Raw genomic sequence first — 216880 nt, forward strand, 5'->3', positions numbered from 1 at the left:
TTGGCGGGACGGTGACACTGTTGTCAGTTTGGGACAATAGCGCCGCTTGTCGCCGGCAGCTCTCACCAAAACAACCAATCAACTGGAAACCGTCAACACCGCCAATGATTAACAGCAATCGCCATCCGTGGATTTGGCTGCGCAGTCAAAATCGTTCAGCGGAAATCTTTACATTTTATTTCTAAAGGGAATAACCCGAGGGAACAACTTTTAGTTCACTGTCTTGAAAATAAGTCGTCGAGTGGAGAGAGCGGTTACCGCACGAATGCTTATTTAATAAGTTTTTCAATTTGCAATAGTTTTAAGTGGGAATTTAATGAAGAGTGTGTTTGTAAGAAAAGTCGCAGCCTGCTCTCAAAGGGCGCACTGTGCTAAAATATGAAGTGAATTCCTCTTCCTGGGCAGACTGACAGAGCCTTAAACCTCACTTATTATTAGCCCTGACTGTTAATGTATGTATGTTCTCCGATGTTTTTTTGGTGGGAACATTGCATTAAACGGTCATGCTGTTAAACATAGGAGCCCAGTTACATCCTGGGTAAATAAAAAAAAGCCTGACAGCCCACACACTGTGACAGGGTATCCTGAGTTAATCATCGCAGCCACACAACCCCGCCCGTTGTCAGTGTGTGGAACCAGTTCAGAATAAACAGGCTGGGGGGGGGGGTGGAAACAGTCACTGAAGAAACCACGTTTCAGCTCATAAAACACGCCTGTGTTCGTTAGTATATCTGTCTCTGGCTATCTCTGAAGACCTTCCTTTCTTGAGCTTGCCCATTACTTCCCCCAAAAGCAATCTCCTTTCACTTGATGTTACTTAGCTGGAGACGAGAATTGCATTAAAATCAGGTATCGCACCATATTTCCCGCCAGTAGTTTCTGGCAATTTGAAACTTTGTCCGTTAGTTTCCCGATTATTCCTGGGTCTGACAGGCGTGCGTAACTATTTTATGACGTGGTGGCTATTTCCTCCTGGTGGGAAAAGAGTTTTCCTCCTTAATGGACCAAAATCAGCACCAGCCAGAGCAACAAGCGGACATTCAGCAGTAACACAAGAGGCCAGCAAGGTGAGCTCATCCCAGTCTGTACCTCACTCAATTAGGAAGCAGAGACTGACACAGACAAGGTCGGAGCGACACAGAAAGTTTAGCTGCAACTTGGAAAAGTGTTCTTTTAGAGAGAAACAAATACTTTTTGACAGGATTGAAACTCCGCGATAGCCGTCACGTAAGTGTGATCAATGTGTTATGAGAAGTGTGAGCGGTTTGCAACAGAACAGGTCTGAAGGGAAAAAGAGGGATGATATTCTGTTGACAGGGGGGGAGAGGTGATATTGCCTGGCTCTTGAGTTACAGAGTGCACTAGGGCACTGAAATGCCAACTTGTGGTTCATCCAGATGACTGCGAACGCCTCACTGTCTCCCCTCTCCCTTCAGATAATAATTCAAGAGAGTTGATTGAGACTTGTAAAGCAATTTTTATTTGCAAGAGTGGCTCATCTCCTGCATTGAAAAGCTAACTCCTCGCGCGTTCTGCACCGAGGTGACTGGAAAAAGATCAGTTTTCGCCCAGTGGACCAACTCCAAACTTTCAGAGCTCTTGGCTCCGAATCTGAGGCGACAGATGAAAATGATTCGGCTGTGCTTGACGGCTTGTCACATCGATAACGCCAGCAAACTTGCACTTAGTATCCTTCCCAGCGTTCTTGTGGGAAGTACAGATTCTATAACATTAACGATCTACATGCAAAATACGTCAGCCAAAAAAAAAATTGAAATTGACGTTCAGCGCTTGTGTTTGTGTCTTCTGCTGTCCGCTCGGCTTTGTTTTTTTTACTGTTCCCATTCTGTTCAGGTCGTACTTCAGAACGGGATCGGCCGTGCGCATTAACTTTAGACACAGGCGGGCAGATTTCAGGCTATCAGCAACTAGGAAACGTTTGTAGGGAAGCTATAGTTTAATGGTGTGATTGGCTGCAATAGCAGAATGTTTGCGCCATGTGGATTTTGTTATTGGATTCCTCGCTTTAAAGCAGCCCCATCCGTATTTTTGCGGGCTTCCCAAAATTAGAAATTAGCCCATCTTTTTTTGACTGACGTATTTTGCATGTAGAGCGTTACTGGTTCAGAATCCGCACTTCATTGGGTAGGACACTGGGTGCAAGATGTGATATGCCATGAGGCTTGTCAAGCAGAGCTGATTCATTTTCATCTGTCGCCTCAGATTCCGAGCCAAGAGCTCTGAAAGCTTGGAGTTGGTCCATTGGGCGAAAACTGATCATTTTCCAGATCTCTCTTCTCAGTCAAACGCCTCTAGAAAACACTGCGCTTTCACAGTTAACGGAGGCGTGGTCGCTAATGTTAACTGTTCTAACACATCAGTGACACTCCCGATTCTCTCCTGACCAAACAATAAAAAACCTTAAACATTTAACGAAATGCTCTTAAGCAAGTGCGATCGATCTGCGTTCAAATATCTTCTCACTTATGGTTATCCTTGCAAACCTGAAAAGACAAAACTGCTAATTTGGTGAAGTTATTGGTACAGTACAATTTTAAGAGTAGGGGGACGCAGCTGCTAAACGAACTATTGTGCATAAAGTGTGAGGAAATCCAGTAAATTAATAATGCGCTCCTTTGTTAGAATGAATGGGAGGTTGTGTGTGTATACATGACGGTGTGAGAAGACTTTCCATGGTAGCTCTGCGCCACCTACTGGTCATTGAAACAAAGTTTATAAAACCGGCTGATCGTCATTGGTGAATGTTGTTCCCCCAAATGTTAACCGATACGTTATACAGTCGTATCCTGATGCAGCCTCGATTTAAAAATGTATTGGGGTATGGTTTGAACTATCATTCTCGTTCTTTCAAATTGTGCTGTGTAAAACGTTAATGGAGACAATGCATTTGAAAAAAGTCATTCCAATATATCCATGGACAATTACACCGGGACTCTCCCAAAACTGCCAGTCATCGAAGGTGTCACGGGTTGCTCCTCTGCTGCATGCAGTTGACTGCAGTAAATATATGGACGTTCAGAACCCAAATTTCGAGTGTATCCAATCATGCCCCAGTAGCATCCAGAATCTGTGTTCCAGACATAACACTTGAGTGTAAAATATGGATCCAAGCATAACATGTGCTCTCATGTTGAATAATATCATGCCAACACGTGCAGTCACCTTTGGCATACACAACCTCTAGAAGAACATATTTTTAAATAATAGAATATTTGTAATTTGAACTAAGTAGCTGGAACATAAATATACTCTTTGCCAAACTCAAGTCTTTAATGTGATTCAGCTGGATTCCAGTATCTGGACAATCTGGTCAGTAGCTCTGGTAAATGTCCTTAAAAGCGGCCCTGCAAAGTGTTGTAGGGTGCCTTGCTCTCTGATTCCACCCAGGGTATTGTATAAAGGTAGTATACTATAAGATGGAGTAATAAATTCTTACAGAACAGAAGAAGCCCATTTGACCCATCATATCTGTGTCAGCTCTTTGAAAGAGCTCACCAATTAGTCCAACTCCCTTGCTCTCACCCTATAGACTTGCATTGCTTTTCTTTCCTTTTTCATGTACATATACAATTCCCTTTTGGAAGCCAAGACATTCTATGCCATGATTTGGATTCGAATGAAAGTCACTGTGATCCCAGCACAGAGCACTAACTACTGTCCGAACAGAACACCATACATCAGCATCAAATAATGTAGAGCAAACTGGTGAGCCAAGAATGATGTTAATTCCTGTACAGCTACCATACTAGGGCCTGGAGTTTAAGTTAGGTTGCACTATTGCTTTCGATGCAATCTGTCCTAAACCAACTAAACCAGCAAAAAGGATCATGAAATTTCAAGCACAAATTACATCCAGCATGAATCACGTTTCTGCAAAATGTTGCACAGCAAGTTAGCATGGTACATAAAACTGGTCCCACTTCCACATTAAATTAATCACAGCAAAGAGAGTTCACTGATTGCTTCATTTGCAGGTCATTGAGAAAACTCTAAAAATTCTGGGGTTCTTTTCGTGGAGCACTAATAAGCACCTTTTTAAAAAATTGTTTATTTTTAACTTAGAGCGATGATTCTATACAGCTTTTTTTGAAGTCATTCAAATTATTTAAAATAGGCTGCTCAAAGGTGGTGAACTAGATACTGGAATTAAAACTGCTTATTTTTTTGTGATAAACCCATTTTCAACTGTATTAATCAAAATGCACCAAGCTGCCATGCTTAAATATAATCAAAGAATATTTTTGAAACAATTTTTGAAAAAAATCACATTCTAAAACTCTACCCCATTGAATTAAAAGCAGAAAATTTTGAACAATTATAATTTGAAATCATGATATTAAAATCAGAAGGATGACAGAGTACTTTCTATTTCTGTGACTACCTTTACATTGATATGGTAATTTCATTTTCAGATGGCAAGGTTTCCATGTTACAAGAAGGCTTTCCTTATTATCGCATTGTCAGCTGCTTCTGCATTAACCCATGTTTTTTTTAAAGCTTTTATCTTTTGGTTTTATAAGAACATATTCTGTAAAAAGCTCAGGTGCTACTCAGTGGTTCTTGAAGAGCTGCCGCTTCTCTAATAGCTGGTGACATTGGGATTACGGTGAAGTCAGTGCGGAAACAGCACCTCCTGCTGAAATGGTCCCACATATTTCTTCCCTGCACACTCCCAGCTGTCCTCATGCATAGATCCCGACCCATAGGAGGAGGAAAAGTACTCCAAATCCCATAAAAAGAGAAGCTACTCGGGAAATCTGCAGTTCTTTGTATGTATCCCATATGTATTTGGTAGATGTTGCCTCATATACAAAAACCATGCGGTAAAGAACATGCCAATTGCAGGAAGAACCACTTGATGCATTACATGAATTGCTCCTGAAGAGGACCAGCACAGCCACAATGGGTTGAATGGCTTCCTTCTGTTCTATAACCATTCTATGATTTTATTCCAATGTATTGTACTGTTCCGTATTAGACCTACAACTGGAAATGTTACAAAATGTTTCAAAATGACAGAACAATCAATTTAGGTTGAACTTCTTGTTGATCTTAAATTAATTTTTTTAAATACCTTACACGTCGCCAGTATTTGAGTTCACAGCTAAAGTGCAACACAAACATGAAACAACTTTTATTTCTGACATTTAGCTGCTGTAGATATAAATGCTAATTTACCACGTGCTGAAAAAGATTTTGAACCTAATCTATCTTTCCTGCAAGGTTCTTGCAATATTTCGAGATGGTATGGTCATATCTTGTTTTACATCTTTGACTTGTTTTAAAAGCAGAGGTAACAGTTTAATATTGTCCAAATTTCTATTTGCGCCATTGCACCAACCCTGGCAGCACATTAAATACATAAGTGTATTGTTAGGAACCAGAGATAGTTTAACTAAGTTATATTTGTATTTATGGGTGTTAGGAATGAGTTTTAGCTTTAAGTTTAAGTTTAATTTGTGTTTCTGTATTTGTGTGTTAAGAAAGGGTGGAACTTGATCTTTAATTTCACTTTAAAAGATGCCTGCATGTTAATGAGGTTTTATGACTCTTGAAGGGAAGCTAAAACAAATACAAGGTGGAAAAAAACTGTGCTGTTGCCGATCAACAGGAGTCCAGGATAGGGACCCACAGACACAGAGAAACCAAAGCAGTTTCAGTTCAGTTGGTGATTATGCTATAAGGTGGAGGAAGCAGTTTGAGTCTCTCCAGCTGGACATACTAGCAGGTTGCTGAGGAAAATAGGTCTAAGAATCTTAGGGCAGAATTTCACCCATGTTGGGTGGGCTCAGCGGGGGCGATTGGGATGCCGACCACTGCCTGCGATTGGGGCCGGAAGACAATTTCACACTGGCAAGCCAATTGAGGCCAGCTCAGCGTGAAATGCAAGTGGCCGTGCTCAGCGCTGCCTGTGTGGGCAGGGGGGGAATGCGAGCGGGCTAAGCCCAAACTTCGGGCATGCATGCGAGTGCCATCTGCAAATCTTCAAGGCACAGAGCTGCCTCAGGGAGATGAACAGATTTTTTAAAAAAACAATAAAGATTTTATAAATGTTATAAAACATGCCCCCTCATGTGACTCTGTCACATGAGCAGGGACATGTTATTAATGAAAAAATAACATTTTTATTTTGTTTCTATTTGCTTTTGGAAGCCTCATCCCACCCGTGGATGAGGTTTCCAAAAACATTTGCCTGCCCGCCAAACATAAGTTTGGACAGGCAGCAAAAAATTTCTTTTAATTAACTTTTTAGCGGCCTTTATAGGCCTTTTAATAGCCGGCGGGCACGCTGCCGACTCTGGCAGACGCCCCCTGACCAAAATATCTCGCGAATGCGCAGTGACGTTGGGACGCTTGCCCGACGCCATCACATGTCATTTTACGTTCAGTCGGGTCAGGCGCACGCCTGCCAACTGAACTAAAAATTTTAACCTTAGATGAGTCGCTTGAAAGTTAAAGTAACAGTGAATGTCGAGTGAGTTCTGGATCTCGAGGGAGATACCAAGTTGTCAGCAGTCGCCTGGGAGAGGAAACTTCAGGAAGTATGTCGTAAAGGGAACAGAGGAAGACCCCAAGAAGCCCTTTAAGTTAAGCCAAAGGACAAGGACAGGAATTTGGAACAAGATCCTGTTCAGTGGAAGTAAAATCAAGGAGCAGAGGGGAAGGCTCCAAGTTTAGAGAGAGAAGCTACAGGAAGCAGACTCAAGGTAAAATAGGCTTGTGAGAAGCCAGAAGATCCAAGGAGACAGCCAAAGTTGGTGGCTTCTTACTATAGGTATGTGAAGCAGTGGTGTTCTTTTGGCACAGGTGAGTGTCTGACAGAGAATTTTTGGAAGGCAAAGCTTGAATGCATGTGGTGATCCATGGGAGAGGAACATTGGAAGGAGAGTTCAAAACCCTGGAAATGGAATCTTGTAGAAGGCGTCCAAGAGAAAGTGTCATTTGGGAGAAGATTCCAAAGTGGGTTCTTCAAAATTGGAGATTGGAAACCCTGTTATGAAAGACCTGTTGGTTCACAGTGTGACAAGCATCTGGGGGGAGTTGATGAGGGATCCATAGCATCTTCTTGGGGTGGCATCTGTCATTTGATTTCAGAGCTTGGTGTGCCTGACTACAGGTCGCCTTTTGTTTTACAGGGACCGTGTACTTATTGTGAACACAAGCATAGAAGATAGCTTTTGTAACTTGTGTTATCCTTACAAATCTGTATATGTATCTGTAAATGTACAGTTGTGGGAGAAGGAATATTGTAATATAGCTCATCTTTTCTTGTTTAATAGGTGTTTTATTCTTTTGTTAAAAGTTCATCAGCTGACTCCTGTGGCCCTGTTCAGTAGCTGCCCTCCAAGTTTCTAAACAAAAAATAAAAGTTAGGATCTATCAAGCTGGGTTCCACCCAGGGATCTGGCTTGTCCAGTGGTAACATCGGCTGGGATCATAACAGTGTTTATGTGTAATATTGTATAACAAGCTTCACTATTTATCTACATGCTCTGTCTGATATTTAAATTATTAATGGTGGTTGTCAAGTAACAATACAAAAGCACAATTACAGGCACTAGTTGCAGAGTAGAACACAGTTTGTGTGATTCATTGAAAAACTGTGCCTGGAATTTTCTAGCCCCATTGGCATTAGGCATCATGGCGGACAGGTGGGGAAAAATATGGTGAGAAGGCAAAAAATCGGTTTCACGCTGGCGTGAAAGTAGAGCAGGATCATCCAGTGGTGTCGGCTATGGCATGATGTGAATCCCCCTGGAGGCCAGTGTGAACCCAATTTGCATCCCGATAATGGGATGCAAAGTAAAGCCCGACTGGAATCAACCCCACGCCTGGTTTACTGTTAGCTGGTGGGAAAACATGCCTGCTCAGACCACGTCTTGACAAGTGTGACATGCAGAAGTCGCTGTTAGGGCCCTGCTCACATCACAGACATCCGAGTAGCAGAAGATGCTGGAGCCCTACAGCTACTGGACCCTGGAGGAACACGTGAATCGCATGCTGGGTGGATTCTCATGGACATGGCTTCGCCATGAAGCAGCTCATGGAAAGTGGGAAGTCTCCGTTTATGTCGTAGGTCTGTTTTGGAACATCACAATCTTGGTCATGGGCTGCTACGGATGATCAGTGAGGAGGGGGGAGAGGAAGGTTCAGCTGTGAGTGGGAAAGGAAGTTGTACCGGGGTGGGGGGGACGGTGCGGTGGGATGCAGTGTTGGAGAGGAAGGTGTGGCTTTCACTGGGAGAGAAAGGTGTATCAGAGGGGGTGAGGTTGTGGCGGGGGGAGGTGTGACGGTATTGAGTGGGTGAGGTTGTGGGGGGTGAAGGTGTTGGTGGGGGTGAGGTCGAGGGGGAATGAAGGTGTTGGAGGGTGAGGTTGGGAGGTGGGAGAAGGGAGTACAGGAGGAGGAGACTGTAATGGGGGAGAATGAAGCAAATGGAGAATTAGGTGTAAGGGGGTAGGAAGATGTAAGGGAGGGAGAAGGAGGGAGGAGGGGCGAAGGTGTCCGGGGGAGAAGGGCGTAAGTCGGGGGGAGGTGTTCAGGTGAACGTGCAAGGGAGGGGTCTGTGGAGTCAATGATTGCCTCCTGGGTAACGAACTGAGGGTGGGCATGGTAAGAGGGAATGGTGAGTGTGAGAGGGGCAGAGGTAGTGGAAGGGTGGGAGGGTGAGGGTGCATCGGTAGTGGTAGAAGGGACAGTGATGGTGGTTGGAGTGGACCTGGAGGCAGATGGGATGGTTAAGGAGGAGGTCGGGAGGTTAATGTGGATGAGGGGGGGTGGGATTCTCAGGAAGCTAGGGAACATGCACGTTCACCTGGACATCCTGGAAAGAAAAGGGTTTGTGTTGGTAGGTGATGGTGGAGAGGTGAAACGTGATGCAGAGTGGCCTTCAGTGATGAGGAAAAGGACATGGATGAGTGGTGGAGGGGAAAGGGCAGGGGGCTGACGATATGCTGGACCATGACCATGCTTGTCAAAATTGAAAGTGAGCGGAGCCTCATGTTGGATAAGTACAGAAGCTGCATGGGAGTGCAATCAGTGAATGGGCTGAGATGCAGGTCAGCTCAGATGGACAACTGAAAGGGAACCCCAGCAGGCAGCATTGAAATGCTTGGCACAGTGAGATTAATGTTATAGATGAGGATCCAAGTGCATGGGAGAGTGTTTGCACGAGGCTCCAAAAGGTCCTGCCGCACACACACTTCTCCCTCCAGAATCACTCACGGTCCAGCTGCATGCAGATGAACTGCTAGTGGGGGGTGGGAGGGGTGCAGGGATGCAGTGGAAGGACTCACGAAATTGTCAATGAAGCTGAAAGGCACCATTACACATTATTCAGTGAAAGTGAATATATTTTCAGATTGTAAAGTGACAAAATGTGTTCAGAAATGCTTGCCTTTTCTAGGCCCACCACATCTTCTAGATGCTGCCCTGACATCTGCAGCAGTGGTGGATACAGTCTATGCAGTAGTTGGTCCTGTTACCCCTGATTCTTGGTGTGGGTCCTCTGGAGAACTGAGGCCTTGAGGGCCCCGGCATGCTTTGGCTGTCCTCCTGTGGGCCAGCTGCTCCCTCTGCAGTGACAGAGGACGAGGCTGACGGGGTCACAGGCAAAAGGGACTCAAAAGAAGCAGACAACCTCTGAGATTCCCGAGTAGATGACCCAGGGCTGTCCAGCTGCCGCTCCTCCTCTCTTTGGGTGCCCCAAGGCCTGGCTTGACCCCTTAAGAGGAAGGAGCACCTGGGGGAAGTCAAGGTGTCCAGTTCCCTCTTGCATTGCCACTGCAGGGACTCACCCATGGCTACCATGATGGAGTACAGGTCTGTGCGCATCTCCGCATTCTGCTGACCAGGGTCTCCATAGCGTCCGCCATCCTTCCCAAGGAGATGCCCATGCATGCACATGTGGGCAGCACTTCATCAGAGAGAGGGCAGACGCAGTCCTCCGACTCATGTCCTACTCTGTTGAGGGCTCCCAACAGCTCTGTGTGATGTTCCCCACCTTCTGCTGGCTCTCCACAATCAGTTGGAAGGCCAAATCCAGAGGCTCGTCATCTGACTCGGACCTCACAGATTCCTGTTCCCTAGCAGTCCTCTGAGTGCTGAGGAGCTCGGCTGAACTTGCCTCCTTCTGCTGCAGACACGTGTCTTTGCGGTGACTGATAGATTGGTACGCCCTAGATCTAGGTCTCACCAAGGTGTGTGTCTCTTCATTGGTGCAGGGTGTGGGTGAGCACTGTGTCGGGTCTTCCAGGCTGCTTATTTCCAGCTCTTCAATGGAGGAGGTATCCTTTTCACTGTAGGTGAGGACGTGGATGGAGCTGAGGGACTATCTGGCTGAGGGTGTCAGTCGCTTGGCAGAGCTCCCTGTGAACCAAAGAGATAATTAGTGCATGGTAGCACAGGCAAAAGCAGGAGAGAGAGGACTCATATTTGCGCTGAGAGGAGGATGATGTGGTGCAGGATCCTCACATGAGTGTTCGCCACCGACCTTACCGTCACTGCAGGCACGGTCCATGGCCTCACAGTCAGTGCGCTCCTCAAAATGAGTGAGGCGTCTAATGTGGGCCAGTCCACCCCCAGTCTGGGACCTCTCCCTGCTATTGTGAGCCAGCTTCTCTTGTATGAAAACAGATGGAGAGAGTGTGATTTTGCTGGACCTCCTTAGGCCAGAGCCGGTGTAGAAGACATTGCAACGGCCTTCCACTGCATCCAGCAGGCGCGCCAAAGGGACATCACTAAATTTGGGGACAGCCGTCTTCTTTGCTATCTGGGCCAGCTGTCGACTGGAACAGTCCTTGTCTGAAGACATGAAGTAAACTACGCTCTGGTGCACTTTAAATATGGTGCCTGGAATGAGGAAGCGCTGAGGTCACGGCGTGGCAGGCAAATAGGAGCCCGCCCATCAGCGATTGGGTGTGTTTCCCGTGAATGCATTGTTAATGAGGGGGGACATGCCGGGAAATGGACAATACCGCATGAAAACCCACCATTGCGGCCAGTGGGTAAAACAACTTTTTTCACACCCACTACCACACTTAGCACAAATTTGAGATGATTCCGCTCTCTATGTCCCAAAGTTATCAATTATTTCCAGACATACTTCATTACTTGAGTTGAATGATTTAATCGTTCATTATTTCTGATTTGTCCTAATTGGAAATTAATTTGAACAGTGGTATAAACACCAGATTAAGTCATCAAAGCCTGAGATTTTGCCATTCATCCCTTAATAATTGTCATCCTAAACCCAAAAAGGGCTCTGGGTCATAAACAGTTAAATAGCTCAAAAATTTGCATGACGTAATTCGTGTAGTATCCATATGGAAAAAAATGTGAAACAAGATGTTAAAATGTGTGATCGTAATAATACATTGATGGCTGCACTTCCAATTTTGGCAAAATACTTGATGTATACATGTAAAGGCTTCATTCTGCAATGGCCGGGATTAGTCTAATAGAGCGCCTTGTGAAATGAACATTCAGAAACCTTCAGGCAGTGAGAATTTTTAAAGGGTTGCAGATGTTTAAATGGAGTTGATGCTGCCATCAAGTGGCATTAGTCAGGACTCCAGAAGGAAGATACATTGAGCCATTACAAGGACTTTAAAAAAAATAAGCAAGTTTTTTTTTTATTTGTTCATGGGGGATATGGATGGGGTTCGTAAGGCCAGTATTTATTGCCTAACTTTAATTGCCCTTGAGAAGGTGATGGTAAGCGGCCTTCTTGAACCGCTGCAGTTTATGTGATGTACGTACACCCACAGTGCTGTTAGGAAGTGAGTTCCAGGATTTGACATGCTGACAATGAAGGAACGGAGATAGAGCTTCAAATCAGGATGGGGTGTGGTGTTCCCATGCCCCTGCTGGCCTTGTTTTTCTAGTTGATAGAGGTTGTGGGTTTGAAAGGTGCTGTCAAAGGAACTTTGGAAAATTGTTGCATTGCAAGTTATAGATGGTACACTCTGCTGCCACTGTGCTCCAGTGGTGGAGGGAGTGAGCGTTTAAGGTGGTGGATGGGGTGCCAATCAAGTGGGCTGCTTTATTCTAAATAGTGCTAAGCTTCTTGAGTATATTTGGAACTGCATTCATCCAGGCAGGTTTTTTTTTATCTTTCTTTCACAGTATGTGGGTGTCCCTGGCCAGGTCAGCATTTATTACCCAACACTAATTGCCCTATAGAAGGTGATGGTGAACCAAGCCAGAATGATGTGTGTCTTGGAGGAGAACTTGCAGTGGAGATTATTCCATCACACTCCTGGCTTGTGCCTTGTAGATAATGGACAGGGTTGGGGTGTCGTGCGGTGAGCTACTTGCTGCAGAGTTCCAAGGCTTTGACCTAGTCTTGTAGCAATAGTATTTATATGGCTGGTCCAGTTAATTTTATGGTCAGTGGTGACCCCAGGATGGTGATGGTGGAGGATTCAGTGATGGTAATGCCATTGAATGTCAAGGGGAGGTGGTTACATTCTCTCTTGTTGAAGATGGCCATTGCCTGGTACTTGTGTGGTCTGAATGTTACATTGTTAAGTCTTTCTGCAAAGCAATCAAAGACGGTTGGCAAAAAGGTAGAATTAAGGCTTATACAGTCTGCAAGTAGAGAGTATTTTTAAAAATGAAGAATTCTGTTTTCTCTTTCAACTATTTCCGCCCCCTCCACCACCCCTCTTCCACCAACACCCCTGCCTACCCCTCTACCACCAACCTCCCCTCCCCCCAACACCCCAAATTTTCTTCTTTATCTCCTGGAAGCCACTTTTGAGGCATCATTGTACAGGCAACAAAATAGCTTTCATTGTGGCATTCTTCATGGTGGAGCCTCATGTTTGAGAATGCTGGCAGATAATTCCAGCTGTTGGAAGCATCACAGCTGGACCCATCACCAGATGCCTACATGTACATTCCAGCAAAGGCTACTGGATAACATGCAGGAATGTAGCTGATTTATTCTCCTCTCCAGATGTTGCCCAAACCCCAAATTTCTATTCCAGAGGCACAGAGACAAATTGTGCCACCCGTAATGTCACTTCATCTGTGATCCTGTAACTTGGCACAGGTTAAGGATTTACTGGTCTGTGTGGTTTGATTGTAACCAAAGCCCTATTGTTTTGAGAGCTGCCTTAAATCTAAGCAGCAGATGAGTCATTTGCTACAATCCTTCCACGAGTCCCACCTACCAATAGAATCATGTTCCAAACCCATTGCAATGACACCGACTTGCAAGTGCCCTCTGAAATGGCTTAGCAAGCTAATCAGTTATACCAAAACATCCACAAAAAAAGTTCAGTAAGAATAAAACCAAGTGGACCACCCAGTACTGACCTAGGCACAGGAAAAAACAAAGGCATGGTCTGCTCAGTCGACCCTCAACGTCTTCCTGACTGGCATCTGGTTCACTAGTTCAATGAGGAGTGTAGGAGAGCATGTCAGGAGTTGAACCAGGGATACCTAAAAATAAGATGCTGTCCTGGTGAAGCTACAACACAAGACTACAAGCATGATAAAAAGCTGAAACAGCATGCTTTAGGTAGAGCTAAGCAGTCCCATAACCAATAGATCTGCTCAAAGCTCTGTACTCTTGCCACATCCAGTTTTGAATGGGAGTGGATAATTGAACAACTAATGAGAGGAGGAGGCTCCAAAACTGTCCCCATCCTCAATGATGTCCTACTGCCCAATCAGTCTACTCTCATCATCAGTAAAATAATGGAAGTGTTGTTGGCAGTGCTATCAAGCGGCACTTAGCAATAGCCTGCTCATTGATGCTCAATTTGTGTTCTGCCAGAGCTACTCAACTTTAGACCTCACTAGAGCCTTGTCCCAAATATGAGCAAGAAACACTGAACTCCAGAGCTGAGGTGAGTGTGACTGCCCTTGACATCAAGGCAGCATGTGCCCGAGTGTAGCACCAAGGAGCACTAGCAAAATTGAAGTCAACGGGAATCAGGGGGAAAACGCTCCAGGGGGAAAACACCTAGCACCAGGAAAGAAGATTGTTGTTGTTGGAGGCCAACCATCCTAGTCCCAAGACATCGCTGTAGGAGTTCCTCAGCGTAGTGTCCTAAGCCCAACCTCTTTAGCTGCTTCATCAATGACCTTTCCTCCAACATAAGGTCAGAAGTTAAGATGTTCACTGATGATTGCGTAATAATCAATATCATTCTCGACTCTTCAGATACTGAAGCAGTCCATGGCCATATACAATAAGACCTGGATAATATTCAGAGTTGGGATGATAAGTGGCATGTAACATGCATATCACACAAGTGCCAAGCAATGACTATGTCCAACAAGATAGAATCTAACCATCTCCCTTTCAATGGCATTACCATTGTTGAATCTGCCGCCATCAACAACCTGGGAGTCACTATTGACCAGAAACTGAACTGGATCAGCCATATAATTACTGTGGCTACAAGAGCAGGTCAGAGGCTGGGAATCCTACACTGAGCAACTCAACCTCCTGACTCCCCAAAGCCTGTCCATTATCTGCAAGATACAAGCCAGAAGCGTGATGGAATGCTCTTCACTAGTCTAGAAGAGTGCCACTTCAACAGCACTAGAAAAGCTCAACACCATTCAAGACAAAGCAGCCCATTTGATCTACACCCCATCCAACCCCTCAAATATACACTCTCTCCCTTCACCACTTGTGCACAGTGGTAGCAGTGTGTACATCCAGAAGATACACTGCAGCAACTCGTCAAGACTCTTCAATAGCAAATCCGTGACCACTACCACCTCGAACGACAAGGGCAGAGCTGGTTGGGAACACCACCACTTTGCTCTTCAGGTCACACACCAACTTGACTTGGTAACTATATTGCCTTTCTTTCACTGCCTTTCTTTTGTCCAAAATCTGGAACTCTGCTCCTAATGCCAGTGTCTGTTTAGTTATGTCACATGGACTGCAGTGGATTCAAGATGGCAGCTCACTTCCACTTTCTCATGGGCAATTAGGAAAGGGCAATAAATGCTGCTTTTGCATTGATACTCACATTCCATGAACGAATAAAAATAATTTTAAAAAACACAGCCCCAATTTTAAAAGGAAAGTACTACGGATGCTGGAAATCTGAAATAAAAACAGAAAATGCTGGAAAACCTTCGCATGTCTGGCAGCATCTGTGGAGAGAGAAACAGAGTTAACATTTCAAGTCCATATGACTTTTCTCCACAGTCTCTCTGAAGAAGAATCCTACAGACTCGAAACATTAACTCTGTTGCTCTCTCCACAGATGCTGGCAGACCTGCTGAGTTTTTCCAGCATTTTTGTTTTGATAGCCCCAATTTTAACCCTGCTGCCTGCAATGAACAGGTTGAGAGAGCAGTTAAAAGGGTGCTCCTGGAGTTGCCCTCTTAAACATCCACAGCCTTAACTTTGTGAGCTACTGTTGAATCTCCAACTTCCCTTTCTTCTCAAGCCTCCCTTATCCATGACCTTTTTTTCTGCAAATCCATGTTTTAACTTCTCCAATAAGATTTTTGCCCCAACCATGGCACTAAAACAGGCCTAACCAAATTTACAAATAGCATTCTCTGAGACTTCTGATCCTGGTCCTCTTTAGCTCTGAAGAAGAGTCATGGACTCGAAATGTTAACTCTTTTTCTCTCTTCGCAGATGCAGCCAGACCGCTGAGATTTTCCAGCATTTTCTGTTTTTATTTCACCCTTCCTCTACTGTCCAGCTTAAAGGGACTGCCCTTACCTGGTTCTGCTCTTGTCTATCCAGTTGTCCAGTTGTAGCCAAAGAATAAGCTGAAGTCACTTATCTTCTCATCCTGGCACCAATACTGCTGGAGTCTTGCTATAGATCAAGATAGCCAGTTAAAAACTAAAGAAAATATAATTTGTATCAGAAATCCCAGAGGTTAAGGAGGGCAAGTGTTAGGGGGATAGATAATAAAATGCCTAAGCTAACAGCTGGTGAATGTTTTTTTTTTCTTTAAGACTTAAGATTATTTTTGTTAACTTAGCTAATGGTTGAATAAAAAGAGGGATGGCAGGGCACCCATGGAATGTACATCCTGTTCCATGTGGAAACTCCTGAGCAACCACATGTGCAGGAAGTAGTGTTAGCTGAGGAACTCAAACTCTAGGTTTCATCACTGTGAGATGTTCATTCTGCAGCTTAAGGGTGTGCAAGCAGTCAAGGAGGGCCAGGAGTATCCTGAATACATCTCACTCTCCAGCCGGTTTTCAGTTCTGAATACTGTTGGGATTGATGGTTCCTCTGGGGTGGGGAGTGGTGGGGGGGTGGGTGCTGCCAGAGCCAAGTCCACAAGGTCACAGTGTGGCCCAGCTGTACAGGGGGCAGGACTAGGACTGGGAAAGCAATAGTGAGGGGCAAATCTATTGTTCAGGGAACAGACAGGCATTTCTGAGGCTGCAGATGTGATTCCAGGATGGTATCTCCTTGGTGCCAGGGACAAAGATGTCAGTGAATGGCTTATAGAGCACTCTGAGGTGAGAGAGTGAACAGTCTGAGGTTGTGGTACATATTGGTGCCAATGACATAGGTAAAAGAGGGATGAGGTCCTGCGGACAGATTTTAGGGAGTTAGAAAGAAGTCTAGCAAGCTGGACCTCAAAGGTAGTAATTCCTGGATACTCCCGTGCCCTGAGTGGGTAAGTATAGATATACAAAAGGGGAGAAGATGAATGTGTGGCTGGAGAGATGGTGCATGAGGAAGGGCTATACATTCCTGGGACATTGGAAGTGGTTCTCGGTTGGTGAGACCTATGTAGTCAGACACGTTGCACCTCAACAGGGCTGGAACTATTGTATTTCTAGGGTGGTTTGCTAATGCTTTTGGGGAGTGTTTGGAATGACTTGCCAATAGGATGGGAGCCAGGATGTAGCATTAGAAGGGAGAAACAAGATCCACAAAGTATTGGGAATAACGGATGGCATAAGAGTAAGAAATAGTAAGATATTAGATAGGGGTCAAAGTAAAAGGTCTAAATATAGTTTAAATTAGGATTACAGTGAACTTACCTAAATGCACAAAGTGTGGAAATAAATTTGATAAACTGCAGGTGTAGATAGCCACATGCAAATATTATGCTTTGGTTAATATTGAGACCTGGCTTAAAGAAATATAGGATTGTGGATTAAATATTCCTGAATACAAGGTGTACAGAAAAGATAGGGAAGGAAAGAATGGAGGTGGGATAGCCGTATTGATTTAAGAAAATATTATAGTGCTGGAGAGAGAGGGTGTCCTAGAGGGGTCAAAGATTGAATCTATTTGGTTACAGTTAAGACACAGGCATGATATCAGATAAAAATTGACACTGAGCCAAAGGTGACTTAAGTACATAATTTTGCTCAAATAGTTAGGTTTTAAGGAATACCTTATGGGAGAAGAAAGAGGTGGAGAGCCAGAGAAATTTGGAGAGGGAATTCCAGGTTTAGGACCTAGAAGGATGAAGGCACTTCCACTAATGGTGGGGCAAAGCAAGAGGGGGATGCACAGCATACCAGAGTTAGAGGCGTTCTCAGAGGGTAAGAAAAGAAATAAAAAGGGGACCTTGCATTGATATCATGCAATTCATGACCACAAGACATCCCAAAGCACTCTACAGCCAGTTAAATACTTTTGAAGTGTAGACACTGTTGTAACGTAAGAATCGTAAGGCTGGAGGGAGTAATAGAGCTAAGGAGGATTCTCAAAATTCTACAGGGGTTATTGAGCATGAATTTTCTTTTAAATAAATATTTAAAGATCGTTTTTAATGTCCAGGATTTGTCTTTTCCAACATTCAGTCACTACTTGTTTTCACATGTCAGGGCTGGCACAAAGGAGGATTTTCATAAGGATAGAGAGAAACGAGGCCATGGTCTTGTGAATCTGCACTGCAAACACTCCAAGACTAACATATTCTTCCCAAGAATCAGAGGTTTTAAGGTCAAATGCAGGTATATGGACTTAGGTTGCAGACTACCCAAGAATTGTACACTGAATGGTATACAAGCTGGAGCAGCTAACTGACCTAATCCTGTTCCCATGTTCCTAATTCTGATTACTGCATGTCAGAAATAATGTATCAGCATTGGAGGGCTTGCAGCACAGATTCACAGCATTATACTAGGGTTTAAAGGGTTAACAATGGAGGTAGTTTGTTTTAATGTGTCTTGTGTTCCATTGAGCATTCGGCATTTAGATCAACAAGTCCCAAAAATCTGCAGAATCTGGTTCACTTGAAGCTTTTCCTTAGGTGAAGATATCAATGGAAATGGAGCTATGCTAGGTAATTTGGGGTTGTGGAACAGATCAGTCAAGATCTAATTGAATGGCAGAACAGGCTCAAGGGGCTGGATAGCCTACTCCTGTTCTGGGGTTCCTATCAATTTACAAAATTAGCAAAAGCTGACTAACAGATTCAAAGAATTGCCACAGACCCCCAAAAGTTGACCGCCCTGATGTATGGTTGTAAGTCATAATTAAACATCAAATAAAGCAAAATCCTGAATGTTCCAAACCATGTTTGCAGATATTTATCTCCAGAAACAATGGTGGGTGATTAATATAATAACGCTTCCATTAAGGCAACTACAGTAGATGCCAGTTTTGTGTGTGGAATTTCCGGTGGCATACTAGAGAGAGGGAGGATGCAATCTTGTAATAGATGGAAATGCATTAGACTTTGGGAGCTTACTGCAAGGGACTTTAGAGGAGTAAATGTTCTTGTGGCGATCATTATATGATTTATGGTATTGTCAATGGTCAAGATTAGGCATTGCCCAGGTTCTAACTGCCACCAAAAGAAGCAAGCTATAGAAAGATCTAAGTCCAGAAGCAACAGACTAAAGCAAAACTAGTCCGATAATATTTAACTGCAATGATGATGGACAAGCAGGCACCTAATGGGAATAGGAAACTATGAACATTCCCATGCTCAACCCTCATGGAACCTAAAAGGTTGAAGTGTCCAAAAGTGCTATGTGGATCATAGAATCAGAGAATGTTTATAACAGAGAAGGAGGGCATTTGGCCCACTGAGTCTGTGCTAGCTCTCTGAAGGAGCAATTCATCTCATGCCAATCCTCTGCCCCTTCCTAGTAGCCCTGCAATTTTTTCCTTTTCTAATAATGATCCAATTTCCTTTTGAAAACCTCAATTGATCCTGCCTCCACCACATCCTCAGGCAGATCATTCTTATCAGCTTCCTCCTGAAGCTCACAGCATCATGAATACCAGTGTCAAGCTAATTTGAGTCAAATCACTGGTGTGATGGAATTATCATAATTTCTGTGAGTGAGTGCAACCACAACAACACTCAAGAATCTCCACACCATCCAGGAAACAACAATTTGCTTGATTGGTGCTTCTAGATTCAATAACCAACTTCCTTCACCATGGTGTCTCTACCTGCATGTATGCTCACCCGAGCCCTTAGCCTTTCAGGAATCAGAGGTTTTACTAAATAAGCACCATTAAGAAGCTTAGTTATGTGATGGGAAAGCAAAAAGCTCATTACTTCTGGTAAAAAAACAGCAAAGACAAAGCAGGATTTTTTCACTCTTCGACACAGATCATTTTCCTTCTGTCAATGTGAGGTTTGTGAGAACTCATAGCCCATCCCTAAGTCAGCAACTATTATTACGGACAGGGGAGAAAATGTGGAATAAGTTACCCCCTTTTCCCACCTCTTAACTGACTGTGACAGGATGCAATTTTGAAAAGGAGTGTTTTAACCCCTTGAATGCTGTGACTTTTAAGAACAAACATGAGAATGGTTTTCTTTTAAGTTTAAATCAGAAGAAAGGATAAATGTTTATTTTCAGAACACCTGAAAAGCAATCACAACAACCACACACTCCTTTCTCTCTCATACACACATACACACACACACACACACACACACACACAAGTCAAGATGAGTTCTAAAGATGGAGCATGCATTTAAATTTCTTGAACTCCCAAGAGTCAATATTACTCTCTTTCTCCAAGAAGCTTATCAGAAGCATTTCAAGCCTGGAAATTCTCTTCCAGTTCATTGAAGGAAAAATGAAGGTATCTGGTAACTCACAATGGTATTCCAAGCAATGACAGGTTTCTTGCTTTTCAGCTGAGGTTACAGTTGAGCCTCTGTAATGAAGAAATATAATCTTGCAGGCAAAATGAATCAGCCCCACCCCTCTGCATACAGTGGATTTTTTCAGGCAGGTTCTCTCTTGTTATGGACAAGATGGCTTCCCTCTGGTCTTTATATCCCAGATTTACTTTTTTGGGCTGTTCTTAGAATAAATTACATATTTGCTTTCTCCAGTCAGTTTCTGTCATGTGATCCCAGTATCAAAGCTTCTATTATCCACAAAAAAGTGTTAATGGTTAAGCAATCTGTTACACAATGGAGGATGCTTGATAGCCCATCAACATTCCAGCCATGAATAGCCTCCAAAACATCTTAATTTGTAAAAGCAAAATACTGCAGATGCTGGAAATCTGAAACAAAAACAAAAATTGCTGGAAAAACTCAGCAGGTCTGACAGCATCTATGGAAAGAAAGACAGAGTTAACGTTTCGAGCCCGTATGACTCTTCTTCAGAACTTAATTTGTAATCCCATCTTTATGGGGCCAGCAAGTCTAACATTCATTGTTACTTTAAATCACTTCAACAGAAATGGAGAGGAGCAGTCATCAACATCTGGGAAGGCCATTTACATTTTAAGTAACCTTCCAGAGATATGCCCAGACATGTCTGACCTTGTGCCTGTACAGAAACTACAAAAGAAGTCACATGACCCTCTGGAGTCCATTTTGTCAAGATATATTGTCCACATTCCATGTCGTTTTTTGAAAGTAAAGTTTCCATCTTCCTAATAGGTTTTATGGGCATATGACTTGACCGTAAGGCTTTAAAGCTTGAAAAAAATTATTTTGATTTAAAATTAACAAGGTGGAAGCTGGTCATAGCAAGACATACTTTGGCAGCTGCTACATTACATAATACAGAACAATATTGTAGCCTTTGCATTCCCATATTAATCAGCTACAGTAACCCCTCAGTAAAGCACTGTAATCAGTGATACAACACATACGACTCCCATACAAACAGGAAAACTATGTAAAATGTCCATTAATGTCACACGCCTTTTTGCAATGAAGAATCTTGCCACATAGAGGATCTCACTAAGCACCAAGCTCTCCTATTGTTGACATGGCTCAGTACCTTAGCAGAACTCTGTGATGAATATTGGAATAGTAACAGTAAGAATTGTAAAGATGAATAAAACAGAAATTAGAGATAATTAAATGTTATCCGGAACATGATTGCTTTTGAGTTGTTGGGAAAAAAAAATCATTTTGCATAGAAGGCAACTAGCCTGGTGTTACCAATGTATGACATGAGATTCGATAAATATTCTGGAGTTTTATTTGGTTACCTTTGGGTCAGGAAGAAAACTTTTTATGAGGAAATGAAATAAATTGGGCAGATTAAATGATAGAGTCAATTTTATGGGGCCTATGGAATGCATTAGCTTCTTAACTCAATATTCTTTGCTTCATCCATGATTTATATGTTTTCATTTTGTTGACCCATCAATCCACCAAATGAAGGGTGAGGACACGATGACATTGTAATAAAAATAAGGGAGGTAGAAGAATAAGGAAAAATAACATGCAAAATATTTTACTTTAGCTTGAAACTATTTCTTCAACGACAAGTACTTGAATTAATGTAATAAAATATCCTAAGGTACTTCACAGGAATGTTAGCAAATAAAACTTGGCACCGAGCCACACGAGATACGAGGGTAATGAAGAAAAGTGTAGTCAAAGCGATAGGTTTTACGGAGTGTCTAAAAAGGAGAAAAAAGCTTAGAGAGGCTTAGAGATTTAGGGAAGGAATTCCAGAGTTTAGAGCCTTGACAGCTGAAGCCATGGCCTCCAAAGGTTGAGCAATTAAAATCAGGGATGCACGTTAGGCCAGAAGTGGAAGAGCACAGATTTCTTGGAAGGGTTTAGGACTTAGGGAGGCTGCAGAGACAGGGAGGTGTGTGGCCTTGGAGGGATTTGAAAACAAGAACCAGGAGCCAATGCAGGTTGCAGTGGGATTGGGGTAAACAAAACTCGGTGTGATTTAGAATACGGACAGCAGAGTTTCAAATGAGCTCAAGTTTACAGAAGGTGCAAGATGAGAGGGTGGTCAAGACTGCACTGGAATAGTTGAGTCTAGAGGTAACAAAAGCATGGTTGAGGGTTTCAGCAGCAGATGTTAACCTGTTCAATTGTAGAATATTGTCTTTTGCACATTTACTTTCCAAATGGCAATGTTGATTTCCCATTAATTTGCAAATAGGTGAACTGTTCTGTTTTTAATACAATGATAAAACATCTACTTTCATTCAAATGGTACACACCATTGCATGATAAGAGAGAAACTGAACTGGATTACCTTAGGCAGTCTTGAGTTCTGAAGTTCTCTGCATGAGATAATAAAGCATACCTATCACACTTCAATGTGAAAACATCTTTTTCAAGTATTCCACTTGTTTGATTTGATTTTAAAACCATTCTGGAAACATACAGGTATGTTTTCAAATGACCTAATTTTGAGATTTGCTTTCTGCCTTGTAAATTTGGCATTACTCATATAATTCTGTAATTTCTGATATAGATTGAAAAGTTCCATAAGCCTTTCACACGCCTAGAGAAAAACAATAAATTAATCTATTTTGGGAGATTTAATTAGCCTGAGACACAGTATGTGACAAATCAGTTTCCATTACTTAATTGTAAAACACTGATGTGCATCACCCTTAATAAAGAAAAAATAAATTCCAATTTAATAAACCCAAATAACCAAACCCCCAATCCCCCACACACAATTTTGGCTTTCAAATGGATAATATAATATATTCAGGCATGTTTCCCTACAAAAGCTATGCTGTAGCAGAGAAGGTTAAGATAGTTGAGCACACTGATACATTTAGCAATGGAGCCACTAAGTGTGAGTTCCAGCTGAATAAAATTAACGAATGCCTTTGAAAGGTTCCAAAAAATATTGGAGAGCATTCCACAAAAAGAAAACAAGCCTGGATAAGTATTTTCAAACTTAGAGAATAGATTGATAGTATAGATCAATGAAAGGTGGCATAAAGAAGTTGATGTCAGGCTAACAAGCTCAGAGTTAAAGTTAAAAGCAAATCATGTCCAACACCTCATCCCCTTCCCACGCCACCTTCCCATGCAATGCAGAAGGTGCAATACCTGCCCTTTTACCTCTTCCCTCTTTAACGTCCAAGGGCCCAAACACTCCTTTCAGGTGGAGCAGCGTTTTACTTGCACCTCCTTTAATTTGGTCTACTGTATTCGCTGCTTTCAATGCGGTCTCCTCTACATTGGGGAAACCAAATGCAGACTGGGTGACTGTTTTGTGGAACACCTTCGGTCTGCCCACAAATATGAACCAGACCTTCCTGTCGCTTGCCATTTCAAACCACCACCCTGCTCTCATGCCACCATGTCCGTCCTTGGCCTGCTGCATTGTTCCAGTGAAGCTCAATGCAAACTGGAGCAACAGCACCTCATCTTCCAATTAGGCACTTTACAGCCTTCCAGACCCAACATTGAGTTCAACAACTTCAGACCATGAACTCTCCCCTCTATCTTCACCCCTTTTTCAATCCCTTTTTAAATTTGTTTTCTTTTTTTATCTACTTTATTTTTATTTTTATTAACTTATTCATTGTTTTATCCCCTTTTTTATTCCATTTTTATCTTTTTTTCTATTCTTTATTCCCAATCACTGCCCCCTCCCCCCATCCCACCCCCAAAACAGCCACCTGTAACTTGTCCCAGATTGTTCTTTCAGAGTGCTGACCCTTGTTCTGCTATTCACACATTCTGCTTTGTTACCTTTATGCCACTATCAACACCTTCTTTAGCCTTTACAACTACCATTAACCATTGTCTCGTGTCCTTGACATCTTTGCCAATCCACCTATCGCTGACCTTCGAACCAGCTTCACCTACTCCACCACCCCCCCCCCCCCCCTTTAACAGTATAAATAACATCACATTTCTACTTCTCTTTAGTGCTGAAGAAGAGTCATACAGACTCAAAATGTTAACTCTGTTTCGCTCTCCACAGATGCTGTCAGACCTGCTGAGTTTTTCCAGCATTTTCTGTTTCTTTTTCAGAGTTAAAGTTATTTGATCAACTTATTAATCACACACTCCTAGAAATGAATCATGCTGAAGGGATGTGCACACCAGATGCAGGGCTATAACATGATCATCCAAACTCTATGACACCCTTTAAGCACAGCTCCCATTGGCAGCATCGAGTCAGTTAACTTACCTTCATTGTTCTTGATTTTTGTCTTCAGTTCCGGTACTGAGAGTTGGGCCATTTCCCGACATCATGTTCCCGACTTCTAAAAGGCAGCACATTTCCACAAAATTTTGATCTCTGGGAGTCAAATGTGGGCTGGAGTTGAGACCACCATCTTCCCAAGGTGGCAACGTAGGTTAGTAGATGGCGAGGTCAGCAGGTTAGAAGCCTGCTTCTGTTTACTGGGACATTGGCCCCTCTCACCAACCCCAAACCATCTGTTTTGCCAGATGGCCTCATTATGAAGATCAAGCTCCAATAACCACTAATGACTTTAGCCCTGTAGGGAGTTGTTTACATAGCTTGTAGGGGACTGCTAGCTTTGTTTAATAGACAGTTTTATGGGCTTGTAATACATTTATCTTTGAGGTTATCTTTAACTGTTTCTTTGTTTATTTGGTTATGGTTAGGAGACATTAACTGGATTAAAGGGTTTTTTCAAAAGGCCTTTCACTGGCTATGTTTTATTGACAATTTTATGAGACTGTAAGGGGGAATTTTTTCTCAAAGGGAATTTTGAATAGTTGATTGTTTTTTTTTTACTTCATGAACATTTAAAAGACTTACCAGTATTATTAGATGGCTCATTGGCTCTGTACCTAGTGGATACTGGAAGAATGCTTCAAAGGCTCAGTAGCTGTCAGGACTTTAAATCAATGTGAAAATCAAACTTCAGTGCCCCCTACACACATTTATGTCTGATTCTCCAGAATGCAGAAGAGGACTTTATCCATAGAAGAAAGTATTCCATTACATCTGAAACCTTACACAGTGCTGGTCAACTTAGTGGTTTCTTACCTTTGAAGGACAGAGCCTTGTGATCATTCAAAATATTAATCACATATTTAACATTTCAAAAAGCATCTGATTATGACAGTTGAAGTTGGCAAGAGCTTTTAAACTCACCTGTGTTCAGCAGGCTTCCCCCAAGATTCAGGAACTGACTTACTTGACATGGTTCACACAGCCTTCAGGGACCCACCTACATCCATGAAAATTGCAACCGAGGAGGAAAATGAATTTGGAGCAGGCATTCTAATAGTGAACTCATTATGCTTTATGTGGGTATCAGGTTGTGACCCACCACATTTCCCAACCCAGTGAAAATGGTGGGTGGCAGGAATCAGAGGGTAAGCATGAAATTGCAGCACCACCCACCTCCTGCTCGGTCCTCCCAATATGGGTTTGCTCAGTGTTGGGAGACTAAAATTCAGCCTACTGTCTCTGCCCAAAAGATAAGTCAGCTAAGGTCTGTGAAAACATTGCAATGAGCTGTCTATTAGTCATGATAGAGTAATATTGAACTGGCTTCAAAGAGAAACTTGTGCAGTTTCAGTGATTCATATTAAAGCAGTAAAATTTTGAATAGTTACACACTTTAAAACACTGATCAAATTCAATGTTTAATGTGTTGTACAAGTATACAGTTTGCACAAAATCTATCAAATCTGTTTACATTTCTACTAGATACCATGAAAAGACATGGTACATTTTAATGCTCGCATGTAGAGTGCATCCTAAGAGATGGATGGATGAATAGAACCCTAATGCTGAATATGATTAGGGTATTGCAAGCTTTCACATCTCAGTCTGACAAAAGAGTTTCATTCTGATCCAATGAATACTTTCTCTGATAAAAGAGCTACATAAAAGAAAGGTCTACAAATGATTCTCAGAAGAATTTCAGCAAGTTTCAGACAATGGACATACTGGTGAACAAACTGAAAAAGGCTATGCTGTGACTGAAGTGGAATTGTTGGATTAATAGAGCATTGCTGCAGGTGATATGCAACGCCTGAATCTGGAGGAGACTCCACCGGATAGCAAATGCAGCACTGGATCCACAAATTATTGTGAATGGCAGAAATATTGTACATTTAGCATGCCAAGAAGATGGTATTCAGTGGGAAGGAGACAAATCTCTATGTGGCTGTGTGTAAGATGACAGCTATTAAGTGGATGCTATTTGCAACTTATATGATGCTGATCTGTTCAGCACATCTGATAACGATTTTCAACTTGAACTGCTCCAAAAATGTAGCATTTAGCATTACTGTTGCATTCCCTGATGTTGTGATACCAGTTTAATTCACGTAGTGGAATTTTCCACCTCCACAGCAGCAGGAATCGTGGCGGGTGGGGGCACTAAATTTGGCATGATGAAAATAGTCAGTTTCCTACCAACAGGAAATTAGTTTGGAATTTTGTTCTCCTGACTTTGATGTTGGGTTAAAGGCAGGTCAAGTTTCCCTGCAGATCCATGTCGGGAATCATATTTGCATTCATTTGCATCTCATGAATTTCATTAAAAGGCCAACTCACCGGAATGATGTGACCTCGCCAAATTAAGTGCCCCGCCAATGGATAATTAGAATAGTCTGTTTCCCAGCTGTAAATAAGTGGTGTACAGCTGATGAGCTTCAGTTCATCAATGACGTCAAGATATTTGGATGCAGCTTTGACCTACCTTTAAGAGCATTGCTGTGAGATTTCAGATGCCTGTATCACAAGCTGTGACAAGGCCTGGCATAGGCAGCAATACTAGCCAGGAGGAGGGAGATGGAGGCTGAACTGGGTGGGGGTGCTGTGGGGTGTGATGTCTATGGAACATGGCAGGGGTCCAGAGGGTAGTAGGGGGAAGACAGACGAAGGCCGAAGTGGGAGTGGTGGGATGTGGACAGTGGGTGAAAATGGGGGAGATGAAGGCACAACTGTGGGGTGTGACATTGTGGAATATGGGAGGTACGGTGGAAGACAGAGGCAGGATTGGAGGGGGATGCTGAGGAACATGGGAGGGGACGGCGGAGATGGAGGAGGGATGAGGGGGGAGTTGTTGTAGTACATGGGAGGGAATGGGGAAGACAGAGGCAGGATTAGGGCTGCTCAAGGAACTGAGTGGAGTAGTGAAAGACTGTCCTGGGGCAAGAGTTATAAAACTGTCGAAGGAAGAGTCAGAGGCTGTCCAGGGGGTGAGGCCATGCTGTCGGGGGGCATATTGTAGAAATGGTCCTGGGGCTGTACAGGCCATGTTGGAGGGCTCTGCATGGCATGCATATCTTGGTCCCCGTCTTGAGCAAGGGAAGGCTGCTCTGTGTCGTGACAGTAGTACACAGTATGGTGTGTAGAGCATGGTCAGTCGTCAAATTAATTTGGTCCTGGGTGTTAGAGTCATGTTATTGTGAGGCAGATGACACAGTAATGGTAAGGCAGGCATCAGTATCCTGTAAGTCGGTAGCTGAGAAGTCATGGGGGGATTGGATGGTCTCAAGTGGGGTGTCCTGGAAAATCAGGGTACATAGGCCTCGAGAAGGGGAGGTGTCAGATCGACAAATAGCATGGGGGCATCAACATTAAAGGGTTCATGGGGAAGAACAGGATTATCTGCATGGATAATGATGGGTGCAAGGGTAACAGGTGGAGGCTGGGTAGTGACAGGAGGAATAGAAATTAGGAGGCCGTGAGGATGGAGGAGGATGGAAGGGACATGGTGGGTGAGAGGGTGAGGTAATAAACTATTCTCCCAGATGAAGGTCAGCAACATCATTTCGAGCTCACCTTACAATGACTTTTGAACAACCAGCAATCTATAGAACACACAGGACTCCTTGTGACATGCATCGGTAATTGGTTGAGAGATAGGTGTCAAGAAGTAGAGATAAAGAGAATATATTCCAATTGGTGGGATGTGAGACGTTGTCTTCCCCAGAAATCTGTAGCAGGGCCTCAGCTTTTCACCATGGAGTTGGTAAATGGAGTTAGCATACAGATCAGCCACAATATGATTGAATAGTGGAACAGGCTTAAGGGACTGAGTGGCCTATTCCTGTTTTGACGGCAATAGCACTTTTCCTACTGAAATGTTTGGTAACTAGATGTCCTATATTTAACTGTGCATCACATTTCTAAAAACCACCCCAAATGTCAAAGCATCCAGACAAAAGAACCTAGCAAACCTGGTTTTCAGTCTATACTGCTGCAAGTGTCCTGCAGTGCATTTTTTCCATTAAATATTTTATCCTCAGTTGTCCTTTTATAATGTCATTAACTTGTTTGAGCAGCTCTTGCCAAATCCCTCTGGTAAAATTATGTTAACCTGCTAGGTACCTTTCTTAGGTTCTGCTTTCCTTGCCTGAGGAAATAACTTGCCGTACCAAAAATAGTGGCCTGCTCTCTTTTGATCTACAGAGGTGCTTCTGGTCAGAATTCCTGGCTAAACATTCACATTTTTCTCAAAATGTTTGTCTCAAATATTCCATTTCCTATTTGTTAAGGTGTCAAATTGTCTTATTTACTGCTTGGACATTAATATCTAAAACTTATGGCCATGGTCTGAAATGTCTTCTTATTCTTAGGCAGTCCTTCGGGATCAAGGATGACTTGCTTCCACTCCAGTTTGGTGGGTTCTGGGATGGCCAATGAATCCAATGCATGATCTGTAGACTCTGCCACATGCGGGGTAGGTGGTGCTTGAAGGGTCGGGTGGTGTTTGGAGGTTTGTTTTCTCCGAGGCTGCGATCTCAGTATGCTCCTGACAATGTCTATCAATGTATTCGGTGCCTTCCCGAATAAACCTTCTACATTTTGGTCAGTCATAAGCCAGGAGCTCCCATGAGTTGGCGGGGATGTTTGATTTCTTAAGGGATGCTTTGAGGACATCCCTAAAGCATATCTGCTGTCCCTCTGGGGGGGTCTCCTATTGCGGCTGAGTTCCAAGTAGAAAAGTTGCTTCGGGAGTCTGGTGTCAGGCATATGAATACAGTTCCTCTGACATGTCCTCCTTCTTCCTTAACCGAGGTTTTCCACCCACGGTCGTTGACAGGGCCCTCAACCGTGTCCGGCCCATCTCCCGCGCATCCGCCCTCACTCCTTCTCCTCCCTCCCAGAAACATGATAGGGTCCCCCTTGTCCTCACTTATCACCCCACCAGCCTCCGCATTCAAAGGATCATCCTCCGCCATTTCCGCCAACTCCAGCATGATGCCACTACCAAACACATCTTCCCTTCACCCCCCTTATCGGCATTCCGTAGGGATCGCTCCCTCCGGGACACCCTGGTCCACTCCTCCATCACCCCCTACTCCTCAACCCCCTCCTATGGCACAACCCCTTGCCCACGCAAAAGATGCAACACCTGCCCCTTCACTTCCTCTCTCCTCACCGTCCAAGGACCCAAACACTCCTTTCAAGTGAAGCAGCATTTCACTTGCATTTCCCCCAACTTAGTCTACTGCATTCGTTGCTCCCAATGTGGTCTCCTCTACATTGGAGAGACCAAACGTAAACTGGGCGACCGCTTTGCAGAACACCTGCGGTCTGTCCGCAAGAATGACCCAAACCTCCCTGTCGCTTGCCATTTTAACACTCCACCCTGCTCTCTTGCCCACATGTCTGTCCTTGGCTTGCTGCATTGTTCCAGTGAAGCCCAACGCAAACTGGAGGAACAACACCTCATCTTCCGACTAGGGACTTTACAGCCTTCCGGACTGAATATTGAATTCAACAACTTTAGGTCGTGAGTCCCCTCCCCCATCCCCACCCCCTTTCTGTTTCCCCCTTCTTTTTTTTCCCAATAAATTATAAAGATTTTCCTTTTCCCACCTATTTCCATTATATAAAATAAAAAAAAAACCCACTAGAAATATACCTTGAGTGCCCTACCATCCATTCTTAATTAGCACATTCGTTTAGATAATATCACCAACTTTAACTTTAACACCTATGTGTTCTATTGTACTATTGTTGTTGACATCTTTTGATGATCTGCTTCTATCACTGCTTGTTTGTCGCTACAACCACACCAACCCCCTCCACCTCTCTGTCTCTCTATCTCTCCGCCCCCCACACACACACCTTAAACCAGCTTATATTTCAGCTCTTTCCTGGACTCGAACTCAAGTTCTGTCGAAGGGTCATGAGGACTCGAAACGTCAACTCTTTTCTTCTCCGCCGATGCTGCCAGACCTGCTGAGTTTTTCCAGGTAATTCTGTTTTTGTTTTGGATTTCCAGCATCCGCAGTTTTTTTGTTTTTATATATGAATGATATGTCCCATCCATTGGAGATGCGTTTGAGTGATCAGTGCCTCAATGCTGGGCATGGTGACTTGGGAGAGGACACTGCTGTTGGACTGCCTTTCTCGCCACTGGATTTGGGGAGGATCTTGCAAAGGCAGCACTGATGATACTTCTCCAGTGCTTTGAGGCGACAATGATGAATTTTGTCATCTATGCCTCCCTTCATTGAGAGGAGAGAGGAGTCTCCCAAGATGCAGAAAATGGTCTACATTTTCCAGAATCTCGCTGTTGACCTTAATCAATGGGGGGAAGGGGAGGTGTTGTGCTGTTGGACCCTTAGTTTTCCAGGTGTTTAGTGAAAGGTCCATTTTATTATACAATTCAGAGAGGGAGCCACCAAAGACCTAGAACCCAGTTTCTGAGTGACTTCACACCCAAGCATCATACTGAAGCTCAATGACTGAGGTTGGTTTAAAATGTTTAAAGTGTTTAAAATGAAGTCTGAAATGTGTACTGTAAAGGAACAGCTAATGTGTGAATTCATGTTATTCATTTTTGCTATTTTTTTCATATGACATTCTTGGATAGCACTCCACTCATATTCCATCAATGTAAATGATTAAAAGCCAAAGGTGACGCAGGCAGAGAAAGAGACTTACAATAGTCCTTCACACAACAGAAACAGGAAGGCCAGGTGAAGGTCTTATGGTATACAGATTATAAAATGGATCCTGGTAAACTGTTTGATTCTATGCCCTGGATACACATATTCAGGCTCAGAAGAAAAATGATGAACAGACAGTTTAGAATTGTGTTAGAATAGCCATGTTCAAATTCAAAGAATGAAAACACTTGTTTTTATATATGTTTTCATGTACATAGTTTTATGATCCCTGTAGAGATCGTTAACTTTTAAAAAGAGATTTCAATTCCTAGGCCAAAATTTTCCAGCCCCTCACACCAGCGGGATCTCTCGGTCCCGCCGATGTGAACAGAGATTTCAGTGGCTCTCCAATGTGAACAGAGATTTCAGTGGCTCGCTGATGTGTACGGAGATTTCAATGGCTCACTGATGTTAACGGAGATTTCAATGGCTTGCTGATGTTAACAGAGATTTCAATGGCTCGCTGATGTTAACGGAGATTTCAATGGCTCGCCGATGTGAACGGAGATTTCAGTGGCTCGCTGATGTTAACGGAGATTTCAGTGACTTGCCGATGTGAATGGAGATTTCAGTGGCTCGCCGATATGAATGGAGATTTCAGTGGCTCTCCAGTATGAACAGAGATTTCAGTGGCTCTCCAATGTGAATGGAGATTTCAGTGACTCACTGATGTGAATAGAGATTTCAATGGCTCGCTGATGTGAACAGAGATTTCAGTGGCTCTCCAATGTAATCGGAGATTTCAGTGGCTCTCCGATGTGAACGGAGATTTCAGTGGCTCGCCGATGTGAACGGAGATTTCAGTGGCTCGCCGATGTGAACGGAGATTTCAGTGGCTCGCCGATGTGAACGGAGATTTCAGTGGCTCGCCGATGTGAACGGAGATTTCAGTGGCTCGCCGATGTGAACGGAGATTTCAGTGGCTCGCCGATGTGAACGGAGATTTCAGTGGCTCGCCGATGTGAACGGAGATTTCAGTGGCTCGCCGATGTGAACGGAGATTTCAGTGGCTCGCCGATGTGAACCGGAGATTTCAGTGGCTCGCTGATTTGAACCGGAGATTTCAGTGGCTCTCCAATATGAACGGAGATTTCAGTGGCTCTCCGATGTGAACCGGAGATTTCAGTGGCTCGCTGATGTGAACCGGAGATTTCAGTGGCTCTCCAATATGAACGGAGATTTCAGTGGCTCTCCGATGTGAATGGAGATTTCAGTGGCTCTCCAATGTGAATGGAGATTTCAGTGGCTCGCCGGCCCTGGCGTGGGAGAGCCCACCACAGGGGCGTTGGAAAATTCCAGCCCTAGTGACCAACTTTAAGGAATTGCATGACAAGATTTCAGGTTTTAAGACTTTTGAATGTCTTTTGAAATTTGCATGTTTGTTAACTGCTAAAAATGATTTTCATGAATTCATTTTTAGCAGTTAACAAATGTGCAAGCTTCAAAAGATATTAGGTACTCAAAACGATTAATCTCCTCTGTTTCATTTCAGTAATATGTGCCAGTAGCAAAAGAAAATCAACCTCGATCAAACACTACTTAGTAAGCAACTAATGCACAAAACTACAGAAAAGGTATCCTTTATTAAATTCTTAAAACTACTGATAACTGCACGCCACATTTATACATTACAGCACACTCTGCAGAATTGCAATCCATGTGAACCACTTTAACCATTTTAAATTTACTCCCAGCTTCCAATGGGCTCACTTCTTCCCATTATGTTGAGTTGTAAGGTCCAATGACCACCTAGAGTCCATTTCCTCAGTCTTGCGAGAAATCCCGAACCCATCTCCAGAAGCACAGCTCAATGAGATTATTCCTTCCCTGGCCACACTAGGACGAAGCTTCTAGAGGCCTTAAACTCCCATGGGTTCTATCTCTTTCAACAAGATAATGTCTTCCTACCTGCGTCCTGTCTGACAGTAAACATCAAAAATAGCTTTTTTTTTCTTCTACAGACCACAGCAGCTGCATTGTCTCTCTCTTTCTGAGACTCTCTCTGTCTTAAGTCTCTGAGGCAGTATGTCAGCAATAGCAAGAACATCTGCCTCCCCTTTTATGTTCAGGCGTTAAACCTGGCCATGGATTTCAAAATCACTTGAGCTGGGCCCCCAGTTTCCATCATAACCTCTGGATTACTAGTCCAGTAACATTACCACTCAACTAACATATTGAGATAGCAGGAGGCCTCATTGCCTGCATTTCCCTTCAATCATCACCTTAAGTTTTGGTGAGATTGTGGTGCAGAATAAAAGTCTTGATATGTTAGGTTTTAAAAGGTGAAGAAGGGAGTAACTAATTCTGCTGTTTGGTGAACCGCTACCTAACAGGCATAAATTTAATATCATTAAAAGAACAAAGGAAAAGGATAGAAGAATTTTTATGCAGAAGGTTGTAGATTGCCCCTACTAGCAACACTAGTGTAAACGGAATCTTTAATGCCTTTTAAAAGAGAAATGGGTAAATATTTGAAAAAAGGAACATGTTGAAAAGATATGGGAAAACAGCAAAGCATGTGACTAATTGGATAGCACCTTCAGAACTTCACCGCCTTTGTAGGGGTAAAGTAGAGAGAACTTCACTCTTCTGTTGGTCTAATCTGGAAGTATTGATGCTGACCCTAGCTACCAAATGGAAGATATTACATTCCTCCTACTAAAATGGAAAAATCTTATGGGAAGAATTTTCCCCTCATCGGGAGAGAAGTGCAGGAATGAGCGCGTGCAGGCGCGCCTCTGATCGGCGCCCCCGATCAGGGGCATGCTGCCATTTTACATGGGTGGGCCAATTAAGGCTTGCCCCGTGTGATATCTGCCAGGAAGCGCTATGCACTCCCTGTGCGGGTAGGGGGTGGTGGGGGGGATTCCCTCAGCCGAGAGTGCGCTCTTTCGCACATGCGGGTGAAAGAGCGCACTTATCTCCCTGAGGCTAAGTGCTGCCTCAGGGAGATCGGCGCCAAATTTAAAAATGGTCAATGTACAAAAATAAAATTCCCCTGACATGTCCCCTCATGTGACACTTTACATGAGTTGGGACATGTCTATCACTTTTAACCAAACTTTTATTAAATTTTTAAAAACCCTCATGAAACCTCATCCTGACCGTGAATGAGGTTTCATGCTTTTTCTGAAGCCTGCCAGGGCTCCCCACCTGCCCGCCAACCTTAAGGTTGGACGGGCAGGTCCAATAATTACTTGAATTAGTTTTTAAATGGCCTCAATAGGCCATTGACAGGTTGGCAGCCGCACAGCTGATTCGACTGCGCCCCCGCCAACCTGAAAATTGAAATGATGCGTGATGACATCAGGAGTTCTGCCCGACGTTATCCCATGTCATTTTACATGCCGGCGAGCAGGCCCCGCCTCCCACTCACTGACCTCAATATCCTGGCCTACATTCCTTTACTTTGATGAGAATAAAAATAAATTAATAATAATCAAACTTATTGTAATGGCAAGGAGTGGAGATCAGGCATCTTCTCTTGAAGAATGAGTTGGAGGGCAAGTAGATTGGATGAGAAGAACTCAATGGAATTCTCAATTGGCCAGCCAATGACAACAACTATCACGGAAGAGGTTTATTGTAGATATTTGTTTTGAAGAAGATAATTCCAGTTGGAAATTGCAGTTATTGTGTTATGTTTCCTGCCCACTCCAATGCTGCACTCCACCTTCTTCCAGCTTCTCCCATCTTCATTGCCACACACTAAACCTGTCATAACATAAGACATACTACTTTGTTGATCTATTCCCCACTCAGCTCCTCTTCACTAAACTGTGTTTCCTATTCCCTATATTAGCTAACTTAATCAATGGTTACCTTTTCCTCAGGCACCACCCCTTCCCCCTTCAAAACACTCTCTTTTCGTCCTGCATAAATATAAATTATCCAAAACTCTGCAACTCATGTTGTGTCTGCCCTAGATCTCACATGTTCATTACTTCTGTTCTCCTTCTGTCTTTCACCGGCTTCCTGTCTTTTAGTGTTAAATCCCTCTGCACCCTCACTCCATCCCATCTCTGCAAGCTCCTCCAATTCTTTTAAACATTCCATTCTTCTTACAGACACCTTCCATATGTCTTCCCTCCTTTTGCCTTACCATTGCCTTTAGTCACATCAGTCCTCCTTTCTGGGCCTCTTCCCTTTTTAAAATTCAAGCTTTCTGCATCTGTCCTAATCTCCCTTCCTGGCTCAGCATCGTTCCCAATAACCAACTGCTATGCACCTTGAGAAATGTTCTACACTAAAGGTGCAATATAAATTCAAGTTGTTGCTTTCTAGGGGATATTTGTGGATAGTTGAAAGTTTTGGAAGATTGTTCCCTGCCTCAATATTGTTATTTTTGGCTGCATTAGAACACTGTGCAATTTAACATTCATACTGGCCAAAAGGACATCAGAACTGACTTACAAGAGAAGCAGCAGTTTACTGCTTTAAGCGTACATTTATCAAGCTAAGAGTGAGGAAAAAGAAAGACCACTGAAAAGAGACTAGTTCAGGAGTCTTGAAGGCAATTTAGAGAGAGAGTAAATAATGTTTGCAGAAAGAAGTCGACATGTAGGCACAGGCCAGGAAAAAAATAGTTGACCTGAAGAAAGTTGCTAATGTAAAGCTAAAATACCAAATACCTGCCCTAAGTTGGAGACCATGAAATATTTCCTGATAACCTGCAAATCATTTTGTGCTGAATGATATTAATGATTAATAGAAGCTTCTCTTGTTCCAGGAGTCAGTGTTGGGACCACAACTTTTCACTTTATATGATCTAGATGAAGGAACTGAGGGCATTCTTGCAGATGATACAAAGATAGTTGGAGGGACAGGTAGTATTGAGGAGGCGGGGAGGTTGCAGAAGAATTTGGACAGGTTAGGAGAATGGACAAAGAAGTCGCAGATGGAATACAACATGGGGAAGTGTGAGATCATGCACTTTGGTAGGAAGAGTAGAGGCATAGACTATTTTCTCAATGGGCAGAGAATTCAGAAATCTGGAGTGCAAAGGGACTTGGGAGTCCTTGTCCAGGATTCTCTTAAGGTTAACTTGCAGGTTGAGTCGGTAGTTAGGAAGGCAAATGTAATGTTGGCATTTATTTCAAGAGGACTAGAATATAAAACTAGGGATATGCTGCTGAGGCTTTATAAGGCTCTGGTCAGACCACATTTAGAATATTGTGAGCAATTTTTGCCCGTATCTCAGGAAGGATGTACTGGCCCTGGAGAGGGTCCAGAGAAGGTTCACAAGAACGATCCCAGGAATGAAAGGCTTAACATACGAGGAAAATTTGAGGACTCTGGGTCTATACTCGATGGAGTTTAGAAGGATGAGGGGGGGATCTGATTGAAACTTACAGAATACTGAAAGGCCTGTATAGAGTGGACGTGGGGAAGATGTTTCCATTAGTAGGAGAGACTAGGAGCCGAGGGCACAGCCTCAGAGTAAAGGGAAGACCTTTCAGAACAGAGATGAGGAGAAACTTCTTTAGCCAGAGAGTGGTGAATCTATGGAATTCATTGCCACAGAAGGCTGTGGAGGCCAGATCATTGAGTGTATTTAAGACTGAGATAGATAGGTTCTTGATTGGTAAGGGGATCAAAGATTATGGGGAGAAGGCGGGAGAATGGGGTTGAGAAACTTATCAGCCATGATTGAATGGCGGAGCAGACTCGATGGGCCAAATGGCCTAATTTCTGCTCCTATATCTTATGGTCTTATGGTCCTGTCAAGAGAAACAACTCACTAACTGAATACTGTGCCTACTTCAGAATGTAAGTAATAAGGCAGAAAATTATAAGTTAAACTGTAACCAGCCTGAAATCTCAACAGGAGTTTGGTATAGGAAATCCCTCTAAGTCTGCCAGTTGGCTGATAAACTATCACTTAATATCTGATAGGATGATCTGCAGCATGGGAAACTCTGTCGCTCTCTGTCAATGCTACCTACATAGCTATTGATTTGTTAGGCAAGTTGATAAAAGTGTGCAGCGTAGAATTGAAGGGGATTCCAAGAAGTAGGAGTCCTTGACTTCATGCTGGGCAACTTGCTGTAGTGAAATTTGTGCTTTGTAAAATATGTTTAGAAAAGATATTTACCTTTAAATTACACAGTTTACAGTTAAGCGTACAGTAGAGCATTTTTGGGGTACAGAACTTGAGTATTGCTTAAAATAGATATTTTTTGTCAAAGCTTTTCATTTTGTACCCATCAGGACAATTCGCAAGAAAATGCCAATGTCAGGGGAAACAACAAATTTATACTATATGAGAAGAGAGTGCTGATTGGTTGGCCAGTGGAATCTGATTGATCGAGGCATTGCCTTGGAGAATGCACCAGTTGATGGTGACTGACAGGTAACTGCGAAGCGTTGTTTGAAATTTAAACCAGGCACCTTGACTCTGATCGGTCAAGACATTGCCCTGGGGAATGAACCAGTGAATGGCTGTCACTTATTTTGTTTAGCTGAAACAGGTGCAATGTGTGTTCATGTTCTCTCTGTCTGCAAAGAACAGGGCACTGTGCACTATTATATGCAAATATGCCACATTGTGAGCCCAACTGACAATCTCAAATTCTTTATCAGCGTAACTTTTAGCACACTACATATTATTTAACAAATATTGTCCAATCGTGGAATCACATCTAATGATGGACACTGTGTTTTGAGCTTTGCAAACATGGACTGGTTGGTTACAGTCTGTACACTGCCCATTGTGACCAGCAGACAGGACATGCTGTTTGATATGATCTGCCAGTCCTTCGGACGTGCAGTAAATTGTGGTAGAGAACCCCCCTGGCAGATTTCACAACTAGTAAATCAAGGAAAGGGAGTTCATTTGACTGCTCCATTTCAAAAATGAATTTGAATGCAGGATGAAGACCATTAAGGCATGCAATGGAAATTATTTCATGCAGCTGCGAAAAACTCCCCTAGCTGATCTAGCGCATGCATACTGTGGGATTCCGAATGACATGACTGATTTTCACATGCAACGCGAGTATCTTACTGCATTGTGAGGCCTTAAGGCAACCTGGACATACACATCAGTAAACAAAAACAAAAATACCTGGAAAAACTCAGCAGGTCTGACAGCATTTGCGGAGAGGAACACAGTTAACGTTTTGAGTCCGTATGACACTTCAACAGTTCTGTTGAAGAGTCATACGGACTGGAAATGTTAACTGTGTTCCTCTCCGCAGATGCTGTCAGACCTGCTGAGTTTTTCCAGGTATTTTTGTTTTTGTTTTGGATTTCCAGCATCTGCAGTTTTTTTGCTTTTGTACACATCAGTAAGCCTGACAAAGAGACGGAATAGTCATCCTTAACAAGCGTGATTATATTAATAAAATGCATGCCATTCTTAATGACGGGTCCAAATACATATTCATTGGACCTGCCGCTCAACATGACCGGACAGCCTTGCTCGAAAGTAAGCTAAAAAATATGCTTGCTAGACTTGTGTTAGAACAATGAGCTACTGTGTGATATATATGATAGGATTCTTCCTCATGGCTCTCTGCGTCCACGTACGTATGGGTTGCCCAAGACACATAACGTGATGTCCCTTTATGCCTTATCTTATCTATGACTAGGTTTTCACTAGATCTGCAAGTTTTCCAGATACACAGTGAAGGATTCCTTCACATTTGCGACGACCATACAGGACTTGCATATCAATAGCAATAGTGCTCATTTGACATTGCTAGCCAATTCACCAATGTTCCATTTAAGGAAGCTATAAATATTTGTGCTACGTCACTATATTACGACAAATTAGACCCACCGTCATCGCATGAATCAGTGTTCATTAAGTTTATGAACTCGGCAACTCGTACAGTTGAGTTCAGTTTTAATGACACCATGTTTGCCCGAATAGGTGATGTTGCCATGGGATCCCCTCCAGGCCCAGTTCGCGCAAACATTTTTGTTGGATTCCACAGAAATGTGTCTTCGATGGAATGACACCTAACCTCCTATTCCTTGTATATTTCCGAAATGTGGATCATACGTTTTCTATATTTAAATCCACAGTTGCATGTAATAATTTCCTTGCATGTCTTAATGGGCTCCATCCTGCGCTTAAATTCACCTTTGTGATGGAAGAATCAAATGAACTTTCTTGACATACTGGTTGAGAAATCCACCATGGGTTTTTCTACCATGGTCTACAGCAAGCCAATCTTCATTGGTCAATACACACATTGGGATTCTTACATTCCCACGTACTATAAGGTTGGTCCTGTTGGCAATATAAGTCATTCAGATGCGTCACAATGTGGCACATTTGCATGTACTGGAAGCTACATATGTTAATACACATGGCCTTGTTCTTTGCAGACAGGGAGAACATGTACACACATTGTGCCTGTTTCAGATAAACAAAATAAGTGAAAGCCATTTGCTGGTTCATTTCCCAGGGCAATGTCCTGACCAATCAGAGACAAGCTGCCTGGTTTAAACTTCAAACAACTGGCAGTTAACTACCAGTCACTATTTACTGGTGCATTCTCCATGGCAACGCCTCTACCAAAGTCCACTTGTCAATCAAACAGCACTCTCTTCTCATACAGTATGAATTTGTCGTTTCTCCAGACATTGGCATTTTCTTGCGAATTGTCCTGATGGGTACAAGATGAAAAGCTTCAACAAAAAACATCTCTTCTCTCAGCAAGACTCATTTTTTGAGACATGAATATCTATTCTATACAAGATTTGTAAAGCTAATAAGTTATTAAACAAATTAAATGTCTTTAAATAATTGGTCTAGAAAATGCAGGTTTCTAAAACTGTATCAAATATTTACAGGTATAATTTCAGCGAAGAAATGGCATTAATGGCTGTCTACACCAAATGCCTATATTGTGTCAATATCCTTTGAGAAAAGAGACAGCTTACAATCAAGGATGAAATGTCATAAGGCAACTTGGTTAACTGTTTGGTAAATTTTAGTCATCATTTATATAAAACTATTCCAGAAAATGTTGAGTCATAGTACACTTCAAACTGCTGGAAAATTTCCCCAATAAAGGCCAAAGAGTAAAGTTCTTCATCAGAACTTGAGTATTGCTGAAAAAAGAGACACGTTGTCAAAGCTTTCCATCTTGCACTCATTAGGACAGACACAATATTGAAATTTGGCATATGTACATCTGTCCTGATGAGTGAAAGCTGAAAATCTTGGTCAATGTGCCTCTTTTTTCAACAACGCTCAAGTTATTGACACTTAGAATCAAGCCTCCAGCTATTTCGAAGAAATTAATTTTTCACCATCACAGTTTGCCTCCCCTTCAGAAATGTTTAACATCACCAACGCAAAAATGACATTTCTATGTAATTCAGTTTTTTTCTTCTCATATGATACAACTAACAGAACATTGGGTGGAGCTACAACTGGAATCATGACAAGTTTAAATCCCATTGCATTCCCATTATAACTAATTATTTTTATATGTCATTCAGAAGACTGGAGTTCTGTTTCTTTCTTAACGAAAAATAAACAGAATTGGACAATATGATTCCAAATGCTAATAAAAATCTTGAAATAAAAGCAGAATTTCATTTGTTTAGTCACAGTGCAGATGTGGCCTTTTTCGAAATCTTTGATTCACAAGTTTGTTTCATTTGTACGTTGCTAAAAATTGTCAACTCTGAAACAGCTTGTCAGCTTTCCTGAATTTTGTAGGTCGCCAGGGATTCAAATTTACAAGATTATCCAACTTCCCTGTATTGGATGATCCCAGTGAGAAAATCTGGAGGCAGAGGTTCACAGATCTCACAGCTGCTCCCACACAGCTCAGTGGGCAGGCTGCGTGAGTAACTAGTAACTGAAAACCTAGAATAAGCATTGATGAAGCTGTTAGATCTCAAGCAATGCCACATCAGGTCCATCCAATAGCCAGTGTCAGCTGTGACTCTGTTGGTAGCACTCTTGCCTCTGAGTCACAATCTTTTGGGTTTAAGTCCACTCTGGGGCTTGGGTACAAAAATCAGGCCAACACTCCAATGCTGTACTGCAGGAGTGCTGCACCATCAGAGGTGTTGTCTTTTGGGTGGGAAGTTTAAACCGAAGCTCCATCTGCCTGCTCATTTGGATATAAAAGATGACATGGCACTATTTTGAGGAAGAGCAATGGACTTTTACCAGGTGTCCTGACCAATATTTCCTCATCAAACAACATCATAAAAGATAGATTATCTGACTGTTATGACATTACCATTTGTGGGAGCTTGCTGAGCATATATTGGCTGCCAGGTTTCCTACATCAGTGACTACACTAAGAACTTGTAAAAATTCTTCATTGGCTGTAAAGTGCTTTTGAGACATCTGGTGGTCCTGAAAAACACTATATAAATTATTTTTCTATGAAAATTATAGTAAGATAGCACCAGGAAATGCACAAGAACAGCCAGCCAAGCAATAGGTAATGTGGCTGAATCAGTTGAAAGGTTATCACATGCAAGAGCCTAAGGAGCTACAGCTGACTGACATTGAAACCCTGCATCCAGCCAGTATACTTGCTTCTTCCACACTTAAACAATGTAGGTGAGGGGTTAGATGTTGTACACAATCTGCCAACATCAAGGGAAAGCACCATGGATAACACACTGAGTGATACTCACATATCACTCAAGGTAGTGAATCAAATTGTTTGTCTTCTCTTTGTATTTTATCCTGAGGTTTTTTTGTGGTTGTGTGGAAACAAGGCATCTGCATGGCAAAGACAGACATTAATGGTAGTTTAGGTAGTACAAAGGAGTGTTCCTGCAAATATTTTGGGCCACTTTGAGATCAACTCAGGCATTTCATTTAATATAATTGTACAAGCACCTAATGCGCCAGCTTCCTGGGGGTTTCAGCAGGTGGATCCTCATTGGTCTCTCACTCCTCATCTTTCTCTCTATGTTTAAGCCTATTTCATATTGAAAAGTTATGGCGCATGCAGTAGGTGGGAATGGGTGGAACTTAATGAGGGCACCAGGGAGGTCTGACATCTACCACCAAAACTGGAGGTACCACCACTGACCAGATCTCTTGGAGCCCTGAAGGAATTGAGCCCTAATTGGCAGCGAGAACCCTGCCACCAGTGCACCTGGCTCCACAGGGCACATGTAATTGCTGCACTTCCCCCAGCAGGGTGGAAATCCCACATTCAAGTGCTGCCGGCCAACTAGAGGCTGGCAGCTTTCTATTACTGGCAGCGCCATCAAGAACAGTGACTATGGCCAGTAGTGCACATGGGCATTCATCAGGGTTCATCGTTAGAACCCTGGAGAAATATAAGTGATGGTGAGATTTGGTCGCGGGGAGGGGGTTGCTGGTGAGGGGTGAGGGGATGTTGGATGAAAGGGCAGGGGTTGGCTCTCAGCAACCCTATCCCCATTCCTGATACCAAGTCCCTCGACATTGAATGCCTTTGAAAGAAGGACCCGCCCCCGCCACCCCAACCCACAATTAGGCTGCAAACAAACCCAATAAAGTTTGCTTGTCGGTCTCCCACATGGTGAATCCCTGGCCCGCTGCTGGTTGAATACCAGAGGCAACAGGATGAGGCCATCCATTGGACATTAATTGCCTACTTAAAGGCCCCTGGGCAGGAAGGCCTTCTATGAGCCTTCCCATCCCAGAATTAACTGGGGGAGGCGATGGGGTCCCCACCCCTCACCATCCTGCCCAACCTCCAAACCTGATCTGGGGGCAAGGTACTAAATTCCACCCAATGATTCTGAAACCCTGGGCTTTGCGCTGTAATGTACTCTTGATCTGTTCACTTTGTTCTGAGTAATGTACTTAGATGCCAACAGTAGTCAATAGGAACAAAATTGGCCTTGTATCTGTGTTCTGCTTCAGTGTGTTGCTGCTGCAAAGGTGCTTCTGGCCTGAAAAGAGTGGTTCAGTCTGACACAAGTAACTTCTTGTCTCCCACAAGCCAATCTCCTTTGGTCTTCAAATAAGTCTGGCACAGATGATTGGCGAAAACAGGATGAGTTCTGGGGGCTGTCTGAAAAATATGCATCAATCTGTGTAGAATGGAGAGCCCGGAGGTGAGGAAGAGAGGTAAATATACACCTCAAATTACATCAGCGCAAGGCAAAGAGCTGTTTGGTTAGTAGTTGGTGAGATTTTTTATTGGCTGAATCAGGGACAAGTCTTAAGTTTATTTCAGATAAGTTTAGCTCGTAGCCTAATAAATAGAGATCTGTGGATTTCACCTCCTGCACCATGTGGGAACCCCAGGGTGCTTCTTGTGTCCAGGACAACCACATGTGCAGGAAATGTTGTCAATTGAAGAAGCTCAAACCCATGTTTTCGAAGCTTGAGCAGCAGCTTGCATCAATGTAGTGCACCCACAAGGCTGAGAGCTACATCAATAGCTCTGTATGTGATCACCCTTCAAGTTAAAAAATGAGCAGGCAGATGGGGAATGGGAATCTGCCAGGCAGACAAGGAGGACCAGGCAGGTTGCACAGGAGTCCCCTGAGTACATCTTACTCTCTATCTGGTATTCACTGCTGAATACTGGTGAGGGTGATGGTTTCACTGGGGAGTACAGCCAGGGTCAAGTCCATGGCAGCAGGGGTGGCTTAGCTCCAGAAGGGAGAGAGGAGGAAAGTCAAACAGCAACAGTGATAGTGGATTCAATTGTCAGGGAAACAGGCATTTCAATGGCCACAGGCGTGAGTCCAGGATGGTATGTTGCCTTTCTGGTGCCAGGGTTGAGGATGTCACTGAGCCACTGCAGAACATTCTGAGGGAGAAGGGTGAACTGCCAGTGGTCATGGTCCAAGTAACTACCAATAACACAGATAGAAGAAAGCTATGTGGTCCTGCAGGTATATTCTAGGAAGCTAGAAAAGAAATTAATAAGCAAGATCTCAAAAGTGGTAGTGGTAATCTCTGGATTACTCCTGGTGCCACATTTTAATGAGTACAGGCATGGGAGGACAGAGTAGATGAATGTGTGGCTGGAAAGATGATGTGGGAGGGAGGGTTTTTTAGATTTCTGTGGCACTGAGGCAAGTTCTTGGGAGATGAGACTTGTATAAGCCAGACGGGGTTGCACTTCAAAAGGGCCAGGACTAATTTGTCATGTTTGCTATTCTTGTTGGGAAGGCTTGAAGCTAGCTTGGCAAGAGGGTGACAGCCTGAGTGTAGATTCAGAAGGTGGAGAATCAAAGTTGAAACTGCAAAGCAGAAACTTAGTAAGCAAGTATAAAAAGCAAAGGAAACAAAGGCTAGAAAATAAGCAACAAAGTAATTTGGCAGTGCTAAATTGTGTATACAAATTGTGTATGCAAGGCATCTAGTGAATAAGACAGATGAGCTAGCCATGAACAAAGATAAACATTTGAGAGTGTGATATTATAGTTATTAATGAAAAATGGTTTAAAGAAGGGCAGGAACAGCAGCTCAACATTTCTGGTTGCTGTCATAATCTTCTAGTTTCATGATTTATATTCATATTTTAGATGTAATTGTTAATGTTAGGAAGGATAAAGTTGCAAGAGTAAAGAAATTAACATGCTGTATGTTAGAAATTGCCAAAAAATATCAAATCATGGCAGTTCAAAAGGTTCCATGTGTACTTACGAGGTCAGGGTTAGGAGGGTGAAAGCCAAAAAAAAGCACGTGGTCTTCATTTAGTTGGGAAACTGCAGACAGTCAGTCTGAGGAGAATTTCCCTGACTTCTTTAGAAATTTAAATTATTCATGCAGACCTCAGGGTCAAAAAGTTTGGTTTTGAAGCTAAAAGTTAATTAATCTAAAAATCTAATTATGGGAGGAGATGGCGTTGTGGTATTGTGAATTCAATAAAAACCAGGAATTAAAAGTCTAATGATGACCATGGAACCATTGTCGATTGTTATAAAAACCCATCTGGTTCGCTAATGTCCTTTAGGGAAGGAAATCTGCCATCCTTACCTGGTCTGGCCTACATGTGACTCTAGACCCACAGTCAGTGTGGTTGACTCTTACATGCCCTCTGAAATGGCCTAGCAAGCCACTTAGTTATAACAAACTGCCACAAAGTCACAACCTACACCACATAGACTGCAGCAGTTCAAGAAGGCAGCTCACCACCACCTTCTCAAGGGCAACTAGGGATAGGCAATAAATGCACATCCCATGAATTAATTTTTTAAAAATCTATAATGATGCCATAGTGATGAGGAATACAGGGTGAAGCCTTGTTTGGAATTCTGGAAAGATGTCTGTGAGGTTTTTCCAGAAAGTCTTTGAGTTGTCAGAAATCAGCGGTGTTTCTGAAGTGGAGGCACTAAGCAAGAATGCAATGAAACTTAAAGTTGAGCTGAGAAGTCCACAGTCATGAGGTTTTGAAGGAAATTTGGAGGATCAATTAACCAAAAGCTAATGGAAAGAACCCCAAGAAATTTCATACCTTGGAGAATAGCCGGAACACTGGGGGGAAATCAAAATGAATTTCGGAGGGCTGTGGCATACCTTTTGGTTGGTCCCAGGAAAAATAAATGAACCTTCAAGAGCCTAGTAAGTAGCCAAAGACTTTCTGACGGGGAAGTCATAAAGAAAAGCAGGAGGTCTACTTGAGATTTTTACTTTAAAGTATATGATTGTTTTATTATGCTTTTCAACGTAAAGTATTCACCTAAGACAGTGGCCTAGATTTTCATCCATGTGTTGGGTGCACAGAGCCAGAAGAATTCCCGGCTTCGCGATCCCGACTTAAAAAAATGGCTGCCTGGATGTCAGCTTTTCAGTCTCGGAGCAGGGTGGGTTATATTAGAAGTCGGGGCTTGGTAACTCCAGAAGTAGAAAAGATGATGCCAGGTGCAGAGACAAACTGGGTGGAAGGCCTGCCTTGGGGCTCCGGCACTATGTCCAAATATTTTCAAAAAAGAATAAAACTAAAGCATCTCTCCAGCCCTTACCCCTCACTCCTCACGCCCCCACACACTACCCATGTCCCAATTATGCCAAGTCATGACACCTCATGCCTTGTATCCAGCCCACATGGCTCCTCATACCCTTTATGCCAACCTACGTTCCTGTACCCACCCCCATGGCCCTTTTTAGCCCATATTCCACCCTGTGTCCCTGTACACACTCCATGGCCCCACATACCAGGCATTTTTTTCAAATATTTAAAGGGCAGGACTTTAAAATGCCTTGACAGCTTTAAAGTTCCCTTTAATGGGTGCTTTTGACAGTTCCTCTTGACACATAGGAACATTATAGCAGGAGTAGGCCATTCAACCCTTCGAGTCTGCTCCATCATTTAACTTAACCATGGCTGATCTTCCACTTCAATGCCACGTTCCTGCACTTTTGACAGGAACTCTGAACAGGTTCTCTTGACAATTTTGACAGTTGACTTTGACAGGTCTTCTTGACACTTTTGACAGGTCCTCTTGACAGGTCCTCTTGACAGATTTGATAGCTGATTTGGACAGGTCTGTTGACAGTTCCAATAAGCTTGATAGTTAATGATTTAATGCACTTTTACATACATTCATACATACTTTTAACAATCTCAAGGGGCACCTGATTTCCCCAAAAGGATACTTAACCTCCCCGATAGGTGTCCTAGGACCAAGGGGTACCCTGGCTATCTAAAGAAATGCACTAAGTTCAGACCTGCTCTTACCAGGTCTACTCTGCACACTTAGAGTTTCACACTCCTTGGCTACCGAAACCTAACTTTAGTGGAATCAGCTGATGATTTAAATGGGCATCTGCCTCCGTGAACCACGAAACATGCAAGAAACATGAAACATCCCCATTCCTGCCCCTGTGAAAATCAGAGACACAGACTGAAATTATGATTGTTGGGTTAGCAGCTGTTTGTCTGTAATGCGCGTCAGTGTAAATAAATATTTATAAAAGTTTGTAAAGGTTGGTTCCAGTTGCACCATTTGCCCATTGGCTTCCTGAAATATAAGAGAGGCCAGGATATTTAGGTCAATGAGCGGGGGACGGGGCCCTCTCGCCGACATGTAAAATGCCGCAGGATTATGCTGGGCGGAACTCCCAACGTCACCCCGCGTCATTTCAATTTTCAGGTCGACAGGGGCACAGCTGAATCAGCTGTGAGCCCACCGACCTGTCAATGGCCTATTGAGGCCATTTAAAAACTAATTCAAGTAATTAATGGACCTGCCTATCCAACCTTAAGGTTGGCAGGCAGACCGGAAGCCTTGGCAGGCATTAGAAAAAGCATCAAGCCTCATCCATGGGCGGGATGAGGTTTCTTGAGGGTTTTTAAAAATTTAATAAAAGTTTGATTAAAAGTGACGGACATGTCCCAAATCATGTGACAGTGTCACATGAGGGGACATGACAGGGAAATTTTATTTTTGTACATTTACCATTTTTAAATTTGGCGCCAATCTCCCTGAGGCAGCACATCTGCAGGAGGGGTGGTGACAGCCTGTGCGTTGGTTGGCCACGTTGCCTCGGCATGCATCCTCTGGGGAGCCGAGGCCTTAAGCAGCCTGGCTTCCTTTGGCTGTCATCCTGTGGGCAGGCTGCTCCCTCTGGAGTGTCAGAGGATGAGATTGAGGGGTTCACAGGCAAAGGGGACTCAGAAGGAGGGGGCAGCCTCTGCGATTCCTTGTGTGGATGACCCAGGGATGTCCAGCTGCTGCACCTCCTCCCTTCGGGTACCCAAAGGCCCCGGCCTGTATCATTGAGGGGATGGAGCACCTGGAGGGACATCGAGGTGCCTCATTTCCCTCTCACATTGCCATTGGAGGAACTCACCCATGGCTAGCTTGGTGGAGTGCAGGTCTATATGCATCTCCATGTTCTGCTGGACCAGGGGCTCCATAGGATCCACCATCATTCCCATGGAGGCCACCATACACACACATGTGGGTACCACTTCATCAGAGAGCAGGTGGATGCATTCTTCTGACTCGCATGCCACTCTGTTGAGGGCTTTCAACAGCTTTGATTTTCCCCCACCTTCTGCTGATTCTCCACAATGATTTGAAAGGCCGAATCCAGAGGCTTATCATCTGACTCGGACCTCACAGATGCTTCTTTCCCAGCATTCCTCTGAGTGCTGGGGAGCTTGGCTGAACTTGCCTACCCCTGCTGCAGACACATGTCCGTGCGGTGACCACAAGATTGTGAGCCCAAGCCAGCTTAGATCTAGGTCCCACCAAGGTGTGTGGCTTTGCACCGGTGCAGGTTGTGGGTAAGTGCTGTGACGGGTTTTCCAGGCTGCTTATTTCCAGCTCTTCAAAGGAGGAGGTGTCCCCTTGGCTGGAGGTGAGGACCTGGCTGGAGCTGAGGGACTGAGTGTCTGTGGGTGTCGGTCACTTCGCAGAGCTCCCCGTGAACCATAGTAGAGATAATTAGTGCATGTCAGCAGAATCAAAAGCAGGAGAGAGAGCACCCATAGTTACGTTGAAAGACGGATGAAGTGGTGCAGGATCCGCACAAAGGTGTTCGCCGTCAACCTCACTGTCGCCGCAGGCATGGTCCATGTCCTCACCAGTCAGCATGATGTCACACTCCTCAAAGTGAGTGAGGGGCCTAATGTGGGCCACTCCACCCCCGGTCTGGGACCTGCCCCTGCTGTTGTGAGTAAGCTTCTCCTGCATGAAAACAGATGGAGAGAGTGTGAGCAGGACATATGGCACTGGGTGGAATGTTTGTGTGGTAAGCGGGGCCATGTGCAGAATGAGGACGTGAGCTCGAGAGGATATGAGCCTAAGGAAGATGTGAGAGTGTGTGTGAGAGTTAGTTGTGTTGCCCCTTGAGGTGTGAGATCCCTGTGGATGTGCGATGGGTTTGTGAGTATGTGAGTTGAGAGTTATGAGGTGGTTGACTTACCCTGGTTAAACGGATGAGAGCATTCATTCTGTTGCGGCACTAGATGGCTGGTGTCCTCAGTGCTCTGGTGGCACTGACTACCACTGCCACCGCCTCCCAGGCCAGATTGGTGACTTTGGTGGACCTCCTGCAGCCAGAGCAGGGGGTAGAGAGCAGCAGCCTTCTACTTCATCCAGCAGGCACCCCAAAGGAGCGTCACGAAATTTGGGGGCTGCCATCTTGTTTGCTTTCAGGGCCATCTGTCACCTGGAGCAGTCCTAGTCTAAAGACATGAAGTTGGCATGCACTCTGGTGTGTTTTAAATATGGTGCCCGGAGCAATGAAGTGCCAAGGTCACAGCGTGATAGGCAAATCCAAGCCCACCCGTCAGCGAGCCAGTGTGTTCCCCGTTAATGCATTATTAATAAGGCAAGACATGCCGGGACTGGGACAATACAGCGCGAAAAGCCGCCATTATGGCTGGCGGATAAAATGTCCTTCTTCCCGCCCGCTACCCCACTTCATGCAAATCTGGGACAATTCGGCCCATAGATTATAAGAGCAGGCAGGTTGTGCTGGAACTGCACAAAACATTAGTTAGACCACAGCTAGAGTACTGTGCACAGTTATGGCCACCACATTACAAAATGTGGGCACACTAGAGAGGTGGAAGAGATTTATGAGGATCTTGCCAGAACTGAAGAGCTTTAGCAAAGAGGAAAATTTGGCTAGACTGTGGTTGTTTTCTTTAAAACAGAGTACGCTGAGGGGAGATTTTTTAGAGATGCCTAAAGTTATCAGTGGTCTAGATAGGCAGATAGGAAGGACTTATTTCCTCGGCAGAGAGGTAAATAACAAGGGGAGCATAGATTTAAAATGATTGGTAGAAGAATTAGAGGGGAGTTGAGGAGAAAGTTTTCACCCAAATGGTGGCGGGTGTGTGGAACTCACTATGGTAGAGGCAGAAAGTCTCAACAAATTTAAAAAGTACTTGGCTATGTACTTGAAATGCCAAAACATATCAAGCTACGGAACAAGATATCGACAACAGGATTAGGCTGGAAAACTCTTTCTTGGCCGTCACAGACATGATGGGCCAAATGGCCTCCTTCTGTACCATAAATTTGTATGAATCTATGGTCAATTCGCATTAAATAATTTAGAAATCCTTCTTGATTACGTATGCCATTGATGATGGCCAGAGGGTAAGATAACCACATTGGGGTCTTCAGTCATCTCCTGTACTTTAGGGAAAACAAGGGAATTGAGCAGACTTGTCATATTGCAGTTTTTGCTCAGTAGAAAAGGTGTGAAGGTAGCAATTGGAAATAGATCGATAGCAGTGCCGTGTTATTGTGCTCATTTGACAATTTTAAAATTTTTTCATGGGACATGGGCAGGACTGACTAGGCCAGCATTTTCATTGCCCATCCCTAAATATCCTTGAGAAGATGGTGGTGAGCTGCCTTCCTGAACCGCTGCAGTCCATGTGGTGTAGGTACACACACACTGCTGTTTGGGAGGGAATTCCAAGATCTTGACCCAGTGACAGTGAAGGGATGGCGATATATTTCCAATTCAGGACGGTGAGTGGCTTGGAGCGAAAATTGCAGATGGTGGTGTTCCCACATGCCTGCTGCCTTTGTCTTACGAGGTGGTCAAGGTCACAGGCTCGGAAGGTGCTGTCAAGGGAATCTCAGTGAGTTCCTGCAGTGCATCTTATAGATGGCACACACTGCTGCTACTGTGTGTTGAGTGGATATTGAAGGTGAGCGACAGGGTGCCAGTCAAGTGGGTTGCTTTGACCTGGATAGTGTGGGGCTCCTTGGGTGTTGTTGGATGTGCACTCATCCAAGCAAGTAGAGAGTATTCCATCACACTCTTGACTTGTGCCATATAGATGGTGGATAGGCTTTGGGGAGTCAGGAGGTGAATTAGTCTCCATAGAATATCCAGATGCTGACCCGCTGTTATAACCACAGTATTTAAATGGCTGGTCCAGTTCAGTTTCTGGCAAATGGTAACCCCAAGGATGTTAATAGTAGGGGTAAAAACAAAAAAACTGCGGATGCTGGAAATCCAAAACAAAAACAGAATTACCTGGAGAAACTCAGCAGGTCTGGCAGCATTGGCGGAGAACAAAAGAGTTGACGTTTCGAGAGCTCATGACCCTTCAACAGAACTAGGTGAATCCAAGGAAGGGGTGAAATATAAGCTGGTTTAAGGTGTGTATGTTTTGGGGGGGGGGGGGGGGTGGTATTGGGTGGGGGGAGAGAAGTGGAGGTGGGGGTGTGGTTGTAGGGACAAGCAAGCAGTAATAGAAGTAGATCATCAAAAGATGTCACAGACAACAGATGTTTAATTGACTGCCACTGCTCTTCAAGAAATGCCTTCCTTGAAGAAGTTCTGTTCATCTCTGCGACAAGATTTCCATATCTCTCTTTTGACTTGCTCACCTTCATTGCTTTCCATTTCTCTCCTGGTGTTTGACAAGGTGTTTACTAAAACCCGCTTTCACAGCCATATCTCCTTTCTCAGTGACTGTCTCCATCTCCGACTTACCCCATGTGGATTTCAAATGAAATTCCACACCTCATGTTTCGAACCCACCCAGGATTACAGGTATCTCCGGGACATAAAACATTTCTCGGACTGCTGTTCCCGTCACATTCTGAGATCCACACTCAGTGCCATGCGCCGCCATATGAACACACTCGATCTCTCCCTCCAGCAGCACCGCCGCACCCTTTTTCAAAGCTGCGCGTGTCCCCAGTTTCATTTTATTCTTCGTCTCATCCGACGCCTCAACAAGAAACTTTTTCTCTTTCTCTCAAGTGCTAAGGAACGCAAGCTCCAACAACTCATCGGCACCAACACCCATCTAGGACCCTCCACCCCTGCCTGTCCCTCCGTCCCCACCCCATCTTCCAATCCCAGCCTCAGCCGTGTGTCCATTATACCCCCTGACCTTCCCCTCTCCGATGCTGAACGTTCAGTGCTCAGCAAAGGACTTAGTTTCATACCCTTACGCCGTCACCTCAATGAATTTCGGGCTCGGCACGATGCTGAACTCTTCTTCCGCCGTCTTCGTCTCCGGGCTCACTTCTTTGGGCAGGAGTCCTCTCCCCATTCAATGGATCCTTTCACCCAGCTCCAATATTCTCCCTCCACCTGGACCCCTCCCTCTGGATTCTTACCTTCTCTTTATCTTTTCATTGAGAACTGTCGACGCGACATTAGTTGTCTCAATTTCTCTGCTCCTCTCACCCATTCTAATATCTCTCTCTCTGAAATTACTGCACTCCATTCTCTCAGGTCCAACCCTGACATTGTCATCAAACCCGCTGACAAGGGTGGTGCTGTTGTTGTCTGGCGCACTGACCTCTACCTCAAGGAGGCTGAGCGTCAACTCGCAGACACTTCCTCCTACCTCTCCCTGGACCATGACCCCACCACTGAACATCAAGCCATTGTTTCCAGGACTGTCAATGACCTCATCTCCTCTGGGGATCTTCCTCCCACAGCTTCCAACCTGATAGTCGCCCAACCTCGGACAGCCCGCTTCTACCTCCTACCCAAAATCCACAAACAGAACTGTCCCGGTAGACCGATCGTGTCAGCTTGCTCCTGCCCCACAGAACTCATTTCTCGTTATCTTGACTCCCTTCTCTCTCCCCTTGTCCAGTCCCTTTCCAACTACATCCGTGATTCCTCTGACACCTTACATCACATCAACAATTTCCAGTTCCCTGGCCCCAACCGCTTCCTCTTCACCATGGACGTCCAATCCCTCTACACCTCCATCCCCCACCAGGATGGTCTGAGGGCCGTTAGCTTCTTCCTCGAACAGAGGCCCGAACAATCCCCATCTACCACTACTCTCCTCCGTCTGGCTGAACTTGTTCTCACACTGAACAATTTCTCCTTCAACTCCTCTCACTTCCTCCAAATAAAAGGTGTGGCTATGGGTACCCGCATGGGCCCCAGCTATGCCTGTCTCTTTATGGGGTATGTGGAACATTCCTTGTTCCAGTCCTACTCCGGCCCCCTTCCACAACTCTTTCTCCGGTACATCGATGATTACTTCGGTGCTGCTTCATGCTCTCGTCGGGACTTGGAAAAATTTATTAATTTTGCTTCCAATCTCCACCCCTCCATCATTTTCACGTGGTCCATCTCTGACACTTCCCTTCCCTTCCTTGACCTTTCTGTCTCAATCTCTGGTGATAGACTGTCCACCAATATCCATTACAAGCCTACCGACTCCCACAGCTACCTTGACTACAGCTCCTCACACCCCGCTTCCTGTAAGGACTCCATCCCATTCTCTCAGTTCCTTCGCCTCCATCGCATCTGTTCAGATGATGCCACCTTCAAAAACAGTTCCTCGGACATGTCTTCCTTCTTCCTTAACTGAGGTTTTCCACCCACGGTCGTTGACAGGGCCCTCAACCGTGTCCGGCCCATCTCCCGCGCATCCGCCCTCTCGCCTTTTCCTCCCTCCCAGAAACATGATAGGGTCCCACTTGTCCTCACTTATCACCCCACCAGCCTCCGCATTCAAAGGATCATCCTCCGCCATTTCCGCCAACTCCAGCATGATGCCACCACCAAACACATCTTCCATTCACCCCCCCCGGTGGCATTCCGTAGGGATCATTCCCTCCGGGACACCCTGGTCCACTCCTCCATCACCCCCTACTCCTCAACCCCCACCTATGGCACCACCCCATGCCCACGCAAAAGATGCAACACCTGCCCCTTCACTTCCTCTCTCCTCACCGTCCAAGGGCCCAAACACTCCTTTCAAGTGAAGCAGCATTTCACTTGCATTTCCCCCAACTTAGTCTATTGTATTCGTCGCTCCCAATGTGGTCTCCGCTACATTGGAGAGACCAAACGTAAACTTGGCGACCACTTTGCAGAACACCTGCGGTCTGTCCGCAAGAATGACCCAAACCTCCCTGTCGCTTGCCATTTTAACACTCCACCCTGCTCTCTTGCCCACATGTCTGTCCTTGGCTTGCTGCATTGTTCCAGTGAGGCCCAACGCAAAGTGGAGGAACAACACCTCATCTTCCGACTAGGCACTTTACAGCCTTCCAGACTGAATATTGAATTCAACAACTTTAGGTCCTGAACTCCCTCCTCCATCCCCACCCCCTTTCTGTTTCTTCCCCCTTCCTTTTGTTTTTTCCAATAAATTATATTGATTTTTCTTTTCCCACCTATTTCCATTATTTTTAAATATTTTTAAATCTTTTATGCTCCCCCCACCCCCACTAGAGCTATACCTTAATTCCCCAACCATCCATTCTTAATAGTAGGGGATTCAGTGAAGGTAATGCCATTGAATGTCAATGGGAAATGGTTAGATTCTCTCTTATTGGAGATGATCATTGCCTGGAACTTGTGTGGAGTAAATGTTACTTGCCACTTGTCAGCCCAAGACAGAATGCTATTCAGGCCTTGCTGTATTTGGGCAGAGACAGCTTCAGTAACTGAGGAGTCATGAATGGTGCTGAATATTGTGCAATAACCAACGAACACCCCCACTTCTGACTTCATGATGGGGGAAAGGTCAATGATGAAGCAGCTGAAGATGGTTGGGCCTGGGCACTACCCTGAGGAACTCTTGCAGTGATGCCCTGGAGCTGAGATGACTGACCTCCAACAGCTGCAACCATCTTCCTTTGTGCTAGGTATGACTCCAACCAGCAGAGAGTTGCCCCCTGATTCCCATTGACTCCAGTTTTGCTAGGGCTCCTTAAAGCCACACTCGGTCAAATGCTGCCTTGATGTCAAGGGCAGTCACTCTCACCTCGCCTTGGGAGTTCAGCTGTTTTGTCCATGTTTGGACCAAAGCTGTAATGAGATCAGGAGCTGCGTGGCCCAAGCAGAACCTAAACTGAGTGTCAGTGAGCAGGTTATTGCTGAGCAAGTGTCACTTGACAGCACTGTCAACGACTCCTTCCATCTCTTTGCTGATGATTGAGAGTTCACTGCTGGGGCGGTAATTGACCAGGTTGGATTTGTGGTGCTTTTTGTGTACAGGACATACCTAGGCAATTTTCCACATTGCGGGTAGATGCCAGTATTGTAGCTGTCCTGGCTAAGGACACAGCTAGTCCTGGAGCACAAGTCTTCAGTACAATTGCTGTAACATTGTCAGGGCCCTTAGCCTTTTCAGTATCCAGTGCCTTCAGCTGTTTCTTGATATCATGTGGAGTAAATCGAATTGTCTGAAGATTGGCATCTATGATGTTGTGGATCTCAGGAGGAGGCCGAGATGGATCATCCACTCGGCACTTCGGGCTGAAGATTGTTGCAATTGCTTCAGCCTTCACTTTTGCACTGATGTGCTGGGCTCCTCAATCATTAGGGATGGGGATATTTGTGGGAGCCATCTCCTCCAGTGAGTTGTTTAATTGTCCACTACCATTCACAACTGGACACGGCAGAACTGCAGAGCTTAGATCTGCTCTGTTTGTTGTGGGATCACTTACATAAGAACATAAGAACTAGGAGCAGGAGTAGGCAATTCAGCCCCTTGAGCCTGCCCCGCCATTCACTACGATCACTTAGCTCTTTGAATTGCATGCAGCTTTCACTGTTCGGCATGTGAGTAGTCCTTTGTTGTAGCTTCACCAGGTTGACGCCTCATTTTTGGGTCTGCCTGATGCTGCTCCTGATATGCTCTCCTGCACTCCAACAAGGGAGAATCTAATCATCGGCCCTTGACATCCAATGGCATTACCATCACTGAATCCCCCACTATCGACTGGGGTTACCATTGACCAGAAACTGAACTGGAATAGAAATATAAATACTGTCGCTACAAAAGCAGGTCAAGGCTGTGAATTCTGCAGTGATTGGCTCACCTCCTGACTCCCCAAAGCCTGCCCACCATCTATAAGACACAAGTCAGGAGTGTGATGGAATACTTTCCACTTGCCTGGATGAATGCAGATCCAACAACACTCAAAAAGTTTGAAACTATCCAGGACAAAGCAGCCTGCTTGATTGGCACCCCATCCACAAATATTCTCTCCCTCCACCACCAATGGGCAGTGGCAGCAGTGTGTACCATCTACAAGATGCACTGCAGAAACTTACCAAGGTTCCTTAGGTAGCACCTTCCCAACCCTTGACCACTACCTTCTGGAAGGACATGGGCAGCAGATACAAGGGAACACCTGGAAGTTCCCCTCCCAGCCAATCACCATTCTAACTTGGAAATATATTACTGTTCCTCCACTGTCGCTGGGTCAAGATTCTGGAACACCCTACCTAACAGCACTGTGGGTGTCTCTACACCACAGGGACTGCAGTGGATCGAGAAGGCAGCTCACCACCATCTTCTCAAGGACAATTACGGATATGCAATAAATGCTGGCTTAGCCAGTGATGCCCACATCCTATGTTTGAATATAAAAAATAATCTTCATGGAACCAGGGTTAATCCCTGGGTTTGGTGGTAATGGTAGAGTGGGGGATATGCCAGGCCATGGGGTTGCAGACTGTGGTTGAATTCAATTCTGCTGGTACTGATGGCCCACAGAGCCTCATGGTTGCCCAGTTCTGAGTTGCTAGATCTGTTTGAAATCTATCCCATTTAACATTATGGTAGTGTCATACAACACAATGGAGGGTATCCTGTATGTGACAGCAGGACCTCGCCTCTGCAAGGACTCTGCAATGGTTACTCCTACCAGTACTGTCTTATTGGTTCCCTGAACACCTGCCACAGACCAAGTCTAGCAGCTGTGTCCTTTAGGACTTGGCCAGCTCGAACAGTAGTTGTACTACTCAGTCACTCTTGGTGGTGGACATTGAAATCCCCTACTCAGAGTATATACTGCGTCCTTGCCACCCTCAGTGCTTCCTCCAAGTGGTATTCAACATGGAGGAGCACTGATTCATCAGCTGAGGGTGGGTGAGGGTGCAATATGTGGTAATCAGCAGGAGGTTTCCTTGCCCATGTTTAACCTGATGCCATGAGACTTCATAGTGTCCAGAACTGATGTTGAAAACTCCCAAGGCAACTCCCTCCCAACTGTATACCACTGTGCTACCATCTCTGCTGGGTCTATCCTATCGGTGGGATGGTAATAGTGGTGTCTGGGACATTGTCTATAGGGTATGTTTCTGTGGGGTGACTCTGTCAGGCAGTTGCTGTGGGACAGCTCTCCCAATTTTGGCACATGCCCCGAGATGCTAGAAAGGAAGACTGCAGGGTCAACAGGCCTGGAATTGCCAATGTCATTTCCGGTGCCTAGGTTGTTGCCAGGTGGTCCATCCAGTTTCCTTCCTCTTTATAGGCTTTGCAGTGGTTTAATACAATTGAGTGGCTTGTTAGCCATTTCAGAGGGCATTTAAGAGTCAAGGACATTGGTGAACCAGGTGGGTTTTTACCAGCTCCACCAGCTGCTGTGGTGGAATTTGAACTCATGTCCCCGAGCATTAGCCCGGGCTTCTGGATTTCAAATCCAGTGACATTTTCTTTTTTTGTCCATTCTCGGGATGTGGGTTTTGCTGGCTGGGCAAGCATTTATTGACCATCCCTAGTTGCCTTTGAGAAAGTGGTAGTGAGCTGCCTTCTTGAACTGCTGCAGTCCATGTGGTGTAGGTACACCCACAGGGCTGTTAGGAAGGGAGTTCCAGGATTTTGATCCAGCAACAGTGAAGGAATGACGATATATTTCCAAGTCAGGATGGTGAGTGACTTGGAGGGGACCTTCCAGGTGGTGGTGTTCCCATCTATCTGCTGCCCTTGTCCTTCTATGTGGTAGTGGTTGTAGGTTTGGAAGGTGCTGTCTAAGGAGCCTTGGTAAATTCCTACAGCACATCTTATAGATGCTGCTACTGTGCGTCAGTGGTGGAGGGAGTGAATGTTTGTGGATATGGTGCCAAGCAAGCGTACTGTTTTATCCTGGACAGTGTCCAGCTTCTTCAGTGTTGTAGGAGCTGCACTCATCCAGGCAAGTGGGGAGTATTCCATCACACCCCCTGTGCCTTGTAGATGGTGGACAGGCTTTGGGGAGTCAGGAGGTGAGTTACTTATTGCACGATTCCCAGCCTCGACCTGCTCTTGTAGCCACAGTATTTATATGGTTAGTCCAGTTCAGTTTCTGGTCAATGGTAAATCCTAGGATGTTGATAGTTGGCGATTCAGTGATGGTAATGCGATTGAACATCAAGAGGCGATGGTTGGATTCTTTCTTGTTGGATATGGTCATTGCCTGACACTTGAGTGGTGCAAATGTTACTTACCACTTGTCAACCCAAGCCTGGATATTGTCCAGGTCTTGCTGCATTTGGACATGGACTGCTTCAGTATCTGAGGAGTCGCGAATGGTGCTGAACATTGTGCAATCATCAGCGAACATCCCCACTTCTGACTTTATGATGGAAGGAAGGCCATTGATGAAGCAGCTGAGATGGTTGGGCCTAGGACACTATCCTGAGGAACTCCTGCAGTGATGCCCTGGAACTGAGATGACTGACCTCCAACAGCCACAACCGTCTTCCTTTGTGCTAGGTATGACTCCAACAAGCGGAGAGTTTTCCCCCGATTCCCATTGAGCCCAGTTTTGCTAGGGCCCCTTGATGCCACACTCCATCAAATGCTGCCTTGATGTCAAGGGCAGTCACTCTCACCTCACCTCACCTCAGGAGTTCAGCTCATTTGTCCATGTTTGAACCAAGGCTGTAACGAGGTCAGGAGCTGAGTGGCCCTGGCGGAACTCAAATTGTACATCAGTGAGTAGGTTATTGTGAAGCATGTGCCGCTAGATAGCACTGTTACTTCCGTTACTTTACTGATGATGGAGAGTAGACAGATGGGGTGGTAATTGGCCGGGTTAGATTTGTCCCGCTTTTTGTGTACAGGACATACCTGGGCAATTTTCCACATAGCCAGCTAGATGCCAGTGTTATAGCTGTACTGGAACAGCTTGGCTTGGGGCATGGAAAGTTCTGCAGCACAAGTCTTCAGCATTATTGCCGGAATGTTGTCAGAGCCCAAAGTCTTTGCAGTTTCCAGTGCCTTCAGCCTTTCTTGATATCACATGGAGTGAATCGAACTGGTTGAAGACTGGCATCTGTGATGCTGGGGATGTCTGGAGGAGGCTGAGATGAATCATCTGCTCGGCACTTCTGGCTGAAGATTGTTGCAAATGCTTCAGCCTTATCTTTTGCATTGCTGTGCTGGGCTCCTCCATCATTGAGGATGGGGATATTTGTGGAGCCTCCTCCTCCAGTGAGTTGTTTAATTGTTCACCACCATTCACGACTGGATTTGGCAGGACTGCAGAGTTTAGATCTGATCTGGTTGTGGGATCACTTAGCTCTGTCTATCACTTGCTGTCTGGTACGCAAGTAGTCCTGTTTTAAAGCTTCACCAGGTTGACACCTCATTTTTAGGTATGCCTGGTGCTGCTCCTGGTATGCCATCCTGCACTCTTCATTGAACCAGGGTTGATCTTCTGGCTTGATGGTAATGGTAGGGTGGGGGATATGCCGGGCCATGAGTTTACAGATTGTGTTCGAGAACAATTCTGCTGCTGCTGATGGCCCAAAGCGCCTCTTGGATGCCCAGTCTTGAGTTGCTAGATCTGTTCAAAATCGATCCTATTTAGCACAGTGGTAGTGCCACACAATACGATGGAGGGTATCCTCAATGTGGACGCGGGACTTCGCCTCCACAATGACTGTGCGGTGGTCACTCCTATCGATACTGTCATGAACAAATGTATCTGCTGCAGGCAGGTTGGTGAGGATGAGGTCAAGTATGTTTTTCCCTCTTGTTGGTTCCCTCACCACCTGCCGCAGACCCGGTCCAGCAGCTATGTCATTTAGGATTCAGCCAGCTCGGTCAATAGTGGTGCTACTGAGCCACTCTAGGTGATGGTCATTGAAGTCCTCCACCCAGAGAATATTCTGCGCCCTTGCCACCCTCAGTGCTTCCTCCAAGTGATGTTCAACATGAAGGAGCACTGAATCATCAGCTGAGGAGATCGGAACATGGTAATCAGCACAAGGTTTCCTTGCCCTTGTTTGACCTGATGCTATGTGACTTCATGGGGTCCAAAGTCGATGGTGAGGATTCCCAGGGCAACTCCCCCCCAACTGTGCCGCTACATCTGCAGGGATGGTGATGGTGGAGTCTGGGACATTATCTATAAAGTATGATTCTGTGAGGATGACTACGTCAGGCTGTTACTTGACTAGTCTGTGAGATTTTGGCACTAGCCCTATGAAGTTAGTAAGGAGGACTTTGCAGGGTCGACAGGGCTGCAATTGCCGTTGAAGTTTCCTAGGTTGAAGCCAGGTGGTCTGTTCCGGTTTCATTTCTTTTTTGTGTCTTTATAGTGATTTATTATAACTTTGTGGCTTGCTAGGCCATTTCAGAGGGCATTTAAGAGTCAACCACATTGTTGTGGGGGTCTGGAGTGACAGGTAAGGATGACAGATTTCCCTCCCTAAAGGACATTCGTGAACCAGCTGGGTTTTTACAACCATCAACAATGGTTTCATGGTTATCATGGGACTTTTAATTCCATATTTTTTTAAAATTGAATTCAAATTCCACCATCTGCCATGATGGGATTTGAACCCAGGTCCCCAGAGCATTACCCTGGGTTTCTGGATTACTAGTCCAGCAACAATACTACTACACCATCACCTCCCCATTACCACCATGCCACTGGCTTCCCTGGAGCCTTTTCACTAATGTGCTGCTCAAGGAAGCTATAGACGTTTGCTCCATGTCTCTATATCATTGCAATCTAGACATGCCACCATTTTCTGAATCTATTCATTGAGTGTATTAACTTTGCAACTCATGCAATTGAGTTCAACTTTAATGACACCATGTATGCCCAACAGATGGTGTTACCATGGGATCCCCTCTAGAGCGAGGTCTCGTAACACTTTCCATGAGAAACGCATTTTCAACTGGATAACCCCTAACCTTCTACCCCTTGCACATTTCTGATACGTAGGTGACACGTTTACTATAATTGAATCTGCAACTGCATATAAGAATTTCCTTACACACCTTAATGTGATCCAACCTACCCTCAAATCCACCTTTGAAATGGAGCAGTCTGAAGAGCTCCCTTTCCTTGGCGTGCTAGTTGAGAAATCCACTAATGTGTTCTCTACTGCTTTATACCACAAGCCCACCTCAATTGGTTAATATATGTGTTGGGATTCCTACTGATCTATGTGCTACAAGATTGGCTTTATCAGCAACCTCACAAATAGGCCGAGCCTTTTACTCACCTTGCAAGCTGGATGCCATAATAGGGCACATTGAAGCTATCCTGCAGGATGATGTCTATGCTGATCAGATCATTGCTCGCTGAGTATTGCACATGTTCACAAATGGGCCTAAGACCACCACTTTCAGACCTGAAAAGCGTCTAGTTACACCACAAATTACCTTGGTGATGTAAAGTATCTCAAAAATTTAAGCAACAGGTGAAGTTAGCCATTTCATGCTGCTACTATGCAGTAACAACACGAGTGGTATTTTTCACTAACAGGATACTGCCATGAGGCCAAAAGACATTCTGTCTACCAAACAAATGAGTAATGTGGTATATGAATTTCTGGTGCAATGCCAGGTACGTAGGCCATAAGTCCCAATGACTGTCTCTTCAGCCGTTACCAATAGGCAGAGTACTGAGCGAACTTAACCAGCCCATGTTTCAAAATTCAGAACAATAATATCTAACATTAGATGTGATTCTGTAATTGGACAGCACTTGCTGAACTATCACAAATATGCCAGGAATTGCACTAACAAACCAATTTAAGATTATCAGTTGGGCTCACGATGTGGCACACTTTTGTTTGCTAGAAGCTACATGTTTTCATATGCATTGTCCTGTACGCTACGAGCATAAGAACATGCCCAGGCATTGTGCATTTTTTGAATTATGCAAAAGCATGGGGGTCAGTAGTTCCCTTCGTCCATTCTCCATGGCAACAGCTCAACCAATCTGAGTTGACATGCCAACCAATCAGCACCTTTATCTCATGCAGTATAAATTGTTGCTCCCTTTGAAATTCAGTATTCTTGCATCTCCTGATCAGTGCAAGATGAAAATCTTCGATAGCCTGTCTCTTTTAACAGAAATAGTTGTTGAATTTCCTGGATAAAGTGGGAGCTGCATATTAGGTTATTCCACAGACTGGCTGAAACTGCAGATGTCTTCTGCATTATTCGATGGAATGGAGGCAGAATGATAACTTTGTTGACCACTGGCAATGCTGTCCCTGTGGCTGAAGTTTTGGATATTAAGGGTGCTATAGTGGTTAGTCTGATCAATAAGGGAGGGATTCTAACCTGAGGAGCACATGGGCTTGGAAAGAGCTGGGGGCTTCATTCCTGGGAAAATGGTAGGCCATCAAAAAGCCAGCTTAGCCTCTCCAACTCCTGCATTTACCCTCAAGAGAGGCAGGTTGCCTATTAACTAATGTTAATCACAGAAATACACTGATGTTTCAACACAGCTTTGACTTTAACGTTGGAACCTCAGGTTTAAGGTTTCCTAACTGACCAGTAAAAGGGAGGCAAGAACACAATGTAACTGAGGGGGCTGAATCAACTTCATCGAAATATTGCAAGAAATAACCAGTACATACAGTTTCTTTCTTACCTGCATATGAGAAAGGGTTGGTGAATGTTTACTTTCTACACTTTGGAGATTTTCTGAATCACAGTAGGGTAGATGGTGCCTTGGCTGCCTGAGCCTGAATCACAGCATCACAGAGAAGCAAACCTGAGTGCCCACTCATTCTAACTGGCATCATTTCAGGCAAAGTTGACATAATTACTGACCCTAGCAAAGAAGCAATCGGTCAGCCATCCTATGCATTTGTGGGCAGCCGGCTGCGAGATCCTAGCTATGTGTTTGGCAAAGCCCTGAGATGATCGAGAAGCTAACAGAGTGAGGATGGTGCTAACTTTGACAGATAATGGTAAAATGTGGTTGCTAGATCCAGCAAGCAGCAGGTTTTCTTCTAACAGGCTTCAGCTGTTTGACACCACCTGAGGTGACAACCTGAGCCTCTTGGAGAACTGCTGCTTGGATGCATCAAAGAATCACAGCCTCAGCCTGAGCACCCTATGTTGCAGGTAATGTCCCCTACAAACTACACACCTGTGCTGATCACCTCTCTGCTGTCCAGCTACAAGTATTGCTGCTGGCACTGCTCCTGGTCATACTGGTCCTTGTCCATGGTTCAGACCTGGACAATATCCAGGCTTGGGCTGACAAGTGGCAACAAACATTCACTCCACACAAGTGCCAGGCTGAATCCTCCACTATCAACGCCCTGGGATTGCCATTGATGAGAAACTGAACTGAACTAGCTATGTAAATATTGTGGCCACAAAATCAGGTCAGAGGCTAGGAATTCTGAGGAAAGTAACTCACCTCCTGACTCCCCAAAGCCTGTCCATAACCTGCAAGGCTCAAGTAAGGAGTGTGATGGAATACTCTCCGCTTGCCTGGATGAGTGCAGCTCCCACAAGAGGCTGAACAGCATCCCGGACAAAGCAGTCCACTTGATTGGCACTCCATCCACAAACATTCACTCCCTCCACCACTGACGCACAGTGGCAGCAGTGTGTACCACCTACAAGATGCACTGCAGAAACTCACCAAGGCTCCTTAGGCAGGACCTTCCAAACTCATGACAGCTGCAAGCCAGAAGGACAGGGGCAGCATTTGCATGGGAACACAATCACTTGGAAGTTCCCCTCCAAACCACTCAACATCCCGACCTGGAAACATATCGCCGTTCCCTCACTGTCGCTGGGCCAAAATCCTGGAACTCCCTCCTTAACAGCACTCTGGGTGTACCTACACAACATGGACTGCAGCTGTTCAAGAAGGCAACTCACCATCATCTTTCCAAGGGCTATCAGGGATGGGCAATAAATGCTGGCCTAGCCAGTGACGCCCACATGCCATGAATGAATATAAAAAAACTTTGTAGTGTTCAACCAAGACTTTTACATATTTGATGGTTAGGTGATGCTGCAGCTCTCACTTTTCTACTTTTATGCTCCTAATGCATTTTGGGTAACTTATGTGAATTTGCTTAGCAGGAACTGGGCTGGGGCAGGGGCAGGGGCAGCAGTTAAGATAGAGCAGGAGACTTACCCACTGGCCTTCTGCCACAGCTCCATTGGCTGCAATTTTAAATTTCAGGCAGCAGGAACATGTACCTAAAGGTCTGAATTTTTATCCTCAAGGTGGGTAGCGGAAGTCAGGAAGATTTCCAGCTCGGCCCACCCGCCTCGGGCAAAAGTGTCCACAAAGGCGGGATCTTCATTGTCGGAGGGCGGCGTGGGCTGGGGTTGGGCCAGCTGACCCATGAAAAAGTTTGGAGGCAGAAGCTGCTGGGTGTGGAGGCGAGCTGTTTAAAAGCCATGCCTTGTTGCAGTGGAACTTCGTCCCAGTTAAAACAAAAGTACAAAGGCCCTTCAGCCCTCAATACTCATTTTCCCTCACCTACACCAGATGGACTGCAGCGGTTCAAGAGGGAAGCTCACACCACCTTCTCAAGCGCAACTAGGAATGGGCAATAAATGCTGGCCCAGTCAGCAAAGCCCACACCCGTGCATGAATTTAAAAAAAACCCTCTACAGACTCCCCATGCCCCATCCATGCCACCTCATGTCCCCCAACCACCCATTTTATCCCCTCATATCCCATGCCAAGCTATGCCCTTCCACCCATGTCCTATGGCCCCTCATGCCCTAATGCCAAACTCTGCCCTTCCATGCAGCCCCATCGCCCTTCATGCTCCCAATATCAAGAAATGGCACTTCCATGCCCATTAGCCCACTATACACTGTATAGAACTAATGAGCCCTATAGTGACAGTAGGTTGTGTAAAAAAGGCTTTCAAAAAGTAATTCATTCATAACTTCCTACTATGGTTAAAAACAAAGTCATTTTGCTTAGAAGACAATAAAAGTGTAAATCATACAGACCTGTTAAAGTAAAAACAAGCACAAACCTTTGATACCATGTAACCTTGTGTAAGTAAACATTGTGAAATCGACTACAGTGATCAGAGAGTCTAAGCTATCAATCAAGTAATGTTTTTTCCTGCTGCATAGCTGTTTCAATAAGAGTAATGGTTGTCTGGGTTCTTAGCCAAGCCTCATTATGTAGGCCTGGCTGAAAGCCCAGGCAACCATTACTCTTGTTGAAACAGCTATGCCCCAGGTAAACCATTGTTTGATTGGCAGCTCAGACTCTCTGATCTCTGCAGTCAATTTCACAATGTTTATTTACACAAGGTTAAGTGGTATCGGGGTTTGTGGTTTTTGTTACTGACACTTTAAAGGGTCTGTATGATTTATACTTTTGTTGCCTTCTAGGTGAAATGACTGTTTTAAAACTTGTTTATGAATATATTACTTTTTTAAAAGCTTTTTTCATACATGCTAGTGTTGCTATAGGTTCATTGGCTCTACACAGAGTATAGTGGGTCAATGGGTATTGAAGAGCCATAGCTTGGCATTGGAGGTATGAGGGGGCCATAGCGGGTGGGTGAAAGGGGATAGCTTGGCATAGAGGGCATGAGGAGCCATAAGGGATTGGTGAAATGGCATAGCTTGACATAGAGGGCATGGGGAAGACCTTTGAACTTATCTTTTAAAAGGTCCCCCCATGCAAAGCAGGGGTCACAACTCCTCTGAGTGGCTGTGAACCATGACTGTTCATGGTCCATTTGGACCATTGGCCTAACTCCAATGAAATTGTGGAGGAGCAGGATATGCCTATCTCTGCAATGGAGTCGGCCAAGTCAGGAGCCGGCGTGGACTTTTGACAGGAACCAGCTCACACCCTTTAAAGGGACTCCCAAAAAACAGTTAGATTTTAAACCAAAATAAAGATAACTACAAGAGTATGAAGGCATAGTAGGCTAAGGTGAACTGGAAAACTAGGTTAAAAGGCAGCACAGTAGAGTTGCAGTGGTAGACTTTTAAGGAAATATTTAATAATGCTCAGAAAGGATTTACCACAGTGAGAAAGAAAGGCTCTTTGTGAAGGATGCATCAACCGTGGCTAAATAAGGAAGTTAAGGATAGTATTAAGTTGAAAGAAAGAGTGTACAAATCTGCAAAGATTAGTTGTAGGTCGGTGGACTGGATATCTTTTAAGAACCAGTTAAGAATGAGTAAAAATGTAATAAAGAGGCAAGCATCCAGATGTCATCAGGCACTCGCGCAATATTTTGGTCAGTGGGCATGCGCGTGAGTCGGCAGCATGTCCGCCAACAATTAAGAGGCCTAGTAAGGTCATTCATTTATTAATTAAAATAAATTTTTCCCTGCCCGTCCGATGTTACGGTTGGCGGTGGGCGAATCGGTTATGCGGCCTTTGCGTTTTTGAGGAAACCTCATCAACCGGGGGAAGGGGGACGTGGAATAAGGCTTCCGATAGAAATTTTTTAAAAAATAAAAATGTTTTGGAAGAATTTTTATACTCTATATATTCTTGTGAGGGAGTCTGATGTGGGGGCATTTTTTTTCAGAATTTCAAACTCTTTACTTTTGTATTTAAAATTCTTCAGCTCCCTGGGGCAGCTCTCTGGCCATTAATTGGCCTGCCAGCGTGAAATCATGGTCGGGGCCGATCGCGGGCAGCGGACTGTTTCGCGGCTGCTCCCAGGCCTGCCCACCGCGCCTGCCTGACAACCCGAAAATTCTGCCCTTGAAAATGCCCTTGATGATGGTGAGGGATGAACTTAATACAATCACCATCGCCAGGGGAAGGGCGCTAGTGATACTATTAGATCTAAAGGCTGGCAAGTCCCCAGGACCAGATGGCCTGCATCCTAGGGTCTTAAAAGAAGTGGTGGCACAGGTAGCAGATGCATTGATTATAATCTTTCAAAATTTGTTAGATTCTGGAAAGGTTCCAGCATATTGGAAAATAGCTAATGTAATGCCTTTATTCAAGAAAACAGGGAGGCAGAAAGCAGAAACTATAGGCCAGTTAGTCTAACATCTGTCATAGGGAAAGTGATAGAATCCATTATTAAGGAGGTTATTGCAGGATAATCATAATCACAATTTGATCAAGCAGAGCCAACATGGCTTTGTGAAAGGGAAATCATATTTAACTGATCTCTTCGAGTTTTTTGATGTAGTAACATTCAAGGTGGATGATAGGGAACCAGTAGATGTGGTGTCCTTAGATTTCCAAAAGGCATTTGATAAGATACCACACCTACACAAGATAAGAGCACGTAGTGTAGGTGGTAACATATTAGCATGGATAAAGGATTGGTTGACTAACAGGAAGCAGAGATAGGGATAAATGGGTTTTTTTCGGATAGACAAGCTGTAATGAATGGAATATCATAGGGATCAGTGCTGGGTCCTTAACTATTTACAATCTATATCAATGACTTGGATGAAGGGAGCCAATGTATGATAGCTAAATTTGCCGATGACACCAAGATAGGTAGGAAGGTCAGGAGGAGGGAGAGAGTCTGCAGAGGAATATGAACAAGTTAAGTGAGTGGGCACAAATTTGGCTAATGGAATATAACATGGGTAAATATGAACTTGTTCACTTTGGCAGGAAGAATAGAAAAGCGGTATACTATTTAAATGGAGAAAGATTGCAGAACTCGGGGGTACAGAGGGATCTAGGCGTCCTGGTATATGAATCACATAAAGTTAATATGCAGGTACAGAAGTGATTAGGAAGAGAAATGGAATGTTGTTGTTTACTGCAAGAGGAATGGAATAAAAAGTACATCTGTACAAGGCCTTAGTGAGACCACATCTGGAATGCTGTGTGCAGTTTTGTTCTTCTTATTTTAAAAAGATATAATTGCTTTAGAAGCAGTTCAGAGAAGATTCACTGGACTCATTCCTGGGATCAAGGGATTGTTTTATGAAGAAAGATTGAAGAGGTTAGGCCTATACCTATTTGAGTTTAAAAGAATGAGAAGTGATCTTATTGAAATGTATAAGATCTTGAGGGGACTTGATAGGGTGGATACCCAGGGGATGTTTCCTCTTGTGGAGGAGACTAAAACTAGCCAGGTCAACCATCATCTTATTGAATAATGATGCAGGCTGGAAGGGCCTGCTTCTATGTTCCTATATTTCCTATGTTCCTGTAGCCTGGGAAAGGGGTCAGGAATCCTGTAATCTGGACTTGCCTGCCATTTTTAAAGGGCTCCTGAGTCAACCTGACTTGGCGAAAATCCATGCCAAAGTTGTCAAGGTCCTTCTTTAAATGACTATGCAGATTGGATCCTGATGATGTCATCAGGAGTCGAAAGCCATTTTGATATTGGGCTGAGTGGATAAGTGGATCTCCCCTTTCCCGCCACACCGAAGCAGGCCATAGATTGACATCTGTTTAAATATTTCCAATTCATCAGCAGGATGCCTTTTTTGGTGTCAGGATATTCATCCCCTATATTTCTATGGAAGAAAGCCAAAATTTATTCTTAAAATTCAAATTATACACCATTATTTTTCTGCTTTCCTATATGCAATAATACAAACTTCCTTGATGATAAGGGAAGTCTCTTTTATGAGGGCACTTTGTCCTTATGATTTTTTTCAAAATTGTCCTTGGTATGTGAGCACCACTGGCAAAGCCAGCAATTACACTCTATCCCTCCCATTGAAAAAGTGGTAGTGAGCCACCTGGTGGAACACCGCCAGTGCTTTTTTTTGTAGTGGCAGTTTGATCCAACTGAGTGGCCAGCTAGGCCATTTCAGAGGGCATATATGACACAAACACATTTCTGTGGATTTGGAGTCACATGTAGGCCAGACTGGGTAAGGATGGCAGATTTCCTTCTCTGAAGAGCATTAAGTGAACCAGATAGGTTTTTACAACAATCCCATGGGCTCATGATCATTACTAATGGAACCCACATTTTATTCCATCTTTACTCATTAATTGAAATTAAATGGCCCCAGCTGGTGGGATTTGAGTTTATGGTCTTCGAAGCATTAATCCAGGCATTTGGATTTCTAACCCAGTAATATTACCATTATGCTCTGCTACCTGTGAATGTGAATGCAGGAAAGAATTATTGATTTTAGTGATGCATTGAATGGGGAATTTCAGTCCCCATATGGACTGCAGCACATATTGGGATGTTTGCAAGTTATTACACATCATTCCATGGTGCAAAATAACAGTGACAATAACCATAACTGATCTTTAAGAGCAGGTATAAATATGTTTGTAATATAGAATTTGCCACACTTTATGCAGTCTAATTAGTTGCAATGCAGCATCCAGAATCTATTTTTCTGTGTCATTATCTATTCCTTATGGCAGTTAGCTCAACTCTTATGACCGTTCTCAGCCTGGCTGTGCCATTCTGCTGCATGCAGCTTTGCTGACTGCGGACACACTACCTGGCACATTGAGTTTGTGCGTCAGCATTCTACGTTAGAAATGAATGAAAAATCAATCTGTGTGACTGCAGTGATAGCACTGTCCACTCTAACCTAGTTTCTACCTTCTCTTCAATATTGCTACTTCAAGTGATGCCTATGTTTGAAATGGTGAGTTGATTTGTGTTCTATTGTCATGTTTCAGTTCTATTTGAATGATAAAACTAAAATGCTGCAAAGTGTTTTCTGCAGTTCTGAGTACATGCCTGAATGCAGTGTCGAAATGTTTTCTGATACTTTTTTATCGTAATCATTCTTCTAACCCTCGCTGTTTCATACCAGAATTAAAACAATATTAACAGAATTAAATTGCAAATATTGTATGACTAATGCTAGAAACAGGACAGTTTTTATTCTTTCTACAGCCTGAATGTCTTTCTTAAATAATGTAGAAACTGTTTTTAAGGGTTGGTCTGGTTTTTGTTCTCAGTAACATATGAGTCAATGTTGCTACAAAATTGCATATGTTACAAGAATTGGATTTTTAAGTACACATTCCAATCTTAATATTTGTATCTGTTCTTTAAATTCCACTGCGGATTAGCATAATTAGCACTGTGTATTTGACTGCAGTGTGCTCAAGACAATTTGCAGCTGCTGAAATCTCTGCTCATTTATTCAATTATCCAAATTCCTTTAGTTTTTCCCACAGTGAAGTGAATTTCTGCAGCCACAATGATGACTCCTCTGCTGTTACTTACTCTGGTGTCTGTCTGCTGGGCTGATTCTGATTTTAGCCAGAACTCCACTGAGTCAAAATACTTCAGGACGGTCTACATTGCAGGTAAGATGATCTATGCAAAGTATTTCTGTCTTTGCTAGGTAGTGTGTATAGGTCTATTATGTTAGCCCACTTATTGAATTCACATATAATTCCATATGAATTAACACATCCTGCTTAAAAGATTGAACACAGAGAAGACATAAATTTAATTTATTCAATAAATGTTGACAATTAATGTATACTTAAGTGTATATTAAATACAATTTCGTATAAGTTATTAGAACTGTTGATTAATGCTTTTTTCAAACTTGCACTCTAATTATTCTCACGTATGCCCAATAATTATTCCATTTATATCTATTTAATATTGCAACCAGCAGATACCAAGCAGAGCTCTCCCATCTGGCATATTCTGTTAAATTAATATAGCACCTCCCTTCTCCACAGCAGTTTCTCAGTTTCTGGCAGTTGCTGATCTCTCTTACCAGCTGTTGTTTCTTTGCCTCCTGTGACTGTCTCATATATAACAGAAACCATGGCCTTGAAGTTACACACTTCATAGGGTCAAAAGATGTGCAGGATTCCCAATGTCTGTTGTTATACAAATTCCTCCTGTGTAAAAAATTCTATTTATATACCACATCTCTAAGAAGCATCCTAAACTGTTTTATATAAAATGAATTACTTTGAATTGCAGTATGTTGTCAAGTAGGCAAACATGGCAACTGATTTGCACAAATCCTGAAATGAAAAATGAGATGAACGACTAATTAACCAGTTTTCTAATGATATTAGTTGTGGGATGACTGTTGGCAGATAATGTAGGAGAACCCATTGGACCTAACATATGAACATACAAACATATGAATTAGGAGCAGGAGTAGGCCATTCAGCCCTTCAAGCCTGCTCCGCCATTCAATAAGATCATGGCTGATCTGCTTGTTACCTCAACTCCACATTCTGCCTATTCCCGACAACCATTCACTCCCTTGTTGTTCAAGAATCTATCTACCTTTTCCTTAAAAATATTCAGTGATGCTGCCTCCACTGCTCTCTGGGGAAGAGTTCCAAAGATTCATGACACTCTGAGAAAAAAGATTTTTTCTCATCTCTGTCTTAAATAGGAGACCCCTTATGTTTAAACTGTGTCCCTAGTTGTAGTCTCTCTCATAAAGGGAAACATCCTTTCAGCATCCACCCTGTCAAGTATCCTCAGAACCTGAAATATTTCAATAAGATCACCTCTCATTCTTCTAAACCCAAATGGATACAGGCCCAGCCTGTGCGACCCTCATGAGATAACCCCCCCCCCCCCCATCACAGGTATCAGTTGAGTGAACCTTCTCTGAACTACTTCTAATGGCTTATATCCTTCCTTAAATAAGGAGACCAACCCACTCACTCAACCTATCTATATCCCATTGCAGACTCCTTGTGTCCTTTTCACAACTTTTTCCTACCTATCTTTATGTTATCAGAAACTTTAGCATCCATGCCTTTGGTCCCTTAATTCAAGGCATTATTGTAAATTGTAAATAGTTGAGGCCCCAGCACTGATCCCTGTGACATTCTACTCATCACATCCTGCCAACCCAAAAAAGACCCATCTATCCTTACTCTCTGCTTCCTGTTAGCTCCTCTATCCATTCTAATATGTTACCTCCTACACCATTACCATAATACCTTTTTGAATAATGTTCCGTGATCATTAACATATACCTGAACCAGTAGAATAGAGAAGCAATCTCTTGGACCCACAAAGCAGCCTTGGGCTCTCATCTTGGATGATGTGGTCAGGATTTTGAAATTACAGCTTAACCTGAATTACTAAACCAAATAATAAGACAGGATCACATGTATTAAAGAAGAAATGTCAGAATTAGCAGCTAAAATTTGTTAATTGCTTGTTAATAAGAATCTGCAAACATTGTGTTGAATTTCATTGGTTAACAATAATAGAAAACTTGCAAGAAACTTTCCTAATAATTCTAGGAAAAGTGGTGTTCACAATCAACTGACAGGCTTTACAAGGCATGTGACATTTTGCTTTTTGCTGATGGTAGCCACTGTTCAGTAAATAGCCAGCACTGATTTTTTCTGTTGTTTTGTTTTTGTTCTCATTTTAATTAGTTTTACAATTTTGCCATTATCACCCTTTCCTTTCGCTCCTATTGAATTAAATTTCCTTATCTTGTGCCAATATTCAATTTTCCGGTCAAAAAGTCACAAGGCATGGATCCTGCATTTATATAGAGCTGAAAAATGCTGAACATACTCAGCATGGCAAGTAATATTTGTGGAGAATAAAACAGAGTTAACGGTTTGGATTTAATGGAAGCAATGAGGGTCTCGCCTGCTGGTTGGAGGACCACTCAAGCATTTAACTGAACAGGAGCAGGCCTTCTCTGTGATGAAAGACCCCAGGGGCAGAAGTCTCGATTGCCGAGCGCTGCTGGCCAATCAGAGGCTGGCAACCCTATTGAACGGCAGCTTCACTGGAGAGCCACCCACCCAAGGCCTAGTATCGTCATTGGATCCCAGGCACAGATGTGTGATGGCAGGAGGGTGATCAAGGGCTGGGGATGGGTGTGGTAGTACGGGGGATGGCCCTCAGTGTTCCCACACCCCCAGGTCCCTCGATCAGGCATTAAGTGCCTTTGAACGGGAGACCCCCTGCAAGGTGGCCTGCAGCCATATTCCAGCATCGAATTGTCACTAACAACTTACACATCATTCCCCTTCCTTTAAGCCCCCCATGGGCAACATCTGCAACATTTGACAGTTAGTTGTGCAATGATGTATTGAAAGGAAGTTACTGAAAGGAATAATTACCTATTCTGTCATAACTAACTAGATCAAGTTCCCTGCAAGAAACAACAGAGTTAAACCAGCTTTTACTATATGTTTGGTTTCTCAACGATGAGTTCTTAATTGCATTCAACACCTCTGCAAGTCCCCATCTGCAGTCCAAGACATTGCACGACCATAAGGATAACACCTTCTCAACAACTAGATAGATTGCAGCCAGCAGCACAAATTAGATATGTCAGTGAAAGATTCACTGGAGCTCACATTTTCACTTTGTGATCTTTCTGTTCTGTAAGTGGGAGGGTGGCTTCTGGTGGAACAAGATTTACACTACACCAGAAGAATGAGTGGTGATCTTATTGAAACATATAAGATCCTGAAGGAACTTGACAGGGTAGATACCAGGAGGATGTTTCCACTTGTGGGGAGACTAGATCTAGAGATGCAGTTTTAAGAATAAGATGTCTCCCTTTTAAGACTGGGATGAGGAGAATTTTTTTCTCTGAGGGTCGTTAGCATGTGGCGTTCTCTTCCCCAGAGAACATCAGAGTCTAGGCCATTGAATTTATTTAAGGCAGAGTTAGAATTTTGATAGACAAGGGAACCAAGGGTAATAGCGGCACATAGGAAACTGGAGTTGAGACCACAACCAGATCAGCCATGATCTTATTGACTGGTAGAGCAGGCCCAAAGGACGGAATGGCCTACTGCTGCTCCACTGTTCCTATGTTCCTACACTATGTGGCTCATATCCTCACTGAGGTGACCCCTCTAATGAGCCAGAGCTAAGTGCAATTAGGAATACATCAAATTTGAAATTATTGTAAGGCAAATTATTGGGGTCCTCAGGTAACACTTTTGCTATTGTGGATCAGTCTTGGGGTACTTTACAATATGCCTAAGAACAGATCAAAAAGCCTGCTGCATGTTACACAACATTACAAGAAAGAGAGATAAGAGAGTCATTCCACTGATGTGACACCGGCCGGGAATAGATGAAGAGGATAATGAAGCTAAGCAAAAGTAGGATCTTAAAGGCGATGATCAGATGTAGGCCTTAATTAACCAATGTTTTTTGTTTACTCATTGAATTACATGTCCTCTATGGTATAACATAATTAAAAAGCAGCAAGCCATAACTTCCTTTCAAAGTAACATGAATAGTCAAGGTTATTGGTTTGCAGTTCTTAAAACAAAATTGATGGAATGTTGGAACATGATCCTCAAAATATTGGTAAAAATCTTAAAACTATATGTATTAAAATGGAATTTGACATATTCAGTCACCGTAGTATTCCTTCTCCATTAAAAAACTTACAACCTGGGTTTGAAAGTTGCTTATAGTAAACATTCCAGGCAGAAAATAATAAAATAATATTTAGTCTCCTCACCATTCTTCCTAAAAGCTGACACTTTCCGGTCCTCACTCAAAACATGCCTGTCTCCATTCCTTCATGCCGAGTTAGAACCCAGACAATGTTCTGTGAATGTAGGAAGATGACTTATTATTTAAATGGAGAGCAAGTTCAGAATGCTTCAGGGCAAAGGGATCTGGGTGTCTTCATGCATGTATTGCTGAAATTTAGTATGCAGGTACAGCAGGTAATAAGGAAAGCAAATGGATTTTTGGCATTTATTGCTAAAGGGATAGAGTATAAAAGTAGGGAAGTGTTGTTGCAATTGTACAAGGAATTGGTGAGACCGCACCTGAAGTACTGTGCACAGTTTTGGTCCCCTTACTTGAAGAATAATGTAGTTGCATTGGAGGCGGTTCAGAGGAGGTTCACTAGATTGATTCCAGAAATGCGGGGCTTGTCTTATGAGGAGAGATTGAGTAGTTTAGGCCTATACTCGCTAGAGTTTAGAAGGATGAGAGGAGATCTAATTGAGGTATATAGGATGCTAATGGGAGTAGACAAAGTAGACGTGGAGCAGATGTTTACCCTTGTGGGGCATTCTAGAATGAGAGGCCGTAGCTTAGGCTAAGGGATGGTAGATTTAAATCAGGAGGAATTACTTTTCTCGAAGGATTGTGAATCTGTAGAATTCACTACCTCAGAGTGCAGTGGATGTCGGGATGCTGAATAAATTTAAGGAGGAGATAGACAGATTTTTAATTAGTAATGGGTTGAAAGGTTATGGGGAGAGGGCGGGAAATTGGAGTTGAGGCCGAAATGAGATCAGCCATGATCGTATTGAATGGCGGGGCAGGCTCGAGGGGCTGAATTTTCTACTTCTGCTCCTAGTTCTTATGTTCTTATGTATGGTTTACTATGCACCTACTACGTCCATGCTGGCACATTTGGGGCTGCATAGTATGGAGCCCTGTATATGAGTTCACACAGAAGAGGAAGTAAAATAATAGTTCACTGATGGGCATCCTATTGTATTTGTGTAATGCACAAGACGTTTAAGGTATTTATCATGGCACCTCACTCTGTTGCCCTGTTATGCCTCATGCAGTAGTGCTGCATGGGCAACCTCATGTCCTACTCCTAAGTGATTACATTATACTGGGAGAGGCAGGTGTTGTTGCTGACTGGGAGTTCTGCTGCAGAGCTTTCTTGGATTGATACTGATGAGAATGATTTATATTCTTCTGCAGCTGGTTCTCGACTGGTTGGTCTGTAATTAGTCAGTGACCTGACATCCACCCAACTCTGACACAAAATAAAAATAGGAAACTAAAAAAAAAGGGTGTGACTTACTCTAGAGCATTTTGTCCACAACAATTTAATAATAAGCTATGTACAGCGAAGGCACAGAATGATTATGTTTCAATTCAGCTTTGCAAGAATATTTTGGCCTTAGCAAATCTCTCAGCGAAACAGCAAAAATAACTGAAAATGATGGGTACAATGGGAAACCAGTAGAATCACTGTGGAATTTCAGTGCCTATATGTTATAACATTAGGGATATGCAATAAATGCTGACCTAGCCAGCGATGCCCACATCCCTTGAATGAACAAATAAATGGAACAGATATGCATCAAGGAAAAGACGTGCATTTGCTGTATCCTCACTTACATGAGAGACGGCTCCATGTCAGTGACCATTTTTCCTTTTAAGTTCTACCACTCATCCTCTAGTGGCAAGCATCCTCTGAAACTAATTTATTTTAGAAATAGAACAAAATGTACTTGAACTTACAGGAACTCTTGCATATGTACTGTCAACATGCAGCATACTTTGTATGACCATATATTTGTACTGTACAGTTTAATGTTGCTGATATATTGTAACCATAGTAGTTTAAACATTGACAGTGATGCTTCATTATATTGTTCTACATGTACACAACTACATGTCTAGGTATCGCAACCTGCCTCACTACATATATATGGAATTCTATAAAATGCACAACAGCTTTAGCCCCTGACCTGGATATTTTTCTTCAGATCCAAAACCTTTTATTATATATATCCCACAGAGATTACTGGATAGAGCTCTCATCTCCTTGGCTCCATTATGCCATTCCTGGCAAATCAAATTCAGCTGAAGGGGAGGTTGGATTTTCTTGTGGTTTGTCCCACTGCACCACCCTAACATTGGTAAGGTTGGGCACAAACCTTATTAACATGCTACTTATATCTTTTCCTTTGTTCTCACTTCTTCCAGAGTCATTGGGTGGAATCTTAACCGCTTCCACCAAGGTGGCTTTGATGGCAAACTGGAGGGTGTTGGTTCGGAGGGTCAAGCCAATCTAACTGGAGGCAGTTGGAAATGGCATGGGCTAACTGCCTGACACCAGCAGGTAGCCAATTTGCATATATGCCCATTTGTGGACAGACTTGGAATGCCACTGGTGTTGGGAGGGGCAACGGACAGGCCACACACAGGGGCCAAAGTCCAGCAGCTGTCTGGCGATGGCCTACGAGCAGGTGGCCGGGGAATCCCCTTTACTTACCCACCCACTGGAGGTGCAGGGATCAGCATGCAATGGCTGTGGCTATTTGGTGCAAATTAAGAAACGGGGAACAGAGTTTTGGATAACCTGCAGGTTCTGATGGGTAGAACATGGGAGCCTGGCCAGGAGTGTGTTAGAATGGTCAAGTTTAGAGATAACAAAGGGGCGAAGTTGGGTGATGTTGAGGAGGTGGAAATGGGCAGTCTTAGTGATGGAACTGAACTTCTCAGAAGAGGATCAAGTTGTGCTTCTAAGGCCTAAAGTGGGAGCCAACCCTGCTCCAGTGAGTGGTGCAACCCTGGAGTTGCTTTTTCTGGTGGCAGCCAATCAACAGACTGCTCCTGAGGCCAATTGAGCATGATAGCCCACCCCTCCACAGCGAACAGCCAAATCAGAAGACCAGCAGCTCATCAGCCACAGCAGCGTTTCCACCAGCACAGGCCATTACTAAAGTTGATTCAAGGAGAAGATCCCACAATGCCCTGGCACCCTCAAAGACGAGTGAGTTTTTTTGACGAAGCTGAGGCCATGCAAGAAGGGCCCTGCAATCAGGAGGGTGGAGTTAATTGCAGTGGCTTTGATTGTAAGGTCCGGCTCCAACCCCCAGTCTGCGGCATGGAGGCCACCTCCATTGGGCTGGTGCCTCTGCACAAGGTAGGTGGCCACAATATCACCCCTAACTGGGGCCTTAACCAGCGTAATTGGCTGCCTAACTCACTGGAATGGCAATCGATTGAGTACCAGCCTGCACCTGGGAAAGTTCCCTGATGACAGGTTTGTACTGGAGAGCTTTCAACTACATTGCTGCCTCATGGGTTGTATTTTCCAAGCCCTATGGAGTTGGGCTGGGAGGGATGTTTGGTAATATGGTGGAGGAGTGCTCCTGGAAGGGAGCCATGGCATAAAGCTAGCAAGAGGATCCTTAGTAGTGGGCAGCCAATTCAGGTAGCCAAATGCCCGATTATGGGCCGCCACCTGCTTCTGTTGGCATTTCACTGGTGGTGGGAGGGGCAACTGCCATGTTGGGAAACCAGTAGGAATATCTTAGTTTACTTCCAGCAGGTTCCCAGGGTGGGCAGCCCCCTTGATGTGTGTTCCATTGACCCACGGAAGGATCCGGACGCTCTACTTCCCATTGATGGGTCCAAGAGCATGGACGGCCACAATCCCGGTCCAGCAGAATAGTTTCCATTCCATCCTGACAGATCTGCTGGTCTAGATTTTGTTCATTTCTTCAATGGTTGCAACCCACAACTCCCAGTGGGGCTGTTGAGGCTTCAGAGTGCCAGCCCTCTGATTGGGCCTGAAGCATCGAGATCCTGCCTGAGGGTGAATTAGGCAGCCGCCTCATGACAGATGGCAAATGCAGACTTGGGACCCCTCTTTGATCCTGATGTTGGGTCCCAAAGCCCATGGAAAAATCCAGCCCCACCGGTATCCAGAAGACACCATTTTAATGTGATTGGCAAAAGAACCAACATGAGGAAAGAGATTTTTTTTATGCATTGAATAGTTAGGATCTAGAGTGCACTGACTGAGTGGTGTAGTGGCTTTCAAAAGGGAATTAATTAAGCACATGAAGAGACAAAAATTGCAGGACTATGGGGAAAGGGCAGAAAAGTGGCACTAGCTGGATTGCTCTTACAGAGAGCCAGCACAGACACAATGGGCCAAATGGCCTCCTTCTGGTGCTGTAATTATTTTGTGATACTATGACGGCATCCGTTATTATTTTTGCACCGCTCTATTGTTAGCTTTGCAAAAACGGCATTCCCCGTCTGCCTCACAATTCACATGCATCAAATGACCCAAAATGGTTGTAATCGGATCTGCTGCAAATATTTAGCACTAGTAATTACAAGCAGAAGAACCATTTTGACCATGTGACGAGTGTTAATAACTGCAAGCAATCTTCTTGTGAATTGTTTTTGGAAATTATAAAAATGTCAGATTTAAATTTTTATAGTTTTTTCTTATTTTTCCTTTTTGACTCTTTTTTTCTCTCTCTTCATCCATGTCTTTCTTTCCCTCTCTCTATCTGTACCTGATTTGACATTGAATTCACCCGATTTAATTCACTTTTTTTTCAGCCCTCCCACAGGTTACTTCCCAATTCTTAAATCTCATTGGATAAGCAGACACCCTGTTCACTCAGGTCACAGGTGCCCCATTTCCCTCATTGTGCCATTATAAACTCGCACCTTCAGCAACTTTGTGAGCAAAAATGTTTTTTGTTGAAAGGTGCAGAGCTAAGTCTAACTAATAGCAAATTCCATTATTTGCCCGGTAACAGCAAAATCTGGCCCCCTGTGATGTGAAGGAAGTTGATAAATGTAGATTGGAATTAACAGTAAAAATTGATCGTGTTGGATGATAGGTGGGGATCATTGATGTAGAAAAGCTGCTGAATGCAAGAGCAAAGAGTGCCTTGGGAATAAGTTAATGGAAGCAGTGAGTGAATGGGCCATTGACCATGGTGTAGATAGAGCAACTTGAGATGGAACCAGATAGCCACAAAAAGGGGTCATAATTTATATCATATTAAATAAAAGTAAATTGTACAGAGTGACCTTTAGGTTGGTATTTACTCTTGACTTCAGGTGATACCCATAAACGACCAGCACTTTGTGGTGACTGCCATAGTCTTAAAATAAATTGTAGTAAATAGTCCCTCTCAATCATCCCTAATTATTTTTACAATATACTAATAATTTAAAACTGTAGGTTGAAATTCCTCAGAATGTGATCCCAAGCAGTTGCATCAAGATTATGCATGCTTCCCCCTGATCCTGCTGCAGATTATGAAGGCACTGGGAATGCTACTTAATTACCATGGAGTTGATAGGCATCCACATCATTCCAGTGCTCATCTCTAGTGCACTCATTACCCATGTGACCAAAACCTCAAACACCAGAGTTGCTCCAGCAGCCTGGTGAGCCTCTGCAAAACTTTGGGCCCAGCTTATGGGAATATAGGAACAGGAGTAGGCCATTCAGCCGCTTGGGCCTGTTCTACCATTCAATCAGATTGTGGCTGATCTGTACCTCAGCTCTACTTATCTGCCTTTGATCCACATCACTTGGTACTCTTAATTTTTAAAAAAATCTAAGGGTCTCAATTTCAAGATTTCAATTGTCTCAAATCCATAGCCCTTTTGGGTGAAAGAGTTCCAGATTTCTACCACTGTTTGTGTGAAAAAATATCCATCTTATTTCATGGCTAATTGGCCCAGCTGGAATTTTAAAATTGTGCCCCCTTATTCTAGAGGCAATTGTTCCTTGATATCTACCCTAACGAATTCTTTTTTTCATTTTAAAAATGTCAATTCCTCTATTCTTGTCCTGAATTAATAAGTTCCTACATAAAGAAACTGTGTTTGCCAGGTCTCGTTGCTAAAGACAGAAGTGGAGTGCTAAAGGTACACTGCAGAAGATTCTTGTTCTGAAATTGGCTTTGGTTATGATTTCCCTTCAGCTGCATACTTTGGGAAAACTCTTTTTGCCCTATTCTTCTGAAGTTTTCATCCTGGAGAGGATTCTCAATTTGGACGATTTGGTATAATTTCTGTGAACTTCGCAAACTGGAGTTTCCAGTAGGGATTGCGGTATGGATAATGTTTCAGGAAGAAGTGGAGGAGAAAAGCAAGCAACAAGGGTACCATGTCTAATAAAACAACACCCAGAAAGAGAGGAGCTGCAGGATTGCTCAAAGTTATTGATGGAATTGACTGTAATCGTGTGGCTAACAGAAAGGGATATCACTACCACAATGTTCAACCTGTACGGGATCCTAGTCATCAGTTTCTTCATTTGATTGCCACTAATGTTTACAGCTGCTATGATGCATTTATACGCTGGCACTTGCAAGTCTGCTGTTTCACAAGGAATGGTGTCATAATTGTTCTTTGGAGGCACAGATTCGGTCTCCTCTATATCCCATTTAGCCAGCAAAGGCACAATGAACCAATGAACTCCTTCTGTGCTGTAAGTTCAGTACCATTGTGCAGGATCACCAATGCCGCAAAAACAAGTGACTGTCACATAAGAACAAGAATTCAATTCAAATTGAGCAAGTCATAGGAAGGCCAACAGGTAAATGCAAATGCCTGGTTGGTTAGGATGCCTTTCAATATGCTTTGAGCATGGTATCACAAATTGTGTTGGCTTGTTGTGTTCCCTACAGTTTTTCTACCCAGAAAAGCCTCAAGGTTAAATGTCAGACAAAGAGGACAGATGGCGAAATCACAGACAATGAGTGGGAGCGATAGAGAGAGGAATATAACCAGACAGACCACCCAGCATTGACCTAGGCACTGAAACTGACAATGGCACACCCAGCCCAGTTGATCCTGCAAAGTCCTCCTCGCGAACATCTGAGGGCTTGTACCAAAATTGGGAGAACTGTCCCACAAACTAGTCAAGCAACAGCCATAGTCATACTCACCCAATCATACCTTACAAACAATGTCCCAGACTCATTCATAACCATCACTGAGGATGTACTGTCCTACCAACAGGACAGACCCACCAGAGGTGGCAGCACAGTAATACACAGTAGGAAGTGAATTGCCCGGGAACTCTTCAACATCGACTCGGACCACATGAATTCTCATGGCATCAGGTCAAACATGGGCAAGGAAACCTCCTGCTGAGTACCACCTATTCTGGGTCTGTGGCAGGTGGTGAGGGATCCAACAAGAGGGAAAAACCTACTTGACCTTGTCCTCACCAGTCTACCTATCACAGATGCATCTGTACATGGCAACATTGGTAGGGGTGACCACTGCACAGTCCTCATTGAGACTTAGTCCTGTCCTCACATTGAGGATACCCTCCATCGTGTTGTATGATTCGAGGATACCCTCTAGCGTGTTGCGTGATACTACCACCATGCTAAATGGGATAGATTTCAAACAGATTTAGCAGCTTCAAATTGGGCATCCATGAGGCACTGTGGGTTATAAGTAGCAGCAGAATTGTATTCAACCACAATCTGTAATCCCATGGCCTTGCATGTCCCTCACTCTACCATTACCATCAAGCTGGGGAATCAACCCTGGATCAAGGAGAAGTGCAGGAGAGCATGCCAGGAGCATAAGGTGTCAACCTGCTGAAGCTATACCACAGGATGCCAAACAATGGCAGCAGCATGTGATAGACAGAGCTAAATGATCCTACAACCAATGGATAAGATCAAAGCTCTACAGTCATGCCACATCCAATCCCACAGAAGAGGTTAGTGTGCAAAATTAAAGCACATGGGATTGGAGGTAATATATTGGCATGGATTGAGAATTGGTTGGCAGACAGTAGGAATAAATGGGTCTTTTTTGGAGTGGCAGACAGTGACTAATGGGGTGCCGCAGGGATCAGTGCTTGGGTCCCAGCTATTCACAATATATATCAATGATTTTGATGAGGGAACCAAATGTAATATTTCCAAGTTTGCTGATGACACGAAACTAGGTGAGAATGTGAGTGGTGAGGAGGATGTTAGGAGGCTTCAAGGTGACTTAGACAAGTTGAGTGAGTTGGCAAATACATGACAGATGCAGTATAATGTGGATAAGTATGAAGTTATCCACCTTGGTAGAAAAAATAATATGGCCGAATATTATTTAAATGGTGATAGATTGGGAAATGTTAATGCACAAAGGGACGTAGGTTTTCTGGTACACCAGTCACTGAAAGCAAGCATGCAAGTGCAGCAAGCAGTTAAAAAGGCAAATGATATGTTGGCCTTCATTGTGTACAGGAGCAAAGATGACTTACTGCAGCTATACAGGGCCTTGGTGAGACCACACCTGGAGTACTGTGTGCAATTTTAGCCTACTTACCTAAGAAAGGATATACTTTCCATAGAGGGAGTGCAGCGAAGGTTCAGCAGACTGATTCCTGGGATTGCAGATTGTCGTATGAGGAGAGATTAGGCCAAATAGGCCTGTATTCTCTGCAGTTTAGAAGAATGAGAGGAGATCCCATTGAAACATATAAAATTCTGACAGAACTGGACATATTGGATGCAGGGATGATGTTTCCTCTGGCTGGGGGGTCTAAAATAAGGAGTCACAATCGCAGGATACGGGGTAGACCATTTAGGACTGCGATGAGGTGAAACTTCTTCACTCAAACGGTGATGAACCTGTGGAACTCTCTATCACAGAGGGCTGTGGAGGCCAAGTCACTCAATATATTTAACAAGGAAATAGATTTCTAGACTTTAAAGGCATCAAGGGGTATAGGGAGAGAGCAAGAGTATGGTGTTGAGATAGTAGATCAGCCATGATCATATTGTATGGCAGAGCAGGCTCGAAGGGATGAATGACCTACTCCTGCTTCTATTTTCTATGTTTCAGTCGTAAACAAATAACCAGAGGAAGGGACTCCCCAAATATCCCCATTCTCAATGATGGGGTGCCTAGCACATCAGTGCAAAAGACAAGGCTGAATCATTTACAACCATCTTCAGCAAGAAGTGCCAAGTGATTGATCCATCTCTGCCTAATCCTGGGTTCCCCCATCACAAATGCCGGCCTTTGGACAATTTGATTCATTCCACATAATATCAAGAAACAGCTGAAGGCACTGGAAACAGCAAAGACTATGGACTCTGACAACATCCCAGCTGTAGTACTGAAGCTATGTGCTCTAGAACTAGTGATGCCCTTAGCCAAGCTATTCCAGTACAGTTGCGACACTGGCATCTACCCGGCAATATGGAAAATCGGCCACATATGTCCTGTCCACAAAAAACAGAACAAATGTGTCCTGGCCAATTACCGCTTCGTCAGTCTGCTCACGATCGTCAGCAAAGTGATGGAAGGCATTGGCAACAGTGCTTTCAAGTGGCAACTACACAGAAATAACCTGCTCACTGATGCTCACTTTGCGTTCCACCAGGGCCACCCAGCTCCTGACCTCATTACGTGGTAAGGTGAGAGTGACGGCCCCTAACCTCCAGACTCTTTGGCTCCATTCCAAGCTTAGAGATGGATCCTTAATTGTTCAAGTTTTTTCACTATCAGCTCTGGCCTTGTTGAATAGACACAGACCACTTTTGAGTGTAATAAACTCAGACTTGTTTGAGTTGCATTTGCTCCAGAGTTGTGTTTACCAGTTTTTCAACCAGATGCCCCCATTTATCAACAGTTAAAACTTAAATTCCTATAACGAAAAGCTATATTGTAAAACATACGAATTATCAACTAGATTTTCACAACACTGCAACACCATGAATGGATTCCTCATTCTACCTAACTTCACCCGTTAATAACTCCATCTTGCTCTAAGTTTAGAGTCTGTTTATTCGCTTGCTTTGTAGGTGTCAACTGTTTCTGCTTGAGTCTCCTGGCCTTTTTAAACTGTTGCTTTTAAATGTCTTTTTGGGCCTTAGATGCTTCCACCTGAGTTTTTCAAACTTCCCTGTGCATAGCTATATTAAGGAATGAGACTCCACATTTTTAATTGGTCACTTTCTGGGCAAGAGAGGATGATTGGCAGTCAATCAATCACTGGACTTCACTATCTGCAGCAAGTTTAATAGGCAAATAATATGCAGATGCAGCAACTTCATGAAACCTACAGGGTGAGTAGGGGTGGGAGACCGTTATTAAGAAACTAATGGTGAGCAATGCAAATCATCCAGCAACTGGTGATGATGCACATTTCATAGGGTACCTCTTTCTCTCCACAGGCTCTTAGCTGATTTTCACACTAATTGTGGAATGCTTTGTTAACATTCTATTTTTTCACCAAGGAAGGGAGAAACTGGCTAAAACAAATGTAGACCAGGATCAAAACGCCATCTGATAAAGTTATAAACTGGGTCATTAACCGGCTAGACACAGAAAATGATAGAATTACAAACTGGATTATAAATTCTCCAGATAATAAGAAAAAATACTGGATAGTTACCAGGGCCTGAATAATATGCCCCGAAAACGGGAATGAAATACGCCAACATATTATCGGGCGCGAAGGTGTCAGCTCACATTCCCAGCATCATCACGCCAGCCTGGGATAATATGGTTGGGTCTGGAAATTGAGAGCTCAACTGCGCTATGCCAAATGGAAGTAATAGGTTGGTTGCGCTCATTAAAAAGGCAATCAATGTGCAGAATGGAATAAAACACTTTCAGGGTGGAATTTATGCCAGCTGTATTTCCCATTTTTTAATCAGGCAGGCTGTAATGGTGGGTTATCTGAGTGTAGAGTTGGCTGTTCTTTGACCGCTGGAAGTGCTTCATGGAAGATGAAGATGTATACTGACTTAAATCCATGATTTAAGAACCTAAGACCTCATGCAAAGAGGTCGATTTTTGCACTGTTGAAGAGGCCAGAGCTGCCCTTTAAATTACCAGCCATGACCTCGATCCAGGTCGCGGCTGACAAGCTCCAATGCCAGATGTCCCGCCCTACTGCACTGATTGGGCGGGATACTCTCACCCAGCACTCTTAATTGGCCCAATTGACACTTTATGCAGCGTCTTTGGGCAGTGGGCTCGGAAGTCTGAATGCCAGCCACTTCTGGCATGCACAGCCCACACACCGCACCATCGCATATCATTCATCCCCAGATATAATGGCCAGGATTTTCCCCTTGGTGATTTGGGGGTGGGCCCGCTCACTGAGGGAAAAATGATTAAGGCCATTGACAGGCTAATTAACCTTGTTAAAGACCCTGCCCATCCAAGCTTAAGGCTGGCGGACAGGCCAGGAACCCAGCAGGCTCCAGATTATTCATGAAACTTCATCCACTGGCGGGATGAACTTTCAAGTCCATATTTTAAAAATTTAATAAACGTGTTTCTTATTAACATGCCCCATCTTGTGTGACATTGTCACATGAGGGAGACATGTTAATAATTTTAATATTTCTCTATTTTTTGACTTTTTTTACCTGTCAGTAAACTCCCTGAGACAGCATTTTTCCTCAGGGAGCAGTTTGCTCTTTCACACACTTTGACAGTTGGGGATTCCCTCCCCCCGCAGCACAAGAAGCGCTATGTGCTTCCTGTCAGGCAGGCCGCTGGGCAGGCCTTAATTGGCCTGCCCACTCAAAATGGCAATGGGCCCCGTTTTGGCGGCGGGGGTCGGCTGCCCGCCCGCCGCCGAGCCGGTAGGGCCCGCTTGCCCACCCAGGGCAAAATTCTGCCTAATGATTCTGAAGAACTCCAGTTCCAAAGAAGAATCATATTGGACTCAAAACATTAACTTCTTTCTTTCTTCACAGTTGCTGCCAGACCTGCTGAGTTTTTCCAGCACTTTATTTTTATTTACGATTTCCAGCATCCGCAGTATTTTGATTTTACTAAAGGCTCTGTATCTGAATGCTCATAGCATTAGTAACAAATTCCTTGAGGGACCAAAAATCTGTCTATCACAACCTTAAACGTATTCAATGATGGAGCACCCTCAACCCTCTGGGACAGAGAATTCCAAAGATTCACAAAACTTTGAGTGAAGAAATTTCTCCTCATCTTTCCTCAATGATTGGCCCCTTATCCTGAGACTGTGCCCCCCATGTTTCAGATTCCCTAACCAGCAGAATTAATCTGTGTCCAACCTATCAAGCCCCTTTAGAATTTTATAGGTTTCAATGAGATTGCCTCTCATTCTTTGAAATTCCAGAGAATATATGCGAAAGAGAAATAAATATATATGACATGATAGTCATTACAGAGACATGGCTGAAGGTGACCAAGGCTGGATCTGAACATTCAAGGATACTTGACATTCTGGAAGGACAGGAAGCTAGGAAAAGGTGGTGAGGTAGCTTTGTTAATTAAGCATGACATTAGTGCAATTTTAAAAGATGACCATAGTTCTAAGGATTAAGCCGTAGAATCACTTTGGGTAGAGATAAGAAATAGCAAAATAATTAGTCACTTATGGGAATAGTTTGTAGGTCCCCAAACAGTAACTACACTGTAGGATAAGGTATTCAGGAAGGCTTATGAGAAAGGTACAGCTATAACCACGGGTGATTTTCATCTGCATGTAGATTGGAAGAATTAGATTGGCAAAGAAAACTTGGAAGATAGTTCATAAAGTGTTTTCAAGACAGTTTCTTAGAGCAGCACATTCCGGTGCCAACCAGATAGCAGGCTATGCTAGACTTGGTAATGTGCAATGAAACAGGATTAATTAATGAGCTCATAGTAAAGGAACCCCTAGGTAGCAGTAATCATGATTGGGTTTCATATTCAGTTTGAGGGAGAGAAGAGTAGGTATAAACACTAGTGTTTTAAATTTAAATAAAGGCAATTATAAGGGTATGAAGGCAGAGCTGACTAAAGTGAACTGGGAAATTAGGTTAAGGGATAGGCCAGTAGAGATGCAGTAGAAGACATTTAAGGGGATATTTCACAACACTCACAAAGATACATTCCAATGAGAAAGAAAAACTCTAGGAAAAGGATGTAGCATTCATGGCTAACTAAGGAAATTAAAGATAGTATCAAATTGAACAAAAATACATATAATTCCATGAAAATTAGCAGCAGGTCAGAAGATTGGACAAAATATAAAATCCAGCAAAGAATGACTGAAAAAAGGGGGAGAAATTAGAGTATGAGAGAAAACTAGCTAGAAGTATAAAAACAGACAGTAAAAGTTTCTACAGGTATTTAAAAAGGAAAAGAGTGACTAAAGTAAACATTAGTCCCCTAGAGAATGAGTGTGGTGAATTAATAATGGAAAATAAGGAAATGGTAGATGCCTGTCTCTACTGTATAAGACACAAATAACATCCCAAAAGTAATTGTAAATCAAGAGGTGAAACAATTACAATTGCCAGGGAAAGGTTACGGAGAAAATTATTAGAACTGAAGGTGTAAGAGTCCCCAGGTCCTGATGGCCTTCATCCTAAGGTTCCAAAAGAAGATAGTAGAGGTTTAAATTTTCCAAAATTCCCTAGATTCTAGAAAGGTTCCATCACATTAGAAAATAGTGAATGTAACTTTTCTATTTAAGAAAGGAGAGAGACAGAAAGCAGGAAACTACAGGTCAGTTAGCCTAACATCTGTCATAGGGAAAATGCTAGAATCTATTATTGAGGAGGTTATAGTAGGGCACTTCAAAAATCCCAATGCAGTCAGGCATTGAATCAACAATGGATTTGTGAAAGAGTCAGCATGGCTTTGTGAAAGGGATATCATGTTTGACGAACTTATCAGCATTCTATGAGGAAGTAACAAATAACGTGGATGAAGGGGGACCTGTAAATGTGGAGTACTTGGTTTTCCAAAAGGCATTTAACAAGGTGCCACATCAAAGGCTGCTATGAAAAATAAGAGCAAATGGTGCAAGGGGGTAACATATTAGCATGGATAGAGGATTCATTTAGTAACAGGAAACAGAGAGTAAGGATAAATTAGTGATTTTTGGGTTGGCAAGATGTAACTGGTGGAGTGCTATAGGGATCAGTGCTGGGTCTCAATTATTTACAGGCTATATCAATGACTTAGATGAAATGACTGAATGTATGATTGCTAAATTTACTGATGACACAAAGGTAGGTAGGAAAGTAAGTTGTGAAGAAGACATAAGGAGTCTGCAAAGGGATTATGGCCAGGTTAATTGAGTGGGTAAAAATTTGGCAGATAGAGTATAATGTGGGAAAATATGAGCTAGTCCACTTTGGCACAAAGAATCAAAAAGCATAATATTATTTGAATGGAGAGAGATTGCAGAATTCTGTGGTACAGAGCAATCTGAGTGTCCTGGTACATGAATCACAAAACATTAGTATCCAGGTATAGCAAGTGATGAGGAAGGCAAATGGGATGTTGTCATTTATTGCAAGGGGGATGGAATGTACAAGTAGGGAAGTTTTGCTACAATTGTACAGGGCATTTGGAAGACCGCACCTGGAGTATTATGCACATTTTGGTCTCCTTTTTTTAAAAAGGTATATAATTGCATTAGAAGCTGTGCAGAGAAAGTTCACTTAACTGATTCCTGGGATGAAGGCGTTTTATGTGGAAAGGTCAGACAAGTTGGGCCTATATTTATTTTATTCATTTATAGGATGTGGACCTCGCTGGCTAGGCCAGCATTTATTGCTCCTTCCTAATTGCCCTTGAGAAGGTGGTAGTGAACTGCCTTCTTGAACTGCTGTAGTCTCCATGTATCCATTGCAGTTTAGAAGAATTAGAGGTGATCTTATTGAAACATATAAGATCTTGAGGGGACTTGACAGGATAGATGCTAAGAGGATGTTTCCTTTTATGGGAGAGACTAGAACTAGGGGACATAGTTTAAAAACAAGGGGGCTCCCTTTTAAGATGACGATGAGGAGAAATTTTTCTCTCAGCTGGTTATACTGTAGAATTCTCTTCTCCAAAAAGCAGTGGAGCCTTATTTTTAAGGCTGAGTTAGATAGATTCTTAACTGACAATGGAGTCAAAGTATAGAGGGGAAGACAGGAAAGTAGAGGCCACAGTCAGATCAGCCATGATCTTATCAAATGATGGAGATGGCTCAAAGGGCCGAATGGCCTATTCCAGCTCCTAATTTGTATGTTCATATGGTTGCAGATGCTTGGCAATCAGCTAAATAAATAGTAAATTATACTCATCACCGAGGAGGAAAATAAATGGCATAGTGGCAATCCATGATGCAACATCAAGATATAGAGTCATAGAGTAAAACGATACACCTTGGCTTCCCCACTTTCTCTCCTCCTTCTTGCCATAGAGCTTGGTTAGGAAAAAGGAAAATAATGCTATTATAAAGTGACTTTTATGTCATAAGGACATAATTTACTTCTGAAGTGCAGTCTCTGTTACACTCAGAGCACTGGAAGGACTCCCTTCAAGAAATAATTTTCTTGGTTGGGGGGATCGGGAGGAGGGATGGTTAAAAATCAAAAACCTGCACAATGGTCAGTGGGGGCGGGGAACAAAAACCATAAATATGCATAATTGTGTGAAAGGCTAGTTGCTAAGTTGCTAATCTCAGCCAGATCATTGTGGAGAAATGCCAGCTGCTTCCCAACAAAAAAGAAGGAAAATTTAGAGAGTCAGTCTTGCCTTCACAACAGCCTTTGTGGACACTCTGGCACTCGTCCTCATGATTAATTTTTTGAGTGACACCATTGAAGGACTGTAAACAATTGGGATTGCCATCTGGCCTTGTAGCTTTGGATGATGTTTGATGCAGGGAACCCATTTGGAAGGATAAGGGGAACATAACAGAATATAAACCCGAAAGAAACAAACATAGGACTCAGGAGCAGGACTTTCGGGCTTGCTCCGCCATTCACTAAGATCATGGCTGATCTGGTTGTGGTCTCAACTCCACTTTGCTGTCTGCCCCCCATAACCCTTGACTCACTTGTCTATCAAAAATCTGTCTGAATTCATTTCACATTCTGAAAGAAATGAATGTTAATTAATTATAAATTACATATATCTAATAAAATTTCAATTGATTGAAACAAAAAGATCATACAAAGATAAATGCAAGAATAAATTTTATACTGAAACTATATTCTAGCCAAAATAAAACACATTGCAAATTTACAAATTAGTTATTCATTACCATACTCCTGTTTAAATTAATCAAACTTTAAATAAAAATATCTCTTTAATGAAACAGAAAGCTACCACAGGTACTAACACACATATGTCCTTATTATACAGGCCACATTCACTATACTTATGGTGTGACCTAAAAAATTGGAAATGTTGACAGTAACCTTGAGAATTCAATTCATTACCTTCTATCGTAATTGCTTGGAATAGGTTTTAAGTTAACAGCTATAAATGCAGTTTACTTTAATCAAAAATAACCATTTGTATTGTGTTTATTCAAGCCTAACTCAATAGAGAAAATTAATCATAACATTTCAAAACCAACTAGTATCCAGACATAAATAAGTAGCTCTCATTATTTTGTATAAATTGTGTAAAAAGACTCTTTGTATTCTTGTTCCTTGCAATAAAATGTTGCTAAACAGATAATATTATTTAAGTTCATGGCCATGAAATACTTTGGACTTCTGGCCGTTGTGCAGCCATATCTTCATACCCACATAGCCATGGTTTTTACTTAGACTTCCAAAAAAGTTATTGAGTACAGTGACAGAAATCCCAAGGATTTCCAGACCCAGCATGACTGTATTTGATAATAAATGGAAAATGAGTCATTTGTTATTCCTTCTTGGGAAGGAAGCAGAGCATTTTTTCCCATCTCTAGTTGTGTTTGAAAAACAGACTAGAACTACCACAGCCCATGTGGTGAAGGTACCCCCACAATGCTGATAGGTAGGGAGCTCCAGGATTTTGACCAAGGAATGATGAAGCAACAATGGTATATGTCCAAGTCAGATGTATGGCTTCAAAGCGGTGGTCTTCCCATGCAGCTGCTGCCTTGTCCTTGTAAGTGGTGCAAATTATGGGTTGAGAAGGTGTTGCCATGGAAGCCTTGGTAAGTTGCTGCCATGAATGCTGTAGGTAGTATATGCTGCAGTCATGGTATATGGGATATGGAAGGGTGGACATTTAAACGAAAATTAAGATACCGATCAAGTGGGCTGTTTTGTCCTAGACTGTGTTAAGGGTCTTGAATATTGCACCTGCACCTATCCAGGCCGGTGGAAAGTATTTCATCACATTCCCTATGCATTGCAGGTGGTGGAGAGGCTTTGGGGAGACAGGAGAAAAATCATTAGCTGTAGAATGCCCAGTCATTCACCTGTAATAGCCATAGCGTTTATGTGTTTGGTCCAGGAGAATATCTGGTCAATGGCCAGCCCCAGGAAATTGATGATAGAGAACTCTATGATGGTAGTGTCACTGAACGTCAAGGATAGGTGGTTAGGTTCTCTCTTATTGGAGATGGTCATTGTGTGGTACTTGTGTGACACAAGTCTAAGCTTGGATGTTGTCCAGGTCCTGCTCTATGCTAGCACTCTTCAATATCTGAGAAAGTGCAAATGACATTGAATGCTGTACAATGCCAACAGCCCCATTTCTAACCTGATGATGGAGGGAACACCATTGTTGAAGATAGTCGGAGTTGAGAGATGCACTGAGAAATTCCTGCAACAATGTCCTGAGGTTGATTTGCCTCCAAAAACCACACTCGCCACTGCAGAATTCTTCTCTGATCCCCATTTTCTTGTGTCTTACTAGAACTGCTTGGTACCGCATTCAGTTGAATGCTGTATGTTGTTTTACTGATATATAGCGTTGTAATATGTACCACTTATCAAGAAAGGTGGGGTTTTCATAACATGTACTTCATCCCTGCCTGAATACTTGCTCGCTGGTGAGTAATCTCAGCCCCACAAGTCTCAGGAAATGAACAGCATAAATCCTCTTCAAAAGTGACTCAAGAATGTATTCTGAAGGACATCCAATGCAAATAAACATATACATTACATGACTTGATTCACTGAGGGTTATTAGCAAGTAATAATATATATGATGAAAACCTGCTGTAATTTGTTAGGGTGGGGTATGATCATGCATTGAGCAAACATTCTACATATTGTTTGTTGGCATCTGCACCAACAACCATTGCTGCAGAAGATATAGTAGATACTCTGGAGTCATTTGAATACTGTAATCTTTTCTCAGGATTGTTTGCTGTCATGGGTTAATGATTATAGTCACTGAAAATTAAATATGTTCTTTAGATTATTTTATTCGTTCAAGGAACGTGGCTGTCGCTGCTAAGCCACTATTTATTGGGGGTGAGTTGCCTTTTTGAACTGCTGCAGCCCATGTATAGGTACGCTCACAGTGCTGCTAGGGAGGGAGTTCCAGGATTTTGACTCAATGACAGTGAAGGAGTGGCAATATATTTCCAAGTCAGGATGGTGAATGGCTTGGAGGGGAACTTCCAGATAGCAGTGTTCCCATGTGTCTGCTGCCCTTGTTCTTCTAGATGGTAGTGGTCATGGATTTGGAAGATGTTGTCTAAGGAGCCTAGGTGAGTTCCTGCAGTGCATCTTCTGGATGGTATATACTGCTGCAACTGTGCATTAACGGTGGAGGGACTGAATGTTTGTGGATGGGGTGCCAATCAAGCCAGCTGCTTTGTCCTGGATGGTGTCAAGCTTCTTGAGTGTTGTTGGAGCTGCACTCACCCGGGCAAGCGGAGAGTATTACCTCATCTAGTTCCAATCACATATTTGATTAACTCTGGTTCTCTACAATTTTTTTTTCAAATCGTCTTCTGTATTATTAAACTTGATCATTCTTCCTTCTTTCATTCCAAGAATGGCTTCTTAATGGATGATAATGCTCACCTGAACAAACCACAGCAGATTTCTATCAGATATAGTTAATTGCTAATAATCCTCAGTGAATTAATTCATGTAATGTTTGTCTGTTTATTTGTATCTGAGTGGCCTGCAGAATACATTCCTGAACATTATTGAAATAGGAATTGAGCTGCTCATTAACTGAGGCTCATGAGGCAGAGATTGATGCAACGTATTGATTGGCTGGTTGCTTAAAAAGTTGATAAATGATTAAGAAGCTAGAATGCTTACTGATAGCTTAGCAACACTTGACTTATAATCAAACCGTTTATAGAATCTGAGAACCTGTAGCAAAATTGTTAGCAGATCCCTACTAGTAAGCAATAAGCCAGGAGCAGAGTCCTTTTGGGGTACTTGATTTGGATAGTTAATAATCTGCATCATCCATAAGAGATCTACTTTATACCCTCTATTAGCTTGTTTATTCATGCAAATAATGGCTTATTTGGGAGTTCATGAACAAAAAGTAGGATGTTGGCATTAAGATATAAAAACAAAAAGATAAAAACAAAAAACTGCGGATGCTGGAAATCCAAAACAAAAACAGGATTACCTGGAAAAACTCAGCAGGTCTGGCAGCATTGGGGGAGAAGAAAAGAGTTGACGTTTCGAATCTTCATGAATCTTCAACAGAACTGGGTGAATCCAAGGAGAGGGGTGAAATATAAGCTGGTTTAAGGAGGTGGGGGGGGGGGGGGGGAGAAGTGGAGGGGGTGGTGTGCTTGTAGGGACAAGCAAGCAGTGATAGGAGCAGATAATCAAAAGATGTCACAAACAAAAGAACACAGAGGTGTTGAAGTTGGTGATATTATCTAAACGAATGTGCTAATTAAGAATGGATGGTAGGGAACTCAAGGTACAGCTCTAGTGGGGGTGGGGGGCATAAAAGATTTAAAAATAATGGAAATAGGTGGGAAAAGAAAAATCTATATAAATTATTGGGAAAAACAAAAGGAAGGGGGAAGAAACAGAAAGGGGGTGGGGATGGAGGAGGGAGTTCAAGATCTAAAGTTGTTGATTCAATATTCAGTCCAGAAGGCTGTAAAGTGCCTAGTCGGAAGATGAGGTGCTGTTCCTCCAGTTTGCATTGGGCTTCACTGGAACAATGCAGCAAGCCAAGGACAGACATGTGGGCAAGAGAGCAGGGTGGAGTGTTAAAATGGCAAGCGACAGGGAGGTTTGGGTCATTCTTGCGGACCGCAGGTGTTCTGCAAAGCGGTTGCCCAGTTTACGTTTGGTCTCTCCAATGTAGAGGAGACCGCATTGGGAGCAACGAATGCAGTAGACTAATTTGTGGGAAATGCAAGTGAAATGCTGCTTCACTTGAAAGGAGTGTTTGGGCCCTTGGACGGTGAGGAGAGAGGAAGTGAAGGGGCAGGTGTTGCATCTTTTGCGTGGGCATGGGGAGATGCCATAGGTGGGGGCTGAGGAGTAGGGTTGATGGAGGAGTGGACCAGGGTGTCCCAGAGGGAACGATTCCTACGGAATGCCGCCGGGGGGAGTGAAGGGAAGATGTGTTTGGTGGTGGCATCATGCTGGAGTTGGCGGAAATGGCAGAGGATGATCCTTTGAATGCGGAGGCTGGTGGGGTGATAAGTGAGGACAAGTGGGACCCTATCATGTTTCTGGGAGGGAGGAGAAGGCGTGAGGGCGGATGCGCGGGAGATGGGTCAGACACGGTTGAGGGCCCTGTCAACGACTGTGGGTGGAAAACCTCACTTAAGGAAGAAAGAAGACATGTCAGAGGAACTGCTTTTGAAGGTAGCATCATCAGAACAGATGCGACGGAGGCGAAGGAACTGAGAGAATGGGATGGAGTCATTACAGGAAGCGGGGTGTGAGGAGCTGTAGTCGAGGTAGCTGTGGGAGTTGGTAGGCTTGTAATGGATACTGGTGGACAGTCTATCACCAGAGATTGAGACAGAGAGGTCAAGGAACGGAAGGGAAGTGTCAGAGATGGACCACGTGAAAATGATGGAGGGGTGGAGATTGGAAGCAAAATTAATAAATTTTTCCAAGTCCCGACGAGAGCATGAAGCAGCACGAAGTAATCATCGATGTACCGGAGAAAGAGTTGTGGAAGGGGGCCGGAGTAGGACTGGAACAAGGAATGTTCCACATACCCCATAAAGAGACTGGCATAGCTGGGGCCCATGCGGGTACCCATAGCCACACCTTTTATTTGGAGGAAGTGAGAGGAGTTGAAGGAGAAATTGTTCAGCGTGAGAACAAGTTCAGCCAAACGGAGGAGTAGTGGTGGATGGGGATTGTTCGGGCCTCTGTTCGAGGAAGAAGCTAAGGGCCCTCAGACGATCCTGGTGGGGGATGGAGGTGTAGAGGGATTGGACGTCCATGGTGAAGAGGAAGCAGTTGGGGCCAGGGAACTGGAAATTGTTGATGTGACGTAAGGTGTCAGAGGAATCACGGATGTAGGTGGGAAGGGACTGGACAAGGGGAGAGAGAAGGGAGTCAAGATAACGAGAAATGAGTTCTGTGGGGCAGGAGCAAGCTGACACGATCGGTCTACCGGGACAGTTCTGTTTGTGGATTTTGGGTAAGAGGTAGAAGCGGGCCGTCCGAGGTTGGGCGACTATCTGGTTGGAAGCTGTGGGAGGAAGATCTCCAGAGGAGATAAGGTCAATGACAGTCCTGGAAACAATGGCTTGATGTTCAGTGGTGGGGTCATGGTCCAGGGAGAGGTAGGAGGAAGTGTCTGCGAGTTGACGCTCGCAGATGTTGACATTCCCTTTTGTAGGATATTGAACTATAGTTTTGCAATCCTTAAATTTGATTTTCACATTTCTGAAATAATAATTTTAAAAGTAGTTGTCTGATTTATGATATTTTTCATTCTCCCAAATAAAAAATTGCAGCTAGCGCTTACATTCATATACTAAAAAAACTTCTTAAAAGGCAAAAGGCATTCTGAATATTCTTCAGAAATAATATTAAAACAAACAGGAATACTTAAATTAAGAAGGTCTTTCCCCATTAATAAATTTGTTTTAAACATTTTTTGGGCACATTTTTGGTACTATGCTATCTGAGCATTTAAGGCAAACTTTGGATACTTATTCCATCTCAACTTTCATGTATCAAATTGTCAATATTGAGTTACTTCAATAGCAAGTTATGGCGTTAAACTGCTCCTTGCAGTATAAGGATTACATAAAGATGATGCAACAGGATCTTTGTTAACACTATCCATTATTCTTCTTTTTGTAGATAAAGGATCACGACTGGGCATAAAGATAGAACAGCCTAAAGTTGTCTCATACCGAGGTAGCAATGCCACTCTGCCCTGTAAATTCTATTACAAACCTGTGCCTGTGCGTGCAGTACAAGCCCCTCTTAAGGTCAGGATCAAGTGGACCAAACTCACCTCAGATTACCTCAAGGAAATTGATGTATTTGTTTCATTGGGAAACAACTGGAAAAGTTTTGGAAACTACCAAGGAAGAGTTTTTCGAGAAAATGAGAATGATGCCTCTATAACAATAACAGATTTAACATTGGAGGACTACGGCAACTACAAATGTGAAATAATTGAGGGACTGGACGATGTCACCGGAACTGTGTTGCTGGATCTTCAAGGTACAAAAATGTTTAAATTTTTATATGCAGAAGAATTATTTGTTTCATTATCACTAAATATCATGGTAGAGTGTATTTCTTGAAAAGGATTTTGCTCAGTGTTGTATTCATTCAGGTGAATGATGTCATTTCAAAGGACTGTAACACCCAATATCAGCAAGTAGTATTCCCTGGGCAGGGAGAGCAAAGCTACTTTTACTCTGCCCTGTTAACATGCCCTCCTCCAATCTCAGCATAGCCTCCCCTAATGCACCAGTGTGAGTTTGCCATTTTCCATATTTGACTGGCCAGTTGGTGCCAGTTTCATTCTGTGGTCTCAAAATATACTATAAATTCTGTGGAACTCACCTCAGACCACTACAAGCACCTCAGTAGAAGACTGACCAAACACATTTTATTTAAAAGCAAAAAACTGCGGATGCTGGAAATCCAAAACAAAAACAAAAATACCTGGAAAAACTGAGCAAGTCTGACAGCATCTGCGGAGAGGAACACAGTTAACGTTTTGAGTCCGTATGACTCTTCAACAGAACATTTTATTTAAGATCTTTCCATCCAGTAGACAGGCAAGGCTGAATCAATTGGACAGTATTTGAATCAAATTTGGCAGATGGAGTTTAGCGTGGATAATTGTGAGGTTATCCATTTTGGTCGGAAGAATAAAAAGGCGATTTTAAATAGAGAGAAACTTCAGAATGCTTCGGTGCAGAGGGATCTGGGTGTCCTTGTGCATGAATCGCTGAAATCTAGTATGCCGGTTCAGCAGGTAATAAGGAAGGCAAATGGAATTTTGGCATTTATTGCTCAAGGAATAGAGTATAAAAATAGAGAAGTGTTGTTGCAACTGTTCAAGGCATTGGTGAGACCGCAACTGGAGTACTGTGCACCGTTTTGGTCCCCTCACTTGAAGAAGGAAGTAGTTGCATTGGAAGCAGTTCAGAGGAGGCTCACTAGATTGATTCCAGAGATGCGGAGCTTGTCTTATGAGGAGAGATTGAGCAGTTTAGGCCTATACTTGCTAGAGTTTAGAAAGATGAGAGGAGATCTAATTGAGGTATATAAGATGCTAAAGGGGATAGACAAAGTTGACGTGGAGCGGATGTTTCCCCTTGTGGGGCATTCTAGAATGAGAGGCCATAGTTTTAGGCTAAGGGGTGGTAGATTTAAATCAGAGATGAGGAGGAATTACTTTTCTCAAAGGGTCGTGAATCTGTGGAATTCACTACCTCAGAGTGCAGTGGATGCCGGGACGCAGAATAAATTTAAGAAGGAGATAGACAGATTTTTAATTAGTAACGGGTTGAAAGATTATGGGGAGAGGGCAGGAAATTGGAGTTGAGGCCGAAATGAGATCAGCCATGATCATATTGAATGGTGGGGCAAGCTCGAGGGGCTGAATTGCCTACTCCTGCTCCTAGTTCTTATGTTCTTATGTTATGTTGAATCCAGACCTCAAAGGTTCTCCCTTCTGCACCCTTCCTGGTTCCCATTGATTCAATTTCAGTCAAACGTTGCCTTGAAATCAAAGGCAGTCGATCTCATCTCACCTCTGGAATTCAACTCTTTGGTCCACACTTGGACCAAGGCTGTAACAAGGTCTGGAGCCGAGTTGCCCTGGTAGACCCCAAACTGAGTATTGCTGAGCAGGCTCTTTAATTTTAGCCAGGATTTTCTGAACTCACTGTGGGAAATTTGGCAGCCCAGCAGAAAGTCCATTGACTTTCAGCAGGACCAGACGATCCTGGCGGAAGATCTCGCCCTTTGTCAGTCTCTTTAATCTCTATAATCCACCCATTTTTCCTTTCTCATTTGTTTCTCTCTCCCTCCTTCAAATATCACAAATATTTGAGTCTTTATCCAGTCTATCTGTATTTATTTTTATTTGGACCTTTTGGTGTATTTTTCTCTCTTATCTCATGAGGTTTCTTTCTATTAAGGCACCATGAGGTTCTGAAAATTCTGGACTCTGCTGGACAGAATAGAAATTATCTCTTGGTGTCCTGTATGATAAGAAGGCCTTCCATTCTAAGGAATATATACATATTTTAAAAAGTGTATTTCTGACATTTGGCATAATTTTCACTGAGATCTAATTGTGATGAAAGAGAGAACTCAATTACATTGTTAAGAACCACCATCCTTAAAATAGCAGATTATGACCATCCCATCAGTTTTATGATGTGCTGTCAATTAGCATGTACTTTAAAGTATACAAAGTACTCTAAAAATGCGAGGAAAAGAAAGCTACAAAATAAGTTCCATCTTCTGATTATAGAAGGAATGACTAGATTGGTGTTTCTTAAATTTAAAAGTATGTAATTTTGATGGATCTATTTCATATAAAATAATTGAGCAGAGTATAAACTAAGGCAGCAGTAATAGCTTTAGAAGAGATAGTGGAGAGACTTCATAAGAGAAGTCGCTCCTATGGAGCAGTAATTTCCCACTTTTGCACCGAAGATAGAAATAGAACTTCCCAGGAAAGGCACAGGATAGGTTTTATAAAGTGTAAATCTGTCTATAACAGCAATGTGCCAAACTCCTGCAGCACCAGTATGATAATTCCTTGCCTGTCAAGTCTCAATCATTTGCATTGAAACACAGTCAAAATGTGACCTATTTCAATGCACTTCACTCATTAAAAAAAATAAACACAGCTCCTCCATGCATTGAAATGAGCATCTAATCTATCACATTTCTTTTGGTAATAAATTTTACTCTTGACCCTCCCCCAATGTTGGCAGCTCTGGTTGTTTCTAATTGAGAATTTAGAGCTTTTTGTTAATTTATTTTTTCACAGGGTGTAGATTTCGCTAGCTAGTCCAGCATTTATTGCCCATCCCTAATTGTCCTTGAGGTGTGGCGATGAACCACCTTGAACTGCTGCAGTCCATGTGTTTTAGGTACAGTTACAGTGCTGTTAGGAAGGGAGCTCCTGGATTTTGACCCAGCAACAATGAAGGAACGCCAATATGTTTCCAAGTCAGGATAGTGTGTGGCTTAGAGGGGAACTTGCAGGGAATGATGTTCCTGTGTATCTGCTACCCTTGTCCTTTGAAGTCATGGGTTTGGGAGGTGCTGTCGAGGGAGCTTTGGTGCAGCTTGTAGATGGTACACACTGCTGCCACTGCATGTCAAAGGTGGAAGAAGTGAATGTGTTTAAGGTGGTGGATGCGGTGCCAATCAAGCAGGCTTCTTTGTCCTGGTTGGCGTCAAGCTTCTTCAGTGTTGTTGGAGCTGCACTCATTCAAGCAAGTGGAGTGTATCCTGACTTGAGACTGGGAAATGGTGGACAGGTTTTTGGGAGTCACTCTACTTGCCCAAGAATTGCCTGCCTCTGACCTGCTCTTGTAGCCACAGTATTTATATGGCTGGTCCAGTACAGTTGCTGGCCAATGGTAACCCAGGCTGTAGATAGTGTCCTTAATGTTGATGCTCAGGTACTATAGACCTTTACTCACTTTTGCAAAATGTCTCAGTTTATTTGTTTGTTATATTTACATGTTTCAGACTGGAACTAGAAATGTACATTTTATATAGCAGGTACCTTTTTGATGCCCTCTTTCCCAATCGGGAAAGTTATGAGTTTACTACGTTAGATAAAGAGGGATGAACCAATGAGGTAGTAGACCAGATTCCCACATCAATCAGTAGTGAGATAGCATCTGCAAATAGCCACTGCAGTGCACTGCAGCCTGACCCAGATAGTGAAACGTAGTGTTTTAGATCATGTCCCACATTTTGTTTAAATTATGTTTTTCTCTGCAATTCTGAATAATATTCATTAGCGCAAGATTTGCCACAATTAATAGACAGGATTTCAATCAATTTCCAATTAAAAATCCTGTCCCTCAAAGAATGAATGAATAATTACAACTGAAAATACTGTCACCAAATTAATTTTATTTTCAATATTTCTGTTGATACTTCACAATTCTTTAATGAAACTTCAGAAGAAAAAAGACAACTGATTTGAGATTTCAAAGGTTTTACCTCAATAAAAAGCATTTATTTCTAATGTGCTTCCTGTGAAGTGTGCCCGATTCAGTCTAATGTTCATGTTTAAGAGCACACATTATTGGTGAATCAGCTTGGAGAAGCCCAGCAGAACACTGGGATCCATGATAGGAGATCAATGGCAACATACCAAAGAACTCAGCAGTAATACTATGTCGGGGAACCTGGGGCAGGAAAAGTAGAAGTGCAGGGTCAGGGGTCAGGACAGATGGGGAATAACACAACATCAGCAAATTGTGCCACAAGGACAAGAGCAGTAGAAGGTCAAGGAATCAGGGCAGGAACATAAGAAATAGAACCAGGAGTAGACCATTCAGCCCTTTGAGCGTGCTCCACTATTCAGTACAATTATGGCAGATCTTCTCCCTCAACTCCACTTTCTTACTAGCTCTCCATATCCCTAGAGGAGAGGTGTAACATCAGGTATCCAGGGTAAAAAAAGAACTGCAAAACTTTAGGGAATCAGGAGGTGAAACAGAAACACATCGGGGACCTTCAAGCTGATCTTTGTGTCCCTCTGCTAAATTTTAAGTGAATATTGAATTCCTTATATCCAACCATTCAACAAAAGCTGTAGAATTTTATCACTGGCACTTTGCTGACAATGTGACTGGATCAGATTTGTGTAATTGGGGAATTGTGACATTTACCAAAGAGTTTGAATCCTACTTCTAGACCCTCTTATGCTGTGAAAATTAAGATAGTTAATTTTTAAATTTAAATTGAACTACAACTTGTCCTACATATCCTGGCACTGCCCTATATTTCTCTGATATGAAGTGTTGAGAATAAAATAAAAATCCAGTAAATCTAGTAAAGAAAATTTCAGTTTTGATGAAAGCTTATCTCAGCCTGAAACATGAACTCTGTTTCACTCCACGGATGCTGCCTAACCTGCTGAGTATTTCCAGCATTTTAACATTTTTATTAAAGGAAATTTGTTATTAAAGGAAATTTGAATTTTGGCTATATTGGTTAATTAAAATTAATTTGATCACGCAGCTTAGTTGTGTGCAGACCCACTGCCTCAGAATGGCCAGACAGAAATCTAAACAAAATCCAAAAGATTAACCAACTCACTGCAAAGATTCATCTCCTTGAAGCTAGATCAAGAGTTGTTTTGGCCTGAAAACAGCTATTACTGAAATTTCAGACAGGGATGATGAATGCTTCAGAGAAGTTAATGAGATGGCAGGGGTGGGGTGGTGGGGTGGAAAATAACATACAAAAAGGCAGCTAGGAGAGTCGCACAATTCAGTCAATTATAAATAATTTACATTTGCTTTCCACCCTGAAAGCTGACAGATTTTATATTATTTGATTCAATTTGACTTGATTTATGTGGAAAGGTTGCAGGCATGCATATGTATGTATGAATAAATTTATAGTAATGAGTCCAGTGAAAAAAACACATGAAATCCTCTCATTGGTTCTTCACAAATTTTGCAACAGTATTTTGACAATCTGTTCTGAAATTTAAGAAATATACACAGAATTTGCAGGAGAAATGTGCAAATTGTGTGTGTCGCAGTCAAATTATGACAATATGGAGAAAAGCTGCACAAAAATGTTAGCTGCAGTGTGCAGATGTTATTAATGAATAATTGAAATTTCACAGGATCAGAATGCCCCTCAGGTGCTAGCAAGTCATTGTGAGGAATGTTAAATGAGTACATATTTGAATTGAAGTACCTAATTATACACATATCTGACAGTCTGTGTATCTTTGTGTTTGTGTTGCTTGCAGTAATCATGCACATATGACTAGTAGACTCTTCATATTGTTACAACCAAGTTAGGAGGGGTGAACTGACTCCTCCCTTTGTCCCACTCCTGAGTTGATTTAAATCTAGTTTAAATCCACACATCCAACCTGGCCAATTACCACCCCATCAGTCTCCTCTCAATCATCAGTAAAATAACGGAAGGGGTCATCAACGTGCTATCAAGCATCACTTGCTTAGCAATAACCTGCTCACTGACACCCAGTTTGGGTTCCGCCAGGGCCACTCAGCTCCTGACCTCTTTACAGCCTTGGTTCAAATATGGACAAAAGAGCTGAACTCCCGAGGTGAGGTGAGAGTGACTGCCCTTGACATCAAGACAGCATTTGACAGAGTGTGGCATCAAGGAGCCCTAGTAAGACTGGAGTCAATGGGAATCAGGGGGAAAGCTCTGCTGGTTGGAATCATACCTAGTACAAAGGAAGATGGTTGTGGTTGTTGGAGGTCGGTCATCTCAGTTCCTGGATATCACTGCAGGAGTTCCTCAGGGTAGCGTCCTCGACCCAACCATATTGGGAGCTGGTTCATCAATGACCTTCCTTCCATCATAAGGTCAGAGGTAGGGATGTTCACTGATGATTGCACAATGTTCAGCACCATTCATGACTCCTCAGTCCATGTCCAAATACAGCAAGACCTGGACAATGTTCAGGCTTGGGCTGACAAGTGGCAAGTAACATTCACGCCACACAAGTGGCAGGCAATGACCATCTCCAACAAAAGAGAATCTAACCATCGTCCCTCGATGTTCGATGGCATTGACATCACTGAATCCCCCACTATCCAACATCCTGGGGGTTACCATTGACCAGAAGCTGAACTGGACTACCCATATAAATACTGCAGCTACAAGAGCAGGTCAGAGGCTAGGAATCGTGAGGCGAGTAATTCAGCTCCTGATTCTCCAAAGCCTGTCCACCATCTACAAGGCACAAACTAGAGGTGTGATGGAATACTCCCCACTTGGCTGGATGAGTGCAGCTCCAACAACACTCAAGAAGCTTGACACCATCCAGGACAAAGCAGCCTGCTTGATTGGCACCACATTCACAAACATTCTCTCCTCCCACCACTGACACACCGTAGCAACAGTGTGTGAAGAGTCATTCGGACTCTCAACGTTAACTGTATTCCGCTCTGCAGATGTTGTCAGACCTGCTGAGTTTTTCCAAGTATTTTTATTTTTGTTTTGGATTTCCAGCATCCACAGTTTTTTGCTTTTAGCATTTACAAGATGCACTGCAGGAATTCACCAAGGCTCCTTTGGCAGCACCTTCCAAACCCACGATCACTAACATCTAGAAGGACAAGGGCAGCAGATAGTTGGGAACACCACCACCTGGAATTCCCTCTCCAAGTCACTCATCATCCTGACTTGGAAATATATTGCCGTTCCTTCACTGTCACTAGGTCAAAATCCTGGAACTCTCTCACTAACAGCACTATGGGTGTAGCTGCACCACATGGACTGCAGCGATTCAAGAAGGCAGCTCACTTCCACCTTCTCAAGGGCAACTAGAAATGGGCATTAAATGCTGGTCCAGCCAGCGAAGGCCACATCCCGTGAATTAATTTTTTAAAAAAGTTTGAAATTGAAAAGTTGATATTGCCAATTCAGTATGCGTACTTAACTGTCGTATAGCTTGATGCAAGACATAAGTCAGCCAAGTTCCTTAAGTTAACAAATAAATAGTTTTATTGCTAAAACTCACTCGGGTAAAGATGCAAAAATTATTAATTATTAATAAAAAAAAGTTTAAAATGTACAAATATATTCAACTTTCCACGAATACAAAACATATCCAGACACACACACAACACCCCAAGCATGCATACAAAAAACATAAAACTTTACAGAGTATCAGATCTTAAAACTTGGCCAATTAAAATATTAAAGTAAGAAAATATTATTCACAGATTGTCTGGATGCTTGTTTATAGCTGAAGAGTCACTTTCCACAGGCACTTGGGTTTCTCACTGGAGTAGTGGATCTGCAGCCGTGGCTAGTTGATTCTATTTTCTCTTAGAGACAGTGGTGTTGATTTGGAATCCTCCTTCAAGAACTCTTGGTTTTCAGTAATGAGATCTTCTACTGGGTTTTCAAACCACAAACAGCTGAGCTTTGAAGAACTAGGTTTCAGAAGAAGAGAGTGGGCTGTTGCCCCTTCTATCCTTGTGGCAGTCTCTCTGGCTGTTAGTTCAAATCCAGCATATTTCACCCACGAGCTGGGTCACATGACCACTCTCTAGTTTGAACTTGAATTGTCTTAGCCGCTGTCTATAAGAGTTCCGTAGACTCTGTGGATGGAATTTTTCCAATGCTCACACAGCAGATTTCGTGGCAGGTGGGAGCGGAGAATCCAGCAGCAGGCAAAAAATCGGAAATCTGCCGGCATAAAACAGTTTGCAATTCTCCCAATGGTGGGTTTATGGTGGGCCAGTTATCCCTCCAGCTAGTGGCATGAACGCCATTTGTATGTCATGAATGCTCATTAAAACAGCTGCTCGCCGGAATCTTGTCAGGCCTTCCAATCTTGCATTACACCAACGGGAAATTACATCAGCCTCAAACCCTTTTGAAAAGGGGTGGCATGCACAATCAGACCTCAGTTCCCTCTTAACTTCAAGGTGAGTGAAACATACATAGCCTACCTGCCATAGTGCTGCGCAGTCTTGTTGCGGTGAACGCCACACTGCTGGGGCTGTAGGGTTGGTCTGCTCCTGGTCTTTGCCTGCATTGTCCTGAAGAACACCACTATGCAGCCCTCCATGCTCAGAAACTAGCACTTCAACCAGGGGTAGGCTGTGAGACAAGGATGGGGTTGACAAACACGAGGGAGGCAACGGGGAGGGAAGGCTGTGGAATGGCAGTCAGGGGAAAGGGCAAACACAAGGGGGTCACCCTCTAACTGCTTGTTGCCGCAGGAGTGAACAAGAACATGCTTAGAAAGAAAGGAGGAAGGCCCCCTTGTGGTGAAAGCCACTAAAAGCAAATGGCTTTATTAGCGCTGTTAAAGGGCTACTCAGAACTCAGTGGCTTCACATCGCAGTCACTGCACCTCAAGAGTAACGCATAGGAATGTTGAATTTGTGAATGCAAGCAATAGTGAAGGAGGCACAGCTACATCATATATGGCATTCCATCAATGCAGGCCTGTCACGTGTTCACCAGATTTGACACTCCTAATAGGCCAAAGATGCTCGTTGATCATGAGCAACTGATTGGTCAGTAATATGCCACATCAGATATTGAAGCACAGAGCTAGGTTAGGTCACACATCTCAATTAAACATTAGCATCCCATGCAGGGTTCAAGATGTTACATATCTGCGGTGCCATCTTGGTCACCTCGATGTGTTTGCTAGTGTCTCAGGGACAAGGTGGCATCAGCCGCCATGCAAGTAGGTCAGGAAATATTATGGACCTTTACAGTCTCCAAAAGTGTCATCTCCTGAGCTTCACTTTCTTTCCCCTTGCATCATTAACATCTTCAATGTTTCCTTTCAGAGAAGGCAAAAGCAGATATGGATCTAGGAATCAATGCTGCCTTTGTCAGGGTCCTAATGCAATGGAGGAGGCAAAGAAGGGAGATGTGACTCCGCGTGCAGCTCCAGCAGGAGGTACATGGTCAAGCGGAGCCAGAGTATAAACAGGAGTGTCAGGAGGAGAGACCCAAACAACGGGGGCAACTTTCCAGACCTAGGCTTTATTGTAGAAGAGTCTCCTATTTACAAATGAGTGAGAGGCAATGCTGTGCATGTCTGCACTTGTCCCAAGCTCTGGTACATCACGTATGCCACATTTTTCATGAGACTTGATGCTATGTGGAGTTGGAGGGTATCCCCTGCCAGTAGCTTTGAAGTGACCACAGTGCTCAATTCCTTTGCCTCTGGGTCTTCCCAGGGATCAACAGGGGACCCATGCAGTATCTATCAGTCCGCAACACATTGATACATAAAGGAGGTCACAGATGCCCTTTACAGGAAGGCCCATCATTATTTCAGGTTTGCTCTGGACGAAGATAGCCAGGCTGCTAGATTCACTGGCTAGCTGCCATCTCATGTTTCCCATGAGTGCAGGGTGCAATAGACTACACCTATGTAATTATACGGGCTCCATGACAGCAGGCCCTAATGTTTATAAACCACAAAGGCTATCATTCCATCAACATACAACTGTTGTGTGATTATCGGAAGCACATACTGCACGTTTGTGCATGGCACCTGGGAGTTGCCATGATTCCTATATCCTGAGTCACTCCCAGGTGCCTGAGATTTTTGAGGGGCCATTAGGTCTGCAGGGACGGCTGCTTGGGGATAAGGGGTACCCACTGAAATGCTGGCTGTTAACATCGATGCGTCGCCCTTAGAGTCGTTTCTAGGAGAGGTATAAGGCTGTTCACATCTCCACGCGCTCCCTTATAGAGCATACCATCGGGCTTCTGAGGATGCGCTTGATGCTTGGACCACTCAAGTGGCTCGCTACAATACACTCCTGATAGGGATTCCCGCATCATCACAGTGTGTTACACCCTTCACAATCTAGCAATACAAAGAGGTGAATCCCTGCCAGAGGATAACCTGGAGGAGGATGGGAGCTCATCGGAGAATGAAGATCTGGAAGCCCAAGAACTTCAGGAGGTTGCTGTGGGTCAGTATGAGTACGATCACGCCATGGAGGAAGGAAGACATGGGAGACGTGCCCATGCTACGTTCATTGCTGACAGTTTCTAGGAAGAGTAACGTTTAAGTGAGGGAATATGGCCACATCTTACCTAACCCTCAATGCCATTTTCTTTTATCTCAGGGGATGTCCACCAACTTGCACGTTCTGGCCCCATGAATCACCAGACCATGATCTTTGCTTTGGTGTGTGGGGCCCTGTGAATGAGGTCACTCTGGGAACTGAAAGTCCACTTAGGAACAAGTGCGATGCGAAAGAAGACTTGGAGCCTTTGCCACCATCTAATGAAGCAAACACTGCTGCGACTGAGATGTGGACATGCCCAGGGCTCTCCTCCTCCCGTGCATGTCTTTTCTTCTGCCACTACCACTGAGGAGACACAAATGCTGCTAGAATATCAATGCTGATGAGCTGCCCTCACTCAATGGTGTTCCTTGAGGAAGAAGGGTTAGAAACACTTATATCACACACTTCAAATAAAGATTTAAACACATCTCCCTGACATCACAGGAGACTAGTTCAACTGAGATTGACATCATATGAATGTGAATCTTACAGTGGAACGCTATCACTGGAAGTGGGAGGAAGGCTAAACCTTGAAATAAGGGGATTCCAAAGTACTAAATCACAATGCCTTCAATTGCCAAGAACATTCACATAACCATCAAATGTATTCACAAAAGTGCAATTTCTTTACATGTATAGCAAACCCAAAAGTGACATCAGTTTTTCTTAACTTTCCTAACTGGCGCAGCCCCGACATCCACAGTAGGGGTGGAGGCAGCCTGCTGACTGCTACATCCTGATGTCTGTGATGACCTCGGCGGACGTCCTCAGGTGGCCCAAGGACTGGAGGGCCCAGGCCTGATAAGGGTCACCTACTCAGGTGCAGAAGCATTCTCGGCGGCCTGAACAGCTGGAGTGGATGGGGCACAGGCAGAAGGGGCTGTGAGCAGCTGCACACCCTTGGAGTATCCTGAGGGGAGGCCCCCGGGTTGTCCGTCTGACACTCATCCTCCCTGTGGGTGCCAAGGGCCCCGCCCTGACTCCAGGAAGTGGGGGGAGGTCAAGGTGCCTCGTCTCCATGTCACCTACATCCTGATGGTACCCACCAGGGTGTGTGGCCATGGAGTGCAGGGCTGCGCACAAACACGGCAAGACCTGCTGGGCCAAGGTCTCCATGGTGGTCGCCAGCCTTCCTGTGGTGACATCGATGCGCTCGCAAGACTGAGCCACGACATCAGACAGAACGCGGATGGACACCTCCATCGTTTGCTCTAGTCTGCTGAGTGACTGTCGATTCTCTGCCTGATGTTCCACCACTTGTGGCATCTCCAGCATTGAGTTGGTTTCGTTTCCAGAGGCTCATCATCTGATTCAGGCTGAGCGGGTGGTAGGTCTCCAGTAGCCCTCCGAGTGCCAGAGACCTGGCTGTCCATGCCTCCAACTGCTGTGGGGATGTGTCAATCAGGTGTTCCCCAGAAAGTAAGCCTGAGCCTAACCTACATCTGTGCCCCACCGATGTGTATGTCTCTGAGCTGGTGGAGGGTGCGTGTGTGTGCCATGACGGTTCTTCTGGAGCTTCCTCTTCGGATGTTATCTGGGGGCTCACTCTGATGAGGCTTGGGGGCCTCGATCTGCTGGTGCCTGGAAAATAGAAAGTAGAATTTCAGTTAATGAGCATGAGTTAGATAAGACTGCATGTGACTCACTATAAATCTCGGGATTTGATGAAGTGATAGAGCTGTGATCCTTACTGGGTTGGTGGGAGAGGCCTCTCTCCCCTTCCCCACAGGAGCAATCCCCATCTTCCCCAGCCAGCTCAGTTATAGCCTCCTCAAACTCAGTGAGGGCAATGATGTTGGCCGCACCTCCCCCAGTCTGCGCGCTCTCGTGCTGTTCTGCACCAGTTTGACTTGTATGAAGAAGAAAGAAAGACATGTGATGAGAAGGGATGGAGCAGAGGTTGGGTGAGACGCATGTCCTCTGTGTGTGGTGAGCCCTCATGGAGTGTGAGCAACACGATAGATGGAATGTGATGTGAAAGCCTTGGTGAGAGAATGAGTGTTGATATGTATCACCCGCTAATGGTAGCATGAAACCCCTGAAGAGTAGCCATTTGAGTGCGTGATGCCATGATGAGAGTTTGACATTGGAGAGATCTGATGGATGACTTACCCTGGTGGAGCGGATGAGATCATTCATCCTCTTTCTGCACTGGATGTCATTTTGGATGTGGTTGCCAGCTGCATTGACCTGTTCCACGACAGCCTCTCAGGCCAGAGAGGTGAGGCTGCTGCACTTCCTGCAGCCATCCCTGGGATAGAGTGTGTGCGTTTGTGCCTGCACCCCTGGAGGGCCTGTTGGGTGAAGCGGGGTGTTGCTTCTCCTTGAGGCCCTCGGCCTCCTTCTTCTGGCTGCAAGACATCTCTGGTGGTCTGGAGAGAGTGAGATTATATGTTGGACTGGCCTTTTAAATATGGCGCCCAGACCTTCGAATCCACCAGCTGACAATGAGTGGATGAATCAGCTCCCGACCCGCCAGGTGATTCGGACCGATACGCATCTTTACTTAGTGTCATTAATGGAAAATTCCGTCCCGAGTCTCTATAAGACAGCTTGTGTCCTTCGCAAATGCAACATAGTAGCTGCTGTAGGTCAGTGTCCTTTGCTTAGCAAAAAGTGTTTTTTTAAAAATGCAATATATATGTGTTCAGCTGACAACATTGTAAATTAATATGTTATATAGAATGTTAATTAATAACTATATTCGCTTATATACTATATTCACTTCTATTTTTTTTGTGTTCTTCATTTCATTCTAGGTGTTGTGTTTCCATACTTTCCACGACTGGGTCGCTACAATCTGAATTTTATTGAGGCTCAGAAGGCTTGTGAAGATCAGGATGCAGTTGTTGCTTCATTTGAGCAGCTTTATGATGAGTGGAGAGCGGGAATGGACTGGTGTAATGCAGGCTGGCTGAGTGATGGATCTGTGCAGTATCCTATCACCAAACCTAGGGAACCATGTGGAGGGAGAAATACGGTTCCTGGTATCAGAAGCTATGGATACAGAGATAAGGCAAAGGACAAATATGATGTGTTCTGCTTTACATCCAACTACAAAGGTATGAAATTCAAATGTTCTGCTCTGTCTTAATGATACAGAATTTTGATATGCTCAGAAACTGGATCAATAATAGGGTTCAGTCTTAATCAAACCATTAGACGGAAGTACTGAACAGGTTCGTTGTAATTTTCCACCGGAAAGGCAAGGAAAGTCAGTTAAACTGCAGCTATCTTGTACTCCTTCCAACGGCTGGTTATAGTGTAGCAATGGCATCGGCTAAGAAATAATTGCTTACTTTGCCTGGAGGTGGCCTCTCCCTTCCCAGAGATGTATATATCAGAGGTTCCAAACTGTGGCCGCAGGTAATCCTGCAAAGGTTTTGCCCCCTTCACAGTGATGGCCTGGCATGTGGCCACACTTATTTTTCTACAATTTTATAGCTATTCACAGGGCACCTCTATCTTGAGGTGCCTTCATGTTATCAGCAGCACCCACTTCTCCCATTGGGGCTACCAGCTTGACATCACTGTGAGGCCTCCTATTGGGCCTGTTGGTTCCCTGGTCCATAATGACTTGGATGGAGTTCCCAGAGATGTCTTTTTAATTGGCTACCTCCAGGAAAATCAGGACCAAAATTCTGCCATGGCCACTTCTGCGTTTCCATCCCAGATGTCGAAATCACAAAATAACTGGGAAAAGTCAGCCCATTATCCTAGAAATAAAGACAAACTTAACTTAGAGTGAACTGTGAAATGTTGCTTCTAGCCCTATCACCAAGCGGAGATCATGGAGTTAATTTTGTAAGTCTCTTCTGCCAGCATCAAGCATTGGAAGTCTAAGTTGTAGATAACTTAATAACCCTAATTCTTTGATACCCTTACCATTACAAGGCTCCACTATCCATTATACTTCCCAAAATTATCCTCTATAATTTTAATCCCATTTGTTGACAACTGATGGTTGGCTCTTCATGTTGTATGGAAGAGTTAGTGAACTGAGTTGGTCCTCACATCACGGATTCTGGCTCAAAACATGTATCTCTAGAAAGTGTTCCTGGACAGTTTGTTCTTATGTCCTATGTACCACTGTCATTGTTCTCTGAGAGGGAAGGCCATTGTCTTGGCACATGCTGCTGTCCTGGGAGAGGGAACTATCAGGCAGTTGGACTCCAGCTGCTGCCATTCCATGAGGCCCTGGATCTCTGGCCCCACTGGTAAGTGGGATGTCTGATCCATAGAATCCTATGGCACAGAAAGAGGCCATTTGATCCATCATGTCTGTGCTGACTGAAAAATAACTATCTAACCTAATTCCACTTTCCAACTCATGATATGTAGACTTGTAAATTACTTCCAAGTGTCTATCTAAGTGCTTTTTCAATGCAATAAGTGCTTTTGCTTCTACCATCCTTTGGCATACCGGACACTTTCCTCTATTAGCCAAGACATCGAATAGAACACCGTGGAGATTATGTTAGAACGATGTTAAAACACAAGTTAGGCAACAGTTGGAGTACTGCATACAGTTCTGGCCAGCGCATTACAGGAAGGGATCACACTAGAGAGGGTGCAGAGTAGATATATGAGTATGTTGGCCAGGAATGGAGAATTTTAGCTATGAGAAAAGCCCTGGCTGTTTTCTTTCAAATAGAGAGGCTGGAGGGAGATTTAATTGAGATGTATAAAATTATAAAGAACCTTTTTCCCATATCAGGAGGGGGCAATAACCAGGGGACACAGATTTAAAGTATTTGACAAAAGAATTAAAGGGATAGAAAAGCATTTTTTTTCACCCAGTGGGTGGGGGGGGGGGGCCTAGAACTCACTGCCTGAAAGGGTGGTAGAGGCAGAAACTCTCTTCATAATTTTAAAGTTGTTGGATATGCACTTGAGGTGCCAAAACCTACGGGGCTATGGACCAAAAGCTGGAAAGTGGGATTTCTTTTTTAGACGGAACAATTGTTTGATAACTTCCTTCTGTGCCAGGAATTTTCTATATTTCTATGTCAGGGCACTCCAGCAACATGCCAGTAGCCAGAGAGGACTGAAAAACGATGATCAGGGTCTCCACTGTTTCCTTCACTGCTCCTCTTAACAGCTTGAAACATATTTCATCCAGACCTGTTGATTTATCTACTTTCTAAGATGCTAAACTCCTTTTTATTTTCACTCTTACTATGTTTATCTCATCCAATATTTCACACTAAGCCTAAGGCACATCAATGGCCCTGGAAATTGATTGCATTTGTATAGGCAGAGAGTAGTGGCCAGATGTTGGGTTCAGTCACTAGATGAGTCCCACAGTGATCCATGTTAGAATCATTGCTAAAACAGAATTACCTGGAAAAACTCAGCAGGTGTGGCAGCATCATGAGGACTCAAAACGTCAACTCTTCTTCGCCGATGCTGCCAGACCTGCTGAGTTTTTCCAGGTAATTCTGTTTTTGTTTTGGATTTCCAGCATCCGCAGTTTTTTGTTTTTAGAATCATTGCTGTTCAGTGTTTATCAGTGATTTGGATGAAGGTTTCAGAAGATACTTGAGATTTTGTTGATGAGAAGTAGTTAGGACTTAAGATGAAATAGACTGCAGGCATTAGACACACTGATGGAATAGGTCCTAGTGTGACAATGTGAACAAAACCTGTGGTATAAGTTTCCAGAATTTGTGCTGAATATATATTTAGTTGAGGCTTTATGGATAAATTCATAAGAGTGAGAGACATTTCAAGTTATAGAGGATAGGTGGTGCCAACAGTAACTAGTGTTGTCAGTTATTGCAATCTCCTGGAGTTTGATTAATTGCTTTCACAGGTCTGTGTAGAAATCCTCAAGGAATTTTATTTGTAAATTGGCCTACAGCCTGTTCTCTGTTTATTTGCCTCTCCAGGAGATTGCATAACTGGAACTTAGTATCATTCTGGTAGCCCACTACCAGTCCCTTTCCAGGGCCTCAATATCCTCCCCACCATGTGAGGACTTGATGGTGCATGTAGGTTGCATATTGTCTGAATGTAACAGAACCAGCTGGCTTTTTCTTCTCTGTTTGTTATTATGCATATTCAGCATAATTAGTTGCCAAATTGATGGGGATTACTTTAGCATCATGTGATACTATACGACCCTATTACTTTAATTATTCTTTCACCTACATCTTGCCCCCTCAACCATAGTCTGTATGCCTCGTGTAAAATGCAAGAAAATTGAACCAGAATAGATTCATTTTTTTTTAGAAAAGCAGTTTAATGTAAAGAACAGCAAATAACTGTTGCAAGTTGAAGGCAATAATTGTAGCCGTGAGGTAAGCCCTTCTCTAAAATTGTAATGTCATCAGAAACACTCAATTGAATTGCCATCTTGTAATTCCCTAGAATTTTAGTCTTAAATTTGCTTTTACTGCATTAAAAATAGCACAGTGAGATGAATAAAAATTGTTTAGGTTAAGGATGAGTATTTAGTTAAACTCAGATCCTAAAGCCATTATTAGTTGGGATTTTAATTTTTTTTTAATTCATTCATGGGATGTGGGCGTCACTGGCTAAGCCAGCATTTATTGCCATTCCTAATTGCCCTTGTTCAGAAGGCATTTAAGAGTCAACCACATTGCTGTGGGTCTAGAGTCACATGTAGGCCAGACTTCCTTCCCTAGAGGACATTAGTGAACCAGATGGGTTTTTACAATAATCAGCAATGGTTTCATGCTCATCTTCAGACTTTTAATTCCAAATTTTTATTGAATTCAAATTTCACTATCTGCTGTGGTGGGGTTCAAACCCAGGTACCCTGGAATACTAGTCCAGTGACAATACCACGATGCCACCACCTCCCCATGATCTTAATGCTAATATAAGAGCAGGGGAATCCTCTGCCAAGCTGAGAGGAGCCTACAAATAAATCCCCCCAGTATGGTGTCTGTCAGGGACTTAAGGTGACTGCAGATTACAAGGCTGCCCAAAAAAAAACCCAGTGAGCCACTCTGATAAAAGAATGTGTATCGTTAAACTCCAACAAATAAAAAAAAGACTGGATGAGTCTTTCAATTCAGGTTACAAAAAACTTCACCCATTGTGCAAGGTTTTCCTGCAAATACCATCACAGGATTTAAATATTATTTTAGTAGACGTGGGCTGAAAATGGGCCGGGGACCCATTATGCCAGGCCATTGTTCAATTGTGCAATTATCAGATCTTTCAGTATCATGTCCACTAGACGAATTTCGATGAGTAATTCAGTCAAATAGGCAACTGTAAACTAAATGAGCTTAAAATGATGGCGGAACATCATATGGTGTATTTGCCATTATCACTACGTCAGTAACATTGCATACTCCTGATTTGAGCATTGTAGATGGAAGTAGGGCTTTGAGAAGTGAGGAGGTGAACCACTCATCAGAGAGTACCCAGTCTCTGACTTGCTTTTGTAGCCACAGAATTGGTAAAGCTGATCCAGTTTAGCTTCTGGTCACTGGTGATCCTCAAGATGTTGGTGATGAGGGTACCTGTGAAGGTCAAGGATTTTCTCTTGCTTGACATAATCACTACCCAGCACTTACATGGTGTGAATATTGCCTGTCACTTGTCAGCCCAACTCTAAGTTTATCCAGGTATTGCTGTAGCTTGGCATAGTGTGCTTCTTTCAGAGAGATGTTAGAAATAGAGCTGAAAACTGTAGAATTATTAGCAAATAACCCCTATCTGAACAGCCCCTCCCCTGATCTTATCAATGACGTTCTGTTCATCATGAAGCAGTTGAAGATGGTTGTGTTGAAGATTCTTCCAGGAGGAAGTCCTCCAAATGTGTCTTCAGGCTGTACTGTCTGGCTTCCAAAAGTGACAGCCATTTTCCTTTGCTTCAGGTATGATTCGGCCATTGGAGGGTTTACTTTTTGACTACAATCTATTTGTTTTGCCAGAGCTTCTGGATGCCACAGACAGTCAAATTCAGCCTGATGTCAAGAGCAGTTAGCCTCACTTTGCCTCATGCATTCTTTTGTCTATGGCTGGATCAAGGCTGTGATAAGTTCTGGAGCCAAATGGCTCTGACTGAACCTGAGCTGAGCAGAACAGAATAGGTTCTTAGGCTATTGATGTGTAGGTGATACTTGATGGTACTATCAATGACTCTATCCATCACCTCACTGGCGACTGGGGGGAAGCTGATAAGCCTGTATTTGTACTTCTCTCATAAATGGGAAATCTTCCATATTGTTGGGTAGATACCAGTGTCCTAGCTGAACTGGAACAGCTTGGAAGTGGCTTGCTCTGGTGGACAAGTCTTCAGCAGTACTGCTGTCAGGATTCACAGCATTTTTTGTGTCCTGGCTGAAGATACTTCCAAATAGTCGGTTGGACTTGAGTATTACTGAACAAAGACATTTTGTCAAATTTTTCTGACTTGCCAAGAAGCCAATCCACTTGCTAACCAATCAGCACACTCTTCTCATACAGTATAAAGTTGTTGCTTCCCCTGAAATTGGTATTCTTGCAATTGTTCTGATGAGTCCAAGACGAAAAGCTTCGCCAAAAATGTATTTTTTCAGCAATACTCACATTTCCAAACAGTTCATCCTTATCTTTGCAGTCATTTGCTTGGCTCTAACATGAGGATGGGATGTTCATGAAGCCTCATTGTTCTGTTACTCGCCTTTTTGTCCACCACCAATCAGATGGACTCTGCCCTAATCCACTGATGTTGGAACATTTCAGCTCTGTCTGTAGCCTGTGGCTTTTGATGTTGAGCATGCTGGTAACCCTCTGTATTCGTATCACTAGTATCTCATTGTAAGGTCTGTCTGCAGCAGGTAACAGGTTAATGAAGATGACATCAGGTAGCTTCCTTCCTTTTGCTGATTCGCTCACCATCTGATGCAAGTTGAGTTATGTCCTTCAGGGCGAGACCATCTCAGTCAGTGTTGGTGTGACTGAGCCACTTTTTGTGTTGGGCATTGAGGGAACAGTATCATTGTGGTAATGTCACTAGACTACCACTACCATCATGCTACATGTGATACATTTCAAACAAACCAAACAATTGATTTCCATGGGGCACCATGGGCCATCAATAGCTGCAAAATTGTACTCAACCACAATCTGTTACCTCATGGCCCAGCATATCCCCCACTCTACCATTACCATTGAAGCTGCAGATCAAACCTGGTACAATCAAGTATGCAGGAGGGCATGTGAGAAGCAGCACCAGGCATACTTAAAAATGAGGTGTTAGACTGGTGAAGTTCTAACACAGGACTACTTGCATGCCAAACAGCGGAAGCAGCAAGCAATAGGCAGAGCTAAGCGATTCCACAACCAGAGGTTCAGATCTAAGCTCTGCAGTCCCGCCACATCCAGTCATGAATTGTGGTGGACAATGAAACAGCCTACTGGAGGAGGAGGAGGCTCCACAAATATCCCCCATCCTTGATGTTGGGGAAGCCCAGCACATAAGTGCAAAAGATAAGGCTGAAACATTTGCAACAATCTTCAGCCAGAAATGCCAAGCAGATGATACATCTTGGCCTCCTCCAGAGGACCCCAACATCACAGCAGACAGTCTTCAGCCAATTCAATTCACTCCACGTGACATCAAGAAAGGGCTAAAGGCATTGGATACTGCCAAGGCTTTGGGCCCTGACAACATTCTAGCAATAATACTGAAGGCTTATGCTCCAGAACTAGCCACACCCCTAGCAAAGCTATTCCAGTATAGCTACAAAACTGGCTATGTGGAAAATTGCTCAGGTACATCCTGTCCACAAAAAGCAGGACAATTCCAACCCAGTCAATTTCTGCCCCATCCGCAGCAGGGGTGGAGACAGTGGGTGCAATGGTTGGCCCTGTTGCCTCTGATGACTAGAGCATTAGTTCTCTGCAGAGCTGAAGCTTTGGGGGCTCTGACTTGTTTTGTCTGTCCTCCTGTGGACCAGCTGCTCTCTCTCTGGTGACAGAGGATGAGGTTGAGGGGGTCACAGGCAAAGTGAACTTGGAGGGAGAGGAAAGCCTCTGAGATTCCTGTGTGGATGACCCAGGGGTGCCCAGTGTGCTCCAGCTCCTCCCTTCAGGTACCCAAGGGCCCCAGCCTGATTTCTTGAGGGAAAGGAGCACCTGGAGGGATGCCGAGGTGCCCAGTTTCCCTCTCGTGTTGCCACTCCAGGAACTCACCCAGGACTACTGCGATGGAGTGCAGGTCTGCAAACATCTCTGCTTTCTGCCGCACCAGGGACTCCATGGCATCTGCCATCCTTCCCATGGAGCCTTCTATACGCACACATGTGGGCACCACTTCATCAGACAGCAGACAAACACTCTCCTCTGACTCTGTTGAGGGCTTCCAACAGTTCTGCGTGATGTTCACCTGCCTTCTGCTGGCTCTAAGATAAGCTGGAAGGCTGAATCCAGAGGCTTGTCATCTGACTTGAACCTCACAGATGCCTCTTCCCCAGCAGTCTCCAAATGCTGGACAACTTGGCTGAACCAGCCTCCTCCTGCTGCAGACACAAGTCCATGAGGTGACCACCAGATTGTGAACCCCTGCCCTCTCTAGAGCTAGGTCCCACCAAGGTGTGTGTCTCTGCGCTGGTGCAGGGTGTGGGTAAGCGCTGTAACAGGTCATCCAGGCTGCTTATTTCCAGCTGTTCAGTGGAGGAGGTGTCTTCTTGGCTGGAGATGTGGACCTGGATGGAGCTGAGGGACTGGTTGGCTGAGGTACTGGCTGCTGAGGCTGTTGGTCCCTTGGCAGAGCTCCCTGTGAACCAAAGTAGAGATGATTAGTGCCGGGCAGCAGAGTCAAAAGTAGGAGAGAGAGCACTCACAATTGCTTTGAGAGAGGGTTGATGTGGTGTGTAGCATCCTCACAAGGGTATTCGCCGCCGACCTCACCGTTGCCGCAGACACAGTCCACACTTTCACCAGTCAACGCGATGGCACGCTCCTCAAAGTGAGTGAGAGGCATAATGTCCACCACTCTACACCCCCCCTCCACCATCGCAGCCCCCCCCACCGCCCCCCACCCCCAACCCGGTCTGGGGCCTCTTCCTGCTGCTTTGAGCCAACCTCTCCTGCATGAAAACAGATGGAGAGAGTGTGAGCAGGAAACATTGCACTGTGTGGAATGTTTGTGTGGTGAGCAAAGCCACGGGCGGGATGAGGACACGAGCTCCAGAGGATATGAACCTGATGGAGATGTGAGGGTGCAATGAGAGTGAGAGTTAGTGGTGTTGTCCCTTGAGATCCCTGTGGATGTGTGATTTGTTTGTGAGTGTGAGAGTTGAGAGTGATTAGAAGAATCACTTAACCTGGCAGAACGGATGAGACCATTCATCCTCTTTTTGCACTGGGAAGCTGTCCTCTTTTGCAGGCCATTGGAGCTGACCACTGCTGCCACTGCCTCCCATGCTGGATTGGTGACTTTGCTTGATGGTCTTCACCCAGAGCTGAAGTAGAGGGCTTCACAGCGAGCCTCCATGGCTTCCAAAAGGCACTCGAGGGACAAGTCATTAAGTCAGAATGCAGCCAGAAGGCTGCAGTCGTCTTACCTTTCAGGGCCATGTCTTCATTGCAGCATTCGCGGGTGGAAGTACTGAGAGGTCTGTGCACAGATGCACTTTAAATATCGCATCCAATGTGAGGAAGCAGTGAGGCGATGGCAAGGCAGGAGAATGAGAGCCTGCCCACCATCAAACCAGCATGTTTCCTAGGGATGCATGATTAATGAGGTGGGATTCGGACAATACGGCGCGAAAAGCCGGCATTGCAGCTGGCTGGAAAAAACGTTCTATTTCCCACCCGTTGCTGCACTCAGTGTAAGTCTGAGACAATTCTGCCCTTAGTGAAGACTTTTCTCTGGTAATGGAAGTCATTTGAATTTGGCAAAAGTTATTTCTTTTGGGATCTTGGCATAGGAATTCAATGTAATTGTGTTCGCTTTGTTTGGCGACAGATTAAGTTGGGCAACCACTGACAAATTGCCATAATCAACATGAAGCAGAATTAGTGCATTGCAACTTGTAATCACTGTCAAGTGTGGAAGGCAGGAACAAATCTGTTTAATTATTGCTGTTTTCACTGTATTTTTTCTTATCGGTTTAGTTGCTCAAATTTTTTTTTATTGGCCCAGGAAATCTGTGGCCATTCAAGTTAGTAGGATAGCTACAAACCCAGCTGGGTCCAGGGTATGCTGGGTCCCAGCTTTAAGGTAGAGTTTTGCAAGGAGGCCTCCGTCTTCCCCACAAGACCACCAATGTAAGGGAGGATGGGGCAGGACCAGGAGCAAAGCTTTCTTAAGCAATATTTGACTGAAAGTGGGTATCAGTAAGTGGAATCTACGTTGGGGGCCAATGTTGAGGGGGATGGAAACTGCTGGGCTGGGGTTTGGAGCAGCTGTCTTTCTAAGGGGGCTGCTGGGAACATGCAGTTTGTTCTTCTGGTGTTGAGTCCAGCTCCCCTGCCTGGTCAGACCAGATTACCACTTCTAAAATCATTGCTGGGGGCAGGGGGCCACGTGGACGAATCCTAATTCCCAAAAGCCCACGACTGTAGGATCCTTCCCCCGACCCCATAAACATGAGCAAGGTCAACAGCAGAGTTTCATGGCAGGCACGACTCTGACATAATTGTCAGGATTTTCTAGACCATTGTATTTTCACAAAGAAAGACACGAGCCTGACAGAAATGTTTTGTACCATAAAGCAGTACATTTACAGCACAAAAGGAGTCTATTTAATCCGTTGCGCCTGTGCCAGCTCTCTGTTAGAGCAATCCAAAACTAATCTCTCCTCTGGAAAAACTCAGCAGGTCCGGCAGCATCGGCGGAGAAGAAAAGAGTTGACGTTTCGAGTCCTCATGACCCTTCAACAGAACTCTGTTGAAGGGTCATGAAGACTCGAAACGTCAACTCTTTTCTTCTCCGCTGATGCTGCCAGACCTGCTGAGTTTTTCCAGGTAATTCTGATTTTGTTTTGGATTTCCAGCATCTGCAGTTTTTTTGTTTCTAATCTCTCCTCTCCCTGGCTCTCTATCATCCTTTGCTTAAATATCTATTCATTCTTCCCTTAAAAGGTGCAATAATCTCTGCCTCAACCAATTCCTGTTGCAAAGAATTACACATACCCATGCAAATTTCTGCATAAAGAAATTTCTCCGAACTTGCCTTTTCACTCTATCAAAACTCTCCATAATTTCTCATCCCTGGTATCAACCTGTAGTAAACAAAAGCAAAAGATTTTTGGAAGACTCTATTTAACTCTTTAAAAATCATATAGAAAAATGTGCTTCATGATTAATATATAACACCAAGTAGCTGAAGTTAGCCATCTGTTTAAAATTGCTTGTTTGCAGTATTTTATAAATGGCATTAATATTTTCTTCCAAATGGTAAGGGAATATGTATTCAGGAATTCAGCTGCATTATAAGCAAAAGCTAATCTACACAATTAACCTTCCAAATACAATATTGTAGACATAATGTAAGGAACTTGATAATACTGAACATTTTGAAATATGCTTTCAAGTGAGATCCAAAATGGCTAATAGTAATCATCAGCAATTCCTCAAAAGTCATAATGTACCAGATCCTGACTATCAATGTACACCTCACCATAATTTGTGATGATAGCCCATTTTGCCCTGTAACAAATGTAATCAGTCAGTGATGGAAACGCAAGATCAAACTTGAATCCAATTTGGAACATGCCACCAACCTTAGAAAATGTGCATAATGTAAACAATTGCTATCCCTAAAGTCCTTGTTAAAGTCTAATCATGGACAGGGAAAGAACAAAAGAAAGAACAAGATCTGGAAATGATTGTTGTTTCAAAATTATCAGTGGCAGGTTCAAGTGGAATGAGGCCACTAAAGTATCATTGCCTAAGAGTTTTTGGTCACTCATGGATATATAGTCATTCCTTAGGAAATACAAAATAATCATTAATTAACAATAAATACATCTTCATATAGCTGAATCATCTACATACAAAGGCAGGATGGTGATTTATTACATTGAAGTATATTAGTTCAGCTGTGTGTGTGTGTGAACAAATGTCTTTGTGATGTTGTCTACCAGACCCTCCAAAACCAACTATTTGAAATGCTTAAATGTGCATTCCAGATGGCTAAATTAATCACATTTTCATCACCAGCTAGCTGCTTGAGAAGTATGAAAGAAACATAATTATAGGATGTGTTGTGATTGGTGTTCTGCCATTCTCACTAATGAACTTGGGTTTCTCAAAATTGCACAAAGGAAAATCTGTCTCATTAATTGGTGGATGCAAAATTTGGTTCAAATTAGTGCAGCTGAAATCCATGGGCTTTCTGACACATTTTTGCAATTAGCCAGGGATCCGATTGCACTGTGTCTCCTTCTTACGTCAGGGATTCTGCAGCATTTTTAAGGTATGGAACATTCACCTCAGAAAGAAAAGGGCTTGAGAGGGATAGACAAAGGAGAGCCTCCCAATGCTGGGAGTTCCCCACATCCCCAGTGTCAGAGCAATAGCAGTTCACATTCATAGATTCAGGCGAACCACCATCACCATCTACGCCCCCGCCCCCACCTCCGTCCCAATTAAGTTTTAAAATATTGCCCAAAAGGGACTGTAAGGATGTATCAATTTTTTTTCCCAGAGGGGAAGAACCCCCAGGTATGCCCCTGGAATAAATAAAGTATGTCTCAATATATGGAATATTGAGGGCCTTAGATGTGCCCCTGGTGGAACATAGGTCCCTGTTCTCATGAAAACAAATGGACATCCCCCAACCCCTGTTCTGCAGCAACACCTTGAGGAAGATTCATCCTTGAATGATCATTGATCATATTGGAATTTATTCACCTAACATTGGGCACTCTAGAGCTGCGCTTCTCCCATTAGAACGCCCCTACTGAATGACTTCAAGGAACCTGAAAAGAATATCGGCTCGAGGGGCCAGTCTCATTCTGAAGGCTCCATTGATGCACTAGTGCCTGGTCAATTATTAACCATATTATTAATACTGCAGGCTGGCCTGGTTTATGCATTTAATTTCTGAGTCTGCTACAGAGAGTTGACTGGGTTTTGAATTTCCATTGACATCTTGAAACCACCTTGATCTCTTGGAGATTGTCCTTACCTCCCTTCCAGATAGAATAGTCACTAGTTGTTCATTAGACAGCTGACAAGTGTGGATCTGAGCCCTTGGTAAATGAACATCACACATCTGGAGCTCCTCGTGAGTGGCAAGATGATCAGCACAATGGATCATAAGATGTGTAAATATATTGTCACCATGGCCCATCAAAAATTGATTATTTTGAAAATCATAATAGCCCAGAATTGGAATTCTGAAATGCACTTTTAGTACTACAGTGCTCTGTCAGTACTATAGACATGTGAAATTACCTGTAAATCATCCCAAACCTTGCGTAGGTCTCTGCGGTGAGTCTACATTTGCAATATTGTGTGTAGTTTCAGGGCTATACCTGAGAAATTGCACCAAGGCATTTTTGAAAATTCAGAGAAGAGTGACAGAATTTAATGGAGGCAACAAGGGCCTGGCTTGCCAGCTGCAGAACTGTCATGACACCCGCATTGCCTTTGTTTAAGAAGGTCCACCACATTAAGTGCCAATCAGGTACTTAACTGGGCAGCGGCAGACCTTCCCCAGGATCATGGATGCCCGGGATGAAAGCCCCACTCACCTAGAGCTGCTGGCCAATCAGAGGCTCTTCATTGCTCACCAGTGCCACTGGGGAGGTCGTGGCTGTTGCTGGTACTATGCCTACCTGAGGACTAGGATCGCCATGGGCCCGGGCACATGTGAGTGATGGTAGGATTGGGGTCGCTGAGGAGGGTGAGGGGTGTTGGTAACAAGGGCAAGGGGGGGGTGGCACTGAGTTCTTACAATGAGGGACACCCCCTACAGGTGCCCACAAGCAAAGGTGCCAGCTTTTGCATTTCAAGGTTCCCGCATGGCTAGGCCCCCACCCACAGCTGGCTGAGTACTAGTGGCAGCAGGATGAGGCCCTTCAGTAGACTTTAATTGCCTACGTAAGGGCCTCAATGAGTGACAGGGCAGCCTTATGGAAGGCCATCCACAGGCCTTCCTGCCACGGACTCAGTCAGGTCAGTGGCGGGAAAACAGGTGCCCACCTGCCACCCTCTTGACTCATTAAATGCCCCACCCACTATCAAACTCACCATAGGGGAAGGCTTTAAATTTTGCCTGCTAAAAAAGAAAATAAAGCCTTGCATTAATATACTACAATCTTTAGATGCCGTAAAGTGCACATTGTGTAACAAAAGTGACCTCCTGACATCTTTACTTTCTTTATCTTTCACATTTAAAAGATCTGAACCATAACTGGCTCAATCCTACCAGCTGGAAGTAATTCTGAAAGTAGTCACTGTTGTAATGTAAGAAAGGCAGCAGCAAATTTGCACACTGCAAGGGTCAATAAGTAACAACATGATAATGACGAGATAATCTGTTTTATTTACTGATGTTGGTTGAGGGATCAATGCTGGCTAGAACATGGGAAGAACTCTGTGAAAGGGCTATGGGGTTGTTTATGTCCATTTGAAAGGAAAGTCTAGCCCTCAATTTGACATCTTCATCTGAAAGATGGAGCCTCCAACAGTTCAGCCCCCACTCTGGAGGTGTAAAGAAAGATTCTACCCTAATCTTCCTTTATTCCAGCTGGTAGGATTGAGCCAGTTTTGGTTCAGATCTTTTAAATGTGAAAGATAAAGAAAGTAAAGATGTCAGGAGGTCACTTTTGTTACACAGTGGGGAATGGAAATCTGGAACTTTCTTCCCCCAGAAAGCTGTGGATACAGGGTTAATCAAAATTCTCTAGACTTAGGCTAATAGTCCTGATCTCATGTTTCTGGTGTGTTCCCAAAATCATTTGTCCCACTTTTCTTCAAACACCCATCCAAACTATTCTTAAATGTTGGCAGTCTCTTGTTCATTCATTATAGTTGTGCTTTCTACAGCCTCACAAACCTCTGTGTAAAAAATATTTCTCCTACTCTCTGTCTGAAATTTCTTACATTTAATCATTATCTGAGCCGCCTCATTCTTACCCATTCAAAGGGATAGATTTTAAACTTTGGGTTGTGATCGGTGGAGCGCAACAGCCAACTGCTCAATTCTGGCAGCAAAGATTCTGGAGTCATTTTGAGGCCTGGGTCTCATTGGAATAGAGCATATTCAGGCAGGTGAATTATTATGTGGCCTGCAGCAGCAAGCAAAGCCTTGTGTATGGGATGGGGCAGGAAGAAGTTATGATCATGGATGTGGGGTAGCCAAGGGTAACAGCAGCCCAGATTATTGTTGTGAGGCCTAGAGGAAGACTCATCCTCACTTCACAAAAGTAATTTAAGACTTAACAATTCAGGCCCCCCAATAAGACTGGAGAGTGCTTTGACCTGTGCTGCATTAAAATAGCACAGGGTCTTCCTTTATATATTAAAAGAGGCCTATGATCTGAAAAAGGTGGATACTTTGGTCGCCCAGCAGTGAGCCCCTGTAATGACTGTTGCCAGAGCATCAATGTTAACAAAGCCATAAGTCTCCCAATTTTGTCCTAGCCAAAATCAATTTTGGCCAGGATTTCTGTTCTTTGTCCTTTCCTATCATAATTTTGAAAACCTTGATCAAATCACCATAAAATCTCCACTGTTCAAACAAAAATAACCCTGACTTTTCAAGTCTTCCTTCATATTTGTATTTCCTCACATCATCAGCACTGCAACTTTTCTGTTGCTTTAAAGTTCTTCCTTCAAGGTCAAGCAGAAAGCTGATAAAAAGAAATGATCATAATGACATGGAGTGCTTGGAGGTTCACCTGTCAGTGAATGACAAACAAGACTTGACAATACCAGGAGCCAGTTGTAAAGTGAACAGAGATGAGAAAAGTTACAACAATCTGATCCAACTGGAATTATCTATTTATTTGAAATTATCGTTTTGTTGGTCAACATCTATGGGATTTCAATAAATATTACCTGCAAATAGATCAGCCCATCCCATGTAAGCATCAAGAGTAGTTTCCTTAATATTGTAAAGACTGAAGAATAGTACACACTACTGAAAAGAAAGCCAAGAGTATTTCATTCTGAGAAAATTATGAATATGAATTATGTTGTACATTTTCTAAAACACTTTTATAATATTTGGATTAAATCACTGATTAAATTAGTTTTAATGGGTAAAAATGTGCATTTTTTGAGAAATACACAATACTCTTAACGTGAATTCTTCTAACCAATTTATCATTTTTGAATTCTTAGGACGCTTCTACTATCTGATTCACATTAGAAAGCTGACCTATGGCGAAGCTGTACAAGCCTGTATTAAAGATGGATCAAGGATTGCTAAAGTTGGCCAGATGTATGCAGCTTGGAAGTTGCTGGGCTACGACCGTTGTGATGCGGGTTGGCTAGCTGATGGCAGTGTTCGTTATCCAATCAGCAGACCCCGAAAGCGGTGCAGTGAAAGCGAGGCAGCCGTGCGCTTCGCTGGCTTCCCGGATAAGAAACATCGGTTATATGGTGTCTACTGCTTCAGAAGCAACTGATAATTCATATAAAAGCTTAGATGAAGATGAGTGTTATTTTAATTCTGCACATGTGAAGGATGTACTTTCAATGATATGAACTCAAAACATGTTACCAAAACTGTGATAAAACTATTTTTACTTACTGTAAAATGCCATTTTCATACAAGCCAAAACATTTTTTTCTTTGTTGTAATGTATCATACAATCATTAAATATTAAAAATAATATAATTTTTATAGGAAGTTATACCAAGAGTTAGCACCATTTTGCTTCTTTTTAAAGTAACAGTTAGCAAAAGCTACCCTAAACATTGCTCTGACTGTCTAATAGATAGAAATTACATGAATGGGTGAGGCATGCCATAGCAAGGCCTTATTAATAGTTGTATGGACATTCAATTACAAAATGGGCATTTCTCAGGCAATCTTTCAATCATTTTTTTCAAACATACAAACATTCAAATGCATCTCCTAAACTTTCTGAATTGTAATGTGCTTCTGACTGTGTTGGACAAAATTTTGGAGAAACTTGATGCTACACTTTAAATTCCTGCAGCATACTATCAATTTGTCCAATACTTTTTATATCTTATTTGGCTGCCATTAATGATGCATGCCTTTGCAAAACCATTAGGTGTTGAACAATTTAGAAAAATCCTGCACCATTTTAGTTTTGCCAGATTTAGTGATATGTCATACTTGATGAATTTGCTAGTTTTATCCCTGAAATTTAATAGCAATTATCGTTTTCAAGAAAATAGAAAAAAAAACTTGATATTGGACCACTTTTTTCAATGGTGCTATGTCGCTTTACACCATATTTGGTAGCAACATTTTAAAGTCAGTAAATAGTACTGTGTTGTACTAAGATGTCAATTTGATAAACGAGGAAAATTTGTTTATCAAAGATTTGTGGCTTTTTTTTAAGTTACCAAGAACGCTTTACGAAATAGTATTCAGGACTTAAGCCTTTTGCTGAGTCCTTTAAGTAAATCCAAAGAAAAAATTAGAAGATGAGGCAAAAGAAAGGCTGCATTACCATAATGATCCTCATTGTACCCACAGTAAAATCTTAAAATCAGCATTAAAACTGCAAAACTGAACATGTGTTACTAGGTATAGGGCCAAAAAACACAATTTTATGGTGCCATCACAGTTTAATGTCAAAGAAAAAAAATGTAAATACAGGCCCAACATGTATTTCCTTTTGGCTATAATAGTTTTTATCAATAAATTATAGCAGCCTAATTTCCAGATTTCTGTTGTGAAGCACAACTGTTTGATGCACACATCATAGTTTTCTCTCTCCTTGAACAAATACTTGCGGTTATTGCGCTGAATAATGAATTGTCTGAGAAATGCAACACCTTTTTCAACCTCTTCATGTCATCAAAATCAGCTGAAGGTCATCACTGTATCTAAGAAGGTTGTGTTTATTTGTGCCACAACGCTAGGGGGAGCACTTCCTGCACATGCGCAGATGCAGTGTCATATCCTGCGACAGTTAAAAGTGAGAGATGCTTTTTAGTGTAGCACTGCTTTTTGCCGCTGAATTATGCATTATTTTTGTAAGCTAATGTCTTATAATTGTCTCTTTTACAACAAAGCCAGTTAATGGAAAAAATTGCAACTGACTAGGGAGCAACCATTTTAACAGTCAAGTTCTTGTAATGGCAAAAATAATGTTTTTTTATTGTTTCAACATTGCTTTGCTTTGAAATTTTGTCATTTTCAGATTTTTAGACAATTGAGTTCCCATGGCTAGCCAAAATTGAGGAAATCTATGCAGTGAATTGCTGGAAAGAAGAGTTTACTTTTAGTGAAAGAACTTGTGTGTTTCCTTAGTAAATATGCCTTCTATTAATATATTTTTCTTCATTGCCCAAAATTTGACTGAATATGATTAACCTTATTTTGGAGATTTTATTTATGGTGGACTGTTTTATTGAAGGCAAAGGCTTGCAAATTATTAAATAACACAATACTGTTTTTCAAATAGCTATTCAAGTGAATACAAGATGCCTGGGAATGACAAGTAGAATTTTTTTCCCAAATAACCAATTAGTTTGGGTGGGAGCCAGTCTTGGAAACCAAAACTATAAGGTCTTATAGTTTGTCACCAGTGTTTGTCACCACTGGTAAAAATCATTAATAACAAAGGTGCTCAAAATCATGACATTGGGATTAAAACTCCCATTACCTACCAATTGACCTAGCCAGGCATTGTAGAAACTCTCTGCACAAAACCTTTCCAACTTGTTCAACTTATTCTAATAAATCACAAGTAAAATATCTTTTAGTGTTTAAAGTTAAACTGCCTTGGGAACAAAACAGCATGCATCTATTATTCTTTTGGAGAAGCTAAGTGCACATGCACCACAATTCCTGTCACCTTTCCGATCAGTGGCAGGAGTTACAATGTAGAAGATTTTATATTGGATGAAAGACCAGCATAGCTTTTTCATGAGATGCCTGTGAAGATTTTAGAGGTTGTTATCATTTACAAAGGAACTCCAGTTATAGACCCTTAAAGATATGACATTTTACATTTTCTTAGTTATATGGTTGCAGAAATAACATCTGTTATTTTATGAGCTTTTGTTCACTTCCAATTTTACATGTTAAAAAGTCAGAAAAGGCCTTCATTCTACTTTCTTACATTTAACAATTTAAAAGCTTGTGCAGATCACTTTTAAAATGTTGGTTTAATTTCCTTGCCTCTGTTAGATATACTTCCTGGCTATACCATGGGTTCTCAGTGTGTTTTGTGCAGCATTCAATTTGTGCACAGTTCAGAGGTTATTAATGGAGCTGTTCCACCTAACTAAGAAATGATTTGTCAAACAAACTGTTTTCAAACATGTTTTTGGCCCCAATTTCATAGTAAGGAATAATAAAGGGTTCATTCAAAACTAACAAAAAGACAATAAAAGCTTTATTTAATGATTGATCCATTGGCAAGCTTGCAAATCCATTTATCACAACAGACAATCACTGTGTGGAATTCACAACATATTCTGTTTGAAAGTTTGTTTTAAAATTGGACATTAGTCATGAGCATAAAGTACTTCTAGTTCAACAATGTCTATTGTGCCCTGTTCTGCTGTTTTGATTTCAGATTATTGTTTGTATTCTTTAGTTTTGACATTGTGCGCTGGTTGTTAACTTTAGTAATGAAGTATTGAAATATGTCACCATCACTGTTCATTTGTGACTCTTTTCCAATGTAAATGAGATTTGCAGACTGGAAAAAAACTACCTAGTTCTGAGTCTTACATAGAGACCATATGGTCTCTTCGCTAGAACAGCTGCTAGTTGGAGTAGGAGCGACGATGAATGAGAATAAGAATCTGGTGTAGTTTTAATATAATTGTATATCCCATTTATTTATTGTGTCAGAAAGACATTACTGATTTAGATGAGGAACAGATCATTGGTAGTTCAGCTAATAGAGAACCTTGTTCAATGTCCTAACTGGAGTCCAAACCTTACCACAGATTCACATGCTTAGATTCTTTACATAAAATGACATGCAACAGCTTGGCAAACATAAGAATATCTAATCTAATTAATTCATAAGAAAATGGTATTTAACTGTTAGCTATTGTAAGATCAAAGTGCATTGCTTTATAAAGGACCGAGTGTTACATGGTCTTTGTATAACATGATTATGTGCATTATGATAATAGATTTGTCACTTGTATCATCAGTTGTATTTCAGTGGGATGCACCGTGTGTCAATTTATGAATGCTTTTGTTTTTTCCTACTTTTTTTTCTGATTTTCTACTTCTGTTTTTAAGCTGATACTTTTTTTGTGGTAGAAAAGTATTAGTCTCAAATACTATGTGACATGATTACATACAAAGCTGTTCTGACATTCTGTCAGTTTATTCGTGGTTCAGATAGCATGATTATCCTGAAAGCTAAATTGAACTAATTGAGTGTAAGTTTCAACAATGATGCAAATCAGCTGGACAGTGGCATTTTCATGGTCGAGCTTCATCTGCATAACATCACCAGGGATTAATGAGCACTGAAAGGAGCTTGCCAATTGGAAGAGGGCAGAAAACCTGACAGTTTCTTCACAAAACTAAAAGCTCACACTTAAAATGAAGTAGGGAAGGCAATTCTGGTGGGGGACACACAAACAGCAGGCTGTAAGCTTTACGTGGGGCCAGAAGGAATGCTGATTGACTCCTGAAAATTGTATCTGAGCTTTACAACTAGTGTAGGATCAATATTTAAATATTTTACTTAGGCACCTGCCTGTTTCAAGCAGAACTGATGGACATAAGTTTCAAGGCCTGCTCAAAAACAGAGAGTCAAAAAAAATACACTTATCACCCCATTTTTCAGCATGAACAGCACAGTGGTGCAGACAAAACCCACCCCCAATGGAGAGAATTTGTTGGGTCAAAAGTGAGGTTTCAACCCTAATGACACAACGCCGTCATGGTGGTTTTGGTTTAGAAGAGAGAGCATCCTGAGTTTTTGATAGCAAGATTATGTGATTAGGAAGGTACTACAGGTCACCTATTAAGAAGTGACATTTTTCTGGGAAGAGTGAGACTTGCGTTGGGAAGGAAAATGAGGAATTTATCAGTTGGATGAAATGTATCTAGGGTAGAATGTGGTAGACTGAGGTTGAAAATGTTGTTGGGCTACTTGGAGTTTTAACCGTTTGTAATGGAATAATTAGTTTTAACCCATTCTTATTTTTTCCGGCTTTACGATAAGGCTATATGCAGTGGGCAGTATTGCATGGCATGCAGGTTCAGTCAGCTTCACTTGTGCTGTACAGTTCAAGTACTTTTCTGGCTGCAGTCCCCCTTTGTGCTTTTGTGTCCAGTCAGTACATTTCTTAGAATGTGCAGGCAGTGGCATTATTTGGGCAGTACTTTTTTTTGGAAAAATATTATATGCTGCAGACTAAGTTTCCAATGACACAATGTGAATGCTTTGTTTAGACTTTGGCAGTCATTGCTTTGGAGGTACATCATATGACTTTACAGATATATTTCTATTAACTCTGACAAATTAGTTATATAAGAACTCAGGATAGTTATCTGGCAAAACTGCAGGGTAAAGGAACCATATGATTAGCTACATTCAAAATATTTGTGCCATTGTAACATTCCTGATGTGTGATACTTACTCATCTTCAGCAACATGGAAAGATTATTACTGAATGAGACATCAAAATGTTACTAACAATAAATTGCTACCATCTGTTATATAATCAGAAAGCTAGTGTCTTAATCTCAACAATGCATTGGCTAACATAGCTAAAAGAAGAGATACAAAGGCCACAAGCACAAATCTGAAGAAAGTATTTTAAATTAGCATTGCTTGTGGTTTGTCACAGAGGAAGTTACAAATGATATTAAGGAGTATGATAGAGTGAACTCCACAATAAATTAGCCTGAATTTACTGAGACAATTGGCTTGGCTTGTGCAATGAATGCTCAAAGAAGCAGTTTGGAATGTTTCAATAATTATGTTTCCTTAACTCATCTCAAATCTGTTAGCTGGCTAGAAATTGTTGTTTTAACCTGTTTGAGCTCGTATTGTATAAGAGCTAGGAATAAATGAGGCTATCAGTTTGTACACACTAACAATTTGAAATTTAGCTGACTAGGGGTGTTTAAATTCAATTTAGACTTATTTGTTTATTGATAATTTCATTAAAGCTGTATGTCAATACTTTAAGTTGGAACAAGAGAGTAATCTAGTAACCTTTTCACAAAAACGTATGTACAGTACATATGATTTAAATGGGCAAATCCTGAAAATGAAAAAAAATCTTCTCTCAAGACCTGGCTGTGCATCGCAAATCCCCCTTGAGTGCTTGTATAAAAATTATTGTATCATGCATTCTATGAAATATAGATTTTGGAGGTGGATCAAGGAGCTAGTTCAAAATTATGACACTGATTTCTGCAGAGATCCCGATTTTTCTCACAGTAGCAAGGCTCCCCATATATTTTTTAACAAACAGCTAAGCAAAGAGACATATAGGCCACAAGACTGGAAACCTCAAACATCTTGCTTATGACGAAATGATAGTTTTCAAATGTGCATAAATATACAGTCCAGCATATGGGTCATTCAAATGCAAATCCCCATTATCATGAAATCTCTGCTTCAGCTGATGGAACACTGACACTGTAAGTTTGTTGCTGACTGTGTTTTAAATAGCATCAAGGTTTGCTGCATAGGTCTTGCCCAAGGGAAAGATGCTGGTGTTTTTTTTTGCTGACGATACTTTTTTCCTTCTGTCACATACTGCAGTATTTTGTTACTCTGTATTGACTGTATCTTAATTCCAACCTTTGGAGGACTACTTTACTACAACTTGCAGCATCCTGATGGCACCATTACAGAAATCTAATGTTATGGAGGAACAAAATACAAATATATTTTTTAGAACACAAGCACATAGAACAGTGTTTTAACGGCACTAAACATTTGGCATGCTGCTGGGTGCAGAGAGTGTCTTTCAGGACTCAGTGGGTCCTGTGCTATCTTGCTGTCTAAATAGAATTTATGATGTGCTTCTATGTTTGTATGCCATCCTTGCATCTATTTGCACTGTACCGCATTAGTACTATTAATGTGTCTTCTAGATAATTACTTGGAATACGTTAACAAAGTGAAGCAACTGATTTAATATAATGTAAATTGTAGCATAACATATGGAAAGTTAGGTAAACTCAACCCCAAAGATCAATATTTGAAGGAATTTATTTCAAGTATTAAAAACATTTTTTTTTTTGCATTTTGTGACAGGAGCACAGCAATGCGAATAAAAGTATAAAACTAATCCTCTCTTTGAGTTTTATTTTTTGATACATTGTCATATTATTTTATCAAATGAGTTAATAACCTCTTGCCCAGATTTTCGTCCCCGGGTTGAGAGCACAGAATTTCCTGGCTTGGTAAACCCGACCTTCAAAAATAGCCCCCCGCAGGTGGGATTTTCAGTCAGGGGTGGGGGTGAGCTGAAACAAGAGTTGAGGACAGTGACCCTGGAATGAATCCATAGGCTGCCAGGTGCAGAGGTGGGCTGGGCACAAGATCAGCCCCTGTGTCCTGGCACGTTGTTTAATTTTTTTTTAAAAATCCCTCACCCCTCACTGCCTCTACACACTGTCTATGCCCAACCTATGCAAACCCATGACCCCCACTCACCACCCCCCATGGCCCCCACATCCCCATGTCAACTTAATGCACCTCTTCCCACCCCCATTACCCCATGCCAACTGAGAATCAATTCACGCTAGCCCATGCCCCCAACACCCTTTGCATTTAAGCCCTCCATGCCAACTCACCTAGTATCCTTGGACAGTTCCTTGACAGGTCTGACATTTCCTGGATAGCTTTGATAGATTGGACAGCTCCTTAATATTTCTTTGACAGCTGGACATCTCAAACAGCTGGGCATCTCCTGGACAGTTCCTGGACAGCTGGACATTTCCTTTAAAATTTGACAATTCGAATGCATGTGTGTGTAAAAAGTGCATAATCATGTTCACTTTTAACAGTCACAAAGGGTGCCTTACCTTTCCCAAAAGTGTCCTGGAACCCTATCCAGAGGTGTACCTTACCTCTCCGAAGGAGTATCCTGGATATCCATAAGAATCTGCCAAGTTCAGACCTCCTCTTACCTGTTCTAACCTGCACACTCTGGATTCCACACTCCTCTACCCACACTCTAGACAAAGACTAGCAAACAAATTCATCAATCCAGCATGAGAGGTGGTGGTCAGCACCAATATCCTGCAAAAGAGGACAGCCACTCAGTGTTGAAAGAGATTGAATGATCTCCTTGTTCCACCAAGGTAAGTCACTCTTCTCATCACTCTCAATTCACATACTCACAACCTCATCGCACATCCACAGGGAGCTCACTCACTGCCAATTCAAGAGACATCCCATTCACTCTCATACATACTCTCAACTCCCAGCGGATCATGTCTTCATCCCGTCTGTGGCACCACTCACCACACACATATGCTAGACATCCTTATCATCTGGACTGGTAGATGTCCTGCTTACACTCTCTCCATCTGTCTACATGCAGGACAAGCTGGCACACAACAAAAGGGAGAGGTTGCAGACAGGTGGAGGGATGCCTGACCTCAAGGTCTTCACAGACTTTGAAAGTAGAATCATCCAGATGGTCAGTGACGATCTGAACTGTTCCTGTGCTGATTGTGAGGTTGGTAGTGCTCAACTAAGTGAAGATCCAGCAGTACAACATCCATCAGACAATCATGCTGTGAGTGAGTTCTCCTATTTCGTAGTCTCCTGCCATGCACTACTTATCTCTCCTTGCTTTCGCAGGCATATCGAGTCCTGAAATCACTTCAAGAGAAAACTCTGATGACATCCTAATTGAAGACCCATCACAGCGCTCACACAACAGCACAGGGTGGGACCTAGTTCTCGACTAGCTTCAGGGTCACAATCTGTTGAGCATGTTGCACTGTCTGAACCACAGCAGGTGGTGTCAGGTGTCTCAGTCCAAGGCCTCTTCCCTGTGCATTGTGTAACTTTATACCAAAGTGACAGCCCTGCTTCACATTCACTGGACACATTAGTAATGCTTGCACCTCAATGGTGCTTGTCATTGCTGCCAGCATGTTTTGGGCAGACGTCACAGAGTTCCTTCATTCTCTGTGTGCTCTCAGCATTTTTGAGGTAGGGCTGACTCAACCATCTCTTCAACATCTATGATTGGTGACGCTGTGCTCCTGCAGGGGTCAGGTGCTGAAGGCTGACAAAGGATCAGGTGCATTTATAGGTTCATGGCTGCCTCTCCATGATATGACCCTGATCACAGAGCACAAGCAAGCTGCCCTCAGCCAGACAGGAATCAGATATTCACAGAGGCAATGTGAAGATCAATGGAGTGTCCTCACTGCTTGCTGTCATCATCCTTCTCGAATCCAGGGACAATTAGGGCCTCTGCTGCGTCTCCATTACATGAGCCTGAGCACTGAGGGTATGTGAGCTGCCATCAGCCACACAGGGGTCAAACGTTCACAGATGCAAGGGGAGGATGTCTGGATTATCCTCACTGCATCTTCTCCTAGTCCTCCACTAATCTTACAGCTATGGGGGTCTCCCAATCGCACCTGTCTCTTTTGGCTAGTGTGATGGCCTCAACACTGGCATTCTCACATTCAAGAATCTCATGTCATCATCCCTTTCGACATCCTCCTCATCGGAGTATACATACAGCTCTTACACCTCCTCCTCAGCCAGGTGCTTCCCCCATTGCAGTGCCAGGTTGTGGAGCAAGCAGCAAGGGACGATGATGTGCGACACCCTTGGTGGAATGTATTGTTTCACTGGACCTGTCACAGCACCAGAACCTCATGTTCAAAATGCCTATCGTTTGTTCCATCAAAGTCTAGGTCGTGGCATGAGCCTCATTATACCATTGCTATACTGTAGTCCGAGGCCACCACACAGGCAACATCAGCCATGTCCTCTATGGGTAGCTCTTGTCCCCGAGGACCCAATCCTGCAGCCTCTCTGGACCCTGGAAGATGTCAAGGATCTGAGACTTGCTAAGGATGTAGGAGTCATGGCCACTTCCGGGGAATCATACACAGACCTGTAGGATGTGTTTATGATGGCCGCACACTAGTTGAACATTCAGCAAGCGGAAACCCTTGCAGTTGATGTTGTTGACTGCATGTTGCCACAGAGATTTAAGCGCCACATGAGTGCAGTCAATGGCATCCTGCACCTGTGGAAAACCAGAGATCTGCGCAAATCCCAGCACTCTTGCTTCCTGACTTCCCCGATCTCGGGTGGAATGCACAAAGTACTTCACGAAGATGGCATCCATGACGTCCTGTCTAGGCTTGTGTGTGGAGGCTTGCAATATCCCACACAGGTCACCTGTGGAGCCCTGGAAGGAGCCACTGCATAAAAATTGAGCATTGTGGTAACTTTCACAGCCATTTGCAGCGAATGCCCTCCATGTCCCTGTGGCGTCAAGTCCTGCAGCCGGTAACATATGTGAAAGACCAGTTCCCTAGGCATGCGGAGTCTTTGGCAACACTGGCTCTTAGTCATCTGCAGGAATAACAAATGCTGTCTATAAATCCTGGGGTAACGAGGTGCCTACGAGCAATGGCTTGCTGTGGATTTTCAGCTGCATGTGCAGCAGGCCCTGTCACCCCTTCCCAATTTGAGGGAGGTGCCCCTCCCTTTGCCGAGCCAGGCACCTCCACTACTCTCATCATCTTCTTCTCTGCTCCCTGTAAGCCATGAGGCATACCACTAAATCACCAGACTCCATGTTCCTGATGTTCTCCTCCTGCAGATCAAAAAGAGAGACACGTGGGTTAGCATAGGTGACCTAATAACCTCTCTTGGGTAAGCCTGAAGGCTCCTTCATGCATGCAGGAGAGTGCTGGCTACCACTTGGATGGCCAGTGTGTAGTGCACTCATTGGCTGTCTGAAACCCCACCCACCTCAGCTCTACTCCACTTGACCGATTGGCGGCAGCTTCAGCCACTGGATTGCATGCTGTGCTCTCAGCTCAGGTGCAGACATTCTCCTAACCTGCGCTGCAAGGCCACACTGTTAGTTTGAGCCTTAAATGGATACTGGTCCAAACCTTAATAAAGACATTGCAAGGATGTTTGAGTGCCTCCACCAGTGGCTGTACTATGGCCAGCTGTCGCAAGACAATTGTACAACATGCCCTGGCAGAAAATTGTTCTGCTGCCCCCTAAAACGCACATTAATTTGCAGTCTGCGCCTGAGGGGTGAAAGGTTCTGGAGCATTTGGTGGCACTTCCATGTTTTTGTGTCTCTTGAGTGTTCAGAAAAGCTTCAAAGGCCCAACTCCAAGCATGTCAATGGAGCTACAGCTGAACTGTCTCAGCTGCAGAAAAATGTTCACTTTTGACAAGCTTTTCCAAGTGCGTGGCTACTTCCCTCACCCCCACCCCCCATCCACCGGCATGGGCTTGAGTATTTCTTCAGTTCTGTGCTACCTTGCCCCCACTCCCCACCACCCCGCTACCTCGGCCTGAGCCACACTGGAGCCCTTGCCCTGCCATTGCGCTGAATGCCAGCTGGGAAAAAGCAACTTGCCTGTGCCTCCCGCAAATGCACACCATCTCTTCTGCACAATGTTGTGTGCGCTCACCTCCAAGTTCCCCTCGAAGTTCAGCTCACCAGGTACATGCCTTTTAAAGGCAGTCGTGAAGCACACCATTCTGAAGTCACGCCCACGTGGTTAGTAAATTTGACATGGGTGGGAATGATTCCAGCGAGTAGGGCTTATAATGAGATGCCGAAGTATTGAAATTAGGTTCCTGATGTGCAGCAGCGTAAAATGCGGCCCGCGATTGACAGGTGAAGTGTATGATTGCAAACTGGTTTCACGATGGCGTGAAACCGTTTATTGGCCTTCTTGCCATATTGTCCCCATCCACCCCGCCAGCCAAGATGTCCGACATCAACGAGGCCAGAAAAATCTGTCCTAGGGCTCAAAGTGAAAAAGAGTCCATTGATCAGTACGTGACTGCAGTAACACAGATTGCAAAATCATGTGAATTCAGGCAACTGAAAGATGACCTCATAAAGATAGAATTGTCTTAGGCATAAGAGATCCGACAGTGAGCACAAGTCTACTGAGAGGAGAAACTTACTCCCAAGAAAGTGATAGACATGTGCAGAAGTGCAGAGGTTGTAAACATCAACTCGAGCACATGTGGCAAAAAAGACCAGGAGTTACATTGTGCTGATAGACATTCCAGGATGAAAGAACAGAACAATCGTGGGCAAAGGGCAGGATGCAAAAACTGTGGAGGACATCACACAAAGGAAAAGAAGGATTGACTAGCATAGGGAAAGCAGTGTTTAAACTGCAAGAAGCAGAATCATTTCGCACACAAGTGTTTGGCTAGAAAGAAGCGAAACAAACCAATACAGATGGCCACTGGAGAGATATCAGTCGAAGAGTCTGACAAAGCACTATACACCATACAACAGGTTGGTTACATCAAGTCTATAAGTGATAAATAGTTTGTGACTATTAGAAAGATGACCGCAGAAGAAGAGCATCAAGTGAACAAGAAGTGTCAGATAGACACTGGTGCATCATGCAACATCATGACCTTCACAGACCTGTGTGAAGTAGCTCAACATGACAATCCAAAAATGAAACCCTCAAAAGTAAGGTTGAGGCTATATGATGGCATGAAACTCATACAAAGAGGACAAATTAGTCTGAGAGCCCAACGGCAATAATGAAGATCTGGAGTTCCAGACCATAGATGGTACGTAGCAGCCATTCAACGCAGCTGGATGGTAACCCTGAACATACCAACAGAGATTTACAATGTGTCACAGCACACTAAACCATTGACTGCTGAACAGATCCTAGAGGAGGACAAAGACGTGTGTACAGGGTTTGAATGTCTACCTGGAGAATATCATTTCAAAGTAGATGAGAATGTAAGACCAATTCAACATCTGCCAAGAAGAGTTCCAATAACTCTAAAGTCAAGTCAAAAAAACAAGATAGAAGAGCTGGAAAAGAAGGTAGAAATCAAGAAAGTGACAATTCCTATGGACTGGATTAGCAGCTTTGGAGCAGTGAAGCAACTTGGGAAGCTGAGAGTATGCTTAGACCCAAAGGATCTAAATAAAGCACTGAAGAGATCCCTCTACCCCAGGCCAACCATTGAAGGGATTTTGCCACAGGGATTTAATGGGACTCACACAGTCTCCCATGGCTCCCAAAGGCCCCAGAAAACTCTGTCAGATTTGCCAGCAGCCTACCAGGGAGGTTACTCAATACCCAATCAAAGGACCCAGAATTGGTAAGGGTGGGGGGTTTCTAAACGCTACCCCCGTTCCCTTGCACCTGACAACCTCCCCTCTGCCTCAATGGCAACCCCCTCCCTATGACACCATCCCACCCCACTGAACTGTTTCCAGAGATCCAGCGATGATCCCTAGTGAAGGCCTCAGAGTAGAAGCAGCAGCTGCCACTTCTCCCAGTGGTGCTATTGGCAATGGAAGGCTGCTAGCCTCTGATTAGCCAGAAGCCCTCAGGGCGGGGTTTCCACTCTACTGCTGACGTAATCCGAAGCGAGGGCCAGCTCTGTGCAGGTAAGTGCCTGCTTACGATATAATTGTGTCAGGCCTCCCAGAGAAAAGTTTCCCGACCCTGCATACCCAACTTGGGAGTGAAAATTCGGCCCCAAGAGTGCCTTTCCAATGGTACTTGTGACCCCATTGTGAAGCCACCCAATTTTCCTGGGTCCAATCACATGTGCAATTGTGGTTGGTTTCAAAGTGCTATTTTAGCTTTCTATTGGCCTCAGCCTCTAGTTAAGAGGGCTATTGAATCCATTTTTAGAGAAATGGAAAAAAAGAAGCAAGATGACACAAAGTGCTCCAACACAGCAAAGGACTCCTAACAGTTTATCAAGTCTTCAATGGAATGTAGGTGCTATTGTGAGAGATAAGAAAAAAGCCCACAGAACAGGAATTCAGCAAAAGTTCACAGTATAAATCCATTAGAAGGAGGTAGCTAAGGCCACCTAAAGAACTCCTCACGTGGCCCGTTAATGTCAAAAATGTTTAATGACCTCTCCATGTCAGCCAAGTAAAAGGACAAACATTTATCATTTTCAGAGCAAATCTGGATACACAAGGATCAGTATATCCAGAAGGAATACACTGTGGCCCAGAATTCACATTGTGTTCACTCTCTGTATACAATTCAGGGCAAGGAGTGCTACTGGTGGACACAACTTTTCTAGTTTTCATTATTACTGCATGGATTGCCTGCATTATCATTACATTAAAGAGAATTATTATTGTGTAAATGGGTCAAAGCCTGGGGGTGGAATCATCCCAGATTTGCACTAAGTGCGGTAGTGGGCGGGTAAAACACAATTTAACCAGCAGCCGCGATGGCAGGTTTTCACGCCATATCATCCCAAACCCACCATATTACTTATGCATTCCCAGGAAAAATGCTGTTTCCATGGTAGGCGGGCTCTCATTCACCCACCACGCCATCAACTCACTGCTTCAGTGAGGCTGGGCGCCATATGTCCAGCCACGTGCACACATCTCAGTTCTTCCAGCCCAGGCCTACTGCAGGGAAAATTAACTATGTGTCACTGGAATGCCATTTGGACATCATGGAGGCCCGCCATGATGTCCTCTAGTCCTGCTCTGACCGCAGGACGGGCAGCAGCATCACCACTCCAGCATGGCAGGTTGTGGCAGTGGTTGTCAGTGCCAATGCTGCACAGAAGAGGTTGGCCATCCAATGCAGATAGAGGATGAATGATCTCATCCATGCAGCCAGGGTATGGCAACCATCTCATCACTCTAAACCCACACACTCAAGCCCATCACACAATCACTGGCATCTCACTCATTGTCAGCCCAAGGGACAATGCCACCCATTCTCACACACATGCCCTCACATGTCCATCTGGCCTCATCTCCTCTGGAGGCTGCCTCCTCAGACCTCACCATCATGAGGCCGCTTGCATAGATCAACATGTGCCTCACACACACACGCTGGGCTACCCTCCTTCCCCAATACAGCTCTCATCCTGCAACCTCTTCCCTTGTCTGAGGCCACTTCTCCCCCTTCCCCAAACAAGACTTTGCCCTGCAGCCATTGGTGATCTGGTAGGTAGAGACCTACCCATGAGGCCCCCTAAAAGTGATGTGATGCTATCTGTGAAGCCTGGCGCTGCTGACTGCGAGTGATGACTGTAGCAAGCTAGGCAAATTACCTTGAAGTCCCAAGCAAAGTGCAACCCGCCAGGTGCTGTGAAACACATTGGTGTGTTTTCCCGCCAGCAAGGGGGGGATGAGTCAGGCGGGCTGGCCTTATAATGATATGCTGATGTATTACAATGAGGTTCCCAACGTCTGAAGGCGGGAAACGTGGCTCACCATCAGGGGGCCGAGCGGACGATCACAAACTGATTTCATGCCGTTGTGAAACCAATTGCGCATTTTGCCTACTCATGCCACCGAACATGCCCGAAGCCAGAAAATCCCAGCCTGAGACTTGAGGCAAGCTTGCATGGGTCAGGGCCAAAGGACTGGAAAGATCACAGGGCTAGAGGCTGGGAGGCAGTAAAGTTGGGCTGTGGTTGAAGACCGGATGGTCATTTCAGAACTAAATGAATGGATCTGCATTTTCTAGAGTTTAGAAGAATGAGAGGTGATCTCATTAAAACTTACAAAATTCTTATAAGGCGAGGCAGGGTGGATGCAGAAAGGATGTTTGGGTGGCCTAGAACCAGGGGACTCAATCTCAGAAGAAGGGACAAGCGTTTAGGACTGAGGTGAGGAGGGATTTCTTTACTCAGAGGGTAGTGAAACTTTGGAGTTCTTCATCCCAGAGGGCTGTGGAAGCTCAGTCATTGAGTATATTCAAGACAGAAATCGATAGATTTTGAGGTACAAATGGCATCAAATTATATGGGGATAGTGTGGGAAAATAGTGTTGAAGTAAACAATCAACCATGATCTAGTTGATTGACAGAGCAGGCTAGAGGGGCTGAATGGTCTACTCCTGCTCCTGCTCCTATGTTCCTATGCATAAATACTGTTGGCAATTTGTGCATATTATGATCTTTCTTCTGGTCAGCTAACTCACAAAGGAATTAAAAAAAAACATACTTTATTCAGTGCACTCAGACACTAAATTCAAACAATCTTCAATGTATCTATTTTCCAGAATATCCGAAAAGACCCATTGCCTACATTAGCAGGCTAAATACTGCCTGCAATTAGATTAAATACTATGCTCTAGGCCATTTTACTTCAGTGCAGCCTGACTTTCTTAATTGTTCCTTTTGTAACGTGCAATTTAAGCACAGACTACGTGAAGGTTTTAAAACAAGGTTGATTTATTCCACTGGCTTCAAAATTGTATAAACTTTCAAAGGGAAGCATAACTCCAAGATACAAGTTTTTTGCAGAGAATATTCACCGCCGATGCACTAGATCTCTGTCCTAGTCGAGGCTTCGGGTCCTCAATGCAGCCACACACCAAGCTTGCACAGGCTTGTCTGCTCCCCAGATCCTGACTGCAGTCCGGTTCCCCTCTCTCTCCGTGAGGCTTCTCAGGCTCAGGACTGCTAGTCGGTCTGACTGGATTTCAATTTCCATTCCTGGTTCCTTAGCCACCCTCAGGGGCTGCAACCTGCCCTAGGTCCTGTCACACAGCCCTGGAAAATTCCTTGCTATTTTGTCCCTCACCTCATGGCACCTAGCTCCACCCTTCAGCTTGCTAAAGACCTTTCTCCCTGCAGAGATGGGCCCACAGGGGCCAAATAGTTGCTCTCCCCAACATCGCTATCCGTTACACTTTTATTTATTTCTACAGCAAAAATTTAACAAATAAAGGGTGGAATTTTCTGTGCCCTTTGGCATTGACTGTGTTTGGCGCGTGAGTGGACAAAAAGGCAAGGCCAAAACTCAGTTCCACTCTGCCCATCAGTGGCTGGCCGCGTTTCCCACAGTCGGACATCAGGAACCCTCCTGTAGTACATCTGCGTATCATTATAAGCCCAGCCGGCCGGAATCAGCCCCACTTGCTGTATCATCTGAGCACGTCGGCATGATTGCATGCCAGTGTATTTCCCAACAGCGTATATAAGGCGTGCACTTGGAGACTGCACTTCGAGGGGAACACAGAGGAGAGAGCACAGTAACTTTGTGCAACACTCGTAAGGCTCATCCATTGGGCTTCGAGGTTGAGGCGCTGTACATTCAGATGAGGGCACAGGCAAGTTGCTTTTTCCTGGCTGGCTGACAGTGAGGTGCCGTGGCAAGGTCCCTGCAGTTGGAGCGAGTTGAAGTGGGGTGGAGTGCAAGGGCTACGCTGCAGTTGAAGTGACTTGGGTGGGGTGGGGTGGGGGGCAAGGGTTGCACTAAATTTGATGGTGGTGCTGGGGTGTTGGGGAGGGAAGCGGTCACACCTTGTATAAAGTGACCATTCCTCTGCAGCTGAGACAATGCAGTTGCAGCCACACTGACATCCTTGAAGTCAGTCCTCTAGCTTATCTGCCCACTCAAGCAGTGCAGAGGCATGAAAATGCCGCCAAACGCTCCAAAGCTTTTCACCCCTTGTGCACAGACTGCAAACTAGAGAGCATTTTAGTGGACTGCAGAACAATTGGACAATGGCACATGTTGTACAATCTCTTTGCTAAAGCTGGCCATGGAGCAGTCACTGCTGGAGGTGCTCACAACCCCTTGCAGTGTCATCATCCCGGTTTGGACCAGTCTTCCTCATGCTTCAAGCTAACAGTGCAGTTTTGCAGTGCGCGTTAGGAGAATGCCTGCACCTGAGCTGAGAGCACAGCATGCATTCCAGTGGGCAAAGCTGCCGCCAATTGGTCAAGTGGAGTGGGATGGAGGTGTGTGGGGTTTTGGGCAGCCATGCAGTGCACTAAATTCTGGCCATTCAAGCGGTGGAAGCACTCTCTGGGATGCACTAAGGGGCCTTCAGACTTAACCAAGAGAGGTTCCTAGAACACCCAAGCTAAACCATACATCTCTCTCTTTCATCCTGCAGGAGGAGTACATCAGGAGCATGGAGCCTGGTGACCTAGTTGTATGCCTCATGGCATATAGAAGGGAGACAAAGGAGAAGAGGGTGATGGGGGCACCTGGCTGCTCAGATGGAGGAGCAGCACCCTCATGACAAAGGGGCGGCTGGGGCTCCCACACACACCGCTTAAGAGCCACAGAGAACCATCGCTGGTCAGTGCCTAGCTATACCGAGGGTCTATAAACATTGTCTTTCATTCCTGCAGATGACCAAGAAACAGTATCGCCAAAGACTGCGAATGTCTAGGGAACTGGTCGGTCACATCTGCCATCTGTACAGAATTTGGTGCCATGGGGACATAGAGGACATCCACTGCCCATGGCCATGAAAGTGACCATAGCACTCAATTTTTACCCTAGTGTCTCCTTTCAGGGCTCCACAGGTGACCTCTGTGGGATATAGCAAGCCTCCACTCAAAAGTGCATCTATAAGGTCACAGACGCCATCTTCACAAAGGCACACAACTTTGTGCATTTCGCCCAGGACCAGGAAAGCCAGGATATAAGAGCAATTGGATTTGCCCAAATCTCAGGTTTCCCATAGGTGCAGGGTTCAATTAACTGCACTCACATGGTGCTTAGATCTCCATCGCAACAAGCAGTTAACTATGTCAAACACAAGGGTTTCCATTCGCTGAATGTTCAGCTGGGGTGCGACCACCACAAATGCATCATGCAGGTCTGCGCATGGTTTCCAGGGAGTGTCCATGACTCCTATATTGTCAGTCGGTCACAGATCCATGACATCTCCCAGGGTCTACAGAGGCTGCAGGGTTGGCTCCTTGGGAACAAGGGCTGCCCGCAGAGGCCGTGGCTGATGACACCTGTGCAGCAGTCTCAGACTGCAGCAGAAAGTATAACGCAGTTCATGCTGCAACTTGCAACTTGGTGGAGCAAACCATCAGAATGCTGAAAATGAGGTTCCCGTGCCTGGACTGATCTGGTGGAGCTGAGACCTGGAGGGCCCCGGCCTGGTTTCAGGGTCCTGCTGTGTGGCAGTGGCACCCTCATCGGCCTGTGGAGTTGGAGATGCTGGGGTCACAGGAAGAGAGGACTCAGATAGGCCGGACACTCATGGAGTCACCTAGATGGAAGGCCCCAGGGTGTGCACCTGCTGATCCTCCTCCCTACTGGTGCCCGGGAGACCCTGGCTGACTCCTTGAAGAGAAGGGGTAGCTGGAGTGAGATTAAGCTGCCCTGCATCCCTCTGTTGGAGGCTTACTAAGGCATCAGTGATGGATTTCAGCCCATGCAGCATTGCAGGACCAACGTTCTGGACCAAGGTCTCCATGGCAGCCACCATTCTACCGGTGTTAACTTCGGTGCGTTGGCATGCCGGCATTATCACCTCAACCTGAAGGTGGACAGACTCCTCCATCGTGCCTTGCAATCTGAGGAGTACAGCGAACACTCCTTCCTGATGTTCCCGAGCTTGCCTTTGCAGCTCCAGGAACTGAGACATGACCAAGTCCAGAGGCTCGTCATTTGACTTGGACTCAGCAGATTTCTGGTCTCCAGCAGTCATCCAAGTCGACCTGGGAAGTCCCTGCTGCCACCTGCTGTGGATCAGACAGATGTGCTCACCAGATCATGATTCCAGGGCTACTCTAAAGCTAGGTCCCTGAGGTGTGTGTTTCTGCACTGGTGGAGGGTCTGGGTGAGCGCTGTGATCGATCTTCAATGAGGATGCCTTCAGATTCCTCTTCAGAGGTTTCTTCCGGGCTATGATGTGGACTCCGTCGGCTGTTTCCCAGATGTGCCTGTGAAAACAAGGAGAGATAATTAGTGCATGGCAGTGGCCTGTGGCATGGTTGTCTGATGGATCTTGCACTGCCGGACCCTCACTTGATAGAGCACCGCTGACCTCACCATCAGCATAGCAATCATCCACCAATCCACAACATCTCCCTCATGTTTTCTGCCAGCTTGTCTTGCATGAATAGAAATGGAGAGGGTGCAATCAGGATGCCTGCCAGGCCAGATAAGTATGTCTGGCATGTGTGGGTGGTGTGTGGTGCCATGATTGAAATGAGGACAATGAAGGTGTATGTGGGAGAGAGAATGGTGGTGCCCCATTCTTCCCATGGAGAGAGTGATGGGAAGAGTGACTTATCCTGGCAGAAGGGAGGAGATAATTCATTCTTTTTCTGTACTGGTGGCTGTCCTCATTTGCGGGGCTTTGGCACTGACTACCACTGCCACCACCTCCCATGCTGGATTGGTGATGCTGCTGCACCTCCTGCAGGCAGAGCGGGGTTAGAGGACATCATGGCAGGCCTCCATTGCATCCAAAAGCTGCTTGAGGTATGCCTCAATAAACTGGGGGGCTGCAGTCTCCTTGTCTTTTGGGGCCATGTCTTCCATGCAGCAGCCCTGGGGTGGAAGCACTGAGAGGTGTGCGGGCAGCTGCATTTTAACTATGGCACCTGGAGCGAGGAAGTGGCGAGATGATGGCATGGCGGGTGAATGAGAGCCCGCCTGCCATCGAAACAGTGTCTCTCCCAGGAATGCATTATTAATGAGACGGGTTTGGGATGATATGGTGTGAATAAAATGTTCTTTTTCCCACCCAGTACCACACTTAGTGCAAATCTGGGATGATTCTGCCCAGGTCTCTTCATATTGCACCATTGTTTATAAAAAATGCCAGTTCAAAAACTCCAGGATTTATTCATTTTTTGCATCTTTATCCCTGTTCTCTTTTTCTCTGCACCACATCCTTGCTTTTATCATTGAAATTCTGTCTCCGAAGACACTGGGCAGAATTTTATGGTTCCCCACCAGTGGGTTTGCAGCCAGGGGGCCTGTAAAATTCTGTGTTTGATCATCCTGCCACGTACCCACCTGCACCAGATCTGGCAGCAATTTTACCGTTTAGCCTGCCACCTTTGCCCCAGTTGAGGCCATCAAGTGGCCAGCTGATGACTATTTAAGAGCAGTTTCAAGCCCGGCCACAAGTTTTAGACTGGTGGGAGGAGGTCGGAGACAGGGGCACAATGATTATACGCTCAAGGGTAACCTCGAGTATCCTGGGTAGATGGTCATGGCTGATAATCGGGTGGGTGATACATCTATGATGGCAAGGCAAGGATCTCTCAAATGTGTCTTGAGGGTGATGGAGGGAAGCCCAATGGCATTTGAGAGAGAGGATGCATGGACATGGCTTTCATTACCTCAGTCAACGCTGCAGTCTCCATGCACATGTTGTATGAACGAAATTAGATCTCATCTGTGGTCCTACACAATGGGCTTCAATATGGTGGGGTGTGGGGAGGCCAGGGTCAGGCTGCCGCCAGGTACAGGGCTTCCCATTGGCTGAAATACTCTGAGCCAGAGTATATACTGTCGTCAAAAAGTATACTGACTAGATAATCACTGCAACTTGATCACAAATTATCTCAGGCATACTTGATGCTGGCTCCAAACAACCCTGTACTTCTATTAGCTATGGTCCAGCTGAGGAGAAAGTGCTGGGGGTGCAAATTCCTGCCCTGCCCCACTTCAAGATTCGCCATGCTCCTCATGCATGCATATCTGATGTGCTGACTAGCACAAGACCATGCATGACCAGCCATCCTGCCCTCAAGTGGAAATCACTCTCACTTCCACTCCCACTCCTAACTCATACTCCATACTGGAAGGTTCCACCCACTGTTTTTAGGGGACCATTGTATTTGACTTTGTGTAATTACCCAGACAATAGGAGTTGTAAATTCCACAACCGGTCTTGCATTTTGAATGTCTTTTCAAGGGAAGGTCACCCACCCATGGACATTTATAGTTTCATGGCTTTCCAGAGGAATGAATTATTCCTTGTCTGAACAGAGATCACAAAAAGTCACCTGACCTCCTGGACTCCATCTTGGGCCAAGATAAATTATCCAAATGCCATGCTGTTTTTTTTTAAAGTAAAAATGTCCATTGTCTCCATATATTCACAGGCATATGACGAAAGCATCATCAGTGCCTGCTGTAGGTTGTCCAAGCCTCTGAAGAATATAGCAGCACAGGGATCACCGCTGCCAGTAAATAATGACCTCAGTCTCGGGTCCTCAAATACTCAGTTGGCCGAAGGCTGAGCTGGTACATTGGAACCCATGCAGAATTTTGTCATCTATGTCTTCTTTATCAAGAGCAGGCTCCCAAGATAGAGGAAATGGTCCACATTTTCCAGGGTCTCAACATTGAACTTAATCATTGGGGGGAGGTGTTATGCTATGGGAACTGGTTGGAAGAGGACCTTAGTTTTCCTGGTGTTTAGTCTGATTGCTTCAGAGAAGGAGTTGGCAATGACTTGGAGATAGGTTTCTGAGTAAGCACATATACAAGCATCATTCTACAGCAGCAACAGTACTTCAATGGAATTATCAAGACAATGCAGTAGATATGGAAAAACTCTCCATCCATTTTTGCTGGCTTTAGCACTGCACAAATTTGGGGTGCTTCTTGTAGACATTAGATAAACATTGAGAGCAGTTTTACAAGTTTATAATTCTCAATAATATTTGGATATGGTGTCCAAATAATTTTACTTTCCTTCTGCAATTTGTGAAAAAACCAGATTCACCCCGTTTTATTTTCATTCTGCAGATTTCATACCATTGTAGAAAGGATTAATGCAGATAGAATAAATCTCATGCAATTCTGGGTTTGCAAAGCTTTGTTAATTGAAGAGAACATATATGTTCAATTATCCATGATTACTACAGAAAGAAAACACAAACCACTTTGGAATATTTACTGAATCCTTCACAAATCAAGCAATTTGAGACAGTAATTCCAAACAGTTTGTAATTTTTCATTGTCAGTTTAATGTTTTCTTTCATTCCAGTGGGAATGACAACAGCTGGTGTTTATAAAACTAAATGCTGGTTTGGAACTAACCAGCTCAGATTACACAACCTCAGTGCACATTAACTCTAATCCTTTTGCAATGACTGAATCATGACACCTTGATCTCTTCATGCCCTTAAACAAGGCAAAAAAATCTTGCTGCAGATATTCCGTGGGGTTTTTACCAGTTTCCTGCTGTAGCTCTGACAGGAGACTGACTGAAACCCCTGGAAAAGCACCTAAAAATCTGGAATTTCCTCAGACCTGCTCCCACTCCACTGCCGTAACATTGAGAGATATGCAACAAAGTCTCCACTTCACTGGCTCAGCCAGGACCCAGCATACCTCTGGAGGCTGCAAGGCTGAGGTGAGTTGAGGAGCACTGGCCTTCAAATCATAAGAATCATATAAGTGTAGGGAAAATTGACAATAGTACAAACTTAAAGGCTTTGCATCTGAGTTTGCGTAGCATTCGGAATAAAACTAATGAGTTAACAGCACAAATAGAGATAAATAGCTATGATTTGGTGTCGATTACTTAGGTGTGGTTACAGGCATGGGAGTAGCCAGTGTTTCGGAAGGATAGGAGGAAGGAAAAGGGGGTGGTGTAGCTTTGTTAATAAAGGAAGAGATCAGTGCTATAGTCAGGAATGTTATAGGCACTAGAGAGCAAGGCATAGAGTGAGTCTGGGTGGAAATAAGAAATAGCAAGGGAAAGAAGTCCCTGGTGGGAATAATCTATAGGTCTCCAACCAATAGTTCAGCAGTAGGACATAGTATAAACCAGGAAATTCTGGGAGCATGTAAGAAAGGCAGGGCAATAATCATGGGTGATTTTAATATGCATATAGACTGGACTAATCAAATTGGCAGGGTAGCCCCGAGGGAGAGTTCATAGAGTGTATTAGAGATTGTTTCGTGGAGCAATATGTTGTGGAACCAGCCAGGGAGCAGGCTATCCTGGATTTGGTTTTGTTTAATGAGATGGGATTAATTAATGATCTCAGAGTAAAGGATCATCTAGGGAAGAGTGATCATTGTATTTCAAGTTCAGTTTGAAAGTGAGAAACTTGAGTCTCACACTAGTGTTCTGGAGTTAAACAAAGGCATAAGGGCAGATTTGGCCTCATGTACTGAACAGGAAGACTCCAAGGTAGGACAGTTGATGAACAGTGGCAGATATTTAAGGAGATATTTAATTCCTCCCAAGCAAAATATATTCCAAAGAGGAAGAAAGATGGTAAGAGGGGGAAAAAGCATCCATGGCTAAGCAAGGAAGTTAAAGATAACATAAAGGCAAAAAAAATTGCAAAGATCAGTGGCAGGCTGGAAGATTGGGAAACTTTTAAAGATCAACAAAGTGCTCCTAAAAAAATAATAAAAAGAGTGAAGGTAAATAATGAAAGAAAACTAGCTCAAAATATAAATACTGATAGTAAAAGCTTCTACAAGTATATAAAAGGAAAGAGAGTAGCTATAGTGCATGTTGGTCCCTTGAAGGATGAGACTGGCGAGTTAATAGTGGGGAACACAGAAATGGCAGAGACGCTCAATCAATATTTTGCCTCAGTTTTCACAGTGGAGGACACTAATACCACCCCAATAGTAACAGGCAGAGCAGAGGGTATAGAGAAGGAGGAACTTAGAACAATCACCATCACTAGTCCTGAGCAAACTATTGGGATTAAAGGTAAAGGGTGACAAGTCGCCAGGACTGATGGCCTACATCCCAGAGTCTTAAAGGAAGTGGCAGCGGAGATAGTGGATGCATTGGTAATAATATTCCAAAATTCCGTGGATTCTGGAAAGGTTCCGGTGGATTGGAAAAATGCCAATATAACACCTTTATTCAAAAAGAGGCGGAGGCAGAAAGTAGGAAACTATAGACCAGTTAGTTTAATGTCTGTCATTGGGATATTGTTAGAATCCATTATTAAGAAAGTAGTAATGGGGCATTTAGAAAGTCAAAATGCAATCCATCAGAGTCAGCATGGTTTTATGAAGAGTAAATCATGTTTGACTAATTTGCTAGAGTTCTTTGAAGATGTGATAAGCAAAGTGGATAATGGGGATCTTGTAGATGTAGTATATCTGGACTTGCAGAAGGCCTTTAGTAAGGTGCCACACAAAAGATTAATACACAAGATAAGATCACACGGAGTTAGGTGTACTATATTAGGTTGGATAGAGGATTGCTATCCAAGAAACCAGAGAATCGGGATAAATGGGTCTTTTTCTGGATGGCAAGCTGTAACTAGTGGAGTGCCACAGGGTTCAGTCCTTGGGCTCCAACTATTTACAAGCTGTATTAATGACTTGGATGCAGGGATAGAAGGTAATGTAGCTAAATTTGCACATGACACCAAAATAGGTGGGAAAGTATGTTGTAATGAAGAAATAAGAAATTTACAAATGGATATGGACAGGTTAGGTGAATGGGCCAAAATTTGGCAAATGGAGTTTAACGTGGATAAGTGTGAGGTTATCCATTTTGGTCAGAAGAATAAAAAGGCGACTTATTATTTAAATGGAGAGAAACTTCAGAATGCTTCAGTGCAGATGGATTTGGTGTCCTCGTGCATGAATTGCTGAAAGCTAGTATGCAGATACAGCAGGTAATAAGGAAGGCAAATAGAATTTTGGCATTCATTGCTAAAGGAATAGAGTATAAAAATAGGGAAGTGTTGTTGCAACTGTACAAGGCATTGGATGAGACTGCACCTGGAGGACTGTGCACAGTTTTGGTCCCGTTACATGAGGAAGGATGTAGTTGCATTGGAAGCGGTTCAGAAGAAGTTCATTAGATTGATTCCAGAGATGCGGGGCTTGTCTTATGAGGAGAGATTGAGCAGTTTAGGTCTATACTCGCTAGAGTTTAGAAGGATGAGAGGAGATCTAATTGAGATATTTAAGATGCTAAAGGCAATGTACAAAATAGACGTAGATGTAGATGTTTCCCCTTGTGGGGCATTCTAGAACAAGAGGCCGTAGTTTTAGGCTAAGGGGTGGTAGATTTAAATCAGCGATGAGGAGGAATTACTTTTCTCAAAGAGTCATCAATCTGTGGAATTCAGTACCTCAGAGTGCAGTGGATGCTGGAACACTGAATAAATTTAAGGTGGAGATAGACAGACTTTTAATTAGTAACGGGTTGAAAGATTATGGGGAGAGGGCGGGAAATTGGAGTTGAGGCCGAAATGAGATCAACCATGATCGTATTGAATGGCAGGGCAGGCTCGAGGGGCTGAATTGCCTACTCCTGCTCCTAGTTCTTATGTTCTTATGTTCCACATGGCAACAGTGGGCCTCACCAGCAGGATCCAAGGAAGAGAAGCTGCCTGGTTTTCAAAGTAAAGAGATTTTTTGGGGGATATTTTCTTGCTCTTTTCTTGCCCTTTGTTCAGGGACCAGGGGAACCAAGATTGGGAAACCCTGGGAAACTACCCACAATGACAAGCAATGGCATATCTTGCAATATGGGAGGCACATCCACAGTGGCACTTGTGCCTACCTGTTCCACTCAAGTTAAGTGCCCTCCCACTGATCCTGCAAATGTGAGCTAATCAGCGATGAAGCACACCTGCAGGCCTGATCCTGGTGCTACTGTCAGGATTGTAACCTAAAAAACTATGGGCCCTTCAGCTCATCAAAGCTGCAATGAGTCCTATTTTCTTCCCCAACCCCTGTCTGGGTATACCTAAATGCGTTCTGCCTGTCATGATCCTAATCCACATTTACTTCCACGTTCAAGTTACTTGCATAGGTCTGACATTACCCATGCACAAATGTCCTTCAACAGAGACTCGAGCCCACAAGTGAAGGATCAGAGCATAGAAAGACCATCTGCTTTTGGGTGCTATCCAGAAACAGAGGTACAGCAGCTTCCAATCACCATCCTGCTGGCTCTTTAAAAAAAAGGATGCTTTTTATTGCCTCCAAGACTTTATTGCATATCATCTATCTGAATGTTCAAATTGAGGGGATCTGAATGCTGGCATTAAGGCACACTAACTGGGAATCTCTATATTTGGATCTCCACCATGTGGAGGCCTTGGAAAATGGGCTAGGAGTTGCTCCTTGGAGAAACTCATGTGCAGTACAAAGGGTGCTGTAGCCCCGACATTACAAGTCTCCGCTCTGGATTAGAAACACATCTTAGTTGCTAATCAACAATAGGCAATTTGTTCATGGGGGTTTGCTCTTACTGATGTGTCTTGTGTGGACAGAGATTTGCAAATTTGACAGAGCACGATCCTGCCCAGTCACATTGAACTGCACAAGAACTGCAGCGCTTCAAGAAGGCAGCTCACCACCACCTTCTCAAGGGCAATTGCAGATGGGCAAAAAATGCTGGCCTAGCCAGCGATGCCCATATCTCATGAAGGAATTTAAAAAAAGATTTGTCAGCTTGGGTTAAACATATGCAGAGATTTTTCTTGCAAACACTTTATGCAAAGGACTTCATTGTAATATTTATAACAGTCATGGTATATATGTAAATGTAAATGCACACAATTTTCCATTATTTACAACGGTATGGTGCTGTGCAACTAACAGTCCTTCACAGTTTGAGTGAAGAGAAGCTCTTGTGTGGAAGAGCTATTCAAGGGTCGTGGGTATTTTTGATGAACATTTTTATTTTCTGCTTTCTATTGCAGTGCTTTAAAAAATATGTTTAATGTGTTTTCTCCACTTTATTCATTTTTTGGATTGCTTTTGCTTAGGTTTTTACTTTGGTGTTAGCATATAGACAGGATGTTTTTATGAAAATAAAAACATTCTATTACTTCTGCAGAATTCTAAGAAACTACCGTAATAGAAATGTTTATAGGAGATCACCAGTACAGGAAAATGGCAAAAAAACAGCCATGTAAAGGTGTTCTTATAATATGAACATCCAATCCAACCCATGGAGTAATGAGCCATCTAGATTCAAGCTAGAGTCCCTGCTGTTTGACAGAACAATTTAAAATTAAAATAATAAGGGCTTCTTTGAAACTGAGCCAATTGCACGGTTTGAAGTAGTGCAGGATGAAGGAAGGCAATGTGTGATTGGCAGGCACCAGACCCTACAGCCAGATTTCCCAAATCAAAACATCCCTGGATGTCATACCTCCAATGTAGTAACTGAGAGCAGGCGCTGAGCATGATCAAGCCAGTTGCACAGATATACCATCTGTTATAGAACCCCTCTAATGAATTTCCAGCACAATGATGGTACTGTTAATGTCACCAGCACCCACAACGTTTCTGCCCAGGCCCCCTTCCAAGCTAGTTTAAGGATCAGCTGAAGTATCAACCAAAATGCTGCCACATATGAATCAAACAAATGATTTATACAATGATCAGCAGAGCCAACACTTTCATCTCCTTAACATAGCTACTCAATGTTACTGTAATGTTGTATTCCCCAAAGTACAGGGGTCATTCTTATCAACTATGTGGCCATTCAGGCAATAGTTTCCTACACATTCTACATTCTCAAGCTCATTGCATCCTTAGAGAAGTGTAGTGCTGTGATTGTGTAGTGTTACGACCACAGCCAATGTTATTTACTGAGCAAGGCAAGTCCCAGAGGGAAACTTGTCTTACTGATCATAACTTTCTTGATTTGTAGTTTGAAAACAAGGGGAAACCTATTGATCCCAGAAGCATAAAATCCCAGTAACACTTTTAGGATTTTAAAATTAAAAGATTCATTAACAAGACGAAAAAAAAACTTAAGCACACTAGATTAAAATTACACAGTTGAAACAGTCTTACAAATCATTCTCCCAAAAAACCCACTTGGTCAGAACACATAAATAAACTACTTGGCAAATGCTCCCTTATGAAGTTATAACCATAAAGATCCAGTAATATTACCCAAGGCAAAAACTGCTGCAACTTTAATAAAGTATACCACACATCTTCTTGTTCTTTTCCACACTACTGTGGAAATCCAAAGGAAGTTCAGAAACAGACGGCTTTCTGAAAACAAAGACTTTTCTGGCTTGAAACTGGATGGCTGCTTCAACTTCACAACTTTTCTCAGCACAGAGCTAGTATCAGGACACCTCCCACACACAGCCACCTCAACTCAACTAAACGTCCTTCCTTAAATATCTTTTTTTCTCTTTCACCCTGGACTCCATTGTCCTAAGCTACTCTTTGAACTTTTCCAAAATGTAAAAATCTTTTATGTCTTCCTATTGCCTCCACTTTCAGGTCAAATAAAATTTAATAACATTCCCTTATTTACTTCATAAATTGTAAAAGTCCCTTAAACCCCCTTTGAAATTTAACAGCCGAAAAGTCAAGTTCTTACCTATCTCCTAATGCAATTTTTAAAATCTAAACTTATTTACTTGTAATTCCAACTACACCATAGCCTCTCATTACAAATGCATGCATCTAGAACCTTTACCTTTCATCTCTCAGTTCCCATAGACAAGCTGTCTCTACGAATCCTCCCCCAGTTTAATTAATCATGGACATAACCCCACACAACCTTCTTTACAGAATACTGCCATGTTCTGAATAATATTAAAATAATAACATCCATCTTCACTATGGGTCCTTGCAAACAGTTGGAAAAAGAATGCAAAGTGATATATTGTCCTGACTATTAGTAGTTTATTGATACTAAAATTTTTCTTGTTCCTTCGATTTTCCAAATTATATCATCCAACATCTCCTCCCTTCCTCCCTTCTTCCCTTTCTCCCCTTCTCCTCCCTCCCCTTCCTTCCTACCTTCTCCCCTCCCTTCTCTTCCTTCCTCCCCTTCTTTCCTCCCATTCCTTCCCTCCCTTACTTCTTTGCCTTCTTTCCTTCCTTCCATCCCTCCCTGCATAACACTATCTCATAAGCCTGCTCTTCTGTTTTGCACTTTCCTATCTTAATGGTGTCCTGCACTAAAGGCCCTTCACTTTGCTTTTTCAATTTTACGATAAATTTAAACTTTTAAAATTTGCAGAACCTCAGCTCGTTTAAAGGTGTTTTATTGCCACCGGAAAGAATTTGGTGAACCTATTGTATCATGTTTGGCTGAAGTCATCAATGACACAGTGACACCATATGCATTACTAACTGTCCTATCTTGAAAAACAGGGAACAGTTTACAAAATCCATACTTAAACCTATTTCTCTCCACCAGAACACATACCTTCTACAGGTTAATTTTCCCAAAAATCAACATGGCAACTTCAAAACAATATTCGGAGTTAGTGCCCTTCTCTGTAAAGAGAACCAAATAGAGCTACATTATTCCATCACTGCATTGGTAGACTTGGTCACCACAATTAGGGTTGATAAGACTTTAACCATAGTCACTCATTCGGCCCGATAGATCAGATAGGATTACCATGCTAAACAGCTGAATGTTAATAACTAAAGCAAGTTCACAACTCTTTTACAAACTAGAGATGGGTGGAACAACGTCTCGCTTGGCAATTACTAAGTAGGTCTCCCCTGCAAGACTTTTCCTTTCCCATGATGGACCTGATGTCATGAGACATTGTGGGGGCTGACACCAATTTTGAGGGCTGTGCCACTCCCTTTCAATCATACAGCACTGGACTGCCTGTGGAGCAGGATATACCCAGGGATGATGATGGACGAATGTGGGAAAGGTATAATACTCTGAGTATGACTATGTCAGGTTATTGCTTGACTAGTCTGTGGGAAGCTTTCCCATTTTGGCATAAGTCCCCAGATGTTAGTGAGGAGGATTTTCCAGGATTAACTGAGCAGGGTGTGCCTTGGCCATGTCCAAACCCAATGCCTAGGTCAATGCAGGATAGCTTTATTTTTATTGTAGTTTTTGTAGCAGTTTGATAGAACTGAGTGACTTGCTAGGCCATTTAAGAGGGCAATTAAGAGACAACCACATTACTGTGGTGCTGGAGTCACATATAACCCAGACTGCATAAAGACAGATTTCCTTCACTACAGGATAATAGTGAGCCAGAAGGGCTTTTATAAATGTATTAATCACCATTACTGATGGAGAGTGTTAGGATATAGGTCCACCTTGATCTATTTCAGGGGTACCAAACCATTGAGATTGTGGGCCAATCATTTGGGGTTGCGAACTCAGAGACAGCAACGGCGAACAGAATCTCTGGCCAGGGCATGAATTTTTCCCCAAATAGTTCAGTAATGGAACAGCTTTTTGCTGCCCTGATTGATTGTTCTTTCAGTGCCCTGATTGGCTATTCAGTCCAGTGCTCCAACTGGCTAATTGGGAACTTCTTTGGACGCACTCATAATGGGGGGGGTACTTTGAACGCCCTCAATGGCAAATGGTGGGACAGTCCTGAGACTAGCGCTGAGGCTCCTTTACATGTACGTGTATGATTCTTAGCTGCGAGGCCCTATCAGAGTCTTCAAAACTATCATGGACATAAACATTCACCCCTGCTAAAAAAACTCAGCACCCCAACTCAACAATATCTCCTCGCTGCTCAACAACACTTCCCTTCCTCGTTTTCATTCTGGGGTCACCCCATTTTTCAAGCATTAAAATAGGGTCACAGTGAGAAAAAGTTTGGGAAGCAGTAATCTAATTGAAAGGCACAGCAGGCACGAGAGGTTGAATGGTCTACTCCTAATATCCTTAACTTCTTTGTACCCTCAAAATGCAAGAAGGCAATAATCTTTCCGTGTAATTGAATACCAGTATTAGGTCATATGTCTTATTTTTCTTTATATATCATCAATATGGTACAGAAAGTCAGTTTCATGGTCTTCAGGTTATTTTAAATAGGTTAATTGTCTTATTAAGAAGCAGTTTTAAAGAAAAGGGACAAACTGTGTAAATTTCATGTATGCCAAAGATTTGTTTTTCACTGCAGGACTTATCATAGATATGTCCATTTCAGTGGTTTCAACAGATGTTATGGGATTTGGAATATTAAACTTGAAGCAGTCCAGAACACAAGTGGGCCTCCAATGCTGTATGTCATACCGGAACTGGGCATGGTTTACAATTCTTTCTGGCATTAGCTGTGTGCCAAAATGCCTGATTACAGGTCCATTGAGTCCAATTCAAGAGCAAAGTCACAAAGATAATCTTGTACCCGAACAAAAAGATTGTTGTATATGCTAACCTGAGGCTGTAAATGTGTTGCAGTCAAAATATTTTGAACTATAGTAAGTACATCTAGATATTAGCATTAAACGAGTTCTATTATGTGCATGGTACATGTTGAAACCATTATTCGCTGGCATGAATTATGCACTTTCTTTGTCTGCAGGAAGACAGGGAGGTGATGTAGGAGCACCAACACTGACTTCATATGCCTGCATCTGTTGCAGCCAGAATAATATGAATCTGTAAATTTGAGAACATGTTTTACAGATAAATGCTGAACATTTTCCAAAGTGGCATGTCACGTTGCCCTGGTGAAAGTGTAGTCGTTACCATGTTACAAAACAAGATGTATTGTGCATTGTGCTGAAAAAAAACAATTTCTTGGTTCTTAGAAACCATGCATTTTCATAAGAAGAATAAGGATTCTTGGAAAAGGTTTCTATAAGTAACAAATTTGATCTAATCTAATAATTATAACCAATTCAGAATTGTTTGAAAGAAAGTAATTCACATTACAATTTAATAAATACTGTTTTTGCCATTTTTTCTGGGATTTCTGTAACTCTCCTGACTGAATGGATAATCAAGGAGACCCAAATAAAAAATCACCCCCAATGCCTTTTGTCATTGCTAAGGGTAGAAAAGGAAATTTCAGATGTTAGGGTTAGAAGTCTGTAAATTTGGGCAAGGCCCGAAAATGGGAATGGATTAATCCTTGTTTTTGGTGCAGGCAGCATGAAAATCACAGAACCACAGAATTGTTATAGCACAGAAGCAGGCCATTCGACCGATCATGTCTGCCCAGCTCTCCAGTTTATCAAGTGCCACTCCACCGCCATAACCCTGCACATTCTACCTTTTCATATACCAGTCTAATTCCCTTTTGAATGCCTCTTACCACACTCTGAAGCAGTGCATTCCAGGTCTTAGCCACTTGCTGCATGAATAAATTTTTCCTCATGTCAGTGTTGCCTACTGGATAAAATGATGGTAGCGTGTAGCCAGCACTAGGCATGAGTTCAAGCTGGCCTGCTGCAGTTAAAGCCGGACTGCACCTCTTAAGGTGCATCTCACAGCCTACACATACTGTCAATTATTCAACCATGACAGTCACATCAACCAAACACATTGCATATCACTCACCAACACACTTTTTTCTCTCATGCCAGATTGGGCGGTATATAACTAGAGGAAGCAGCACCTAACTTGCAGGGGACCGGCACATCCTCACCCCAATGGAGGAGACAGTGGTCGCAATCAGACGAGCAGCCATCATTGAGGCTGTGGCCAGCAGATGAATGATGATCTAAACATACCTAATCCTTCTTCTCATATCCAACTTGCCCCTCAACCCAGAATATTTTCTGATTTACTAGCTGAAGATGGTGTAAGCATTGGACATCTCGAGTCTCCCACCATGACCTCACCAGAAACCTACCCTTTTGCCTTACTCCATTCAAGTATCCAAGAACTACCACCTGGTCAGGGAGTGGTAGAGGAACAAGTAGTGGAAAAGCAGGAAGGCAGTGATGAAGAAGGAACACTGGCATTCAGTCTCAGCCACTAGCTCAGATATTGGCACTGAATGTATTTCGGAGGGTACCACAAAGGTTGAATCTGCGCATGGTGAGAAACTGGACGCAAGTGAGCTGTACCGAGAGCAGGGGATAAGGGTAGCACAGGTACCAGCATGCTGGGGAACAAAGCTGCACACGAGTTCTGCTGCATAGGACTCCAATGGGAACTTCAGTGAGGCAGCTAACACACACTGAAATGCTTGGTGCATGGACAGGTGTACCAGAAAGGAATCTCAAGAAACATGAAGGAATCCAGCACCAACTTGGCACAAGTCTTTGTGTGGAGTTTGAAGTCCATTCTTGCTCATGTGGAAGTGGTGGCTAACTCCATAAAAGAAACGATGGACCCAACCGCAATGCAGCTTCTGATAGCCAATGTCTCAATTTCCATTACAGCATGAGCAGAAGCCATCCAATGCAGTGGAAGCTAAGACTCAAGTCATGTAAGTTCAACTTGCAGCCATAGATATCCACACTGTTCTCACCCAAGTTGAACTTCCATGCAAGACCAGACTGCTGCCATCATAGCTGTGGACAGTGTTCAAAAGAGCTTGCAACCTAGCATTCTGATCTCGAGCACATTGCCAGGTTTGCAGAGATACTGCCCAGTGGAGTGGCAGCGGCTCCATGGAGTACAAACTGTAGTCCTCCCTCAGGTTAACAGCACTTGTCTTTTCACTCCAGTAACTCCAGCAGCTCCCTTGTTGTTGACTGTCAGTAAAGCAGTCCAGACTGCTGCCACCCATGTCAAGATAGCACAGTCCGAAGTTGCAACATTTAGGACCTGAGCTGCCAAAGATCATCCTCCAAGGTGATCCGCAGTCTCCCCTACTGAAAGTAGACAGCCTTCCACCAGCCATGCTGCAGCCAATGGGATAGCACTGTGTAAGATCATTGGACAGGCAGAGGAAAACATTCACTAAGCAAATATCCCCGGGTGATTAGGTGATGTTTGTAAGCAGCGTGGAATGATTTGATTCATAAATCTTATTTGAAATGCTTATTTTGTGGTGAGTTTTATTTTTGCATTGTGAACAAGCGGACACTGAGAAGGTCAGTAACAGAGGAAAGGTAGGGTGTGGGACTTTTGGAATGAAGAATTGTGGTTGTGTTCATTGGTATCACAGTTTGGATGAGTCGATAATGGTCAGCCCAACCGGAAAAGGTAAATATTGTAAAGTCCTCCCCAACTGCTCACTGTAAAGCTGGTAGTAAGGGCTGTGTAGTTATGATGGCGAGTTTGTGCAACATGCAGCAGATGACCACGAATCTTGACTTATGCTCTGCCAACGACTGTAGGCCTCCTCTAGAGTGTTCCAGGCTGTTTAAGCAACTCAATAGTTTTTCACATTTCATGCTGCAACATTATGTGCATGCAGCCAACATATACATTGGTTGTGCAAGTCATTGGCCTTATCATCAAAGGATACCTCTTCTTTCCAAATAACAACTCTCTGGTTTCTTGTGGTGACTCGAATTCAGATGGCACACCAGCAGACTGCCACAGAATGAAAGCATCATAATTGTTGCCAGACTGTTGGGCATTGACCTGCATGATCACACACCAGCTGGATGCTGAGGGAACGGAATACCTATCGGTTGTGGTACATCTCAGAGTTGACATGAAGTATCTGCAGTCAATGGTATCCTGTACCATAGTGAAGTTTATAATCTCAGCAAAGCCATGCGCTGATGCTGCCTACTTGCTTCCAAAGGAAGAGAGGATGTATTCAGTATTCTTGGGATATGGAGTCTCAGTGACCTCCCTTATGCAACATATCGTCAGCTCCAGCCTGGAAGGGACACAAATCATAAAAGTTCATGGCCATGGTCACCTTTGCAGCTACTATTAACTGTGTCCTCTCCCTGCTCTGAAGCTGCAATTGTGGCTATAGCAGGTGGCAGATTTCAATGAGGACCTTCTTAGTGAAGCAGAGACCGCTGACACACTGTGGCTCACTGAGTTTGAACTAAGATACTTGGTCTCTGAACACCCTGGGAAGACTGGTCTTCCTGTTGAGAGCTCTTCTCCCCCTCCTCATCCTGCCTCTTCAAGCAGCTCAGCCTGCTCCGTCGCCTCAGTTCTTTCTCCTTGGCATGCTGCAGACCACAGGGGGTGCAAACTACTGCAGACTTGTCTGGGAACAAATGGTTTGTGCAGAATCTTTGAATCCAGGGAAAGCACCGTAGCAGCAGTGTGTACCATCTACAAGATGCACTGCAGCAACTCACTAAGGCTCCTTAGAAAGCACCTTCCAAAACTGTGACCACTCCCACCTAGAAGGACAGGGGCAATAGACACATGGGAACACCGCCTCATGAAAGTTCCTCTCCAAGTCACACAACACCCTGACTTGGAATTATAGGTGGACTTTTCTGAGCCGGCTGGCAGTAAGCGTGATAGGTGGTGTGCGCAGAAAATGTGGCGGGACCCACTTCACGACAGCGTGAAGGCAGGATGCGATCTTCCGCTTAGCCCAGCAACGGCAGGCCACGTTTCCCGTCATCGAGCTAATTATAATGTATTAGAATATAATTAAAAGGCCATCCCACCAGGCTCTTGGAACCCTGCCGTCCATGTCGGTGGGAAAGCATGCCAACATGTTTCACAACAGCACACAGGGAATGTGCACTTGGCAGCCTTCACTTTCGAGGAACTGAGGTGAGTGAGCAGCAGCGTTCTCCACAGCTTGCCCATTGTTTACAGGCCTCAGGGGCACCAGGAAGTGTGGGAAATTGATGCCTGGCCCAGCAGGTGACTGCTGAGGGGTGTGGGGTGACTAGGGGCAAGTGCTAGCCGCCTCAGAAGCAACTTCTGAGGACTGGGTGGGGGGATCAAGTGCTGCCCTGGCGCTGCATTCCACATACAGGCAATTGAGGTGGGGGGGGTGCAGGGTAAGTGAGGGAAATGGCCACGCATTAGGGACCCTGTATACACTGACCATGCCTCTGCAACTGAGACAGATCAGGCTCAGCCACAGTGATATGATTGGGGTCAGGCTCCTAGCCTGCCCACCCATGCAAGCATCACAGATGCACCAAAGGGCCACCAAGCGCTCCATACCTTACCCCACCCTGTCCCCCAACACCTGGCACTGACTTTGAGTCCACCACCACTTTATTGGATTGCAGAGCAGTGGGACTGCACACGTTGTACAATCTCCTCACCAACGCTGGCCATGTAGCAGTCACTGCTGGAGGCGCTCACAGCCCTTTGCAATCTCAGCATCATTGTTTGGACCAGTGTCCCCCATGTCGCAGGTTGACAGGTTAGCCACGCAGTGCACTCATCTCTGGTCATCCGAGGGATGACCAGCACTCTCCGGGAAGCATTAAGAGGTGGTCACATAGCCACGATAAGTACAGCCATGATAACCACGTCGCTAATGCTGCAGGAGGACCATGTCAGGATCATGGATCCTGGTGATCTAGCTGTATCCCTGATGGTCTACAGAGACTGTAGAAGACGGAGAAGAGAGTGACTGAGGCTCCTGGCCGTGCAAAGGCAGGAGCAGCAACCTCATGAAGAAGGAGCAGCAGGGGCTCCCGCATACGCTGCCCAGGAACGACAGCGAGCTGTAGCTGGTCGGCGCCTATCGAAACACAGGGTTTACAGACCGCCACTTGCCATTCCTGCAGATGACTGAGAACCAGTGTCGCTGATGACCACACGTGTGTAGGGACCTCTGCCACTTACTGCAGGACGTGGCACCAAGTGGTCATGGAGGACATCCATTGCCAGTGGCTGTGAAAGTGACTGCGGCGCTCAATTTCTACGCCAGTGGCTCCTTTCAGGGCTCCTCTGGTGACCTCTGTGGGATTTCACAATCCACCACCCACAGGTGCATCCATAATGTCACAGATGCCATCTTCTCCATGGCACACAACTTTGTGCATTTTGCCCAGGACCTGGACAGCCAGGATGCAAGGGCCATTGGATTCGCCCTGATCTCGGGATTCCCACAGGTGCAGGGTATGATTGACTGCACTCATGTGGTGCTCAGGTCTCCAGCGCTACACTCAGTGGACTTCATCAACCACAAGGGCTTCCACTCACTGAACGTGCAGTTGGTATACGACCACCAGAAACGTATCCTGCAGCTATGCACACGGTTTCCAGGGAGTGTGCACAACGCCAACATCCTGAGTTGCTTGAAAATCCCTGCAGTCTCCCATGGTCAACAGAGGTTGCAGGATTGACTCTTAGGGGACAAGGGCTACCCGCAGAGGCCGTGGCTGATGACACCAGTGCAGCGGCCTCAGACTGCAGCACAGTGACGCCAAAATGAGGCTCAAGCAGCAGCTCACAACTTGGTGGAGCAGACCATCAGGATGCTGAAGATGCGGTTCTGGTGCCTGGACCTGTCTGGTGGAGTCTGCAGAAGGTGTCACGCGTTGTCATTGTCTGCTGCGCCCTTTACAACCTGGCGCTGCAACAGGGTGAGGAGCTGGCTGAGGAGGTGATGGAGGGGCTGCATGTCTCCTCTGATGAGGAGGACGCTGATGGGGGTGAGGATGAGGGCGTCCTCAGTGGTGACGACAACAGCGATGAGGCTCTCGCACTGGGTAGACGAGGCAGGCACACTCGGGAGGCCCTCATAGCTGCCAGATTTGCGGAGGATGATGACGACATGGAGTGAGGTGTCCCTGTAGATCTTCACATCATTTGACTCCAGTCTGGCTTATCTCAGCACCAATACCCTCTGAAAGAATGCTCTTGTCATGGAGATGCAGTGGAGACCCTAATAATCGCTCAATCACAGGAGGTTGTTGACAACATGCAGTGAGGACCCTCCATAGATCTTCACATGGCCTCTGAGAATGTCTAACTCCTGTCTGGCTGAGGGCAGCTCACTTGTGCTTCATGATCAGGGCCATCTCAGAGATGCAGCCATGAAACTTTAGATGCATCTGATGCTGTGTCCGACTTCAGCACCTCAGCCCTTCAAGAGCTGGTGCACAGCAACACTGGTCGCAGATGCTGGTGTGTTGGGGGCCAGCCCCACCTTTAAGGTGCTGAGAGCACACAGAGAGTATGAGAGAACTCTGTGGCGCCTGCGCACTATATTCTGGCAGCAATGACCAGCACCACCGAAATGCAGGCATCAGTAATGTTTCCAGGGGGTGTGAGGCTGGACCATCACTGTGGTCTGAAGGCTGCACAGAACACAGGGAAGAGGCCCTGGACTGAGATACCTGCCTTTATCTTGTGCAGGAAGGTTTCACATCTGAGTGACAAGAACACTGCTCATCAGAACAAGAGCCATAGGCAGGGAGACATTCTTCGGAGTTTATTGACAATAGTGAACATTATGTACAAGTGATCAACACCCGTGCCCAGGCTGTGCAACTAATTCTCCTTAACTGTCCTAACCCTGCCGCTACATCTTGGTGCTCCCTGGACATGTACAGCAGAAGTGGAGGCAGCCTGCTGACTGTGACACCCTGTCTGTGATGACTTTGGCGGGCGTCCTCTGGAGGGCCGAGACTGGAGGGCCCCAGCCTGCTTTTGGAGTCCTGCTGCATGGCAGTGGCACCCTCCTTAGCCTGTGAAGCTGGATCTGTGGATGTCACAGGAAGAAGGGAATCAAATGGGCTGGTGACTCCCAGAGTCACCTGGTGGATGGCCCCGGAGCGGCACCTGCTGATCCTCCTCCCTATGGGTGCCCATGGGCCCCTGACTGACTCCATGTGCGGAAGGTGTAGCTGGAGTGAAATCGAGCTGCACACCGCCCCTCTTGCATGCACATAGTTGGAGGCCAACTATAGCATCAGCGATGGAGTTAAGCCCACGAAGGAGTGACGTCCTGGACTGAGGTCCCCATAGTGGCCGCCATCATACCAGTGTTGACCTCGGTGCATTGCAATGCCGACGCTATCACCTCAGCTTGAAGATGGATGGACTCCTCCATTGTGCCTTGCGATCTGAGGAGTGCAGCAGTCACCCCTTCCTGATGTTCCCGAGTTTGCCTTTGCAGCTCCAGCAACTGTGCCATGACTGAGTCCAGAGGCCCGTCATCTGACTCTGACTCAACAACGTTCTGGCCTCCAGCAGTCCCCCGAATGCCGGGGACTGGGAAGTCCCTGCCTCTGCCACCTGCTGTGGATCAGGCAGTGTAATGTGTTCACCAGATTGTGATCCCAAGGCTACTCTAAAGCTAGGTCCCACTGAGGTGTGTGACTCCGCGCTGGTGGAGGGTGTGGGTGAGCGCTGTGATGGGACTTCAGGGAGAGTGCCTTCAGATCCCTCTTCCGAGCTTGCTTGGAGGCTCTGGGTTGTGGACTCCATCTGCAGCTTCCCAGATGTGCCAGCAAAAGCAAGGGGAGGTAATTAGTGCAGTGGCCTGTGAAAGGGGACACATCACTCACAGTATGGTTGGCTGATGGATGTTGCACTGCTGGATCCTCACTAGGTACAGCAGCACTGATCTCACTGTCAGCACAGGACCGGTCCCAATCATCGCCAGCCAGCTGGATGGCTCTGTTTTCAAATTCTGTAAGAACTTTGATCTCTGGCATCCCTGCACTTATCTGCAATCTTTCCCTCCTGTTATGAACCAGTTTGTCCTGCATGGATAGAGATGGGGAGAGTGTATCAGGACGCTTGCCAGGCCAGGTGATAAGTATGCCTGGCCTGTGTGGGTGGTGAGTGGTCCCATGGACAGGATGAGGACAATGATGGTGCGTGTGTAAGATGGCGGCTGGCATGATACAACAGCGGGGTGATGGCGAGTGGGGGAATGAGAGTCCACCCACCATGGAAACGGCATGTTTCGTGGGAGTGAAGATATAATGAGGCAGGCTCGGGTAGATACTGCGTGAAAACCTGCCATTTTCATTGGCGGGTTTACTCCAGTTTACTCGCCCGCTACCGCACTTTGTGCTATTCTGGGAAAATTCAGCCCTATATTGCTGTTCCTTCACTGTCATTGGGTCAAAATCCTGAAACACCCTTCCTAACAGCACTGTGGCTGTACCTACACCACACAGGCTGCAGCTGTTCAAGAAGACAGCTCATCATCACCTACTCAATGGCAAATTAGTGATGTACAACAAAATGCTGACCTAACCAGTGACGCCCACATCCCATAAATGAATAAACAAAAGTCCTTCAGCAAGGGGCTAGACCACTCTCTGTAGACTTTAACAACCTTTAAACAACTCTAGAGACACTAAACCTATAATTGCAGCAATAGCCAGTAGAAAACAATCAGTAATTGATTACCTCTTTAAATAGTGCTTATGCAGGATCCCTCCTGCTGTGTACAACTGAAGGTTTCTTGTTCAATCTACAGACAGTACTGATTTATATGATAAAAGCAAAAATCGATGCTGCCAGACCTGCTGAGTTTTTCCAGGTATTTTTATTTTTGTTTCTGATTTATATGATGTTAGCTTAGGTGGTTAAGCACTACAATTGCTCTCAACAGTGTCACTCAGAATCAGAAAAAAATCAGATAGTGTGCCCAAACTTGGTTGCAATCGAACGCTTCCAAAGACCCTTTGTCCCTCTCATGGGAAATCCCGGGCATCAGAAGGAACCAACTGAAAAGGGGCTCAGGCCACAATGTGTATGCCTAATGGTCCTAACACCTCTAAACCTTGCAGCAGGGCATTTAAGATTTTGAAGGCTCTCATAGCATGAGTGCAAGTTAGGGCTGTTGTGTCATCCAAAGGGCACAGTCTGACAGTGCCCTGACTAAGGCTTCTCTCGCCTGACAGAACTCAATCAGATCCCTGTGTCAAAGTGCTGTCATGCCTGTACCATTTGGTGGGGGGTTGGGTGGAAATTGAGGGATTTGGGGGAGTTGTTGGGTCTGGGGGCTGTGTCCCCTACCAGTGCTCCAGGAGGCTGTAATAGTTCTCCAAGGGCCTCAGTGGGGAGTTTGAAAACAGCATGAGAGAAGATGCAGTCGGGAAGTTGGAAACAGCGTGAGAGCAGAGGCAGTCAGTAGATTGAAAACAGCTCAAGAGGAGAGACAGGCACAAGATTGATAACAGTGTGAGAGGAGAGGCAGCTGAGAGATGGAAAACAGCACGAGTCCTAAAACAATTACTTGTGTAATTAAGAAACAGATAGCTTTTAGAAAATTGTCTATTTTGACAGGAAGAGTAAAAGAGAAGCATAACATCTAAATGGTGAGAGATTGCAGAGCTCTGAAGTGCAGAAGGATCTGGCTGTCTGAGTTCATGAATCACAAAAGGCTGATTTGCAGGTACAGCAAGTAATTAGGAAAGCTAATAGAATGTTATCATTTATTGCGAGGGGAATTGAATACATAAATAGGGAGGTTATGTTTCAGTTGTACAGGGCGCTAGTGAGACCACATTTGGAATACTGTGTACAGTTAGTCACCTTATTTAAGGAGGGATGTAAATGCATTGGAAACAGTTCTGAGAAGGTTGACCAGACTAACACCTGGAATGGGCAGGTTGTCTTACGAGGAAAGGTTATACAGACCAGGCTTGTAGCCGCTGGAGTTTAGAAGAGTAAGAGGCATATTCACACATGTAAGAAGATCCTGAGGGATCTTGACAGGGTGGATGTGAAGAAAATGTTTCCTCTTGTGGAAGAATCTAGAACTAGGGGTCACTGTTCAAAATTACCGGGTTGCCCATTTAAAACAAGATGAGACAAAAACTTTTTCACTGAGAAGGTCGTGAGTCTTTGGAACTCTCTTCCTGGAAAGGTTGTGGAAGCAGAGTCTCTTAATATTTTTAAGGCAGAGGTGGATGGATTCTTGGTAAGCAAGGGGGTGATAGGTTATCAATGGTAGGTGGATGCAGATTTCAGGTTACTACAGAACAGCTATGATCTTATTAAATGGCGCAGCAGACTCAAGGGGTTGAATGGCCTCCTCCTGCTCCTAGTTCATATGTATGTATATTTGTATTAGGGCCGATTAGGGATAAAAAAGGGGACTTGCATGTGGAGGCTGGAGAAATAGCAGAGGTATTGAACGAGTACTTTGCATCCATCTTTACAAAGGAAGAAGATGCTACCCAGGCTGAGGTGAGAGAGGAGGTAACTGGTACACTAGAAGAATTTACAATTGAGGAGGAGGTGTTAAAAAGGCATTCTGTACTTAAAATAGATAAGGTACCAGGAACAGTTAAGATGCATCCAAGGGTACTGAGGGAAGTGAGTGGAAATTGTAGAGGCACCAGGGATAATCTTCCAGTCCCCCTTAGATAGAGGGGAGGTGCAAGATGGTACATCCATGTTTAAAAAAGGGTGCAAGGATAAAGCTGGCACCTACAGGCCAATCAGTTTGACCTCAGTGGCAGGGAAACTTCACACAATCACAGAACCACACAGTGCAGAAGAGGCCCTTCGGCCCATCGAGTCTGCACCGACACGTGAAAGACACCTGAACTACCTACCTAATCCCATTTACCAGCACTTGGCCCATAGCCTTGAATGTTATGACGTGCCAAGTGCGCATCCAGGTACTTTTTAAAGGATGTGAGGCAACCCACCTCCACCACACCCCCAGGCAGTGCATTCCAGACTGTCACCACTCTCTGAGTAAAAAGGTTTTTCCTCACATCCCCCCTAAACATCCAGCCTCTCATCTTGAAATTATGCCCCCTTCAACTAAAGGGAACTGCTGTTCCCTATCCACCCTGTCCATGCCCCACATAATCTTGTACACCTCAATCAGGTCACCCATCAGTCTTTTCTGCTCTAATGAAAACAATCCAAGTCTATCCAACCTCTCTTCATAACTTAAATGTTTCATCCCAGGCAACATCCTGGTGAATCTCCTCTGCACCCCCTCCAGTGCAATCACATCCTTCCTATAATGTGGCGACCAGAACTGCACACAGTACTCCAACTGTGGCCTCACCAAGGTTCTATATAACTCCAACATGATCTCCCTACTTTTGTAATCTATGCCTCGATTGATAAAGGCAAGTGTCCCATATGCCTTTTTCACCACCCCACTAACATGCCCCTCTGCCTTCAGAGATCTATGGACACACATGCCAAGGTCCCTTTGTTCCTCAGAACTTCCTAGTGTCATGCCATTCATTGAATACTTCTTTGTCAAATTAATCCTTCCAAAATCTATCACCTCACACTTTTCACGGTTAAATTCCATCTGCCACTTATCTGCCCATTTGACAATCCCGTCTATATTTTCCTGAAGTCCGAGACACTCAACCTCACTGTTAACCACCCGGCCAATCTTTGTGTCACCCGCAAACTTACCAATCCTGCCTCCCACATAGTCATCTATGTCATTTATATACGTGACGAATAATAGGAGACCGAGCACTGATCCCTGTAGTATGCCACTGGACACAGGCTTCTAGTCACTAAAGCATCCTTTTGTCATCACCCTCTGTCTCCTACAACTAAGCCAATTTTGAATTCACTTATCAAATTACCCTGTATCCCATGTGCATTTGCCTTCTTTATAAGTCTCCCATGTGGGACCTTGTCAAAGGCTTTGCTGAAATCCATATAAACTACATCAACTGCACTACCCTCATCTACACACCTGGTCACCTCCTCAAAAAATTCAATCAAATTTGTTAGGCATGACCTCTCTCTGACAAAGCTATGCTGACTATCTCTGATCAAACTTTACCTCTCCAAATGGAGATAGATTCTCTCCTTCAGAATTTTCTCCAGTAGTTTCCCTACCACTGACATGAGACTCACTGGCCTGTAGTTCCCTGGCTTATCTCTACAACCCTTCTTAAACAGGGGAACCACAATAGCTGTTCTCCAGTCCTCTGGCACCTCCCCCGTGGCCAGAGAGGAATTAAAAATTTGGGTCAGAGCCCCTGTGATTGCCTCCCTAGTCTCCCTCAGCAGTCTGGGACACAAATCATCTGGACCTGGAGATTTTTCCAATTTTAAGCCTGCTAACACCTCCAATACCTTGTCACTCCTTATATCAATTTGCTTAAGAACCTCACAGTCTCTCTCCCAGAGTTTGATACCTTCATCCTCATTCTCTTGGGTGAAGACAGATGTGAAGTATTCATTCAACACTCTAGCGATGTCATCTGGCTCCACCATAGACTGCCACCTTGGTCCCTAATGGGTCCTACTCTTTCCCTGGTTCTCTTCTTCCCATTGATATACTTATAGAATATCATGGGATTTTCCCTACTTTTACTAGCCAGAGTTTTCTCATATCCCCTCTATGCTCTCCGAATTGCTTTCTTAAGCTCCACCCTGCACTTTCTGTACTCTACTAATGACTCCGCTGACTTGCTTCCCTTGTACCTGCTAAAAGCCTCTCTTTTTCTTCTCATCATAACCTGAATGTCTCTGGTCATCCATGGTTCTCTGGACTTGTTATTCCTTCTTATCACCCTAGAGGGAACATGTTGAGCCTGTACACTCCCCATTTCCTTTTTGAATGCCCCCCACTTCTCCTCTGTAGATTTCCCCACAAATAGCTGTTCCCAGTCTACCTTGGCCAGATCCTGCCTTATTTTATTAAAATCCACTCTCCCCTAATTCAATACATTTTTTTGTAACTTTTCTATTTCTTTGTCCATAAGAAACTTAAACTGTACCATGTTTTGGTCGCTATCACTAAAATGCTCCCCCACCACCAACTCAGACACCTGTCTGGGTTCATTCCCCAGAATTCGGTCCAGCACTGCACCGTCCCTTGTTGGAACCTCTGCATATTGACCTAAAAAGTTTCCTGTACACATTTCAAGAAATCCACTCCATCTAAGCCCTTAACACTATGTCTATCCCAATTAATGTTGGGAAAGTTGAAATCACCTAATATAATTACCCTATTGTGATTGTTTTTACACACCTCTGCAGATTGTGCACATATTTGCTCCTCAATTTCCCACTGACTATCTGGAGGTCTATAATAAAGACCATAAGACATAGGAGCAGAAATTTGGCCATTCGGCCCATCGAGTCTGCTCAGCCTTTCAATCATGGCTGATAAGTTTCTCAACCCCATTCTCCCGCCTTCTTCCCGTAACCTTTGATCCCCTTACCAATCAAGAACCTATCTATCTCAGTCTTAAATACACTCAATGACCTGGCCTCCACAGCCTTCTGTGGCAGTGAATTCCATAAATTCACCACTCTCTGGCTAAAGAAGTTTCTCCTCATCTCTGTTCTAAAAGGTCTTCCCTTTACTCTGAAGCTGTGCCCTCAGGTCCTAGTCTCTTCTACTAATGGAAACATCTTCCCCACGTTCACTCTATCCAGGCCTTTCAATATTCTGTAAGTTTCAATCAGATCCCCCTTCATCCTTCTAAACTCCATCGAGTATAGACTCAGAGTCCTCAAACGTTTCTCATATGTTAAGCCTTTCATTCCTGGGATCATTCTCATGAACCTCCTCTGGACCCTCTCCAGGGCCAGCACATCCTTCCTGAGATACGGGGCCCAAAATTGCTCACAATATTCTAAATATGGTCTGACCAGAGCCTTATAAAGCCTCAGCAGCACATCACTGCTTTTATATTCTAGTCCTCTCGAAATAAATGCCAACATTGCATTTGCCTTCCTAACTACCTACTCAACCTGCATGTTAACCTTAAGAGAATCCTGGACTAGGACTCCCAAGTCCCTTTGCACTCCAGATTTCTGAATTTCCTGCCCATTTAGAAAATAGTCTATGCCTCTATTCTTCCTACCAAAGTGCATGACCTCACACTTCCCCACGTTGTATTCCATCTGCCTCTTCTTTGCCCATTCTCCTAACCTGTCCAAATCCTTCTGCAGCCTCCCCACCTCCTCAATACTACCTGTCCCTCCACCTATCTTTGTATCATCTGCAAACTTAGCCAGGATGCCCTCTGTTCCTTCACACCTAACAATGTGTCTGCTCCTTTTTTATTCCTAAGCTCTACCCACAAAGCTTCATTCGATGCCCCCTCCAAGATATCATCGCTCCTTACTGCAATAACTGACCCCTTAACTAATAATGCAATGCCTCGTCCCCTTTTACCCCCTCCCCTGTCCCGCCTGAAGATTCTATATCCCGGAATGTTGAGCCGCCAATCCTGCCCCTCCCTCAATCACGTCTCAGTGATGGCTACTATATCAAAATTCCCCATGTCATTCCTCACCCTTAACTCAGCCATTTTCCCTGTAATAGTCCTGGCATTAAAATAGAGGCCATCTAGCCTTGCCTTACTCCCTTGGAACTTAATGCAGCTGTGCTCCCTCTGACTTGATTGTTTTACTGTATTATGATGCATCCCTATTCTGCTAACATTCTGTATCTCCTCACCCTGCTGAATTAGTTTAAACTCCTCCCGACAGCACTAGCAAACCCACCCGCAATGATGTCAGTCCCGCTCTGGTTCAGAAACTATAGTTTGGGATAAAATCAATAATCACTTAGACAAGTGCAGGATAGTTAAGGAAAACCAGCATGGATTCATTAAGGGAAAATCATGTTTAACTAACTTGCTGGAGCTTTTTGAGGAGGTATCAGAGAAAGCTGATAAGGGAAACGGTGTTGATGTGGTGTATATGGATTTTCAAAAGGCATTTGATGCAGTGCCACACAACAGACTCGTGAGCAAAATTCTCTCTCATGGAATAAAAGAGAAAGTCGGCACTTGGATAAGAAATTGGCTGAGTGACAGCAAACAGAGAGTAGTGATAAATGGTTGTTTTTTCAGACTGGAGGGAGGTTTGTAGTGGACTACCCCAGGGGTCAGTGTTGGGATCCTTGCTCTTCCTGATGTATATTAATGACCTAGACTGTGGTGTGCAAGGCATGATTTCAAAATTTGCAGATGATACGAAGATTAAAAATGTCATCAACCGTGATGAGGATAGTCTTGAACTTCAAAAGGACAAACATGTTGGTGGATTGGACAGATGAGTGGCAGATGTAGTTCGATGCAGAGAAGTGTGAGGTGATCCATTTTGGCAGGAAGAATATGGTGGGAGTATAAAATAAAGGGAGAGACTCTAAAGAAGGTGCAGGAACAGAGGGACCTTGGTGTATATGTACATAGGTCATTGAAGACAGTAGGACATGTTGAGAGAGCAGTTAATAAACCATATAGTATCTTAGGTTTCATTAATAGGGACATTGAGTACAAAAGTCAGGAGGTCATATGGAACTTGTATAAAACACTAATTAGGCCTCATCTGGAGCACTGCATCCAGTTCTGGGCGCCATACTTGACGAAGGAAGTGAAGGTATTGGAGAGATTACAGATGTGACTCACAATAATGATTCCAGGGATAAACAACTGTAGCTTTGAGGGTAGATTGGAGAGGTTGGGACCCTTTTCCTTGGGGAAAAGAAGGCTGAGAGGCGACTTGATAGAAGTATTCAAGATCCTGAGGGGTATGGACAGGGTAAATAATGAGAAATTGTTTCCACTCGAGACAGCATCAAGAACTAAAGGGCACAGACTCAAAATAACTGGCAAAAGGAGTAAATGTGATGTGAGGAAAAAAAATTTCACCCAGAGGGTGACTGGAGTCCGGAAAAAATTTTCTGAATGGGTGGTGGAAGCAGGTTTGATCGAGGTATTCAAAAGGGAATTGGATTGCTACCTGAAAAGAAATAATGTGCAAGGTTATGGGGATAAGGCAGGGAAGTGGGACTAAGTGGAATACTCTTTCAGAGAGCAAGTGCAGACTTGATGGGCTGATTGGCCTCCTTCTGAACTGTAAAGATTCAATGATTCTGTGATTATGTAATGGCTGGCATGAAAGTGAACCATGGGCTCCACAATAACTCCCTACTTAGTGACTGGAAGATGATCGTTGTAGGCTTATGTTCATTCATATTCCTGTTCAACGTTTCCCCAGAAACAAGCATGAGTGCCTCACGGATGGAGCAGGCAATGTTGCCTTCATGCTGGTAATCTAAGAAGGTGATGAAGAAGGGCCCATCACCTCCAGGCTAGGCTAAGGGAAGAGCCTCACCCTGATGAACAAAGGCCAGTGGGTCTGAGGCTGACAGAGCCATTGAGCAGAGATAGAAGACGCCTCTCATATCTCCTGATGAGCAAGAGCCAGTGCCATAGACCCCTTTGCATGTCTAGGGATGTGGTGGCTCACAACAGCCAAATTCTCCTGGAGGAGTTGGCATCACAGGAACTGGGAGGCCATCTATTGCCAGTGGCTCTAAAAGTGACCGCCACTCTGAACTTCAGAAATGGCTCATTCCAGGCCTCCACAGGAACCTCTGCGAGACTTTTCAAGCATCCGTTCACAACTGCATTCGAGAGGTAACAGATACCCTATTTAGCAAGGTGCACAATTACGTCCAGTTTGCTCTGGATGAAGCCAGCCAGACTGGAACAGCAGTGGGCTTTGCAGCAATCTCCAGATTCCCACAGGTGTAAGGTGTCATTGACTGCACTCATGGGGCATTAAGAGCTCCCTGGGAATAGAGACTACAATTCATCAACAGGAAAGTGTTCCATTCTCTCAACATGCAGATCGTCTGCAACCACCAGAAGCAAATAGTGCAGGTATGTTCAAGATGCACTGAAAGATCCCACAACTCGTATATCTTGAATCACTATTATGACACAGCCGATGGTAAAGGCTGAGTTGTTCAGATCCCAGAGGGAAACTTGAAACAACTGTCATCACCCATTTTTGAAATTAGTACGTTTCGAGATGCAGGCTTTGAATTCAGTAGTAATAATACCACAGAGTCTCAAGGGATTATTATAAAACTAAATTATACATCTATTAATACAAGACGGATTGTAAACACATACATACATCTACAAAATTACTACTATAATAACTACAAAAATCCCCTAACTAATCTGACTCTTGGTTACACCACCCACCCACCCCCCCCCCCCACCCCCCCCCCAACCCCCCCATTAAGGCAACAGTAAATCTCATAGATTTAAACAGTCACCTGGACAGTCACATTCAAAATGAGTTTCTTTCAGCTCTGGATCCTTGCAGACAGCAACTTGAGGCTTACAGGCTGGAGGCTTCTCACACTTGTTGGATCTTAAAATGCCTCTACCTTACACACAATCTCCTTTGTCCTTTATACATATCTTTCTCTTTACATGTAAATTTTCCATTATATTACTTTTAACTTTACCTCTTCAAACAATAACATTGTTTCATTCCACCAATTTTATTAGTAAGCTGAAAAAAAATAAACACATTGCTTGGTGTCTTCTAGCTTGGTGGAAAATTTCACCCGCAGTCTTGAATGGTTTCTTTTAACAAATGAAAGTTTATACTTTTACCTTTTACCCTCCTTACGTTTATCTAATTAACATCTCAAAACCACAATACATCAAAGTACCCAGACAAGCTGGCTTTAATCCAATTAAGACACACAGACATGCACAATGACATAGACCCTACTAGAGCTCTATTTTTAAAAAATAATTTCCAATAACATTATAGATATTAATATCTCTGCATGACAATCACTCACAGGTGCCACAGATCTTTGAGGTCCCTCAGCGCATCCAGATTTGGCTCCTCAGTAACAAAGGCTTCTCTCAAAAGACATGGTTGATGACATCCAGTCAGTGACCACAAAGCGCCTCAGGGGAGAGGTATAACACTGCTCAATCTGCAGCAAGCTCATTGGTTGAGCAGACCACTGGCATTTTGAAGATGCACTTTAAATGTCTGGACAGGTCAGGCAGTGCACTCCAGTACTCTCTCTAGAGGGTCTCCCACATCATCATGACTTGCTCTGCTGTACACAGCCCAATGCTCCAAAAGGGGGATGACTTGGCAGAATGAAAGATGGAGGAGCTCCAATCAGAAGGATGTCGAGAGGGCTAAGCTCAATGAGAGTGAGGAAGCTGAGGCTCCAGAGAAAGAGGTCATAGCATGGACCAGATGAGGCAGGCATGAACTTGATATGCTTATAGCCACCAGGTTCCAGGATGATGATGACAAATAGCTTATGCGATCCTCTTTCATCGTTGGATCAGCAAGTTTGCTGATGACACTAAGATTGGAAGTGTTGTGGACATCAAGGAAGGCTTTCAAAGCTTGCAGAGGGATCTGGACCAACTGGAAAAATGGGCCAGAAAATGGCAGATAGAATTTAATGCAGAAAAGTGTGAGGTGTTGCATTTTGGAAGGACAAACCAAGGTAGGACATACACAGTAAATGGTAGGGCACTGAGGAGTGCGGAGGAACAAAGGGATCTGGGAGTTCAGATACATAATTCCCTGAAAGTGGCGTCACAGGTAGACAGGGTTGTAAAGAAAGCTTTTGGCATACTGGCCTTCATAAATCAAAGTATTGAGTATAGGAGTTGGGATGTTATGGTGGGGTTGTATAAAACATTGGTGAGGCCAACTTTGGATTATTGTGTGCAGTTCTGGTCGCCTAACTACAGTAAGGATATCAGTAAGATTGAGAGAGTGCAGAGAAGATTTACTAGGATGTTGCCGGGTCTTCAGGAGTTGAGTTACAGGGAAAGATTAAACAGGTTAGGACTTTATTCCTTGGAGCGTAGAAGAATGAGAGGAGATTTGATAGAAGTTTACAAAATTATGAGGGGTATAGACACAGTAAATGTGAGTAGGCTCTTTTCACTTAGATTAGGAGAGATAAACACGAGAGGACATGGCTTTAGGGTGAAAGGGGAAAGGTTTAGGGGGAACATTAGGGTGAACTTCTTCACTCAGAAAGTGATGGGATGTGGAACGTGCTGCCATCTGACGTGGTAAATGCGGGCTCACTCTTAAGTTTTAAGAATAAATTGGATAGATACATGGATGGGAGAGGTCTGGAGGGTTATGGACTGGGTGCAGGTCAATGGGACTAGCAGAATAATATTTTGGCACAGACTAGAAGGGCCAAATGGCCTGTTTTTCTGTGCTGTAGTGTTCTATGGTTCTATGGTTCATTGCCCTCCATGCTGGATCCAACTTAACACTGTTATTGTGATCCTCATCACCTCAAAGAAGCACATCAATCTCTGAATTAGTAGTCACACTCTTGTGTAATGATGTCCTCATCCTTGGAGTGTAATGCAGTTTCTGGAGCATGTGGCCTTTCTGCTATGGGATGATTACTACAATGGCAAGTCTTGTGAGCAAAGTTGAGATGGTACAGCTAGTTCAAGAATCTCACCAACATCCCATTGCCTATGGAAGCCTTCAGGAGACAGCAGCAACACAGAAATCCTCAGTGCACTCTTGGCAATATGCCTGCGGTATAGCAAGGCACCTCAAGGAAGACAATCCTTACTCAATGGTTCTCGTCTTGATGTCAGAGGTTTAATCTGAATCAGCAGTGCAGTATTTCACACAGCCAATCATTCACACAACACAAACCTTCAGGCCTCATCATCATACTGAGCCCCCGGCATGAGATCTATCTTCAGGATGCGGTCATCTGCAACTCTACTAATGAATACGAGTCTGCATTTCAGCTCACCTTTCAGTGGTCTGTGAAAGCTTCACCCACAGCAGCATGGTATGCTCTCTGTCAAGCACTCGTGGCCATGGTTCCATTTGGAATCTCCCAAGTTACCGTGTAGCCCAGCCTTGGCATTTGTGACCCCAAATCTACTGTCACTACTTCTAGACATTGAATACTCTAATCTTTGATAATAAAGAACACACATCAGATGTTCCGGAGCTTTGTTCTGATCCCATGTGAGGCCTTCACATTTTCATTCCACCAGTCTGATGGGTCCACAAGGAAACCAGCCACATTGCTGCCATTCTAACTAGCACATAGCCAGTACCAGCCAGTACCACTATCAAGAACACTCCTTTGTCCTTTTGTCCATGACATCTCTGGCAATCTCTTCTTTGCCTCCAAGAATCACTGGCCTTCTATCTAGCTTCACCTGCTCCATCCCCCCTTAACTTTCATCACATTTTACTTCCCTTTAGCTCTGAAGAAGAGTCATATGGATTTGAAATGTTAACTATTTTTTTTTCTCTCCACAGATGCTGTTAGACCTGTTGAGTTTTTCCAGCATTTTCTGTTTTTGTTGTAGCACATAACCATGTTGACTGACCATTTGAGAGCTGGCACAGTGATAATATAACGAGACTCTAGCCAAACCTTCTGGCCTAGCGCAGGATGTTCCCATGTCAAAGTTGGGCATCTGGGGCCTTTACACACTTCCTATCTCAGATAGTTTTAACCATCTAGCACAATTGGCAAGACTCAACATGCATCAGCGAGGCCCATAGCTCTGCATCATGGAGCTGAGAAGGTGGGGCTAAGATTGGGGTAATTTTTTAGATGTAGAGGTGGACATGAGATAACACTGTAGGCCACCAGGAATGCATAAGAGCCCCGACTCTTGGATCATAAGTAAAGCATGCTCAAGGCTGACGGGAATTACATGGAGGCCAATGAAAGATTGAATGAATACTTCACATCCATCTTCACCCAAGGGAGGAGATCGCAGGGGCTCTGACCTAAACCTTTAATTCCTCCCTGGCCTCTGGCCGGGGGTGGGGGGAGGGTGCCAGATGACTGGAGAGCAGCTAATGTGGTTCTGTTATTTAAGAAGGGTTGTAGAGATAAGCCAGGGAACTACAGCCCAGTGAGTCTCACGTCAGTGGTAGGGAAATTATTGGAGAAAATTCTGTTGGAGAGACTCTATCTCCATTTGGAGAGGTAAAGTTTGATCAGAGGTAGTCAGCATAGCTTTGTCAGAGAGAGCTCATGCCTAACAAATTTAATTGAATTTTTTGAGGAGGTGACCAGGTGTGTAGATAAGGGTGGTGCAGTTGATGTAGTTTATATGGATTTCAGCAAAGCTTTTGACAAGGTCCCACATGGGAGCCTTATAAAGAAGGCAAATACACATGGGATACAGGGTGATTTGATAAGGTGGATTCAAAATTGGCTTAGTTGTAGGAGACAGAGGATGATGACAGAAGGCTGCTTTAGTGACTGGAAGCCAGTGTCTAGTGGTGTACCACAGGGATCGGTACTGGGTCCTCTATTATTTGTCATTTATATAAACAACATAGATGACTATGTGGGGGTAGGATTAGTGAGTTTGCGGATGACACAAAGATTGTTATCTGGGATGAAACATTTAAGTTATGAAGAGAGGTTGGATAGACTTGGGTTGTTTTCGTTGGAGCAGAGAAGACTGAGGGACAACCTGATCAAGGTGTAAAAGATTATGAAGGGCATGGACAGGGTGGATAGGGTGCAGCTGTTCCCCTTCATTGAATGGTCAGTCACGAGGGGACACAAGTTCAACGTAAGGGGCAGGAGGTTTAGGATGGATGTGAGGAAAAAAATTTTACCCAGAGAGTGGTGACGGTCTGGAATGCATTGCGTGGGAGTGTGGTGGAAGCGGGTTGCCTCACATCCTTTAAAAAGTGCCTGGAAGAGCACTTGGCACGTCATAACATTCAAGGCTTTGGGCCAGATGCTGGTAAATGGGATTAGGTAGGTAGGTCAGGTGTTTCTCACATGTCGGTGCAGACTCAATGGGCCAAAGGGCCTCTTCTGCCTTGTGTGACTCTGATTCTGTGAAAAATACCCCGACTGAGATTGACTGCAATTCGCTTTGACGTTCAATCCTCCAAGATCCACGTTGAGCATTCTTCAATGCAGAAGCAACAGGAGGCTAAAGCAGTCTCCAGCTTCTAAACTCATAAAGCAACATTATATGAACCTCTGAAGCAGGCCTCAGAGATGCCCTGCCCAACCACCAAGTTCTTACAGCCAGAAGCTTCACTCATGTCAATGCTGCACAGGGAATGGTCAGGCACTGTAATGAAATGGTACTAGACACCATAGACCTGATGCACATGTTGGGACTTCTGGAAGGAGGGCGGCGCATCTGCAACACTTGGTGGAACACAAGCATATTATCTGATTGACGGGATATACACTTAAAGAGAAGTGGACTGAAACAAATTGCTTTGACATTTGTGCCATTTACATATGGATTGTGAACACCTATGCTACCTTTATGCTCTAGTATTTCTTAATTTTTCTTACACTACTGCCATGTATTGGTGCATCCCCGACACACAGAGTAGATGTGGACACAGCCTTGACTGCTGCATCCTGTTGTCTATGATGACTTTGGCGGGTGTCCTCTGGAGGGCCGGTGTCTGGAGGTCCCCAAACTTCTTTGCGTCTCCTGCTATGGAGCAGGTGCACTCTCCTCGGCCTGTGGAGCTGGAACTAATGGGGTCACAGGCAAAGGGGATTGGCAGCAGCTGGACACACTCTGGGTCACCTGGATGGATGGCCTGGGATATCTACCTGATGTTCCTCCTCCCTGTGGGTGTCCGAGGGCCCCTGCCTGACTCCTTGAGGTGAAGGAGCACCTGGTGTAAGATCAAGGTGCCCTGTACCCTTCTTACCTAGCAAATAATGGATCCCATCTATGCCTACAGCGATGGAGTGCAGGTCCTGGTGCAGTTCAGATGCAAGGTTCTGGACTAAGGTCTGCATGGCAGTCGCCATCCTACCAGCGTTGACCTCAGTGCCCTGGGATCAATGACATCAGACTGAACGCGGATGGACTCCTCCATCGTCCATTGCAATCTGATGACCATGTCGGACAACTCTGCCTAATGTTCCCATGTCTGTCTTTGCAGCTCCAACATCTGTGTTAGGGCCAAGTCCAGAGGCTTGTCATCTGACTCAAACTCTGCAGGAGCCTCGTCTCCAGCAGTCCTTTGAGTGCCAGTGACCTTGGATGTCCCTGCCTCTATCTGCTATGGACCTGAATCTGTGTTGTGCTCACCAGATTGTGATCCCTGCTCTAGAATTAGGTCCCACCGAGGTGTGTGTCTCTGCACTGGTGAAGGGTGTGGGTGAATGCTGTGACAGCTCTACATCTCATGGGTCCTCAGGATCCTCATCTGAGTTGCTGTGGGGAATGAGGCGAAGGACTGTCTGCCAGTGGGCCTCTTCCATTTCCCACTGGTGCCTTTCAAAGAGAGAAGAGATAATTAGTGATTGGCTGCATAGTCACCAACATAACAAAGCACTCACAGTTTGGCTGATGTTCAAAGAGCTGGTCATTGGCTTGGGAGATGTCAGTCTCTTCCTTGGCACAGGCACAGGCACGGTCCAAGTCCTCACCGGCCAGCTCTGCAACCTGCTCTTCATATTGAGTGAGGGGCCTGAGCTCAGGCTTCCCTCTCTCCCTGTTGTTGTGGGTAAACTTCTCCTGTATGAAGACAGCTGGACAGTCTGTGAACAGGATAGATGGTAAAGTTGATGATAAGGGTGCCTGTCTGCTGTGTTGCTGAGTTGACCTCTGAAAGGGCTGAGAGTGCAATTTGTACAGGGTGTGAGAAGAGTTGAAGGTGTCAAAGAGTATGTGAGCAAATCTGTGGTGATGTCCCTTTGCTGATAGTGTGTGAGACCCCTGTGAAGTGTAAGCCTGTGAATGGCTGATGGCCTTGTGAGAGTGTGAGTTGAGAGTGAAGAGAAGGTGGACTTACCCTGGAGGAGTGGATGAGATCATTCTTCCTCTTCCTGCACTGGATTGGACTCCTTTTCTCGGGCACATTGGTGCTAACCACCCTGGCGACTTGTAGGTTGGTGGCCCCCCAGCTCCCATCATGGTGGTAAAGTATCTCCAGCCAGTCCTCTACTGCATTGAGGAGTGCCGCCAGTTGCTAAACTTTGGAGCAGTGTGCTTAATTCTCTTAGGGACCGTTCTGATGTCTGCCACGACAAGCCCTGGGCTACAGCGAGTTTTGTAAGTGGGTGCAGTTTAAATATAGTGCTTGGAATGATGATCTGACAACAGCCAATGGGAAATGCCACGTTTTTCCCACCCACCACTACACTTAGTCTCTGGAGCAGAAAATTCCACCCACAGAATCAGTTACAGCACATAGGAGGTCATTCAGCCTATCAAGTCCATGCCGGCTCTCTGTAGAACAATCCAGTCAGTCCCATTTCCCCATCCTATCCCCATAGTGCTGTAAGTTTATTCCCATTAAGTGCCCATTCAATTTTGCTTGAAATCATTTATCCTCTCCATTTCCACTTCCCACATAGGCAATGAATTCCAGGTCATTACCACTCACTATATCAAATAATTCTTCCTCACATCCCCTCTGCATCTCTTACCCAAATTGTTAAATATACGCCCCTACTCCTTGTACCATTAGCTAATGGAAACGTATTTTCCTTGTCTACGTTATCCAAACCTGTCATAATCTTGCACACCTCTATCAAATCTCCCCTCAATCTCCTTTGCTCCAAGGAGAAAACCACAGCTTCTCCAACCTAACTCTTTAGGTAAAATCCCTCATTCCTGGAACCATTCTGGTAAATCTCCTCTGCACCCCGCCCCCACCCCCACCCCCAGGACCTTCACATCCTTCCTGAAGTGTGGTGACCAGAACTGGATGCAATACTCTAGTTGTGGCCCAAACAGGGGTTCGGCATAATTTCCCTGCTTTTGAATACAATGCCTCTATTTACGAAGCCCAAGATCCGATATGTTTTGCTAACCACTCTCTCAATATGTCCTGCCACATTCAAAGATCTATGCACACGAACCCCAGGTCCCCCTGTCCCTCCACACCCTTTTGAACTGTGCCATTAAGTCTATATTGCCTGTTTCTGTCCCTTCTGCTGCATTGCATTACCTTACACTTCTCTGTATGAAATTCCAACTGCCACTTATTCGACCAGTTGGCTAGCCTGTCTATGAATTGTTCCAGCCAATTTGTAACACCCTCACTGTTTGCCGCTGCTCCAAGTTTGGTATCATTAGCAACTTTTGAAATTTTACTCGTGTATATATACATATATATATTTATGTCTTTTAAAATTTTACATATATATATATATATATTAATATGTATATATATGAAATAAGAGGGTCAGTCTCAAGCTGACCCTCCTATTCCATGAACCACAATGTTGTTGATCAGCATTTTATGTGGGAAAACATGATGTGTCAAATGCTTTTTTAAAATCCATATAGACAACATCTACTGCATTCCTTTCAACAACTCTCTCCATTACTTCATCAAAAAAACCAATTAGATAGCCAAGCATGATCATATGCACATAGGAATTATGAGCAGGGGAAGGCTATTCAGCTCGTTGAGCCTGTTCTAACTGTCACGATTCACTGGGGTTAGTGCGCTGCAATATCAAGCCCCAATGTTCCCCGAGCCGCGACAAATGTGATAAAGTTTGATCAAACCACCAGATTGCCCCAATTCTACCTGACTGTTTAATTTAAGAGCATTTAAGAGAATTTAAGATTTTCGTAAACCTAATAAGTAAATAACTGTTTATTAAGCAAATATAGGGGGAGGTGGTGGCATTGTTGTATTGTCAGTAGGCTACTATTCCAGAGACCAGAGCAATGTTCTGGGGACCTGGGTTCAAATCCATCCATGGCAGATGGTGAAATTTGAATCAATAGAAATCTTGAATTAAAAGCTTAATGGTGACCATGAAACTATGGCTGATTGTTAGAAAAACCCATCTAGTTCTCTAATGTCCTTTAGGGAAGGAAATCTGCTGTCCTTACCTAGTCTGGCCTGCATGTGCCTCCAGACCCACAGCAATGTGGTTGACTCTTAAAAACCCTCTGAATAAGGGGCAATTTGAGATGGGCAATAAATGCTAGCATGGCCAGGCATGAATGAATAAAAAGAAACACCAATTCCAGGTACAGTATTCGATTTTGATCGATATGTTCCAGGCTCCTTTCGATTCTTGTTGATGAGGTGAGGTGGTCTTCCAGCCCTTTCAGTATTTAGTTCATTGGTTGAGCAATTGCCTTTCAATGTCTCTAACAATGATTTTCCCCTTTGTCTCTTGACAGCGATTTTCAGAGAGAGCAGGTTATAGAGATATGAGGAGGAAAAAGTCTGCTAGTTATCATTGTGGAATTACTGGAATCTTCCACACACAGGAGAGACAGATTTTAGTTCTTGTTCCTTTCAGGCCAGGAGTTATTCAGCTGCACTGCTGGTACACAAACCCTGGTTACCTGGTCAGGAGCCAATTAAAAGTTGTTGCCAGGCAACTCCTTTGGTCTAGGACACCTTTCCGGCACCATCCTGTCTTTCATGGCACACTCTGTTCTAGGACTGCAACATTGTATATATCTCTCATCCTGTGGACATGTCTTTTAACCTGCAGTCACTGTAATTCTAATCCACAGTCTAACAGAAAGTAAAAAGATGCATTCCTTACATACCATTCAACTAGATTGTGGCTGATCTTCTACCTCAACGTTCTTTTCCTGCACTATCTCCGTATCCCTTGATGTTTTTGACATTGTGAAATCTATTAATCCCTGTCTTGAATATTCTCAATGACTAAACCTTCTCTGGGTTAGAGAATTCCAAAGATTCAGCACCCTCTGAGTGAAGAAATTGCTCCTCATCTCAGTTCTAAATGGCTTACCTCTTATTTTGAAACTGTGTGCCCTGGTTCTGGATACCCCCACAGCCAGGGGAAATATCCTTCCTGCATCTACCCAGTCAAGCCTTGTAAGAATTTTGTATGTGTCAATGAGATCACCTCTCATCCTTCTAAACTCTAGAGAATATATGCCCAGTCTCTTTTGATGATGCCATATTATGTCTTTCCAGTCTTCTTTTCTTCTTCCCCTCTAAACCTATTATATATTTGGTAATTGAAGCCCGTGAATATCACCTCTCTATAGTTAGAGTCATAGAGTCATAGAGGTCTACAGCACAGAAAAAGGCCGTTCGGCCAATTGAGTCTGCGCCGGTCAAACAAGTACCTAACTATTCTAATCCCATTTTCCAGCACTAGGCCCATAGCATCGCAAATGCACATCCAAATACTTCTTAAATTTTATGAGGGTATCTGCCTCTACCACCTTTTCAGGCACTGAGTTCCAGATTCCCAACACCCACTGGATGAAAAAGTTCTTCCTCACATCCCCTCTAAACCTCCTGCCCCTTATCTTAAATCTATGTTCCCTGGTTATTGATCCCTCCACCAAGGGAAAATGTTCCTTACTGTCTACCCTATCTATGCCCCTCATAATTTTATACACCTCAATCATGTCTCCCCTCAATCTCCTCTGCTCCAGGGAAAATAAGCCCAGTCTATTCAATTTCTCCTCACAACTAAAACTCTCCAGCCCAGGCAACATCCTGGTAAATCTCCTCTGCACTCTCCCTAGTGCAATCACATCCTTCCTATAATGCGGATTCCAGAACTACACGCAATACTCTAGCTGTGGCCTAACCAGCATTTTATACAGTTCCAGCATAACCTCCCTGCTCTTATATTCTACGCCTCGGCTATTAAAGGCAAATATCCCATATGCCTTCTTAACCACCTTAACTACCTGTCCCAGTACCTTAAGGGACCAGTGGACATGCACACCAAGGACCCTCTGATCCTCGGTACTTCCTAGGGTCCTACCATTCATCTTATATTCCCGTGCCTTGTTTGTCCTGCCCAAGTGCATCACCTCACACTTATCTAGATTAAATTCCATTTGCCACTGATCAGCCCATCTGACCAGCCCATCTATATCCTCCTGTAATCTAAGGCAATCCTCCTCACTATTTACCACCCTACCAATTTTCATGTCATCCGTGAACTTACTGATCAACCCTCCTACAATCAAGTCTAAATCGCTTACATATGCCACAAACAGCAAGGGACCCAACACCGATCCCTGTGGAACCCCACTGGACACAGGTATCAAGCCACAAAAACACCCCTTGACCATCACCCTCTGCTTCCTGCTACTCAACCAATTCTAGATCCAATTTGCCAAATTGCCTTGGATCCCATGGGCTCTTACCTTCGTTATCAGTCCCCCATGTAGGACCTTATCTAAAGCCTTGCTGAAGTCCAAGTAGACTACATCAAATGCATTGCCCTCATCTACACACCTGGTCACGTCTTCAAAAAATTCAATCAAATTGGTCAGACATGACCTTCCCTGAACAAAACCATACTGACTGAACTTGATTAATCCCTGACTCTCCAAGTGTAGATTAATTCTGTCCCTCAGAACAATAGCTTCCAATAGTTTCCCCACAATTGAGGTTAGACTGACTGGCCTGTAGTACCCTAGTTTATCTCTTCCTCCCTTCTCGAATAATGGTACCACATTGGCTGTCTTCCAATCCTCTGGCACCTCTCCTGTGGCTAGAGAGGTATTGAAATTATTGCCAACGCTCCTGCTATCTCCTCCCTTGCCTCACTCAACAGCCTGGGATGCATTTCATCCAGGCCTGGAGATTTATCTACTTTTAACTCTGCCAGACCACTTCGAACCTTCTCCCTTTCTATGCTAATGTCTTTAATTATATTACAGTCCTTCTGCCTGATTTCCATACCCATGTTGTCCCTCTCACTTGTGAACACCAACACAAAGTATTCATTTAGAACCCCACCAACGCCTTACGGTTCCACACACAAATTACCACTATGGTCCTTAATGGGCCATACCCTTTCCCTAGTTATCCTCTTACTCATAATGTACTTGTAAAATAACTTTGGATTTTCCTTTATTTTACCTGCCAATGTTTTTTCATGCCCCTTTTTGCTCTCCTAATTTCCTTTTTAAGTTCCCCCCTACACATTCTATACTCCCCGAGAGCTTCCACTGTTTTGAACCCTCGGTATCTGACATAAGCCTCTCTTTTTCACTTTATCCATTCCTGTATATCCCTCAACATCCAGGGTTCCCTGTATTTGTTGGTCCCACCCTTTGTCTTTACTGGAATATGTTGGCCCTGTACTCTCCCTATTTCCTTCTTGAATGAGTCCCACTGCTCTGATGCAGATTTACCTAAAAGTAGCTGCTCCCAGTCAACTCTGGCCAAATCATATCTGATCTTATGAAAATCAGCCTTCCCCCAATTTAGAACTCTGATTTCTGGCCCATTCTTGACCTTTTCCATAACAACCTTCAATTTAATGGAGTTATGATCACTATCTGCAAAATGCTCCCCCACTGATACCTCTACCACTTGCCTGGCTTCATTCCCTAAAATTAAGTCCAGGACCTCCCCCTCTCTTGTAGGACCTTCTACATACTGGCGTAAAAAGCTCTCCTGGATGCATTTTAAGAATTCTGCTCCCTCTAAACCTATCACACAATGTCTAACCCAGTTAATGGGGAAGTTGAAATCCCCCACTATCACTACCCTATTATTTTTACACTTCTCTGAAATTTGCCTACAAATCTGCTCTTCTATTTCTCTCTGACAGTTTGGAGGCCTATAGTACACGCCCAGCAATGTGATTGCTCCTTTTGTGTTTTTCAGTTCTACCCATATAGCTTCATTTGAGGAGCCTTCTAAGATGTCATCCCTGATTACTGCTGTAATTGATTCCTTGATCAATATTGCAAATCCCCCTCCACTTTTACCTCCTTCCCTGTGTTGCCTGAAGACCCTATATCCTGGAATATTGAGCTGCCAATCCTGTCCCTCTCTCAACCATGTCTCTGTGACAGCAATGATATCATACTTCCATGTGTTAATTTGTGCCCTCAACTCACCTGTCTTATTCATCAGACTCCTTGCATTAAAATAAATACCATCCAACCTTGCCAAGCTCGCTTGTGCCTTAACTGGCCTATAATTTCTATGCCTTCCAGACTCACTTGCTCTCTCTTCTAATTTTGGCTGTGCATCTCCCTCTGCTTAACCATCTCTCAGGAGCCCATTCCCCTGTCAAGTTAGTTTAAACCCTCCCCAACAGCACTAGCAAAACTCCCTGCAAGGATGTTGGTCCCATCCCAGTTCAGGTGAAACCCATCTACCTTGTACAGGTCCGACCGTCCCCAGAAATCATCCCAATGTCTCAGAAATCTAAAGCCGTCCCTCCTGCACCATCTCTGCAGCCTTGCATTTATCTGGACTAACCTACTATTTCTATACTCACTAGCGCGTGGCACCGGAAGTAATCCAGGGATTACTATCTTTGAGGCCCTGTTTTTTAACCTGGAGGAACAGCACCTCATCTTCCGACTAGCCACTATACAGCTTTCCGGACTGAATATTGAATTCAACAACTTTAGATCTTGAACTCCCTCCTCCATCCCTACCCCCTTTCTGTTTCTTCCCCCTTCCTTTTGTTTTTTCCAATAATTAATATAGATTTTTCTTTTCCCACCTATTTCCATTATTTTTAAATCTTTTATGCACCCCCACCCCCACTAGAGCTATACCTTGAGTGCTCTACCATCCATTCTTAATTAGCACATTCGTTTAGATAATATCACCAACTTCAACACCTCTGTGTTCTTTTGTTCTTTTGTCTGTGACATCTTTTGATTATCTGCTCCTATCACTGCTTGCTTGTCCCTACAACCACACCCCCCCTCCACTTCTGCGCCCCCCCCCCCCACCCGCCACCTTAAACCAGCTTATATTTCACCCCTCTCCTTGTAAAGAAAAATCAGTTCTGTTGAAGGGTCATGAGAACTCGAAACGTCAACTCTTTTCTTCTCTGCCGATGCTGCCAGACCTGCTGAGTTCTTCCAGGTAATTCTGTTTTTGTTTTGTTTTGGATTTCCAGCATCCGCAATTTTTTGTTTTTATCTCTGGTAAGTTATTCAACTTATCCTAATTGTAATTAATAGTTTTTAAGTTACATTTTGGCAGCTCAGCTCGGCCCAATGGAGTGTTCATCCTGCAGTATGTGAGACTGAACAGATGCACCATGTGTCCTAGGGGAAAACATCTGCAAGAAGGTCCACCAGCTGTAGCTTGAGCTCCAAGTTTTGGAACTTGAGAGGTGGCTGGAGTCACTTGTGCATCCACGAGGCTGAGAACTATGTGGATAGTACATTTAGGAAGGTGGTCACACCAGAGGTTAGGAGCATGCAGGCAGAGAGGAAATGGGTAACCACCAAGTAGTCTAAGGGAACCAGGTAGGTAGTGCAGGAGTCCGCTCACTCTATCGAGCTTGCAAATCAATTTTCCATTCCGGATACTGGTGAGGGTGATGGTTCCTCAGGGAGTGCAGCCAGAGCCAAGTCGATGGCACTATTGGTGACTCAGCTACACAAGAGGGGAGGACAAAGAGTAGAAGAGCAATAGTTATGGGGGATTTGATAGTTAAGGGAAGGGATCAGACAGGCATTCCTGCAGCAGTAAACGTGACTCCAGATGCTGTGTTGCCTCCCTGGTCCCAGGGACAAGGATGCAATGGAATGGTTGCAGGACATCCTTCAGGGGGCGGATGAGCAGCCAGAAGTCATGGTCCACAATGATATCAACAACTTAGGTAGGAAGAGGGATAAGGTCCTGAAAGTAAATTTAGGGAGTTAGGAAGGGAATTAAAAAGCAGGACCTCGAGCAGTAACCTCAGGATTACTCCCAGTGCCATGTGCTGGTGAGCTTAAGAATAGGAGGAATGATTGTTTATTTAAAAATTCATTCACTGGATGCGGGCTTCACTGGCTGAGCCAGCGTTTACTGAACATCTCTAGTTGCCACTGAGAAGGTGGTGATGAGCTGCGTTCTTGAACCCCTGCCGCCCATGTGGTGTAGGTACATCCAGAGTGCTGTCAGGAAGGGAGTGCCAGGACTTTGACCCAGTGACAGTGAAGGAACGGCAATATATTTCCAAGTTAGGGTGGTGAGTGACTTGAAAGGGAATTTTCAGGTGCTGGTGCTCCCATCTATCTGCTGCCCTTGTCCTTCTAGGTGGTAGTGATCGTGGGTTTGGAAGGTGCTGTCGAAGGAGCCTTGGTGAATTCCTACAGTGCATCTTGTAGATGGTACACACTGCTGCTACTGTGCATTGATGGCGGAGGGTGTGAATGTTTGTGGATGTGGTGCCAATCAAGTGGGCTGCTTTGCCCTGGACGGTGCCAAGCTTCTTGAGTGTTGTGGGAGCTGCACTCATCCAGGCAAGTGAGGAGTATTACATCACATTCCTGACTTGTGCCTTATAGATGGTGGACAGGCTTTGGGGAGTCAGGAGGTGAGTTACTCATCATGCAATTCCAAGCCTCTGACCTGCTCTTGTATCCACAGTATTTATATGGCTAGTCCACTTCAGTCTCTGGTCAATGGTAACCCCCAGGATGTTAATAGTGGGGGATTCAGTGATGGTAATGACATTGAACATCAAGGAGCGATGGTTAGATTCTCTCTTGTTAGAGGTGGTCATTGCCTGGCACTTGTGTGTTGCAAATGTTACTTGCCACTTGTCAGCCCAAGCCTGGATATTGTCCAGTTCTTGCTGAATTTGGACATGGACTGTTTCAGTATCTGAGGAGTTGCGAATGGTGCTGAACATTGTGCAATCATCAGCGAACATCCCCACTTCTGACCCAATGGTGGAAGGAAGGTCATTAGTGAAGCAGCTGAAAATGGTTTGGCTGAGGACACTACCCTGAGGAACTTCTGCAGCGATGTTCTGGAGCTGAGAAGACTGACCTCCAACAAGCAGAACCATCTTCCGTTGTACTAGGTATGACTCCAACCAGTGGATATTTTACCTCCTTATTCCCATTGATTCCAGTTTTGCTTGGGCTCCTTGATGCTACACTTTGTCAAATGCAGCCTTGATGTCAAGAGCAGTCGATCTCACCTCACCTCGGGAATTCAGCTCTTTTGTTCATGTTTGAGCCAAGGCTGTCATGAGGTCAGGAGCTGAGTGGCCCTGGTGGAACCCAAACTGAGCATCAGTGAGCAGGTAATCGCTAAGCAAGAGTTGCTTGATAGCACTTTGATGACCCCTTCCATTACTTTGCTGATGATCGAGAGTAGATTATAGGGTGATAATTAGCCAGGTTGGATGCATCCTGCTTTTGGTGTACATGACATACCTGGGCAATTTTCCACAATGCTGGGTAGATGGCAGTGTTGTAGCAGTACTGGAACAGCTTGGCTAGGGGCACGGCAAGTTCTGAAGCACAAATCTTCAGTACTATTGCCGGAACATTGTCAGGGCCCAGTATAAAGTGCCTTCAGCAGTTTCTTGATATCACATGGAGTGAATCGAATTGGCTGAAGATTGGCATCTTTGATGCTGGGGACTTCCGGAGGAGGCCGAGATGGATCATCCACTCGGCACTTCTGGTGAAAGATTGTTGCAAATGCTTCAGCCTTATCTTTTGCACTGATGTGCTAGGCTCCTCCATTATTGAGGATGGGGATATTTGTGGAGCCTCCTCCTCCAGTGAGTTGTTTAATTGTCCACCACCATTCACGACTGGATGTGGCAGGACTGCGGAGCGTAGATCTGATCCATTGGTTGTAGGATCACTGAGCTCTGTCTATCATCTGCTGCTTATGCTGTTTGGCATGCAAGTATTCCTGGATTATAGTTTCGCCAGATTGACACCTCATTTTTGGATATGCTTGGTGCTTCTCCTGGCATGCCCTCCTACACTGTTCATTGAACCAGGATTGATCCCTTGGCTTGATGATAATGGTAAAGTGGGAATATGCCGGGGGTTGCAGATTGTGTTCGAGTACAGTTCTGTTGCTGCTGATGGCCCACAGTGCCTCATCGATGCCCAGTCTTGAGTTATTAAATCTGTTTGAAATCTATCCAATTTAGCAATGTGGTAGTGTCACACAACACGATGGAGGGTATCCTCAATGTGAAGGTGGGACTACATCTCCACAACGACTGTGCGGTGGTCACTCCTACTGACATTGTCATGGACAGATGCATCTGTGGCAGGCAGGTCAGTGAGCATGAGGTCAAATATGTTTTTCCCTCTTGTTGGTTCCCTCACCGCCTGCTGCAGACACAGTCTAGCAGTTCAGTCATTAGTGGTGCTACCGAGCCACCATTGGTGATGGACATTGAAGTCCCCCACCCAGAGTACTTTCTGCATTCTTGCCACCCTCAGTGCTTCCTCCAAGTGGTGTTCAACATGGAGAAGCACTATTTCATCTGCTTAGGGAGGGCGGTACGTGGTAATCAGCTGGAGGTTTCCTTGCCCATGTTTTACCTGATGCCATGGGATTTCATGGGGTCCAAAGTTGATGTTGAGGACTGTCAAGGCAACTCCCTCCTAACTGTATATCACTGTGCGGCCACCTTTGCTGGGCCTGTCCTGCTGGTGGAACAGGACATTCCCATGGATGGTGATGGTGATGTCTGGGACATTATCTGTAAGATATGATTCCATGAGGATGACTATGTCAGGTTGTTTCTTGACTAGTCCATGAGACAGCTCTCCCAATTTTAGCATTAGCCCCCAGATTTTAGTAAGGAAAAATTTGCAGGGTCGACAGGGCTGAGTTTGTCGTAGTCATTTCCAGTGCCTAGGTCGATGCCGGGTGGTGTGTCCAGTTTCATTCCTTTTTTTGAGATATTGTAGCAGTTTGATACAACTGAGTGGCTTACTAGGCCATTTCAGAATGTAGGCCAGGCCAGGTAAGGACTGCAGATTTCTTTCTCTGAACATTTGGTTGGAGAATTAGTGTAGGAGGGGGGACATCAGATTTCTGAGGCATCGGGACCCATTCTGGGGCCGGTGGGACCCGTACAAGATGGACAGGTTACACCTCAACAGGACAAGGACTAATAGCTGCACAGGGAGATTTGCTCCTGCTGTTGGGGAGGGTTTAAATTAGCTTGTCAGGGGAATGGGGACCTAAGGAGTAGATCAAATTGGAAAGAAGTAAAGCTGTTAACAGGAAGTAGAAAGGTAGCACATGAAATTAGAAGGCAGACAAAACAAAGATGAGCATCAGCTAGGCTTAGAATGTGGAATAATGTCAAAAAGACAAAGTTAAGGGCACTCTACCTGAATGCATGCAGCATTCACAACAAGGTAGTTGAATTAAAAGCACAATTAGAGGTAAATGGATTTAATTGTCATTACCGAAACATGGTTACAGGGTGATCAAGACTGGGAACTGAATATTCAAGGATAATCAACATTTAGAAAGGACAGGCAAAAAGGAAAGGGAGATGATGTTGTGCTGATAATAAGGAATGGGATCAGCACATTAATAAGGGAGCATCTTCAATCAGAAGAACAAAATATGGAATCTGTCTGGGTGGAGCTAAGAAAAGGAAGGGGTAGCAAACATTGGTAGGATTTATTTATAGGCCACCAACAGCAGTGGTAGTGCAGGGCATGGTATTAATCAGGAGATTAGAGAAGCATGTAGCATTGGATAATACAGTAATCATAGGTGACTTCAAGCTGCATATCAGTTGGGTAAGCCTAATAAGCACTAATGCTGTGGAGGACGAGCTTCTGGAGTGTGTTAGGGATGGATTTCTAGAGCAGTATGTTGAGGAACCAATCAGAGAGCAGGCTATTTCAGATCTAGTATTATGTCACAATAAAGGGCTAATTAATAATCTTGTTATAAAAGAAACTTTAGGGATGAGTGAGCATACTATGATATAATTTTACAATATGTTTGAAAGTGAGGTAGTTCATTTTGAAGCCAAGGTGTTAAATTTGAACATAGGAAATTACGAAGAGCAAATTGGGAAAGGTGGTTTGGGAAAAAATATGAAAAGGTATGACGGCACACAGGCAATGGATAATCTTTAAACAATCATTACATAGTTAACAGCAACTATGCATCCCTTTAAGGCACAAAAACCTAAAAAGAAAAGTCAGTCAACTGTGACTAACAAAGGAAGTTAAGGATTGTATAAGATTAAAAGAAAGGGCTATAAATTTGCCAAAAAAAAGCAGTAAACCTGAGGATTGGGAGAATTTTAGAATATAACAAAGAAGGACCAAGAAACTGATAAACGGAGAATAGAATATGATTGTACACTAACAAAAAACATAGGGCAGAATTTTACATTCCGCGGATGGGCGTGCGCCTGAACCAAACGGGCACAAAATCGCACGAGATGATATCAGACGAGCGCCCCGACGTCATCACACACTCGTGAGATATTTCACTCGGCAGGTGTGCGCAGTGGCTGGATAAGCGCCCGCCAACAATTAAGCGGGGAATTAAGCTAATTAATGCCGCAACTGTAAACAATTCTTTTGTGGCCTTTCCAGCCTTATGGTTGGCACTTGGGCCAATTGGCCAGGCGGGCTTTACATTATTGATGAAACATCTTCCAAGGGCAGTACAAACTCTCCGTTAGGATATAAAATAAAAAGAAATATCTGGGGACGGCATTTTTATGAGGTATGTTTTAGATGCTTGATTGTGCTGCATGGGCATTTGCAACATTTTTGTGCTTTCTCTTATTATTCTTGGAGACTTGTAGCTCCCTGAGGCAGCTGTCTGCCTTCAGGGAGCTCAGTGGAAGCGCTCAACAGCAACCATGGTGATGTCTGCGTCTGTCCACTTCCCACCCCAACAGGCAATGCTGAGCCGTTCTCAGTGTTTGTTTCATGCTGGCTGGCTGTTAATTGGCCAACGAGTGTGAAATTGCGGTCAGCATCTAAAGGGTGTGACAAGTGGACACTTGGATAATAATGATCCGATTGGACATGTCAATGTGGATTTATGAATAGGGAATCATGTTTGACAAACCTGTTGGAGATTTTTGAGGATGTTGCTAACAGAATTAATAAAAGGGAGTTGGTAGACGTAGTATACTTGGATTTTCAGAAGGCTTTTGGTAAAGTCCCCCACCGGAAGTTTATTAGCAAAATTAAAGCACATGGGATAGGGGGTAATATACTGACATGGATAAGGATGGTTAAGTTACAGACAGAAAAAAGTAGGAATAAATGGGTCATTTCACATTGACAGGCTTGATTAGCGGGGTACCGCAAGGATCAGTACTCGGGTCCTCAGCTGTTCACAATATATATCAATGATTTGGATGTGGGGACCAAATATAATATTTCCAAGTTCATGGATGACACAAAGCTAGGTGGAAACGTGTTGTGAGGAAAATGCAAAGTGTCTTCAAAGAGATTCAGTCAGACTTAGTGAATGGCAAGAAAATGGCAGATGGAATATAATGTGAGGTTATCCACTTGGGTAGGAGGAACAGATGTATAGAATATTTGTTAAATGATAAGAGATTAGAAAGTGTAGATGTACAAAGCAACGTGTGTGTCCTAGTCAATAAGTGACTGCAAGATAACATGCAGGTGCAGCAAGCAGTTAGGAAGGCTAATGGTATGTTAGCCTTTATTGCAAGAGGGTTTGAGTGCATGAGTAGTGAAGTCTTGCTTCAGTTGTATAAAATCTTGGGTTAGACTGCACCTGGAGTACTGTTTTGGTCCCCTTACCTTAAGAAGGATATTATTGTCACAGAGGGAGGGTAATGAAGGCTTAACAGACTTGTTCCTGAAATAGTAGGACTGCCCCATGAAGAGAGATTGGGGAAACTAGGCATTCTCATACCATTGCAGTGGTATCTCTAAGGAAATTCTAGAGAATGGTCCCAGAATGATTCAGTCGTGTTGAATTTGTTGTCGCAAGTAAGGCATGTAACATGCCTCTGAACCTGGAGCTCTTTTATCCTTCCATTGGTCTTACTGTGTTTTTCTTTCCATCTTTCTTTTTCATTACTTCTTCATAGCTGTAATAGTGCTGCAAAGGGACTAAGTGGGGACATATTGACTGGGATGCAAGTAATCCATTGGCTCCACAGTCAATCCCTAGTAGGCAATAGGCAGACCTTTGCAGGTAATGCTCACTCATACTTCTGTTCAATGTTCTTACAGATATGAGCACGGGTGGCTCATGGATGGATATTGCGATGTTGCCTTCATCCTGGCAATCAGGAAACTAAGAAAGAGAAGGGGCTGTTGCCACCATACTGGGCAAGGGCAAGATCTTCACCCTGATGAACAAGGGCCTGCAGACTCTTCTCAATGCCCAGAAGCTGAAGCTAAGAGCGCCATTGAGCAAAGGCATCTGGTAAGACCAAGAGTATGCAGAATCTGCCTCTCATGCCTCCAGATGAGTGATAAACAGTGCCGTAGACACCTTCACATGTCTAGGGATGTGGTGGCTCACATCTGCCACATTGTCCAGGAAGACTTGACTCCGTAGAGACTGAGAGGCCATCCGTTGCCAGTAGCTCTCAAAGTCATCGTCACTCTGAACTTCTTCAAATGGCTTGTTCCAGGGCTCCACTGGGAAATTCTGCAAGATTTCTCAAGCATCTACTCACAAATGTATATGGGAGTCACCAACACCCTCTTTAGCAAGGCTAACAATTGTGTGCAGTTTTCTCTAGATGACGCCAGCAGGCTGCAAGACCTTTGGGCTTTGCTGCTATCTTCAGATTCCCACAGATGCAGGGTGCCATTGATTGCACACATGTGGCTTTAAGAGCTCCCTGGCAGCAGCCAGTACAATTCATCAACAGAAAAGGATTCCACTCTTTCAATGTACAGCTGACCTGCAATCACCACAAACAGATTATGCAGGTATGTGTGAGATACCCTGGAAGCTGCCATGACTCATACATCTTGAGTCACTTGCAGGCACCACAGATCTTCGAGGGTCCTCAGTACATCCAGGATTGGCTCCTCGGTGAGAAGGGCTACTGGCAAAAGATGTGGCTGATGATGCTTGTTCGGCAGCTACAAAGCCCTTCAGAGAAGAGGTATAATGCTACTCATGCTGCAACATGCTGATTGATCAAGCAGAGCATGGCTATCTTGAAGATGCATTTTCAATGTCTGGAAAGGTCAGGCAGCACTTCCCAGGACACTCTCCAAAGGGTCTCATGCATCATTGTGGCTTGCTGCGCTCTACATAACCTGGTGCCCCAGAGGAGGGATGTCTTATCAGATGCCAATATAGAGGGACTGCTCATGTCCTCTGGAGAGGGCTGAGCCTGAAGAGGGTGAGGAAGCTGAGAGTCCACAGGAAGAGGCCATAGCACGAGGCAGGTGTGCACATGAGATGCTAATAGCCACCAGGTTCCAGGAGGATGATGATGACTAGCTATGATGGTGCTCTTTCACCAGTGCCCGCCATGTTGGGTCCATCTTACCAACTTCATTGTTATTCTCCTCATCTCAGTGCACCACTTCAATCTCTGAGTAATCACACTCTAGTGTCACTATTAGGATTTGTACCTAGTTGTAATATTTGTACCTAGTCATAATATTTGGAAACATTTATTACAATGGATAGTGCTTTATTGAATGTACACACAGAATACAGGCATGAGCAAGCATGGACTCCTGCAATGAAGGTTATGTCTCACACAATATCGCCCCCTGACACAGCAGCACTCCCAGAGTACAAAGGTTCCTATGACTAAAGTTCTTACCTAGACATATCATTATATCACTCTTCCTTTTGAGTAAACAACAGTGGATGTCACTAACAAGTCTACTTTGTCATAAATAGTTAATCATTAGCTAGAAAGTAACATTAACTTTTTTCACATTTTTAACGTATCACATAAACTTCCTAATCAAACAGTTAACTGATACAAAGGCTTAGTTCTCTCTGTAAGGCAACCAGGTTAACTGCTGGTGAGGATTATCCTGCCTCGAGGAGCTAGCTACGTGTTAGCTAGATCAGGTTTCATAGTCTCTGTAGCACATCGGTTTTCTAACAATCCAACTTCAGATGTGATTGTGGGCTCTGGGAATTGTCAGTACTGGACATGTCTGTAACATCTCCAGCATCTGGTGCGTCACTAGCTGGTGAAACTTCAGAGCTGACATCTTCAAAGTCTTCCACATTTGAAGCTTGTCCCTGATAAGCTTCAGATGGCATCTTTCCCAGTGGAAGATGCCCTTGTCCGATTGGACTAGGGAGGATCTTGGAGTGTCAGCGGCTGCAGCACCTTAGCTTTGGTAGTCCAACCTCATTCTTCATCCAGCTTCACTGTAACGTCTTCATCAGGACACAGGGTGGACAGCTCTTTAACAGAATGTCATCTGTTGTAAAAGTATCTGTGCTATTCTTTAGCTGAGTAGTCAGCTTTCCAGACTAACTTGAAGTCAGGCCATTTAGGCAGCAGGTTTCCTTCTTTTGGGGGAATGCTAGTTCTGAGCTGTCAGTCAAGCATGAGCTGTGCTGGGCTAAATCTAGTTGCTTACAATGGGGTAGCTCTAGCTCAACAGTGCTAGAAATGGGTGGTCCTGATGCAGAATCTTCTTGGCAGTCTGCATAGTTCGTTCTGCTTCCCCATTAGCCTGTGGATAATACAGACTGGTCGTTAAATGTTGAAAGTCAAATACCCTGGCAAACTAAGCAAACCCCTTGCCTGTGAACTGGGGCCCATTGTCGGTGGCAAGTTTGTTTGGACACCCCCAACAAGTGAAGATATTCTTCAACCTGGATATCGCAATATCACTGGCCAGGTTCGGTAAGTGATTTCCAGGTATCTGGAGAAATAATCGATGACAATTAGGTAGTATTGCTTCTGCAGTTCCCACTCCCTTCCAAGATCTTTCTGGCAGCAGTGTGGTCATCAGTGGCTCCCTCTGTTGGGTGGGCTTGGCCATTTGACGAACTGTATATGTTCCCACCCTAGTTTCTATGTCTTTCCGGATACCAGGCGACCACACACTCATTTTGGTCCTTCTGCGACACTTGGTGATGCCTTGGTGACCTTCATGCAACCATTTCAAAACCTCGTCACACTCGTCAAACTCCTTAGGATGGTTATTCAGTTGCCATGCTGCAGGACTCCTCTTGACTCTGAGAGACAGTCTTTCTGGGTAAAGTAAGTCTTCACATTCTCTGGCATTTTAGCTGCATATCTTGACCATTCAGACCTGATATAGCGGATCACAGTCTGCAGGCCAGAGTCTGTACTTGTCAGCTGATTCACTAATTCTAGTTTAGTTTTGGACATTTGTGTCCTCATACATGTCAATCTGCTTGTTCAAGTCAGCCACAGCAAGTTGGACAGCAGGTAGAGGATGTCTTGACAGCATGTCTGCCATGACAAGTGTCTTCTCAAGCATGCACTCTGCATGTGGGTTGCATCTCATCATCCACATAGAAATCTTTGGCAGCGCAATAGTACACAGTCTAAGTCTCTGCTATTAATCAAAGGAATGAGAGGCTTATGATCCATGTGGAATTTGAATGTATCTAGGCCACACAGATACTTAGAAAACTTCTCATAATCCCAAACAGCTGCGAAGCACTCCCTCTTAATTTGTGCATATCGCATTTCTGCATCTGTCAGGGTTCTGGAGCAATAAGCGATTGGTTTCAATGCTCCATTGTGGCTCTGCAGTAGGACTGCGCCGAAGCCATAGCTGCTTGCATCAGCACTGACAACAGTAGGCTTTGTGCTGTCATAGAAGTCTAACGCCGGAGTTCTGAAATCAGTTATTTTACCTTCACAAAGTCTTGCTCTTGTGTTGGTGTCCAGTTCCAGCAGGCATCACTCCTCAACAGTGCAGTCAAGGGTCTTATGACATCAGGAAGGTTGGATAGGAACCTGCCTAGGATCCTGTGCAATTCTGAGACACTCTCTGGAGGCTTCATCTCCACTATGGTCTGGACCTTCTGAGGGCCTAGGTAATCCCATGCTTGTCAATGCTGTGTCCAAGAAAATACAGTTGTGTTTATCGAATTAAGCATTTCTCTTTTTATTGAGCTTCAGGCCAGTGGCATCAAGGGTCTGCAGGGCTTGAGGCAGTTTTCTGCCAGGTTCCTCTTGAGTCATGCCATAGATCAGAATGTCATCCATGTATACGCAATGCCCTCTTGATGTCAAAACTGGTCTGTTATCTCTCTTTGAAAGATTTCTGGTGCACTGGTAATACCAAATAGCAATCTGTGGAAGAAATACCTGCCAAATGGAGTTATAAATGTGGTCAGCTTAGCTCAATTTTCATCTAGTGGAATCTGCTAGAATCCACTCACAGCGCCCAGCAATGAAAACACTTGGGCATTGGCTAGCTTTGGGAGGATGTCATCGAGCATTGGAAGGATGTATTTTGCGCCCAGTACTGCCTTGTTAAGTCTTTTGAGATCAACACAGATCCTAATTGATCCATTTTTCTTTGGCACAGGTAGAATCAGGGCACGTTATTCAGTAGGCTCTTTTATCTCTTCAATGAAGCCACAGTTGACCATACGTTCCAATTCTTTTCTGACTTTTGGGATTATCAGCAGTGAAATGGTCCTTGAACTTGGAATACTGTAGGGCACTGCACCTTCTGTAAGGCTGATCTTAACTGGTGTGATCTTAAGTAGGCCAATTTCTCCAAAGATATCACAGTGGACTTTAACCACTTGCAGAATTAAGCCTACTGAATCAGCCACACCATATCCCAGCAACTTATTCACTGGTGCCCCATTAATCACATACACAGTAAACTGGTAGTGTCTTACTTTGTACTGTGTTTTTGCAAGGAATTTTCCCCAGCATTGCAGTTTCACTCCTGGACTGTCAAGAGTGACATTAGTGTCATGGAGCTGCGAAGGAGTCTTCAAGGCAAAGTATGTTTTGTCAGAAAATATGCTAATATCTGCTCCAGCATCTATTTTGAAACTCACAACTGTCCCTTGAATTGGAAGGTCTACTGTCCAAGGCTTGCTATTATCATTTGCATACATGGCAGAGCCAAGGAAAAGACATTCGTCTTCTTTATTTCTCACATCACCTGCAGTTATTTCACTGACCACCCGAGTGAAAAATGGCCTACTTTCCTACATTTGTGGCGCTCAGCATACCTTGCAACGCAATGATCTGGCCAAGCATGTGTTCTGCTACAATGTGTACATTTCAAGATTTTCGCAGCTATGAATATCTGGCCTTGCTTGTGAAATGTGCTGTTACCACCCTGTTTCAAATGTGTGTTTTTTCTTAATATGCTCCTTTCTCTGTCCCTTTTTCATCCATTCAGCCCCCATTCATTTTATCAACATTCAGAATCACTTCACATAATGTATTGCTAGTCATTTGTTCTTGCATCTCCAATTTTATCTTTTCTGACTGAAATGCTAGCTACATAGCTTTCTCCAGTGTCAAGTTGGGCTGTAACTGTAGATTCTGGATTCTTTATCAGTTATGCCGATCATGAGTCTGTCCCGGATATTTTCCCTTCTCTTTTCCCCAAAATCGCACGTTTCTGCTAGTTCATTCAAGCTCCTGCTATACTCGTCTATTGATTCGGTCTCTCATTGCACTCTTCGGTGAAATTTAGCTCCTTTGTGAATGACGTTACATCTGGGCACAAAATATGCAGTCAGTTTCTCGAGCACTTTGTCAAAATCATTTTCCTCATCTGCCTCAAACAAGAGCATTTTAATGACTTCCTCTGCCTCCTTCCCCTGCGCATAAATTAGTGTGCGCACCTGGTCTTCACCAGGCTCCTTGTTCAGCTTGGTGATAATCCTGTGCCGGTGAAAGCATTTCTTCCATTCAGGCCCCTGCTCCAGGTGGCTGAAGGCAAAATTGTCTGGGGGGCTGAAAGTCCCCATGCTGCTGTGTCCCTTTCTTTTTTAACATTGGCATTCACGTGTAGTTTATTCTCTGTAAGTATCTACACTTAGTTGACATTTACTTCTGACACCATATTAGGATTTGCACCTAGTCGTAATATTTGGAGACGTTTAATACAATGAACAGTGCTTTATTGAATGCACACACAGAATACAGACATGATCAAGCAGTGAAGGATGTGTCTCAAACAATATCACCCCCTCTCCGCCCCCTGCCCACCCCGCACCCCCCCCCCCAAACCCCCCACCCCCACACAAACACACACATACACACACACACACCAGCACTCCCAGGGCACAAAGGTTCCTATGACTAAAGTTCTTACCTAGACAAATCATGACAGTCACAATGTCCTCATCCTTGGATGATAAGACGGCCTCAGGAGCATGTGGTCTTTTTGTAATGTGATAATAAGTGCAGCAGGGCGTTTCATGAGCACAGCTGAGATGGGCAGCCTCTTCAAGTACCTTACCAACATTCCATTGGCTTATAGCAGCCTACAAGAGGTTGCTGCAGTACTGCAATCTGTAAAACCTGGGGCTCACTGTAATACTCAAGTCAATTACATTTGTCGAAATGAGTTGGGAAAGGTATCTAAAAGTAACCTGCAGTTCCTGATCAGCTACAGACCATTCCGGATACAAGAATGTTTTCACAAGTTTCACAGAATTTATTAAGTTAATTGTAATAAGTACAAAATTAGAATACTTAAAAAGGTAGCGGTTCAGTCTGTTCACTCTGGAACACCGGTTCTTGATTTCCGGTTGACGGTGGCACTATCTCTTCTTCTGTTGACCAAAGACTATCTTCTTTCTTCTTACTTCACGATGCGTTGTTTTGTGCACCTAGCAGCTGAAAGTTGTTGCTTTCTGCTAGCAACTACCTCTATGTATAGCCAGTAGTATCCTTTAGTTCTAATTGTCCCAAACAGCACATGATCAGCCCCGATAGGTTAAATTGTGCACGATTATTGTCTGGTCTCTTAGGTTGATGGGCATCTTGCTGATGTCACTCCCCATTAACTCCTAACTGGTTCCCAAAAATGTCAGTCACTTGTGGGAACATACTTGTCTTGATAGCTTTTCCTTGTTTTTTATTAAGTTTATAGCTTTTCCGCTAAGATAACAAGGCACCATAAGGTGATTTGCGTGTCTGTTTATTTATGATAAGAGGATGTGTGGTGTCATTTCCTAATGATTGATTTCCTTTAGGGCTTATGTCCCAAAAGACCTAATTGATACATCTTAGGTGTTCTGGAAAGCTCAAAAATCCTATATGTATCTTCTTGGTAACTGCTGATGCCTGAAGCAAGTTACTTAAAAGCAAATAACTAAAAGTACAAGCTTAAACTAAGACAGCAATTACTACTTACTACTTACTACTGGCGCAAAAATAAAACAGGAAAGGTGGCTCAACCATGGCTTACAACAGAAATCAGGGATAGTATTAGATCCAAAGAGGAGACATATAAAATTGCCAGAAAAAGCAGCAAGCCTGAGGATTGGGAGCAGTTTAGAATTCAGCAAAAGTGGAAAAAAAGTTGATCAAAAAGGGGAAAATGGAGTATGAGAGTAAACTTGCAAGGAGCATAAAACCTGACTGTAAAAGCTTCTATAAATATATGAAGATAAAATAATTAATGAAGACAAACGTAGGTCTCTTACAGTCAGAGATGGAGGAAATAATAATGGGGAGCAAAGAAATGGCAGAAGAATTGAACACACATTTTGGCTCTACCTTCACAAAAGAGGTCACAAATAATTTCCCTGAAATGTTAGGGAACCAAGGGTCTAGTGAGAGGAAGGAATTGAAGAAAATCATTATTAGTAAAAAAAAAATGATGGTAAAGAAATTATTGGGGTCAAAGCTGAAAAGTCCCCAGGGCCTGATCATCTACACACCAGAGTACTAAAGGAAGTGGCCCTGGAGATATTGGATGCATTGGTGGTCACCCTCCAAAATTCTATAGAGTCTGAAGCAGTTCCAGCAGACTGGAGAGTGGCAAATATAACCCCAATATTTTAAAAAAGGAGAGAGAAAAAACAGAATTACAGGCCAGTTAGCCTAACATCAGTAGTGGGGAAAATGCTAGAGCCTATTATAAAAGATGTGGTAACAGAACACTTGGAAAGCATTAACGAGATTAGACAAAGTCAGCATGGGTTTATGAAAGGGAAATCATGCTTAACTGATCTACTGGAGCTTTTTGAGGATGTAGCTAGTAGAATAGATAAGGGAGAAGCAGTGGATGTGGTGTATTTGGATTTCAAGAAGGCTTTTGATAAGTTCCCACATAAGAGGCTAGAGGGCATTGTGGGTAATATACTGACATGGACTGGGAATTGGTTGACAGACCGGAAGCAGAGAATGGTGATAAATTGGTCTTTTTCCGGGTGGCAGCAGCGACTAGTGGTGTACCGCAGGGAGCAGTGCTTGAGCCCCAGCTATTCACGATATATATAAATGACTTGGATGAGGAAACCAGATGCAATATTTCCAAGTTTGCTGATGACACAAAACTGGCGGGTTTGTGAGTTGTGAGGAGGATGCAAGGAGGCTTCAGCGTGATTTAGGTAAGTCGTGCGTGTGTGAGTAAACACATGGCAGATGCAATATAACATGAATAAATATGAAGTTATACACTTTGGTGTTAAGAACAGAAAGGCAGAGTATTATTTAAATTGAGATATTGGGAAATGTGGATGTACAAAGGGATCGGGGTGGTATTGTACACCAGTCAATGTAAGTAAATAGGCAGGTGCAGCAAGCAATTTGGAAGGCAAATGGTATGTTGGCCTTCATTGTAAGAGGATTTGAGTTCAGCAACGAAGATGTCTTACTGCAGTTGTACAGGGCCTTGGTGAAACCACACCTGGAGTATTGCATGCAGTTTTGGTCTCCCTACCTAAGAAAGGATATACTTGCCATAGACGGAGTGCAGTGAAGGTCCACTAGGCTGATACCGGGGACGGCAGGATTGTTGTAAGATGAGAGATTGGTTCGACTGGGCCTGTATTCACTAGAGTTTAGAAGAATGAGAGGGGATCAGATTGCAACATATAAAATTCTAACAGGGCTAGACAGACTGGATGGAGGGAAGATGTTTCCCTTGGCTGCGGAGTCTAGAACCAGGGCCCACAATCTCAGGATATGGGTCAGGCCATTTAGGACTGAGATGAGGAAAAATTTCTTCACTCGGAGGTGGTCAACCTGTGGAATTCTCTACCACAAAAGGCTGTGGAGGATGCGTCGCTGAGTATATTCAAGAAAGAAATTGATAAATTTTTGGATATTAGGGACATCAAGGGGTATGGAGAGAAAGCTGGAATATGGTGTTGACATATAGGATCAGCCATGATCAAATTGAATGGCGGAGCAGACTGGAAAGGCTGAATGGCCTACTCCTGCTCCTAGTTTCTATGCTTCTACAGTACCTATAAAAGCAATACATAAAGATAATCGGTATGTTAATGTTGAGGTAGCAATATGCAAATTAGAAAATACCATATTCTATGCCTTACATATTCAGCTAATTGATTAATACACTTTGATTCCTTGATAATTGAACATAACTAAACTAAAACTATTAAAATTATTCAACATGGTGTGGAATTGTCCCAGATTTGCACTAAATGTGGTAGCAGGTAGGAGAAACAACATTTTACCTGTAGGCCGCAATGGCGGCTTCTCACACCGTATTGTTCCAATCCCATCACATTAATTGTACATTCCCGGGAACACACCATTTTGATGGCGGGTGGGGTCTCATTCGCCCATCACCTCACCGCTTTATCACGCTGGACGCCATACTAAAAGTGCAGCCGTATGCACACCTCTCAATGCTTCCAGCCCATGACTGCTGCATGGAAAACATGGCCCTGAATGGCAAAAAGACTGCAATCCCCAAGATTTAATGACACGTCCCTCGAGCGCCTTTTCACACAGTGATGTCCTCTACCCCAGCTCTGGCTGCAGCATGGGCCGCAACCTCATCAAGGTGGCTTGGGAGGCAGTGGCAGCGGTGGTCAGTGCCAATGCTCTGCAAAAGAGGACAGCCATCCAATGCCACTACAGGATGAATGGTCTCATCCATTCTGCCAGGGTAACTGACTCTTCTCATCACTCTCAACTCTCACACTCACAAACCCATCACACATCCACAGGGATCTCACATCTCAAGCGGCAACACCACTAACTCTCACACACACCCTCACATCTCTGTCAGACTCATATCCTTTGGAGCTCGTGTCCTCACCTTGTCCATGGCCCCACTCTACACAAACAATTCACGCAGTGTGTCCTGCTTACACTCTCTCCATCTGTTTTCATGCAGGAGAAGCCTGCTCACATCAGTAGGGAGAGATCCCAGACCAGGAGTGGAGTGGCCCACATTAGGCCCCTCACTCACTTTGAGGAGCGTGCCATCATGCTGACTGGTGAGGACATGGATCATGCTGTGATGACAGTGAGGTTGGCGGTGAACACCCACGTGAGGATCCTGTACCGCATCATCCCTCTCTCAACGCAACTGTGAGTGCTCTCTCTCCTGCTTTTGACTCTGCTGCCATGCACTAATTATCTCTACTTTGGTTCACAGGGAGCTCTGCCAAGCGACTGACACCCTCAGCCAGCCAGTCCCTCATCTTCATCCACGTCCTCACCTCCATCCAAGAGGACTCCTTCTCCATTGAAGAGTTAGAAATAAGTAGCCTGGAAGACCAGTCATACCATTTACCCACACCCTCCACCAGTGCAGAGAAAAAACCTCAGTAGGATGTAGATCTAGAGCCGGCTCGGATTCACAGACACGTGTCTGCAGCTGGAGGAGGCAGGTTCGGCCAAGCTCCCCAGCACTCAGAGGATTGCTAGGGAAGAGGCATCTGTGAGGTCCAACACAGATGATGAAACTCTGGATTTAGTCTTCCAATTCATCCTGGAGATTCAGCATCAGGTGAGTGAACATTACTCAGAGTTGTTGGAAGCTGTCAACAGAGTGGCACGCGAGTCGGAGGAATGCTTTCACCTGCTCTCTGATGAGGTGGTGCCCACAAATGCGCACATGGAAGTCTCAATGGAAAGGATCGTAGACACCATGGAGTCCCTAGTCCAGCAAGAATGTGCACGTTCCCTTTCTTCCCAAAAATCCTACCTCCATCCACATTAGTCTACCCGACTTCCTCACTCTTGCCCCCAGGGTCCATGTCTGCCTCTGAGCCCCCACCAACCATCCTTGCCGTCCCTTCTACCAATATCATCACACACTCAACCTCCCATCCTACCACCTCACTCCACCCTCGGTCATTCTCACCATTCCTTCGTACTACTCCCGCCCTCAGATCGGTCCCCAGGTGACAGTCATGGACTCATGAGAGCCCTCCCTTGAACATTCATCTGGACATCCCCGCTCCGGACTCCTTCCCCACTGAACTGCTCCCCCCACCCCCACCCCCGTTGTGAGCAGACCCTCAATGGTGACTTTCCACCTTCCATGAGCTGCCTCATGGCAGAGCCAAGTCCATGAGAATCTAACCAGAATGCCATCGACGTTCCTACAGGGTCCCGTTGCTGTCGGGCTGCAGCATCTTCTGCTCCTTGGATGTCCACGTTGTGAGCAAAGCCTTGAGATTAAGTCCTGTCTTCTGCATGTCACACTTGTCAAGGCATGTTCTACACTGGCATGCTTTCCCGCCAACATAGGAGGGCGATCCAGCATGGGCTGGCCTTATAATGATATGCAGATGTATTACATCATCAGACAGTGGGAAACACAGCCCGCCATCAACGGGCTCAGTGGATGATTGCAAACTGGTTTCAGAATGTCGTGAAACTGATTTTTGGCCTTCTTGCCATATTGTTCGCTCACACAGCCGAACACGCTCGACGACAGTGGGCACGGAGAATTCCTCCCACGAACTTCCCTACACACTCCTGGCAATATGCCTGCATTGTGACAAGACACCTCACAGAGGTCAATTTTCACTCACGGGATATCTCCTTCATGTATGGGGGTTGATTCTGAGTCCGCACTGCAGTTTTTTTCTGCGCAGCCAATCGTTTATGCAAGACAAGTGTTGAAACCTCTGCATCATACTCAGCAGCATATTCTGAAATCTGCCTGCCTCTCATGAACATTCCTCTGTTTGGAGTCTCCCATTTTCCCCTGATGACTATCCATGGCATTAGTGCTCGCAAAAATGCTGACACTCCATGTAACCCTTAAGCACCAAAATTGTTGATAATAACGAGCAAACATCAGATCTGTTGCTGCCTCGCTCTGATCCCATTTCTGGGCAACACATTTTCATTCATCAGCCTGACATATGCAGACAGAAACCAGGTACACTGCTGCCAATGCTAGCTGCACATAACCATTTTGATTGACCATCTGAGAGCTGGCAGAGGGTTAATGTCAGGAGATGCTAACCGGACCATATGGCCCAGCGCTGCATCCTCCCACGTCCATATGGGGCCTTTGAACACAACTCCCTGGTCATGCATTTTTAACCATCCAGCAGGAAACGCAAGTACCAACATGAGTGAACAAGCTGAAAAGCTCAAAAACATGGAGGTGGGTAGGTGAGCACTAATCTTGGGGTGATGTGCAGATATACAAGCAGTCATGAGAATATAAGACCTCAGAGTTCAGTACCAGAGATAAAGCATACTCAAAGCTGACGGAAATACATGCAGGACAATAAAAGATGCCCCGTCTCCATGTGTATCCACATTTTATTATCTAGAATAGACTGAGAGCACCCTACAATGTAGAAGCATGGGGGGACTAAAGCAACCTCCAGGTTCTACACTTGTGACTCAACATCAGATTAACTCCTGATGCAGGCTTCAGAGATGCTCTGGCTAACCACAAGGTTCTTTGAGGCTGAAGTTTCACTTATTTTGGCACTGAGCGCAGAATGCACAGAGGTTGTTATGAGATGGTTCTACACACCACAAAGCCGATTTACATGATGGGACATCTGAGGGCGGGGTGGGGGTGGGCAATCTGTGACACTTGAATGACCATGAAGCATATCAGCAAATAGAAGAAGCGTACACAACATGAGAAATGGAATGAGTGGAAATCGATTTACATTTGTGCTAAACCATACAGGTTGTGAACACCTGTGCCACCTTTGTGCTCCTAGCATTTCTTAGTTTTTCTAATGCTAATGCTATGTCTTGGTGCACCCTGACATCCACAGTAGAGGTGGAGGCAGCCTGATGACTGCTACACCCTGTTGTCTGTTGTCCCTCTGGAGGGCCCCAGCCTGCTTTGGGTCTCCTGCTATGGGGCAGGTTCCCTATACCTATGCCTGCAGCGATGGAGTGCATTTCCTGGCACACATCAGGCCCTACATCCTGGATCAAGGTCCCCATGGCAGTCACCATCCTACCAGTGTTGACCTCAGGGCACTGGCATGTCGGTGCAATGACATCAGACTGAATGCAGACAGACTTCTCCATCATTCGTTGCAATCTGTTGACTGCATCTGACAACCAGATCTGTATTCCTATGTCTGTTGTGGTGCCACCATCTGTGTTAGGGTCGAGTGCAGAGGCTTATCATCTGACTCAGACTCTACAAGAGCCAGGCATCCAGCAGTTCTTTGAGTGCCGATGGCCTTGGATGTCCCCGCCACCACCTGCTGTGGACCTGAATTTGTGTTGTGCTCACCAGGTCGTGATCCCTGAGCCTGCTCTAGAATTAGATCCCACCGAGGTGTGTGCCTCCGCACTAGTGAGCACTGTGGCGGGTCTACATCTCGTGGGTCCGCAGAATCTTCATTTGAGGTAGGTCTGGCGCTAACGGGCTGTCCGCCCTTGGGCCTCTTCCATTTCCTGCTGTGCCTGTCAAACTGTGAAGAGATAATTAGTGATTGGCTGCAAGTCACTAACATAACAAAACACTCACAGTTTTGTTCTGTGAACAATGAGCTGGTGATGGGTTCTCATTGGCTTTGGAGATGCCAGTCTCACCCTCGGTGCAGGCATGGTCCCGGTCCTTGCCAGCCAGATCTGCAGCCTGCTTCTCATATTGAGCGAGGGGCCTGAGCTCAGGCATCCCCCCTCCAGTCTGGGATCTCTCCATTTTGCTTTGGGCACGCTTGTCCTGCATAAAGACCGATGGACAGATTGTGAGCAGAATGGATGCCAAGGCAGGTGATAAGGATGCCTGCCCTCCATGTTTGCTGAGTGGACCTGTGTAAGGGCTGAGGACATATGATGTGAGAGTGATGAAAATATCAAAGTGTGTGTGAAAGAATCATACCTTGTGCTGGTAGTGTGTGAGATCCCTGTGGAATATAACCCTGCAAATGCCTGATGGGCTTGTGAGACTGAGAACTGAGAGTGAAAAGAAGTTGACTCACGCTGGCTATGCAGATGAGATCATTCATCCTTTTTCTGCACTGGATGGCAGACCTCTTATGAACTGACTTGGCCCTGACCTTGTTGCCCATCACCTCCCTAGCTGGAGTGGCGAGGTTGGTAGACCTCCTTCTCCCATCACCAGGGTAAAGGATGTCCTGGTGAACCTCCTGTGCATCCAGAAGTCGTGCCAGTTTATTGTTACTGAACTTGGGGCACTCTGCTTCTTCCCTTTGGAGGCCATCACTATCTCCGACAATTACTGGGCTGCAGACAGTGAAAGGTGTGTGCAGGTGTGGCTTAAATATAGCAACCGGAAAGATGATCTGATGAAGTCACAGCCTGCCCCGCCATGAAATCTGATATACGTCCTGTTCATGTATATTTAATGATCTGAAAAGCGGACAGTCTGGTGCGAAAACTTACCATTCCGTCCAGCAGGAAATGCATTGCTTTTCCCGCCAGCCACCACACTTAGTCTCCGGAGTGGAAAATCCCGCCTATCATGTGGCCCTTACCCACCAATAACCTGATCACCATCTCTCAGCTTTAATTCTGCCGGCATCACTCAGCTCCAGACCTCATTAAAGCTTTGGTCCAAACATGGGTACATGAAGTGTGAGTGGCTGCCCTTCACACCCCAGTAGCTTTCAATTGATTGTGGCAATGATGAGTCCCAGTAAAACTGTAGCCAATGAGGTTAAAGGGAGAATCGTCCAGTGGCTGGTATCATTCTTGGCACAATGGAAGAGGGCTGTGGTTGATACAAGGATCACAACTCCAGGATGTAATTACAGGAATTCCTCAACTGAATCATCTTTGGATGTGATATTAATAACAACAGTAACAACTTGTATTTATATTGCACCTTTAATATAACAAAAATCCCAAGGTATTTCAGGGGACTTCATAAGCGAAATGGGAGACGGAGGTTCATAAGGCAATGTTGTGACAGATGGCCAAAAGCTGGTTCAAAGAAGAAGTTTTAAGGAGCGGTTTCAAGGGGGAAAAAGAGATCGAGGTCAGCAATCCTGAAGTGTTAACTCTGCGCGGAATCATCCCAGATTTGCAATAAGTGTGGTAGCGGGTGGGTAAAACATGCCCTATCATACCAAATCTGCCACATTAATTATGCATTCCTGGAAACATGCTGTTTCCATGGCTGGAGGGCTCAATTTGCCTGCCATGCCAACACATCGCAGCTTCATCACGTTGAGTGCCATATTTAAAGTCCAGCCTAAAGAGCGCACACCTCTAAGGGCTTCCAACCCATGACTGCTGCACAGAAGATATGGCCCTGAAAGGCAAAAAGACTGAGGCAGTCCATGCCTGGTGACAACAGCCCCTTGATAACATCTGAGCACTGACAAGAGGCAAGTAATATTCAAGCTACATAAGTGTCAAGCAATGGCCGTCTCAAATAAGAGAAAGCTTAGCTATCTCTCTTTGGCATTACCATCATTTAGTCTTCACCATCAACAATGTGGCCAAAAGCTAAACTGGACCAGCCTTATCAACATCATAGTTACAAAGGTAGGGGTGAAGGTAGAGTACTCTGCAATAAGTAGCTCACTTCCTGAAATCTCAGTCTTCATGTTTAAGCCAGGTGTGTGATAGAATGCGTGCCACTTGCCTGAATGGATGCAGCTTCAACGGCACTGAAGAAACTTCACTCCAACCATCGCAGAGCAGTTCACTCAATCACCAAGCTCAATGTCCAACTCCTTTACCATTGGCAAATTGCAATTACTGACTACACAACCGACAGCATGTGCCTCACTCTCCAAGGTGAACTCAACAGTACCCGCCACATCACGAGCTACCACTGAGAATGGCAAAAGCCACAATTTTGAGGGAACAAAGTTGTGTCCAAATGAAATATCCTGACTTGGGCATATATGGTTGTTCCTTCATTATCACTGTGCCAGAATCCTTGGCTTATCTTTCAGCACGGTAAGAATTTCCTTGCCACAAGGACTTCAGCAGCTCAAGGAGAAGCCCTCTTACAGCTTCTCAGGGAAACTCGTGGCAGGTAATCAATGCAGCTTTGTTTAACTTGCCCACATCCTAAGGACAATTTTTTTTAAAAATGGTTCATGGCTTGTGGACATCACTGACTGGGCCAACATTTATTGCCCATCCCTAATTGTCTTTGAGAAGGTGATGATGAGCTGCCTTCTCGAACCGCTGGAGTCCATGTGGTGTAGGTACATCCTCAGTGCTGTTAGGTAGGGAGTTCCAAGTTTGACACAGCGACAGAGAAGGAACGGTGATATATTTCCAAGTCAGGATGTGTGACTTGGAACGGAAATTCCAGGCGCTGGTGTTCCCATCCATCTGCTGACTTTGTCTTTCTAGATGGTAGTGATCATGGGTTTGGAAGGTCTTGCTGAGTTCCTGCAGTGCATCTTGTAGATGGTACACTTTGCTGCCCACCATGCATTGGTAGTGGAGGGTGTGAATGTTTGTGGATGAGGTGCCAATCAAGCTGGCTTCTTTCTGCTGGATATTTTTTTAAAAATTCATCCATGGGACGTGGCCTTCGATGGCTGGGCCAGCATTTATTGCCCATCCCTAGTTGCCCTTGAGAAGGTGGTGGTGAGCTACATTCTTGAACTGCTGCAGTCAATGTTGTGTAGGTACACTCACAATGCTGTTAGGAAGGGAGTTCCAGAATTTTGACCCAGTGACAGTGAAGGATATTTCCAAGTCAGGATGGTGTGTGACTTGGAGGGGAACTTCCAGGTGGTGGTGTTCCCATCTGTCTGCTGCCCTTGTCTTTCTAGGAGGCAATGGCTGTGGGTTTGGAAGGTGCTGGCTAAGGAGCCTTGGTGAATTCCTGCAGTGCATCTTGTATACGGTGAAAACTGCTGCTACTGTGCGTCGGTGGTGGAGGGAGTGAATGTTTGTGGATGTGGTGCCAACCAAGCGGACTGCTTTGCTTGGACAGTGTCCAGCTTCTTGAGTGTTGTGGGAGCTGCACTCAACCAGGCAGGTGGAGAGTATTCCACTCGTGACTTGTGCCTTGTAGATGGTGGATAGGCTTTGGGGAGTCAGGAGGTGAGTTATTCATCGCACGATTCCTAGTCTCTGACCTGCTCTTGTAATCACAGTATTTTTATGGCTAGTCTAGTTCAGTTTCTGGTCAATGGTAACCCCAGGATGTTGATAGAGTGGTGGATTCAATGATAGCAATGTCATTGAACATCAAGGGGCGATGGTTGGATTCTCTCTTGTCCTCGGTGTCCTCAGGGTGCCCTCGGGCTGGCATGGACAAGATGGGCCAAATGGCCTCCTTCTGTGCTGTAACTTTTCTATGGTTCTATGATTCTGTGATTCTATGGTCATTGTCTGACACTTGTGTGGCGTGAATGTTACCTGACACTTGCCAGCCCAAACCTGGATATTGTCCAGGTCTTGCTGCATTTGGACATGGACTGCTTCAGTATTTGAGGAGTCATGAATGGTGCAATCATCAGTAAACATCCCCACTTCTGACCTTATGATGGAAGGAAGGTCAGCTGATGATGGTTGGGCCTAGGATGCTACCCTGAGGAACTCCTGCAGTGATGTCCTCGGGCTGAGATGATTGACCTCTGTCAGCCACAACCATCCTCCTTTGTGCTAGGAATGGCTCCAACCAGCAGAGAGTTTTTCCCGATTCCTATTGAATCCAGTTTTGCTAGGGCTCCTTGGTGCCCCATTCAGTCAAATAACAGTGAAATGCTTGTATCACAAGTAAAAGGAAAATCCCTCCACATGGAATGACCACTAGATGGAGGCATTGTGATACTATTGTAAAATATTATGTGGTGTGAATTTTTTTGTGAAATTAGCATTATTTGCAAATGATACAACAACTTTGTGGTAACTCAGTGATGTGTTTCAACGTGGATTGTGCCAATACATGGAATGATCTGTAATGGCTGTCTAAGTCTTTTGAAGCCTTTTAAACAGCTCAAGCCAATCTTAACTTTGCCTAATGTCAGCTTTCTGGTGGATGCATCTTGTAGTTAATTAGATAGCTCTCTAATTGTCTGAATTTGTGCTTCTTATGCTGGAAATATTAGATTTGCTGTTAAAATCATGATGTAATCATACAGACCAATTATATTATCATGTGATGAATATAATCTTGATACTCTTCAAATCTACTAAGTGTTAAAAGAAACACAATCAAGCTTGATAATGGCAATTTTCATTGACTATCATGGGCCTGATTTTCATCTAATGATGGAGGTGGGAATGGGGTTGGGAATGACAAAAGCTTAGAGTTTTTGCAATAATTTTATATTTGTTGTGCCTTCCTGACCCTGCACTATTTTTGTCTGGCCTTTATACAGGTTGAAAAGCCTTGGGTTGTGACCCCATACACACCTCTTCTGAGGTCAGGCTTGCTACTGTGTGCCCTATAGGAAATTTGAATTCCCGCCACCTCACCTACTCACACCCCGCCCCCACCCCGACCCCGGCTATTTTTGTGAGCTCATGCAGGTTTTGGAACCCCTAAAAACAATGCCTCATTCGAGAGTTCATGAGAGCTGGGGCAAGCCTGCTGAGAAGTCAGAAACATTCAGACAGGTAAGTGTTATATGTTTTGATAACTTCAAATGTCACCATTAGGTGTGCTTTAACTGCTGTGATTCATCATAGGACTTTGCCCTGAAAAGGTAAATTGACCAGCAATTGTTTAAGTGTTGAGATACTTTCTCTTTGGAAAAACTGCAATAATGTATTCAAAACGATAGAAAAATGTGATGGAAAACTCTCCTGTCATGTTTTAGACTGTGATTTAAAGATCATTACTTTTGAAAAAAATTGTCCTGCTGTTGAAAGTATAAAAAAACCTAACAACTGGCTGCACTCCATTTATTGAAAGCAGTCTTCTTTGAAATGATAAAGAGACCATCTGGTTTTTTGGCTTCATTGCCTGGAGCTGCAATGATTTGTTTTGACAGCTGTGGCCATTATGAATGCATTGCTGAATTTCAAAAGCAGCAAATGGCCTGAGATCAGCAGGTATTCTGTTGACATAGTTGTTCAGGGGAGTGACAGCATGGTGTGATTGACAGTATTAAAAGGCTGCATTAACATTATCAGACTTTGATGCGGCTTTAGAACAGCTATTCCTTTCTTTCCACAAGCTAATGACCACTTAAGGGGATTTACATTTTTTGGCGGGAATAGAGTTTTTCTTCAGTAAAAATGGCAGTGCGCATGAATGGCAGTTTTATTAGATCATTAGAAGTTTAATTTTTTTCCATCTGCCTTAAAAGAATTCACTTGGCTATTGCATAGATCCTGAGGAGCGGTTACTGGGAGAGCAACTATGGAGGATATGTGGGGGTCATGCCGTGGCATAGGAGATATGAGGGGGCATGGAGGATACATGGGAGGCATGGAAGATGTATGGGTAGCATGAGGATATGAGGGGGCATGTGGGATATATGGAGGCATAGAGGGAGCATGAGGGATATGAGACAGCATGGAGGGGCCATTGGAGTGGGAGGGGGTGAGGGGGTTAGGGATGAGGTTTAGGGGGAATAAGACTGATGTTGGGAGCTGGGCTACTGTCCCTGCAAACCAGGCAGGCCTTCTAGCCAGGCCACCTCCACACCCACACTCCTCTTGTATTGCGTCATGTCTTGCGAAACTCGATCCTTCCCCACACACATATTTCAGTCAAAAATATGGCAGGAATGGGTCACATTTCCCAAGCCCAAGACAAAAACCTGGACTAGTTTTGCAATGAGTTCACTTTACAATTAATTGACTAGACTTTATATTAACTGGCAATGAACTCACTATGTCCTATGAAAATTGATAGCAAACAGTATCTAAAAATTCCATGCGTAAGACATATTAGTGGAAGATTTATGGCTGCAAAATTCAGCCATGTAGTTCCCGTATTTTCAGCTGTATTGGTGCCATTTTGGGTCCAGAATGACATCCATGCCACACATGTACGCTTAGGGGGCTGACCGTGTCGGATGCCATTTTGCCCAGGTCATTAGCACAGGCGTAGGGAGCATGAGGGATATGAGACAGAAATGGCACCGGAGGTATGCAGAGTACGCAGATCATAGTGTCAGTCTTTTTGACTCTTGCACTGCCATTTTCGACTTTAACTCTCCAGTAATTGCTGTCCCTTAATCTCATGCGTTCAGTATTCATTCGGGAGCCAGAAGGACCACCTGCCAACTCAATTTAAAAGGATCATCAATTACTTCCAGGTTATTGTTGATTGATTTCTATTGGCTATTGCTAAGTTAGTAGAAGTATTTGGAGGTTTACACTGCTACTTTAAGTTGTTGAAGGGAGTGAAGTTGGTGAAGACCTTGGCTCTGACTACAAGAGCTCATCTCACACCACTTGCTCCCACTTATGAGGGCAGTAGTTTATATTTCTCTTGGCTTGTAGCATGACAGGGAGAATGACACGGAGGAGAGAAAGCTTCTCCATGAAGGAGGAGAAAGATGGGGAGAAGGGCTCTCAGCAGGAGACATTATCCATCCAAGGTCTTCGGGGAGCAATTGTCCTATCTCAGCTTCAGTGAGGAACAGTGTGTCTGACATCACTGTTTGACAAAGGAGGTGCTGAAAGAAATCTGATACCTGTTGTAGACAGACCTACTGCCTCACAGGATGATGAAGATGACTGTGGCCAGGAATTTCTTTGCATCGGACTCCTTCCTGATTGGGGCAGGCAACATCTCCAATATCTCCCTGTTTGCCAGGGAGAAGCAGGAAGAGTGAGAACACGGTCACGAAGCCAGGATACCAGGCTTCACCATGGTGCAGGGCACCATTGCCTGCACACATGTCACGTTACATTAAATACTGAAATGAGTCACAGATGCAAATGGTTCCACTACCTCAATATGTCCAGCTGGTGCGGAACCAAACTCAACATCATGCAGATCAATGCCCAATAGCCTGGCAGCAGTCAGAAAGCCTTTATTCTGTGCCAGTCCACTGTACCAGCTGCATTTGAGCCATCCTGAGAAAACAGAGGTTGCCCCTGCTGCCCTTGACCTTCTAGGTAGTTGATTTGGATGGTACCATCAAAGGGACCTGGGTGAATTGCTAATGCATCTTATATTATGGTACATGATACTTCCATTGTGTGCTGGTGAAGGTGGGAGTGAATGTTTAAGGTGGTGGATTGAGTGTCAGTCCAGCGGGCTGCATTTTCTTGAATGGTGTCAAACTTCTCGAGTTGTTGGAGCTGCACTCATCCAGGCAAGTGAAGATTATTCCATCACATTCCTGTCTTGTGCGTTGTAGATGGTTGACAGGTTTTGGGGAGCCAGGAGGTGAGTTACTCACCATAGCATTCCTAGCTGCAATAAATATAGAAAAATGTCCCAAAATCTTCTCAGAGATGCAGTCAAAAAACACTTGCTGAGTCATAAAGGATATTAGAAGAGGTGACTGAAAGTGTGATCAGAGGTGCG

General features: G+C 44.1%; 1 protein-coding gene across 1 annotated transcript; it reads left to right on the plus strand.

Moving 5' to 3' along the window:
* Positions 1–1020: 1020 nt before the first annotated feature.
* hapln1b (hyaluronan and proteoglycan link protein 1b) lies at positions 1021–127010 on the plus strand. The gene is made up of 5 exons (XM_041186902.1): positions 1021–1067; positions 69960–70103; positions 96261–96629; positions 109939–110241; positions 125447–127010. The coding sequence occupies exons 2-5, from the start codon at positions 69995–69997 to the stop codon at positions 125731–125733; spliced, it is 1068 nt and encodes a 355-aa protein (XP_041042836.1). The 5' UTR covers positions 1021–1067; positions 69960–69994; the 3' UTR covers positions 125734–127010.
* The last annotated feature ends 89870 nt before the right edge of the window (positions 127011–216880 follow it).

The sequence above is a fragment of the Carcharodon carcharias genome, chromosome 4 (genome assembly GCF_017639515.1).
Source record: "Carcharodon carcharias isolate sCarCar2 chromosome 4, sCarCar2.pri, whole genome shotgun sequence".
Classification (NCBI taxonomy): Eukaryota; Metazoa; Chordata; class Chondrichthyes; order Lamniformes; family Lamnidae; genus Carcharodon; species Carcharodon carcharias.

Excerpts from the sequence above, each read along its gene's own strand:
- hapln1b (XM_041186902.1), top strand. The coding sequence starts at position 69,995 with ATGATGACTCCTCTGCTGTTACTTACTCTGGTGTCTGTCTGCTGGGCT. Across the intron at positions 96,630-109,938 it reads TGTGTTGCTGGATCTTCAAG|GTGTTGTGTTTCCATACTTT; the intron begins GTACAAAAATGT and ends ATTTCATTCTAG. Across the intron at positions 110,242-125,446 it reads CTTTACATCCAACTACAAAG|GACGCTTCTACTATCTGATT; the intron begins GTATGAAATTCA and ends TTGAATTCTTAG.